The following is a 213,944-nucleotide window of genomic DNA, read 5'->3' on the forward strand; positions in this document are numbered from 1 at the left end:
AATAATCACAATGATCCCGATGCTAATTAAAATCATAATTAATCAACTAATTTAGTGCTTCAAATTCGTCAAAATTAGTAAAATTTTGAATTTTTATAAATTTGAAAGCTTGTAATTTATTAATGACAATGATATTGATGCTAATTAAGATCATAATTTATTAACTAATTAGTCATTCAAATTCGTGCAAATCGGTATAATTGCGAACTTTCCAATTTTCATAAATCTCAAAAGATTTTATAGCTAGTCCCGGGGGGGGGGGGGTTACCAGTTGCATGGTTCGATACGCTCGCGTGACATAAATTAGAGCTTGTCTTTGAATCACGTCCATCTTTGCCAGGCGCCGAGCAGAGGGGGTAGAAAACCAGATGGGAGCCCCAAGGGCAATCTGTCGATGCAGTACAGTTCTGTAAAGGGTGTTCCTCAGATTACGATGGTATCCCCACCCTGCACCCAATAATCGTCTGAAATGATCTAGCGTATTGATAGCTTTTCTAAGTAAGTAATGTGAGTGTGTAAAAAATATTAGCTTGTTGACGAACCATATTCCGAAAATTTTGAGACCTTTTTCGGCAAACTTAATTTTTCCCCCGTTAGTTTTCATAGCGGGACTCTTTCTCCTCTTGTTTCGCCAGAGAAATTATGACTTGGATGGTTCCACTTGCAGATCATTTTGTTGTAAACATTTGGAGATCTGTGTCAACGCAGCGTTGACGGAGGCTGTAATTTCAGTGGGTTCCTTAGCAGACATCAAGAGAAGGAAGTCAATCGGCAAAGGCTTATGCTGTGATCCTCGAGGCCCACTGGAGTAGAAGTAATGAATCGAATGTAGTATTCCTAGAAAGCGGGTCCACCACATAAGCCCTGGGGGCAACCTCAAACCAACGTTTTGGATGCTGGTGCTGTACTTATATTAAGAGTGATCGGGTGCGTCCCGAGAAAATGTCCTCCAAAATTTTTCTTAGCTGAAGAGGAGTAGACATAATTCGAAGGCTATTAGTTATTACCTCATGAAGCACACAATTAAAAGCTCTCTTAATGTCGAGGGAGATAAGGATGTGAGTAGATGTTCCTTCCTCCTATTCTCAATCTGTTCCATTAAATGAAGGGCATCATGTGTTGAGTGAGCCATACAAAAACCAAATTAAAAAGATGAAGGAGGCCGTTCTGGTCAACATAGTAGGAGAATCTTTGTATAAAAAGTTTTTCGAGCACCTTTCTTCTGTCCATCTTCAGGGTGATTCAGAAATGATGGAAAAACTTCAAGAGGCGATAGTACACACCAACACAAACAATTGTCATCAAAGAATGCATGGTCTAACATGAAACGCAAACGCGGGAGCGCGTTTCGAAACGGCTGCTCCGCAAACATTAAAACGGCATTCCTGTTGAAAATTATCTGGAGATAAAGAACACCATGTGTGTGCATGCAAATGTAACCTGGGAAAAAAGAAGAAACAGTACTCAAATCTGCGTCACGGTGAATAAAAGGCGCGTACTTCAGCCTTGCAAATTTATGCCAGCGTGCAACCGTTCTAACAGTTGTAACGTACTGGATAATGACGCACTTTAGTAATACTGAATCCACGCCTTTTATTCACTGTGACGCAGATCTGCATACGGTTTCTTTTTCTTCCCCAGGTTACATTTGCATGCATGAATGGTGTTATTTTTATTCCGATAAATTTCAACGGGAATGCCGTTTTAACGTTTGCGAAGCGGCCGTTTCGAAAGGCACTAGCGCGTTTACGTTTGATGTTAGATCATGCATTCGTTGATGACAATTGTTTGTATTGGGTGAACTATCACTTCTTAAAGTTTCTCCCATCTTTTCTGAATCACCTTGTATTATTCGTAAGACCTCATGTCCTTCAAATGGTGGCTATGCAAGAGGGCTGTTCAGATGGTTGTTTTGGATCGGTATTGATGTACACAACTCTGGGAAAAGGCTTGCCAGATGTTTCTCTGTTATAGCTTTTGGTGTGGAGATGGACTGCATTGGAAGTTGCATCTGCGTTCGCCTGGGTCGAAATACTGCCTTATAGGGCATACCATATTCCGTAGCAGCTTGCGTGCAGAGCCTATTCCAGGAGCTGGATTTGGTTTGTATTATTGCTCGTTTGAAAAGTGTTCGAGCCCTTCGAAAGAAGGCCATAGTGATTCAAGTCCAGCCATTTGAGATTGGCACATTCTAGGAGGAAAAGGGAGATTAAAAAGACAGCATCTAGCTGTCTTTTAACAGGGCCGGATTAAAATGTTTGGAGGCCCTGAGCACTTGAATGGTTTTGGTGTCCCCCACCACCCGGTCCTTACAAGTATATTTTACTCGACATTGAACCTATAAATAAATAAATGAAATTTTATACTTCCGAAGTAATTAATCTGAGGCAGAATTATAGTGTGAATATTTCTAAGCACGGGCATTGAAGGTGTTTCCCCCTTTTCGCTAACGCATTTCTTTTCCTACTTTCAAAGGCTTTGATAATATCCGATGATGATGTCTCTCGCCGCTATTACTACGAAGGTTTTGACTGCTGGAAGATAAATCCAGGAAAGAACATTTAAGCGCCCTTGTGCGGGCCCACGTCCTCTCACTTGCCGGGTGAGCGTACTAGACCACAAAACCAACGAATCCTCTTTGCTTGGAGCTTGTGTGCGCTGAATGGAGCCGTACATGGACAGCCAGACCTAACTCAGGCCGAAGCTCACAATTTCTGACATTGCCACGAGATGGTAATTTATCCGAAAATGATGTCACTCTCTGCTGCGAAAGTTTTGACAGCAGTCTGGCTGTCTATGTACGGTCCCGTTCAGAGCACGCGAGCTGCAAGGAAAGAGGATTCGTTTACTTGTACTTTGTAGTTCAGTGTGCTCACCCGGCAAGTGAGAGGAAGTGGGTTCAATTCCCCGCAAGGCCAGTTGAATTTTCTTTTCTGGATTTATCTTAGCATCAGCCAGCTGTTAAAAAAAAACCTTCGTATGGATAGCGGAGAGTGACACATCATCTTCGGAAAAACTAAACTGTCTCACGACGGTCCCAGGCGGCGGATAAGCTCGAACCGCCCTTGAGAGGGGGGACAGTGCTAATAAGATAATGCCTCACGCGTGAGGCCTTTCAAAATATCCATAGTAAAGCACACTTTAAAAGAGCTTCAAAACTTCCCGTAGAGTAGATAACTGTCCGACAAAATTTAGCAATTTTGTTGTGAAAAAAAGAGTAAAAAGTTATTGATACAGGATAGTTCAGACAAGTGGTTTTGAATATGACTGGCTTTTTTTTTTCACACAAGATTTCTAGCGGTTCCAAAAATTGTAGAAAATAAAATGGAACAACTCCTACTCACTGCGCTTGGAACCCACGCTGCCTAAGCAATGACAATGATTTAGAGAACATTTCTTTAAACCAACTTTGATTGGAAATTCGTTTAAAGATAATTAATAGGAATAAGATTTTTGGCTATTCGAAAAACACATTAGCTGGAACAATTACTATAAATTAAATTCAATAAATTTCCCAAGACAATCGTAATCAATCATTTTCAGAATTTGTAAATTACAGTTATTACGATTGAATATATCACAACACTATATAATAACATACTTTTTCCAAAATTTGCCGATTGGTTTTGGTTGTTCCCGAGATGAAAAATCCCGAAATGAGCTGTATAATTACGGTTTACTACCTGATCATTAAAATATCCGGAACGTGTGCACTCGATGGCGTTGAGAAAATTAGAAAACTTCATGAACTTGAATGACTAATTAGTTAATCAATTATGATCTTTATTAGCACCAGGATCGTTGCGATTGATAAGTTACAAGCTTTCAAATTTATGAAAATTAAAAAATTCACAATTTTACTCATTTTTACGAATTTTAATCACTAATTAGTTAATTAATTAATATTTTAATTATCATCTGGATCGTTGTGATTACTAAATTACAAGCTTTCAAATTTATAAAAATCAGAAAATTCGCAATTTTACTAATTTTGACGAATTTGAACGACTAATTAGTTAATTAATTAAGATTTTAATTAGCATCGGGATCGTTGTGATTAATAAATGACAAGCTTTCAAATTTATAAAAATTAAAAAAATTCACAATTTTACTCATTTTTACGAATTTTAATCACTAATTAGTTAATTAATTAATATTTTAATTAGCATCGAGATCGTTGTGATTACTAAATTACAAGCTTTCAAATTTATAAAAATCAGAAAATTCGCAATTTTTACTCATTTTTATGAATTTTAATCACTACTTAGTTAATTAATTAATATTTTAATTAGCATCGGGATCGTTGTGATTACTAAATTACAAGCTTTCAAATTTATAAAAATTAGAAAATTCACATTTTTACTAATTTTCATGAAAGTTACGAAATGTCAGCTTTTACCGAAGTGCTTGGTAAAAGCCCGAAATGTATACGTTTTCAAGCGTATTTCGGGCTTTTACCAACTCGACTTGGTAAAACCTAGGATTTACCATTCTTCGGGCTTTTACCGTAACATACATACATACATATATATATATATTTATATTATATTATAATATATATATAATATAATATAACTATGGCATATATATATAATAACTATGGCATAAGCTTACTTTGCACTTTCATTAAAGTATTCAATTTTTGCATTTTAAAATTCAACGACATGAGAAAACTAAATATGCAAAACAAACTTATCATTTTTGACTTTGAAAATGAGCATGATCAAAATATAAACAAACGATACATAAAGATGCAGTGAGGATCTATTTTGTCCCAACTATATAGCGTATATTTCCATTAAAAACCATTTAGATATTATTCGCGAGTCAAAATTAATGAATAATTATCATAGATTACTTTAATACATTCTCATTACAAATTAATGAAAAGCATGAATTGCTGTTAAGTATTTATTTAATAAGATTAATATAAATTTATAAGTGTGTGGGTCAAAACAGTGTCACTAAAATTGACTTTTCTTCTTACCTTCAGTGCTGCAAAGTCTCTATTGAGTTCGTCATATTTTAAATTCGAAGGATTCGAAGTAATATCACTTTCAAATGAAATTACATATTAAAAGTTCGTTTTGACCAGTACAGTTCTTAGGGTAGACTTCGCTCACTCGTACAATTGATTATGGGAATAGTCAGGGAAATTTTTAGAGCAGAGCTTTTTGAAATGTTGCTCTAATTTCAAAAGGTTATGCAACTTTTGTAAAATTTCACTAGTTTTCTCTCGATTCCTTTTTCAATTGGCAAAAATTGCTGAAATTCTTCAGAAAAATCATCATCCAAAGCAGTAATATAATATTGCTGGAACACCTGGGCTTCGTGAGAGACTTCATCTGTTTTACAATTTAAGAAAGAAAAAATTTCCAAATACTCTCATAAGCAACTTTACTAGATGTCAGTTGCAATATCAATGTATGACATAGTAATAAAAAATGACATGCTAATCTAAAATCGTCTCTATGGTATAAATAGGAGAAAGATCTCTACAGAAGCAGTATCCCCATCACCAAGGAACCTGCTTCTAGGTGCTTTTCTTTTCTTGTGGTATCATACATTACATTAAGATTAAGTAACCTCGTTACTTCCTCAAACATATCAAAATGTTCTCTGACTGTATTCCAGGAAAGGAAAGTAAATCACTAAATTACAAAAGACAGAAATTTCTGTGGCCCCTGAAAATTATTGGGCCCTGGGCACGTACCCCATTTGTGCCATGGCCCCCCAAGGGTGGGACTGACAGGGCTAAAGCCCTGGGGCCCGGGGCAATTACAATCATGTTTTTTTTGTTTTTTATGCTATAAATTTACTACAGAAAAGCCCGGGAAAAGTCTGGCTTGGGGGCTCGCCAAAAATCTCAGCTTAGGAGCCCTGCTTCAGGATGTGGGGACCATGCATTTGCCCATGCGATAAACAGGCCCTGCATGTAATACAAATCTCGAAGTTTTTCTGCCAAAAACTTTCCTTACCACGCTTGAAGTACCCTCCGTCCATTTGGTTCCACCATCCTCCCCACGAAATTGTTAAAAAATTACTGATACGTATTGAATAACATAGTTAAGTCTATTGTTCTATCATTTTGGTCCCCCCTCCGAAATTAATTTCTGGCTACAGCCCTGGGCACATCCAGCCTGTTTGGATCATTTGTATTGATGAGTTGACCAACTCTAGCGTATGCAACTCTTAGACATTTTTGTAGCCGGCGTTGCGATCTAAAATAATCAACTGCGCAGTTTCAGAAATTTTGATTCCGAAAATTGATTATCATTCGTTTTTGCAATTCTGATAAGTCGCTTGTTTCGCCCAGGGCAGCCCCGATTTATTTGTTTGTAGAAAATGCTCTCTTACCTCAAACCTCACCAAACTAGCTCACGACACGTGCCTTATTTTATTAGATACGCACTGTTTTTATGGAGAAAGAAGGAGCTGGTCATAATACTATGGCTCGATTGTGTATTCTTAAACGAATAAATATTTTTAGTGCATATATGTCTCAGTGTGTGAACCGAACCCCTTTTCAATTTCAATTTAAGAAATCATATTTATTCTATATTCGTTTTTTTTATATGTGTCACATGTTTTTACCGCTATTTATCGAGCCTGTATACTTAAAAAAGTCTTCGCCGACCACTCCCCGTTCACGAGAGCCACACACACTTCGGGTTCTCATAAGACTGTATATAAATACCTATGTTCTTTGTTCTTGTGGTGAGAATTCTAATAAAAGAGACTGATCTTTCCAATTGTATTATTTTCGTTCCAATTCACATCATTCGACATTCATTTGTGTGCGTATTTATGCTTTGAAGTGGTTATTTTCATAAGTATGTGTGTGTGAAAATATCTACTAAACCAGCGTTTCTCAATCTTTCAGTATTTGCGACCCAATTTTCAATCATAATTTTCATCGCGCCCCCCACAAGTGCAGTACAGGGGGACACCCCCCCCCCCACCCCATGAAATTTTTGGAACTTTCATATGGAATATTACATTGAAATAATTTGCTGAAAATTACTTTTATCAACTTATTTTAAACGAAAATAAAACAATCTTTCCTCTGAGAAAGTCACGAAAATACTGAACAATATGGGATGTACGTCAACCCATTCACAACAATTAGAAAAATCCTCCCCCCGTTCCCTGTCGAATCTATCGGGAATGTGCATGTTATAATCTGCGTGTTAGCTGATCGAGACAAAAAAAACTGCAGTAAAGGACCCCTTTATTCGTGGGAGTTAACGACATTAGTTTTAGTTTCGGTTGGGGACTGCGGAAAGAAAAAAAAAGGAGTAAAGAAGAGAAGGGAGATGCTTGTGGAGACGAGATCACGGCAAAAGAAGAAAGAGTTTGTGTGCATGTTTGATAGGAAATAGCTTTTTTTTTGCGCTGTCGTATTCAAGTTAATATTAAATTATTTAAAATTAAAAGAAAAAAAACAATGGATTTCAAGTGAGAGGAGGTGTATACGGTTTACAACGGTATTAAATACATATTACCGCAGTAGATTTGTACAGAAACATGGATAAATTTTTAAGTGGGCGCAAGCGAGCAGTAGACGAAGCATCGACAAGTGCACAGAGTAGCGTGGTTCCAAAAATGAAATCAAGAAAATATTCTCAAGAATACTTAAATTTCGGTTTTACCAGCACTGAAGTAAATGAAGAAGAAAGACCTCTATGTGTCATTTGCTCAAAAATTTTGGCAGCAGACAGCATGAAACCTAATAAACTTGAATGGCATTTGGAAACGTTTCGTGGTGAGTACGTTAACAAACCCCGAGAATTCTTTGAATTGAAATTAAAATCGCAGGAAAAGCAAAAATCATTTTTTATAAGAACTTTGTCTGTGAATGAAAAAGCTTTACTTGCCTCTTACAAAGTTTCATATAAAATAGCCAGATGTAAAAAGCCTCACACCATAGGTGAAGAGCTTATTTTGCCAGCTGCAATCGAGATTGTAGAAACTATGTTTGGGGATAATTTTGCCAAACAATTACAGTCCATACCTCTATCAAATGATACTGTTACCCGTCGAATTGGTGATATAGCTGAAGATGTACAGCATCAGCTTTTCGAGAAGTTACGTGACAAATTGTTTTCAATTCAGCTTGATGAGGCAATAGATAGCAATAAAGATATTCATCTCATTGCTTATGTTCGATTTTGTGATGGTACGTCAGCAGTAGAAGAACTACTTTTCTGCAAACAAATAGAACTCAAAGCAACAGCACTCTCATTATTTGCTATCTTAAATGATTTTATAAACGACGCAAACATAGAGTGGAAAAATTGCGTTGGAATATGCACCGATGGTGCTCGTTCAGTGTCTGGAAAATTTCAAAGTATACAAGCACTTGTGAAACAAAAATCCCCACAGTGTGTCTGGACACATTGCATGATCCATAGAGAAGCTTTGGCTTCCAAAGGAATGAGCCCTGGTCTTAATAACGTGCTAACAACGGTTGTGACTGTAGTAAATTATATAAAAATGAGACCCCTAAAATCAAGAATTTTTTCTGCACTTTGTAAAGATATGGGTGCAGTACATTCAGCGTTACTATTTCGGATCGGAACAATGGGAATGGGGAACACTTTGTTCATTTACGTAGCTTGTCGCTGCTGTTTAGAAACCGGCTGTGAGAAGCAGGAAATTCCCCAAATTCTAAAATATAATGTGTGATATTTCTCAATTTTCTTTTGAAAACTTGGTTCGCTGGTAAATTTGAAATTGGTAATTTGGTAAATCTGAAAATATTGAGAGAATCGTTCGACATCTGTTAGTAGTTAGGAGAAAAGATGACGATATATTCATCACGTCTTTTTTTTCTTTTTTGGTTAAGGAGAACTTGACAAAATATATTTCAGTTATAAAATAAACTAATTTACTAGGCCCATATTTGGTTCTTTCACAAAACGGTAAAAACCGATCAAAGGTAAATATCATACCAACCCTATAGTTGACATGCATCCAATTTGTGATCCTATGTTTAGGAAGCCAAATCAGTTCTCAACTGGGGGCCCACGGATGAAAATCTTGCAAAAGGGGAGCCCACGGCTACTGATACGGGGGCCACGAAGAAATTTGTGACATCAAATTTTTTTAGTCACTCTGACTAAAAAATTTAATTTCAAACAAAATGCATAGAATATCTTTTTCGCAATTTTCCCCCATCAAGTAACATGAGGAAGGAAATAAAAAAAGTGGTTCATAATCTCGGTGGTTTTACGACTTGGGGGTGACAGTAGGCCCCGACACAAACTGTAGAAGAGGTTTAAGCAAAATGGAATAACTGTAAAGACAGAAAATTATGCGAGTTCAGACTTTTCATTCAAAGAGGGCTGCCATAAAGAAAATAGACAAAGATTTGTTGACCATTCATTGACATTCTGGTAGGCTCTGAGAGGCAGCACGCAGAGTCCGATCGTCCACGAAATGTTCCCGATGGAGTTGATCCTGGTCCTCATCGAAGGACCTACAAGTTCAATCACTAAAGACGGCAGGAAGAGATCACGTGAGAATAGCATGTGAATCCTGAATGTTATGTGGATATTGTTTTGATTGAGTGCTGGTAGTAAATGTAATCCAAAAAGTAGATGAATGAAAAATGAAAGCTAAATTGTAAAAAAACCCATCGTTTTCATGCAATTACAGATGGATAGCCATCTAGTTTAGCACAAAGCTGTCTTCAGCCAGCACTGAGTGGTCTGATGGGGAATATATTTATAAAAATCGAATAGAGAATGATTACTCTGGGGTATTTTTTTATGAATTTTGAAAGGGGGTGCCAATACATTGCCTCTGCTGAAAAGAAATAAAGTCGAATTCAGTTATAACGAACTCCAAGTGATCAAATCATACATGGGGAAAAATACCCGCGAAATTTAAAATTTTTTAAAACTACGTTGCTGTGATAATGTATTGGGACAGGGGCGGCTTAAGCGAGGGTGCAAGGGTGCGCACCCGGGCGGCAGCGTAGACTTTACTTAAGACAACAAAATTCAACACAGTAAAAATTCACGACATCTCGCTTTTGAGTCCTACTATACCTCGAAAACGGAAACGTTGAGGAAAATAGACAAGGCCTCTGATCGTAATACCAGAAACAAGAATGTAAGCTATCTGGGCGGCTCGAGACAAAATCTGTACCCGTGTGGGACTTATTTTTTGCACCTCCTACCTATTGCTCCCGCCATAGCCCCTACCTCCTGCATCAAGGAATCTTTCTTGGGGCCCATGCCCGATTTTCCACGGGGCCTTTATAGTTTCTACAGTTAATTTATAGAGTGAAAAAAGAAAAGTTATAAGGATTTAGTCCCGTTCCTCAAGTTGGAGCCCTGTCAGCCCTACCCTTAGAAGGTCATGCCCCTCCCTCACAATTTATCCAAACAATTCATAACAAAACATTTTTTCGGCCCTTCATTCCCGATTTTGCGCCCCTCCAGAGCCGACAGTTTGGTTTTTTTTGGCAAATTGAATTTTTTTTTACCCATTCACCCCGGATTTAGCATCCTCTTAAGCGGTGCCCCGTGTGGCCGCATGGCCAAGCGCCACCCCTGTACTCTAGTACAAGGGCCATGTGTGCATTTTGGTTCCCTCACCCATGGCCCCCACAAGAGCCCGGGAAAATTCTCATAATTTTTTTTCTTTTTCAGGCTATAAATTAAATATAGAAGGGGCCGTGAGAAATCTGACTGGGGGGGGGGGTGCGAAAGATCCCAGCCTAGGGGCCCATACCCTCACTCAGAATTTGATCCACAATAGTCAAATGAAGGCAAAGGAAAATTTTGGTTTTTCACTTGTCCGGCCCCTGGAATACCAGAAACACCTTTGAAAAAATTTTCTTAATAAAAATTACCCGTTAAATATCATCTTCACAGGATAAGTGATGATGGCTCACAAAAATAAGTGCTCTTTCAAGGATTAAGTTATCTGGCATTTATTAAGAATTTTAAAATAATTCTAAAACAAAAAAAATTTTGTACTTCAAAAGCAGGACGTATGGTCACGCACATTTTGCACGGTAAACAATTATGGGCGGCTTTCTTCTGAAAAGGCGGCTGAAGGGCGGCCCTTCACCGAATCCCTATCAGGCTCCTGGCAGGGTCGCCAGTAGGGGCGGCCATAGTAGGGGACCCCACCGTCGCCATAGTGGTGGTCGGCTGAAATTGGTTTCCTGTGGTTCCCAACTTCGAGGCGCAAATGTGAGTCGATCTCCCTATTAAAAAGTCTCGCCACAGAGAGCAACAGGCCTGCAGCGATTAATTATTCAATCATTACACTGCACTCATAGCTAGAAAAAGCAGATGGTAGCACTACACATAGCAAGCATTACACAGAAACAAACTTCACGTCAGGTTTCACTACACGTACACACACATTCCCGCATGTACCAATTCGTTAGAGGTTCCGCATAGGAATATGGACGAGGTACATGTGTGGTTTAGTAGTAGTAGTAGTAGGGGCGGCACATGAGGCTTCGCACCCGGGTAGCAGGTAAGCTCGAGCCGCCCCTGTATTGGGACTTCCTCTAAGGTTGACACCACATTTTTAAAGTTTTTTTAATCAATACTGTAATGCTTCCTTTTAACTTTCCTACTACTGGCCTGCAGCATCCTAAATAATTTCAATGCAATTTTCCTATCCAGCAAGAACAATGTTGTGTGGACATTAGAAAAAGGCGTATGACTACATTTAAAGCAATTTAAATCCGTTTATTAGAGACTCATTGCATCTGCTGATTTCTAAAAAAAGTGCAATAAATTCTCACGTAAGTCTTCACTTTGAAATGTCCATAACCCGCTCAATGCGTCTCTTTGTATTTGTCAACCTAAAATTTATGGTTTTTAGTGTTGATAATACGTATGCAAAACCAATTCAGCGACGCGTTTTCACAATCTGCAAAAACTGCTTGGATTCGATAGTTGGAAATGATGTCTAAATGCCAAAGATTTGGACTTTGAACCAAAATGAAAATGTCAAATAATTGAAATTGTGCTTCGTATAAATGAAATATTTTGATATTGAAAGCTATATGTATAGAGATTAGTCTCGTGCCCGTAGTCATACGTCTCATAAATGTGAAATTTTGTCATAAAACTGAGAGTGAGGCACGAATCCCCTTACGCACAAGTGGAATTTCGAGGCATTTACGCTCAACCAAACCCGTCTTGGCCATTTTTCTCTTTCTCCCCACCCTTTCTTCCTTTTGTTTCCTTCCTAAATTTATAAAAGTAAAAAGGACACAATCATTATAAAAAGGACTGTTTTCAGATCAAATTGCCGAAGTTCAATTACTTTACTGCAAAAATGTCCGATTTTTTTGGGGGGGAAATACAGTCAAACCCAAAGCGTATTAAAGACCCTTTATTAATACGCTTTGGTCAAACCCCATTAGACCGGAACTCCAAGAGACCCGAGAAATCACTTCGTAGTAACGAAATTTCGTTACAAAGGAATTCCAGATTTTTATATTGTTTCTATGTAAACCTATACGAGGGATTAGAAAAGTTTTCGTTAAAACAATATTTTTCCCGCGCGCGCGCGCGTGTGTATGTGTGTTATAATGGTATTTGTTACAATGAGAGTTGACTGTATTTTGTCTCAAGCTATTTTTTACGTGTATTTGGAGGCTGCATGGGTAAGGACCAATGGTTCACCAGTAAAATGCCATACGCTCCGTTACCTATGCGCCCTGTATATTAAATATTGTACGGGCTGTTATGTGTTTAAGCCAACACACAACAATATTGTGTTGTGTTTAAGCCAACACGAACGTTGCTTCGTTCGCCTGCGAGAGAGCGGTCACATTATGAACCAAAAAGCCACTTGAAGGTAGCTTGTCATCCAATGAAATATCAGATTTTCACCGTATCGAAGTCAACAAACTGATCATTTTCTTATTTGAAAATCTGATTATTTATATTTTCCGATGGGCTTGAAATCCTGATAATGAATCATTATTATGTTCACACGAACAGTTTTGTCACTGCGTACATGATTTCTCTGGAATGAATGGTTCAAACAAATATTTAAAAAATTTTTACACGTATTTTAGTTCATTTTTTTAAATTCATAGTAGGGCTACAACATGAACCTATATCCTTGATACATGTATTATTGTTGAAAACGATGTGGAAGGTTGAACTTTTCAATTGTGATTCATTTGTGTGGCTACTCCCTCATTACTACTTTTATCCGCACGAAGAGAATAAAATTAACAAAACTGCTTGCTACCACTTTTTGCGATTTTTATCATTATAAGAATGCATATTTTGGAAGCTACAACTGACATTTCTCAATGAAACCATAATCTTTTACACAAAAAAAACTAATTTGGAAATAATAAAAATTTCATCCAGTACAGTAACTTGATGACATTGTGCCGTCTTCAAGCGCAGAGTTTACATTGATTGAAAAAATATTTTTTTTAAATTGGACGGCTATGACATAACACATAAAACATACAAATCAAACTGAGAAAAACACAAAACAATGAACTTCACAAAAAGTAACATTACGATGATACAGACCCTTTGTGACCCCGAGGGAGATTTATTCTATTTTTACTGTATTCTATTATGTTTATTTTGCTTTTTCGTTATTTTCATAAATTAAAAATTAATCAAATTAAATTCAACAATATATATACTTCAGACAATTTTTGAATAACCATTTTCTAATGGAAAAACGGGGGCGTGGGTAGAAAGGAAGGGGAAGTAGAAAATTATTCATGTTCGCAAGGGGGCCACAGGAATGAGAAATGGTTGAAAGGGGGCCATGGACAAAAAAAAGATTGAGAACCACTGCTGTACAGTATATGAACATACCGCTGTGCGGTCGTGTACTCATCGTGTTGGATCGCGTCTGCGAGTCGGGGTCCCCCACCCCTAGTCAAAAAATTCTCTACCAGTCGGGATCCCCCCCCCCCTCCCCCAGTCAAAAAATTCTCTACGCAAACCTTCAACAAGATATTTACAAAACACGAAAATACAAGAGCAGCCACCATTTTCACTTAAAATATAAAAGACAGATCTCATCATCAGTGTTACATAGCTGCCAACTTTTGAAAATGAAAATTCGGGAGATTTTCGCGCAAACCCGTATTTTATGCTAAAACCACTCCCTAATAAATACAATAGGGATTTTTCCAAATAAAATAGGGATTTTCCAAACATAAAAGCTAAAGCGTAGGTAATAAAATCCCTACTCAAAAACTGAAGTCAAATTAAAATAGGGATTTTACACACATGGAAGTAAAACCCTTGGGAATGTGAAATTCCTACGCAAAAAACAAGTGAAATTGGAGGCCAAAACTTCAATGATGTAAAAATAAATATTGTGTTCAATCAGAAACGCTGTGAACAAACATTCTGCGCGAATGACCCCAAAATCATCGGAAGATGAAGGAAACCACCGTCAATTTTTGAAGAACACTGACTAAGACACTTGCTTGATTTTTTTTTTTTCCATTTCACGAGTGATGATGGCAGTCTTTCCATGACCGATGTTTATGTCCGTAACACAACTTGTACAAAAAGGAAAAGTCGGCCCTCTTCTGGAACGTTTGATGAAAGGAAATTCATCGGAATAAGTATCTTTAAAATTGATTAAATATATTCATCAGTATTCATGTTTTGTTATATCGCACGTACGTAACTTCAACAAAAGAAATTTTGACCATATGCGCGTCACTATAATCTTCAATTATTATCCAGGACTATTGGCTGCTAAGCCATTTCCCTGCACGATAAGACAAACAACTTTCTTGTTACCATCAGAGGGTTTGGAAAACTTCCTTAAAAAGGGAATTTCCCCATTTACGACGTGTGACGTCATTTCGAAAGGGGGAAAAAAGAGGCTTCATGCCCCACAAGAAATTTCTTAGGGATTGTTTTCATGAGCGGGGATTTTTTTTAACGAAGTAGGGAATTTTTAGGGACAATTAAGGATTTTTGCGATTTTCGTAAAAATTCGGGATATTTAAGAACTTTTCGGGAGGTCGAGCGATGAAGCTAAAATTCGGGAAATTCCCGAAAAATTCGGGAGACTTAGCAGCTATGGTATTACACGAAACAAGCATAACTTAACTCTGTTAAATACATTTGAATTCATACACTTAGAACACGTTCCAGCATGAAACAATTCGTTAAAAACTCTTCAGAGGAATGTTTACGAGGTACATGTACAGGGGTTGGACACCTGTGCAAAAAACAACACTCGAGGGAACCTGTCTTATACACCCGCCCTCTACTGGTAAGAATTCCACTTAGTGGGCGATAATCTGCACACATCCATGGAGGAAAGAATAACAGGAGGTGACATCAGGAACGAAAATTGAAGCCGTTGTGGCAACCCTATGGGCTGATGAGTAAGCCCAAACAAACCGCTCTTTTCCCTATACTTAACATGTGTTTTGCCGGATCGAATTCTTTTAAAATATTAATAACTAAATAAATTTAAGCACCATGACCATTTAATGCGTCTTCAGGTAATCTACATGATCCGATAAAGGGGAAAGATAAAACTTTATCCTTGTATAAGGGGTTTTTATATTTTTAATTTATTTTTGAAAGGGGAAGATCATTTTTCACTCTCAACTCGTCATACGTTTTTAGTTCAGTGCCTTCAATTTATTTTAAAAATTTGATGCATCACATTAATGTCTATGGAAATATGATTAATTAAAATAATATGAAGCTGCAATAAAGCTGCAATTTCATAATTTTTTTCTTTTAACTGTTTATCTTGCCTTTTTGTTTCGTTCATCATTATGATAGATCCGGGACATTTCGAAAGTGTTTGAGGCCCGTGGGCGCTCGTCTTAAGCTTTACATGAGAAATTTTGATTTCTGAATCAATCCTGAGGTGCTCCAGCACCTTCTGACAGGGCCGTAGCTAGGATTTTTGGCACCCGGGACAAACAGCATTTTGCCGCCCCCGTGCCTCAAACATGGTCGGAGATACGGGGGGGGGCGTGGGGGTGCAGGTGGAGTCGACTGATCTAATGTATATATGAGCTGACACAAGGGCGTAGCGGGGGGGGGGGACTTGGGGGTCTGGTCCCCCCCCCCCGAAATGTGAGAAAATGACCGAAAAAGGGGGAAAAGATGGCCAAATTTACTGTTCTGTCACTTTGGTCCCCCCCCCCCGAAATGAAAGTGGTTCCCCCCACCGAACGATATTTCTGGCTACGCCCCTGAGCTGACATCATCATCATCGTGCCCCCCCCCCAGCAATAATGACCTTGCCCCCCCCCCAGACTTCCAAGTCAATCTCCGCCTATGGCCGCAAAGTACTGGAAGTGCTCGAGCGTCCTCCGCCACTGTGCATTTATGGTTTTGCTGCCTGTAGGCTGTACAAATTTCGCCACCCTTCTTCCGTTCCACTCTCATATTCTTGAATACGTATTACTGGAAATATATGCCACCCATCCGAACTTTCCGCTATGTAGATGTATTGAGAAAAAAATATTAAAAAATAAAAAACTTTTTTTTACGAGCCGCGATAAGTCATCTCTCTCTGGCCTATAGTACACTGCTCAAAACAATTAGGGGAGCAAGTAAAAAAGTGAAGAAAACCGTGCGAGACAGCCACGTATTGGCATACAATGGATAGTACACGCGTATCAATGCGCAATACAGAAAAAAGACGTAAAAAAATTTGTAATTAAGCTTTAATTCTTTGAAAATATGGAAAAAACATGAAAAGATGATTTAGGGCAACAATTTGGTTACATGTAAACGATAAAAAAAAGTACTGTTTAGACATGATGCATGAGTTTTAATAGGGCGTGTGGTCTCCTCGAACAGCTAAGACTGCTGCACACCTGTTTGCCATGGATGCGATGAGGTTATCGATCAGACTTTGGGGAATACTGTTCCACTCCTCAAGAAGTGCAATCAGCAAGTCTCGGACAGTAACAGGCGGCCTTGGTCGCGCAGCAATGCGTCGTTCGCGCTCGATTGGATTCAGGTCAAGAGAGCACGCTGGCCATTCCATACGCTGTATTGTTTCAGCTTCAAGCATGTTCTCCACCAGACGAGCTCTATGCGGTCGGGCATTATCATCCTGGAAAACAAAGGAATCTCCAATGGCTCCAGCGTAAGGGATGACATGAGGTCGCAGTATCTCGTCTGCATACCTTCGGGCCGTCAAAATGTCATTCCGAATTATATGCAGGTCCGTACGTCCGCCTATGCTGATTCCACCCCATACCATCCAATCAGCTCGTCTGTATTGTGACCTTTCACGAACGAATGCGGGGTTATTTCGAGTGCCCCTGTCCCTCCATACCAGAACACGTCGGGTGTCACACTCCAGACTGAATCGGGACTCGTCTGTAAACAGCACTTGGCTCCAATCATGTTGCTTCCAATCACGATGTTCCGCAGCCCATCTTCTTCGGGCCGCACGGTGGCGTGGGGTCAACGGAATGCAGACCATTGGCCTACGTGCATAGAGCCCTCCCTCATGAAGCCGATTACGTACTGTTTGGCTGGACACCCTTCGTCCTGTTGCCAAGATCAACCGTCTTTGCAGCTGCGTAGCATTCTCTGTTCTGTTTCGACGGGCTGTTAACCGTATATACCGGTCATCAGTTGCTGTAGTGGCGCGTGGCCGACCTTGCCCTCGTCGACGTCTAACATTTCCTGTTTCTTGGAATCGATTCCACAGCCAATAACACTTCTGGCGACTCCAACAGCGTCCGCGACACTACGTTGTGTTTGCCCGGATTCCAGTCTGCCTATGACACGCCATGCCACGGATTCCGGTAAATCACGTTGTTGAGACATCCTCAAGACACCTTGTCTCAAAAAAAAATACTGCGCAATCGAATTTCACAGTTACGGCAGTAAAACAGACGTTTCTGCAACATCCCGATTTCTGCCCTTATCTCCTTTTTCTGGTTTTTGACGTCATGAACTTTGATTTGCATATGAAGTTCTCTTCTTCCGTTTCGTGCTAGGCTTTAAATTATGGATGATTCATTTTATGTTACTTATCGGTATACATCTTTGCGTAATTTTGTTAAAACCATGTGCTCCCCTAATTGTTTTGAGCAGTGTATTTAGAAAAATAATCTGGGCTGTTTTTTTTTCTCTTCATTTTGTACCAATTACTTTGCTTTTAAAGTGGTATGTGTACGAAAATTTGACAAAAAAGTTTCGAATTGAATTCTAAATTGAAATCTAAAATTGTGTCTGTGTTCGTCGAGTTTTTGCCTGGAATGGAGAAATATTTCTACAATATTTTAATATAAACAGCTGAAAAGCGTTATATATGCTAATGTTTTGCATATATAATGTTTTTCGCAAAAAAAGGCAGATTTTTTTTCAAACACCGCTTGTTCAAGTGTCTTTAAACATTGTATTTCTCTCAGCACTGAGGTATTACATGCTTTGGCATAATATTTTTAAAATTAAAATGCCGAGAAGAAATTTTGTGGCACAAGATATGGGTAAATTTTGGTTATTTTTGCAAAAAGTTCCATGTTGTAGAAGTTGATATTCGAAAACAAATAACAACTAAAATTGTAAAAGCTCTCGTTCAATTGTATAAATATGTCCAAAGAATTTGAGAAAAAAAAATCGAGTTCCTAAAGTGAATAGTAAATTTTTAAATGATTTTTAAAAACGGGGATGTTTCTCATAGGAAAGCATGGGAAGCCACGGTTTGTTTGGGCTTACTTGGTCCCTTTAATAGAGCGATCACTGGTTTCATCTGACAACCCTGACAACCCATGCTTTCTCAACGGAGGCGCTGGTCGCGCTTTATTCTTTCCTTCATGGCACACATCAGTCTAGTCGTAGCAGTGATAGCGTTCGGGGTATGCGATGTATATAGGGGCGTTAAAACTTCGTTATATGGCTGACCCCACAGATTTCGAAAGAGGCATGATTGTTGGAGCCCGTCTTGCCGGGGCCACAGTAATGAAAACGGCTACCCTTGTTGGTGTCGGGAGATGTACTGTGTCGATGGTTCGATCATTTTTGTCGCACCACGGTCATTTTATGCACACGAGGGATAATTAGACCGGAACCTACAATTTATTGCCGATTCCGAACGCAGGCTAATTTTTTATACTCATCGAGAGGTTGGTGCGCTAACCCCTCGATGGGGGACTCCTTGCGGTAGCAATTTTATCGAGGGTAATGACAGCCTATAGCAAACAGGGAAAGACATCATCTACCAAGCATAACAGTGGCCGAAAGTCAAAGATGGCTGATAGACCCAGAAAGGGTTTGAAGCGGATTGTGTGTGTGTGGCCAGAAGCACGAGATAACAACATCATCTGAGATGAACCGACACCCCCTATAGATAAGAAAGCCTCCACACTGCTGACGTCACAACTGTAGTCCGTTTCAGGTTAACTTTGCAGTGATGGGGAAGCTACGAGGGAACCGCATCACTCGTTGCTATGGGAACGAAAACCTCTTAACCAATACGCGGCTTCGGTAAGGTATGGCCGATTCTCGCGATCTGACTGAGAAAAATATTTTTTACGTGTAACGTAATTGCACAGTTAAATTAGTAATAATTATAGAATTAAAAGAAAACCATTGCCGATACTTTTAGAAATTCAAGTGAGATTTTTGAAATCATTTGTTTTGTTTTTTGATTAGAAAGTGTTTTAAAATTTAGAAAATATAATTATCTTCTCTATCAGCGTGTCACTTACTCTTCATTGATGTGCCGTAAGTAACACTAAAAATTTCAAAAAACAGTCATATTTTTCTGTAATATTTCCCTTCCTTGAGCTGAAATTTATTTACAAAAAAAAAATCCAAACAATAATATGAAAACAACGTATAATTTTAAAATACTGTATATTAACCATGGCTCTCAAAAACTTGGGGATTTTTAATTTTTTCTTCAATTTATATGGAAAAAATTAATGTTAAATAAAATTAAGAAGCAGCAGATTAATTCTGTTTTCACGTGTAAATGCAGGAATAGCACCAAATAATAATAATGATACGGTAAAGTTTGGAATTTTTTTAACTCACTTTTCTTGCCGAAATTTCCGTCGCTCGACCTCCCCCCTTCCCCGAACGGTATACGTCGATGCCACTTGTTTTCAGGACAGCTTTAGTCTTTTGTTACGGTTGATGTGCGGCTGCTCATGGTTATTACGAATGATTCTTATCGAGTTTTGTTTACAGCGAGTATTCAAAAACCAAAAATATAGTATTCAAGAAAGGAAGAGCAGAGAATTTTAGCATGGCTATCTCTGGTGAAAATCAAGACACAACTGTCACATAAAAGATGAAAACCCAAACCACTGTGGACCCCCTCTCTCATTTATTTTATCTGAAGAGACAAGGCAAGGGGGCATCGGGAGAAACAGGTGGGTGGGTGGAAGATGGCGTCCATTCGTGTGAGTGGAAGTCGCGACTCTGTCAACACTCTCCGTGATCGGAAACTAAAACTATTCCATAAGCATGGCAAAAAATAAATAATAAAAAAAAAGGAGGACCTAAAACCAAAACTTCTGCACCCATAGAGGGCCTCTCACAATAGTATCGGCACTCTCGAGGAATAGAAACACTTCTTGTAATCTATGAGTGAATATCTGAACTCACTGAAGCCTATTTTTGGGAGAAAATAAAACTGATTGAATATTCGTTTTTATGTAAGCCTACAACTGCATGTAAAACAATGAAAAATTGTATCGTTATGGAAAATTCAACCAAATAACAAAATATATATATAAATGTATACAGTATACAATTGTGTAACGGAAAAAACACGACAGTGATATTGGCGGGGAAAATTTCTAGGATATCGTGCCAGAATGTCGTTGCCGTTGCTATGGATTTTTGATAATGGTAACCAATATTTTTTATAATTTAAAAATTTTAAACAAGTAAACATCGGTTCAAAACGATATTTTTTCAGTATTTTTTCAAAATCATAGAAAAAATTGAAATATTCTGTATAAAGGATCATCGTAAACCTCCGATATATGAGAACTATATTTTGCGGCGAAGGAATATACTCTCTACCTTTCTCTTCACTGCAAAGTTAACCTGAAACAGACTATAGTGACGTAGCCAGGTGGAGTCTCTGAAGGAAGACGAAGCAACCATGTTTGCACGTGTTTTTTTATTCGTTGGTGTTATCAGTGGCGTCGGAGCCGGGGGTGCTGTGGGTGCTCGAGCACCCACGGAAATTTGTAGAAAGGGTCCGAGCACCCACAGAATTGATTCAAAAATCGAAATTTCCTACATGAATCTCAAGACGGGCACCCACAGGTTCGAAACACTTCCGACGCCCCTGGGTGTTATTGTTTTTAAGTTTGTTAGACGATGTTTTAAAATTTATTTTTATGTTTATATTCCTTTTTAATTTTAATTAATCATGTCTCGTGCATGCCAAGAGACAGAGAGGCTTCTCTTATTTTAATTTACTGAAGAATAAGATCGATCTTCTAAGGCTGGCTTCTATAATCAAGCAAGGACATGAGTGCCGAAAGTTTTCGAGTAAGTATTTTTATTGGATTTATTTTTATCCCTACCAGTGAAAATTATGACATTATTTACAATGAATAAAACAAAAGAATTTATATCTATGTTTTGAGTAGTGGAAATATTGTGGGATTTTATATAATTTGCGGAATAGGATTATACAATATATTTGTGTGTAAATTTTGCCTAAATCTATCCTGGCAAAACTACGTTCATGCTGCATAGAAATAATTATTTGTTTTAAAATACGGTGACACCTTGATATAACGATAATCTGTGAACCAAAAAAATGTACATATATTGTTGTAGAGGGATTATCATTAAATTGAGAGGCATCGGTTTAGCACTAGAGTATAAACATTTCCAAACAAGACTTGAAAAACATCGTTGTAGAGGAATTCATCGTTATATCGAGTATCGTTGTAACGAGATTTCACTAATTTTTCATAACTACTTCGATTCTAAAGTACATTGTATATATAAAATTAAGATAATCACTTAGCAACTGTGTTGAATATTGTATTAATTTTTTTTAATTTTTGGTTTTAATCAACTTATACTAAACAATTATTTTTATACCCAAGGACTAGGGTTAGAGTAACTGCTTTTAATCTAATAAAGGGAAGAACTTATTTCATATGGATGACTTGGTGTTTAGTCATGCAGATAACTGAAAAATATGTAATGATATATAAAAATATGTAATCCTATTTATGAGTAATATTTTTTACTATATTTTCTTACAGGATTTTGTTCTCACTCCAGTATACAACTACTGCCTGCGGATTCTTGTGGCGACTTAACTATTTTTTACTAGTGTGCTATTAATTTTTGATGGCGAGTGCATTTCTACAGCTATAGTTAAAAGCTTCAACCCCTAACGAGAGTAGCCTACAAGGAAAAGTTATATTTTTTTGTCTTTGGGTATGCTGTCAGTGTAAAATAAATTGAAAGACATGACCAAGAAGAACTTTTTTTGTCATTCATATTATCAACACACAAAAATTTTGACGATAATTTGAAAGCTAACTTAATGTTGCATGTTTTTGTCAGGATTTGCGATTCAAAACTGGGTGAGTTTTCATTTCAAGTCAGTAATATAAATTATCTCAATTATTTTAAAATGTATGGTAAATGTAGATGAATCTACACAGAGAAAAATTTATACTATCAAATAATAGGACAGGGCTGGACAAATTGTAAAAAAATCTAGGCACCCCAATAATTTTTTAGTTGCTAAAAAAAATTTACCCGAAGAGATAAAGGTTCAAAATAATTTTTTAACTTTTCGGGGCATATAGTGACCCTCTTTGATGTTGCGTATATACTGCTATAAATTCCAAAATTTTATGCTGCACTCAACCTGCAATTTAGTAACTACAAAAAAAAAAAAACATTAAGCACCAATACCAATTTTTTAGTCACTGTGGTGACCTGGCGCCTGGGATTTGTCCTGCCCTGTAATAGAATATCATAGACTGTTTGGTACACTTATATCTAGTCTGTTTTTATCTAAATAAAGTTGATGGCATTTCATGATTAATATGAAAAATATATACACATATAATAACCTTAATGAAATGCTTTCATGAAAATGTCAAACTAAGAAAACTAGGCAAATTTACATTCCCATTTCTCATTCATATACATGATCTCGAAGGCAATTTGAAATGCGCTTTAAATGTAAAAGAATCCGATAGTGATGGTCTTAATCACTTATTCAATGTATGAGAGGATATTTTGAATGAATTGCTAGTTTATGTTGAAGACAAACAAAAACAATAGCTTTTGTAAAAAAGCAAATCCATTTGAATAAATATACATGAACTCTACTTAGCTGTTCTACATATTTTATAATTTTGTGTGTGTTCACTTCTTCACTCAATATATTCCCATGTATAGATATTTATAGGTAGTTAACCTGCAGTAATTCCTCATGCACAAATTATTCGAACAATAATTTCTGATAATATCGTCAATCCTAGTGCAGAGCAATCTGATGACCGATCACTACTGTATGTAGAAGTTTATTACTTGAATGAATCAGACAAAAAGTGAAGCTTCTGATGGATGAAATAAATCTCAAACCATTCCTTGATTTTAAGGGGGGGGGGGGTCTACGACTGTGCCACATATTTTAAACTGTGTCTGAAATAACTGAATCAACCAGAAAAATTGTAAAATTTCTTTATATTATCCATATTTTGCGGAGGGGGCATCAAAGAATCTCAAATATGTTTCAGTTGCAATGCTGAGGAAATTGTATGATGAATCAAGAAACACACACAATTAAATATTGCCATACAGTAACTTCCATACTATTATCTGTGCGAAAATTTATTTCTAATATGTTGTTTGTGGCAATTTTCTATAAATTTTATCAATTTTGTTGAATAAATATCAGAGTTTTTGTAATTTGAAGTTGTGTGTTGTTTTCTTTGCTTGTTTTATTTTGAAATTATCAGTTCAACTATAAGAGCTGTAGAAAAAGTGATGTTTACAATTCATCTTATGATGATTTATATTAATTTGTCTAGCTTTGCAAATAATTATTTTGTATTTTTAAAATATTTTCTGAATAGAATAAGAGAAGGGAAGATATATTGCAAAAGTTTAATTTTTTTCTTCATGATTAAGATAGTAAGTTGGAGATGAGAGCAAATACTTTTTTAATTGAAAAAAAATCAATGCAAGCAACATAGATTTTTCATAGTTTGTTTATATCATGAACTTAAGAAATCTGTAAAAGAAAATTGATTCAGTTGGCTTGAAAGACAATTGAAAATTACAAAGAAAAATGATCGTCCCCGCGATCAGCCTCCACTCCATGACATCACGACTTCAGATCATTGATCATTTTTGAATGAACGACTTCAGTGTGGAGGCTTTCTTATCTATAGGGGGTGTTGGATGGACAAAAACTATCCGCGGTGAACTGCATGCAGCAAACATACAAGATAGAGCGACTATTCCAAAATCATTGGTGACACCATGCAATGCCTTGAAACGATGAACATGTTGTCATGAACATAAGAATTGGACACAACAACAATGGTAGAATGTCATCTGGTCAGACGAATCATCGTTCACATTGTTCCAGATTAACGGACCTGTTTACGTTTTGAGAACGCCAGCACAAGCTTATGATGTTGACTGTCTCCTTTCTACTGTTAAGCATGGAGGGGGGATCAATGATGCTGTGGGGCGTCATGTCTCACCGTGGTATCGGCCCACTTGTCCTGGATGGGCTGGTTAAAGCATCAGTTTATGTCAGTATTCCTGGCCGACCATCTTCATTCAATGGTGCAATATTAGTTCCAAGATGAAATTCCCCCGTTCACACTGCTGGAATTGTCGGAGACTGACTGAATGAACTGCAACCCTTCGTGTTCCCTGATCTTAATATAACTGAACCTTTGTGGGATATTTTAGAGGCCAAACTGCGCAGTAGGTTTCCACCTCCAAAGACACATTCTGAATTTGTGACCTTTTTGCGGGAGGAGTGGCTACGTGTGACTGTGGTGCACGACTTGTATTTGTTCATCCCATGACGGATAAAAGCTGTAATTAATGCAAAAGGAGGGCCAACAGCCTATTAATAAAGATTTTGTCTCATTTCACAGGTGATCATATTATTTTGTCCAACCCCTGTACGGTTAAATATTAGTAGTAGTATATGAATATGTAATAAATTTCTTGTAATTATGTAATGAGTTTCTTGCATGCGAAGTCTATTTTATGTTAATTTTTCAAAAAGAAATTTTAGGTTAAGCAGAAACCAGTTTAAAAGTTATTGTTAAATGTTAAGTAATGTTAAGGAGAAATGTCATAGGAATCATCCTTGGGCTGTAGCGATACATTCACATGTTTATCGTCAACTTCACACCAGGACCGCAACTAGGAGGGAGCTGGTGGGTCTGACACTGAATTCACCCTTTAACTGCTGCTTCTACATTACAAGGGGCGCCAAAATGCCGGCCTGCCCCAGGTGACAAAATATCTAGTTGCGGCTGCTTCACACAAATATGGCGGATGAGCCAGTCGGAGCTAACAGGAGCTTTACCTCAACCAGATGGATGCGAAGCAGAGACTTGTCCTCAAGACAGACTATTACATCGGCTTAATATGGGCTAGTGTGTGAGTGTTAATTCATGTGGGTGAATTTTAGCTGTAATGGCACGAGTGTTTTATCGTTTCTCCCAGATGCAATACTGGCATGATATTGCAACTCTGTCAGCCGAGAATAAAATTATTTAACAAATACACCATCTTTGTTCTTGCTTTCTCTCATATCAGCCGATAGATTCCCTGGTATATAGCTTTATCTATTATATATCAACATATATCTTTATTAGGAACTTGAATTAGACAAAGAGAAGGAAAGAAATCTAATTTGAATATCATTTCTTTCTCTCCCTCCCCCCCCCCTTTGAAAATGTTGCAAAGGATTCCACATTTAACAACTTGCTGCAGCTGAAGGAAGAGTTTCAAATGCTTCCAATGTGTTAAAGAGGTTACGTGCTCTGGGCGACCAAATCCTTTTCTATTGTTCACTTCCACAACAATGGCTCGCCCCTCATGTCGTGGCATTATATTGAATTGCTATTTCTGTAATCCATCTACTATAGATAGGCTGACCATATTTCCTCGAGGGAAATACGGGACATTGGGATTCCAAATACGGGCAAATACGGGACATCGCCAATTATCGCTAAAAACGACGCCAAAACCAAACAAAGTTGCCAAATATTGTTGAAATTACGGATAAATCACAATGGCGGGAAATGATGCATTACTGCAAATTGAAGTGGATTAAAATGTATTCCACGAAAAAAAAAAGTTTACCAAACCAAGGCAAATGTGGGAGATTAGTATTCTCATATATAGATGTATCATAAAATAATTTATGAGTTGAAAAATAATGTCACTCTTTGACTTCAATAAAGAATAAAAATTCAAGTGGGCTTCGTGTAAAATATGGGACACTTTTGCCAAAAAGTCGGGACGGCTAAAAAAACAGAAAAAACCGGGACTGTCCCGGGAAATACGGGACGTATGGTCACCTTAACTATAGAGATCATGTAATATTTAGTTTAGTATGTGATAGAAACAATAAAAAAAAATTTTTTTCATTTAAAATCGTTATATTTTATTACACCGTTCAAATCATATAAACTAATTTAGTTCGATACGATATCCAATTCATAATAAACGCACGAACAGGGTTTTGAAAAAAGGACCCACTGTTTTTTAGGGTGATATGAGACAGTCTGAGAATAACATTATGCAGTAAGACTTTACGCATAACGTTGACCATCATCCCACCTATAGCGTCAGTTTTTTTTGGTCCTGCTAGCAAATTTGTAAAAAAATGTATTCGTTATTAAGTCACCCCGCTGATAGTCATTTTTATTCGGGGGGGGGGGGGGTTATACTGACGTCTGGCTGTAATGTCAATTAAGACAGTAGTTTCCAACGTTGTTGTGTGGCACGTTAGGGTACTTAGAGATCGGAAAGGGTTGCCGCTAACTTCGTCAGATATTCTTTTCACAACTTCGGATTTTCGACAAAGCTGCATTAAGAGTTAAACTTACAAGCGGCTTTGGATTTTCGCAGACCAAAAATTCCTGTATGGAACATATTTAAAACTCAGCCAATCACATCGTTTGACAAGCTGTACTCGTACTAGTTTCCAGCGACAATTGCGGTAGTATAAGAACTTGATGAAAATGAAGTAGGGAGAAAATTTATTATCCGTTTTTTGTATTTAAAATATGATCATATTTGGCGATTTCCATGAGACGATGACCAGTTCAGTGTTTCACAGCATAGAAAAAACTTGGTCATTAGTCATTAGAATTAATCCTCATTAGTTTTGTGAATATGCAAGGCAGTTGAATTTTCTTTTTTTCCAAAAATTCATCTTCTCAACAGCCAGTTGTTAAAACCTTCAACCGTTCTTACCAGGAATACATACACTTTGTATGTGTCTGCTGCTTAAAACGCATGTTCACACCCCTAGCAATTTCAGTTAAAATTGATACTCAGGCACCTTGATAACTAAGCGGATTCCTCGTCTTCCATTTCAGAGAAAATAAACCAGTTTTTTGTTAAAAGTGATATCTAATCATTAAAAAAGGCAGCATAGGGAACAGCAATTAGCTAGGGCTCCTTAAAACTCCAGGCTGACTTATCCACCATCTTTGTGCCAGGTGTGATGCCAACACTATCGCTATAGCCAATCTCTGTTCCTCGTCCTGTAACGATAATGCTGACGTCGCACTTCGAACAAAAATGGCAAAGAAATCAGCCTAGATTTTTGGCAGTCCTAGTTAAAACAGATTCTGCCACTACACCAAAAAAAACAATTTTATCCAACCAAAACAAAACCGCTTTTAATATACAGCACTTTGTTTTTAAAGCGAGCAAAACTGAGGGTATATATAACATCTTAACGATCAGGGACGAGATATTTTGGCCCAATGCAAATGGAAGAAATTCATTCCAATATTCTCCCCGTTTTCTTTACCTCTTTTCTCTCATCATTATTGTACCCCTTGAAAGGAAGTTGTTTTTCCCTTCCCCATTCACCTCAGCATTTTTCCCTCTTTTGTTGTGGACTGTGAAATATTTATTCTTCCCACGTGAATTTTTTCTCAAAAATTACAAAATAGAAATTTTTTGCACTCATTTTTCTGCCCAAGGAAACCAGTTTTTGAGATTTATCGCAGACACTTCGAATGCAGATTGTCCAAATTTGCTGCTAAAAGCCTGTACATGAAGGGGATTAACCCTTTCAATGTTTTCACAAAAAAATTTCATTTACAAAAAAATGAACATTAAATGCAATATTAACTGAGATATTTGACTGAAGTTTTCAGCATTTGTCACAAATGATTCAGGGTGTGGTTCACAAATTGTGAAACAAATTTATTTCAAAGTTGTGAAAATTTGATAATTGCTAAAATAATTGACAAAAATGTAATTATTTGTAAATAAAAAAATAAAATGGTTGAATTTTCATTCTATTTGTGTATAGTCCCTAAATATGGTAACTTTTGAGCCAACGAAAACTTGTCAACACAGTGATAAGTGTTACGTATTTGAAAGTAAGTCATTTAAGTGAAACCTGTATATATCTCAAAGAGTTTAGAATTACTTGTATGGCAAGAGAAAAGTTGTCATTGATGTTATGGAGAATAAAAAGTAATATCACTCTCTAAAGATGTTTCTCTGATCTCTCCTGTGCTTGTATAACAGATATAAAATAGAACATGGTGGCAGTAGTAAAAAAAAGAAAAAAAATGTTTGCTGAAAACACGCAACAACTCCCATACTAAAAGAAGTTTCTCCATTGACAGAGAGAGGAAAAAGATCAGCGCCATGTCAGATGGTAACTGGTTTAAGCAATACCATCTATAGCCCAAGGCTTCCGCACGAAGCTTGTGACATCACTGAAGGTCATCTCACCTATAGCCATTGGATATACTAGAAAAAAGAGTGGAGATAGCCCATGCATCAGACTGTTATATCTAATGGCTATAAGTGAAATGACCTACTTCAGTGGCATCCTGAGCTTGATGCGGAGGCCTTCTGCTATAGATGGTGTTGGTTTAGGCCTCCCGGCATGTTGGTGTTTGACTCAGAATTAGTTTCTAAGGGTGTGAACATATAGTGCGTCCATATTTCAGATTCTGGAAACTCGCGTCATATCCCATTGTTTTAAAACCTGAATTTCAACTTTTTTTAACTTGAAATTCTGGTTTTTAACCAATCGGAGGCGAGGCGGGTTTCTAGAATCTGAAATACGGATGCACTATGTTCACACCCTGACTGGAAAATATTCATACAAAAATGGAAGAGCTATTCAATTTTGACTAGATTACAGGATCACACTGATGAATATAATATCAATATATAATATAACCACAATATCAAGTTGCATTGCTGTTACATAGGATAGATGGTTCTCTCAAACGTTAAAATGGTTTCCATTTCGATACCGATGAGGACAAAAGAACTATAGCAGACATCATAAGTAAGTTTGATGAATACGTTGTCAGTGAGACGAATGAAATATACGAGAGATAACGTCTTCAACAAAAAGCAGCAAGATGATGATGAAACTTTCTACACTTTCCTTACTGCAATAAGGGTGTTGATAAAGCCTTGTGGTTACTAAGATACTTGCAAGGACTCACTACTTCGTGACGAAATCGTATTAGGTGTGAAAGATATGCAGTTGCAAGAGCTGTTACTATGAGAAAGGTCATTGACTTTAGAGAAGTGCATTAGCATGTGCTGAGCATCGGAGTATGCATCTGTTGAAGATAAAGAGTTTCATCCGGATATTAGTCGTATAATGAAAGATGTAGCCGCACAAGAGGTACAAAAATTGCTGTTAAAAATTCTGAGCACTAATCTGTAAATTCAGTGGGAAAATGCATCCATTCAAGAAAGAGCTTTGTCTTGTATGCCGTTGCCCCTTTGTTTGAAGTACCGAGCCTAGGCCCATATCTTCTCCGTCTCATTGCCCTTTCCATTAGTAAAAGTTTAATTTCAAAAATGGGAATTTGCGCACTTGAAAATGGACAATCATATAAGAAATACTGCTATCCAGTGCTGTCTTAATGCATGGGCCCACCCGGGCACCTCAAGAGAAGAGGGCCTCACAAAAATAAGATCCAGTTGAAATTTTCTAGGATTTACCAGGTGGGGCCTCCAAAAAACCACTTGGCCTGAGGGCCTATGATACTCTTAAGACTGCCCTGGTGCTATTCTTGGGTGAGATCTATTTTGCCGCCTTTATTCACCCATTCGTCTAGTTTTCATGACGACTCATTCCTCCAAATTAGCCGCCCTGGATTATATATAGTTTAGCTCCTCCCCTACCGTAAATATGTATCTGTGTCACTATCTTTCGGTCATTCAGATGCCTTCACAACCCATAGGTCACTGTTTCTGTCCCTTACTCACCAGGTCATTCTTTTGGTCCCTCACATGCTTCCGCATTCTCTAGGTGAGTCATTCAAGTGGTCTGGATTGTTTACAAACGTGACACTATCTCAGTAAAATTCAAAATAAAAGACAGCTTTGTGAATATTAGCAACAAGAAAGTTTTCCTCTTTGAAAGCTCTACGGAACTCAGAATTTTTAAGGGTTCCGTGAAGTTCGATCATGTGGAACCCCAAAGAAACTGTCACAGAACACCACTTGGAAACCCATGGTCTAAGAGAGGTACCCTCCCGTCCTAATTTTTTGAGTAGGAACCCTGAATATGTGATATAGCCAAGAGTGCACATGCATCCTCATGTCTAAGTTTCAGAATCTGGTAACCCTAGGTAGAAGGGACCAAAAATAAATTTCATAGTGTGAGATAAGGCTCTATCTTGATATAATTCCTCTACAACATTTTCTCTCGGTCAACAGCATGTAGTTACGTTGAGATTTCACTGTACCTATATACATAATTATATCTAATATAATGTACAAATAATTAGAGATGTGTAAAACAAAAGGCAATTAAAAAGGAAAAACACCTTTGAAACACAAGGTAAGAAGTACACATAACATCACTAATTCTAATGAAACGTTACAAATAAAATGGCCGATCACCGTTTTATTTATTACTATACATAAAATTTGTTTATAAAACAACAAGGCAAATTTACAGTTTCCCACCAAATGCGGGTATGTTTTGCAAATTCATCAATCAATGATGATGCTGAAATCATCTATCACAAACATAGCTTATAGCTGAAACTAACCCTCAAAGAAAAATACAACTTTAATGAGCCATATTTTGATACATGAAACTGTGCATGGCAATAATTATAATTTTTAATTTATAAGTTTCATAATAATTATTGTAATAAACTCAAGACTCAAAAAGACAAAATTTAACAACTGTTCTCAAAAAAAAATTAAAGAATAATCTTAGTCACTAAAAATTCAGATTGCACAACAAAGTAAATTAACAAACAAAAGCCCTAAAAATAAGCCTTTTGTCAATTCAAATAAGCAAAAAAAAAACCTATTTTGCACAAAACAAGTCAATGAGATAAATAGCAAATTTTTGTATGATAAATAGATCTAATAATCACTTTCAAGCGAAAATATGTTTAGATTGATATAAATCCATTTTATGTCTGATAATTACTTCCTCAAACTTCTCGTGTATATATATTTTTTTAAGTTCCTGAACAAAAATTTGTTACTGGTTAAATAAAAAGAAGCTTATTCTGATCAACAGATTTTCTAGACAACCAAGCGCAATAAAAATCAATACTTTTCAATTTTGAAGAAAATATGGAGTATAATAGTCATTTGAGAAAAAATTCAGTGCTGTGACACAATTAGCAGTCTAGTACTTTAAACCAATAATATTCAACAGTCAACAGCTCCAAGGTATATTAACACGCATTAATAGTCTGCAATGCATCTAACATATTTGATTAAAATTTTGAACTGCAACAGACAAGTGTGGAATTAATAGATTAGTAGAGGGAAGAATATTTTTATAAACTGAGACATAGCACTCAGAATAGAGATGGGTCATAACTAATTATTTCTCATTCAAGCAATATAGCAACCTAACAAAAAATATAAAACAGAGTGCAAAAAACAGATCTCAAATTGATGCATATTGTTATGAATACCTATACACAATTTGAGTTTTATATAATTGTGGAATCACATATACAGGGTGCATGGGAAAATCCTTTCAACCTATGAACAGAGAGCTATGGCTATAAAACTTTGATAACAGTACGTTAATGTTACTATGTCTAATCAGAGTGCAACAAACAATACGTAAAATAATTTGAAAAAGACAAAAAATTTAAATTCTTGCAAGTTATTAGAGATTGAAAAGACTTTCTTATGCACTTTGTACAATTCAATAGCTTTTATATATCTGGGCAAGTTTATTTCCTAAGAAAACAGTCTTGTTACAAAGTCCAGGGAAATTTCAATGACAATTATGATCATGACAGAAAAACTAAAGGCAATTTTAAACGTTTATTAATACAGTAAAACCTCTGAAAAGCCACATTTTGTTGGAACCGAACAGGTCTCGTAGACTTAAAATTACAGGTAATGTCAGAATAAAGGCCACTTTGAACATAGAGTTGAGAAAAAAAAACCAGATATCACTGAGAAAAATAATTTTTAAGCTGATTTTCAAGGGAATTAGTTCTCCCCCCCCCCCAAACTCCACGGGGGAAAAAGATTAGGTATGCTTTCTTTCTTGGGTACAGATGCTGGATGGGTATATAGAAGGCAGTGGAGAGAGGGGAATAAGGGACTCTAAAGTGATTGCCCATTAAGAGCATCATGGGGCCCTACCTGGCCAATTCTAAAAGTTTCAACCAATTCTCATCTTTGTGAAGGCCCCCTTCTTTTCTTGATGCTCAGGTAGGACCATGCATCAACCCTTTCCGACTCTGAGTGCCCAGTGTGGGCACACCAAAAAATTCCCTTTCAAACACTGAAAAATAAACGATAAATAACATGAAAATTAGTTTAGGAATTACTTTGAACCTTTTTATCAATATTAGATAACACCACACAAGCCAATCCACACTAATGACCCGTGATTATTTTTTGAAAACCTTATTTTTCAAAGAAATGGATTCAAAGTTTTTCTGTTGTTTTTTTTAAGATATAAAAAGAATTTTATATAAAAAAAACTGCAAAGCTTGCCTAAAATAGAGTCCCGAATTCAAGGTTGGGCACACCACAAAATTAAAATGGCAAGTGCAATCTTTACAAAATTACACCTGCGTACTCCTATAGGCCTGAATAGACTGCCTACAAAGTTTCTTTGTGAAATCCCAACTTTAAAGAATAACGTGCCGGAAAAAGTTAAGATGGCACTGGTTGCTGACCACTTACCTGATCATTGAATGTGCTGTGGGTCACTTAAATGATCTGAAATTGTGCTACTGACCACTCAATTGAAATGGGAATGTGATGCTTAGTTCATTCTTACAAAATTAGGTTTGAGATCGCGGGCCTCATCAGATTCATTTGACCTGAGCATCATGGGTTGTATGGTATAGTTAATTGTGGAGTGGGGACAAAGAATTATTTGGGGTTGTTGGTATGACATCTTGGTCCATATCAGTTTTTCTCACCAAATAGTTTCTGTTGTGTTCTATATCAGCACTGCAAGCGTAAATTTTAGGATGCCAAAATAGTGTAGTAGATTGATTAATCAATAATTATACAGTCGATGCTCATTATAGCAACCATTACAACAACAACTAATAAGATAAGTCCAAAACATTTTCATACAACTAATATTGTATGTTTTCCTTCTGGTATCACAACCCTCCCAATATATATATAATGCCTGTTTTCGACAGGACAAAAAGGGCTATTATATCAAGTGCTGACTGTATTATCAAAAAATCATATATTCTAATATAAACAATTTTATAATTATTGTAATCACTCACAGAATGGATTATCATTTTACATGATCACAAAAATTTTAGTTGGTTTTTTTTTTCACAACTAAAATGGCCATTCCCAATAACAGCCACATTTTCATGGTCCTGTTAGTGGCCGTTGTTGGTAGGTTTTACTAGAATATAAAAAAATATGACTCACAAAACATGTATTTTACATTTTATGATGAGTAAGAAATTCTTTGGTACTTATAATGGCTTTTTTCATATCATTGTTACAGTTAAAGATAAGTCATTTTTAACTATTTATAATGTATTTCTAAACAAGAAAGAGAACAATTTTTTCTGAAAGTTTGCATATTTTCCTTCGCCAAAAAGTATGAATGTTTATGTGCGAAAAAAATTTAAGATTAAGAAATATAAATCAATGTACAAAGGAAAGATACATTATCAATTAAAAAAAAGAGAAAACATTGCTTTTCATGTAAAGATTTACTTCACAACTGAAAAAGATTTATCTAGATGTAAATAAAGTTCCAGCACTAGCTGCGATACTCGTCGTACATAGAAAGTGTGCTCTCTTCCACATTTTTTGATCCATCTTCATATTCATCATAACTGTTTATACATTTATTTTATTTATCTACTGCTTCTTCATTTTAATAATATTCAGTGATCAATAAAGTATAATGGAGTTTTACAGTTAAGAAACAGACTTTCCATGTCCTTCAAATTCAATGTTGACCTGTGCCATCTTGATCATTGATCACTTAGAATAAGAAATTTTGTGAAGTTCACATATAATGAAGTTTCCACAAATTTTTTAAACCAAAGAAACATTGCATTGCTTTTAGATAAGAAAGAACTCAGTAATTCTGAACTGGTGGTACAAACTGGGAAGAAGGTGGGGAGCTAGCAAGAACATTTTTGTCAAAGAATAAATGTACACAAAAAAATCATGAAGTAGATAGCATACTTGGTTCAAAGGCACACTCTATGTTAGTTCAAACTAGGTAACCTCCAATACCTTCATGGTTAAGCTGTAAATGTTTTTCATTTAATAAAAGTTCTAGTAAGTTGTGCTACTCCTCAAAGTTTGAGTTAAAAAGAATCACCCTGTATAATTATAATGTACAGCTGTATAACTTTTTTTTTTTTTGTTTTTTTCATTAAACACATCAGTTTGTATGTTTTTGGATTAGATAACCTATTTTCCTCACGTTTCTCTTTTGAATCTTAATATCTTAGATCTTAATAAATGTTACATATTATTTTATAAAACACCATTGAAGAAAGCTTGATTACCCAGCTCCTTACCCAGAGAACCTAATACAGGATGTTCCAATATACATGTAGAGCCAGCGTTTGAAGGTAAGTTAGAAAAAAAAAACCCGAAGGTATTGAACAATATTTGTGTAAAAACAAAGTTGAATAGAAAAAAAAAATTACAATAAAACCCCTTTGAGAAGCAACAGTACTGTTTGAAGAAAATTAGTCACTGATTGAAAGGTAACAAGAAAAAAAAAAAAATATATATATATATATATATATATATATATATATAGACTATTAATTTCTAATGTTTTTTGACATTTTAAACTTAAAACAGCTTAAAATTATGACAGCTTAAACTTCTTTTATCTTATACATAGTTGAAGTATAAGAAAATATCTATATTTTATGTTTTTATTTATATAAACAATCTCCCTGAAACCCTCAACTGCACCATTAGATTTTTTGCTGATGGTTGTGTAATTTACCACATAATTAATCACAAGTCTGATCAAGAAATTCTACAACATAATCTTGTTTCCATCTCAGACTGGTGGGGTGTGGGGACCCTCCCCACCTCTAGCAATATTGACAAACTTGAATCCATCCAAAATAAATCTGCTGGCTTTATTCATGGCTGCTGTGGTCCTCTTTTAATTCCATTTCCAGTCTTAAACTCAAACTTAATCTCCACTCACTCGCTACTCAACAACTTATCTCTCGATTAGCCCTGCTTTATAAGATTACTCATGGTCATCTAAATTTCGATATGTCTGGTATTCTGATCAGGCCTTCCTATGTCTCCAATAGACTTGACCACCAAAAAAAATACAAAACATATTTTTGCCTCTACCGACTGCTTTAAATACAGAGTTTCTTTCCTAATACCGTAGTTAAATGGAACAAACTCCTCTCCACTATTGTTGATTTCATGATCTCTGATTTCTTGTTAAACATTACTAAATATCTATGAGTAAATCAACCACATCCTTTTGTATAGGTCTCTAGGCCAACAACATTGCATAAATAAATAGAAAAGTAAATTAAATCTCATTAACCAGTCATCTGGCTAATTTTTTTTATTTTTAAAGTTAGAAGCTAATAAATATATTTCCTGATTAAATTTTTTTATGAACACATTGAAAATGACTTCATGTTCTTAACTGGGTTTTTAAATCAACAAAAAATTATAATTGAAATAATTACTAGTTAGTTTTCAAAAATTGAAATAATTAGACCAAAAAATCGTCATATGATGGCATATTATCATGTGCCGTCGTAGTCATATAACTGGTTAAAAATTCTTTAAATAAATATATAAAAAATAAGAAATTTCCTCAAGTGGAAATACCCATTTATATATAAATAATGAAATCGGGCACTGAAAAGATCCCAAAATTTCAAGGGATGAATGTCTTAATATATAGTTATTTCATGCTTATTCCCCAAACAGAATATAATCTTTAGTTACTTTACCATTCCTTATTATTTGAAACAGTTTCTAAAAAAATTATTGAAGAGAGTCAACACTGGAAGAAATAGAATGATTGTTCCAAAAAAAAAGAAAAAAAGATTGGTTTTGAAAATACTTTTGGACTACATATAATTGAAATAAATATTCAGTAAAGAGGTTCAATGTATGTAAATTTTACAGGCATATTTCCCATTCTCTTTTTTTTACAGGAAATATAACCTTCACATATTCTCCACAACGCACTTGAGTAACATACACTAAAAGTAAAACACAATTAAGAAAATATAATATTTATTTTTTAAATATAATTTTTCACAAAATAGACTCGCATCAAATATAATTTGAACCAATAGAAAAATGATTAAAATTGAACAATTCTGCATTGTATAAGTGAGAATTGGATGTATAAAATACCAAACTTGAAATTGATACTGCCTACATGCAATGTTATAAAGTCGAAACAGATTATCCTTTGCAATTATTATTACAAAACCAACCACAGATACATTTGGCATATCAGCAATATGTTCGCATTCCAATTTTAATCCATGAATGAAAGGATTCACCCCTTAGCTTTCACAAGTATTTTTTTCAAAGGAATTTCAAACCTAAGTGCAAAAATTCCTCTAAATATTCAAGATATTTCAGGAATATTTTTGACAACTGAAAATATTAAACACACTGCATTTGAAAAAGAAAATGCAAAAATTATTCTAACGATTCTGGATGCTATCAGTATGAATTTCTTAAGCTTGTAAAACATAAATGTCATATAATTATCATTTAATGTTGCAAAGAATCATAACAAAAACATTTTAAATATCATATTAAACAAAACATACCAAAAATACAAGTGATTTTTCTCGAAATTTCAAACTAAATACAATTTGTTATACATAAATATATCCTCACTCATACATCAGGTCATCTTCCTTGAGAATTGATCTGCAGTTTTTGTAAAACAGTCAACATATATTATTTCTGATAAGCACAAATAAAGGTTTACTGTGATTTTTACTTCGATATTTGTACCCTCAAATGCTGCAGGAACTCATAATAGGAAAACAAAGACTCTGTCCGATCATCAACCATATACTGAAGAAATGAATAACGAGAGTTGCTGTCCTCCCTAAAAAGTAAAGAAGAAAAATTTAAATTGAGTAGCTAACCATTGATAAAAGCTGTGATTTGAAAAAGAAAAAAGTTTGTTTCTTTATTACGTTAATAGTTAAAATGGTCAAAATGAATTTGCAGAAGTAAAACAAATTAAACAATGAGTATCTGTGTTGTTGACATCAACTTGTTAAGCAGCAATATATATACAGTGATACCTCGGCTAATGAAGATAATTTAGTTCCAAAATCACATTTGTTAGTCAAAACACAATTTTCCCACAGGTTTCTAAGGAAAATTGTTCAATTCGTTCCAGAAAGTGCTGAAAATTTCAAAGTAACTTTCATAAAACACTAATAAGCATCATAAAAAATGCAAAAACTGACAAGAGGCTGAGATAAACTACTTAAAAATTGGGTGAAGGATATTTAAAAGGAAGATGAAAAACTAAACATATTTTATACTATATACACTATGCAGTGAGATTTGTGATCCATAGTGGAAAAAAATCAGGGTTCCCAGCAAAATCTGCTTGATCATTTCCCTGACCAAAAACGCGTACACTGTCACGCGCATGTATAATTCTAAACCATATAATATCACTCTAAATTATTGCCCCCTCGTATGCATGGGGGTTACGTTCTTGGGGTGGGGAAAATACCGGAAATCTGCAAATAACCGAAACCCCAGTTTTTTTTGTTTATCTCGTTTATTGAACATCATGAGAAGAGCAGCATGATGCAAAAGTATAAGGGAATGTAAAAGGGTGCAGCAATTTTGATTGTTGATGTCTTTTGAAAGAACATTGTGATTTCTGTTTGCTGTTTCTTCTTCATATCATCAAGTATGTTGGAGTATTTTGACAAGACTTCCTCTACCAATTTTTCTACATGTGAAAAACGTACCATAGAGGGATCAATATAATGAAAATAATCTATTGCTGATTTGAACTTATGAAGCTCTCCTGCTATGTTACTCATGGTGAACTTGTCTTCTACTTCTTTATTTTGATCTTCGTCTGGTACCACATGTTTCATGAGCAATCAGCTGCATTAATTCCTTCTCAATCAATGCCTCAGAATTGCTATTAATTAGCTGTTTGACTTCTCTTCTACATCCATATCATTGAACCCTTCTCCACCCATCTGTTTTGCTAACTTGACAATGTCTTTTATAATCTCTTCAGTTGGCTCTGTTGTGTCTTGGAGCACACATTGTGGCCAAAGGTCAATCCAACCCGAGTTGACTGTTTCTCTCTTAAGAGCTGCCATGGTTCTAGTGATGACAGTAATGGCATTAGCAATAGTGTAATTCTTCCATACCTTCAAGATATTTTCTGCATTTGCATCTTCTATTGCATGCACAAACATCTTCATTCAGTGACATGTATAGTGAGCCTTGAATGCTCGCATTACCCCCTGATCAAGGGGGCTGAATGATAGATGTTGGGGGATGTGGAGGAAAATGCTGATAAGGATTTTTTTTCTCTACCTGGGAATCTGAAAAATAATCTTCCATGGAAAAACCAGTGTACTTTCAACCACTTGAATGTACATTTCTCCTCTTTTTGATTTTTTTCTTTTTCCCCTTCAGATTTCCCTTGACTTTCCCAAGTATTTAGAATTTTCCCTGACTTTTGACAAATATTTCACATTTTCTGTGACCATTTTCTGATTCCCTGATTCTCCGACTTTCAGGTCGCTGGGAACCCTGAAAATTGTGAGGTGGTGTGACATGTGATATTGTCAGCTCATTTCTCTCACATACATGCAGATAGAAAAGAAAAGTGAAGTGGAAAAGATACGTTTCTAAAATGTCCAGACTGTTCAGTTTGGTATTAAGCAGGGTTGGTAAAAAAACCGGGTTTTTTGTTTTAAATAGTATTAAAATTAAAAACAATAAAATTTCTGAAAAATCATTCAAAGTTCTAATAATTAATTAAAATAAATGTTTATTAATGTAATTAACACTATTCTCATATTAACTAATCAATAAATATTTCTTACATTCTAACAAAAACCAACTTTTGGAATTCAATTATTTTTTGCTTAATTCAATGGATTACTTACTTAGTGTTTGAAAATTCTTTTAATGTTATTAATTATATTGTTCCGGATAATTTTTCACAAGACTTCGAGGTTACAAAACAAGAAGCGGTTCGATGGACAAACACAGATTTATCAAGGAAACAAGGCAGATTCATGTGTCTCCAGTGGTGTAGATGGTAACATGCTTGCCCAGTATGCAAGAGGGCCTGGGTTCGAGTCCCGGCGGAGACGTGATGACTTTTCTTTCCGAGCTCACCTCAGCATAATATCTGGAAAATAACCGTTTCCTTGATATCTCTGGCTGAGAAAAAAGTCATCTATATCTCTCTAAACACAGATTCATTTACAGAACAGCAATTTACACGTATTTACAAGCTAATCAGAGAGCTAACAACGTTCTCTCAACGTTTAAACACAACTGACTTAATCTCCCGCCTCTCTGAACCTGTCTAGCCTGCCATCTTGTGAGCGCTGCACTATTTATAACCCAGGAGAAACTTCAAGAAAAAGAACATTCCACAAAATTCTATTTTACAGTTTCCTAGTCAACGGCGCCACCATACAGACTGCCTGGAGGAGCGTTGAATCACTGTTTGGGGGGGCGGGACTTTCTAGATTTTTCTCTACACGCCCTGCCAGTTCTCCACCAATCACAGTCATTTCTGCCAAACCGAAACCGGTATCAACCGATTTCGATATTTCTGAGAGCCATCGAACGATTCGCGCCATCTATCGTCGATAGTTCGTCATTGATCATTTTTGTCGCACCACAGTCATTTTCTGCACACGAGGGCTAATTAGACCGGGATCTACAATTTATTGCCGATTCCGAACGGCAGGCTTGTTTTTATACTCATCGAGAGGTTGGTGCGCCAACCCCTCGATGGGGGGAACTCCCTGCGGTAGCAATTTTTTGCTGCGGTCAAGTCGCCGTTTTTTGTTGTACCCTGTGTCAGGAAAGTTTCCTGACAAGGACGTCGATAGTTCGTAACAATATATATAATTAACATAAAGATGTTTTCTCCAGTTACTTTCAGTATGCTTAATTAGGAAGCTATTTTGCAAAAACTACAATAAAAATTAGGTGAATATAATGTATTTTCCCATATTAATTAATCACAATAAATATTTCTTACATTTTAACAAAAACCAATTTTTGCATTTTAATTATTTTTGCTTAACTCAATGGATTACTTCACAGGTTTGAAATTTTTTTAATTATTAATCACATATTTAATATAAAGATGTTTTCTCCAGTTACTTTCAGTATGCTTAATTGGGAAGCTATTTTGCAAAAACTATAATAAACATTAGGTGAATATAATGTATTTAATGAAGCATAAATAATGCGGATTAATTAATGATGATTTACAATATACAGGCGATTATAACTAAGGTTCCGATTTCAAAACACTGTAAAAAAAGAATGATTGTCAGAATGACTTGAAAATTGACATGAACATTCCTGAAAAAATGAAATTTTATTTGGTAAAGGGGAAAAAAATACTTAAAAATGTAAAATTAATGACATCATCCAACACGTGGGAAATTTGCTCACAGAATGGAAACGATAGCCATGGCAAAAGATAACTTAATTATAGCACTGCACAATTTTATAATTCATGGAAACATCACAAAAGAATGAAGTAGTTTAACAAATAACTACAACTTACTCAAGAAATGCTAAATATGTTGTCCACCGTGTTCTGACTACGAGGTGAAAGCAAAAAAATTCTTGTTCAACAACAGATCAGAATATGCCATGGTCATGATGTGGATGCACTTGCAATTCACCTTTATTAAACCAAACGTGCCCCCATGTTAATATTCCTGAGGAACTTCAAACATATAGGAGATGCGCTGGAGATTACAATTCACCAAAGTTCGCAATCTGACCACTGTTCATAACATTTTGAGGTACACCCCCCCCACCCCCAGCCAGAAGTTGCAAGGGTTAAATTGCATCCTGTTATTGTCAAAATCTGTCTTCAGCAGCTGTTTTGCTGGTATTGCGATGTGCATCTTGATAGAAGTTGTTCTATCCACACACTGATGCTGTGGAAGTGCTGAAATGATGTGGTTGCACAAAATATATACTTCTGGCCAAGCATCATCTACTTGCAGATTTTGCCCTGCTTGCACTTTTTTCTCTTTTGCCAAAATTTCCATTGCTTCAGGAGTATCCATGCAAATTTTCAAGTCATTCTGACCAGTACTTATTATATAGTTTTGGAATCAAAACTTTAATTATAATCACCCTGTATATAGCTGATTATTTTTCATAAATCTGTTACTACTATACAGTAGAACCTTGATTAACTGGGCTTAACAGTGAAAATATAAACTTGAATAAGTAAAACTTGAATATTAAGACCGTGATATACAGTATGAGATGTGGTACTTCTTATGGGAAAGAAAATGAAAATGTCTGTAAGGTAATGTAACTACTAGTACACTAGTCTTTGTCCTTTAAGGACAGCTGGTGTCTTTATTGGATTATAGGACCACCTACCGAAAAAGAGGTGTATCTGCAAAGTGATTCTGAAATATCAATAAATTAATCTGGCTCAAGTGACAGTAACTCGTATTTATTTTGATTGGCAGGAAAATTTAGCTCATGATGTGGTGTTTTTTGTTATTTTATGCATCCACATCCGTCAAAATGTTTGTTAGCCACGGCAGAAAAACGGGGGGGGGGGGAAGATCTTTGTCAGCCAAAAAATCTGTAAGCCGATGTATCACTGTACTGCAATATTACAGGAACTATTAAGATAACTTTATTGGTGAATGGACAGAAAAAGCCACCTTATGCTTAGAGGAGTTAAACTTAGAAGTATTTCAGCAACAAAAATTCATAGATGATGGTAAGCATTTTATGGACTTACTTTTTAAATGAGATAAAGAACTAATAAATAAGATTGCTTTGTTGTTCTATAAACTGTTCAACTCATTGAACTTATTTTGAACGACTCATCGATTTTTAGCTCGCTGCAGTCTCTTTTATTCACATAAATTCAAAAATTTCAAGTTTTTTTTTATCTCTTGAACATATTACGATATTAAAATATTTGTTGTGCAATGATAACTGGGAAACTAATTCAGTAAATTTTTTTCAAAAGGATACAGTTAATCAGATTTCATATTGCAGCATATTATTTCTGACTAAAAAAATGGCTAAGTAAACAGGAATACTGTTAAATTAATAATCTGTTATATTTCCTTTACAATTGAATGTGAGAAACAAAATTTTTGAATTAACAATTTCATCGAAAACTTAGAATGAAAATTTTATCTTCTTCATTTTCTTTACAGTCACATTGAAGGATCTCACAACTGTCTGCAAAATATATCTTTACACTTATACAGAAGAGTATTACCTGAAATAATTTTAAGAACAGAGAAAAAATCACATACCTGACTATCATTAATGGAGAATGAGTCGAATTTCTGTCTTGCAGCCACGCCACGAAATTTCTCATCCTTTCAGATTCGGGTGTTGGTAATTCAGGCAGAGACTTCTAAAAATAAAATATTTATCAGAACAAAGCTGAAGTTATCCAGTGGAATTTTGTTTTTGAAAATTTTATATTTCATGTTATTAGTACTATGGTAGACTCCTTACTATTTTAAGAATTTAATTCATATATATATACACACACTGAATGAATGAACACACCGCAGAACTTTGCCACTGGACTTATCCCATTGCCGAGATCTCTTTCAGCCCAGCTTCATGGCAGAGTCCGGAACAATATATATACACATTGCTCTCTTTGAAATATTCATTCATTGTTCTGTCAGCACCACCTTCTGGTTACTGCAATAGTTGGAGAGACATTTTCTGCTGATAAAATGATCTTAGCCAAACTTATACTGTCTAGTAGGACTGAGCTATGTATGGATTTATAATAAAAACCCCTGATATAAGGTCCCACATTGATATCCTGATTTTGAGCACAGTGATGAATAGTTAATTTCTATGTCTAATATCGCGATGCCGATTTAGCGAATACACGATGTATCAGGGAAATCTGACGTTCTTACATCGAGTTGAAATTACCTCTTTGCACAACAAATGCACACATGCAATGTATTGGGCAATCAATTTTTTTTGTAAACGACGGAAGTAACTAAGATGATGTTACATCAAGTTGAAATTGGCGACGTTAATTTACTTAATACACATGTGCAATATTTGTTATCCAATGTAGACATCAACAGACATGGTAGATTAACTGATTTTGTGAGCGAGTACACATATGAATGCTAACATCGCTTTCTGTCAGCAAACAAAGAGTAAAGAACAAGGATCTATTCATAGCTCCATGGTCGGCAGAGTCTGAAAGATTTTCCAGCTACTCTATTGAAAAATAAAGTGACATTTGATTCCTCACTTGACCATCTCGGATTACATGAAGCTGCAGTTTTTAATTTTTTTGCACTGTTTTAATCCACAGAACTTTATCTTTTTTTTTTTTTTGAATAGATGCCATAGATACTTACTATGTACATATATTCATTTTTTATTTTTCTGAAATTTATTTGATTTTTGACAAATTTTTTCTCATATATGCAATGTTAACCCTCCGAGGATCACAGAAGATTCATAAAATGGCTTGAAAAAAACACTTCACCTTAAACAAAATGTTTTCAAAAGTGCCCAGCTAGAAAATGCTTTTCCCTCTTTTGCTCTGCAGGACATCCGAATAGAGGTGGTAGGGATTTGACTAAGTGGCATTTGTGCAACGCCCACTTAATGTTTTTATTCTTCATGCAGAACAATAGTGCACCTCTTGTCGAACCTGCTCAATCGCACTGACAGGGCAGAGTGTCATTTACATATACACTTAACTATTCAGAAATGCAGATGAGGGAAATATAATTTTGAAGAAATTGTATATTTTATGTTACCGATTATGTTTTACACATTTGCCTAGTTTTTTTAACGAGGCTATATTTAAATTTTAAATTTGCTGAAGTCATGAATGCACAGCGTTTTCAGAAGAAAAAAAACTACGTAAATTATATTGTGATAATTTATGGCAAAAAATATAGATATTCATTTTACATATTAGTCAGGTTCAACGTTTTTCCCGTAGTTTTAAGCAATTTTTATAAAAATTAGTGCCTACTTCTGGCAATATTCTTTTATGACGATAGGTTATGTCAGTATTTACCCTATATAGAATCCCATATGTGCATTATGTCCCATTTTACCCTATATAGAATCCTAGTTTACATATATCCCATATTCCTCAATGAAATATGTTCATCTGATCGTTGGATTTTTTCTTTTTCGTGAAATACATTGTTCACTGTGATTTGAAGCAGCGCTTTATTTCGCCACCCTTTAGCAATTATAGAAGTAATTCGAAAATTGCATTCAGGCAATAATGCCATTTTTGGGAAAATTTAATTGATATCCCGTATTTACTGCCACAATTTCCCGCATTTTCCTCAATGGTGTATAGTGAAGTATCTCACGGTACATTTTTTATTGAACTCATATGGATATTACTAATATAAATTACAACGATTGAATCATTTTTCATTCAGTGAAAATTAAATTATACAGTCTGTGGATCACCTATGTGATCATTGCGGACCACCTTGTCTGCTGACCATAGGTTGAGAAACGCTGTTTTAGATGGCTGACGAACAACTGACAACCACTTTTGAAACAAATGAACAATAAATTTGTTTCAGTTGCTTAAAATTGAAACTGAACGTTTTATTTATTTTTTTTCTGCAATGTTATTTACAAGAGGCAAGAGATAGAGTTTCCCTCATTACATATTTTAGCAATCTCACATCTCTTATGACTAGAGCCCAGAAGTTTAGGCACTAAAAATGATCGAAATAGGCAAGCAACAAGCCAATAAAAATGCCTAAAATAGGCAAGCAACAAGCCAATAAAAATGCCTAAAATAGGCACTATAAAAAGGCATTTATAATTTATGGAAGAAAGAGAAAAATAATAAAACTAAGGCATCAAGGTCCAAAAACTACCTGAAAAATTGGTTGCATTTAATTCATCTACTGCTTTAATCATGGTTTTATAATAACTGCATTATAATCCAAGTTGAACTGATTTCAAGCCCCAAATAAAATGTCAGTAGATCCTCAGCCAGCAGAGAAAATGATCTGTGGGGCTCCTTCAAGTTGCAAATAATTCTTCTTTGTTCATTGTATTATTTGGAATAATCATCGTTTCTATAGTTGAAACATAGCTACCTTGTTCTATTGTTTAAAAAAAAAATTTAACCTTTTTTTATATTACCACATATGTGAGACTCTTTCAAGAACTAGGCCCTGTGGGGTCATATCTGTCGCACATGCCCCTGAAGGCAACTCTGGTCAATTTAATCAAATACTAAATATACAAGTATAATGTATATTTACATTATATATTATTACATTATATATTATGTAATATGTAAAATGAATAGCCGTGGTTGTTTTTGGTTCTGGTGTAAAAAACAAAATCAGAACAATATGGGTCCCAGAGCTTTGTCTGCTCCTACCCCGCTTGTGTGACCAAAGACGCCAACTGATGACCTCTTGGGCCAGTCATTGGTCAATTATACATATACAATGCAGCAAGACAAGTGAAGTATGTTAATGCATGGCAGCACAAATCTCTCAGATCACTTATTTGCATTTAAATGGGGCTGGAAGGTGTGTGGGCGGACTTTCTGATTATAATTAGTACCAAGAGAGTTGGAAAATTTTAAAAAGTGCAATCCTTTTCTTCTCAATGCTCAAAATATCCAAGTTTTATGAATTGTGTGGCCTCTGAAATTCACTAATAAACTTAAGAAATATGTTAAAATAGGTATTTATGGCAGGAAAAATTTCAAAAGAAACCTTTTTACCAAAAAAGTTTGAAAATAGGCAATAAGGCATTTTGCCTGAACTTCCGGGCTCTACTTATGACAATCTGTTTCGAAAAAAAATTTACATAACAATCAATATATTTAACTCTGGGTGACTGTGAGCTAAAAACTTTCAACTGATTCAGAAGAAAACGAAAAAAAAAAATCACTTTCTACTACAGTGAAACCCAATCAATACATCTTTCCAAAAAACAATCGTGAAAACCCATATAAATGAGAAAGTCATGCAAATGATACAATTTATAATTAGAATGTACAGTAGTTCTAACTGTAATGTTGCAAATATTATCACAATTTTTTACAAGGTCAAAATGATTCACCACAATTTTAAAATTCATGAGCAGTATTCAAAAAACTAGGTGAAAATGTATCCCCACCCCCATTGTAATGGTTGTACATATTAGCACGATGTTATATCAATCAAGTTTATTGCTCTGGTCATAAAACCAACGGCTGATAATAACAGGGTGCACAGGTAACAGCAAAGAGTAGGGGGTCTCACTACTCTTTGAGGCTTCAAAAAATCAATTTTTCAAAAATAATTTAAAAAAACACTTCATTTCATCAGAAATCGAATGCAAAAAACCGCTTGTCGATCGGCCATTTCTTTCTTCTACTATTTAAGAAAGAAGAATTGTAAACAAAGATTTTTAAATGGCCTTTTTAATGCCCATCTTTTGAATATAGATATTTTTCTTTGTTTTCCGTGACTTTTTTCGGAGTAAGTGGATTTTTTTTCAAGTCTATCTATCTTACAGACTACTTTAAAAAAGAAGATAAGCACTTTATACCACTCCAGAACATTGTTATATTCATATGAAACCATGCTATTTCCACATCTCATTTTTGTTTTTGATCTTGTTTTTGTTCTATATTGGGTTTTTGAAATATACTTTTTATTAATTTGTTTCTCTATTCGTGGATAATGAATTCAAAGTACTTGAAGCAATGTGGGTACAGATCACGAAAGCACAGCTTTTATGGAAACCAGTATACTCCCAAGAGTGAAAGGATGGACGACATAGCATCCCCATGAGCATCTGCAAAGAAACTGAACTTGAGTGTTCAGACGTGCCAACTTTAAAATCCAGAAATCTAGAGATTCTCCCGAGGGGGGGGGGTACCCTCCTCCCAGACACTCATAGACTCGGAAAAAAAAAGTTAATAAAAAAAATTTCGAAAAACTTTTTTTCTTAATCAAAAAAGAAAAAGTTACATTCCCCCCCCCCCCCCCAAGGCAGGTTCTGCATTGCCCCTGAGCAGAATAGAGAAATCACATCTACATACTATTCATAAAACATAAGTGTTTCCTTTCGTGGATGCTATCAGTGATTGATAATCTTGGGTATATGAACGTTTAAAAGCTTTATATAGCTTAAAGTTTTATATTTTCTTTCTAAAGATGTTTAATCAGAAGAAACAATCAAAAAAAATTCAAATTACAAAGCTGCCGACGAAAAAATGTGTTTACCGCATGGCTGTTAATGGGATACAATAACAATTATACAGGAATTTCTGCAACCAAGGTCATGCCCCTGATAAATGATTGCCAATAAACGCTACGAAAACGAAGTCTCGTCTTTGCCAGTTGCTTAAATGTGATCACAGACACTTTTCTAAGGCTGTTCGATGGAAGTAACTACAGCTGTCCTCTAAGGGTGTTTTCCCTAACGACGAAGGTAATCATTGACGCCACGACAATGTGAAAGCTCGCGTAAAATCTAATTTTCAGCCAAAATCCAGAGAAATTTTACCTAAACCGGAGAGCGTGAGGAAGGATGAAAAATCTGGAGTCTCCCGCCTAAATCAAGAGAGTTGGCAGGTCTGAGTGTTCCTAGCTTCAAGACTCCACAAAGTCATGCAACGTCTTTGATTGAAGGATAGACTTCTTGAAATATCACTATTTATTTCAAATTTAAAGAATTTGTTGTTCTGCAAAACTTGTCATGGTGAAATTGATGTAAAAATAAGATTACAAATAAGATTAGAGATGCTTCTTCAAATGTGGCAATAATTTTTATGAAAGAAGCTGCTGAGAATGAAATTTCTCTCACTGGATCCACAGAGATTTGTGTAGGTGGAGACGGTACCTGGAAAACTAGGGGCCATACTTCTCGGATTGGTGTAATCACTGTGGTTGGCGCACAAAGCGATAAAGCCATAGACACCGAAGTAATGTCAAGTTATTGTAAAAAATGTGAATTTTCTACTTCAACTTCCCATGAATGTATTCAGAATCATTTAGGATCAGCAGGGAAGATGGAAGCTGACAGTATGAAGAAAATTTTCGAACGATTCATTGAGAGACGGGGTGTGATATATATGTGCAATACATTGGTGATGGTGATGCAAAGGCATTTCTTGAAGTGAGTCTATGTAACCCCTATGGAAAAGATGTGCCAATCGCTAAAATAGAATTTGTGGGACATGTTCAAAAGCGCATGGGCACTAGACTTTGAAAATTAAAAATCGAAATGAAAGGAGTGAAACTTGAAGATGGGAAACCGCTCAGCGGAAAAGGACGTTTAACTGACAAACTTATCAATAAGTTATCATGTTATTATGAAAATGCAATAAGAAATAACAGTGGCTCGTTAGAATATATGCAGAAAGCTGTCTAGGCAATTTACTGCCATACTTGTTCAACTGATGCTGAACCGATGCACTTCTTTTGTCCCCAAGCTTCAGACTCCTAGTGTAAGTATCAAAAATATAAACAGTCACCCAAAGGTCAAGTACATCAGTATCATCATAGGAACCCTATTCCTCCAACAATTGCAAAACATCAAAAAGGTTTTTATACATCATTTATCAGCACCTGAACTTCTAAAGAGATGTTTGGGAGCTAAAACTCAAAACAACAATGAATCACTAAACAACTTAATTTGGAAATTTTGCCCTAAAGTGTCAGGATGTGGGCGAAAAATAGCAGAAATCGCAGTCAATGAAGCTATAATAAGTTTTAATGAGGGAGCAACTGCTAGGACAAAGGTTCCGAGTGCACTAGGAATGGAGCCTGGTTGCTTTTTTCATACAGCAGCTACGAAAGCAGATCAGCAGCGTGTGTGAGTTGCTGAAAGACGTGCTGACTTGACCACATTAGAGGCCAGGAGAGCAAGACAAATGCGTGACAGTGAAGCAAATAAACATATCCTTGACCAAGAAGGTTTGGTATTTTAATTGAGTGAAAACAAAAAGTATGCAAATTTCACTTTAAAAAAACTTTGAAAGCGATTTACTCAGAATGTAGTTTTTGGAGTTTATCCGTAAGATAAAAGAAAAACTATTGGACTAAATTTGCTGAAATTTTGCAAGAATGTTTGTATAACATATACTAGTAGAATAGACCTCAGTTGTAGATATCCGACTGTTTTTTCAATTTTTATAAATTTATACATTTTCAAAAAAATAGTAAATTTTGAAAATTTGTGTTTAACATCTTTTTTTAAATAGTTCCTTTTTGTCAATTGCCACAATAGAGGTCTATTCGATTTGGGCATTCACCTAGTTTAATTTCGTGCCACAAAATTCAATTTATCTGATTTTTTTCATTCACAATCTTATGAATTAATAGGTTAGGTCAGTGTTTCTCAAGCGCTGAGCCGTGACATCAATCATACCGCACCACAAGAATATATTCATTACCCTTTCATTCCTCAAAGCATTTCCACACGAATAATTAATTGGTTTATTTTACCACTATGGAAAATATTATTCGAATTTTGCAGTCTAAAAATCATACAAGTGTAAAGATGAAAAACCTTCCAGCTGCAACCGTAAATTATAGGAATTTGGAGAGGATCTCTCTTCCTCGCACCGAAAATCACTCGTTTTGTTGCAAGGCCCCAAGGAAAAGAAACAAGTGTCTCTAGTCACTGCCGTATTTTTAATTGTATTTCTTTTCGCAAATTTTGAGTACCCATCGTAATGAAACTCGAGCAATACAGAAAGGTGGAAAAAAAATTTTCCTTACTATCGGTCCCTCTTTCCTGAAAATATTCTATTGCTTCAAGCTCTCTGTTGACAACCAGATGACCCTGCTGTTTGCGTGTTCACTATTTGAAATTATAGACACCACAGAAAAGAAAATGTCCTGAAGACAATAATGTCATGAGAAAACTCTGTATCTGTAGAATTTCTTGGAGATTGGAAAAAACATCTGTGGTACTCACCAGTGACCAAGCCGTCAAATGTTAGTGACTAGACAGTGAAGCACCTGCATGTATACCGAAAATATTATGTTTTGAATCGGTCATCAAAGTGCACATAACTAGGGGTGTTGATAAAAAATACAGTTTTCTTTACAAAAACGCAGTGAATTACGTTAAGAAAGTTTTCGATTTCCATTTTTTTCCAGCGTCGTATTTTTTATTTTTGTTTAAATGATAGGTTCACAAATTTAAATTTTTGTTAAAAAACAAAGAAAAGTTTTCAAATTTTAGAGTAGAAAAATCGCATACTCAAGGTTTTGAAATTTATTAAGTTATACAAATTAACATAAGCCTCTATCGTGAATATACTGAAACGAGCGTTTCGCCCAAAATGAAACAATTTTCTGCTTTTTCAGCGGACTTTTATGGTGAGTTACAATATACGCAACAATTTTTTTTTTTATATCATTACCTTCTCTCTAGCTAAGATTAAATACAAAATTTGATCGCAAAATATATTTTACACTAAATTATTAAAAAAAGTGCTAATTAATAAGTGTCGCGTTGATGTCAGCACAAATAAATTTAATTCCCTACTGTGAATGAAAACTTCGTATTTTGAAAGCTTCGTATCACGCAAACTATGTGAAATTAGTCTATAAAATTGAATATTAAGACATTTCGATTAATTTGAGATCAATTGCATTTTCTGATGAGGCAGAGGCGCCGAAAAGGAAAAACATTGAAGGGGCTGAAAGTTTCCATTTGTCTCGTATATATGGCTCAAGCCCTTAGAGGAGAGGGAGTGGTGCGTTGCATTGTATATTCATTAATTATTGGGGGGCTCAGCCCCCTTGTAAAATTTATTGAGGCGCTCAAACAGCCTCAGTACTCAGGTTCCGGTGCCTATGCAATGAGAATGTTTACTGCAGTTGCTGATGAAACGCTTCGTTTATGTTTTGACTTCTGCACGTTATTAATATTGTACCAAAAAGGAAAAAAATGTTACATCCGTCCATCAGATAATAATGGATTCAATTCATTAAAATAATTTTAATTAATAGATTGAATTAATAGATTAATTAAAAAGTCTTTATGGTTTAATTGAATGTTAAGGGGTTTTAAATAATTAGCTCATAATTAAAAGATAATTGGTTGTTTTTCAATTATTTATCTTATGAATGAGTAAATTATTCCAAACTGGGCCGTAGACTCATAGAAATTTGATTCACTGGGTCGCAGTTCCCAAAAGGTTGAGAACCACTGGGTTAGATTAAGCACAATGGGAATTGAAAAGAAGAGCGCGCCAAAAGTGGGAAAAAAAATAAATCTGAAACACTCCCTCCAAACCAAATGGGTGTGATGATGATGATTCCCCTCAGTTTTTTTTCCAAGAGAGAGGAGAAAACTGACCAATCTCCAAATAGCGTTTTATTTTACCAGTCTGCGACTCTTTCAATCCGGTAAAAACAAACCGGATTGAAAGAGTCGTGTACCTCGTTGAGTTGCCTCTTTCTCCTCGTCTCCCTGCCCGAGTATGTGAGGCGCAGAACAAAACAGTACATTTGTTTTCTACGCTCGCTCATACCTTTCCGCTTGCATCCCCAGTATGTGTTCGGCCTTAGAGGTGCTATTGGTCCTCAGTTCTTCTTAATGGACGACAATGCTACATCTCATCGTACAGTGGCTATCATAGAGCTGTTGAAGAGTGGAGATATTCAATGCATAGATTGACCAGCAAGGTCCCTAGATCTAAATCCAATCAAACACATGTGGTACTCTAGGGATATGCTTGGCAGCACATTACCAGCCGCAGACAACAATACCAGAGCGGTGATTGGCCCTACAACAGGAATGGGCAACAATGCCTCAACAGCTCATTGACAACCTTGTACTCAGCATGGGCAGACGATGTAAATCCTGCATAGCACAGTCAGGGGTGATCATATCCCCTACTAAAAGTTGGATTTTCCCTGCCAGTTACTTGTCCCATGGACGTTTCACTCTTCTGTTCAATTGCGATCAAAGATAATTTTTCAATACAGTTCCTTTTATCCTTTGGATTTCTTTTTTGGATAGTTTTGTTTACTTTTTCCCCATGCTCTTATGTCTTGGGGATCTTATGGTATTATTTGTGTCAGTTTGAAACACTTTTGCACAATATTACAGTAGAAAAAACCATCTCGTCCTTAATTTTTGCAAACCAGTGTATATTATCAGATCATATCTTTTTAGTTAGTGATAGCTTTTAAAACTAAATGTTTTTATTGAGCTATTAATCTAGTACTTTTAATATAGTAGTAACAATCGTCTTTCTGTGCTAAATTATCTCAAAAGTTTCTTGATGCGAGCAAAGAGAATGAGAGGCACTATCAAATTTTGTTTCGAAATGGGACATTCCAGATCACAAATTTAAACACATATACACACGATTTTCAGAATTAATGACTGAATATGCCCAAAGGCTCAATGTGAATTCAATTAATAGTATTTTTATAAACATAAATGCCTTTGAATGTGCATCTACTGAAGATTTAATAATCATAAAAATTTATCTTACTAGATCATCTGGAATGGCACTGAAATTCGGTACTCCAAGAACAGTTTGACAGAAATAATCATTGACTGCTCGTCCAACATACAGATACATCACATCAAACACATCCAGTATGTAGGCACCATGCCTGTCTAATTTCTCACAAGAAAGTTGTAATATGACTGGCTGAGGAATAATAGAATCATCATCCTGGTGGATACAATTCTAAAAAAATATATATAAAGTTATTCTATGGTATTTTGAGAACTATCAACTTTGAAAATGAAAATTGTAATGGAATACATTTAGATACACCGGGGTAAGTGGAACCACCAATTCCATTAGCATAAAGTCGACCTAGCATCTACATTGGAGAAGTTTACAAAACCTCTTGAAAATATGAATGCTAGTTCGTTAAATCATGCTTTTTAGGACCAATGTTTCAAATCTATATTCTTCAGTGTCCCTTTTCAAAGTTGATTTTTCTTTAAGCTGGCCATGGGTTACACTGATTTACACTTGCCTCAATGAGTGGAGCAAGTGGAACCTATGGCTGATTCATAAATTAAACAAGTGTAAGCAAAAGAAGAAAATTCATTTGAAATATAAAAAGCCCAAACTTTTTCTTGTCCTAAAAATTCAAAGCTTAATATGAGAACAATCTTAATATGCAGACATAGTATGTAAACCCAACAAAACGAATGATGAAATGTGTCCCTGGCCATATCTGAGGATATGGGTGGTATTTTATTACCAGTGAAGCAGGTAATTAAAGTGCATACAGTGGATTTTTGGTTTATAGGCACAATTCATTCCATGAATGTGCTTATAATCCAAAAAACTATTATATCAAACCAAATATTTCCAGGCGCGGTAGCCCAGGTTGATAAGATACTTGCCTAAAGTTTGTTATCTGTGTTATATTATAAAGTGAAACCTCTAAATGTTTAGAAATGTCGCTAGTTCGATACCCGGTTCGTTCTTGTCAGAAAACTTTCCTGACACAGGGGTACAACAGAAACGGCGACATGACCACAGAAAAAATTGCTACCACAGGGAGTCCCCCGTCAAGGGGTTAGTGCACCAACCTCTCGATGAGTATAAAAAAACAAGCCTGCCGTTCGAAATCGGCAATAAATTTGTAGGTCCCTGTCTAATTAGCCCTTGTGTGCAGAAAATGACCATGGTGCGACAAAAAATGATCAAATGTTTCCAGAGATAATGGGAACTCAAATGTGATTTGATCTACAGCCTCACACCAGCCGAGATCAAAGATACATAGGCCAGGTTGATTTACTTCAAATTATTGTATTTTTACTTGTTATAGTGAAGGCTCAAGTACTTTTAGAGTGTAATAGAAGAGTATTTTGAAATCCCTGATTCCATTATAACACACAGCAAGAGAGTAGACATTGTATCATGGGAACGTGTGCTATGAATGCCACTCCCATAATGAGTGACATCTCAATGCATATGTCGAAATCAAACAATAGCCTCTATAAGCCAGTGTTTCCCAAAGTGGGCAATACCACCCCCAGGGAAGCAATGGAATGGTCCAGGGGACAGTATAAACTATAGGTTTAGTATATAATTCTATGGATTGGCTTGAGTTGGGGAGATATAAAAAATAATTTTGAAGAAGGGGCAATGGAACAATAAGTTTGGGAAACTATGATCTAAAATATTCAAGTGTTTAATTTATATGCATTCAATATAATTTTCAATTTTCTCTCTCACTGAAATAATAAAATGAAGTCAGGAAAAATACATGAGCCTGCCCCTTAACTTGCTAACCCTCCATCAGGTGAAATATAAAATGTACAATTTTTCTACACTTGTCTATTTAAACACTTACCAACTGAACCTGTCATGTAAACAACACTTAATGTCTGCACTATAAGCAGATATAGCCCTTGCCCATTCCCCAAAAAATTATATTGTTAGCATAGGTGGGAGGGTGGAAAGTCCCCCCCCCCCACATGGTTCAAAGAGCTTGTTTGCATACATTTTAAAAAGTACTAGATGACTTAAAATTTAGTTAACTACTAAATTAACTAAGCCAATGTAAACAGGCCTTTAGAGTCTGACATATGTACCACACATATTACCAGGAACATTTCATTAATAAAGTCAACATGAGTTAAATATTTTATTTTGAAAATTTCTTATTTTGTAAATCACTTATAAACCAAGATACTCATAACACAAAGCTCTACTTTGAATAGCTTTTTCCAATGAGAAATTTTCATTTGGCTGTAAAACAGGTGTGGCCTTCAAAAGGGGTTTTACTGTATAAGCTCTAGAGTTTAGAAATTTATAGTTCATATAATAAAGCTTGCATAAAATTTTATCACTAACTGTATCATCCAAGGCATGAACAGGATACAAGGTGGGATAAATATATTTCATCAAATACGACAGAGGCAGCATTTTCATTCTCTCCATGGCAAATACTCGTTCATCTAGCTTGGTACTGACTCCAGTTCGAAAAGCTAACTATAAAGTCCAAAACACAACTTTGTTACCAAATATTGATGTAAATATCAAATAATTCAAATTGAAATTTTTCTTTAGATTGATCTCATAAATATTTATTTTAGCTTTTCTATCTATGAACTTGCTTTTATAAAATATATGAAGAATTACAAAGATCCAAAATATAATTTTCATGCATTATGAAACATTTAAAATAGTTTTTCACTTGATATCATGTCACCAGTTATATGAGAATGTATCTTTTCGGAGTTGCAAACCAAACCCTTCAACTACTAACAGTAATGAGATTTCAAAAATTACTACTGGGAAAAAAATTGTTTGAAAACTGTATAATGTGTACCAGTTACTCATGTTTTAGCTACTCAGATGGTGCAGCAGTTACTTTACTTGAAACCACTACTTTCTCACCAAAAGTCATTGTTTTTCCAAGACTTTTGCTATGGATGTCTTTGCTCAAGAAAATTCTGACCTTTTGTTCAAAATGTCAAAACCATGTTTGAATTAACATGAAATACACTACAAATATTAAAAAAAAAAAAAAGCCTAGCTGTGCTTGTCCATCAGCAATTGCTAAAAATCTTTTGAATGTTGGGGATCACCTCCAATTAATTGAAAAGTCATGTCACTGTGCACAAATGAACAAAGAAATAAGTCGTCCAATGCGCAATGTTGGCTAAGTAAGTAATTCTTCACTATGTGCCATACAACCTGAATGCCTTTAATATAATAAACTTTTCCAAAATACCAAGTGTGTACGTGGTAAATTGTTTGCCATGAGTAAGACATATGTATCCCATTATTCACTACGACTGGAACATCCTAGCCTTGGTTCGAATACTAGTCGGTGAAAAAATTCCAAATGCTGAATTTGTTATATTTTTGACCATTCATTTTCAAAAAAATGAGATAAAAAAATTAATATAAATAAAAAATTTGTGGCCAAAGGGCTAAAGTACCTTCGTTAAAATTTCACTGAAAAAAAAAAACCTTTCAATCTGTCTTTTTTTCTGCTCATATTTGTTAACTAGTCATCTAGCCAATTAATTTCCCTCTGTACTACTTGCAGTGGCTGTTTTTGAGGATGCACACATATTTCCCTCTTTTTTTGAGGTTTGAAGCCAGTAACATACATATATATTAATTTTTATGAACGTATTAAAAGTTGGTCTAAAATATTTTGTGCCAATTTTAAAATAAAAAAACAATTGAAGTAATTATTTTTTGAAATAGAAATACAGTGAAACACCTAAAAACTATAATGATACTCAAGAGACTTTTATAACTATGTTTTTCTAGAGTTATCATTACAGATGCAACATATTAACACAATGCAAAGTGCATCAGGACTCAAGAGTAAATATTATTATATCGACAATTATCGTTATAGAATGCAGAAAATTTACAAATCTGCCAAGAATGTTTTTACATGGTAGATGGTATCGAATTAGCTTACGTGATGCACTGCTAGAGAGAAACTTCCACAAAAAGTTAAACGCTAATGAATGTGATGGAGCATAGTATGATACCCCAGAAGTGGTGTGTGTGTGCAAGAGCGGGTTAGGATCATAAAATTTCCTGTGGCAGTAAAAAATGTTGCCGTTTGAACCTTTGCTAAAAGATATCTAAGTAAAACCACAAGCGGAGAACAAAGAGGAAAGAAGAATCTATTCTGGAGAAACCAACTCCATGGTCGGAGTTGGATAAATGATTTTCAGCTATTCTATCGAAAAATAAAGTGACATAATTTGATTCCTCGTGTGACCATGAAGTTTGTGTTACGTGAAACTGCTGTTTAATTTTTTTGCACTGTTTTAATCCAAAGAACTTTATCTTTTTTTTTTTTAACAAATGCCACAGATATAACTTACTATCAAGATACTTATTTTTTATTTTTCTTATTGTCAGGTTGCTTGCAGTATCACACTAATGTGTACCCCACCTTAAGCAGATAGTGTCCAGGACCTTAAAATAAAATTATTCAGCCCTATTTATTGCAGAGATAATAAAGTAAAAAGAATGTCACTGAAGACGGTAGTAGCTGTATGTGTGTGTGTTCCAAGTTAAATATTTTAGTGGGATATAAAATTTGATTTTATAACTATTCTTTGTATATTTGAGGTTTCTACCAATTCCATTTTAAGAAAAAAAGCATTAGTGTTTTCTAAGCTATTGCCTAGAAAACACTGACACATTTTTTTCTTAAAATTCTCAGAGATATTGTTCTGCGATGTATGGTAGAGTTTCTTTGTATATTCTGCTTTCAGGATAAGAGGTATTGATTATTTATTTACACAAAAACATACAAGACAGAAAGACAAAAAGAAAACTACAAAACAAACACTATTTGACCCAAAGGGATATAATTCTTCCATGGATATAATCCATCATTCACAGATTATTCTGCTTTTAAATGCAATTAGGTTAGGAAATGTATGATTGTAGGGAATTTTTATTAATTACCATTAAATTTACATTTTTATTAATTACCATTAAATTTACATTTTTATCATCATCATATTTACATTTTTATTATCATCATATTTACATTTTTATTATCATCATATTTACATTTTTATTTATCATTTCCTTTTTATTTTATTTTTCAATAAAAAATTAATTTTTATAAAGGTCAAAGAGTGTTTTTTTGGTATGATGAACATCAGAATTCAAACAATATACAGTGAAATCTCACTACAAAGATAAATCCCTCTACAATAATATTTCTCCAAGTCTTGCTTGGAAATGCCTATAGTCTAATATTAAACTGTTGGCTCTCAATATAACAATAATACCTCTACAACGATATATTTTCGTGGTCCACAGAGTATCAAGATTTCATGGCATTAAAATATATATATATATTTTTAAGTACATTAAAAAATGATTATCAGTTCAAAAGATTTCTCACATGTTTGAGTAGTGCCAACACAAAAAGTGGTATCAGCCTAGCAGAATATGGTGCCATCAAAGATCCAGCTGTTTGAGAGGACTGTAGAGTCTGTTTGAAAGCACCAAGTAAATCGACAGCAACATTTATCAATGCATCTCTTGCATCATTCAGTGAAGATCTGGAACTGCGATCAACAGCTTTGAAAATAATTTTAAATTATTTTTAGGAGTAAGAAAAAAAATTTATATTTTTTATGTATATACATTTTCTATGTATTATTTGTAGCATGACATTCATGGGTGGAGTAATAAACTGGGTGCATACGATTGAGGTTAACCTGTTCCAAACATCATATACTCATAGATATTCATCAAAAAGTTATAAAATTTTAGGAACATCTTATTAAAAGCATAAAGAGGAAATTGAGAATTTAAAAAATTCTGTTATTTATTGTTTTATTTGAAATTCGACCTTAAACTATTCATGTGTATGAATTGGACAAATTGGGATCAACACAATTGCTACACAGTTATTATCTGACATTCCAAAAAATCACCTAATCATAGCTTTTTTGATAGCATAGTGCCTACTAATTTTAGAAATGTCTTGAATGATAAATGAAGACATAGAAAGGGAATCGAGGGAAAAAAATATTTGTTCTAAATCCACAGCCATAACATATATATACAGGATGCATAGCTAACAGCATGCACCACAAATTACTGAAAATATCCCCCACCCCCATTGTACTGGTTGTACATATTAGCATGCTGTTATATCAATCAAGTTTATTGCTCTGGTCATAAAGGTCATAAAACCAATGGCTGATATGTACAGGGTGCACAAGTAACTGCAATCATGGCATTTTACTGGTGAACCATTGATCCTAGAGGCATATTTCCAATCAGAAAAATTATCCAAATAATGTGTAGACGTCAAAGATAAGGCATTCACATTGGAAAGGTATGTATAGTTATTGAAATATAAAAACTAACTTTATATACGGACACCCTGTGCCCAAAAACCTAATTTGAAAGTTGTTGCTCTTACTCGAGGTGAACAAAAAAATTATTTTTCTTAGTGAAATATTCATCAAGATATTTGAATTACATATAAACAGAAAAAGTTGAAAAAAAGGATAAATGTGAGTAAAACATGTTTTACTCAATTTTTATTCTGTTTTTCCCAACTTTTCTCCTTTTTTTTTTTTTTTTTTTTTTTTTTGAGTGGAAAAACACAAAGAAAAAGAGAGGGTGCTAGGGTTGTTGGCCAACTGAATGACGGCCCACTCTATACCAGTTGATGTCTGGACAGGACAGATTAAATTGAACATAGTGGATGAGATGAACAAATCTTCCGCCGCTCTCAACACCTCCATCGCCGCCATGAAAGACAAGATAGAGACCACGAACTTGGCGACGAAACTAGACCACTCAACAGCTCCATTGCTGTCACCAGAGAAAATGTCGCAACTGTGAAGGAACCCATCACCATTGCCAGGGTGAATGATGACTTCACCACTGCCATAGCTGGGGTGAAGGATGCCGTTGCCACTGCCGTCACTGGAGTGAAAGAATTCTCCGAAGAAATATATGCAGTTGACAGGCAGCTCTCAAAGAGAACACTGGAGTTCAAAAAGTAAATCCAAGAGCCAACATCTTCCACAGGTTCTCAGTATGTTATGCCAGCCATAGCTAACATCAACCAGCCAAACATTAAGCCCTCAACGTATGACGAGAATACACCATGGTTGATCTACAAAACCCAGTTCAAGATGATTGCCTCTGTAAATGAATGGGACAGTGTGCTCAAGGCCTTCCACAACATTCCGAGGAGAAGCTACTGCAGTGCTACAGATGCTTGCTGCCAAAGACCGATCCAGCTATAAAACTTTGACGAATGAACTTGAGTTGAGGATCGGAGAAAACCACCTCAAAGATTTCCACTGATTGCAAATCAAGACCAAACAGCAGAAAACACCCGAAAAGCCCAGCTGAAAGATCCTGACATACAAACAATAATCGACTTGAAGGAATCCGCCGGAAATAAACCAATGTAGCAAGATGTTGTCTCTTCCAGTCAGACCACCAAAAGATATTGGGCACTATAGGACTCTCTGGCAGGGCTGGAATTAGGTGGTTGCAAATGGTGCAATCACACTGGGCCATAAAATTTCAGGGGCCACAATTTTTTCAAAAAAAACCCTTTCCTTTCTCAGAGGATGTTTTGGAAATTTGATTAAAGTTTAATTTTTTCCCATTAAACTATTATTGATTTTGAAGAGAGGCTTTCAGTTTAAAGCCCCCATAATATCATTTTTAGTGTTATTATGTATGGCATTAGCATTTAGCTTAGTGGAAAAGAGTATGCAGATGGCGGCATCCTTTACCACTGAAAAAAGTCGGGCCTTTCTTTATTAGAGAATAACAGGGCTATGTTAACCAAGAAAAAAACATGCTTAGGGCATCAAACAAAAAGGGACACCATAAATGAAATTAATTTTTTCCCCTTGTGAAAACACCTCCCTTCTTGTTGGAGTTACCATCTGGTCTGGAGGTACCAAAATAGTGCGCACAAGGGGAATGTTTACAGTTTCATCCGGCGGTGCTTCTACTATTGATAGTAGTCTGTAGCATGGACACCTCTAGATGATGACTGCCCCAAGGCAAGGCAACTTTGACTGTCCTTTAGAGTGTTAATTGCATGGCATCCTGGGAACCTTTGAACTGTCATGTTTGTCTAAGGAGGCTTGAGAACTTCTTCGAAATTTTTAAACACCGCCATCTGAATCATTCTCTCATATATTCCGGAAGATGGATATATAATGCATAGATTCTAAATTTTTACTACTGAACTTCCAAAAAAAAATAAAAGTAAAAATGGTCTCCGATTTTTTTTTATCCCGAATTCGTGAGATTCCAAAGTTGATATACAAAACAAAAATTTCATTCATTCCAGCTCTTATGCCATAAATTTTATTTTTTTAAATCGTTTATTTTTAAAAAGGGATAATAAAATTTAATTTCTTTTGTTTTGATTTCAATGTTGTTTCTATGGACATGGGCAAGTCCAGAAGACATACAAGAATTTTTTTTTAATGAATTTCATGGTTTATATCTTTAAACAGGGTGTTACCAAATACCAAAACAGAGATGCCGCTCTACTCTAATTTACCTGGGACCCAGGTTATTTGAAAAATCTGGGTCCTTTTTGAGTGAAAGTGGGTCCCTCTTAAAAAAAATACCCCCCATAATTCACTGGTATCTCTATGAATTTTCTCCCAGTATGCCCCAGGTCCTTGATCACCTGCTTATATTTCTTTGTTGAGAGTGAGCAGTGGGTCATGTTCTGGGTAGAAGAAGGTATCTGTGAATCAAGTATAATTCATTTCTAAAAACATGTTCTATCCAAAAAGGTTCATTTACTTTCATTGTCTACCAATAGGAAAAGCTTGCAAAGACGGCCATTAACACTGAGAATTTAACGTATGGAATTCCACACATGTAATGAATCTAAAACAAATATACGGTTGATCCTGCTTAGAACGTTTCTCCACTTAGTAAAACTTATTTTCGTGATCCTAGCAATAAGTAATTCTGATTAAAATTTCCAATTTACAATGTTTTTTATGACCGTTTTTTAAAAGACGTTATAGGCAGGATCCACTTTAATTAATAGTTGGAGGCACACATTTATATATTTACTAATAAATCAATCTATAAATTCCCTTCTAATTGATTTTACATTTCATTAAAAAAATCTTAGCACTTCCAATATCTTCGGATCAAATTTAAAGAAAATTAGATTCTCTTTCTCTCTCCTCTCTCAGACACTTATCTTCTGATTCCCTATTCATGCTTTGGTTTTCCTGGTAAAATGATTTTATTTTCCCTCCCTGATTGTCCACCACTCTGATCTGTCGCCATTTAACTGCCACATATTTTCACACCTGAATATGGAAGCTATGTCAGATTTGTGTTCGAGAAACTTAACAGTGTTCTTATGTGTGTGCGCCCAGCATTTGGTGTGTTTTGTGTTCACTAGGTGGTGCCATCTATCTAGCGCTGCACAACTAGATACTTTCTTGAACGGGGCAAGCACACATTTTGGCACACCCATGTAATATAGAAGAAGCAGTTATAAAGGGTGAATTTGGTGCCCCCTCTAGTCTAGAGCCCTGGACACTACTCACGCCTGTTCCTCCCCCCTTCCAATTGCGGCCCTGCATCTATCCTACAAACTGGTAATGCGTGCATTTGAAGTTTAATGTATACATATTTATGTTGTAGGTCTGTGTGATCGCCATGGCAACCAGAAGTCCAGAATTTTTTTCAAAGGAATAGCCAACTCAAAATTTGAAAACCTTAGAAAAACACATTTTTAGCTGATTACCATTGGGCAATCGCAAGGTCCAAACTCGGATTTTAACCAAAAGCAATATTGGGGGGTGGGGGGGTTATAAGAAGCCACTTCTCTCCCCCACCCCAAAGATCAAAAATTAAAAACATTTTTGTAGAGAATTAAAATATTAGAATAAAATAATTTATTTTACACTATCTGTTAATTTAAAATTGTTTTAGAGTGTTAGTGACCCAAACTTTCTGTGAATTTAGATCCTTGTGCCCCTCCAAAAGCCGATTCTGTGTACACACCCATGACTTTTCCGATGCAAAACATTGACTACCACACAGCAGCTAGATGACGAAACTGTGGATATTCGAGGTCAAATTTTTACAGATTGTTTTTTTCCCCCATGATCTCGGGAAAGTTTTATAATTTGAACGGGCATTCCAATCATTTACAATTAAAAAAATGTCCATTTGCAATATTGTAGGAACAAGGCAAATTTATGCCACATAGATGCTGTATTTGAACGCCGACATATAGCCGTGAAAGTACCGTCATTTCCGGTATGTGGCGGGAAGGGAGAAAATCCGCAAGGGAATAAAAACTCCAAAATTTGATAACCTGCCATTTTTCAACAACCCGCGTGTATATCAATACAGTACAGTGTACATAGTAAAACCACTTTTCAAGATCACGTGATCTTTCCCATGATGGTAGACACCCTGCTAAACTAAAGGGTCAGAAGAAGAAATGACAAAAAATTTTAAAAATCAATTTAAATCTTACGGCCGGTAAAAGGTTAAGAACACGAAATAACTTGAGATTGCCACTTTAAGGGTTAATATATTGATATTTAAACAGAAGTTAGCTTCAACTATATATGAAAGATGAAAATCATACCCATTTTTGCTACCAAAGCTACAATTGCTTCTTGGTCTGCTCCACCCCAAACATCATTCACTATTGATATTACTGGTAAACACAAAGTGTGGACTCGAATACGCCTTTCTCCTGAAAATAAACAATTCAAGTTATGCATCTCATTAAACGAAATGACATAAATGACCGCAGAAGTAATGCGGGAAATAATTCAGTGAAATCAACTCTCACATGCCAAAATATTAGAGACTATGGTAAAACTGAGTTCTACCTATAACGTTAGATGCACATAATAAAGAAATTAAAGACACTGGTTATAAGTGTTCTATTGATCAGCATTTTTGAGAATTATGTATGACAGGTCACAGTGTTTGTATTTTATGTGTGCGTTTGTGTATTATATGTTTGCATTTGTAATTTGTAGTCATTTGTAATTTGTAGTCATTTGTTTGTATTTGTAATTTGTAGTCATTTGTTTGTATTTGTAATTTGTAGTCATTTGTTTGTATTTGTAATTTGTAGTCATTTGTTTGTATTTGTAATTTGTAGTCATTTGTTTGTATTTGTAGTCATTTGTTTGTATTTGTAATTTGTAGTCATTTGTTTGTATTTGTAATCATTTGTTTGTATTTGTAATTTCTAGTCATTTGTTTGTATTTGTAATTTCTAGTCATTTGTTTGGACTTATGTCACCTATGTACATATTTTGTGATTTGTTTAAATTAAAAAAAAACATGCTTGGGAGGGTATGCAAGTTATTTGGGGGAGCATCACAAAACTCTTAGGAGCTCAAATGACCTAACCCCTCCCCGTTTGGTCACCCATGCCCTTCTCCCCTCCCAGCTGGATCAATGAAGAGATAACATTTGAAGCTAATAGTCAGTTCATAAATGGAAAGAACAAAGTGTTGAAGCAGTTTCACTAACATAAATAACTTTGGGTGTGTGAGTGTATTACCCTCAAAGAGGTAACTAAAAAATAGAGCTTGACACAGCTTACCTTCTTTATAGAATACCTAGTATCTTTATTTTCACTCAATTTGTCAAACATAAGGTAGAATACTTTTGCTTTGAAGGAAAGCTTAGAATTACTTCAACAAATGAGGGTCAAACAGTATCAAGTGGTACAGCACACTAGAATAACAATTTTGCACCACAAAGGTCCCAGCACAGATCCAAAAAGGGATGGGGTGATCACTGCCATGAAGAGACTAAATATATTTTTTTTCATGTTCTGTCTGATAAAATAGTGGAGAATGTACAATCACTGACAACATTAACTCCTACTTGATCGCTAATTTGACACATTGACTTTGGTGTGCAGCCATAAAATGCATGGTTGAAAAGCAAATGTGATTCACCTCCTTGGCTTCCCTCTAGCGCCTTTCTGTTCTATTTTTCACCAAGTATGTCAAACATAAAAAATAGATTATTTCAATGTGTTCTATCACCTTTTAGAAATCAACCCATCTTTTCTTAAAAACCTTGTATGTTTGCTCATACCTAAACGATAACTAAACAAGTAACAATTCTATACTGTATTTTCAAAACAGAAAATAAACAATTTTTTTAAAATTAAGATCTTACTTGTCCTGCTAACAAGAACATTTTCACATTCAATGAATAATTTCTTTTGTCGGAATATAATTTTTCATGTAACTTCTGGCAGCAATGCCAATATCAACACATCACCATCATCATTAAATGCAGCTCTATCTAAAAGTGTCCAAAATTTCGTGATAATTTTCTGGATATATTGTCTCAAATTTCCAAACTTTATAGCAAATATGTGATTCTTTTGTATTTCTCTGACATTTTCAGGTTTTCCCTCACCTGTATTAACCCTGCTTTTATCAAGCTGTTCTGAAATGGAATCTTTTGCCTCGTACACAGAAATTTTGACAAAGCTATCTAATTTCCCCAAAATGACAATGCTTCTGTTCATAGCACCACCACCATATAATGGTTAGCTGTTCAAAACGTTGAGTAATACACAATATAATTGTATAATTTCATCAATCTTATCAAAGAACTACTTTCATACCATTACTAGAGGTATACAACAACGCAGCTTGAAAGCATACTGTGTTGCTCTCAGTTAAGTTTTCTTCAATAGCAATTTGCATTCCAAAACCAATATCTGGATTAACATTTGGCAGTGATAACAAATCAGTTGACCTAACAAAGAAGTTTCCATGGAAAGTGTGTATAGCAAGACCTGAAATACAAGAGAAATGACAGATTGTGTACATTCAATCATTTTTTCAGAATTGCTTTTTATTCATCACAAGTACAACATGGATGACTATGATTATGTAAATGAAAGACAATCTGAATCCAACCTTTTGCTCCAGACTGGATAAATCTCCAAAAATTTACATGCCTAAACGGTAGTGTAACTTAAAATTGCATACGTCCAAAAATCAATATTTTACATTCCTAAAATATTTCTACTGGATTCACTTACTCCAGAGGTTCTCAACCGGTGTTACATGTGCACTTCCCAGAGGCTCAGCTGCCACTTGAGTATAGTAAAATAAATCAGTAAATTTGATTTTAAAAAAAGTGGCCTAAAGGGTACAGCCATATAAATGATATACTAAAAAGGGCTGCTCGAGTTAAACAGGGCTCGCCATAAAATTTATACACTGAAAAGGGCTACTCGAGTTAAACAGGGCTCGCCATAAAATTTATACAGTGAAAAGGGCTCCACTAGTCAGAAAAGGTTGAAAACCACTGACTTACTCTATCATAAACATCATCTCACTATTAAAAAAACAACACACAAAATAGTGATAAGTAAAATGGTTTACCCGCATTTAATGCTTAGTTTCCCAACTTTATTCTGTTTTTTGAATTTGAATATCACAGTGAATATTGCACTTAGAAATGCAGAATTTTTTTTTTTTTTTTGGCATCATGAGAAACAGGGCAATAACTTTCTTAATGGGTTTTTGAGCACAAGGCGCGAGTATAAAATTTTAATTTTTTAATTTTAATAACTATATAACCCCTTGCAACATGAATGACATATCTTATTATCCAAATAACATATCTACATGTTATTTGGATACTTTTTCTAACTGGAAGTATGCCTCTAGGATCAACGGTTTGCCAGTAAAATACCATGCACCCTGTGTATATATATATATGTGTTCAATATAAATACAAAGCCACAATAGGCAAAATGCCCAATGAGGTGGATGAAAAAAGATGCCCATGAAAATATTGATCAAAGTCTAGTCTTCAAATTGCCCAGTCTTCATACATCAGTCACTTTATAAAATTACTGATGATTTTCTAACCATTCTGCAAAGATGATAGACTTCAGACATAGACCATAATATATACCCATATTTTAGTAAAACAAAAAACCTACTTCATTTCATTAGTGTCTGGGTTAATTTCATTATCATCAGTAGATTCAGTGAAATATAATTTTCACATATGCAACTGACTTTTAGATCCTCTTTAATATGTTTAAACATCTATGATAGTTTCTTCAACAATCAAAGATGGTTGAAAAAACAAAAAAAAAAAAAAAAAAAAACCCTAAAAATTATCACCTTTGGTACACCTAATCCTCATCACTGCTTCAAAGCCAATTTTTCTTGTGAGATACCTTTTCATATCTTCCTTGAATCTTGAAACTTGAAACTTTGATAATTGATAATGGAATCCAGGATAATACTGAACAGTACCAGAAGAAAACTTTGAAATACAACCTGCAAAATATATCGGTTAATCATAGACAATCAAGGGTGCAATATAAGTCAATTTAATCATAGACCAGTACCTATTTCACTTTATTTATAGGATAGCATACACCTGTGCAAATATATACTCATTTAATACCAATCTTGAGAATGGGTATATTATCATATTATTTTCTACAAGAGGATTCTCTAGAATCTGATAGCTTATAAGCACAAGAAATTATGACTTCCCCTTATTCAATGACTTTTTCTTGACTGTCATGATCTTTTTCTGTATTTTGCAACTTTTTCAGTCACGTGTGACATCTTAATGTTGACAGACATGCTGTTAAATAAAGATCATATAGACCAGCAATTTTCAAACTTTACCTCATGGCACTCAAACTTGGCACTTGACCAGTGACATCATTCTGACATGCTATTAGAACATTATATCACAACTCTGTATAGACAGATCATTTTTGTAAGCAATCTGGATTGCAGGGACAAAGAACATTTAGAATAGATGTGCATTACTGAATAACATTTTACAGCACACCTAGAACCATCATAAGCAGAGATAGACTAGAAGGTGTGTGTGTGGGGGGGGGGCATGATAATGTCAATACACATACAGTACAGTCTCGAAATTTCAAAGCCCTGGATATTCCAATACAATTTTTTGTAAAATTCCTTCTAAAAAAACCTCTTTAATTGGTTTTTCTCCAAAAATATGTACCTCACCATGAATGTAAGTAACTTCAATTTGAAGGAGACTTGCCCAGTACTGAAGGAGTGTTAATCCCTAAGATGGGGTCTTTGGTGGACCCATAGGACAGTTCTTCACAGCTCCCTCCCACTATATTGAATTTATATTAAAGTTATAATATAATTATACTTTAATGTTATATTAAAGTTATTTTGAATTTAAAAAATGTAAAATAACTTTCATAATGACCCCAAGGGCTGGAGTCCCCATCAGTCTCCTGATAAGGAGGCCACATGTCTTGACAGCTCTAATCTGAAGGTGGTGAATTAAGAAAAAAAGGAATGAGCAATTATGGATATGCAAGTTCAAAGAAAACAAGTTATAAGAATTATATTTCATCAAATGGGAATAAGATGTATTTTCAACATAAAGCTCTCACTAGGCCAAGTGAGAGTTTTATGTGTCGTGAAAGAACAGATTTCTCAAATTGGTGATATTTCCCCTTGAAAGAGGGGGGGGGGGATCCGTAAATGGAGGGTGGTAGAAGCTACAGATACAACATGGGATCTCATGGGCTGGCTTAGCCAAAAGACAATAGGACTTTTTTGGAGGGGGGGGTTAGATGAGAAAAATTGGTTTTAGAATACTTTGTATCAGCGTAGGCGGAAATAGATTTGAAAGTCTGAAGGGGGAGGGCACTATATCAATTCATATATATAACATTGGATCCAGTGGTGCTTTACAGCAGCTCTGCAGCCACTCAAGCAATCACACATACTTCTACTTTTTGACACGACAAGAACATGCCTTACCTTATTTTTACATATTCATTTGTTTTGGCGCAGCTTGACCTAATTGGTCCTTGCGCCAGTAAAATCAAAATCCAATCCACTCAAGCAAAATAAATCAGTAAATTTGATAAATAAATAAATAAAAAAAGATGCCTAAAGGGCTCTACCATGTAAATTATACACTAAAAAGGGTTCCTTGAGTCAAAAAGGGCTCTCCCATAGAAATTATATACAGAGAAAGACAGTAAAGGTTGAGAACCGCTGCATTAGAACAATCCACCCATCATTGACTAACCCACCTTCCTTCATGTGTATCAGGCAAACATTTGACAACTGTTGCTCATGAGCAACCTAAAACATTCAAGATTGCTTGATGATGGAAGACATTGAAAGACTCTTTTTGAAAGCACTATATGTAAAATAATCTTCGAAGTATAAATTGTAAATAACAGGGTTGTTATACATGGTACAATATACCTAACGAGTATGCATGTGCAGGTATGTCTATGTACAGGGAACCCCCATTCAGGTACAGTCAAGTGTTCATACTTGGGACGATTTGGAGCTTTTTGTTTTAATATGTTGGTAGCCCTGACGGTTCTTGCACATTAAATTTAAAGAAGGTCATCACATTTGTTCATTGTTGTGTTAACATTTTATGATTTTGTGCTTGTGTTTTCCTAAAAATTGGTTTTTTTTAATGAACTACTAAGGTTTGTATCACAGTTATGTTTAGACATAGATGTTTCATGATTTAGGACAATGTTAGATAATGTCTCTCCCATAAAATGTCTGTTCAATCTTTTTTTCATCATTTTTGTTGGTTACAGCTCGGCTCAAGTAGAAAAAAAGTCAAGTTTGTCTAAACTTAGTATGTTACGCACATTACATGGAATTACAAATTAATTATATAGGAAGGGTCATAGATGCTAGTTCAGATGGGCAGTTGTTCACAATCCATTTTATGAGAACTTAAATGTGTAAAACAGACGTGTTCTCATTTCCCAGTGTTGATAACATTGATAACATTTCAATACATGAGATAAAGAGAATTGTGAGAAACCTCTTAGCATCGTCTAAGATTGCTACAATTTTGTCCTCTAGCTTTTCAAACATTTCAATGTTTTGTTCTTTGTTCGATCATGTCAGCCAAAGTTACTACACACATTAATATTTTTCAAGTTCATTCAATTTTGTACTTTAAGTTGTTCTAGTTCAAGTTTTTCTACTTCTTAAGTTCATTTGTTCCTTTTTTGAATGTGTGCTGTGATATGTGATATTTTTCTTACCAGAAAACTTACTGTGATTTTGTCATATAAAGGTTGTGACATTATTTTTGATCAATAAATATGATTTCTGAATTGTTTCTAGTCTGAGGTATTGTCTTAAGACTTCTTTCTAAAAAGATTTAACCAAATTAAAATTAAGGCACTTGAATATGAAACAACATACAAAAACTATACTATCTTAAGTTAGGATACCCGTGCCTAACTTAAAACAAGCATCATTTAATTTTTTTGTTTTCAACAGAAAAAACCTTGGTCCAGTGATTTCAATGCCAAAATATGCATAAAAAAGCTAGATTAAACAAAACCTGTCATATGAAAATGGAAAGGAAAATTGTACCCTCTTAACAGAAAATTTTATACTAACACTTCAAGTGTTTCATGACTAATTGACCATAGAATCATACAAAATGTTAGTGTCCTACCCAAATTTTTTTATGCAATCTCTGCTTGCCAATGTGAATTCTACATCATCCACCCTTAAATTAGGAAAAACAATTTCTGTACTTGATACTGTGGTTTTCAAAAAGCCATACATAGTGGAACAGTTGCTTTCTGAAATTTCAACAAAATTTTTCAGCAGGCTTTTTCACATGAGAAATTAGTATAAGAGTTAGATTTCCAAATGATTCGATACATTTCTAGCAAGACTTACAAAATAGCATGAAAGCTGCTTTCCATGATCGTAGTGCTGAGCAGGGCCGGAATTAGAGGCAATGTGGGTGTCAAATTTTAGGGGACAACAAAAACACCATTATAAAATCGAATTTTAGTGGTTGATCTCTCCCCCCCCCCCCACAAAGATCCCAGTTATGCCCCTGGTGCTGAGGATTACATAAACACAGGTGACAATGACAAACTGAATCTGACACGCCAGATATTGACACCACTCATTAAGCATTTTAGAAAGGATCAAAAAGAACAAATGTCAATTCAGAACAGTGTGGGGTGAAGTTTCATACAGATGCTGTGAAAACCTATATATTTAGTACTTAAATAAATGAAATAAAATATATATTATATATAACTTTCAAATTATTTACCTTATTTTCAATTAATTTTTATTTTATTTCAATTACATACAAGATAATACAAACATAATTTTATACATACAGAATATACATACATAATTTTATAATTGTGTCAATTAAACCTTTATTAAGCGGAAACCTATGTTCAATAGGAAAAAATGAGTCCCTTGCGATTTCATTGAAGACAGGTTTTATTGTATTTAAAAATAGTTATATATTTTGATAAAAGAAAAATTATAGCCATACATGTAAAAATGATGTCAAGATTTCGTTATAAATGCATATGCTTACTGATAGTTGCAATATCCACATATTGAGAACAAAGAAGAAATAAGTCAACAGCTATTTGTTGACCTGAGCATTCTAATGCCAACTTCTTATAAAAGTCATTAGCAGGACCTATATTTGCTATGTCCTGTAAAAAAAATTGTATACATTAAATGATATTTGAGATATGTACACTTAAATATGAATAATTCTCAAGCATTCAATTATAATTAAGGCTGGTCTGATTAATGGTCTGGTTAATCACATTTAAAAATTTTAGTTGAGTTAATTGACTCGATCAATCTGATTCAAATTTGCATAAAAAATTTGATTTGTCATTTAATTTTTGTTTAACGAAACCAATTTGATGTCTGAAATTATATATCTATATTTAAAATTATAGATAAACGACCATATTTAAAAATATATGAATCAATAATTTGATAAAATGTTTCGACAAATATAAGGTTGATTCAATGAAAACTAATAGTTCAAGTCAGTTCTCAATCTTTTTTGATTTGTGAAGCCCTTTTTAGTATACAATTTCTATGGTGGAGCGTCGTAGGCAGGTTTTTTAACAGTTTTGCTCACAAGCGATTGGCGAGAAATTCAGATGATCTATATAATGTTAATAACCATCAAAATATGTTCAGCATATTGCAGTGCTTCAAGCAGGCAGCCTTAATTTCTAAATCTATTCCCATATTTAAGATATGGTAATTTTTCGGCCCAAAATATGCTGAGAAGTTGAATTTTCTGGATGTTATGCAGAAATGAATATTTGGAAAGAAAAGTGATTTTTCCCCGCCGAGAATTGAACCTGGATGCCCTTGCATACTGGGCAAGTGTGCTAACCAACACACTAGAGACACACTTTTCAATTCTTTCTAACACGCATTATTAGCATGAAGCACTAAGTGGAGACAATGCAGCCTCCCTTAACTACAACATTTTTCGCCCTGGTTAACTCACTTTCCCAGTATGTAAGGGGACCCAGGTTTGATTCGCAAAGGAGGCAAATCAGTTTTCTTTCCAAATATTTGTTTCGGCATAACATCCAGAAAATTAAATTTCTTAATATATTTTGGGCCGAAAAAATACCATCTCTTAATATACGCCCTCTGTACGCAAAATGGCACCTGGGCAAAAATTGTTGTAGTTAAGGGAGGCTGCAATGTCTTCAGTCAGAGCTTCAAGCTAATAATGCCTGTTATAAAGAATTGAAAAATGTCTCTGGTGTATTGGTTAGTGCACTTGCCCAGTATGCAAGGGGATCTGGGCTTGATTCCCAGGGGAGACAAAAATCTCACTTTTCTTTCAAAATATTTGTTTTGGTATAACATGTAGAAAATTCAATTTCTCAGTAAATTTTGGGCCAAAAAATACCATCTCTTAAATGTAGGAATAGATAAACCATTCAAAGGCCAAAGTTCCATAAATGGAACATAGGTTTTATTTACAAAAATATCAGATAAAAATTGATCCAAACATTTCTGGCTTTTTATTGTATAGGCCTATAGAGGCGAGTTCAAAGTATTTTTTGAAATAAATTTGAAAACTTCAGGTTGATTTATAAACATTTTTGACAATTTTGAAATTTAACATTTTTTGAGCATTTTTTTCCCCATTTCGATTGAAATTTGCCAAAATTTCAATTTTCAAGTAAATTGAAAATTATTTCGTGTGGTGTTTCTACCACTTGATATATCAAAGTAAATCAATTAATTTTTTTTTTGTGCTGTTACACGTTAACAAGATACACGCATTGAAATATGCATGTTCCATTTATGGAACATTGGCCTTTTAAGAGAGCAGGATTCTAGGGATATCTAATGTGCAGTGTGCTGCTTCGATTTCCTTGTTCGAACCCCAGGGTGTTGTCATCATTTGACCTGTGTATAGGGGGCTAATTCTGGGTAATATGGCACAGAGGAATGTGCTTTTTTATTCTTGCATTCTTAGAAATGCATGTTTCTGCGAACTGCAGACTAATCAAACCGAGTTTGACAATCGTAGATAGTCTTGTTATGTTCAGCTGTGTGTAACCATATCAAAAAGATATCTCACATTAGAAGAAGCTGTAGGATATTAGAATGCCAAATTAGAAGGCGTAGATATATGCCAATTACGTGGTGATGAAAATGGGATCATCATGGATGAAGATATTGTTGAAAATGATCTAGTATCAACAGTTCCAACTGATGTATGTGAAATGTTAGATAATTTTTCAACAATGAGAATGAGGAGTTAGAAAACTCCTGAAACGTGTTCTTCAAAAGATGTAGGGCAGAAAAAAAGAGCAAAATGTAAGTGCACTCAAATTTCAAGAAAAGGCAAGAGTTTTGCAATCCAGAAAAAAAACTATTGCATGGGATAAAAAAAATTTCTAGAATCCAATCAAAACCTCAGCTCTAGATTCCATTGGAAAATATTTGCCATATAACCATTATAGCATATTGGATAATTCATTCAGAGTTGTAAGAAGAGGATTGTGTTTCACATTTCGAATACCAAAGAAAAGTAACAATGGACCTTCTACGAACGAAGAAGGGTTTAATTATTACCCTCCTTCATTGTCAACTAAAAAAAAGATGTCAGGTCATCTGATGGCCATTGTATTGTGTCTGCCACGAAAGAACGGTGTGCGGTTTGCCAAAAAAAACACTGTATAAATGCTACCAATGTGACAAACGGGTCCATCAAATATATGCTTTCCTTCTTTTATCACGAATGTAAGAAAAATTCTCTGCACTCATTTTTATGTTAAAAAAAACAATATGCAATGCAAATTTGAATTTGTGATAGAAAATAGAAAATTTTGTGTAACTTTACTCCAGAAATAAATAATCGTGAGAATATAGGCAATACACTAGTTTCCGCTTTCACCTCTCCCTAAGTGCCAATGTTCCATTTATGGAACTTATTTATTTATAGAATATTGTTGGCCCTGGAGCCCATACAAGAAGATAAATTGAAAATGACAAAGATATTGTTTAATATTGGACAAAAAACTAGTAATAGTGGGGGGATTCGACAACAGAGCTTGGGAGTTTGCTCCATTCACCAATGGTAAGAGGAAAGAATCTGTATTTGAAGCAGTCAGTGGAAGCAAAAATTGGTTTTATTTTAAGGGAATGGTCGAATCTTCCAGAGATGTAGGATGGTTTGGCTAATATACCAGAAGTATCCATGTTGAATTGACCATGAAAAATTTTATAAAACAATGTTAATTGAGAAATGAGACAGAGTAGAGAGAAAGAGGAGATGAAATTTGTTTTTAAGTTCAGACATGGAAACGAAAGATGATCAGCAGTCGTGAGCAAATGGGGTGAATTTATTTTGGATTGATTCAAGTTTGTCTATATTACTGGCAGTGTAGGGGTCCCAGATTTCGGCGACATAGGCAAGAGAACTGGGGAAGATACAAGTTTGGTAACAGAGTAGTCTGATATCCCAAGTGGAATGAATGTTCAGGGTTGCGGAAGAGAAAGAAAAGTTTGTTTAGACGCTTCTGGTAAATGTAGTCACCATATTTGCTCCAACATAGGTCGGCTGAGATTATGAGAACGAGGTATTTGATTTGAGAAACTTGGGATAACATTAAATTATTGATGTAGTACGCGTATTCAAGAGGAAGTAATTTACAGGTAACTTTCATGTGAACCGTTTTTGAGATATTGATTGGCATTTGCCATGAAGAACACCAGTCCGCGATGGAAGCCAGGTTATGTTGGAGAAGTTCTTGATCAGATTCATGGTGAATGATATGGTAAATTACACAGTCATCAGCAAATAATTGTGTTGCAGTTGAGGGATTCTGGGAGGTCATTGATGTAAATTAAGAAAACAAACAGGGAGAGGACCGATCCTTGAGGGGTCCCAGACATTACGGGGGAGGATGGGGAGTTATGATCATTAAAATGGACAAACTGTTTACGATGTTTTAGGAAAGCCTCTACCCAATTAAGAAATTGTATGTTGAGGCCAAGAATCATGAAAAACAAAGAAAAAATTGTTTTTCTTCAAATTTCAAAGTTGATCATTGTATAGGCAAGTAAAAGGACCTCAAATTCCAAATTTCAAAACAATAAATGACTTTATTCGTAGCTCGGCCTTTAAATGGTTAAGAAATTAAGGCTGCCTGTTAGAAGCACTTTAATATGCTAAACATATTTTGTCACAACTTGGAATTCCTTCCCTTTGATCATTTTTTTTAACCCTTTAAGTGGCATAGCAGAAAAGTAAACTCCCTATAAAATGTCATATTTTTTATATAAAATTAAGAAGACTCAATTTGTAGCGGGTGCAAAGTAAGGTATACAGGGAAAAGTGTTATTGAGGAACTGTACAAAATGTCTGGGCTTGTCAATGGTAAAATAAAAGGCCTTTAAAAAAGAGAGATCACTTCAATGCCACTGAAAAAGTTAAAAATCTCCCCTTTGGTGCTTGTGAGGAAAGGGGCTGATGCTTCCAAGAATAAGAAAAACTAATGTTCACAGTAGAGACAATGAACTTTTTGGTCTTGTATTCTAAAACTCCCATTAAACTTGAACCAGTGGTTTTTAACCAGTGCTCTGCGGAGCTCTTGGAGATCAGTGTGCACTTCCCAGGGAATCTGCAGCAACTCAAGGAAAATAAAATGAATCAGTACATTCTATAAATATATTATAAAAAAACGTTGACTACAAAGCTTCACCATAGAAATTATATACTAAAAAAGACTTTGTGAATCAAAAAAGATTCCAGGTTTTTAAGTGCAATATTAACTCATATATTCAAATTTGAAAAATGGAGGGGAGTTGGAAGAAAAAGCATTAAATATGGGAAAACAATGTTACCCTCATTTAATGCTGTTTTTTCCCAACTTTCCTCCATTTTTTGAATATATCAGTGAATATTGCACTTAGAAACATGGAATTTTTTTAGTTTGCATCATGAGAGAGAGAGCAACAACTTCCTAATTGGGCTTTTGGGCACACTGGGATGGTATAAAAAGTTATTTTTTTTTCTTTTAATAACAAAACACCTTGCAATATGAATGACATAACTGAGTACTACACATTATCTGGATACTTTTCTAATTCAAAGTATGCATCTAGAATCAATGGTTCATGAGTAAAATATCATATTGCCCTGTTACCTTACACCCTGTATGAGGCTCATATGGCATGCTAACTATATTGCTTAGTTTCCTAAACTAAATCAGTATTCAAAACTTTTCTGTTTAATGCAGAATCTTTAGTTTGTTTTCTATTGTTTTCCTAACTATATGTGCAATGTCTCCCAATGGAAAACCCCAATAATTAAAAATATTATAAGTCATGTAATAATTAGTCTGCTCTCTGAGCTTTATATTTACCAAAAAAAAAAAATTTATTGCTTTTGAAAATCTATTTAAATTACAAATCAAAAAGACAACCAACCTCAGCAAAAAACATCTGCACATAGTTCAATCATGTTCTGGGACCAAATCATTATGAATACGGAGGGAAAAAGAGGATTGGAAAATATATTTCATGCACTATAATTTCAACTACACGTTTTTGTTGGTGTGAGTGACCAGGGCTCTTCCATGAACATCATGGGGGGCTTCCGAGCAAGAAATGCCCCTCCATCGGAATGGAATTACCAGCCTATCAGTTTATATGTCAACTCTAAAAAACCATACAGTGGTGGAAGAAATTATAGGGCCAAGCCAAATTTTGACGATTACTTTTTTTTTTAATTGCCATTTCTCACCTGTATAGCGATATCTTTTTCTCCACTTTTCTTTCTTTCAAACTGAGTACAACTCGGGTCTATCGCCATGGGCAATTTACTACCTAGGGAGTTGTGCCAGAAGTGTAAGTGTGTATACCTAACAGTCTGAGCATGCATCTAGTGTTGTGTATGATTTTTCAGTGCTGCTATCTATATTTCAGAAGTGAAGTGAGTGAAGTATGATGACTGAATATTTGTACTGTTTGTAGGCCTGTTGCTCTCTGCGGCAAGATTTTTTAACTGGGAGATCTGCAACCATTTGCACCTCAAAGTTGGGAACCACACAAAACCAACTTCAGCCGACCACCACTTTTTTCCTCCACTGTAATACCAGATCTCATAATTATGTAGGCCTCCTACAAAACTGAAGTCACTGAGCTATGCACAGGTGGGCCCACCCACGCATTAACATAGTATTGTAAGTGACCAGACTTTCGGAACTTTTACATTTTCTCTGTAGAATGTAAAGGCTGACCATCACATCCGTGGAATGTCAATCATAAGGAATATCAATTAAGCAGTGAGGGAAAGTATGTCTTGCACAGAAATATAATCCAAAAATGTGATGGTTAGTTAACTTCTTCAACCCTTTTACTGCATTTCAATCATTTAAACTGCGCAAGAAATTCCACCTTCATTTTTTAGTCTCACTATTTTTTAATTAGGGAAACACAAAAGTTCAACCATTTTTATTGAGGAACCATTATTTCTCTGTGATTTGCTAGACATTGTGATAACACAAGTAGTAACATCAATATTGAAAATTAAATTTTTACTCCATCACAATCACTCAGACACATTTTACCCCTTTAAGCGGCACAGCATAAATCAGTAAACCCTCCCACCCCCTTCAAAATGCCATATCTTTTTAATGAATTAAGCTTTCTTCCGATTTTCAGCAGGTGCAAACTAAGAGATATAAGAAAAATTATTCCATTGAGAAATTAACCTTACAAAATATCTGGGCTTGTCAATGCTAAAATAAGAGGCTTCTAATGAGGCAAGATATCTCGTCAATGCCGCTCAAAGGGTTAATACTTAATATTTTCTTCAAACCTGTTTAGATAAAAAATCAATCTTTTGACTTCTAAATGAACTTTTAAAGGGAAAAAAATACTTCACCATAACATAATTACTAGGGCTTGGAATTTTATGACCCAAAGGTCATAAAAATCTAAGCCCTGTGCGTGTATTAATCACTATACTATCATAATTTAGGATGTAGGAAAAATGTGGCATAACAAGGCCAAAAATTAAGCCTGGGAACTTTTTGTACAGCTGGTGTACATTTCTTTTGGTAGACACAAAAAGAGGAAAACTAATTTTTAAAAGTGGTAAATTAAAAACCAGCTAACATTTATAAAAAAAATTAAGAGCTGGAATGATTCTAAACCATCTGACACTCGGTCTCAGTTATGGCAGTTGAAAGAGTTTCTACTGTATTTTTACAAGCACATATCGGACTACAACTCCTTCTATCAACTTGAGTAAAAGATTTTTCCACTGCAGTTTTTCCCACAAGCTTCCAATTGTCAAAATCATTATAATTTTGAAATGAAACTACTAGTTTTAGTTACTTAGATTCAAACCAGTAAAAGTCCATGTTAAAAAAAATTATGAATTTAACACAATTTTTAGTTTTTCTATTAGCAGTATTCAACTAGGGGGAAAAAAGTTAAATTAGTGTATGAACGATATTGGCATAAATGCCACAAGCTCTAAAAAAAAGGTTTTCAAAAACCAGAGTATCTCGATTTAAATAAAATGTTTAAAAAGAAATAACTGATCTATATCAGATACTTTTGATACTTCAAGCAATTTTGAATATTATGATTTTTTTAACTTGTGATTTAATACAAGTAAATAGGGAATAGTAAGGTTCATATTTTAATTATTTACACATTAGTATTTAAACAAATGGGATGAAATCATATTTTTTGGGTGAAAAATCAGGTTGGTAAAATTTAGTTTTTCTCATACAATTAGGAGATTTTAGAGAAAGAGGTTTCTAGAGAGAAGAGGTATCTTCCCAGAACTTTCTTTTATATGGAGAAAGTAAAGTTGTTAAAGAGAGTTAACTGTATATATAGATCTTTTTTATCAAATACAAATTTCAATACTGTTTTAAACAGAATTTGTGATTGGTATGCTAAATCACGAAAAAAAAAATCAGTTTTTTTTTTAAGCAAGATCTTTAGAGCTTAATACTATCTATAAGTAGAAATGAGAATTATAATTGTTTTAGAAATTATCTAATCCCACTAATAAGTTATCATTTCAAACTCAGAATTAAAAAGTAAATATTGAATAAAAATAAAAAAAACTTGATTTCTATAAATAAAAAAAAATCTGATTTGTTTGACTTTTTTTAATTATGATTTTTATCAACCCTGTCAAAAACAAAAACATCATAGCAGATATTCCAAAAATTACAGCAAATATGTACTTAGTTTCAACAAACTCAATAAAAATAAATCAACTGACCTTGCTAGCTCTCTGATTCGGGTCTTCTCTGTTTTTCAACGAGCCAGGTCCACAATTTGCTAAGCATGTTTGAATTACTGTTATCCTGCCACCAATTGGAGCCTACAAAGGATAGATTATGATGCAAAAACAAAAAAAAAAGTGACAAGTGAAAAGGAAATTTGTGTGCGCAATGACATGCAATAATACATAGTTTTACATCAGAAAATCAGTAATTTTTGTATTAAATTTCAACAGTTATAATTGCTTCCATAAAATGCACTTATGATAATCACTACTGTGCATTTTTCAAACGAATACATGAAATTAGATATATTTTATTATTCAATTTTACTAACTTGCAAACCTAAAAATTAAGTGAATGGCTAAAAATAAAATACTACTATGAATTAGATATTTAAAACTATTGAAAAATCATAATTGCATTCTTTTTATTTGTGTATATGGTGTACAAGCTCAACCTGTGGTCAAAATGTGGCCCACAAAGCTGAACCTAACACTATCAGACCTCAATATTTCCAACTGGTGAAAAATCTATATTGCTTGATTCTCAGTTGACTAAAATCTATAGTGGGGGTCATTTCCACCAAAAAATTGTGATCCTATACTGAGCCGGAGGGAGCAACTGTCCGGATGGCAGTTTTAGGTGGGAATAAAGAACAGTTATAAAATTACCAAATTTTAAAGTTGTGGGGACAGCAGAATCATGTTTGCACCAGGCAGCAAAAATCCTAGTTACAGCCCTGATCCTATATTCAGAGTTGTCTTAATGAGTTTTGAGGTGTCTAGCCTAACATTTTGTGACCTCTCTTCAAATTTCATAGCTGCCAACTTTTGAAAAAGAAAATTAGGGAGATTTTTGCGCAGACCTGTATTTTATAATAAAACCACTCCCTAATACAAAAGGGATTTTTCCAAATAAAATAGGGATTTTCCACAAATAAAAGTTGAAGTATAGGGAATAAAATCCCTGCGCAAAAAACAAGTGAAATTGGAAGCCAAAACTTCAATGGTGATTTTTTGTGTTCAATCTGAAACGATGTGAAAAAACATTCTGCGCAAATGACCGCAAAATCATCGGAAGATGAAGGGAAAAAAGCATCAATTTTTGAAGAACACATGACATTTTGTGACACTTGCTGGATGGTTTTTTTTATTTCACATGGGTGATGATGTCAGTCTTTCCACCACGACCAATGTTTATGTCCTTAACACAACTTGTATAAAAAGAAAAAGGCTGCCTTTTACTGGAACGTTTGATGAAAGGAAATTCATCGGAATAAGTATCTTTAAAATTAATTAAATATTATTTTGCTTATCAGTATTCATGTTTTGTTATTGCACGTACGTAACTTCATCAAAAGAGGAAGTTTTGACCACATGCACGTCACTATAATCTTCAATTATTATCCAGAACTATTGGCAGCTAAGCTATTTCCCTGCACAATAAGACAAACAACTTTTCTTGTTACCATCAGAGGGTTCGTAAAACTTCCTTAAAAGGGAATTTCCCACTATTCCCCCTATTTACGATGTGTAACGTCATTTTGAAAGGGGAAAAAAACAGAGGCAAAAGTCGTTTTGCCCCACAAGAGATTCCTTAAGTATTGTTTTCAGAAGCGGGGATTCTTTTTAAATAAAGTAGGGAATGTTTAGGAACAATTAGGGATTTTTTGTAATTTTCGTAAAAATTCAGGAGATTTAAGAATTTTTCGGAAAATCAAGAGATGAATCTAAAATTCGGGAGACTTGGCAGCTATGAAATTTTTACCCCTTCAGAAAAACCTGTCTTTTTGTGATAAAGCACTGAATGTAACTGCCACCATTAAAATTAAATGGAAGAAATTTTAAGGAAATAAAAATATCTAGAATGAAAATAAAAATCAATCAGGAGCCTTCTGTTTCACTTGAAGTGCTGCCCACCCATCAAGGCGAAACTGATTACAGACGTGCCAACTTTTGGAATTCTGAGATTCTTCCGAAGGGGGGGGCCACGGTGGGAAAACATATTTTTAGCCGAGTACCACAGCTGCACAATCAGTACCACAGCTGCACAATCGCGTGTTCCAAACCCAGATTTTCACCAAAGGCAAAATATGGGGTATGGGGCCTGAGCCTCCTCCTCCATGTCTTAAGGAATGGAAAATTTAAATATTGGTGAAAATAGTCTTATATATATTATGTTAATTTAAAATTCTTTTTGAGCATTAGTGACCCACAATTTCTGTGGAAGAAATCCTTCTGCCCCTCTAAAAGCTGATTCTATGTACACATCAGTGGTTTTTGCGATGAGATGCGGTGACTATCACATAGCAGCTAGATAAAACTGTGGATATTCAAGGTAGAGTTTTTACAGATTCCATGCTTTTTTTTCTGAACGATCTCAGAAAATTTTTTACATTTTGAACAGGCATTCCAAATCTTTTACGATTTTTCAAAAAATGTGCATTCGCAATCTTGTAAGAACAAGGTGAATTTACGCCGTATATAGCACTGTCTTTAAATGCCGGCAGATAGCAGCGAAAATACCATAATTTCCGATATGTAACTGGAGGGGGAAAAAGTTTGCAGGGGAATAGAAACTCAGAAATTCTCTTTGAAAATTCTGTATACTGCCCCTCATTAAGGGAAACAACACTAAATATCTTCAATAACCCACGTTTACATCAATGCAGTGCAGTATACAAAGTAGTAAAACCACTTTTTCAAGGTAGCATATTGTGATAGACTGTGAAAAGAAGAAAAGAGAAAGGGTAAAAATGTTGGGGGAAGTTTTTTCTCTCTATACTTATTCATTTTGGAACTAAAAAAGAATGAGTCCTGTAGGACGCGTGAACCAAATTTTTATGCATCCTTTTTCGAGATTTCAAGTATTTGACTATAGCGCATCAATGGCATCTCTGAAAATACTATAAAATTTGTGTCAATTGGTTAATTCGTTCTTTCATAATAAAAGAAAGAAGAATTATAGGGTAAAGGTATACAAAAAAAAAAAAAAAACACTTTGAATGTGATTGTCTCATATTGAGAAATTAATTCTAACTGAATGAGAAATAATATTTAGTTCACAGGGTTCGTACGTCCTTACAAGCTCCTTAAAAAGTCCTGACTTTCATTTCCTCTTTGGAAGGGCCCTCATAATTCCTTACTTTTTACAGTCAACCTTGAAAAAGTCCTTATCTTTTTTCTCTGAAGTGATGATCCTTCTTAGAATATGCACGCCCTATGGTGATGAATAGTATTGTCTAGAAAAATAAGAGAAAGCTTCCCTCTAGTATAAAGAGGGAGAAAAGAGAAAATAAAATTCCTCCTCTGTAATAGTAAATGTGAAAGCAGGGGAGGGGATTAAAACATCCAATGGTTGTGCATAATTGCCAACCATTATGATTTTATCGTATTTAGTATGATTTTAGTAAATTAATACGATTATACGCTTTTGCTTCTTATAAAAGTATGATTTTTTACATAATCAATAAATATTGGCATTTCCTGCCTATGTCACAAACTGGTCAGTGTTAGTGTATATTTAATTTTAATGGTGGCAGGTTTATTCAGTGCTTCATCACAAAAAGGCAGGTTTTACTGAAGGGGTAAAAATTTCATAGCTGCCAAGTCTCCTGAATTTTAGCTTCATCTCTCGACCTTCTGTAAAGTTCTTAAATCTCCTGAATTTTTTCCCATCTTAAATCAAGGCAAAATTTCTTTGCCTTGATAAAATCATCTTAAAAAGTCAGGTAGTTTAGAAATACCAAAACTTGTTTTTTTAACGTTGACCTCCATTTCATTAAGTTCAACGAAAAATTCCCAATAGGAAATTAATTTCCATTGGCCAACACTAGTATCTGCCATCTACTAAGTACTGAATCATTAGTATGACTCCTCAAAGATCAGGATTAGAAAGTTCAACAAGGTCATTCAGGAAAATATTAAACAATGTCAGATAAATATTAAATTATAAAAGAAATATTAAACAACAATACAGCCCTGTTTTAAACCAGTTTGGGTCAAAAAATTGTCAGTGAAGCCTTTCAGTTAATCGCACCCCCCTTCCCGTCAAATTAATCTTACACAGGGCAACAATAACACGGACGAACTTACAACTAAGACTTTATAAAAAGAATGTTTCTATTAATATGATTGAACACGCCTTGAACCAAATGAAAAAAGCAAAAAGTTTTTCCCCTCATTGTGATTTGTTTATTATATTTATCATGCTGTTTTATTAAGATCACTTTATCGCAATGAGTTCACCAACAGTAAAAACATTTTCCAACTAGATTCTTCATAAAAAAACTAACTAGAAAACAGGTTTAAAGAACCAGAATTAATTTTGGGCATTATTTGCATGACCAAACATTCCGAATTTCTGGGACATTCCTGTATGTTCACATAATTTTATAATAGATCATTAGTACAAAGGAAAATTCTTGATGAGAGAAGAAACAAGTAACAAGTAAAAGATAAGCACTTTTTTCCAATGAAATGGCCAGAAAAAAAGACCAGATCTAGTTGGAAAATAATTAAGTTGGCAACACTGAAGGTTTTGAAGGTTGGCAGCAACCTCCAAAAGATAAAAATCCTGTATGTAACTTCCTTATCAAAATCCTATTATTTCTCTAAAAATTTGACAAACATACTTTGCATGTTCAAAATTTTTTATGGGCATAATATGAAACAACATAAGTAATATATGAGGTAGCTATATGACCAATACAAAATTTCTTTCATAATAAATGCACAATTTTGACATGAAAGAGAAAATAATACCATTAATTTATAAGCTACTTGAAGTGCTGCTCCTAAACAATTGCTAGAGTCAAAATTACTGGAAAATCTTTTTGGAAGATCTTCCAACAAATGCTTTATTAGCTGCAAGAAAACAAAGGAAAAAAAACCACATGCATATATAATTTAATAGAGACTTGATTTCATGAAAGTAAATATAAAGTTCATGTAAGTATAAAGCAATTGTATATTCCACTTATTAAAATTAGTGATTAATGCATCAAATGATGAGTTGTTATACAGTGGATGAATATTTTGAACATTTCGTCAAAATTAATATTTTTCTTGATTTTTCAAAGAAATATCGCTAATATCTAATGCTGATTGGAAATTCATGATAAAACACTATAATAAACAGATCTAATAATCCCATATGAATTGTTCTGAAGTATATGTTTTTAAACAAGAACATACTTAAGTACCCTATTGATTATACACCCAGTGTGTGAACCTGAAAAACCCTTGCATTATTTGATACTGTGTTGTCAGAAATTACAATTCACGAAGTATATACATGTGGTAGTCTCTTTTTAAGAAATACTGAAAATAGCTTTTATTAATAACTTTTTAACGTCACACAATTATGTGTTTTAAGATGGGGAGCATTTCTCTGGCAATATATCCGCATTGAATAGGCACGTAGATAAGAAAGAATATGATGGTGACCATATGGTCTGTATTTTACTGGACATCCTTTTAATTAGGATAAATTGTTCTATAAAAATATTTTCTACGGCCGGGATTACACTATAAAAGTTGCTGTTTGAATTTCTTGCGTACAACAAAAAAACAGCAAGATTTACTTTTTTACAGAAGGGAACATCTTTAACCAAATTTTATTATGTAATTATGACTTCTCGTGGCAAATAAATACTTATAGTGCATTTTCTGATGGTACTAACAACAATGATTTGCAAGAGATAATAACATCAAAAATTTAGTGGTGCACGATAATGGTGCCTCTCGATATAAAGATAGTTCTGTTGCGATCGGATATGGAAATCGAATGCTAAAGTCATCCATTCAACATGCCCGAGGTCATCAAGGCATCTAAATCAGCTGGGTATGTATAGGAAAGATCTTCCTCTGCTGTCACACACACTTCAGTTCTGCCTTTGTTCCATTTTATACCGCAGCACTGGTGAAGCAATGTCTGTTTAATCTTAATTGTTCTTAATGTGTTGTTCTTAATTGTTCTGCATGTGTTGTTCTTAATTGTTCTGCATGTGTTGTTCTTAATTGTTCTGCATGTGTTGTTCTTAATTGTTCTGCATGTGTTGTTCTTAATTGTTCTGCATGTGTTGTTCTTAATTGTTCTGCATGTGTTGTTCTTAATTGTTCTGCATGTGTTGTTCTTAATTGTTCTGCATGTGTTGTTCTTAATTGTTCTGCATGTGTTGTTCTTAATTGTTCTGCATGTGTTGTTCTTAATGTGTTCTTAATTGTTCTGCATGTGTTGTTCTTAATTGTTCTGCATGTGTTGTTCTTAATTGTTCTGCATCATGTTATACAAATGTTAATAAACTAATCTTTAAGTCGACACGTCTTGCCACCTCATTTAACTCTATAATGCCCAAATTGCCCGAAGTCGGCCGAGTAGGTTAATGCCCATAACCGCCTCAAGTCGGCCCAGCTAGGGGGTATGTTTTGGTGGGCTTTTGTCACCAACAGGGAAGAAGATGAAATCTCTTGTCAGAGGCAGGAACGGAAAAGACAACTGCAATGCCCTATCAATGGGATTTTAAAAGCTGATGTACTAGAATGTTCCTTGAGAATGTAAAATGCATTGAGTACCCTTAGTCCAAAGAGATAATACTGTGAAGAAAGGGGTGTTTTCAGTAGACAAATTATCTCCCGAAAATCCATTGAAATGAAAGGGTGAACGTCAATGCAAAGGGTGGCATGAATAGAAACTCATGGAGAAAATGGGGGGAGAGGGAAAGTGGCTGAAATTTGGACGAGTCCACTTCGAACACAAAAAACTTGGTATTTTCACGACCCTCCCAGGTTTTCTATTTGGGCGTTAAAGAGTTAAAGAAGTTCTACAATATTTTTTCTTGGTGCATAGAGTATAATTAGATTAAAATCCTGAGATCCCCTTCAAACCCGACTATTCAGTTTTTGGAATTTTCGAAATGTTTTTGCATTTTTGATACTAAAAAAAAACATTTAAAACATCAATGTCTCAGCAAACCTTCATTTTTTTCAATTTTTATTTTTTGTGAAGAAATAATTCATTTCATTCTAAATTTTTCAGCCAAGATGATGCAGTGTATATATATTTATATCTCTCTCTCTCTTTACATATAATTTAACAACAAAATTCTGTAAAAAATTATGTTACATAACCCTGAAACACTTTCTCTTGGAAGCTATTTTAAAACCTCCTGAAAGTTCAACTTTAAGTGCTGCCCTCTGATGAAAGCCCCAAAAATTCATATTCACCATATTCCCAACTCGAAACTTAGACAACCTTTAAGGGCTTAACTCTGTGAGGTCAAAAGAAAAAAAATTGTACAAGTAGGAGCAACCCACACATTTGTGGCACAAGGGTCTGAAAGAGATATAACAGTAACCATTTTAGTAATTGCAGATTCTACAGCTACAGATGATAATTTACTATGCATAAGCAACTTACAGTTTTACATTCATGAAGGTTAACCAGTATATTGTCAGGTGAAGGAAGAAAAACATCTGGAAATGAAAAAAAACACAAACTGAAATATACAAATATTTTACTAAGTTCTTTTTATTTTACTAAATATGTGTTAACATTTTATTTCAGGTTAATGAATAAAAACATATGCACATAAAAGAATGCAAAAATATTTCCTAGCATTTATATACTGTATCAATGCATTTTCAATTGTCTTGGGAGTATTTTTCTCAAAACCAAAGGATCATATTAGGATTACCACTGAAGGTTTTGAGATGCAAACAGAGGTAAAGAATTGAAGGACTTGCAACAGAAAAGTTAGCTCTATTTTTGCACTTTTAAGTCTACGTTCTTGTTAAAAAAAACCATCTCTCCTTAGTTTGGTACAAGATGATAGTAACTCCAGCAGTTAGTTCCTGTGTGTTTCTCAATAGATAGATCTAATAATCACAGCATTGGAGCGAGAAAGGGGTTGCTGCTGTGCAGTGGTGGCTCGCGGTCAAGTGTTCTGGGGAACACCATAACAAAATTTCATTTTAAGATACCAATAGTTGATTTAAACACAAATGTTTTTTTTTTTTAATTTATTTATTCTAATTAATTAATTCACGCTCAAGTGAAAGCAGTATGCCCGACAACAATTTTGTTCACAAGATGCTGAATTTATGCAGGGTGTCTCAATCCACTGTTGGACAGACTGCTTAAAGGTCCCTACATACGCTCAGTTATAACTGCGGAGTCCTATTTACACGCCAGGCATAACTGAGGGTGTGTAGGGGCTGTCAGTTGAAATGCACAGGCAACCTGAAGGGAATGGTTGTTCAATTCGGTATAACTGCGCAGTTTTCCCCCCTTCCTTATATATATTTCTGCCGTTCTTTCTTTCCTCTTCTTTATTATTGATAACGAAGCTGAACAATGGTAACTGAGTAATTTGTTTTGAGGAGACTGATTGCCTTTAAATTAGAAGAAATTTTTCTAATTTTCACGATATTTATTTTTTTACAATTTCATATCGAATACAGAAATCAAAATAAAAATTTTAGAAATACTTTGACCATTGTTCACATTCAAAATTTTTTTTCTGTAATCAGTCTATTTTCAATGAATTTTTTCCGAAATTATAAACACCAAAACACACATAAAATCTATATTCAAATAATATACTATGGCAATTAACTATTTATTGATTATTTGTAGAAGGGTTTCTTAACCAGGGGGTCCCATGACCTAAGGATGTGAAAAACAATTAACTCTAGGGCCGTAACTAGGATTTTTGTCACTCCTTCAAACTTTAAAGTTCGATAATTTTATAACCACCTAAAATTACTGCACCCTGAATTTTGCCACCTGGAGCAGTTCCCCCCCCCTAGTTTCAGCCATCATTAACTTGTTTTTGCATAGCCTATATACTAAATATTATTGGGTCTTTTTATATTACTAACAGTATTATACCGTCACTTTTATTTTATTGGCACAAAGGGCCCGTGAAACACAAAAGGGTTAAGAGATCCCCTGATTATTTTATTAATTATAATTTCCGGGCCAAACAAAAAAGACTTAGAACCAGCTAACTAAAATATGAAGCAAAATGTTCTGATAGTGATAACAGGGCCGTCATTTCAACTTATCCCGGGGGGGGGGGGCAAAGCACATGTACTCAATGTATGTACATATATATATATATATATATTTGTATCAGGGTTGGCAAGGTTTTGGACAGTACGGTAAATACTGTGGTTTTTACCGTACTGTCCAAAACAACCTATTTATAAGTGAAAAACTTTGCAGTTTGATGAAGAGGTAACTCCTATATTCAAATAAACTTTATATTATATAAATTATATTATTTTATTAAAATTACATTAAATATAATAAAATTTTGTAATTCAAAAGAGTATGTGCAAAGGGTTATATGAATGATATCAGGTTATCAAACAATTGAAAACTGAACTGTCTTGAGGTTAAATATTAGATTTATTTAAACATGAAAGATACAAGAATGGGATAGAAATTTGTAACATGAAAATTAGAAAAAAGCAATAGATATATGACTACAGAATGAAATTGAACTTACATAATAATCGGACAATAATAATTAAGCGCAGCTGTACCTTTTAACATTTGATAACACATAACTAATTTAGCTGCGTTATCTGTGCCAAGATTTCTAAGATAACAAAATTTGAAAATATTTTTTTCAATTGATGCATAACCTGGGGGACACAAAAATAAAAAACAATGTGTTAAAGACAGTCTTTTGATCAGCCTTAGTCCAGTGTTTTTCTTATTGCTGTTCTCCATGTGATAGAATTATAAATATAGCTTGAATTTAGTCAGTGAAATATTAGCTTCTAGCCTCATAAGAGCAACAATTTAAATTTAGCAAAAATTTTGGGTCTTGAAGTCTTATCATATAGGCATAATCAGTATCCTGTCCAAAACCTCAACCCTGATTTGTATATATATACCATTTTTAGTGTATTTTCAAAAGCCAAGGGGGACAATCCCCCTTGCCGGGCCCAAGTAATAAGTAAAGAAAGCTTTTTTCTCTGCTGAAAAAAACTCTCAGATCAACTGATGAGAAAATACCATTTATTTTTTCAAAACGTGTTGTATAGGCTTAACGAATAAGTAAATGAATAAAAGAATCCAGTACCTATTTAACTGAGGAGTTTAAGTATATTATTAGAGCTACTCAGTACTAGGGAGGGTTATTTACAATGTGTTTGAAGAATTCAGAAATGGTTTATTAACTATAGGGGTACGCACTTATCTGACCTTTTCTTTCTCCCTGTCTCTCAATATTCGTATAATCACGGATACGAATTTACAAAGCTTTTTTCATTTTAAAAGAAGTTACTTATCCGGATTTTTCTCGGAATCCGGAATGTACTTTCAAGAATACACATAAAACAAAGACAAGTAGAAGAGCAGTCGAACAGCCTTGAATAGGTATCTTCATCCATTCTGAGAAAATTATGTCAATTTTTGGTGCAAATTTCAATTCCTGTAATAATTTAATGAGCGAAAAAATTGCTGCCTTTTCTTTAATCAACCTTCGCACCACATTAAAGGTCTTTTTTTCTTTTTTGGAAGTAATAACTTTTACTGCCGTAACCACAGGGCCGTAACCGTTACAGGGCCGTAGCACACCTTCTCTGGGTCCCGGGACACATTTTCTTGCCCCCCCCTAAAAATATACAAACTAAGGGTTTATTTTATGTGATTAGCCCATTCGGTTAGAGACCCCAAAACAGTGCCCCGGTTGCCCCAGCCTAGTTATGACTAAACTACATCCAAAGCATCATTTGTGGAAATCATGTTGGAAAATTTTGAACTTTAGAGCACTCGCTGAAAAAATTCGAACTGATTGACAGACGCAAAGAAAGAGATCAAAGAATGAAAATATCCCCACAGATCACCTAGAAGCGGTTCCAGAGACTTTGCCTGCACAGATATAACTGAGTAGTGTGTGTGGATGTACCGAACCGTTCAGTTATACCTGCGCAGTTATGCCTGTGCAGGTATAACAGTGTGAGTAGGGGCCTTTAGGAGTGGGACAAAAAAACAAGATGAAAAAGGTTTGGTAGGGTAGACATATATCCAGCCATTTATTCATAATTGGAATTTTTGTACTTAGAAATGAAGTGGCGGGATGTGTTCTTTACTTTGAAGACTGCCACGGTTTTTCATTGCAAATGAGACATTAGTGTATCCTATGAAAAATAAATATAAGTACAGCATATTTATTGCATGTTATGTTCAAATTTTTTGCATATGCAAAAGGGGGAGGGGGTAAATCAATTTCTATTCAAATTCTCACAACTATATTTTCCACATACAAAAAGTGGAACAAACCCCCTTGAATGAATCTTTTAAAAAAACACTGAAATTGAAAACTTCTATACTACCATTTCGAAATCTGCAGCGGGCTGTAGTTTGCCTATCACTAACTTGACCAAAAGTTTTTATATAACATACTATAGAAAAAACATTGAATAATACTAATCTAAAAAACAGACATTTTTATAACATTCATTATATACGCGGGTGATATCCTAACGTTTTCTTACAAAAAGGCATGAATTTTTTTTTTAATATTTCAAATTCCATCACCAGAATAGTTAGTTATTATCTACAGATGATGCTGTAAACAGAATTTATAATTTTAGCGTCACCTGTCGGCAATAAAAAAGGTAACTATTCTTATAACATTTTTATTTAATAAAATCCTGTACTTCTCTGCAAACTAAATAGGTTTTTTTTCGAATTAATGAATTGTTTTTTTGTTTTTTTTTGTTTTCCCTAAAAAATTTCTCTTTTGAATAAATTTTTCACACACTTAGGATAATGTGCTGCCAGCTATCAGTGAAACTTTCAAAACTAAAATTGGTATTTATTGTACTCGTAAATACATTGATAGAATAATTAACAAAACATGAATACTGATAAGCAAAATAATATTTAATTAATTTTAAAGATACTTATTCCGATGAATTTCCTTTCATCAAACGTTCCAGTAAAAGGCAGCCTTTTTCTTTTTATACAAGTTGTGTTAAGGACATAAACATTGGTCGTGGTGGAAAGACTGACATCATCACCCATGTGAAATAAAAAAAACCATCCAGCAAGTGTCACAAAATGTCATGTGTTCTTCAAAAATTGATGCTTTTTTCCCTTCATCTTCCGATGATTTTGCGGTCATTTGCGCAGAATGTTTTTTCACATCGTTTCAGATTGAACACAAAAAATCACCATTGAAGTTTTGGCTTCCAATTTCACTTGTTTCTTTGTTTAATATGAAAGGCGTGGTCGGAGAGCCTGTCCAGCTTTCTGATAACGTTTTCTTGTGTGTCCACTTGAATTGTTGTTTTAATTCTTAAACTCGTTCCTGTATCCAAATGTTTTCTTTGTGATGTCAGAGTTTTATCTAAAGACGGAGTGTTACCAGTGGATGATTGGTCCTAGATAATAACCGGTTTTCAGGTGTATAAATATGTGTCTCTTGTTCTTACTAATCAGAATTATTTACTTCTTGCTTATGCTAATAGAGACGTCCAGTATTTCCTCCCTCTTCCGATATTGACTTAGCGAAACTCAGATGTACTTTCATCTATGATCGTGGAGAGATCATCTTCCTGAAATTGGCTGCTGGTGATTTGCCTTGGAACTCTACTCTTCAGTTGGTTCTAACGAGGTGAATGGACTTGCACCGTGATCGTGACTAAAAAAAACACCAACCTAGTCTGCGAGCAGAAAAGAGATATTCATCTAAATGGATATGGACTTCTAATGGCGAGACCCATCCACTTCTATTGATACAAACCTTGGAATAGATGACTTTAACATAAAAAATTATTCTCAGTGTTAATGATTGTCTCATCTTAATGTAAAAAAAATGTTGTTCTTAACGAATGAATTGAACTTAGTGTAAAATACTCATCAACTAAATGTAATAAAGCAAATGAAGTGATACAAAACAAACTCATTTATTTCCTGCTTGTTGTCTGCCTTTACTCAGGATAGTATGAACCGGGCATGTATCCCTTTAAAGGGACATTATACTCCGTGAATACAACCACAAATGTTTATTAAAGTTGATTTCTCCATGGAAAACTTTTCCCTATACCCTTTAGTTTGCACCTGCTGAAAAGCGGAACAAAGCCTACCTCATTAAACAAATATGACATTTTACAGGGGCATTCAATAATTTCTAATTGCCGTTTAAACAGTTAATCTATTTCTGTATTTGTTTACATCCATTCAGGGGATAGATGCGTGAAATGAACAGTATATATTTTTATAGCATCAATTAATATTATATAGTTACCAACACTATGTTTGCTATGAATAAATTGCATTTGAAAATATGATTAAAATTTGATTAATCTGTCAACTAATCAATAAAAAATTTTTGATTAACCAGTTAAAAATTTCATTATTAATATATAGAGCTGGGGGAATCAATTAAAGTTCGTTATCTTTTCCTCAAGTTTAATCTCATCTAAACTATCCTTAAACCTACAAGAACCTCAAATCACTCTAGCTCTACATTAGATGTAACTGCTTTTTCCAACAAAATCTTGGTTTCTTATTTCTCAGTTTTTTCCATGGCATTTCCAATCACAAAATTCTTTTTGTAAATTTTTCCCTCCATCACACCATCCCTTCCTTTAAACTCCCTGCAAAATTGAATTTTAACAAGGTCGACTTCCTCCTTATGCTGAATATCCTTTGCACCCACGTCCCTGATTTAGTAATCCTTTGCACCCATCTGGACTCACCCGCCTAAATCCAAACAGTTGACAGGTCTGTGTATTTTATCCCTCATTTATACTGTTTTTTTGTAACTTTTCTGTTTCTTAGAATTTGAATACCTCAGCGAATGTTGCACTTAGAAATGTGATTTTTTCCCCCTGGCCTCAGGTAAGATATTTTCTAATTGGGCTTTTGAGCACAGGGTGTTCGTATAAAAAGTTAAATTATTCACTTTGTAACTACGCAATCCCTTGCAACATGAATGATGGTTCTGAGGCCTGCACATCATCGGATACTTTTTAATTTGAAGTATGCCTCTAGGGCAACAGTTCAGCAGTAATTTGCAGTGTTTGATGTTAGCTATGCACCTTGTATAATAATTAACCTCTATTCTAAATTATATTCCGTACAATTTTTCATATACCTTCTACATCTGAAACAATCAGCATGTGTGGTTGATTCTGGCCTTCTGCAATGCTATAAAAATGTATACTGCCATCAAATGTAATAAATCCAATACGAGTTCTGGAATCTCCTGGCAGGGCATCCAGATGTTCCATCAATATTTCACAAAAAATTTCAAGATACCCTGAAAAGAGAGAATACTTGAATTCTTGTTTACCAAGACCGTATTATTTGTCAAATTCATAAATATCAGCTATTACACTACACAAAATGTTTTTAAAACCTACCACACAAAATTTTAAGAGGTGAAAATGTGATGGTTTTAAGATTAATTTATTCAAGAATTAACATAATAAAACAATTAAGATTAAAACATGAGCGCACAGAGCCGTGATATCGAACTGAAGGCAAAACTAAGTGTGTGTGTGTGTGTATATATATGAAGGAGATCTTCCCCTATATAGGCGGATCGCTCGTAATTGATGACGTCAAGGCAAATTGATATCACCAGCATCCGATTAACATATCAGAGTTCGCGACACCCCTCTTCTCCGGCTACAGCAGTACGAAGTCCTTGAACATAGATGGTTTTTTGATAGTTCGTTTACGTCGTAGCACTGGTTCAGAAATCTGCAATTTCTCACGAAGATCGCATGGCATATCTGCAAGCTTGGACTGCTCCAACGATTCACGGAATGGTGATGACTTTGGTTGAGCCGGCATAAAGTCCTCATCAGGTTGCATTATTGGAAGGTTCGCTGCGGGGTCACACTTGAATTGTTGATCCACGTGATGTCTAATCACTTCTCCCAATCCAGTAGTACCCTGGTAGGAAACCGGACCTGTTTCTTTGGTGATCGTTGCTGGAACCCATTTCGGATCATTGGAATAGTTTCTAGTGTGTACTTGATCGTGAATGTCAAATTTTCAAACAGATCATTCGACCGGAGATACCTGTTTCACCTGTTGATCTCTAACAAAGTCCGGATGCAGTCTGTGCAGACAGCTTCTTAGCTTCCTCCTCATTAGGAGTTCGGCTGGACTCAGGACGTAATTGAGGATGGTGTAATGTGTTGCTGTAGAAGGAACTGGGCTAAACGTTTACGAAATGTTCCCAGTAACAATAAGTCGCAAAGCATCCTTAGTCATCTTAACTGCACATTCGACTTAGCCATTTCCTGTCTGGCTTCAAGGAGCTATGAGCACTAAGCGAATAGCATCTCTCTGCAGGAACTCTCCGTATTCTTCTGATTTGAAGGGCTGGCCATTATCAGATACAATAGCATCAGGAATTCCGTGAATGGCAAAGATGTCTCAGAGTTCATCTATAGTAGATGCAATAGTAGTAGAAGCCATCTCTTTCACCTCAGTCCACTTGGAGTAGGAATCTATGAGAATCAGGAATTTCCATCCCTGAAACGGTCCAGCAAAGTCTATGTGGACCCATAACCAGGGGACCCTAGTCACCTCCCAAGGGTGCACAGGAGAACGTGGAGGAGCATGTCTCGTCTCTTGACAAGGCGAAGAACCAGCAACATGATTTTTGATATCATAGTCCATTTGAGGCCACCATACATAGTAGCGTGCCAAGGTTTTCATACATTGCACTCCTGGATGAGCGAGATGAAGCTCACGTAGAACCATTGAATGCCCCTGCGCAGGCACCACCACTCAATTTCCCCACAGTAGACACAGTTCACATGAACTGACAACTCGTTTCGCTTTGTGGAAAATGCTCTGAATTCCGAACTCAATTTCACGTCTGGCCATTCTTTTAGAGAACAAAATTTAAAATACTCGAAAGAACGGGATCGCGCAAGGTCATTTTTGTTATGTTCCTTGCACTGACAGGAGGATATGCCAGATCTTCCATAAAAAGAACCTCAGTGGGTGGCAGAACCCTAAACTTGAGACTAGGCTGTGGTAGCCTACTCAAGGCATCCGCATGACCCTTTTTCCTGAAAGATGTAGATCAGAATCATATGCATTTAGCATCAACAACCATCACAACATTCGTGGAGATATTATATCTGGGGTAGGTTTTGTCCTACTAAACAATCCCAACAATAGCTGGGGGTCAGTGATAATCATGAACCTATTGCCGTATATATAGGAAGTGGTGAAATTTTTTGAAACCTGATATAATCGCCAGGGCCTCCTTATCAATTTGCACATAATTACACTCCGTAGAACTTAAAGTTCTTGAAGAAAAAGCAATAGAAGGCTCCTTTCCGTCTGGCATTTGATGACTCAATATGGCACCCACCCCAAATGGGGATACATCACAAGTGAGTATTATGGGGAGAGAGCCATCAAAGGGCACCAAAACACCGGAAGAGGAGATTTAATTTTTTAGCGCATTTTGAGCGGCAGTATGAAATTTTTTCCATTCCCATGGCACGTTACTATCTAATAACTGGTGCAATGGTTCCAGTTTTAGAACCAGTGGGTTAGATCACAACATTCCAAGGCCGCAGCGAGGGGGACGACTTGGGGGGTCCGACGTTCCCCCCCCCCCTCCCGAAATGTGAGAAAATTGCCAAAAAAGGGAAAAAGTCAAATCTATTGTTCTATCACTTTGGTCCCCCTCCGAACAAAATTTCTGACTTAGGGCATGCGACGCTCCACCACCAAAGACTCATTCAGAAGCTGAGATAGATTTCAAAACCGTCCTTCAATATGTGCAGTAGCACGATAATGCAACCCCTGCAGACATCGTTTCTAAGATGATGATTATGAACTGTATCGTTCACTAGGTATATGTCACTTATTCAAATTTACCAAAAGAAAAAAAAACAATTTTAAAAGTCAAACTCTGAATGTGAACTATACTTACTAAAATCTATATATAACATGTTTTTCTCTTGGAAATTGAAACAGTTTATTACGGTACATTAAAATCAGTGACAATCTCAAGAAAAAAAATTCACATTTTCACAGCTGAGGAGGTGCATGTTATATTCCGGAGCATACTAAATTCAAGTAAATTTTTTTTTTCAATGTAAACTATTAATCAATTAATTTACCTATTTCAGAAGCTCCATGAGATACATCTAAGATAAACATGTACACAGCAGGCTGGGGAGGCCTTAACTAAAGAAAAATCAAAATCTTCAATAAAAGAAAACACTAATCAGAGATAACAAAAAAATCCATTTTTTCTGTTTTTAAAAATAAAAATTCAACAACAATGAAAAACTAAAAAGTTGTTTATAGACTAAAAAATACTTCAATGAATTTTAATACCATATAAAAATACTTTAACGAATATCAATGATTTGAAACACCCATAATAATGTATCAAATGTTGATTAAACCTTTCTTGATCATAATTTATTTAAGTCATCTGCATTAAAAATGGTACAATAGAAATCACTATACTAGGGATGGGACGAATAGTGATTTGGCCGAATACAGAATATTTGGCATCCAAATATCAATCTTCTTGAAATTCATAATTATAAATAAAATTGGTGTTTTTAATTGAAAATAAAATTATTGGTAATTTCAAATGATTGATAATGAATTTTAATTATGCAATTTATTTAAATAAATATTAAAAAACTGGTAATTGAAAGATTTTTATTGCCATGATACTAACAATAAAATTTAACGATGATGTATCACATTCTAATATATATTACTTGCAGAATCAATTTTTCAACACTTGTCACCATTTTACATCTAATCAAGAAAATGTCAAGCATTACTTACTGTGAACTGGTAATGCATCATAAAATTTACAAATTATTTTGCCTCTTTATATGTTCTTTGTCCCTTTTCCTCTTTCACTAGCTCAATACATTTCTTGTCTACGTACGTCCTTCAGTTAGTGAACTTGTGTAATTGATTGCAGGAGGATTTTCAGTTCATAATTTACTTATACAAGAAATTCACCCTGACAATAACCCCTTTCACAGAAAGGGATATACATCGCACAATAAAATTAAATCTTTAAATTTTTAATTTATGCTAAAAATTCCAATTAATATATTTTTTAAATTAATTTGTTGTGCTTAGATTTACAGATATTCAGCAGAATACCTAAGCATTATTCGGTCAGGCCGAATACCAAATAGCAATAAGAGAGAGGGAGCGCAAATGTATTTCCTCCATCTTAATCTAGGACGAGATATTTCACCCTTATATGAGAAGAGGTTAAGGAGAATTTTGAGATGCAGAGGTTAAAATTAATTAATAAACTTTAACTTTTATTTTATCATGTCACATATTTTTTAGTTCACATACGCTACTTGTTTTTCTCCCCATCTCCTCCCAGTTCAAGCTTTGTGTGACGTCATCATAAGTCTTAAAATCGAGCCATCAAGCCACACAGCTTTCAAAGCCGACTTGTTCATCTCCTGATGCCACCAGGTTTTTGTTAACATTCAAGAAGTGGGCGTATCACTGCTGGTATAAAATTGTTGCCCTCTGTGGACTGTCAAAATTCAGGATTGATATTCTTTCAAATAAGATACCATATTTGTTTTATTTCTATACAGGTTAGTTCCTTTTGCATTTTCAAACAAAATTGTTTTTAATGTATATCAATTGGTTAATTTGTATATCGATCCCACATCTGGCATATGAAACATTTATGTACGGTGTATTACAATTTTTTGCTCCACCATCAATCTCTTATCTAGTATATTTTTCGATGAAAAATCCCTTTTATTGCAATACATATAACTACCATTCAAATTTAATCTATTCAGCACCACTTTCTTTTTACCCGCATATCCTATATATACCCTTTTGGCTCGCTTGCTATTACTGGCTGGAGATATCGAATCCAACCCTGGTCCCAGAGGCACCCACTCCTCAACTCGCTCTCAAAACAGATCAAATCTTCAGTCTGTAACTACCACACCATCAGATAATTCCCCCCGATTCATCTGTTTCTTGTAATATTCAAGATACCCAAGCAGCTATTCTACAGCAACTTACCCTCCTCACCAAAAAACAAGACTCACTCAGTCATCAGTTAAATGAATTATCCCAGCGTCTTAGTGCAGTTGAGGCATGGCGGGAACCAGAATGGGCACTGGGGGGGGGGGGGGGGTAACTGCCCCGGGCGGTAAAATTTAAGTGGAAAAAAAGAACAGAGTTACAAAATTATTGAATTTTAAAGTTGTGGGGCAGCAAAAAGCCTAGTTACGGCCTAAGTTGAGAAAAAACTTTTTCCCGTAGAAGTACTCCAAAATCAAGTATACGATCTCTCCAAATTTCAATCTTCTCTCACTAACAAAGTTACTAATTTAGAGTACCATTCCTGTCCCATGACATTGATTTCCCGAAACATTCCTGAAGAAGTTGACTTCAAGTCCCCTTTCATCCTAGAATCAAAAATCATTCAATGCTGCTCCCATCACCCTGACATAAACATTTTACCCAGCGATATACACCATTGTCATAGAATAGGCTCTAACAGGACCTTCTGATGCAGACTCTCCATCTCATCGAATTTAATAAATTCAAAACTAAAAGCGATATCCAAAAAATGCCTTGAAATTAAAAAATAACACCACATCAATCTCTAAGGACTTCTCATCGGAAACACGCAAGAAATGTGAAAAAAACTCTTCTCAAAAATTTTGTGATAGTGGCCAGAAAGTAAAACTTTTTCATAATTTTGCTTTTATAAATAACTGTAAATACATTTGGAATCCCAGTATAAACAATATTGTCCTTATCTCCCACACCTAGACTTGCCAATATTTGGACAGAAGCTGTCAGTAGCAATGCATGTTGACCAGGAGAGGTTAGTCAACATGACCCTTATAAATTTTTTTTTACTTTTTTGCAAATTGCATTATTTTTCCCAAATTAATTTAATCATTCTAAAATAAGTATTTGCCATTTTGTGTTGCTTTTCCATTATTTAAATTCGTGAGAATGCCATACTGAACATTAAGTAATACTGAACAGTAACATTACTTATATGTACGAAGTACAGATGACTGGATCTCAAGCAAAGATAATTGGAAAGAAAAGTCACATTCCTTTGTGGGGATTCAAATTTGGAGACTAATTTCATTATGAGCTGCTGCTGAGTTGGAAAGCTGTCTATTGTGCAGTCACATTCAGCCCAAAGGAACACAGCGTTCTTAGGAAAGAAAATCACTGTCCTCCGTAGTTTAATGACAGAACACATGCTCAGAAAGTGCGAGGTCGGTGGTTCGATTTCCCACAAAGGAATGTGAATTTTTTTCCCAATTATCTTTGCTCGGTATCCACTCATCTGTACTTCGTACAATTAGCGGAGAGGTTCATCGTTTTGTTCTATTACTTAAATGCTTTTTCAGTATGACACTTTCCGTACTACAAGCGGGAAAGTTATGCTAATAAATATAACATTTGATTCATTGAATTAATTAGCAATAAGCTTAGTAATACAATCTGGTTTTAATTAAAATTTTCTTAGTGATCAAGTTCATTTATCTGCTAAACCCAATTCATGAAATCTTGGGGGGAATATAGGAACATATGTAGAACTTAAAAATTCACTTTTGCAACTTACCTAAAAAAATAGTTAATTAGCAGTATTATGTCATTGAATCCACATGAAATAAAATAAGTGAGAAATAAGTACAAATTTTTGAGTTGAATGGCAAAATCCAAGTTTATCAGCAATGATGAAGCTCTTTATAACAAGCACTTTTATAAGTCTGCAATTTGAATTCAATGAAAGTTTTCTGATAACATGTTTTAATGTTTAGTTTTTCTATTAATACAACTTTGTAAGTCTTGAGAGAAATGTTGCACCTGAAATCATTTTTATTTTTTCGAATCATGCTGAATATTCTTTCAGTTAAGTGCATTACAATGCGGCACAATTAATATATTCAGCATTAAATCAGAAAAAATTTTATACTTATAGGGGGACACATAAGGATATTTTAAGTTCAAATTTTGACCCAGCATTCATCCATTTTAAGACAATTAAGATTGTCAGGAGAAAACTCATTGTTTTGGTAAAATGCTAACTCCATTTGTAATTTATTCCTTTCTGTAGAGAAATGAGAGATTGGTGGTTCAATTTCCCACAAAGGAATGTGAATTTTTTTCAAAACATTTGAATTTTTGCCAATATGAATTTTTGCTTTTTTTTTTGGCAAAATATTCTACAGATTTGAACTTTGCAGTTGATCACAGATTAGCATTGACAATGGTAGCATTCAAGTAAAAATTGTCATGCAATGGGAATTTTTTTATAACATAATCACGTGCACAGCAAAAAAATTTTCTTACAGCAGAATAAAACTGTTTTTCTGTCGCAGGTGTGACAACCTCACTTTTCAAGTAGACTTGTTGCACTACCAATAATCAGATCATCACTCTACTGATTTTTTAGTTTAGAAAAATCCACATCACAAACAGTTTTTGATTTTGAAATAGCTGATGGTGTAGTGGATCGAATGATCAAACCATAAAAAAAAAACTTATGTAGCTCATCTTTTATAAGTTGAATATACAGGGTTTCTTTTTGCAGAATAACATTAATTTTTGTGAATGCCCCAATAGCATTTAGCAAAAATAAACAATATAATTTTGTTTCAGAAGTGAAATATATTTCTTAATTGCAAGGTATTGCTTATTTTCCGTCTACAGTGTCATCAGTGAAAATACTTGCAACAGGCTCCCACTGTTCAAATAATTCTTTTTACAACATTTTCCAATGACAACCACTGAGTGTTGACATGTTTTATTATTTTGTGAGGTTCTTGACAACCCAAAATCTGAGCCGCTCTCAGTTTGTTACAATCTCTTACTACTTTTTTCTAGAAAAAATAAATTTGGATCACAACACTTTCCACATCAAAAGGCAGAGACTTGTATGCTTTTTGTGCAGCAATATGCAGCAGATGACACATACATTCCACTATTTTGATTTCAGGTTGCTGTGCCTTGATGAAAGAAGCTACACCTTTGTTCTTTTCTACAATTGTGTAGGCATTGTCATACAAAAGAGAGATAGTTTTCCCAGGGATTGTCCAGTCTCCTGAATTCATTGTCAATGGCATTGAAAATTCCTTCTCCAGTATTTTTTGTACATTCCAAAAGGGAAAGAAAAGTGGTGCTGACTTCACCTTTTTCTGAATCAAAAAGCTAACAACTAATGGATACAATTTTTTAGCATTGATGTCATTACTTTCATCCATCGCTAATGAAAAATTTTTCTTTAGAAGATTTTTTTTTTTTTTGTGACAGCAGTCATTGCTCGAGCAATAGCTCCTGCTTCCATCCTGCTTGAAGAAAACGTTTTGGCAATTTTTGAATTTGGGAAACATTTTGGAAAAAAAAAAAAATTGTACCAGCATGATCAGCTAATGAAACTGGAATATTGTGTTCGATAAGGAATCTTGTAAAATACACTGCTCAGAATAAGTAGGGGAGCAAGCAAAAAAGTGAAGAAAACCATGCGAGACAGCCACGTATTGGCATACAATGGATAGTACACGCGTATCAATGCACAATACAGAAAAAAGACGTAAAAAAATTTGGAATTAAGCTTTAATTCTTTGAAAATATGGAAAAAACATGAAAAGATGATTTAGGGCAACAATTTGGTTACATGTAAACGATAAAAAAAGAAAAAAAAGAATGTCCCAAACATGCTCGATTGAATTCAGGTCAGGAGAGCACGCTGGCCATTCCATATGCTGTATTGTTTCAGCTTCAAGCATGTTCTCCACCAGACGAGCTCTATGCGGTCGGGCATTATCATCCTGGAAAACAAAGGAATCTCCAATGACTCCAGCGTAAGGGATGCCATGAGGTCCCAGTATCTCGTCTGCATACCTTCGGGCCGTCAAAGTGCCATTCCGAATGATATGCAGGTCCGTACGTCCGCCTATGCTGATTCCACCCCATACCATCCAACCAGCACGTCTGTATTGTGACCTTTCACGAACAAATGCAGGGTTATTTCGAGTGCCCCTGTCCCTCCATACCAGAACACGTCGGGTGTCATACTCCAGACTGAATCGGGACTTGTCTGTAAACAGCACTTGGCTCCAATCATGTTGCTCCCAATCTCGATGTTCAGCAGCCCATCTTCTTCGGGCCGCACGGTGGCGTGGGGTCAACGGAATGCAGACCATTGGCCTACGTGCATAGAGCCTTCCCTCATGAAGCCGATTACGTACTGTTTGGCTGGACACCCTTCGTCCTGTTGCCAAGAGCAACCGTCTTTGCAGCTGCGTAGCATTCTCTGTTCTGTTTCGACGGGCTGTTAACCGTATATACCGGTCATCAGTTGCTGTAGTGGCGCATGGCCGACCTTGCCCTGGTCGACGTCTAACATTCCCTGTTTCTTGGAATCGATTCCACAGTCCTTGCAACAACACTTCTGGCGACTCCAACAGCGTCCGCGACACTACGTTGTGTTTGCCCGGATTCCAGTCTGCCTATGACACGCCATGCCACGGATTCCGGTAAATCACGTTGTTGAGACATCCTCAAGACACCTTGTCTCAAAAAAAAATACTGCGCAATCGAATTTCACAGTTACGGCAGTAAAACAGACGTTTCTGCAGCATCCCGATTTCTGCCCTTATCTCCTTTTTCTGGTTTTTGACGTCATGAACTTTGATTTGCATATGAAGTTTTCTTCTTCCGTTTCCTGCTAGGCTTTAAATTATGGATGATTCATTTTATGTTACTTATTGGTATACATCTTTGCGTAATTTTGTTATTTTGTTAAAACCATGTGCTCCCCTAATTGTTTTGAGCAGTGTAGCATTCAGATTTTACAAATTCATAATCCTTTTTTTTGCTATAATATGACAAAACATTTTTGGAACTTGTTCTTGCATTTTACAATTCTGAATGGCTTTTGTAAGCCACATGATGGCGGCAGTCATCATGTCCACCACAAGCTATAGAGAATTCAATATTGTACGCAGTGCAATATACATAACTTTCTTTTGATGGCACTTCAACGAGACATGGCCATACCCTATGATATTCCTCTCTGAAGTTCTGACATTTCCATTTCTTTACAGCAGCCTCACCAGTGGAAATTTCAGAAGTTGAACTTCTTTTCAAAATGCAATCCATACGGAACCAAACATAAAACTCGAAATAAGTGAAGTGAGAACTTTCTCTGTAATAAGGACAAACCATTTTTGGTGTCAGGAGAGCTTCTAGAAGTATCCTTTACTGCCTTGGCCTCCTCAACACTATTGATGCTGATGCCCCATAGCATGGTGTTCTGCAACAACATCCCCCCCCCCTCTTATTGCTCCACCAGTTGCTCTTCAGTGATATGCTGCGTTCCTTTATTAATGTAAAGGGAATGATAAGTTATGATGTAGGAGAGAAGCCAGGAAAAATTACCAAAAGAGCATCCCAAGGCATCAGCACATCAGAGGGACTTGTATTCCTCTTATGGGATTTTGTACAGTTGCTGTGTGGGTGGAGGACAAAAACAGCAAAAGTCAGACCTACATTTTTATTACTCTACCAAGAACCCTCCCATACCCTCCTCTTAGCACATCAGAGAGACTTGGGCAGGGCTTATGGATCTTGTCAAAATCTCTGCATGGGTGGAGGAAAAAAAAGCAAAAGCCAGGCATATGTATTTATTACCCCTCCCCCATAAAGAACTATCTGAGTACTCTCATGTAGACCAGTGTTTCCCAAAGTGAAAAATGTTGCCCCCTGGGGGGATAGAAGCTAGGAGTATATCATGGGACCCTATGGGTTCTCTTGAGATGGGGGTGATAAGAAAAAATTTCTGAAAAAAGGGACAATACAAAGCTGCATTAGGAGTAAGTGTAAACAGTCCTATTGATAAACTGGCATCCAAACGGCATCAGCGCTCACTGTGTAGATGTGTGCCTGCTGGCCTGTGATTGGCTGCTAGCATTGGGTGGGAAAGTGTATTTTTCCCACCGCGCGTGGTGCCATTTTGTTTACTTACTCATGTGAAGACTCTTAGTTAGCTATTGCTCATGGTCATTTCGGTTCATCTTTAAAATTATAAAAATGGTTCTTCTGAGGGCGAACTAAAATTCTCTACATGCCTTGCTATAATATTTATTGAATATGTCCACGTGTCCGCAGTTTTATTGCAGATTTGATGGGTGCAAAATGAACATGAAGACTGCGTTCACATGTATAGATTTAGCTGTTGAACTGACAATAAGATTATGTTTACTGAGCGATTTATATTTTTATGCATATATACGTCTCCTATAAAGAATTAAAAATTTTACTCTTTTGTGGGAATGAAGATTTTTAGGTTTCATAGCAATAGACTTCGAAAAATAGGTCGAGGTTGAAATCGGAATAACGCAATCAAGCGCTGGGAGAAGGGAGAGCGAAGCGTGGGAGCCACACCATCAATCGGCAAGTTTCACACATCAAACTTCAGATGGCGCTGTTATCAATTCCGATGTCTTTCTTTAACATTGAGTGGATACGCTTACCTTTCAAGTGGCTTTGGGGCAATAGAACAAAAAGTTCGGGAAACTATGATGTAGACCAGCAGTTCTCAACCTTTTTTGACTCTAGGATTTTTTAGTAGCTGTTTTCGGCAATAAATTAATACACTTACACCCATCCCACTAGAAGACGACTTCAGGAGCGAAGAATGTGAAAATTCAAACTCACTGACCTTACACTAAAGTCATTGGCTGATATTTGCAGCGCAAAGTTGAGTCAAGAAAATAAACACTGCTACACACACATTCAGACCAACCTTGAACCCAATGGCCATGTCAAGTCTTTTTTAGATTGTATTTGTTCATGAAGTAAATTTAGCTATCATATGACCTGCAGAAGTATTTTGGGATGGTAAAATAGTAAAAACAACCTTGTAAAGCAAAAATTTCATACTCTGATGCACACTCAGACATGCCAACTTCTGGAATCCAGAAATCTAGAGATTCTCCCGAGAGGGGTCCCTTCTCCACTCATAGACTGATCAGAAAAAAATGTTTTTCCTTTTCGTCATTAAGAACAAGTTCCAATTTCCCCCCCCCCCCCCCAGGCAGGGTCTGCATTGTCCCTGAGCAGAATATAATTCAATGTCAGTCTTTTCATGCAGAATAGAGAAATCACATCTACATACTGATCATAACACATAAGTGTTTCCTTTCGTGGATGCTATCAGTGATTGATAATTTTAGGTATACAAACTATTAAAAGCAGTTTTATATTTTCTTTCTGATGACATATTTAATCAGAGGAAACAATTAAAAACCTCAAAATACAAAGCTGCTGACGAAAAAATTTATTGGGTTTACGGCATGGCCATTAATAGAATACAATAATGGTTATACAGGAATTCCAACAACTAAGATCATCCCCCTGATAAATCATTGCCAATAAATGCTATAAGTAAACAAAATCATGTCTTTGCCAGTTGCTTAAATGAGATAACCCTTTTTTAATGGCTGCTTGACGGAAATCACCATGGCTGCCCTCTATGGGTGTTTTCCCTAACGATGACGGTAGTCATTGACGTCACGACAACGTGAAAGCTCGCGGAAAATATAATTTTCTGACAAAATCTGGAGAGCAGGAGGAAGGGTTAAAAATCCAGAGTCTCCCGCCTAAATCCAGAGAGTTGTCATGTCTGCACTCTGCATGGTTGAGCACATTGATTATCCAACATACATCAAACTCACAGGAAAGTTGTACTATACCATACGTAAGTCTGCTCAAACGCACAGGATTTGTTACATTTACAGCTACAAAAAGCAGCAATTACTAAAAAAAACTATCTGAAAAGACAGTTTAGAATAAAAAAAACTCCTTATTCTTAGAAATGACAAATTATTCTGAGTAACTTTAATCATTACAAAACTTGCCATGTAGTCTGAGGGTGCAATAAATTCAATAGTCGCATTTTTCACTTCTGGTCTTCTAGCTGGATCACCATATGATCTGGTTAAAGGATCATACAGGAACTCCTCAGGCACTGCAAATATAGAACGTAATATTTAAAAAAAAAAAAAAAAAAAGTGTTCAAACACTGAAGTATTACATTGCACATGCATCTCAAACATTCCTCTGAAGAATTTTTTCATACTGTAAAGCTTTGTTTGTGTATACGTCTGTCCCTGATATTCACAATTATCTGAGATGTGCTTGTTGTGTCCAAACTGCTGCCATTTATCTCCCAAATCAGAAAACCAGCCTATGTGCACAGTGCAGGAGAGTGAAAATGCTTTGAACCTCTAAATGTGTTTGTGCATAGTACAGCTGAAAATCTGCTTGCGGTGTAAGCAATGTCTGCCATGCTGCCCAGCCCAGGTGAACAGTCCGAATCAGAAAATCTGTTTGCACTATGTTTGGACCCTTGGTGTACGAACATAATACACACTGGTTTTTGATTACGACAATCAGCATCATTTACTTGTGCAATGAGGATATGCACAGTGCTGCAGACATCAAAAAATAGTTTTTACTTTATACTACATATTTTTTACATTCTACAAACTGAAGAGGGGGAAAATGCTAAGGTAAAGAAAAAAAATAGTTTTGATTCACAAGGTTACCATAAAGCATCTCGAAAGAAGGAAGGAGAGAAAAAGCTTGAATGTATTATTTCTACCATTTACTCTGGACAAAGTAAACTCACTTCAGCAGCCGACAAAAACTTCGAGTTATCGTTAGTTCGACTTATCAAAAATTTCGATTTCAGAATTGGAAAAAGACTGCTAAATGCTATTTTTAAATTTCTTTCATTCCCAAAAACTTTGACTTAAAGGAAGAAAACTTCATTTTAAAGGAAAATTTTACCACTAAAATACGGGAAAAGTTCTGGGGCTGAGTGAAAACTTCAACTTACACAGTTTTGAGCCATCAAAGTTTGAGTTATTGCGAATTGACAGTAATTGAAGTTGATTAATATAATATATATAGTTAATTAATAATATATTTATAGTAAATAATCAATCTGTTTGGATAGATCTGAAGGACTGAAAATCCCTTTAGATCATAAAGTGGATGCATGTCAACTGTGGGGTTGGTATGGTATTTACTGTTAATGGATTTTTACCACCTTTGGAAAAACACATGGTTTTTTGCTGACTTTAGAGAGGAAAAAAATCACTGTTTTATATATACGTATATACAGTCAACGCTGCTTATTTGAATCATGGATAATGTTATTATTCGGGTATTGTTATCACTTTTGCAAAGAACGGAACAGACCAATACCATAACATAGGAAAAAATTTGTAGTTATCAGGACTCTCCATCTCAAAAGTTCCTATCATGCATTTTGAAGCCAAGGTTTAACTAAACTATTTTTTTTTTTTCCTGTAAATTATGGTTATCAGGCTGCAGGACAATCTCGGCTAGAAGGTGTTCTCGTTCTCCTTCCTTGTTGACAAACATTTTCATACTTAATGTAATCAGTCTGTAGTATTCGCTGTGATCTATGTATCTGTGCAGCTGCTTTTGCAGTGGTCTTCCTATAGTGTAGGCAAATGCATGACAATGCGTCACAGTTCCTAGAGGCATTGCCAACCTTTGCTAGGGTAGTTGTGAGCTGGATAAATTAATTTGTAAGACTATTTCATGCTTTGAAGTGGTTCTTTTTATAAGAAAATATCTACCAAATTAGTCTGTGGAGCCGCAGATGAACCACAAAGTGGGAATGGGAGCTGCAGGTGATAAAATTTTGAAAACCACTGCTTTAAGCTAAAATTCTGTATTTTGTTTATTCAGCCACTGTCTAACGTAGATCACAAATAACAATATTTTTTTAATGTACACAATGAGTTTCGTAGACCTCTTGAGACAGTTTTTCGGGAAAAGAAATTTGAATCTGGTCAACTGAAAAAAAACTGATCAAGAAAAGAAGGAAAACACTTTTGTCTGTCGTGTATTTGCCCTCACTACCACTCAGACTCAAAAAATTAGAATGCCAAAAATTGTCTTTTTTTTCCTTTAACAGAGGATCACCAGAAAAATAAACAGAAGAAGTGAATGAAAAAAATAGGAGTCATTTAGAATAAATTGAATTCACCGGTGATGTTTGTTGTGTAACAAACATCATATATTTAAGATAAAAAATATATTTAAGATTTCCAAAAAATTAAAATAATCAGAAGCGATGGTTCAAAATATTAGAATGGGGGAATTTCTGATTGGATATAAATGTCAGTACCAAAATTTGCATAAATCACGCTATCACGAAGCCATTAGACATATAAAGGCAGGCTTGCAAACTGGTTTTATTCAGATGGGTTGAAAGAAATGTTTAACAGAAGGTCGAAAATCTCTGGTAGTGAATCTCCGCAAAGAAGAATTTACTCAGCAGATGATTGCCTAGAAAACAAAGTGCTCTCACGCAAGTGTAAGTAAACTTTAAAGACATCATTCAAATGGTAGCAATTTTCAAAGAAAATGTGCAAACAGTGGCCCTAAGCCAATTACTATTGCGAGGCAGGACAGACTCTTAAAAAACATCGTGAGATTTCACCACTTTCGTAGCGTCAGGTTCATGCATAAAAGTGGAAAGGACTTAACATCAATGCGCCATCCTCCACCACACTGAGACGACTCAGTCATTATGGATATAAATGCCATGTGCCCAAGAGGAAGCCGCTCCTTACACTCAAACAAATGAATGCTAGAGTATGATGGTGTAAACAAAGACAGTTATGGGGTGACTGAAATAGGGTTCTTTACAGTGATGAATCATGATTTTGTGTGTCCTACAGTGACATAGGCGGAGATAGACTTGGAAGTCTGAGGGGCACGGTCATTATTTCTGGGGGGGGCACGATGTCAATTCATATATGCATATACACATTAGATTAGTCAACTTCACCTTTGATGCTGGGAGGCAATGCCCCCACCCCCGTATCTCCACCCATGCAGTGATCAAGGAATTAGTGTTTGGCATCTCAATGAGATTGCTACTTCTGTTAGTGGAAATTAGAGTGAAATTTGCTACTTCTGTTATGGTATTGGGTTGTATGAGCACTGAGGGCCCTGCGCATATTATTAATATATTAGGGCGTTGTATTTTATCCAGAAAAGAGTAAAGTAAGATGTATAGTGAAAAATTCTAGAATACTGCATGATACCATCAGCTGAAGATTTATTGGATGCTGATTTCATCTTCCAACAAGACTGTGCATCTTCTCACACTTCAAAGTAGACCACTGCTTGGATCGAAGAAAAAAAAATTAAATTGCTTCTCTCTCTCTTTGGCCATCAAATTCAACAGATTTGAGTCCCATGGAGAATTTATAAGGTTTCGTGAAGAAACGCCTTTAAAGGTTTGCTCCAAAAGACAAAAATGAATGTTTGATGAGTTTGAAGACCACGTGGGCTTGACAAGGGTAAGGGAACTTTGGCTATGAAAACCATTGTCATATTCAGTATTCAATTCAGCCCAAATGTCACATTGTAACACTCACTCTTAGGCATGGTGCATACCGTAGTGATACGACCACATCATTGATAAAGATTAGCTAATAACATGAAATAAGTATTCATTTCAGGTCGTTAACCAATCTGTGTCTGTGTTCCGGTCGTACCGCTTCAGTGTGCACTGTGGCTTATTGGCGAATGATACATCAATTTGATCACAGATGTTTTTCTAGTCCAATGTTTGTCTTCTATCGAACTGTATCATTTGGTCACAAGCATAAATGAGTTTTACACTACGCTATAGGTAATTTTGAAGATCAACCCGTGTGTTTTCATAAAATTAAGTAAAATACCACAAAAAACTTGACAAACAAAATCGGGTGTTTTAAGTTATCTCCCACAGCACTGTAGTTGAATGCTGCCATCTGTAGTTGTTGGCAACCCTGTTACATTAGTAAAAGAAAGCTGTGTTTTGTTTGTGCAAGCAAAATTAAATATATAAATAATTTAAGTTGAATACCTCTATTTTCTGAAGATAACTGTTCTCAACGGAAACGGATTCTAAATGTTCACCATAGTTTTAGTAGTAACTATAATTCCTGCATTCCAGATTAACATATCCAAGTGGAGAGCAGAACTCAGTCGTACCTCATATGACTTAGTAAGGGCAGTGTGTACGCTATTTTACACAAAGATTTCAGTAAGTGGAAGATTTGTTCTTGATTAGTGCTGCATAAGCTAACTGTCAAACAAAAGACAAGACAGATTGAATTGTGTGGAGATTTCATTGATATGTGTGACTGGGATCCGTTGTTCTTGCAATCACTGGGGGGGATGAGAGCTCGCGCTTTCTCCCTATGTTTAAAAATCAAGACAATGTTGATTTCCTTTCTTGATGGAAATGGCATGATCCATCTTGAATTTTTACCCAAGAAGGTTGTACCATCAACACAGAATTCTACAAGGAAATTTTAAAACGGCTGCTGCAATGCATCAGGCATTTCTGGCCAGATTTGTACTGGACGAATGCATCTGCTGCAGAAAATGTCTGCCCACATACTACGATGCCTGTACTTATCATCTTGGCTAAACGTAGTACGAATGTTCTTGAACAGCCATCATACTCTTTGAATCTGGCCCCTGCAGACGTTTTTTTTTTGTTCCCCCAGCTCAAAGACGTCATAAAAAACTTACACTTTGTAGACATACCAGACATCCAAGCAAGATGTACATTGTTGCTTCAGGTGATTCCAAAGAAAGTTTTCAGCAGCTTTACAACCATTGTATAAAGTGTATTGTAACTAATAGAGATTACTTCAAAGGCTAATAAAGGTCTTTTGTTTGCAGCTTGTTTCCTTTATTTTCTGAGACCATTCACCATATTTTTTGACTACACCATGTATTATAATCTATTATTGAGAAAGTAGATTCAGTGAATGCAGCAAATTTTTAACTAGTTTTTGGATAAATACCATTGTGCTAAATATAAATAAATCAGTTAATTTCCAAAATGGCTGTTGACTATGTGGTTTACTAGAGTCAAAGATTCTGGCCTAATGTATTATTTGTCTCAATTTTGTATATTAAAAAGTGGAAAATAAGATCAAGAAATAAAACAACATGAAATGAAAAACTCACAATCGTTCACTCTAAAACACAAATTGCATTTCCATCGTCTTTGATCAACAAATGTAACAAATGGATTAATATATGTTCTACAGCTACGGCATCTAACTATCGTGTTACACTGAATGACAGGTAGATTCTGAAAACAAAGAGAAAAGGTATATATACCCAGAGAATCCTGGTAATAAACTTTTTCAAGAAAATGTCATTACAAGATGTTATAAGCAAGAAAATGCTATAAACAGGAAATTTTGTTGACAATTATCAGACATAATTTTCACACCTACCAAAGTATCATCTCCATGCAGTTTTGATTTATAAACATTATTACACATAGATTTAGTAAGAAGCAATTATTTGTATTCCACTAACATTATTAATCAATATCCACTAACATTATTTATACAGGAAAAAATACAAAAAAAAAACAACTTGCATTTTAATTGATGACTACATATTTGAACAAAGGTTTCTTGATCAAAATGGAATTTTTTTTTTTTGTAATTTCCATCTCTATGCACATGGTATGAAATGATGGTGGTTGAAGAAACATGAGCTTTTTTGCTGCTGTAACACTCAAAATCAAAGGATTTTTCACAGAAAAACTCCAACAGTTTTAAGACAAATGACTTTTTTTCTTTTTACTGGTTTAAGCATCTTAGCTCTACAATGGAGAACCATCTTTAAAACCTCATGGTCAGAAACAACATACAAGTAAAACCATTGAAGGGGGAAGAGATATTTACTACTTTTTGTCATCTGGAGAGTTTGCTTTTGTATTTGCTGAGCCTGAGTGGTCTTTGCAACAAATGGCACCCCAATTTGCATTTAAAGTGTTGAAAACTCTGTCTTGGCCGAGGTCTATAAAGTCTGTCTAAGCTGCTATATCGTCCGCTTGGGCAAACTTTAAAGATCTATATTGTCAGTTTGGGTAGACCTTGGCTGAGATAGGGTTTTCAACACTTTGAAATAGATTGCAGCCCAATTTGAATTCAAAGACCACTGAGATCTTTGAATTCAAAGATCAGCAAATAGAAAGGCAAACTCTATAGATGACAAAAAGTAAACATCACTTCCTCCTTCCTTCAATGGTTTTACTTGTGTGTGGTTCCTGACCACGAGGTTTTACAGATGGCTCTCTATTGTATAGCCGAAATGCATAAACTAGTAAAAAGAAGAAATTCATCTGTCTTAAAAACATGTTAAAATTTTTCTGTGAATTACAACTAGGCAAAGTTTATATTTTGTGGGTACACACACAAAGTATTTTGCCTACAAATTTAGGAGATATTTTTTTTTCTAAACTTATAGCTTTCCTTTTTTCATTCTCTCACATTTTGGCTTGAATTTTGATCTGCAAAATCTAATGCTGTCTTATTTTCCGGAATCTGAAATGTGGTGGAAGTACTATACTCACTATTGTGTAAAGAATCGAATTTCAAGAAATGGTCTGCAATTATTCCTAGCTGAAGAGCAGTTTTCAAATGCAACGTAGGTCATCTAGAAAGTAACAATCAATTGTGCATTCCTTTGTCATTCAAGGCCATCCAATTTCTCCACCTACTCTTTAGTCTTCTGTGAGTATTCGTTGCAAAAGTTTATTTTTCTGTCATACATTACAAATTTATACTATCGTCTCATTATTACTACCATGTGTTACTGCGACCATCCAATCATAACGGCTGGTGCAAATGTTTACCTATTTTCATCCATGTTATTTTTCATCATGCAGAGACCATTCATTCTAATACACTTGAACTCTGCTCTGTTCTACATTTTTTTTTTTTTGCAAAGAAATGAATAAAAGCTCTCCTCAAGTGTGTTTGAACTTTATCTTTGATGTTAGAGAATTTGGTTCATCAATATATGCATACAATTGATAATTATAGTATTACAATTTTACATATTACTTTATAACATGATGCATTTCCATTCCAACTGTTCATATTACACTACAATAGATAATACAATTTTTATTTCAAACAAATAGGGAATTCTCTCAAGCAGCTAATTTTTCAAACTTTCAATATAATGACTCTGATATTATGTCTGTTTTTGATGGAACGATGGGGGTCATTATAACAAGCACTGATTGTCTTATAATCAGTCACTAACACAACCTAGCACAATTCAAACACACTTAAAAGAAAGATGCGTTACATTTTCTGAAAATAAGAAAGTTTAAGGTGTTCCTGCTAGCATAGTGTTTCTCGAAGTGTGTGTCTAGACCAGGGTTTTCCAACTGGTAGGGTTCCGTGAGAGCATTTTTGGGGTTCTGCAGAATCAAAAGTGACAGAACCCCAAAAATCCCGGAATCCTGATAGCTTCAAAAAATTTCTTGTTACTATTTCACCCAATTCAATTTTTTTATATTGATTTTTGTACAGAAAGTGTACTCTACAAAAATTTGGGATAATTTGACCTGTAGGAGACAAACAATATTCGTGTTGGCTTCTTTATTTCTTCCTATTCTCACACACAAGTTCCTCAGACAACAACAGAGTCAAGATGCCTTCATGGGAATCAGTATTCCCGAAACTCAAGACCCACATGAGGATTTTCTGAGGGTCTTATAAGGGCGGAAATAGTACAGCTGAAACTTCTCTGAAAATGCCTTTTCCCCCATAGACCTCAAAGAAAATATCACAAAAACGCAATGATTTTAATTGTATTTTGTTTGTTATGTAATAATCATTCTTGAGCAAAATTAAAAAACATCAAATTTTTAAAAATCATATTATAAATTATACTTAAATAACCATAATTCACATCACATCACCGTTGCTTAAATTTTGAGTTTCTTTTTATTGTTCTCCTGAAGATTTGAAAGAAATAAACGTTTAACTTTTTTAAAAAAAGGTTTTTAAATTTGTTTTCCATATCTAAGCAAAGCAGATAATGCATCGGGTCTAGCTGTTTAAAAGAAAACAACCAAAACACTGGACATCAGTACTTCTCAATTCATGCATTACGGCTCTCAGGGGGCACCACAAACCTTTGTCAAAGGCGTCGCGACAAGATGTCAACATTGCCTGATTACTTGTTTAGTGCTCTGAGAAGGTGTGTTTTTTTTTTTTTTAACTATTCTGGGCAGAGCCATAACACAAACGTCCTGGTCGAAAATAAGACGACACAGGCCATAACTAAGGAGAAACCTGAGGGTTCCAACTAGGGGATCTGGTGACCTGGACTCCAGAGGATGCAAATTTCACACTTTAAACTCTCCTTCAACATTAAAAGGGGGCGCCAAGATGCGTGCTTGACCAGCTGACTAAAACCATCTAGTTGTGGCTTTGATACTGTATCTCTTTCAATAATCAGTAAATTAGTTGATCATTAAAGTTTAGCACTTTTGAGGTAACAATATGCAACGAAAATAAATATTATAGCCACACATTTTTTTGTAATCTACAATTACATCAATTCAGTGTATAGTAATGATAATTTCCCAAACATTGTTAAGTAATTGAAGTTTTTGAGACACATATATGTACTGTTGTCTCCTTTTTTGTTCCCGACCTCATAAGGGGACTACGGTCATTTGAACCACATGAGAAAAAACACCACCCATCGGAAGAACTCTGGAAAAACATTGAACAACATTTTTTTTCTTCCTATCATTCCTTTGTTTAATGCTGAAAGAAAAGCGTAAGGGAAATTTCCTATGAGTAACCGTCATTGTATGTAGGTGAGTTCACCGAGAATTTCAAGATTCCGTACCCCAAGTAACACATAATCACTCTCAATGTCCAACCAGTGATGGTCATATAACATCACAAACAAACATTTAGCATACTAGCAGAAAAAAAACCTACATAGTGAATTGTTAAAAACTAACCATCCTTTCACTTCATGTTCTTGCTCAAGTTAGAATTTTTTGCTCCTCTGAGACCATGATATCAGTTTGTGCTCTCTTTCATCAGAGGAGAAATGATTTAGTGATTTCGGTGTAGTTTTTGCCGTGTTCTTATTTGTGTGAAGTGCCTCGTCTCTTGTTTTACTCTGCAGAAGCATAAGAATAAATATTTTTTGTTCATATTCACTGTAGCTGGTTCAGTACACTGGACTGGGGTGGGGGGGGGGGAAGAATTCTCTTTCTCTTCCTTTGATCACTCATTCTACATTTCGCAGCAAGTAATGATTTTTTTCACTTGTTCTGTATTTTGTCATCAATATTATTTATTTATCGTTAAAGACCATTTCAACCAGGGTTGTAACTAAGATTTTTGTGAGGAGGGGCAAACATAATTTTGCCTCCACCTACTCCGAATTCCGATGATTTTATAATGGCATTTTTGTTCTTTCATGATATTTGCCACCCCCTAAAATTGGGGCAGTTGCTCCTTCGCACCCAACCCTTTAGTTCCAGCCCAGATTTCATCAATCATTTTTTTTATTATTATTTTAATATTTTCTTGTTCTTTTGAGAGCTTCTTGCATTTAGTGAATTTTAATGTGTGAAAAATCAGTGATACTTGTGTATCAGTTGTCATGATTAAAAAACCGTGAGTATTTGTGGAATACTACTTACATAGCAGTGGAATGTGGTAGCCCAGGCCAATAAGATACTCGCGAACTCTGCCACGAAATGCTCAGAGACGTCGTGTGTTCAACCCTGTTTTGTCCTTGCCAGTTCCTTTTTTGATACAAGGAACAATTGCAAAAACAGCACATGATGATCAAACAGCACATTGCCATTGAAAAAAGTCTGCACACCAAATGTTTGGCGTACGAACTTCTCTGTGAGAAACATAAAAAAGCCGTATGGAATCAGCTGTGAACTGCAAAAGTAACGGTCTAATTAGTCCTTGTGCAGAAAATGAAGGTAGTGAAGGAAAAAAAATGATTAAATGAGCGTTTTTTTCGTTATCCAGAAGCTATGTGTACAACTAGGATGACCAAATGAAAAAAAAGATATTTTCATTGGTGTTAAAATAACTAATTCACAATTTAAAATTTTCAAAGTGGGTTTTGTAAGCACGCTTGACAAAAGCGTTTTTATTAAAATGATGAAATAGCTGAATATTATGAAAAAATTATTGTCCCATGAAATATGGGTCATAAGGTCACACTATGCGTAACACACAAATATGTTTTTTGACACTTATATACTACAAGTGAGGATTCTTGTTCTGCAGAGCGAATGCGGGACTTTTGGGACACCCTGTATATTGAAGAAATTTCCAAAATTTGTTAAGGGTTCCGCGGAATAACCTTGTTACCATCAAGGGTTCTGCACGAGCTTTCACATTGGAAAACCCTGGTCTAGACTTCAAGGGGCATAGCTAATCTTTGCAAGGGCCATCGCGGTGAACTGCCGATATTGATGTGTGCTTGTTTGATGCTTTGAAGCAGCTCTCTAAGATTATTCTGGGGAGCTGTGGCTGACAAGAGTTTGAGGGCTTGAGCTAGCACATTGAGCTGCTGCCATTTTTCAAGAAGATGGTTAAGTAACAGTGAATGGACTGACAGAGATGTTGGAAGTTCATCCACTGTCAGTCAGAGATGAAGATATTACAGTAGCTGTGTTTATCATGCCATTCGCTGCACTAACAAGAGAACTCGAACCACCCTGCTTTAAAAATGAAACATATCTTTCTTTAAGGTGTTCAAATCACAAAAATACTGTTTATTAAGGTAAAACATCTTCACCACATGCGCTTGCTGTAACATTAATGCCTCTAGCAGATGACTGCAAATGAATACAACACTTCAAAAGCACATATTAGTCATCATGAACAGACTTCATTTTCCATAGATGAAAAAGAACTTTTTGTATTTGTGAGTAAATATGGCATTTCATTTGACCGAATTTAAACCTAATTTATTTCCTTAAGCTGGAAAAAAAAAATTACACCATAAAAGTTTTATTAAAGTTCTTTATGTAAGGTATAGTTGTATACTGACATTCAAGCAAATGTATCCAATAGGTTTATTGCTTGTTTTATTTTCAAGTTTTGTAAAAAATCTTTTATCAAACTTTTATAGTGCAATCCTGACCTTAAGCAGACGATATCCAAACTGTTATTAGATCATCCAGAGTTTAACTGCATTTTTGAAAATGCATTCATACTCAATGTGTTTTTACTTTAGCTCTCATGCATTAGCTTGATGAACTGAAACAATCAACAGAAGTGCAAATGCAATAAAGCATAGTGAATTAAATTCAGTCAAAGGTTTGAGTTGCTTTTACGTAGAAAAATTAGATATATTTTTGTTTTGCAAAAAGAAACCTTAGAAAAAATCATGTTGATTTATAATACTATGAATTAAACCTACCATTACATCTCTGAATGGGTGAATCAGAACTCCAAATGGTAATCTAGATTTCTGAAGAAGAGTGTTTGAGTCAGGGACTTTGGTTAAGGTACATCTGAAAATGCTGGAAGAAAAACCAAATTAAAGATGAAATTTTATCAAACTGGTATCAGATTTTACAAAACAAATTAGAATGCATAAATGAATTCAAAGGAAAAAAAAAAACATCTGTATGGTTACCTTAAATGGGTATTAAGTAAATTAAAATAACAATAAAATTATAGAGCTGTGAACAATTTTAGGAACTTCTGGATTTTAATGGGTGTGGCACCCATTAAAATCCAGAAGTTGCCATGAGACACAAGTTTTGGTGCAAAATCTACCTAGAGATAGGAATAATAGCAAAGAGATTGGCAACTCCAACAAAAAATATATATTGTTCCCTTTATGCCAGAAACAGGAATGCGCAAATTTCAAAAACTTGGGAAATGGCATTTGAATGTTTACTCTACCCATGTTACTCTATGAATGTTATTTTTCTAATATGTTCTTTGACATGTGTTTCAATAGAGGATACACGTTCATGTTTCTGGCAAAACTTAGATAGCAAAATAAGTGATCCAACCAGTTGATAAACCCTAAAAGTAGAAATTTATACATTCATGTCTCTGGCATTGGGGGGGGGGGGATAATATATAGTCTCATTATTATATAAGTGAAGAATAGAAAAAGAAAATTACTTTTGGGGAAAAAAATGAAACCATGGGAGAAAAAGGAAAGTTTTAGCCATTATTACACTTAGTTATTTGATGTGTGGCGAATATGATAATACCAGTCTAATAAGGATAATTTTCTTTTATTAAAATTATGATGACATTGTCAATATACTACTAAAGATGTTCATCAGTGAGCTCTCCGAGTTGGATTTTAGTTTCATCCCCATTTACCTCTTAAACATTCTCAAACCCAACAGATTTTATCATTTTAACTATGCTATATATTTTTTTATTTTAATCCTAAAAATTAGCCTATAAAATTTAAAACCAAATTTCACAGGTTAAGATTTATCAAATTAAGTTTTCAAAATTGTGATATAGCAAAATCATGGAAAGCAAAAGATACCTATAATAGCAGATTTTCAATGAGCAATTCAAGGGGTTTTTGCACAAAAATGTTTCAAATACGACTGAACATAACGAAATTAGGAATGATATTGAAAAACTCATTAAATGTTATATATCAAAAAATAGGGAATACAAATCGAAAGGTATATTGAATAATGTTCACAAGGATTTATATTAAACCTAATATATCCATTGACTGAATTATTTGGGGTGCCCATGTTTTATAAACGCCCATGTTTTATAAACTACGCTTTTATACACATTGCATGCATATGTATTGGTTTCTTGCATTAACTAGTTATATAAATTCTCAATCTTAGAGTATAAATCCAAAAAAATGCTAAAACTTAATCCATCAAGACCAACGTATATCAATGAGGACACAAAAATTATCAAGTCCCTTCTATGCAGCAAATGAAAATTTAAATAGACAAAATAATCTAGGACAAGCTTATATAACAGAATCATTAGAAATCATCTGAAAGAACATGGGTAAGAACATTTGAAAAGGATAGACCAAACACCTATGACCATATCAAATGACACTGTGTTCTTTTAGGCGATTTCTACCTGTCACATAAGCTTGTACTACATGATTTTTACATTCAATGTTCATTTGTTGTAAAGGAGATTTTTTCATTCATTGGCATATTTTGTGTACTCATTGATAGACGTGGATCGTTGTCAAATAAGCCTGAGCAGTCTTTTGTGCTAATAACCCTAGGGTTCAGAATGCTTGTAACTCATCAACTTAAGATGTAAATATGTATGTTATGGAAAAGTGTATAGAAGCATACTAATAATAAAACATGGCCATTCTGAGGGATTCAGCCATTAGATTAACTAACTACATCTAAAAGGCACAGTATCCTTTTATGCATGTTATCATGCCCAAAAACTTTCTAAACCCCATTTTGTTGGCATATTACATACCTTTTTTCCAAATAAAGTCGTTATTAAATACTTTTTTTTCCAATGCAACATTTGTTTTCTGTAGTAATCTTAAATTCAACTAAAACTATTTTCATTTCAATCATTTCACTGGTTTGTAATAAACGTTTCAGTTTATTCTCTGGTTTGTAATAACATTTCAGTTCATCATCTTTGTTCCATCATCCCATTATTAATAATACTTTTATAATACATCATTATAATACTTTTTCACAGAGGATTTAGTTATTTTCCAAAATTTGATTTCATCAATTTTTTTCCGTGATCCAAGAAGCAAATTAAGAAATAACTTTGCCTTTAAGTGACTATTCAGAGCAAGGAAAAAAATTAGGCAACTCACTCTGTACTGCAATTTGGTCTGTCAATACTAAGAACTGGTTTAGGAGGTTCCAGAGACAGGGCAGGAAGTATATTCCTGTCTTGAAGCAGATTGACACTTTCATTTCCCTTCAAATTAGAACAAAAAATGAAAAATAAAAAGCATTATCCAACACAAGATTATAAAATTTTATTATTTAAACTTTTATTAGCATTTCATAGATTAAACCCATAATAATATTGAATCTCAGTTATTGAATTTTTTCATACAACAGTGAAATCTATGGAAAGGCTGTTGTTCTCCATTTGAAAACTGGCCCATCAGATAGTTTTTCCTTCTACCTCTGTTAAGTGGTCAACTCAATTAAACAAATATACAGAAATAAATCAATCAATCCTGCGTGCAATATTTATACAGTTTTGAGAAAGTGTAATTGAAGTTGCTCTTAGCATATAATGACTAAAGTAGAAACACATGATTCAATTGTGATTGAACTCTTACGACAGAATACAAATTGAATTTTTTCAAATCATGACATCTGAATGTCAGCAAATTCTTTGTACTGTTCTATAAATGTTCAATCTTATTTGAGTTGAAATTTTAGTTGATTTGTCCATTCTGATTTTCTGACAAATTGCCCTATCACTCAAGAGCCTAACCATATTCAAGTGGTTTCATAAGCTGTGTTATAACCAGATTCCTTACATCATTTGAACATAAATAATTCTACAATTTCCTTAAGTGTTTTGACAGGAACGAGAAAATATTCTCAATATTCATGTCCATAAATGTATGTGCAGAAGAATGTAAATTCATTTTGTGAGTCTTTTCTGGGTAAGTATTAGCAACATATCTTGGCAAATTCTGACAAATATACATGGCAGGGCTTGGCAAATCTCAGCTGCCAGGTCACCTTGGCGACAAAAACAATGGCATTGTTGTCTGAATGAATGACCGCCAGAACTCTGCCACCTGATTTAATGATTGCATGTATAACCAGAGATGCCGCTGTACTCTAATTTACCTGAGTTCCGAGAGCCAGGTTATTCAACAAATCTGTCCTCTTTTTTGAGTGAAAAAGTGGGTCCCTCTCAAAAAAAATTATCTTGAGAAAAATTATGCCCTCCATAATTCACTGGTGTCTCTATGAATTTTTTCCAGCATGGCCCAGGTTTTTGATTACATGCTTATATCTCTTCATTGAGACAGAGTTGAGGGCCATGTTCTGGTGAGGAGGAGGTGTCTGTGAATCAAATAAATAATTCATTTCTGAAAACATGTTCTATCCAAAGATTCATTTACTTTCATTGTCTACTAGTAGGACAAGCTTGCAAAGAAGTACACTGAGAATTTAACATATGGAATTTAGCACATATAATAAATCTAAAACAAATACACAGTCTATCCTGCTTATAACGTTCCCACTTACATTTTCCCGCTTAGTACGACTTATTTCCATGGTCCTAACAAATTCTCATCAAGATTTCGAATTTAAAGTGTTTTCCTGCTTACGTTTTTTATGACGATTTTTTTGAAAAACGTTATAAGCAGGATTCACTATAATTAGAAGCACACATTTATATATTTAATAATAAATCAATCTATAAATTCCCTTCTGATTCATTTTCTATTTCGTTAAAAAATCTTAGCTCTTTTAATAATATCTTCTGATTAAATTTAAAAAGCAAATGAGATTCTCTTTCTCTCTCTCAGACACTTATCTTCTGATTACCTATTCATATAAATCCTTGTGAAACGATCTACTGGTAGAATGATTTTATTTTCCCTCCCTGATGGTACACCACCCTGATCTGTCACCATTTAACTCCCACATATTTTCACACCTGAATATGGGAGCAATGTCAGATTTGTGTTGGTGAAACTTATCAGTATGCTTGTGTGTGTACCCAGTGTTTGACATGTTTTGTGTTCAGTATGGTGCCATCTATCTAGGGCCGCAACTAGATACTTTCTCAAACATGGCAGGCAAGCATTTTGGTATCCCTGTGTAATGTAGAAGCAGCATTTATAAAGGGTGAATTTGGCACCCCTTTTAGCCCAGAGACCGGGGCAGGGCCGCAACTAGATGCTTGGTCACCCGAGGCAAGCATGCATTTTTGACGCCCCCTTGCAATGTTGCAGAGGTTTCAGAATGAAATTTGCAACCCCTCAGGTCTAGCACCAGAGGCACAAGACCCACCTGCTTCCCCGTAGTTGCGGCCCTGGACCAGGGTACTACACCTGCCTGCTCCACCCCTCCTCCAGTTGTGGCCCTGCATCTATCCTCCACATTGGTAATGCTTGGATTTGAAATTTAATGTTACATATTGGTGTTGTTGGTCACTATGATTGCCGTGAAAAAAAACCAGAGCTTTTTTCAAAGGAATAGCCAACTCAAAATTGGAAAACCTGCGATTTTGCAGTGGTAATCGGTTAACACTGCAATCGCGGGTTCCAAGCCCAGATTTTAACCAACAGCAAAATCTGGAAATCCCCAGAGATCAAAAATTAAAAATATTTTTGTAGGAATTAAAATATTGGAAAAAAATACATTTTTACACTATATGTTAATTTGAAATTCTTTTTGAGTGTTAGTGATCCACAATTTTCTGTGGAAGAAATCCTTGTGCCTCTCCAAAAGCTGATTCTGCATATACACACGTGATTTTTGTGATGCGAAATGGTGACTACCACATAGCAGCTAGCATAAATCTGTGGATAAGTGAGGTAGAGTTTTTACATATTTGGTTTTTTTCTAAACGATCACAGAAAATTTTTACAATTTAAAGGTGTGTTCCAAAATCCTTTATGATTTTTCAAAAAATGTGCATTTGAAAGCTTGTAGAAACAATACAAATTTACACCGTATAAACTGTCTTTGAATGCCGGCAGATAGCCACGAAAGTACCGTAATTTTCGGTATATAAACGGAGGGGAGAAAATCGGCAAAGGAATGAAAACTCTGAAATTTGAAAATTCTGTACATGGCCCCCTCATTCAGGGAAGCAACTAGATACCTATCATCTCATTCTTTAACAACTCGTGTGTATATTAATACAGTATAGTATACAAAGTAGTAAAACCACTTTTTTAAGGTCATGTGATCATGATAAATAGTAAAAAGGAGAATTAAAAAGTTGGGTGTCTAAGAGTGTATACAGTGTTTTGTTTGATTTTTCAGTCAGATGTGCCAACTTTTGAAATCCAGAGATTCTCCCGAGGGGGTACCCCCCCCCCCCAACACTCATATCAAAAAAAAAAATATTTTTTTAATCAATTAAGAAAAAGTTACATTCCTCCCCCCCCCCCCAAGGGAGGTTCTGCATTGCCCTTGAGCAGAATATAATTCCATGTCAGTCTTTCCATGCAGAATAGAAAAATCACATCTACATATTGTTCATAAAATATAAGTGTTTCCTTTTGTGGATGCTATCAGTGATTTCTATCTTGGGTATATGAACTCTTAAAAGCTTTATATAGCTTAAAGTTTTATATTTTCTTTCTGAAGACGTTTAATCGGAAGAAAAAATTTAAAAAAAATTCAAATTACAAAGCTGCCGATGGAAAAACGTGTTTACCGCACGGCTGTTAATGGAATACAATAACGATTATACAGGAATTTCGGCAATCAAGGTCATGTCCCTGATAAATGATTGCCGATAAACGCTACGAAAATGAAGTCGCGTCTTTGCCAGTTGGCGTAAATGCGGTCACAGAAACTTTTTTAAGGCTGCTCGATGGAAATGACTATGGCTGCTTTCCCTAACGACGATGGTAATCATTGACGCCATGACAACATGAAAGCTCGCGTAAAATCTAATTTTCTGCCAAAATCCGGAGAAATTTTAACAAATCCGGAGAGCGGGAGGAAGGATGAAAAATCCGGAGTCTCCCGCCTAAATCAGGAGAGTTGGCAGGACTGTTCAGTGCTGCCATCTATATTTCAGAAGTGAGGCGAGTGAAATGTAATAATTCAATATTTGTACCGTCGTAAGCCTGTTGCTTTCTGTGGCAAGACTTTTTAATAGGGAGATCAGCTCGCATTCATGCCTCAAAGCTCGGAACCACAAAAAACCAACTGCAGCTGTCCACCACTATGGTGCCAACAGGGTTCGAATCCGGGTACTCGCAATATGAGTCAATTACTATGATCACTCGACCATCACAGTGACTGGCATCAATTTTATATTCATGCTCATCAATTTGAGGTCTGAGGACATCACAAAATTTCTGGAAATCATAACAGCATGTCTACCAACATGGAAAGGGATGACCAAGTCCCAGAAAAGTGAGGGAAAAACCATTAGTTTTACTGTTTTTCCACGAAAAAAAAAAGTTTGACGTCTGAGAAATTTGGCTGGCACCTAGATTTATCAACCCCTGATATATGATATACACTTTAAATAATATCAATTTGAGGAGGCACTTCAATGAAATGAAGTTCCACTCTACTTGTTTAATAAAATTCAAAACAATATGGTGCACAATGTCTTATGAATGATTGAATAAATTTATTATAAAAGATTGAAAATATCAGAAGAAAACATACCCAAAGTCTCGAAAAACTTGAATGAACACTCATCCCTGCCATTCTGGCATGCAACTGTGGATCATAACCAGTAATTCCTCCAACAGGGCCATCAGGCACACCACTTTGTAATGGATAAGTCATTGGTGTCTGCAGCTGTTGGGGTGAGTTACATGTAAGACCTGGTATCTGACTATTTGTCTGACAAGTTGGTGATGGACTAGAGAACTGATTGGCCTGTTGATAAACCTAGCAATTAAAAAAAATTCATAATCAAGGTAGTTTCGGAAAAAAACACAATCATTCATGTTTCACATAGCAATAGTAAATTATTAACGAATCATACATTCAAGTCCTGTTCACAAGGTAAAGAAAAAACCTGGTATTTTACCAGCAACAGACTCGCTCAAAGCTCATTTACACAGCACTTGAAATGCCCAACATTTTTTCTTCATCCACTGCAAAAAGGAGTATAAAGAGGTACGACCCCCCCCCCCCATATATATCCACAAAAAATATTTTTACTCTCTTTTTCCCCAGTTGTCAAGCAGGTTCAATTTTCAAACATGAATTGTCCTTTTACCATGCATTAACCATTTTCCTCCGTTCATGTAAATGAGACTGTATTCTTCTGAAGACCTATGGTCACAGTGCTAGGTCCCATGAAATCACCCATCCATATTTCAGGGTGGGAGTTTACTCTGATAAAATTTGATTATTCAACTATTCTGCTGTCAAATAAAAAGAAAATCGACACATGGCCACACACATCTGAAACACTTTTTCGGGATTTAGTCTGTTTTGCATGTTTGTAAGGCTTGCTTTTCACCAACTTGTGTGTTTGTAAACCAAATCATTCTAATTTTTTTGCAAACAGAGCCATTTGTTAACAGAGGGTTGACTGTATATTTAAAAGCCTTAATAGTTTACTAACTAAATTAGAACTTTTTTTAGCTTTTGACCTAGGGTTACCAGATTTCTTAACTTAGAAAGGTAGACACATGTGCACACGCACTTTTGGCAATGCCACTTACGAATTCTCTTGAAATGACTCAGTAGCAAAAAAAGAAAAACAATTGTTTCCCAACCAAAACAGATATATTTATTACATATACATTTTTTTTTCAGGAGGGTACTTTTTGATGGAGTACGAGTACAGCCTTTGTGTGTGGTTTCTTCAAAAAGTGAAAGTGTGAGAGAAAAACCAAATAAACACACTAATGAAAAAATTGTATTTTTCACACAATACAATTTTTTCCCTCCTAGAATCAAATAAGATAAATAATCTTGAAAACAAGGACAAAATTAAGGAATTTCAAAGCCATACAAGGAGCTGAAAATGACATTACAATGAGGATGCTTGATGACCCTAGTTCTATGAAAGATTGATTATATATATATAAATAGAAAAATTCAAAAATGTTTTGTTTATGAAGTTGAGAAAATTTTAGAAAATTGAAGTTATGTCCGTAGTTGAATCATCAATAATTTTTAATTCTTATATCCCATCATAACCCTTAGATCCAGACTCTTCAACATATGGTCTGCTAGACACATTTGGAACTCTGGGCTTTTTGCTGTGGAGAGTTTTAGAAAGTGAATAAAAATATTGAAGACAGGTGATTAAGAAAAAAAAAATTGATTACACCCGCAGGCCAGTGAGAGAGCACAAGGCTCAGTTTTTGGGGGGAAAGTCAGGATCTAAAAAGGCATATCTACCTACAAAATTCATAGATTCCACAAAATACCTATATGAAAAAATAATTTAAGAATTAAAGAAATTTTATTGAAAGAAATAATTTCAGAATTAATGAAATTTTTTTCAAAATTGATGATAAACTTTTCAGAAAAAATAATTCAGAAAAATAATTATAAAATTATTGAAAGAATTTCAGAATTTTTGAAAGGGTTCAGAAAACTGGCTTTTACATATTGTACAGATTAATCTGCTGTCTGTGATAAAGGACACTCCGCTGTCTGTGGTAAAAGACACTCTTCGTTCATAGATTATTTGTTTACAGATGCAAATGAGTTTATGACAAGGTTTTGACATATCCTAGGTGCCTGATTACACCTGGGATATGTCAAAACCTTGTCAAAAAAAATCAGCAAAAAAAAAAAAAATATTGGAAAAACCTCATAAATGCTATTTTAACTAATTTGTCAATTTAAATAGTTTTTAACCCTCTGGCTGCTCATCCCGCGATTTCCACGGGCAACTCAAATGTAGCAAAATCTGCTCATCCCACGATATCCGCGGGCATGTGTTTTTCTTCCTTTATTGAGGAGCGCATCCCGTTTTTTCCCCATTTAACCACTGAAATAAATTATATGCAGTATTAGACGTTTCATTTATGTTTTGGCCAACAGATGTCGTTAGTTGTCCACTAAATTGCGGCATTTGAACGCACGTGGTATTACCGCTCAAACTTCACTTTTTGAGTGAAAAAAATTAGACAATTTTTGAAGCAATTTCAGTCCACAAATTGAGCAGTCAGAGGGTTAAAGGGTGGCAACTAAAAATTTCTCAGAAAAAAAAAAAATTGTGTCCCCTTTTAAGATTCTGTGTCCCCTTTTAAGATTCTGTGTCCCTCCTCCAACAGCTGATCCTACATACTCTCCCCCCCATTAGGGCCCCACTAAAAATCCCACCCTGCTGAAGGATGTGGGGACCACGACTCTGGCTTTAAGAAATTAAGTTAATTCCCGTGATGGAAAATATTCATGTACACTATTTTTTTTTATTCCAAATGAAATGTAAAGAAATGTGTCACTAAGTATGAAGATTTTAGTGCACCAAGTTATGGATACCATGCTCTTGCTCTTCAACTCATCACGTGGTGGGGTGCTTTAAAAAAAAGAGGGGATGAGACAATAGACTGAGCAGTCTAGTTAATCTCATGTCTGTGAGAAAATTGAACTAGAATGGAAGAAGGGTGGCAAAACCATAAATGTGCTTCTGCATATCAACAAGAGACAAACAATACAGCAACATTCTTATTCAGAGTAAGCTAAAAATACCTGTTGAGGTTGTTTCGGTCTTTGTGTTGGCATTGTTGATGACATGGTACTAGTGTTATGCAAAGATTGAGGTGTTAATGGTGATATTCCAGGAAAGTGCGAATTATATTGCACATTTGAATATGGCAGGCCTGATGGAGGACCATTCAAAGCTGTGTGGCCATTCATATTAGAAACAGGAGAGGCCTGGTATTTTGTTGAGCACTGAGCTGGTCCTGAGCTGGGTTGGGCTAGGCACATGCCCTGGAGACTGGATATCGAATTCGATGGACCTAAAAAAACAAAAAAAAAAAAAAAAAAAAAAAAAAAAAATTATTTTTTAATTATAATATTCATAACTGAAGCCATAAGTTTCCATTTCACTTCAGCAGAGCAGCTATTTATTCTTCGATAGAAATAAAATGCATTTCTAAAAATGTTTTGAAATTCAACCCTTTAAGCGGAATAGCAGAAATCACAAAAATGCCATAACTTCATTAAATAGGCTTTTTTTTCTGATTTTCATTAGGTACAAAGTAAAGGAAAAATAAGGAGAAGTGTTGCATTGCGAAATCAATCTTACAATATATCCAGGCTTGTCAGTACTAAAATAAAAGGCTTTTAAGAAAGCAAGATACCTGGACAATGCTGCTTAAAGGGTTAAAAAAAATTCATTGAGTCCAATTTTCTAAATTTTTAAAAATTCTGTATTTCTGTAAAATATCTAGTGTATTGCACATAATGTTTTGTTATAAAAACTTAACTCTTGCAATAATATCTTGACTGAATTTAAAGCAAATGAGATTCTGACAATTATATTCCGATTCCCTATTAATATGGATTCTTGCCAAGCGATTTCCTGCTGGAATGATTTTCTTTTCCCTCACTAATGGTCCCTTCACACTGGTCTATCACCATTTAACTGCCACATATTATCGCACCTGAAAATAGGAGCTATGTCAAATTTGTGTTGGTGAAACTTAACAGTGTGCCCAGTGTTTGGCGTGTTTTGTGTTCAGAAGGTGGTGCCATCTACCCTCCAAATTGGTAAAATGTATGGATTTGAAATTTAATGCATACATATTTGTGTTGTAGGTCTGTGTGATCGTGGTGGCAACCAGAGGTTTTTTTTTCAAAGGAATAGCCAACTCAAAATTCAACCTTACAAAATTGTATTTTTAGCCGATTGCCACTGCACAATCAAGGGTTACGAACCCGGATTTTCACCAAATGTAAAATCTGGGGGCTATGGGGGGCCCATGCCCACCCAAGATCATAAAAATTAAAATATTGAAAAAAAATTCTTATACTATCTGTTAATTTAAAATTCTTTTTTTGAGTGTTAGACTCACAATTTTCTGTAAAAGAAATCCGTGTGCCCCTCCAAAAACCAATTCTGAATATACACCCATGATATTTAGATTTTTTTTTCCCGACAGATCTTGAAAAATTGAACAGGTGTTCCAATTCGTAAAGATTTTTAAAAAAATGTGTATTCACAATCTTATAGAAAGAAGGAGAATTGATGACGTATAGACGCTGTCACTGAATGTCGGTAGATAGCCGTGAACGTATCATAATTTCCAGTATGTGACCGGAGCGGAAAAAACCCGAAATAAAAATAAAAAGGGGAAAACTGAAATTAGAAAATTCGGTAAACTGCCCCTCATTCATTCAGGGATGCAACTGGATATCCGAGATCTTATTCTTCAACATTCTACATTTATATTAATATGCAAATACAAATACACCACCACAACAGGCAAAATACCAAACGAGGCGGCTGAGAAAAAGTTGCCCATAACAAATATGGATGTCATATACTTTAAAATTACAGCAACACTAATAAAAAGGCAATTACAAAAACTATAGAAACTGTATATAAAATATTATACAATGCCCAAAAAGAACACTTATGGTTTTATTATTTCAAGTATAGATATCTTCTCGATTTATCCCAACACATGCGTATCGTATTTCTTTTTAAATGTATCAATTGTGTTAGAATTTACTTTAACCTCTGGGGGTAAGCTATTCCATTTATTAACAACCCTATTAGAGAAAAACTCCCTGCGACACCATAACCAAGAATTATCCCTTACCAATCGTTACTGGCATCCCCTTGTAAAAGCAGTTGATTGCGGGGGAACAATAATTGATGATCCATCCTATCCATCCAGTTAAAAAGTTTGAACACTTCAATCATGCCTCCCTGACACCTGCATTCATCCAATGTGAACATATTCAAAAAAAGATGTCTCTTCATAACTCAAGCCCTGTGTGCCAATAAGAACATGTGTAGCTCTTCTCTGCACCCCTTCAACCAAATCTATGTTAATATCTCTTAACCATGATTCTATCCAATTCAGCAAGTTGACCCTAATCTCGTGTAAAAACGCTTCCAGAGTTTACCATGTTGGACCCGATCGAATGCCTTCGAGAAATCAAGGTAAACAACATCAACATTTTTGCCCTTACCCAAAGCCTTAGTCACGTGATCATAGAAGCAAAAGAGGTTATTCACACAAAACAGACGTGAAAAAGTCATTGAAAGCACTGCACATGCATACATTGCTCTCTACCCTAGACCCTCCTATCAAGAGGGGGGCCAGCTGACCCCTTGCATCCATTATTGACGTACATAAAAAATGATTTTGCATCAGAGCCAATGTTATCTGCCAACCTAGATTCAACTTCCTTTTTACTATCCCTTATCGCTTTCTTCAACGCTCTTCTTTTATCAGTAAACAATGATAGGTCACCTCATCCACTTTTATATATACTCTCTGAATGCTCTTCTCTTTTCAAGATAAAGGTTACACACACTATCCGTTAACCATAGGGAGTGTGATGTACAAACATGCTTTTTTCAAACAAAGAATATGACGGAGAGATAGATGGCCTTTTCTCAGCCCAAGATATCAAGGAAACAGTTGTATTGTGCTGAGGTGAACTCGGAAAGCAAATATGCAAGAGGGCCTGGGTTGGAGTCCCTGTGGAGACATGATGACTTTTCTTTCCAAGTTCACCTCAGCATAATATCCAGAAAATAACTGTTTCCTTGAAAGGGTATGACGTCATGCAAAACACAGGATAGCTTAGTACTAAATTCTTCCCACTGACTTATCACCCCAATTTCAACTGGTCTTTCAATATTTCTGCTAACCGTTCTCTCACATCATCAAAGTTAGTTCTTCAAAAACAAAGAACCAGTCTGTTGTTTTTATTTATTCATCATTCCAACAACAGAGAAAAATTCCAGTTATAGTTGGAGAGAGTAAAAAAAAGTTATCAACCTTGCTCGAAGAAAAGTTGCAGGAAAACTACTGACACAATCACATGTAGAAAACTTGTTCCTCACCGAAACATGTTCAACAAGATCCTCAGAACAAGTGAGAACTAAATCCAAAATAGGTCCCACCCCTCGTTGCTTCTGATACATGCTGGTACAAAAAATTATAGAGCACCAAGATAAGAAAGTCTTTCATATTGATCTCTAGCTGAAAAGTTCTCCCAATCGATACCAAAGTAATTGAAAAAAAAATCCTCTAATTTTTTTTTCAATTTCTAATATGACAACCTCCTTATGCTTGCACATGTAGGAAATTTTATCATGTAGTTTGGTGATATAGTTTGGTTCCCTATTTGGCGGATTCTACCAAGCCCCTTAAGTTTATGACGGCTTTTTGTTCAACCCATATAGTTTCAATATCACTTCTCTACACGTTACACTCTAGCCTTCAAACATGATTTCACATATATTAAGACTCCACCCCCTTTCCTATCTGATCTATTTCTTAAAAAAGTATCATATCCTGCGATTTGTGAGAAAGATTCGTCCCCATTCGTTTGCCCAAATTTCTGTAATGGATATAAGATCCAGGCCCCCCCCATAGCTATATTTTCTAAAAAAATCTTTATTACCCAAGCTCTTGGAATTTATTAGCACACATTTTAATTTGCAGTGATTTTGTCAATCTAGAAGAAATTCAAGTCAGAGGTGGGTAAAACACTGTCCATACTGATATTATTAACAATAACTAACCTGCATTCCCGTCTATGTGGTCTGGGAGTAAAAACCTGACCATATCGTAAACCTCCCAGACCCCACTCCTATTCGGATGAATCCCATCCCAATGAAGCCACCTGTCGGTAAATGCGAGAAGCTCCAAGAACGTTGACCCCCCAGTGAGGAGCAAATGTGCTTCAGGCCTAAATTGAATTGATGGATCCGACTCTTATACCCCTTGGCAGAATAACACAGTACAATAAAATGCTTCATTTGAAAGTCAAAAAAATAAAACTACTTTTTCAAGGCCACGCAATCATGATAGATGGTAGAAATAAGGTGGAAGTTAGGGAGGTTTTTTTTCTTTTTTTCTTTCTTGGAACTAGGAAAGAACACATCCTGTTATGTGTCCTTTTCTGAAATTACGGGTATTTGACGTGCTATAGCATGTCAGCAGCATCTCTGCACATATAATACAATATAATGAAATATAAGTTTCTTTATCTAACTGGCACAAGGGCCAGTAAAACACAAGGAGCATAACTGAAACCAGAGTTTTAAAAACGTTTTGGCCTCACATCATCCTTTTTCTCAGAAAAAAAGTCTTAGGCCAGGATTACACTATTAAAGTTTTATGAAAGTTCTTTTATAAAACTTGAAAAATGCAACCAATAAGCATATCGGTTACATTTGAGCTCGTAAAAGATCTTTTATCAAACTTTTATAGTGTAATACAGGCCTAAAGATCGATCTGCAAACATAAAAATTACAGATAGTAATTTATATGATGATAGTAATGATATACTTCTCAAGATACGAGTGTTTAAATCATTTTGTTACACATGTTTTTGAGGATGTATCCAGTACTGTCAGAGGATTTGAAATACATTCACATCAAAAAGGAAGAAAAAATTGAAAGCCCAAAGTTCTACTAATAACTTTTCTAGCTCTGTTTATCTTCGCCTCCGAATTTAGAGACATACAGCGATTACCTTAATGCAGCATTTCTGAAACCATAGTCCGCAGAACAGAGGTGGTTTGCACACAGGTAGACTTCATAATAAAAAGTGAAGCAACTTTACAGGGAGAGGAGTGACAGCTGAATTTTGCAAGCATCATAAGCAAGAAATAGTAAAAATTTAGATGTTATCACCAGAAAAAAACGTCAACATTATCGACATAGGAAAAAAGTTAAAACCCCAAAAATAAGTCCTACTAAGCGGGAATGTCATAAGGGGATCAACTACAACAGAAGGGTGGATGATGAATAAAGGAAGACCTACTTAAATAATCTACTCTCCTTTACTATCGAAATGTTAAAAAATCTGTCTTTTTCAAAATACAGTAGAACCCTGATTTAACAAATAAGATAAAGCCAATATTTTTATTCCTTAAATTGATAAAACTCATTATATCGGTTTATATTATTTGTAATAGGAGTTTGTTATATCGGGGTCCGACTATATCAAATATACTAGACTCGTTTGGAAATTTTTTCATCTTTATCAAATTCACTAAATACACTAGTATTTTCTTACGCATAACCAGTAAAAGTGATAAATTTCAAGTATTCATTAAATTAACCAGGTAAGCTTAGGTAGTATATATAATCACTGGTAAAAAGTGATAATTTTTTTATCATTTATCAAATTTACTAACCTATTGTATAGGTTGTATCTATCATATAGCTATGCATATTCTCCAGTATAAGTCATAAATTCATCAAACTTACCAAGATGATTGATACGTATGCATAATAACCGATTTATCACACTTACCATACAAACTGCACTCAACAAGATCAGTAAGTATGGCTCTACGTCATATACAACACAACCACCACAGACAAATATTATTTATAGTGACTTATAATGACTCTCAGCGCATTGCAAGCACTGTGTTATTTTACTTTTCATATTCATCCATTTATTCCTGCAATTTTTCATGAACTGCATCATCTCATGCATCACAGTAAAATTTTACTAGGTACCAGGTCGTGTCAGAATACAGGGCGATGAGAAAGTAGACACAGCAGCTTGAACAACATCTAACATTGACAATAGCCTTTTGATACCTTCCAGTGACCATTTCTCAATCCTCCGAGAAGTGATGCATCACCACTGGCAAGATCATTGCAGCAATCAAATAAATAATAAACTACACGCCAGAAGTTTGTTATATTGGGGTCCGACTATAACTACTCAGTCATTTTCAAGCTCACTTTCAGTCATTTATATTTGAGCTGCAATACTAACCGAAAGGAAGAAGTTCTGCTAGCCTAGTTGCACATAGGACACAGTAGCCTCACACAATCGTCTATTTTATTATGCGAGAGTCAACCACTGCCCCCACTGTCAAAGTCAATTGACTATCGCTCATGCTTTTACTTGTTCACATCATTGTCATCATTTTACGACTGCTTTTGGTCAGCCATCTCTCACGGACATTTTAAATTACCATTGCACATGGGCTGAGATACGGGGTAGCATGGGGGGCATTGCCCCCCCCCCCCCCCCAGCGTCAAATGTGGAGTCGACTGATCTAATGTATATATAAGTTGACATCATTGTGCCCCTCCCCCCCCAGCAATAATCACTGTGCCCCATAGACTTCCAAGTCTATCTCCGCCTATGCCATTGCGATGCATCTCGTATTTTTAAATTCATCAAAACCATTGGTTTTCATGAAACATTATATTTTACAGTCTACGTCATTGTTTTATGTTTTACATAACATTGTTTTATTGATATACAGGGTGATTATGAAAAAACTATCCCGACATATGGGCCCTTAACTATCATACCATTCACAGAAACTGAATGAAATTTTGGCATAAGGTATTTATATGTATGCGCTCAAGAATGATATGGAAAACAACAGTGTCACTCTAACAGTTACGGTTACAGTGAGAAAATTTCGAAAATATCAAATGGCAACACCAAGTTTTTTGTATTGGAATGTGATCTCCATTGTGAAAACCCCTAAATAGCGTTCGAACGGCAACTGTAGCATGAAAATCACCGGCGGTAGATAGGCTAAAAGTGAGGACAACCAATAAGGACAGAGAAGCAGCATAAAATAAAGCATTTTATTGTGTTTCACAAATCAAATTTTCCACATGACCTTGTGGAGGACTAATCAGGCTGGGATCTCAGCTGAAAAAACGGTTTGACGAATGAAACGAACATTAATGCTCTGGTGCACGGCAAAGTCCTTTTTACTTTTTCCTTGCCTAGCTCCGGGGATTTTCGTGCTACAGGTGCCATTCCAACGCTATTTAATGTTTTTCAGCATGGAGATCGCATTCCAATACAAAAAACTTGGTGTTGCCATTTGATATTTTTGAAATTTTCTCACTATAACGTAACTGTTAGAGTGACACTGTTGTTTTCCATATCATTCTTGAATGGTATGATAGTTAGGAGCCCATATGTCGGGATAGTTTTTTTATAATCACCCCGTATATACTTTTGCTTTCTTGACATGACAAGAACAAATTTTATCCTTTTTTATATGGTCATTTGTTTTGGAGCAATTTGACCTAATTAGTCCTTGCACCAATAAAACCGAAATCCAATCCATTTACCGTAACACATATATATATATATAACAATGCTGAAGGGACCAGATAAAAGTATCATTACCCATGTGATATGGAAAGTGTATTGGAACCGGAGAGTAATATTATAAAAGCGATTATCATTATAGATAGTTTTACAAGATTTTCTTTGTAATTATATTTGAAAGATATTTAAATAAAAACACAAATAATCTAAAAAATTAGGAATTTTGAGAGATAAAGGTGTAAAAGTTACTCCTGTGTTCAAATAAAAAAATAGATATACCGTACAATTTTTCAAAAACCCAAAAATTCTTTTTTGTGAGGAAAAAGTTTTTTGGAAATGACTTTCGTGTGATTATATATAGTACAGCTTGTATAGTATACAGAAAAAATCTGATATAAATAGTATGGGTTATAATAAGAATCTTGCTATAACGAGGATTGTCAAAGAGCTTATGGGAAAGATACAAAATATATTATGTTAGAGTTGAAAATTAAAGCTTTCGTTATAACATCAACGAAATTGACAATGGTCACCGTAAGAGCTTATTTGAGTGGAACTTGCTGTTTAACACTAGAACCGCAGACTGGATCAAATTGACCCAAACTGTGAAAAAGAAACAGTGTTTCATAGCAAAAACATTTATTTTCAGTTCCTGGGTTTTTCCCCTACTCTTAATTAAAGTTGTTTAATTGTGTATCCAATAATGTAAATTTTTTTTTTATACTTGTTCATGAATACAAAATGGGCTTCAAAATTAACTAAAAATGATTCTAAGTCAGTAAAAATATGATTTTTTACACAGTATTCACACTATTCAATACAACTTTTTTCAGTAAACCCATAATATGGCAAAGATATAAAATTAACATATCAAATTACGTTTGAGAAAGTCTATAATATAATTCAGTCAAATAAGTATTGATTTAAAAGGAATTTACAATGAGAAGTTTGGGAAAAAATTGTTCGTGATTCTTGTACACACATTTCCACATGTTCAAATTACACAACCCATGCAAAAATTAAGTTTTGTTTCTACATTTTGATGTTACCTGACATCTGACTCATTAATTTTTTTTCATTTTTATGGCTTGCGAACGTTTCTTCTTGGGCAAGGACGATACATATAATGAATATGATGAACGCAGCTCTTCATTAAGATTTTAGAGGAACTGCATTTGAAAAATAGTTTTACAGATTCACCCGTAACACTATTTCTTTCTCCTCTCTTTCTTACATATTGGAGGATTGTTGATTTAATTTTTTCACTTGTATTCAAAGCTGTTATAAACATCTGAAATCCCTGGAGGGGTGAGAGTCGTGATGTACTTGTTGTGTAGAGCAGCTGGCTTGCCTCACCCACTCCACTGTTCCACCACCCCACGTGCACTTTATTACTTTTCGCATAGTAAAGTGATTTGTGTGTTTATCTTTTCTACAAAAACGTTGTGTACAATGTTTTGTGATTGTATTGTAATTAATTTTTTCAAAAAGAAAAAACAAATCTGTCACAAACGTAATGGCATCACAAGTGTAAAATACAGTAACCCCAAATCTCACAATTAGTGGTGTTCTCTCTACTCCTTATACAATCACAAGAACACTGAATACTTTCATTTTATTATGCAAAAAGTCATAAAACGTGCATGGGGCAGCACTCTTTCAGAGATGTCAGGACATTTAATAACAGCTTTGAGTACAAGTAAAAAACAAAAACAAAAAAAATAATAAATGAATAATCATAAAAAAAAACAAAGATGTAAGAGGAGGAGAAAAAATATCATTACAAGCAGATTCAAACCATCAACCTTTTGGTTGCCTTTTATTCAACGGCGTACAAACTGCTCTAACAGCTGCTGCTAGCCAGGGCCAATTAAATATATCAATTCCCTGACATCTATTTGTCGCTAATGCACTTGAGCTCTCAGACTCAGAATGGACAACTATAGTGATCACAAGCGCTAGACCTCAATTTCTCAGATAATTCTTTATAACTATTAAAAGTTGGTAGGCCACCCCTGGTTGACTAAAAAAAATTGGAATTGGTACCCAATATTGTTTTTCCCCCTCTGAAAAAAATTTTTGAATCATCTTGCAGTAATTTTTTTCAAACTGTTGATCTTAACCAACTAGCTATGGTAATTGAAAATTTGTATGCATGTGTGACTGAATGATAGAGTTCAAGAGAAGACTTTATTTTCATTGGACTCGAAAAGAGTCAGCAATGAAGCAAATGATAAGTATCTGATATCAGGACATAAGAAATCTGAAAAATATAAGGAATTTGTAAAATTGATCCTCAGAAAATGCCTGTCATTATTTTTGCATTGCAGCCCACCCCCTTCCCTGTCTAGTGAGAGCAGATCTGGATTGATCTGCAATGTCAGTAGCAACCGATCATCAGAGAATTTAGATAAGACAGGGAAAATTTAGTATCCTGCAATTTCTACATTTTCACTGTTTTTATCTGCCTTATGTAATGCAATCAAAGCACAAGAAGATACGAGGTGCGAGACATAATTATAAGACACTCTTAAATTTTAGTGAAATCACAAGGAGAGCAAAGTAAAAAATATCAAAAATTTTAAGATGTTTCATTGAAGGTGCAAAATAACTAGCAAATATTGGGAATTTAAAAAAAATTGTATCATTTTATAGAAAAATAAAAAATGCAGTATAGGCAAAATTATAAAACACTGATTTTTTAGGGAAAAGTAAAATGAAATTCAAACAAAGTACATATAAATTTATCAAAATCAATATTTTGTACAACCACCTCAGTTGCTAATCAAAGCAAAAATGTGATTTGGCGTGAACTCAACCAAATCAATGAGAGTGTCACAAGAGACATCATTCCAAGCATATGATATGGCAGCTTTTAGATGCTTGACGTAAGAAAATTGATTCCTACCTGCACATACTGATCTGCAAAAGATGCCTCACAAGTTTTCCACGGGGTTCAGGTCAGGGGAATTAGCCGGCTATGAAAAAACATTGATGTTTTCATGCTTGAACCACTGCTTTGTGTGACTTGGCACACGAATTGGCACATTATCTTGTTGGAAAATACTTGTATGCTATCTTCGCCACAAAGAACTTCTTTATATATACCAAGTTGCTCTTGCAAAAGTTCTACATAGCTTTTTGAATTCATCCTTGAAGGTGAAAAAACTACATCAGTCTTTCCTTAGGCAGGAAATACTCCCCAAAACATCACCAGGCCTCCCAATCGAAAAAATGAGAAAAAGTAGGAAAATGCAGGAGTAAAATGTAGGATAGGGGAGGGTAACCCCCTTAGACAACATAATCACAGCATAATGGAAAAAATCCCTAAAAAAAAATTTTTTTTAATTTTGAACTAACTTTTTTTTCATAGCACTATTTCAGTTTCCTATAACATTGGCTCAAGCCAAAGCAAAATGACAAATGACTATGACAAATGAATTTTTGGCCAAAACAGTGCACTAGTAACAACAGATAATTCTTTATTGTCTCTCCTCATATATACTACATTATTTTTTGGAGTCTTCCAAAGTGCAGAGCTTGTCAACTCTCTTCGACAATGCACAGCAAATTTTGAAGACGTACGTTTTTTAAGAATGATGCTCCTTCGAGACCACTTTCAAAAAGCACAGTGTAAAATGTGTATATTACAAGATCCAACGTAAATAAGGCAAGATGAACCAGATAGTTTTACTGCTTTGTTCATCATTTTTTTAAGGGATTTGTTCATTTTTTTAAGGGATTTGTTCACATTTTACTGTTCAATTCCAGTGTAATCATTTTTGACAAATGAAGCACTTCCATTTCTAGCTCTTTGCTGAGCACATTGTAAATATTGTTTATGTCTCTTCATGCCTTAAAAATACCAAAGACAACTGAATGCCTTTGGGTAGCATCAGAATCACCAAACCTAGAATAGGCCTATGTATCCAACTACTCTGAAATGCAAACTGTTGTTTCATCTATTTGCACGATAATTTTGAATGATGAATGTTAGTTACTGTCCAAGAAGTAATAAATGCAAAATTATTTTTCCATCCAGACAGAAGTTTTTAATCACTACTATACTTGTTGGACCCTTGAACTAAGCAAATAGAAAATAAATAAACCAAATAGTCCACATATCTTCCCCCTCCCCCCCAAATAACTTTAAAAATGATACAATTTCTGCTTTGGCAGAATCATTAATTGCATTCTCCAACATTTGTAATATTTGGCAATATATCAATGATTTTCTGCTCAATTAAAATCAATTACACAAATTTTGTTGCTACGATTTGGTAAAAAAGCAGGAAAAGTAAGACAAAACCGACAAAGTAGGACATTTTACCAAAAAGTAGGGCAAGTGGGAGCCCTGCATCACTGAAGCACCACCCATTTGATGGCTCATTAATTGTGGCATTGCAAACCTCAAATCATGCCAATATGAATGGAAACCATCTGGACCACGAAGATTTTTTAATCTGAGAACATAACAGAATACCACAGATGAGTCTAAGGCATCGTACGTTTCGCTAGAGTCAAACGATCCTGTTTGTGTTTCAAAGTTAATGGAGATATTTTCCTTCATTTTCATGAATTTGATGTTACTTTGAGAACTTCAAACTATTAAAATTTTTCGCTGGGAGCACTGCAGTCGTAAGGCAGATTTTGAATTTCTGGATGACATTTTGCTTCTCATGACTAGAGCACAAACACCGCGATTTGATCAAGCAGACAAGCATACAAGCATGGGGTGCATCCAGATCATTATTTTACAAAGCCACACATTCCACAGTTTAAAACATTTGTGACAGCATATTGAAAACGTATAATTTTATTTGCTGTATACATTTTAGAAACGCCCGTGCCATGCAATAGTCAAATTTCAAGAGAATTTCACTTTCTTGCAGCTCTGCACCCCCATGGCAATTTTTCTACTGATGAGGTAGTTGTAAAGAAGGAATATTTTAAATGGTTGTTTATCCAGTGACACAAAAAAAAAATGATTTGCATAAAGTAACACAGTGCTACACTACTGTAAAATGGTGAAAATGAAACTGTCTTATATTTCTTTCTAATTTCTTACTGGAATTTAAAATATCAGAAACTATTTCTCGGACGTCCTTGTAATTTCACTCACAATTGTAAATAACATGACTGATACGTGTATGTAAGTTTCATTGTTGTGGAAATATTCTTTCCATTTTATTTCATGAATATTCGTGGCATCTTATAATTATGTATCGCACTGTATTACTCTATTGAAGGAAAATGACAGAAATACCATGTAGAATGGCAACCTTAGGATGGTTTTGACACTCGTAAGCTTGTTCATCTCTTTTAAAAAACCTGAGACAATTTGTGTTTTGTCTGTGCTCTGTAGGGCAATCTTTTATTGAACCAATAGTGTATTTGGTAATTTTGCATGCACCCATATTAATATTCCTTAGAGGTTCTGCAAGGAATATCAACGTGCGTATCCATCTGGTGTTTTGGAAGTACAAGTAGTTCTGAATGTGCAAGATGTATTTTCACTGCAAAAAGGCATGTCCGAGCAGCTCAGAAAAAATGTTTTGTTGTGGGTGTAGCAGGAGTTCGAATATGAAAAAAACGTTGGGTGGTCTAGAGTCGCCAGACATCTATGTCTATTACGACCCCCAAGGGTGTATGCAGGAAGTTGCATTGAATAATCATGAATTACTCAGTGACTCTGCGACCTCTCAAAATTTTTGAATAAGGGGGGGGGGGGCTCAAGTTGCCTGAACCCCCTAGGTTCCAGTGACTATAAGGGGCTGAATGAATGAACATCAACTGCCCTGAACATCAGGGGCTCTGCCACCAGACTTATCCCGTTGCCGAGATCTCTTTCAGCCCAGCTTCGTAGCAGAGTCTGGGACAAAGTGAGTGCACCTAACAGTCTGAGTGCGTAGCTAGTGTTGTTTGATATTTCAGTGCTATCATCTATACTTCAAATTGTGAGTGAAGTGTAATGATTGAATATTTGTAACGTTGTAGGCCTGTTGCTCTCTGCCGCGAGGCTTTTCAACGGGGAGAACGGCTGGCATTCGCACCTTGAAGTTGGACTACAAGGGGCTGTATTTTAAGAAACTGACTATTTCAATGTTTTAGAAAAATCACTGAAAATGTTTAATTTGAATCAGGCTATTGTGTTTCTGGGATGAAAGGCTGCCCACCCACTTATGCCAATGTCGGCATGTGTGGCTCTGAAAAACTTAATGAGAAAATTAAGGAAACATAGTATTTTTGAAATTTGAACATTAATTCTTAAATGAAATTTTTTTCAATGATAAGGCTATAAATATTCTTCTTTCAAGTGAAAACAGTGTCCTATTTAGTTTAATTTGTCTCAGTTACTTTATACACGCAGATACAACAAAGACCATGATGTAAATGGTACAAAGTCTTGACAGACACATCAATGCTTGTGACTACCTTGAGCATTCATATATATATATGTCAATGAACACTTACTTGGTTTGTTGGAAAACTGCCCTTCCATACAGTCATAACGGTGTGTTGATATGGGAGAAGGATTTCTCGAGGACCGAGCTGATGGTGGTTCTTAAGAAAAGAAAATAAACTAATACCTTCAAAAAATTTTAAGCTATGATACATTATTATGATAAAAGCTTCATGGGTTAAACTGAATGAAATAATATTGAAGCCTGCAACAATCAAAGAATTAAAAATTATGCAAATACTTGATGTGTGTACAATTTTTTTTTTGCAATGCAATAAGTATACAATACAACCTCCATTATCCGAAGTAAAAAGACTCAAGAAAAACTTCAAATATAAACAGATACCTCTGCAGATGTTGAAAGTCCTCAGTAAAAAAGCTAAAAGATATTGTTTTTATGTTTTTGTTATGATGTTTATTTTTGTTGTCTTAAAGGTATACAAGGTAAGCAGACAAAATTTTGGAAATATACTTATAGCAAATTATACAATTAGCAATATTATATTAATATTTAACAAACTATTATTTCAAATTTTCAAAAACTGATTTCTATTGCATCTTTGATTATTAATATTAAATTTTTTTGGATATATATACTTATATATCTTTATCCCTCAAAAAATAAAGAACACAGGAAAGAATACATTGCAGTAATGATTCACACAATCAAACATATCTTGGAAGTTTAACATAAGCTAAATTAGCAATTTTTTTCACATTCTGAGATTGGTCAAGAGTTTCTTATATTCATTTTCCATGCTCAGCCAGGGCCACCCTTACCAGACGCGGGGCCTCTTAGACCAGACTTTCATTTCTGTGGGGGGGGGGGGGGGGGAGAATTGAAAATTTAGAAAATAAAAATCATTGAAATTAAGAATATATGAAGGAAATAGTTTCAGAATTTAAAAAAAAAAAAAACATTTTCAGATAAAGTGGAAATTGAACATATATATTCTCGAAATAATTCCAGAATTATTTTTCTAAATGAAAATGCAGAATTTATGCAAAAATCATTGTTACTGTGAATGTGGGGCCTGCAGTGTGACTGCACCTGTCACACATCCCTAAGGGTAGCTCTGCGGTTAGCTCTCCCTCCTTTCTACACAAATGGTTGCTTGTTTATGCTAATTGACTAACCTTAAGGATTACATGCATTTGTTGATTTATTTGATTGACATTCATCCCTCATCAAGAGCATTTTCATATTTTAACAGCAATAAAAGAAATTTAAACAGTTTCATGGTTTTTCTAGCATTTACTTTTTATTGTCTTACATTTTTTACAAGTTTTCTTTTAGTTTCCAATTAAATACCAGCTAATGTGAAAAACCTGCTTGCTAAGAGAGAGAGAATTGTATATTTGATTTGCTGGTAAAATCTAGACTCTCGCTAAATGAGGGCTTGTTGTAAGTGGATCCAACTGTAATTCAATATCCAAGGACTTTTATGAATACCCAGCTTCCTGAAAAATGGCTTTGAACTTCGGTTGCGTTCAAATTTCCTGTGTACTCACACATCCTGTAGCAAGTCAACGAAAATAAGGAGCAGGGACTTATGAACTTATATCCTACTCTGGTACTCTTTTTAGAAAAATTTGTGTCTTTCGGTACCCCCCTTTCGAAAGCCAACCCATAAGATTCTATATAGTGTCTATATCTTACAAGCCTATAGCCAGGAAATAGGGTTTAGAAGGCAGCTTTCCCTTTGAAACAGAATTGGTAAAAAAACCAAAAAACTGAGTTTTTTTGGTTTAAACTGTTTTTTTTTTTTGTTTTAAATAGTATCAACATTAAAAACAATAAAATTTCTGAACAATCATTCAAACTTCTATATAATAATTATTAAAATAAAATGTTCATTAATGTAATTAACCAATAAATATTTCTTACATTCTAATAAAAACCAATTTTTGGAATTCAATTATTTTTTGCTTAATTCAATGGATTACTTAGTGTTTGAAAATTCTTTTAATGTTATTAATTATATATATAATTAACATAAAGATGTTTTCTCCAGTTACTTTCAGTATGCTTAATTAGGAAGCTATTTTGCTAAAACTATAATAAAAAATAAAAATTAGGTGAATATAATGTATTTAATGAAGCATAAATAATGCAGATTAATTAGCGATGATTCATGATATATACAGGGTGATTATAACCAAGGTTCTGATTTCAAAACACTGTAAAAAAAAGAATGATTGTCAGAATAACTTGAAAATTGACATGAATATTCCTGAAGAAATGGAATTTTATTAAATAAAGGGAAAAAATACTTAAAAATGTAAAATTAATGACATCATCCAACACGTGGGGAAATTTGCTCGAAGAATGGAAATGATAGCCAGACATGGCAAAATGATAACTTAATTATAGTATTGCACGATTTCATAATTCATGGAAACATCACAAAAAAAACGAAGTAATTGAACAAATAACAACTTGCTCAAAAAATGTTAAATATGTTGTTCACCGTGTTCTGGCTATGAGGTGAAAGCACAAAAATTCTTGTTCAACAACAGATAGGAGTATGCCATGGTGATGATGTGGATGCACTTGCAATTCATCTTTATTAAACCAAACGCGTCCCCACGTTAATATTCCTGAAGAACTTCTAGCATATAGGGGATGCGCTGGAGATTGGAATTCAAAGTGTGCAATCTGACCACTGTTCATAACATTTTGAGGCACCCAATGCCCCCCCCCCCACATCCAGAAGTTGCAAGGGTTAAGTTGCATCGTGTTATCGTCAAAATGAGTCTTCAGCAGCTGCTTTGCTGGTATTGCAATGTGCATCTTGATAAAAGTTGTTCTATCCACACACTGATGCTGTGGACGTGTCGCAGTGACGTGGTTGCACAAAATAGATTATACTGCTGGCCAAGTAAAGCATCATCTACTTACAGTTTGCACTACTTGCACTTTTTTTTCTTTTGTGAAAGAAACTTCCATTGTTTCAGGAGTATCCATGTAAATCTTCAAGTCATTCTAACCAGTACTTATTATAGTTTTGGAATCAAAACTTTAATTATAATCACCATGTATATAGCTGATGATTTTTCATGAATTTGTTACTACTATACAGTAGAACCTTGATTAACTGGGCTTAACAGTGAAAGTATAAAAAAAACCAACTATTGAATATTAAGAATGGGAGATATACAGTAGGAGATGTGCTACTTCTTATGGGAAAGAAAATTAAAATGTCTGTCAGGTAATGTAACTACTAGTGTGTACATTGGTCTGTCCTTTAGGAACAGCTGGTGTTTTTATTGGATTATAGGACCACCTGCCCCTAGCATGATTGCGTCACTACTGTTGCTTCTTGGTGAAGGGAAAAAGAAACCCTGTGAGATAATCACCACTACATTTAGATGTAGGATGCAATCCTTATTCCAGGGATGCAAGCGCCCCCTCATCTATTTTGGAGCAGCAAATTTCATTTTTGGAGCAGAAATTTAGAAAATGGAACAGAACTAAAAACAAACTATATCTCCAATATAAGGAGTAATTTTTCTGTGAAATGCCAAAACTTTTGCCAAAAATGGTTGAAACAAATAATTCTAAATAAATTTCCTTCACAAATTAAAATCCATTTAAATTTTTTCTGAATTATCTTATGTCGCTACTAAAACATGCATTACTGAAATGACGAATAAAAATTATTATATAGATTCTTTTCAAATTAAGCAACATGCATACTAAAAACCTAGGCGGCAAGAATTTCTGCTGCTTGAACACCAAAATCTTATTCATCTTGATATAGCAAAAAAAAGTGCGTGCAGAATATAATAAGGGTTTCCTTGAAAAAAAAAAAAATTAGCTTCTCACAGAATTTAAAGGAATTTTTAAATTTAAAAGCAAAATGCAAAAAACGAGGAAAATATAAATACCTTATGTACTTAAACAATTTCTCAACCTAATAGCATGTTAATAGATTACGAATCACGAGTCGCTTTCAAAAGTTCAGCATCTCAATGACAATTTTTTTCAAATTTTTCATGCCCTTAAACATAAGATTTTGTATGTTTTATTCCATTAAAGCATTGAATGGACAGATTCTTCAATGTTTGAACAGACTTTTATTTATTTGTTAACAATGAACTCTCTTTCACTGTCTGCATTACCATGTGCTAAAGATAAAAAAGCCTTCACCAAAACTGGCAAAATTTTGAACTTTGGGCTGCTTTCAAGGTTACAAAGTTTGAATATGTCTGCGCAATATCTATCTATATATTCTCTGTGAACTGATTTTACTTCTTGTATTTCTTTGCATTATAGTGCAACCCATTCATCACACATAATTAATAGTTCTGTTGGTGATACAATGTTAAGCAACATCCCAGCGATACGTGAGGGAGTAATGTACCATCCCAGCAATGCACGAGAGGGAGTGCAAAAAACAAGAGAGGGTGCAAATATTTCATTCTCTCCAACAACATGTTTTGGAAAGGTAGGACAATAATATAAAAAAGGTATCTCACAGAAGTTATGTAAAATAAGTACATGCTTCTAGTAGAAACGCCTTCCTTTTGACTATTGTTAAGAGCATGCCCATCCCCCACCAATGCAGTGGCAGACCATGTGGCCATATTGGGAGCCGCTCTTGGAGGGGCGCCAAATGGAGTTGAAAAGGGTGAAAAGGTTTTGTTGACAAAAAAAACGCTGTCAGTAGCGCCAAAAACAGATTCTGCATGGGTAGAAATTTTTTTCCTCGAGCCGCCCTTGTTCACCAAATTTGGATTTTCGCAATGTGAAATTTTCACGATCTGCAGCCGCCGACGATAACCACACGACCACATAGTGGCTAGATGACAAAACTATGAATATTTTAGCTGGAGTTTTTACAGATCCCATTTTTCCCCAATGATCTTCGAAAAATGTCGGTAATTTAAACGAGTAAACCAATCCCCTTTTCGATGTATGCCATCTTTGAACGCAGGTTGACAGCCGCGAAATTACCGTTATTTTCAGTATACAACACGCAGGAGAAAAAACTGTCCCCTCCCCAATGAGATAACACTGCCGTCTTTTGGAATCACTGATATAGAAGATACTTTTAATGAAAATAAACAGTGATTGATAATATGCTGAAATTTCGGCTTAAACATTATAATAAACATTACTCTCAGCAACGACAATAGTTCTGCCAGGATTGTATATGGATGGCCATGTTGAGGAGTAATATCGCGTTGTCGTGCAATAAAATTTTAAAAAAAAATACTCATTTACAGTAAATTGAAATTGCAAAACTTCAAAGTAAGACTTATGAAATGTGTACATTACAACAATTTATGAGTTTTATTGACAGTGGATTGTTTTTACAAACCATCAATACCCTTTTTAGTGGTGGTGGGAGGTATTTGCTCCCTTCCCATGTAGGCATAAATTGTTTAGTTTAAAATAAATTAATTTTTCAATGACAGCACCTCCTAGTGATTCTCTAAAGTATTGTATTTGGGAGCAGAGATGCTGCTGTACTCTAATCCAGGTGATTAGCCGAATCTGGGTCCTTTTTGAGTAAAAGTAGGTCCCTCTCAAAAAAAATTAAAGTATGGTTTCCTCCTCCCCCCCCCCCCCATCATTCACTGGTATCCTTGTGAATCAAATAATTCATTTCTAAAAGCATGTTCAATCCAAAAGGTTCACTGAAAAAAAAGATTAATTCACCAGCTTATAAGTAGGTTCATTTATTTTCATTGTCTAATACTAGAGAATGCATCCCATAGGACGTGTGAACTAAATTTGTATGCGTCCTTTTCGAAATTCCTGGTATTTGGCACTCTATAGCACGTTAGCGGCATCTCTGTTTGGGAATATAAGTTTGATCACTTGTGTTATCAAAATATACAACATATTTACCTAGTAACATGCTTTCTCATATATGTTATATATGATTCAGCACTTTAAAAAAAAAAAGGAAAAACATTTGCTGGCTAAAACCATGTGCATGAATCACCAAACAATTTATTGCAAATTTGTTTTCAATAATATAGCCACGCTAATGTTGGTTAGAACAGCAGCACATCCAGTTTTAATCAAAATCTTTTCCCCTGTGGGAAACCTATAACCTTTAAAATGAATCAATCTGAAATCCTGTGCTTCACAGTTCTATTTGAATATTGACAGCAAAGGAATTCAACCCACACTCTAAAATACCTCAACAATTTTTCCATTGCTGAATCTTACTTAAACAGTTCCAATAATCTAATATTATTTATGGTCTACTTCAAGCTTGTTTGAACTTTGTGTAGAATGCTAATCATTTTCAGACTGTTTCCTTTCTACAAGCATGACACTTAAAAAATTCATCATGTCTTTATTAGCTGAACTAGTTTTGTTGAAGTTTGAAATAAATTGTTCTTGCACCAGTTTCTCTCTCAGCCTTTGCTTTGGTTGATTTTTTTTTCCATATCTCTAACATTTTTCAAATTTTGTTAATGTTCAAGTGTATAATTAAGTTTGTGTGATTTAAGCTTTTTTTTTTTTTTTTTTAAGATGTTTCATATGTTGCACCTTATGTTATTATACTTATCAACTGTAACAAACCATTGTTTACAAATAACCTCTATGCTAAATTCAATATGTATGTTTTTGTTTTGAATGTGACTGTGTATAGATAATAAAAAAAAGGCTTCAGCCTATTACTTAAGCTGTATAAATAACTAGCATACATATATTTCAAATATTTTTCATAAATACAGATTGAATAAAAAGACATTTCATGATAAAAACATTTTTTTTTACCAATTCACATTCTAGTTCTGAGTAAAGCCTATGGCATTAATATAAATTAAGGTTATTCATATAAAACTGACACATCTGTGAGATGTGTGAAAAAAATTGGATGCTGTCAATTCAATTTGGAAATAAACTTGTAGGTCTTGGTCCAATAATTAGCGCTTGTGTGCAAAAAATAATAGTGGTGAGACACAAATAATCAAATATAACTGAATGTTTGAAAATTTGTTTCAGAGTTCTACTATTTTTAATTAGGATGGCAACCACTAGCATTGAAGAAAAAAAAAATAGTCAAAGACCACTTAACGTCACAAATTTTCAGTAAACAAATCTTCCATGTAGTGTAAAAAACCTATTTTAGAGCCAACTCCGCATAATGGCAACTATTGTTTGGGTGTATACAAAAAGTCTGTTATTTTCCAAGAATTCCACATTTTTTTTCAACAGGAACTGAGGATTTATTCTTTTCATACCATTGTTATTTTTGTTCACCATAAATGTTTGAAGAAATGATTTAAAGCAGTGGTATCAAACCGAGGGTGCAAGATGGAAAAAAAAAATTACAAAATTTTGACTGATTCCCAAAAATTAAAATAATAAAAAATTGAATTTCTCAACTCTCAAAAAAATATGAATCATACCAATATTTTGATGCCTCATCTTCTGACTTCTGCTTGCAGAAATGTGTTTTTGAATATGAATATGAATTTTGCGTAGTAAAAGTTTCTTTTTTGATTAACCATTGTTCTTTTGTTTTCCATTTCGATTGAGGAAAAAATACCATCATTTAGTAAACTATTTCATGGTTTGTTTACATTGGTACCTCATGTCATTAGCATGTTGTGCTTGGATTTGATACTGTCGTGAAAAATTGGTCTATAAAAACTTATTTCAATCATGTTATGAAAAAAAAATTGAAAATTGTTGACCAGCGTTATTACTGTAGAAATTCAACAAAAAGGAGACATCAATATACATGATAGACTTCTTTGATTACTATAGAGTCCATTTAGAAACTACTTGTCTCTATAAAAAAATATACACAATGCTTATTTAGGAAGTCAGAATACACTAGGATTGTGTACTGCCTGATATACAAATACAAGGCCACAACAGGAAATATGCCCAACGAGGTAGCTGAGAAAAAGAAACCCATAACAAATACGGATGCCATATATTTCTAAAATACAGCAACCCAATTAAGAATACAATAATGAAAACTAAAGACTATATATACATGATAAAATGCAATACACAGGGTGGTTAAAATTAAACTGACGGTACTCAGAGGCTGATAGCTCCAGTTCTACTGAATGGATCCGAATGAAATTTTAAATATGTGTTACATAAATCATGCCACACAATGAAAAAAGTTCAAAATTTTGCCAATAGATGGTGCTCTGCAGCTAAAACCATATTCAAATTAGAGAGTAGTTTTGCTATAAAAGCTATAGCAGCTGTTAGAAAAAGTCATTCGTCTGCAGTGACCACGCTGCTGAACAAGAATGAATACACATTAATTGTAAAACTGGTTTATCTCTCTCTCAGAATGATAGCAATTCTTCAGCAGCACTCTGTGCTTATTGGCAGATGAAACAATTCAAGGAGAGGAATTACAAACTCATGTCCATAAATGCAGTTAAAAACATGATTCACAAGTTTAAAGAAACCAGTTCTTCAGGTGTTACACCAGGAAGAGGACGATGTACAACTGAGCCGGCCATTGTGGAGGAAGTTGTAATTGCGACAGCTGCAGCACGCACACACGCACACATACATACATCTCTGCAAGTTCTTCAAATACTAATGTAAGTAGTCACGGTGTAGCAAGGGTATTGAACATTCCATGGTCAACTGTGCACATGATTTTGGCCAAAATTCTAAAGTTCTACCCTCACAAGGTGCACGTCGTGCACCTATTGAAACTGCAAGATCATTCTGCACATCTTGATTTTGCCTTGCGTTTTCTGGCAAGGATGCAAGTGGATGATTACTGGTCATCACATATCTCATGGGCAAACGAGACCTATTTCCATTTATGTGGTGTGGTGAACACACAGAACTGCAGCATAAGGGGTTCCATCAATCCTCATACCCTGCAACAACAGCTGTTACATTCCCCATATGTTAGGGCATGGTGCGGATTCACGGCAAGTTTCATTCTTGGCTGCCACTTCTTCGAGGTGGTCACATCCAAGGGGTTTGCTAGGTGTACAGTCACAGGTGAACTATACAGAAAACTTCTGGAACACTATGTTGTCCTGCTGTTACAGCAAAGAGGCTGTTTGGCCACCAGGGTTCATGCAAGACTGAGCAACTGCTCATACGGCAGCATCTGCAAAAACTGATTTGAGCTAACTTCACTGATAAATGTATCATCTCACGTACATTTCCAGATGCCTGGCTAGCCAGATCACCAGATCTGAATCCGTGTGACTTCTGACTGTGTGGTTTCCTCAAAGATAACATGTATCAAGGACGTGTGACCAATGAAGCGAAGTTGAAAGCCAACATCATTGCCATGTCTCTCTCATTCCTATCGATATGTTGCATGCTGCAGCCATTGATAATGTGGCAGTATGCTTTCAACATGTTGTTGATCAACAAGGCATGCACATAGAGCATACAGGTGCGCAAGGAAATAAAAACTTGTTATTCTTTGATTTTTGTACATTTGTCTTCATTAAAGCCAAATCTGTTAACAAAATTTTAAATATTTTTTTCACTGTAAACCTCGCCACATGATTTGCATAACACAAATTTGTTTCATATCCAAGTTTCAAGATTCAGATTTCAAAGTTTCATTCAGATCCGTTCAGTAGAACCAAAGTTACCTGCCTCTGTACAATGCCCATAAAAAATATTTATGGTTGTCTTATCTAAGTATGGATAGATTCTCAATTTTCCCCAACATGTTTGTCATATTTCTTTTTAAACGTGTCAATTGTATTAGAATTTACTATCTCAGGGCTTTTCCATTTATTAACAGCCCTATTGGAGAAAATTCCCTTCACAACCTAGAATTTTCTCTCACCAACTGATATTGGTGTCCCTATGTCGAAGCAGTTGACTGACGGAGTATTAATAACTTGTGGTTCATTTTATGCATCCCATTGAAAATTTTAAACACTGATAATATTCCCCAGACACCTGCGTTCTTCCAATATACACATATTCAAGAAATCAAGTCTTTCTTCATAACTAAAGCTTTGCATGTCAGCAAGAGCAAATGCAGCTTTTCTCTACATGCCCTCAACCAAGTTTATGTCACAGTCTGTTGGAACAATATCCAAAACCTTATGGCATACTCCAGTCCAGGACAAACTAAGCCTCGGAAAAGCAGAAGAAAGACTTTAGGAGAATGTGAGGAGACGTTTTAGAAAACTGAGCATTCTATTTGATTTTTTGACCACCGCTGAACAATGTTCAGAAAACCTAAGCCGTTCATCAATGAGAATGCCCAAATGGGTGACCCTATCTGTGATATGGCTTTAGCTATTGAATCTAAGGATCAAGATGCAATTCAAAATAAGAAACATTTTTATCAATAAGTATATGAACATGGCAAAAAACAAATTCTATTGTCCAAATGAACGTGGATCGCTTGATACCATATAAACTACATAGCATCTGACATACAGTAAGTCAGTATTCACTTTAGAGTTTAGATATTTTTTTAATTTCTAGAAAAATACCAGAGGAATCATTATGCAATTTCAAGCATGTAAGTATAATGCTTGAGCTTACATTTTCCATAAAGGATTTGGTCATGTGAGTATATTTTAAATTAAATTCACAGCATTGAAATAATTCATTTATATCAAATACACTCCCGTATCATTTTAAATATGTTTTTTTAATGACACAATCATGTTATATTTGCTTTTGTGATGCAGTTCATGAATGCTAGCTGTACATATAAATATATATAGTTTCAAATCCCTTGATTATATTATCATTTTTATTCAGCATATTTCACAGAAATCTCCCATATTTTATAAGGAGAATATGAAATTAAGAATAAAAATATTCATAGAAAATATAACAAATATTTTTATATCTTACTGTGTATTTTGTTATTTTCAACAATGGATTCAGTAGGTTTGGTTGCTGGCTGAAGTAACCATGCTGTTAAAGGTACTGAACTAATTATTGCTCTCGGAATCTTTTTTCTCTTTTCATTGCGCTTTTGCACACCATTTTTATGTTCTCTTCATGAATGGATCAAGTACAAATAAGGTAGCAACTTAAATATTTATCAGCATTAGACTTTCTTTCAGCAACTATGGAGCAACTATAACCGATTTCTATAGCACTCAATGTATCAGTGACAGAAAGCTTGTGTAAGAAGTACTGATTCTTGTCACAAATGGATGGGGCTTTTTACAAAATGCAGACTTGATTCCTTATTTCCATGTCATAAAATTAAGATATGGAGAGGCTATTCTCTTCCCTATCATTTGTTTGCATGTCTTACTGATCTTGAATTCACCCTCTTGGGTGAAAGATTAAATTCTAAACAGTAACAAATGGCAAGGAACTGTGGCAAAATTTAGTAACTCTTGTGATTTTTCTTTTTAAACTTGTATGTGCAAAAACGTATTTCAGTAATACTCTTCAAAGTACTTTTAATTTAGTAATGTGGAGAAAAAGAATGTATTAAATATCCAAAATTCACAGAAAAATGATTGTGTTCAAATGCTTCCAAGTTGACATGGAAATTCAGCACTGTAAAAAGAACTACATATATTTTTGGATTTATCCACTCAACTTTGGAACAGCCTAATGGCTGCCATAACAAAAAAAGTTTTATTACAACATGTTGCACTTCTGAACTGATAAAAGAATTTTAATTTTAAAACTCTCATTTATATATCAATAAAAATAATTTAAAATCTATACGTAAATAAAGGACTTTACATTACAATATACACCTGATAAAGCCTTTCAAAATGGATACTATATTAACATTATGGTTGATAAAATCCTCTAGTAATTACAGTATTTTATGATTGTATGACTATGAAATGAAGTAATTTTTTATAAACCAGTTTCTTCAATTTCTTTTGCATTCAGTTTAGAAGAAACCTATTTCTTCCACACAGGCGATTTTTCCAACTTGGGAGAAACTTCCTAACCCTGGAAGCGCGTACTTGAAGAATTTTGTAGATATGTTGAAATGCTTCCAAGCACTTCAAGTTTTGCAGGACTCAAAAAAGAATTTTCTCATCTTTTACATTCTTTCTTTATAAGCTGAGAAATCAATTATAGCATAAAAACTGCTAAAAAAACTTCTGTTTTTCAGTGTTGCATTGCAGTGAAAAAAAAGAGGTTTTTGACAATATTTTCCAATATTGTAAATTGTTATTTGTAATAATCTGTTTTTTAGTGACTTTTAAAATAAGATGAATTTTTTTTTTTTGTTCAATAGTTTAAAAGAGATCAGTGCCGTTTAATAAATGAATAATGTTTAGTTTTTTTTTTAAATTGTTTTGTGAATTAAAGTTAAAAATAAATTTGTCACTGAGACTGAAATTAAATAAATGTATTTCAAAACTTTCAATGAAATTTCTCCAGGTCTAATGAAAAGATTCAGCTAAATATGTGAGCTTGATCAAAAGACTGACATAATTTTTACATTATAAGTGTAAATGATGAATACAAAAGGTAGACTAGTTTCTTCTACTGGGAAAAAGCAGAGTTAGTTTATTGCAGCAGTTTCTTTCAAGCGGAAGAAACTGCTTAACTTTGCAAAAGACTGATACACTTATTAATTTGCATACATAATTGAGTTAGTGAAATTAAATTTACTTAATGTTATAGAAAATATACATGTTATAAATCTAAAGCATAAATTCCAACTTATATAATAAATTATTGAAGGAAAACTAGTTTCTTCCACTCGGAAGAAACCTATTTCTTCTGGCTGGTTTTTTCCATGGTTTTTCTGCTTCGGAAGAAACTGTCCAACCCTGCCTCCAGCACATTTCATCGCACTTTTAAGGGCAATTGTTTTTTAACAAGCAGATTCATGTAATGAGCTTAAGACATGTGTGAGCTTAGTAGGGCCTATAAGGACATATGTACAATTTCAGACAATTATATCATGAAACATTTGTTTCATTTTCATTATGCAAATATAGCAGTAGTAAAATACAGTAGACTCACTAATCTGGCACATACTACACCAGGATTATGCTGAATTACCAAAATTGCCAGATTACTAAAAGCCAGTTGAAAAAACCAATTCCAAACTAATGTAAGCTTCTATACATAGAACACACACAGAGCCTAATTTCCACATAGGGCCATTGCCTAAGGCACTAAAATTTTAACATTGAGCCTATTGATCAAGTAATGAACTATTTACCTTGTCGCACGAGATCCGTATCTTTTGCTCTACCCAGGACCTTCTCATATCAGTCAGGCCCTAATGACATTTATTTATGTATACAATATTGTTGGCCCTGCAGCCTATACAAGAGGATGCAATAGAGCTTGGGAGTTTGTTCCATTCACCAATGGTATGAGGAAAGCTGTATTTAAAGCAGTCAGTGGGAGCAAAAATAGGTTTTAATTTAAGGGAATGGTCGAGTCTTCTAGAGACGTAGGATGGTTTGGCTAAGACACCAGAAGTATCTATGTTGAATTGACCATGGAAAATTTTATATAACAATACTAATCGAGAAATGAGACGAAGAGTAGAGAGAGGGAGGAGATGAAGTTCGTTTTTAAGTTCGGAAACGAAAGATGACCAGCAGTCAAAAGCAAATCGGGTGGTTTATTTTGGATCGATTCGAGTTTGTCTATATTACTGGCAGTGCAGGGGTCCCAGATTTCAGCGCCGTAGGAAAAAACGGGGAGATATCAGTTTGGTAACAGAGAAGTCTGATATCCCGAGTGGAGTGTTTAAGGTTGCGGCGAAGGAAGAAAAGTTTATTAAGACAACTTCAACATATGGCAAACATAGTCAACATGTTCGTTCCAATGTAGGTCAGCTGAGATTATGACACTGAGGTATTTGATTTGAGAAACTTGTGATAACATTAAATTATTGATGGAGTACAAGTATTCAAGAGGAAGTAATTCACGGGTAACTTTCATGTGAACCATTTTTGAGATATTTATTGGCATTTGCCATAAAGAACACCAGTCCGCGATGGAAGCCAGGTTATGTTGGAGAAGTTCTTGATCAGATTGATGGTGAATGATACGGTAAATTACACAGTCATCAGCAAATAACCTAGTGGTGCAGTTGAGGGATTCTGGAAAGTCATTGGTGTACATTAAGAAAAGTAATGGGGAGAGGGCCAATCCTTGAGTCCCAGACTTTATGGGGGCGAATGGAGAGTTATGATCATTAAAATGGACAAACTGTTTACTATGTTTTAGGAAAGCCTCCATCCAATTAAGTAATTGTACGTTAAGGCCAAGGAATGAGAGTTTAAAGAGAAGTTTATTATGGGGAACTTTATCAAAGGCTTTAGAGAAATCTAGGAAAACGATATCAGTTTGTAAGTTTTTATCAATGGCTCCTGAGAGGTCGTGAATGAAGAGGGCCAATTGAGAGGTAGTAGAGAAAGAGATTGTCTAAAGCCGTGTTGGTTGGGGAAAAAGTTTTGGTAGATAGATTTCTTTTGCTACAATATGTTCAAAGATTTTACAGTAGGAGGTGGTGATTGCTATTGGCCTGAAATTAAGGCATAGAATTTAGTGAAATCTTTCCAAGGCACCAACTTGGTATTATGAGAAAATGTAGTGGAAGATGAATGCCAATTATGGTATCATGTGAAAAGAAAAAAAAATGGAAGTACAAATGTTCAGGGACAAAACCACAATTACGGGAGAGGTGCAGGATCAGAAAAGGCAGAGTTTACAGTTTTTCATTCAAAATTATGGGGAGGCACCAAAATGGACACTGGCCCGGGAGACAATAAATTTCCATTTTGAGTTGAGCCCTGTTCAGGAAAAGAGAAAAATTTTTCCCACTTCAAGGAATTTATAGTTCTCGTAGTGCTTTTAATTTTAATAATTATGTCCTTTTAAAAGTCTGGATACTGGACACACTACAGAACATCAGTGCCTGAAGGTTGTCAGAGAGACCCTATAGCCGGAAGAAAATTTCCCTGGTGCTTCCAGTTATGTGCTACCTGTCCAATAAGTTCACGTCACCTTTGATGTGTCGTGCATCTTCCATATCTTGGGGATTCTGTCAACAATCAACAAAAAGTTTGTTGAAGTAATTCAAAAATTTCCTCCTCCAACAATTATACGTTCCCCCCTCCCAACATCAGCTCAGGGCAGAAAACTGGGTCCCAGATGTCAATCTCTCCAGAGGCCTGCCTGAAATTATGGATTTAAAAACATTTCAGGTTTTCCAGAAGTATGCAGACAATATTTCTATACAATGCCACAAAAACGCAATCCAGATAATTATGTTTGTCATTTACAGCTTGTTTTCTCAAAGCAAAAAGTCGCAGTGATCCGAGGTTTCACACTCTATACAACATTAGAAATATTTCCCATGAAGCATAAAATATAAACCATTAGGAAAGTAATGCTTTGCAGATCAGAAGAGGTTTGATTTCAATAATACAATTAAAGCCATGCATACTGATGTGGTTTCATTACCACAGATTTTGTAACAACTCATCTTATTTATAAGAATTTATTTTTAAAGTACAGTTAAACCTCTCTTAATGGTCACCCCACAGATGTGGTTACCCCTCTTTTACAGCCAAATAATTTGTTTCATTGAAACTCTTCAAGAACAACCCCCTTTTTTATGGCCACTACTCTTTTACAAAAAAAAATTTCACATCTCACCCATGTCTCCAAAAGAGGGGTTTTACCGTACTATACATAAAATGTCAATAATGCATTCACGTTTCACTTAGACAAACTGTAATTTATATGATGTCTCACCTGAAGGCCCAGGAGTGATCTGAGAGCTGGGAGCAGACACATTCTGATTATTATAAGGCAAAGGCAAACCTAGAGAAAAAGTGAAAGGCTAAATGTGTATCTATATAGCCTCGCAATAGTCAGAATATCTACTCTTATCTTTCTTTTCACAGAATACCCACTCCAGTCATATCGCTATACAGCAATTTACTACCAATTTAGTTGAATCAGAAAACTTTCTCTGGACAAAGTCATATTATGCGTCCATCCTTGTCTTGAGTAAGGAGAGGACTTTTGGTAGGGCTCCCACTCAAAAAATTAGAAAAAATAGGAAAAAGTTGGACTAAAAAGTAGGACAGGAAAGGTACCCTCCTAGACACCATAATCATAGATATCATAATAAAAAAATTTCAAACCATATCCTATAAGATTGACTTGACACAAATGACTTGGTGATAAAAACAATTTAGGGCCAAAACACTGATAATTCTTTTCCTCTCCTCACAATATATATTACATTATTTTTTGGAATCTTTCACAGCCCAGTCTGTCAGCTCTCTTAGACAATGCACAGCAAATTATGAAGGCACATCAAATTAAGTTTTTCAAGAATGATGCTCTTTCGAGACCACTTCAAAAATAGTGAAAAATGAGTAAATGACAAGGTCCAACATAAATAAGTCAAGGTGAACCAGATGGTTATACTACGCTGTCCATCCTTTTTTCACATTTTACTGTTCAATGCCAGTGTAATCATTTTTCACAAATGAAGCACTTTAATTTCTAGCTCTTTGCTGAGTATTGTAAATATTATTTATGCCTCTTCATGCCTTAAAAAACCAAAGACAACTGAATGCTATTGGGTAGCATCAGAATCACCAAACTATCCAACTGCTTTGTAATGCAAACTACTGTTTCACCTATACACAAATGTGCACCATAATTTTGAATGATGAATGTTACTGTCCAATACCATGAAGTAGCAAATACAAAATTATTTTTCCATCCAGAAGTTTTTAATGACTACTTTACTTGTTGAACCCTCAAACTAAGCAAATGAAAAATTAATAAACCAAATGGTCTGTATATACGCCCCCTAAATAACCTTAAAAATGATACAGTTTCTTTGGCAGAATCATGAATTGCAATCTACAACAGTTGTAATATTTGGTAATATATTGATGATTCCCATCTCAATTAAAATCAATTACACAAATTTTGTTGATACGATTTGGTGGAAAAGTAGGACAAAAGAACATTTTACCAAAAAGTGGGATGAGTGGAAGCCCTGGGTAACAATATATTGAGAAGGTTTGATCTATCAGTGGTTACCTCAGATTTGACGGGGGAAAGAACTTTTCTTTGCCAATCCTTGGGATTGGACCTGGCGGTAGGCTTCATGGTGGTAGACTTTCTTCCCTACTCATCATTATCCAATAGCTAATTCCTTAATCATTAGGTCTTTAAGGAACTGTTAGGAAACTTTTATTGCAGAAAATATCAAATGTTGTCACTCATTATCCTAAAAGCCATTCTTAGTCAATAAAATATTTCTGAGAAGTTATAAGATCCAGGAAATGTGTAAAGGTACAAGTAATATTTAATAAGAAGTTCATGCAATGACATGTGGAAAAAAGTCTTTCTCTTTATGACTAAAATTAAGTTACAAAAAATTAATTTTTTAAACTCTTTTAGGCATATGGCTTATCAGAAAATAATCCATCCTGCCAATATTTAAGGCCAAAATGTACAAGCCAACTTAGGATTTTATTCAATAATATAGCATTAGCACATAACCTGAATAGATTAAAATGATTAAAAATATTTGCCTCTGAAATAATTTTGTGCAAGAATCATGTTTTTCAACAAAAAATATCAACATTAATTAGGCTTTTCATATATACTTCATCATCATCATAACTTTGAGGGATGGACACTGAAGTTTTCTCATAGAAATCAATGCTAAAAGTGCTGATTTCACTGTGAAAGTGCAGAAATTGAGTGGGGGTTTTTCACCATGTGAATATTAAAAATTGAATTTCTAATTCCTGAAATCGTTAGTTTGCTTAGAAATATAGAACCAAGAATATTAAACATAAAATGATAAGCTAGACTTACTTTCGAGTCGGATATATAGTCCACAGATCACAAGAAACATTACCTATGTCACGACGGACGATTCCATTGTTTTTTTTAGATAAAGCCTGTGCACCAAGAATAGCTCATTAGCAACTGCGTTTTGTTTGGCGTCTTTAGTGCTATTTTGGCCTCTTTAAAGTGCCATCACGGCCCACTCAATGGCATCGTTATTACAGAGTTTCTGTTGCATAAACCACAGCTCCAGCCCAGGAAAATTTACATTTTTGTTCCACACTATAAATCCATCAAATAGCTGCCCATGAATTATGACAGCTTAAGAGGAGTGTTGACTTAGGCGAAGTTCCGTCACATTTAATGTGCAATGTTATGAAAATCGTAGAAATTCAAAGTAATATGACATTTATTAAAGTATGAATCAAAATAACAATATTAATAAAATTTATAGATTGCGAAAGAAAAAATAATAGCAATTTTTTTATCTTTTTTATCTCTTATTACTTAAATTATTGTGGTGAAATGTAATGTACACTTTGATTTATACTAGTAATTTTTAATTTATAGACTAACAGAGCAACTGTTTGAATAAGTAACTTTTCTTCATAACAGAACTCTCTATTGCACATTAATTTTACATATACATCAAATTTAATTTTAATGCTTCAATTCTTCATCAGTAGTTCATAATGCAACTACAAAGTAATCTTGAACACTTTTGACTTGGTGGAGGGGCCCTGGGCAGGGAAAAGTAAACAGAAGATCTCAACTTGGGAAAGAATACCAAATTTTTTTCAACAAAGATATTTTGTTTAAATTTCAAGCCCTAAATTAGTAGAGTCCATGCTTTCTATGATTATTTATTATCCGTGCCCGTTGCACTTTGACTTTAACTTGATTAATTTGATTCTTCAATTTACATAATTTTTGATTTCCTTGCACTATATGTAATCTTTGACACATCAAGAAATTTTGGTTTTGCCGGACGTGCCCTGTCCCCACCCTCCCCAGGGGGGCGAAGTGCTTACGTTGCTTCTTGCGACAGGACAGAACTTGGGTGTATCGCGGTTTGTCCAGTTTCTCCAATGGAGCCCAGGCAGAAATGAGATCTAGCCTGAACAGTCTCTAATGTTCCAAAAACCTAATTCGGGAAATTAACTTCCCCAGTGTAACTTGTAACTTTCGTTACTTAAACTGTTCCGTCTGGGTATATAGGATTTTATGGTGAGTTTTAAGTATATGGCAATGCTGTTAACAAGCTCTTTTTTTAATGGGAGCCATAAAATTGCCTGTTCCTCTTTTTCAAACTTTTTCATAGTGACGACTTAACCAAAATTAGAGACGAGTAAACGGGAGTTTAATAACATTGTGGTCTATGAGAGCTGGAAGAGTCTGAAGAAAAATTACGACTTAACAAGGTTTTACTGTATTTAATTAATTATATAGTTCGATACCCTTACACATACCTCAAGTCTTAACTTGAAAAAGAATCATTAAAAACCATTTAAAACCATTAAAAAATAGGTACACATGTTCCTCTGGAGTGAAATGTTTAAAAATAAAATTCGATCAAAAAAGTTATTTGGAAAACTGAGTTTTTATATTCACGTACACTCATATCTACAATTAAACATTAAAAAAAAACAAAAATCAAGATTTTATACTGAAAATCAACCTCTGGTCATTTTGACGGACCGAATGTCTGTCTTTCTAGTGTTAATTCATTCTGTGAACATGCCCATAATCTGAATCTCATATAATTTGTTCTACAATTTTTCATTCACATTAAAATGACTAATAAAAACGGTATTCAATCAATAATACAGTGTGATTAAAAATAAACTGACACAATTCAGACACATGTAGTGCCCATTCTGGTGGAGATATTCTTATGAAACTTGGTGTATAGAATATATGGACCATGGGGAAAAGAAAGATTCAATAAAAAAAAGGTTAAATTTTTGACCACCAGGTGAAAATGTGATTTTTTTAACGCAGTTACCTTTTTCCTCATCGTCCAAATAACATATTGGGGTCATTCAAGTATTATGTCAGCATCGATGGGGGAGGGGGGCGAAGTTTGGAGGATGCTTATGCTATCAATCACTCTTCATAAAAGACATCTTACTCAGTATGCCAAAAACAAGAAAAAACTTTCGCTAGTTTGTGGACAAGTGAACTAACATTTTCCCTATTAATTATTAACCCAATAAGTCCCCTACAGAGTCACTTTAATGATCTCTAAATATTTCGTGAATTCAAGTGATCTGGAAATGTGTCAGGGCTGCTTAAGTGCTCTGGAACTGTGTTAAGCATCACAAATGATCCATAATTATATGCTGCGGATCACTTAATTAATCTGGGAATGTGCCACATGTAACTTGAGTGATGTAGAACCACACTAGTGGCCACTAAAGTGCTCCAAAACTGTGCCATATATCACTTAAGGGATCTCTAAATGTGCCATGGATCGCTCAAGTGTTCTTGAACAGTGTCTCAGGTTACTTAAGTGATCTGTGAATGTGCTACACGCCTACTTCAGTGATCTGAAAATGTGCTACCTGCTTAAATACTCTGAAAATGTGCTACCTGCTTAAATACTCTGGAATTGTGCCCCAGGTCATAATCTGTAAATGTGCCGCTTAGTTAATTTCTACAAAATTATGTTTAAAAGGGCAGGCCACATCAGATAACCCCCGGGACCAAATGTGGTCCACAGGTCAAGGATTTACCATATCCTTACCATGGCTTAGAGAATAGGTCGCAATGAATTTGTAAAAAAGGAATTTTGAGTTCTTAGCTTTCAAATACCATTGAAATTAACAGAAATTGATTATAACATATAAAGGTATTTTCTTTTGAAATTTTAATTAAAAAAATATTTTTCGCATTTAAAATGATTTTTTGATCGTCTGGGGCACAAGCCTCCCTATGCCCCCCCCGTATGTCTCCGATCCCACAGATATGCCAGATATGATAAAATTTTGCTGATATGGCAACCCATCAAACCGGTCATGATGCAATTATGTTTTTCCTTAAAAACTTGGCAGAAAAACTCTATTATAATTTCTCTTTCTCTCTTGTTAACATGGAGCTAATCCAACACAGCACTATATATAGCCATGTATTGGCTATGAAAAACTGGACGCACTTTGGGCTATGGCAGTAACATATATATCAAAAAATTTGGTTACTAACAAATATTTCTTTTTGTCCATCCACTTATTGCAGGAGTTCTCAAACTTTTTCCACCCACAGCACCTTTTACCCTAATCAACGCTTATCAGTGGTTCCACAGAGCAAGTTGACACAGAATCCCTTCAAAAAACCTGTTGGGCTGCCACTCAGCGGCATCCTGGACAAAGGTTGGCAGCACATAGTTTCGAGAACCCCTGGCTTATTGTTTGACTGGCACGATTGTACAAATCATTAAAGTTTCTGTTTCAGTATTTTTCAGTTTGTTTCTTTGTCTTGACTTATTTGAAAAATTATGACAAATAACTGGTTCTATTAAATGTACATGTTCAATATTTCATTTGAAAAAATCAATTAAAAGATCTTTTTTTAATACCAGTTTTCTTGCAAAAATATAGCTGGTTATTGGACTTTCATTTGTGATGAAATATTTTTGTTCTGGACCTCCTGAATTGTTTCTCTTTTCTCCAATATACCTATGCACGCAGAATCATTTAAAAGAAAAGTGAAGCCATGAATTATGTGCAAGACCACCAGTCGATTAAGAACAGGATTACAAAAGAATCTAAGTAATAAAAGCAGAATTATACTATAAAAAGTTTGCTAAAAGATCTTTTACAAAACTTGAAGCAAGAACAAATAAGTGTATTTGCTTGAATGTAACAATCGCTTATTTGCATTTTCAAGTTTTATAAAAGTACTATTACCAAACTTTTATAGTGTAATTCCAGCCTAAGATACATAAACATACCAGAAGGCACCAAACTTGTATCTTTTATTGCTTCACCATCCAGAAACTTAGGTGAAACATAAGAACGAGCACTGATGTTTTCTTTCAATAGAACTGGGGTCTTGGCTGGTGATAATTGTTTTCCCAGTATGTGAGAATGCTGTGATATCTGACTGACAGTCCACTGCTGAAGATTATTTTCTGACCCTTCATATAGTCCATTAAAGTTTGTAACATTATCTTCTTGAATATTTACTTTGGGTTTCGCAGCAAACAGGTTTGGTGAGGACATATCTCCACTTTGAGGAAATTTATTCAATACATTATAATCTGAATTAGTTCTTGTGTCATAAATATTTTTTTGATAAACTTGATTTACAAGAGAATGTGTGTCTTGCCCTAATGAGACACCATTATTTTTTTCCGTATTAGTATGCAAATTTTCGCCATGTTGAAGAGTATTGTAAAAAGATTGTTCATGAGCAGGCCAAGAATTTGTGTTATTTGGCAATGGCGACTGGGTTGATGACCTATTATAGTATGATAGAGGTGTCTGGTTACTGGATGTAGATTCATAAAAATCTTCTTGTGTAGACCGACCGGAACTTGGAACTACGCCAGACATTTTATCTGTAAAGTGAAAGAAATACATATATTTGTAACAATTTGGTCTCCAATCATTGACATTTAACTTATACACTGTATTAGAGATGTAAAATTCTTGGTAATACAGTAGAACCACGATAGCTTGACACACCAAAAGCATGTAATGTGAGCATGTAAACTTAAGCAGATGTCAAGTTAACGAGGTTTCATTTGATCTCCTCTCCCAATTTTTAATCATTTATGCCATGTACTTATACATAGAGAGTTGAACAATTCCATTCCACACACACGTCATCTATAAATTTGTCAAAATTATCTACAATTTTCTACAAAAAGTTTGAATAATCCAGAATTGTCATGAAAAGAAATATGTAAGTATTGACTATCTTTTATTTGCGCATGAGTAGTGCAATCGCTGAAAATTAGGAAAAATTTAATTTTTTCAACTTGGAAATTTCTATCTAAAAGACTTTTCTTTAGATTATTCAACCATCTCTGACTCAAAAATTTCAGATAGAGTTTCCGAAGAATTTCAGGCTCCAAAAATTAGGAAAAACCTTACCCTCAAGGTAAAAGGAAGTATTTTCGACCACAAATGATAAAAAACAATGAAAAAAATAATTTTTGAAATATGAGAGAAATGTTACAATTTATTAACTGGCCAATCCATCAGAAATCTTGAAAAATCAGTTGATAGCACATCAGGAGTCGTAGTCAACTTGAGTGGGGATTTAGCTATCTTATGAGAGATTTAGAGGTTTCTCCCATCAAGCTTATATTACTGGAGGGAGCATACAGCCGCTGCGACGGCAGCAACATCAAATGCAAGGAAATCATGTGACTCCGTGAAAACAAAGTTCGTGTCTGGCAATGTGCCCATAGAAATGTACAGTTCGTCTATAAATATTAGGTTTTAAAGATTAAAAAAAGGATAGAGAACTCATCTAAAGATGAAAAAAGATTAAATTATTTATTTCATTAATACTGGAATCATTTCTTTTCATCAATGCTGGAATAATTTCTTTCATTAATGATGAGAAATTTCTCTCATGAATTCTTGAATTTTCCTTCATTAATTTTCTGGAATTATTTCCTGCATTAATTTTCTGGAATTATTTCCTTCATTAATTTTCTGGAATTATTTCCTTCATTAATAATTTCTTTCATCAATTCTGGATTTGTTTCTTTCATTAACTGTTTAAAGGCTGAACTATGAACAAAGTCACTTATTGTTTTGAAATTTGGAATTCGAGGTCCTTTTGCATGCCTATAATCAACAGTCATAGATCAACTTCGAAATTTGAAGAAAAAAATTTTTTCTTTGTTTTTCACGATGTTCCATAAATGGAACATTGGCACTTAGGGAGAGGTGAAAGCGGAAAGTGGTATCACTTATATTCTCACGATTATTTATTTCTGGAGTCAGTTATCACATGACATTTTTTACTTTCTACTACAAATTCAAATTCATAACACATACTGGCTTTTTTAACATAAAAATGAATGCAGAAAATTCAAAAATTTTTTTAATGTCAGTGATAAAAGAAAGAAAACATACATATTTGATGGACCCATTTGTCACATAGGTACCATGTTATACACATTTTTGGCAAACCGCATACCGTCCTTGCGTCGCAGACACAATATAATGGTCATCAAATGACCCGACATCGTTTTTTTTCAGTTGACAACATGAACCTGGATAAATAATTAACCCCTCCTTCGTTCGTAGAATGTTCATTGTCACTTCTCTTAGGAATTTCAAATGTGAAATACGATCTGCTTCTCGCAACTCTGAATGAACTATCAAACATGCTATACCTAATGGTCATATGGCAAATATTTTCCAATGGAATCCAGAACCGAGGTTTCAATCGGATTTTAAAAAGAATTTTTTATCCCATGCAATCATTTTTTTTTCGGATTGCTCAAAACTGTTTTGACTTTTCTTGAAACTTGAGCATTACACTTACATTTTGCTCCTTTTTTTCTGCCCTACATCTTTTGAAGAACACGTTTAAGAGTTTTCTAACACCCCATCCTCGTTGTTGAAAAATTACCTAGCATTTCACATACATCAGTTGGAACTGTTGGTACTAGATCATTTTCAACAATATCTTCATCCATGATGTTCATTTTCACTAGCACGTAATTGGCATATACCTACATTCTCTAATTCGGAATCTGAAAGAGTTTCTAAATATCCTACAGCTTCTTCTAATATGAGATCTTTCTGATATGGTTACATTCAGCTGAACACAAGGCTATCTAGGATTTTCAAACTCTGTTTGATTAGTCTGAAGTTCGCAAAAACATACATTTCTAAGAATGCAAGAATAAAAAAATACTCGCCCAATATAAACAATCCACCCCAGAGAGCACATTCCTCCGTGTCATATTACCCAGAATTAGCCCCTATACACATGTCGAATAACAACCTGAGGTTTGAACTTGAAAATGCACTGCATTACACATTGGATATCCCTAGAATCCTGCTCTTTTGAAAGGCCAATGTTCCATAAATGGAACATGCATTTTTAAACGCGCGTAGCTCTTTAACGTTTAACAGTACAAAGAAACTAATGGATTTACTTTGATTGACATATTAAGTGGTATATATATATATAGACACAAAATAATTTTCAATGTACGTCGAAATTTAAATTTTAGCAAATTTTAATCAAAATGGAGAAAAAATGCCCTGAAAATGTCAAATTTCAGAATTCTGCCAAAAATGTTTATATCAACCTAAAGTTTCCGAATTTATTTCAAAAAATACTTTGAACTCTCCTCTATATACGATAAAAAACCGGAAATGTTTGAATGAATTTTTATCTGATATTTCTGTAAATAAAAACTATGGTCCATTTATGGAACATTGGCCTTTAAACAGTTAATGGTGAAATTATTTCTTTCATTGATTCTGAAATTATATCTCATTAATTTTGGAATTCTCTTTCCTTCACTCTAGAATTCTTTCATTTATTCTAGAATGTTTTCTTTATTTATATTATTTCTTTCCCCCGGATATGCACTTATCTTCCTCGTTGACTAAATCAGAGAAGTAATAATTACTTTGATAATTACTCCAAATTAGAGAAGTTGGCTAAATTACTAAAGTTATCTAAAGCTTTTTTTTTTCCCTCAGAGGTTTGATTAGTACTTAGAAAATTTATTTATGGAAAAACAATTTTTTTTAATATTTCTTGAGGGGTATAGATATATGCACGAAAATTGAAATTTTTTTCCATGAAAACATGGCACACACACCTCATAAAATTTCATTATTAATGGATGAAATATGAAATTTTCCCATGGGTGTTATACAGAGGCCTTCATGATTTTTTTCCTTCTAACCGGGCTTGCTCTAACCAGCATGAGAGAACCGTGATATAACAAATGAGATCTGACCTCGTGAAACTGCAGGAAGAAAGGATTCATGCTGATGAGTTGAAGTCTTGCATGCGCTCTTCAAGTAATTCACTGAAATTTTTATTCACCATGTAAAAACTCTGTTGTCAAATAGTTTTTCATCGAATCGGTACGTAATATTTTTATGTTATTGTCATTTTTTCAAATTGTTTATTTGTATGAAAGAATTAAACTTAGCTATCAAATATACCCTTTACATGTATGAAATAGCTCAATCTTAAGAAAAATAAAGATTCGTTTATTGCACTCGAAATCTAATGAAATTAATAAAATGCTTTCTATTTCAAAATTCAATTACTTAAAATAGTCCTTGATCTAAAAATTTTTCAATCAAAAAAAAAATATATATATATACGGAAGAGAAGATGACTGCCTAATAATACTCAAAAAATCATCAACGAATAAGACACATACCAGGAAATACTAAAAAATTCATTTTAGGTATTTTTTATTATTTCCTGGTATTTGCCTTATTCGCTGAAGATTTTTTGAGTATGCATATATGTGTGTGTATATACTGTATGTAAGCCTGCCTGCGCTAGATATAAATTCTTTGAGCAAACTTATAATTCATCAATATCAGTAAAAATAATTGTGAATCCATTTTGCAAGGAATCAAGAATTTAAGGTGTACTTGTGAAGTAATTGTCAACTACTAATAAAATTCTCCTAGTAATATTTTATTAATCAGGAAATAAAATTTGTTTTAATACAAATTACAAATATTATTTTATTTAACCTTGTGTATTTATCATAGCAAAAGTTGCCTTATTTTCCTTCTCAATTGGCAAACCGCATGTTTCATTTTTGAGGATGTTTTTCTATAATCATTACAATAATTTATTCGTTTAGGCTGGAGCCCCAGAATTTTTACAGATAATTGCATTACAAATAAGTAGGCCTACCTAGTTTCAAGGCAACATTGAAAGAGAAAAACAAAAAGGTTTTTGTTTAACGTTATCATTTTGAGGATGTTTTCTAATCATTACAAATAGTTCTGTTTTTAAAACGTGGCCTTATTTGTGTTTGTCAAACATATTTAAAAAGTTTGTCATTTTTCAGAAATGGGATGCACTTCTGGGTTCCTAGATGCACTTCAAACTACAATTCACGAGACCAATACGGGAGTTTTCCCTTCTGATCCTGAGAGGAAGTTACGGACAAGAACATTGAAACAAGCTGATTTTGCCCCCAGCAGTTTTATGCATAAAGCATTTTGAACGTTTCATTGTTCATAACAACAGAGTGATATGTAGTGATGGAACAGAGTTGGTAGTTCCAAGAAAAAAGTTACACTAACATCAGAAACATATGCTGTGGTGGTCGAGTGGTTATAGTGACGGACTCGTGATGCGAGGATCCGGGTTCGAACCCCACAGTGGTGGTCGGCTGAAGTTGGTTTTCTGTGGTTCCCAACTTCAAGGCGCAAATGCGAGCCGATCTCCCTGTTAAAAAGTCTCGCCACAGAGAGCAACAGTCCTACAACGATAAATCATTCAATCATAACACTTCACTCATAGTTAGAAAAAAAACTGGTGGCAGATGGCAGCACTACACATAACAAACTTTACGTCAGGTTGCACTACACGTACACGCACATTCCCGCATGTACCGATTCGTTGGGGGAGTGCATTTGGGGTGTAGCAGTAGTAGGTAGGGCCTCCAAAAAATGGCTCGGGGATCCATGATGTTCTTAAGTCAGCCACCTCATTGGGCAATTTGCCTGTTGTGGCGTTATATTTGTATTTATATATACTACGAAATTTTGAAAACGTCCTTAGCTATTTTTCTAAGCCTCTTCTTCCTTAGCGAAAGGATCCAAGTGAGTGAACTGTGAACGAGCCAGAGAAAGAGAGGAGCAGGCGTTCAAACTGTGGTGTTGAAATGATATCATACAGACATTTGAAGATCTCACTTCACAATGTGTATAAGCTGCAACCAGACTGGATGCAAGTAATCTGTGACGAGTTTGTGTTGTTCTTCAAACTCAAAGAAAAAGATTGTCCACAATTTATTGAGAGTTTTAAAATATATAAAAATTTATAAGTTGTGTAAAGTATTTATGGTGAAGTACATGTGAATATGAGTTCATTTCATTGGCTGTTGGGAACAAATCATATATGTGATAAATGGACTAAATTCGAAAACAAAGTAAGTATTTTGAATTCTTATAATGAAAAAAATGTAACATTTGAGCAAAAGTTGCCCTTTTTGGTTGAATATTTAAATTGTAGTGAGAATTCAGATCAGTGTAATGACGAAGACATGCATATCAAGTAACAATTTATCCAGCAATAACTTGCACTTTTATGTAAGGAAAAAGTTAGATATTCTAATTTAATTTTGTGGGCATTCAAAATTTGTTTTAGCTATCCTTCTGCATATAGACTATCTTAATTCAAAACAAGTGTTGAAATTGCTAAATCCATCTTATTTAACCCATTAAAGACGACTTTGATTTTTTTAAAGTAAAAAAATACTGAGTGGAACTACTTCCACCATTTATAAAAAAAAAAATTAAAATGTCGAATGACAAATTTTCTTACCAGCCAGTGTCGGTGGGTTAAGGAAGTTAACTCACATGTCAATGAAAGCTCTGATGTATTTAAAAAACATAGCTGATACTTCAAATGAACATGAAAAAATTGTCAATGTAATGAATGATTTGATAATAATTGGGAGATTTTGCATTGAAAGACCTCAATTGTTCAGAACCTGCTAACTATACAAAAAGCTTAGACCCAGCAGAATTTTTCTACAATGTTTTAACACTTATGATAATGTTTAAATTTCAGAAAATACAATGTCCGTTCTAATTTTTATCGCTGTTTACATAGCCTTCAAAGTGTTGCATAATTTGAAATGTAAACAATGTATATCTATTTTAATTAAAGGGAAAACTCTCTCTGAAATTGCAATGTCCGGATGATGTTTTTAAATATTTATTGTTGACCGACAGAGACCACCTTAAATGGCCTCAGAAAATTACTGGTACATGTTATAACATTTTTCCAATTGTTTCAAAAACTTATTGGTAAAAATTATGAAAATGCATTTTTGAATTTTTTTGACAAAAAAAAGAAATATAAGGGATCAATTTTGTTACACAATGCAGTTGTGGTAGTACTCTTTATAGTGGTATTCAAAAGTGTTTGCATGTAATTACAAATATTATGATTCAACTACACAAAAGTCAAAAATGACAGCAGACAAGCTAACAAACAGAACAAAAAAAAAATTATCTATACTTGCCAATTCATGAAATTTGTTATTTGTCATACAATGACCATATTCAGAATATTCTTTAATACTGATAATCCTGGTTGACCGAAAATTGTTTATTGAATATGCTAAATTTTTTTTTTTAATGAATTTTGACCGTTCTCAGGGCAATGTCGTAACTCTGAAGATTATACAGTGATGTAATTTTTGTAAATGAATTCTTTTATGCCTGTATTTTTTGTTAAATTTTTTTCCCCTTTATTTTGTATTAAAAATTTATTTTGAATGTAGCATTTATATCAATCTTTGAATTACAGATTAATTATTATTTGGAACTAACTTTAGTAAACATTGGTTGAAATGGTCTGAAATTGAACATCAAATTTAATTCGTGGCACAATTTAAAAAAATTAAAAAATTCTAAAAATTAAATGGACATCTTGATAGAGGTGGAAATTTGCAAATATTAAATATTTGGTTAGACTTTTTTTTTAATAAAGGTTTTTACAGGTGTTAAAAATTACGATTCAAACATTTTTCTTGATATTTTCCCTTTCCAAACACAGTGAAGTGAAAGGACCGTCAGATCCCTTGGGTGACGTCACAAACCCTTAGAGCAGGCGCGGTAAGAGGGAAAAACGAACATCACAAAGGACCCATTTATACACCGCTGCAAACTATACTGGTTTTTTTCTCTGAAACTAGCGAAATTTGAATTTGTGCATTATAAGTAGTAAAATATTTTTTTTTTGCTTATAATTCTTATTCAAGATTCACATAGATGAAAGAGAAAAAAAGAAATGACTCACTTCAAGATGATGAAAAAATCTTATAACTTGAAAATTAATACTTTATGACAAAAATAAAATAGAAAATTTCACTAGGATTACCAGATTTTCATCACCATCAAACTCACATTGAGCTTTTTGGCCCCTCCTGAAAGGAGGTTTGCGTAGGCTATCTTGTCAAAAAATCTCAATTCTTGGTGAAGAATTTTTAATGCATTGATTTGTGATTACAAACCTTCCAGCTTGAAAGATTCATTGGCAGACAACTCCAAAGCAGAGCTGTCACAAAATATCCCCTCAAAAGTGATACCTCCCCTTCCCACCCACACGTTTACAAATTTAAAGTGTCAACAGTAACAAAATTAATCTCCCACCCCCCACTAGAAAGACAAAAACAGGACACTATAATCGCTTTCGATTCCTGTCTTTTGACTCCACTAACATAGCTGTAAACATAGTAAAGCATAGTAGCTGTAAACATAGCTTCCTATAGTTTTGTTCTAAAATGACGGTTATCAACCTTCCCCCATTCATGAAGGAAAGACAACTTACATTGTTGACTTTGACATAGCTCTCAATGTGATCGATAACTGAAAAAAAAGTTCGGTACACAGTCCTATAAAGTTGAGCTGATTGTAACTTTTTTTTAACTGCTCTGCATCTTTCTAATGGAAATAAAAGACCACCCTATCTGCTCTTCAAAAATACTGCATTTCTTTCAGATGTTCTAGTTCCACCTTAGTTTCCAAACCTTTTCGGTTGCCCTTAGAGCAGGACAGAAGTCCAAGATAGTCTAAAATAAAGATTGGGTTACGCATGAAAAAGGGCCAGATTGTAAGAAAGGGGGAAAGAAAGATGTCAACTCTCTTTATAATAAAATAATGAGAGGGGACAAACGAATAAATATTACTTTTTTTTTTCTTTTTTACAAAGAAAACACAATTCCACGAACACCAATCACTTTTGACTTCCGGCGTCCCTGCCTTATGTGTACGAAAGATGAAAATGTTTTGCCTTGAATCACAACATAAGCCTACCTAACAGCTACAATGCAGTTTGATTAATTTCAAGATGATTATTCGAATTCCAAAACAAAATGTATTACATGGGAGAATACAAATGTTTTAATAAAGTGTCATCCAATTGAATTTATAAATCTATTTGGTGAGAGAAGTATCGTGTCTCCCCCCCCCCCCCCCACAGTATCTTACTAAGGCACAAAATAATGCAACAGAGCATAGTTTGGGAACATCCATATTAGTGAAATAGAGTAGAGCCGGACATGGAATGAGCTATGATTTTACTCAACTTTTCAACTTTCTGTATCGCCAAGTGACTACAAGAAAATTATCCCTCTACCAGGGCTTATTTGACTGATGGTGAACATATTGTGTTAAAAACTATGATTTCTGGGAAAATAAGGAGTTTATACAGCAATGGAATTGAGCAGCAATACAATAATTTAGGATTTCAACTGCTTGAAGAGTCAGCTTTTTTCCTCCTCGTTTTTGAAATACGAAATGCTATGTAAAAAAACGTCTTGGAGCATCAACTGCTGCAAGATCAATAATCAATTTCATAACTGTGTTCATTTGCTATTAGAACAAACTGATCTAAAAGACGATTATAATCCAGATATAGCAAGAATTTTCAAAAAATTTTAACCTAACAAAACAAAGCAAAACAAAATGAAATTGGCTTACAATGAGATGTATGTTATAACAATTTCCCCAATAATTGCGAACTCACTATAACGGACTCTTACTGTAATTATAGATGCAGTATTTGCAGGTATCACAAGGAAAGTTACCTGTTGTTGTAAAAAAATTCTAAAAATTTTCATTCAGCTCATAAATTCAAAAATCTATATTAATTTACTTTTTTTTAATATACACTATCTTGAATTTATACAGTGCACAGCAAAGTTACAGTTAGACACTTAATGGAATTTGTTAAATTAAAAAGAAACTGAATTATATAATAATAATAATAAAAATTATTGGATATTCTGTCGAAAAATATTTTCAAACATTTCAATGCCAGAAACAGTGTTGTAATTCGTAATGAAAATGAGTTTTTTTACGAAAAGAGCGAAATTTGAGTTTGCAAAAGTTTAGACAATAAATAATTTTTGCTATTAATCATTGAAGTATGCTAATTCGCTTAGAATGAAATCACTGCTGTTCAGTAATTATGTTCTCTGTGTGATAGCATCAGTTATTTGAAATGCTACGAGCTACGGAGAACAGTTCTAAAGAAGAAAGCTGAAAATGGAAGTTGAAATCAGAGGGAAATGTTATCTAACTGTAATTTCCGAAACAATGTTCTAAAATGTCTATCTACTGAGTATTATCTGAATGTGCTATCTATAGAGCCAAACACCAATCAAGAAGGCCAGATGTTACAGGTAAAAGAAATGAGAAGAATGCTAAGACAGGCAAACGTGTAAAGAATGACTGCACTGCAAATTAAAAGCCCAGACTCGACTTTCAGTGTCAAAGGATGTGATTCATAGGTGTTATATGAGAAGCAAGTACAACAGTATTTTAAAAATAAATTGCGAAAAAACCAGCTTTGAAACCAGAGTAAAAAATACAAAGATCACAAAGGGCTCACAAATGCATGACATATGGACCAAAATTGTATACAGTAAGTTTCAGTGATTAGAAAAAGTGAAACTTGGACGGTCCAGATGAATTAGAGCATTATTTCAAGGGTCTGTCCAGCCAAAATTTAGGTCTGTTTTCCAGACCATTTACGAAATTCTGGACCTGAAAATTAACTAGATTACTTTGCTTCCCACAAAATTACTTATTTTTCATAAAATTAATGATCCTTTTCACAAAAACAGGAACCCACAAAGAAAAGTCTGGACAGATCCCTGTATTTACATAAGGAATCAGATTAATTTTAATCACAGACAGGGTGGTGGTTCACTGATGGTTTCAGCTGCATTCTGTTGTAATGAGCAAGTATCAATAGTCTTTCTTAAAGGTTGCCAAAATGCTCGGCATTAAGGCGGGTTAAGTGATTTAGTAATTAACTAAATTTTAAGTTGGTGAGTTCCTAAAACAGTGCCCACACATTGAGAATGGTGGATTTAGTAAACGACAATTGAATGATTTTCATGAGGTCGACTGGCGCATAGGTCTACTTAACTGAAAAAATATAATCTGGTTTGTTTACTAAGCAACTAAATCACAAAGCCTGTCTCCAGTGAGAGTTTTGGTAAGACAATACAGGCAGGTCGTAATAGTAAGCAGATCATACACATGACGAAAGTCATTCAAGGCCAAGTGCAAAATATCATGTTCTCAATTGGCCAGTATGTAGCAGTGATCTCAAACCTATTTAGAATTTTTGAGGTATTTTGTCAACAAGTTGATACGAATAATCAATAAGTATTCATCTATAAAAGATCCGAAAGCTTCCATAGGAAGTTATTGGTATTATTACAAACTGCAGAAGATGCAAAATGTAATTTCTTTGATAGAAACCTGCATTTAAGATCTTATTAAAGTAGAGGGACATTCAAACACTTTTTAAATAATTTTTATTGTATTGAAAATACAACTTTGAATAAACTTTTATTCAACTGTTTATATAAATTGTCATTATGCTGTCCATAAAGTGTACAGCCTAATTTTATTATCTTGCAAATTAAGTTCACCCCAACAAGTGGTAACTGATTTGTGATGTTGCAGTAAATATTTCTCAGATAGGCTACTGTGTGATCTCAACTAGTGTCTAAATTTGCTGTGCATTGTACAATTTTTTTTTTTTCATCAAAAATTCAGCAAATTTTTTTCCCATTTTATATATTTTCAAGGTATGGTTTGAAGGACATCATAAGCAGGATACGCATTCCATTAGATAAAACTGTAATAGCAGCCTTGATCCTTATTTCATACAGGATATCGATAGGAAAAAAACAGTATTTATCGTACTCAAATGGAAAAGGAATTAGCTATTCCTACAGATTGATTCCCACCGAAAAAAACTCAACAGAATGCATCTTCAATATCACACCTATACAAAACAGGCAGTCCCACCAATAAGTAAAAATATTTCCTCAATGGTCTCACTTGCATGTTTGAAACGCAAGGTCATCATAAGCTTTAACATTTTAATCGCAACGAAATTATGTTCAGGCGAAGAATTCTAGAAATTTTACTCACGTTAATTTCTACTAATTATCTGTAAAAAACTCCATGCAAATTTTACTCTCTCTGTTGAAACGATATGATGACGTTCAACTTCAGCTGTGTAGTCAACAAAATCAGAAGACCACGAAAAGGAGAAAAACCACGCGCACGCTCAGTGACATTGTGTGACGTGGCTATGATGACTGTTGACATGATGACCATATGTTTCATTCTTTACGGGACATTTTGCTGTCTGTCTTTTCTCATAGTTTTGAATGTTCTGACTTTGTAATTGAACTTTTTTTCCGTATTCTGAGTGAAGTCTACTTGAATTTTTATTCTTTACTGATTTATAAAGATTAAAATACCGTAAAATATAAATATTGTACATGTAAAATGATTTTTATATTTTTCATGTTTGGACTCCGGGAAATTGGAGTCTCAAATGCTGTACGGGAAATCACCGATTGCTGACGAAAACCATGGCAAAATTGTCAATTATATCTAAAATTCAAGATATACTTAGGCTATCATATTTGCTTGAGAAAAATACGTGAAATTGGGCTTCGAAATACGGGAAAATACTGGACATTGCCAATTATTGCCAAAAAATCACGGTAAAAGTAAGCAAAGTTGCCAACTTTTGCTAAAATCACTGAAAAGTCGCCAATCGAGTAAACTGAAGCACCACTCCAAATTGCAGTGATATAAACAAAAAAAATGGCAAATACGTGAAATAAATGTATTCTTATTTGTAGTCGTAATTATCTTAATGTAATTTCTGAGTTGGGAAGATAGTTTTAATCGTTGATTTGAAAAGTAAAAGTCAAGTTGGCTTTGTTGAAAATACGTGATAAACCGGGACATTTTTGAAAAAATTCGGGACAGTCAGAAAAACAGGAAAAAAAACAGGGACTATCCCGACAAATACGGGACATGTGATCACCCTAGATATACACAGTAGTAGCAATGAAACTATGAATACTTAGCTCCTTCTCGTGTTCTTTCTTTCATCCATAAGTAGCAGCGCTCTCCTCCAGAATGCGAGCCAGGCGGCGTAGGTTCAAAAACGGAAGACAACACAATAAAGTTGAATCAATGCCACACTAGAAATAAGTGTGGTGTTGGTTGAATTGAGTCGGCTGTGTCAAGTTCCCGTACAGGCCGATGGGAATTTTTCTTTCTGAAAAATCAGCAACGTAACAGCCAGTTTCCTGTACAGTGGTACCTCGGCTAACGAAGATAATTCATTCTGATATTATGTTCTTTAGCGGCAGGGCCGGCGCCAGGCATGAGGTAACGAAACGACCACCTAGGGCGGCATGTTTACAAGGGCGGCAATTTTTATAACAAATTTGTTATGACGGTGTTCTCGCACAGATTTTCACACATCGAAATCATTTTACAGGAAAACGTTTCGGTTCAGGAATGTTTTGACTACCAGTCTTTGTATACGGTATATATATATATACGTAGATATAGTATACCTATATCTGTTCTAAAAAATGCTATCGCTTCTCGGCCTAGACAAAAATTCAATAAAATTTCAATTTAATTTATGAGAACATAAAAGATTAGAATGGCATGCAAATGCCAGAAAAATATTGATTCGTCAAATGGATGTAAAAGGATTGAGGCACCAGATGGAATATATGTATGCATACATATATACATATATGGTATATATATGTATACACTGCTGGCCACCGTAAATGCAACACCCTGAAGGAATCATGCAAATAATATGAAATTTACAACATGCATTAGTGGAGGTGAGATATACAAATGATTAGAATTTCAGCGCAGACGCACATCACGCGTGCCTGTGGCGCCACTTCAAAGCGCTATTTAAGGCTTGGAGATTTCGACGATTTGAAGTACGGCAATTGTGTTTTTCTTGTGGTTTTTTCAAAAAAATGATCAATTATGCCTCGTAGAAAACAGCGATCATCTTTTGATCAAGTATCCGAGTTCGACAGAGGAAGGATAGTGGCCTACCGAGATTGTGGATTATCTTTCAGGGAAATCGGTAGTAGTGTTGGACGAAACCAAACAACTGTAACGCGGATGTGTGATCGTTGGATGCAGGAGGGTACGATGGACCGACGTGTTCGATCGCATCCACCTCAGTGCACCACTTCACGTGATGACAGGCGTATTGTGCGTATGGCAGTGACGGATCGCTCAGCCACATCACGAACCATAGCACAGCACATTCAGTCTGTACCGCATCATCCAGTGTCTGCGCTTACCATTCGACGCCGTTTACAGCAGAGAGTGGTCTGTCCGCAAGACGTCCATTGCTTCGTCTACCCTTGACGCAGAACCACAGACGTCTCCGCCGCCAATGGTGCGATGAAAGAAGGATGTGGACGGCACAATGGAATGAAATTGTCTTTACTGACGAGTCACGCTTCTGTCTGCAACACCACGATGGTCGGATTCGAGTCTGGAGACACCGTGGAGAGAGGATGCTGAACAGCTGCGTTATGCACCGCCACACTGGTCCTGCACCGGGTATTATGGTATGGGGCGGTATTGGATATCACTCTCGCACTCCTCTAGTACGCATTGCCGGTACTTTAAAAATCCAGCGCTACATCTCCGAGGTGTTGGAGCCAGTTGTCCTTCCTTACCTTCAGGGCTTGCCTACAGCCATATTTCAACAGGATAATGCGCGACCACACGTGGCACGCATTGTCCAAAGGTTCTTCGTCAATCGCCAGATTGAATTGCTTCCCTGGCCAGCTCGCTCTCCGGATCTTTCGCCGATAGAAAACATGTGGTCCATGGTTGCTCAACGATTGACCCAGATTACATCCCCAGCTGCCACACCAGATCAACTTTGGCAACGCGTGGAAGCTGCTTGGTCTGCTGTACCCCAAGAACACATCCAAAGTCTCTTTGAATCAATGCCGAGGCGTGTGGCAGCGGTGATCCCCAACAATGGCAGCTACTCTGGCTACTGATTTTGGCAGGAACCACACTTCACAGAAGTCTATAAATTTAATCATTTGATGCTTGGTCAACATGTTATCTACAAAATAAATATTGTTGCGATATCTCTTGTCTTTCTTGGTGTTGCAATTTGGGTGGCCAGCAGTGTAGTTTAGTTTAGTTTAGAACCGAGCACGCCCAGGCTCTGTCACTTTTGCGATATAAACTCATTGATCGTGAGATCGTGGGCGTGCCGGAGAAAACTCAACCGGCAAGCCAGCCGGGAAAGCACACCCGGTTCGGACCAACACCCCGCCAACCCCCAAGCAGCACAACCACACCCTCAAAACCCAAGCTCCCAATTCCCTGGCACATCACCGCTCGACAAATTCAGGACAGTGCCGCGAGTGCGATTCCCAATCCGTCCCGACACCCGCGACAAGGCTCCGCTGGCGCGGTCCACAGCGCCCCAACACGCCCCGCGAAGGGAGACCCCAACCACCCCTAACATCCTCGCCCCCAAGAACTTCTATTGTGGATATGAGAGAACAATTTGTTACAAGACGGGAACATCGCTTCTCATCAAGGAAAACATGGAACGCCTCGTGATAAGGGCCTCAATCGGCGCGTTATTCTTGACTACGTATGAAGTCATTTGATCTGTCGACATTCAATCTTGTTCTCCTTGTTATTTCCTGCACACCTGAATGGTCTGGTCTCTTGTCGTTCTTTTCACTTGAGGAGCCACATGCGGGTGCGACAGTCAAAGCTGCAATTTGCCAAAAGTCATGTGCAGAAAAATGCACGTGTGCCACATCACAAAATACTACAGATATATTAAAAAAAACACCATGTGCAGACAGTACAAACAATCCAAAATCGTGCGATGTTTATACATGTATGACATATAAATTCAAAAGTTGGTACCACAGCACCAAATGGGGGGCGCAATTTACATGGGGCGCCGGTGGGCCAATCTGCCTCTTTTCCAATGTGGCCGGCTAAGCATTCTGGCCTTCTTTTGCCTGAGAAGTTACATCCGGTTGCGACAGTCAACGTAACAATTTATTATGGGTAGTGTGCAGAGAAATGTACATGTGCCTATGCACACGCAGCATATCAAAATCAGTTTCATTCAAAAAATTTTGAATTTCGGCAGACGCGGTTTTCTAAATATTTTTTACAGCAAATGAACGATTATCATTCGACATTTAAATGGCTGAGGCAACATAAAATGACTGAGGATCTGCGGTTTTGTTTCACTTATAACTCTAGATTGGACAAAATTTTTAACGATTTTTTTTATGAATGTTACGCTACCAAACCTATACTTGGTATGCTTTAGCATGTAATCAAGAGAAACATTTTTATTCAATGTGTTTTTTTTTTTTTTTCATCTTAGAAACACCCAAACAGAGAAACGGGGCGCGAAGAAAATATTTCGAGGGATGGGGCCTGGGTTTCTGCATTTTATTGGGCATCCATGAATTGGTGAGGAGGAAAGTTCTCGGCTCCATTACAATTTCTTTGGGGAGCACAAACACCCTCAGCCCTAACATTCCTCCTTCTATGCTTAATCTAGTGTACGTAGTATTAACTTCAATCGATACGAATACACGTTTTGCATAACAAATTTTCACTATTAAAAATTAAAAATTTCTCATTAAAAATTAAAAATTTCTCATTAAAAATTAAAAATTTCTCATTAAAAATTAAAAATTTCTCATTAAAAATTAAAAATTTCTCATTAAAAATTAAAAATTTCTCATTAAAAATTAAAAATTTCTCATTAAAAATTAAAAATTTCTCATTAAAAATTAAAAATTTCTCATTAAAAATGTGACATTACATTTTGAGTATTTTTACGGAAAAAAAGAGGACAGTCAAATTACACTAAGAGGGAAGGGGGAATGACCTATTCTGTAAAAACGGGGCCGCATGGTCTACATGTGAAAATCTGAAGACAAGAATGGTACGTGCATCGAAAATACACCAAATTATGCCACAGCTGGGAAAAAAAGTTAGCCACCCCTCCCCTGAACTAAATAATCACATGACCTCCGTCCCCTAGGGGCCATGATCTACATTTTGGGAACCACTGTAATGAAGATCAAGAAAGAGAAGCTTAAACTTTAGACCTTGAGTGGTGCGAGCCGGGGTTCCACTGCGTAATAATAACTCAGCAAACCTCCTTCGTTAAATAACTCTGCCGATTGCAAGAGCAGTAGTGCGTTTAAGCCATGATTATTAAATAAGAGCATAAAGTGTGGCGAAACCTTATGTGTGCCTACATTGGCGTACGCAAAGGGGGAGAACTCCCCCAGAAAGAAAAAAAAATTCTGAAACTCCCCCCCCCCCCACCCTCGAGAAAATTCTGCGTACGTCCATGTGTACCTAGTACCATCTGATGACAATTGGAAACTGATATGGTTTGGGAAAAATCGTAATGTTTTTGAAGCGGGCTTAGACCATTCCCCTCCCATAAAATATTTTTCGATTCGAATTAAAATGTACCTCCACCATGATGAGAATACAATGAAAAAAGTTATAATATACTATGCATATAATATACATCAACCTACTTATTGTCACAATATGTTACAAATTTATTTAATTAATTATTTGGATTTTAACACCCGTAGTCATTCCCAGGTGTCCCTGCTTCTGGGAACCGAAAAGAAAGCATAAGAGATATGTTCATCTATTCAAAGAGGGATCTCATTAAGACCAGTATCTAGCATTAAATAATTCTAGAATTTTTTACATGTGCAAAGTACGATTTAGAGGAGAGAAAAAAAAAATTATGTACAAGAAAATTTTATTTTCATTAAATTACAGTGCGGGGAAGGACTAGTCTAGGCATATGAAGAAAGTTCTTCGGCAGTGGGAATATGAGTTTTTCTCTACTGTCATAGGGAGCCACATTTCCGCCAGGTGATCGAACTCGGAGTTAGAACGTTTCTCGAAAAATTTCTTGGTTAGTTTTTAGCAAAAGATGTTACCACCTCTGTGTCTTTTTGTGTTGTGTCCTTGTTGGGACAAAAACACAGGAGGCCCGTGAAACGCCTTAACGTTTTGTTCTGAAATAGTTCTAATGGAACTAGATTGTATACTAGACAAAGCCAGGTCGGTGCGGCGTATAACAATACTGGTCGCATTATCAGTTTATAAAGGATTAGCTTGTTGTGAATGGAGAGCCTTGTATGTTTGTGACATATCTTACTAAGCATGATCGAGGCTATTGTCGCCTTGCGTCACTGAGCTATAAGTAAACAGCTTTCCTTATAGCTCAGTGCCTTGCATACGACCTCAACTGTTTGTTTGGCGAACCTTAGCCACTTGTCAATTATAACGCCAAGGTGCTTAGGGAAGATGGGCGTTCCCTGAACTGTGATGTGTGCATTAACGGGAAGGTCTCTTTTATTCGTGACCCACATGAAAACTGTTTTGCGGCATTTAATTGAACACGGCTTCGTAGACACCACTGTTCAACCTGTCCCACAAGTTCCTGTAAATTAGATGAAGCCTTCTATGGAGATTTTTCAACCACACGGAAGGCACTGTGATCAGCATAAAGCGCTGTGAGTCCCCCACGGAAAATCGTTCGTGTGGAATATGTGGAGTATTGGGCCTAGGACACTTCCTTGAGCGACTGATGAACGAATGGGCCATGAATTAGAGGTTGCGTTATTAATCTGTACTCGAAATGCCCGCGAGAAGAGATAATGTCTCACAAATTTATTTATACTATATGGCATATTCATACGAATTAGTTTGAGCAATAGCCTTTCGTGTAAAACTTTATCGAAAGATTTCTGGAAGTCAAAATAGGCTATTGCTGCGGTGTCTCTGAAATTAAAAGCTTTCTCTATAGACACTCTATGAATCTAAGTTGTGTCGTTGTAGAATGTTGACTACGGAAGCTGTGTTGTTCAGGCCCTATGATTTTGTGTTCTTCAGTGTATTTATTGATGCGGGCCACTACTATTCTTTCGAAAAGTTTACCAAGGGCTATTAAAAGTGATATGGGGCGCTAGTTTTGAGTCTGGTGGTTGTTCTGTCCAGCTTTTGGGATCACTCGATCATTGCAAGTTTCCAAATATTAGGAAAATAATTAACTTGTAGAAGTTTGTCGAAAATTTTGATTATATATTCAAGAACATTGTTCGAGAGATTTTTGAGTGTTTTTGTAATAGTATCTGGGCCGGGTGCCTTTTTCTTCTTGAGGTGCTTAATAATTTTTTTTGCACTTCATCGTTACTTGTTGGGTAAAGGGCCGTGGGACATCCGGGAACAATATCTCTGAAATAGATTTCGACCTCTCTTTCGGTGGCAAAAATATGCTGTTGTGAGGTGTTGGTACACGGGGTGAACTGGCGTTCATACGTGTCAGTAAAAATCTCAGCTTTGTCCGAGTCATTATATGCTGGGCCATTAGAAACCACTGATAGAAGGTATTCTTGAGTGAGCTGGCTTACATATTTTGTGAAGGGTCCCGTCTGAGCAGTTGGCCTCTTGAAGGAAGTTCACATACCTCTCATTCATGTATGCTTTAATTTCTCGAGATGATGTTCTTTTTAATTCTCGATATTTGTTATGAAAATATGGGTTTAGTCTTCTCTGGCGTTTACGACGAAATTTAGTTTTTCGCTTGATCATGTTTTTAATCCACTGAGGGATACTGAGAGCATTGTTCGTTGTAACTGTACGTGACGAATCTGAAGCAGTCTCATTAGATTTAATTTCCGCTCTCTACTCCTTCAAAGACAGAAGTCGGAGTTGGGGATTTCCTATATACACTACAGGTGTTCGTATCAGTGTCTAATACATCCTCTAGCTTAGCAATTAATGCATATTCAATATCATACTTGCCCTCGTTGTTCTCGCAATTTTTTTTAACTTGAAGCTGAGTTCAATCAGCGGGCAGAAATTTTCATTCCCGGGACACGCGTGTCTTAAAGACGATTTATCTCTGCGTGACGGGTCCTAGTAGAGTGGGTATTTAGCAAATTATTAATTTCACAAACGAGTTGACACGCCAGTTCAGCCTCGTTAAGGTATTCATTATCGCTATTCTCCTTAACATCATAATCTGTATAGGTGATGTAGTGGTTCGCTACTGAATCCGAAAGAGCTTTATTGCTCGTGAAGGAGATTCCATGTAGAAAGCACATGGGGAATGTTCTTTTACCAACCACAGCGGAATAAGCACACTACCAACACTTTCTATAGCAGAAAGCCACCGCGAAAAGCATGTAACATCATTTAAGTCATCCATTTCACCTATAGTCATTGCATAAACTGCAAAAAAAAGTTACGATTTCGCATACGTCGGCTTGCTTTATCCAATGGCTTCAGGTGAAATGGACGACTTCAGTGACGCCAAAGCTTCGCGCGGAGGCTTTCTGCTATAGAAGTTTTTGACACTACTCTTCAAAATAATAACAATATTCAGCAGAGAAAATTGACTTGCCTGACACCAGCAGTGCCGTCTTAAGAGCATCATGGGGCCCCTTGGCCAAGTGATTTTTCTGAGGCCCTGACAAATTCTTGAAAAATTCAACCACTTCTCATTTTTCTAAGGCCTATCTTCTCTTGAGGTCCCTGGACAGTGTCCGGGTGGGCTCATGCGTTAAGACGGCACTGGACACCAGGAAGCCTTTAGTCTGGATGTGCAGAGCCCGACATCGTACGGTGCACAAAAAATTAACATTTTGAAGTTTACACGTGAATGCGACAATAACGCGAAAAGTAGGGTTAGAGAGAGAGCTGCCTCAACATCCATTGTGTCTGTTCCTTACGGCAGAGTGAAAGAGAAACTAACTCTCTTTTTCAGATGTCTTCAGGTGCGTATACATTGGCGTGCCGATTTTGCAACGTACGAGCGGTACGACCCCGCAGCGGTTCTAATCCGTTCGTGGGTACATAAACCATCCTTTGTGTTCGTTGAAAAAACCGATTCCAGGTGGGTCCAGTTTTGAAGCAGCCCAAGAATCGTTCACAACACCGTGCAAATTATTGAACAACCAATTGCGATATCTTTCATTGCATGATCCGAGCTAATGTATACGCGCCTTAAAGGAGGTAAAAAAAACTGAATATCGTTTTTTTTACTTCACAGTTTTTGCACAACGTTTTTACTTGAACTTATACAGCGCAGTCTTCTTCCATTCCTTCAAATTCTACTCTTATTGGCCAAAAAATTAGGAACACCCCTCACTCAAACTTCGACTCGTCCTATATAGGAGGTCGTGGTGCAGCACGTGCGCTGACGTAGTAAACCGGATTTGCTAAAAAAAAAGGCTTTCTCTTGGTCAGAAGCACCAGTAAACGTTGCAGTTTGCCTGTTCATGGGGGGAAAAACAAGAGATATGAGTGACTTATAGGTATAAGGGTAGAAATATATTTCCTCTAAGGATAAACCTGTTTTTTTTTCTCATTCCTCCAAAGCCCTACACCTTAGTTTAACCACTTTACAATCAAGGACGTAATATTGCGTCCAAGTGCCAGTGGAATAAAGTCAAACAAGCTCTATCTGTTTACTTTCATCTCTTCTCAGCCCCGTAAGGTTTTATTGTAACCCTACGAAGTTCTTTTTACCTTATTTTTATTTCTATGCAATTATTAGTGACTTTTCCTCACAAATAATGCATCCTACTATTTACGTATAAGAGAACTTTTGGTTGAGTGTGAAAAGAGAAATCTACCTCGTATAACTACACTCTCTTATCTGCACTTATGTATAATAGTTTTCCGAGGATGATGTCACTCTCCGCTATCCATATGAAGGTTTTTAACAACTGGCTGATGCGAAGATGAATTTTCTTTTTCCAAAAATATAATTGCCCTGCGTGGAAACGAACCCACGTCCTTTCACTTTCGGGGTAAACGCCTTAGACCACTAGACTACAGAGGTAACGAATTTGTCGATCTTTCCTTGGAGCTCGTGTGAACTGAACGGTCGCCATCTGGTGGCATTGCCAGTAATTGTGAACTCTGGCTTGAGTTAGGTCCGACCGTTCATGTACGATCCCGTTCAGACACCTTCTCCTAGAGCTTCAGAAGGTGTTGGTTCAGTGCACACGAGTTCCAAGTGAAAGGACGTGGATTCGATTCCCCACGGGGGGGATTTGAATTTTTTCTCTCTTTCCGAAAATATATTTTCGCATCAGCCAGCTGCTAAAAACCTTCGTTTTTTTATACTGTTTTCTTTTTTCATTTGTTTTTTCCCCCTTCAACTTCTGTACCTTTCTCTAACGTGTGGTTAGATTAGAACGCGGTTACACCATATTTTTCACCCATTCGTCTAATAGAGATTATCCGAATTTCTCACCAGTAACTTGTAAGTGAAGGGATTAAGGGCACCACCTAGATGATCTTGACCATTTGTCACCTTTGTTCCGCTTCTGAAGAGACTCCCGTTTTTTGCTTCAGAGTTAACTCTGGTTCACAGTTATCCACGGTTCATAATTGTGCCATATAACTTTTTTCACATTGCAGCTCTAAAATTTGAGCCATTATATTTTCCTTTCGTTTTGTGTTGAAGTCTTAATCCATCTCAGATCTACACAATGGAGTTGAACCTTGTTAATGCCAAAATACAAACTACAAGTTTCCCAGGCATAGGCGGAGATACCGTCAAAAGTGGAGTGAGCAGATCTAAGGCCCCTTTCACATGGAGCGGATGCGGACACGGGTCCGCATACCCTTTCAGACGAGCACTAAAGATGCGGGTGTTTCGCCCGCATCTTAGAAAGAAGATTAGAAGCCATTGGACTTTCGGACCATTGAAGGGGACTAGCCCAAGGACTTCTAGAGGGTCTAATGATACCTTGCGCCATCATGAATTCAAACTCTTGTCGTGCTACTGACATTAATTCGGCAGATAAGCGTCTTGGCTTAGAAAATACTGGGGGCCCTTTTGTTTCAATATGGTGGAATACTGTGGTATTCTTCGCCTTATCAGATAAAAGAGAGGGGCTTATGATTTCTGGATATTTCAGAATTATTTGGTTGAAGTCGGAAGCTTCAAAAAGAAAGGGACGCTGGAGCTAGATGAGCTGACGTCAACGGTTTTACCATATGAAGAGATATTGGTCTCTTTATCGATGAGGCAACTGTTTTTGGCATCAACAAGCAAATTGAAATACTTGAGGAAATCAATGCCTGTGATAGGATATTCGACATCGGCTACCACAAATGGCCAGGTAAATGTACGACGTAAATTTAGGTTGAGAGTAAGCAATTTAGTGCCATATGTAGAGATTTTGGTGCCATTTGCAGCACGAAGGACTACAAATATAAATAAATACAAAGCCACAACAGGCAAATTGCCCAACGAGATGGCTGACTTAAGAACATCATGGATCCCCGAGCAATTTTTTGGAGGCCCTACCTCGCATCGCGAGTCCGTCACTATAACCACTCGACCACCACAGCAGCAAATATACATATCCAGGTGCTCATACGCATCGCTTCTATGTTTTATCGTAAATATTCAACTACGCTTACCGGAGTAAACCAACCGCCACTGTGGTAACGGTGGGATTCGAACCCGGGTCATCACGATGGGAGTCCGTCACTATGACTACTTGACCAATACAGCGGCAAAAGGTGTAATTTTCTGGAGTTGGGTGGGTTTTGTACCCTGAACTCTTCCCATCTGTAACTCTTCGTATCTTACCAACCCACCACGACCGCGCTGAAAAGTTGTAGTATTACTTTACTATACACAAACGCTAGTTATATATCGCCATACAGCAATTTCCAACCAGGGGAGTTGGGTGGGAAATAAAGGCGCCATCTGTCAGTGCTCGCCCAGGCTCAGTAGGTAAAGAACTTGTTTCTTTACCTACTTGTTTCTTTGACTAAACCATCATCGGTTTTTTCTTGTGGGCGGTGGATTTTTGGGAGTACCGAAATGTCGGCGCCCGTATCGATGAGAAAGTTTACTCGATTCTTACGGTCGGCCAAGATGATTCGGCTGATACGGCAATCACGGTCATGGCCGTCTAGCAATCGCCCGCTTAGTTTCCCGAGTATGCCCAAGGGGCCGTTCATGTATTACGTAAGCAAATTTTTAGCTATTTTTTACCCCCTCCCCCCTTATCAGCAAAATTTCGTCATCAGCTCTGCCCCTCTGAATCCTAACTCATATTTTCATAATGGGTGGTTGATGACGTAAGCATTATCCAAACCACCCCTTCCCCCCCCCCCCATCCACGATGACGTAATACTTGAACGGCCCCCAAGGGGATGCACACTTTTTAGCCTTTTCACCGAAATTAGTGTGATAGAAACACAAGTTATTTGCAGCGGGTTTGTATTGGCGAATGCGGGAACGACTGCGCGGTCGCCGATACAAGAAACGTCTATGTGAGCGGGACGCATGGACTGTAGTCGTCGTATTTTTGCCGTATTTTTCTCAGTGAAATATGGGAATGCCTAGAGAATCGATGGAAAATGATTAAAAGAAAACCATTGAAACAGTTTTAGGAAGGACATGACGTGTTAAGTGGTGTTTTCTAAAGGGACCATTCAAGTACTACGTAAGCAGATTTTCAGCTATTTTTGACCCCCTCCCCCCCCCTTGTCAGCAAAAGTCAGCAAAACACTGACCCCCCCCCCACCCCCGACGTCAGCAAAATTTCATCAGCAGCTTAGAATATTTCATATCTTCAAAACGGGGCGGTTGATGACGTAAGCAACCTTCAAAGCCCCCTCCGCCCTTGTCATCAAAAGTCAGCAAATCCGAAACCCCCTCCCCTCCCTCGACGCTGACGTAATACTTGAATGACCCCAAAGAGTTCGCGAAAGCACGCGTCCCCACAGAAACGTTTTGACGAAATGTGGCTGACCATATTTCCTTGAGAAAAACACAGGAAAACACGAATTGTTAACTAAAACGAAGCCAAAAGTAAGAAAAACTGCCAATTTTAACCGAAATCAGTGAAAAATTGTAAAATGGCGGGAAATGATGTGCTACTGCTTATCGCAGTGGACTAAAATGAAATTAATGGGGGGGGGGGGGTACGTTAAACATGGCAAATATGTGTGAGATGAACATTCATATTTTTTCCCCATTTATAACATACTAGGGTTACCAGACGTCCTCATTTTTCATGTCATTTGAAGCGTCCTCCTACGTTTTAGAAAATTTTCAATTTTGCCCTCCTATTCAGCAGGGTGACCATACGTCCCGTATCTCTCGGGACATTCCCGGTTTTTGTTTTTTTGGCTGTCCCGACTTTTTTGCAAAAATGTCCCGGTTTTTCTCGTATTTTCAATAAAGCCAACTTGACTTTTTATTCTTCACATTAAGAATTAAAAGTATCTTTTCAACTCAAAAATTACATAAAGGCGTGTATACACTAGCACGCCGATCTTGCAACGCACGACCCCCTCCAGCGGTTCTAATCCGCTCGTGGGTACACAAACGTCCTTTGTGTTCCTTTCTTTCCTTTGTGTTCGTTGAGAAAGCCGATTCCAGGTGGGTCCAGTGTGTGAAAACAGCTCAAGAATCGTTCACAACACCGTACAAATTACTGAACAATTGCGAATGCTTTCATTGCGTGCTCCGTGCGCTAGTGTATACGCACCTTTACGATAATTACAACTACGAGCAAGAATATTCATCTCACATATTTGTCGTTTTTTTTAATTCCCTACAATTTGAAGTGACGCTTCATGTCCCGTGATTAGTGACTTTTCTGCGATTTTAGCATGAGTTGGCGACTTTGCTTACTTTTGGCATCATTTAATTGGCAATGTCCCGTATTTTCCCCTATTTCGAAGTTTAATTTCCCGTATTTTTGTCGAGTAAATTCAGCCTACTTTTCAGGTTTCCGGAAATTATTATTTTTTTTTCTGGGGAAATTTTTTTTTCACTCTGAGAGAAATACATATCTCTTATTTTTTTCCCCCACACACATTTTTACAAGCTTTGACCAATCACTGTCGAAATTACCATAATACAAGAGCTCAAGCTGCCTTCAAGCCGGACAGTTGTTGTTCTATTACCCAGCTTCCCCCAGGATAACATGAAAACAAGTCCGAAAAACAGCTTTGGAGGAACACAACATCGCAACAGCCATTTTAAGAATAACATTTTTTTGCTCACCAACAGCTAATTCCGTACACTGAAGGGGGGAGGTGGGGGATGTTACCTCTCTCATTCAGAAATAAAAAAAATAGGATCATGCAAACAACACTCAATGTTGATTCCCTGTGGTAAAATCACTTCTGGCAAAAAACCCTGAGGGTAGAGAAAGAAAATATCTCGCCTTGCTTCAGGCAAAGTAATAAAACTGAACACTGTGTGAACCCCTCGCTTATAATGAATTATAAGCGAGGGGAAATGGATCATTATATTTTCTCTTTTTTATTTTGTATTTTTTTGCTTTCTTTAGCGATTCTGTTCTATGAAAGAAAGCCTTTTCACGATATTATGCCGCGCGAGGTGAACTCGAAAAGAAAAGTATACTAGTCTCCGCCAGGCCTCTTGCAATCCGGGCAAGCGCGCTGCTTAGTTGGGAAAAATTATTGAGGTGACAATAGTATAGTGGCGCCATCTATTGTGGAAATCGAGTAAAGTGACCTTACCAAGCGTACACGCAGGCGTCCTCTCAGTTTTTGAATCTGGTAGCCCTATAATACACGAGAACGTTCTGGGGAAAACGGATCATTGATATCCCATGCATAATGCCATTATACTAACGGAATTGATGCTAATGAGAAACCTTTCGATGGTTTGTGAGCACTTGAAGTCATATTCCCCCCTATTGTTATAAGTGCCCTACAGAGCCACTATAGGGATCTCTAAATGTTTCGCGGATCGAAGTGATCTGGAAATGTGTTCGGGCCGCTTAAGTGCTCTGGAACTGTGCCAGGCATCACTCAAGTCATCCGTAATTACATGCCGCGGATCACTTAAACAATCTGAGAATGTGCAGCGGGTAACTTGACCGACGCAGAACCGCACTGGGGGCCGCTTAAGTGCTCTAAAATTATGCTACATGTCACTCAAGGGATCTCTAAGTGTGTGACGGATCGCTGAAGTGTTCTGGAACTGTGTCCTGGGTCATTTAAGTGATCTGAAAATGTGCCAAGGGTCGCTTAAATGCTCTGGAGTTGTACCACGGGTCATTTAAGCGATATGTAAATGTGCCGCTTAGTTCATTTTTACAAAATTAGGTGTGAGGAGGGTAGACCGCATCAGATAACCCACCGGGCAATATTTGGTTCGCGGGCCAAGGGCTTTCATGCGATTTACCATACATGGCTTAGAGGGTGGTCGCAATTTATTTATTTATTCAATATTGTTTGGCCGAGGCCTATACAAGAGGATGCGGAAGTTATGTATGACGAAAATGACGATTGATGGAACAGGAGAATTCGGAAATCGTAGTAAATCTACAATATTTGTTGGTAGGTTGTTCCAGTCGATGATAATTCTTGGGAAGAAGCTAAATTTGTAACAATCTGGAGTGGTTACTTTTTGGGAATGATTGAGTCTAACACAGAGAAATGTAAGGGTTTAATTAGAATGTTGGAAGTGTCAATATTAAAAACCCATGGAGGATTTTGTAAAGAAAAGTTAAACAAGAGATACGTCGAAGAGAGGAGCGGTTGGATATTGAGTTGGCGCTTGAGTTCCGATATGGAGACAGAAGAAGACCAACAGTTAAAAATGAAGCGAGTGACTTATTTTGGATAGATTCTAATTTGTCAATGTTGGTTTGGGTATGGCGATCCCAGGTTTCGCAGGCATAGAAGAGAGCAGGGCGAATATGTCTGGTAGGACAAGTGACGGACATGACGGGTGGAGTTTTGAAGACATTTATTAAAAATATAATCAACGTGAAGATTCCAGCGGAGATCGGAAGAGATTATAATCCCTAGGTATTTATAATGGGAAACCTCACATATCAAACAACTGTTTATCGAGTAAGGGAAATCGTGGTGAATTCTTTTGCGGGTAACTTTCATAAAAACAGTTTTTGAGAAGTTGAGGGGCAGTTCCCAGGTTGAGCACCTTCCGGAAATAATGTTAAGGTTGTGTTGGAGAGATTCTTGGTCAGAAGGATTGGACACAGTTTTGTAGATGACACAATCATCAGCGAAGAGTCTGATACGGCAGTTTATGGAGTCGGGTAGATCATTTAAATTATATTCATTTATCATCACATCATCTACATCATTAGAAATAGTAATGGCGAGAGGACCGAACCCTGGGGTGTGACAGACTTGACATGAAGGAATGGGGAGTTCTGGCCCTTGTATGAGACAAACTGGCAACGACAAAAGAGGAAGGCCTGCACCCATTTCAGTAGTTGAACATTTAGACCACGGTTTGAAAGTTTTAGTAAAAGTATATTATGGTGCACCCTGTCAAATTCTTTGGAAAAATCTAGGAAAATGATATCGGATTGAAGGTTTTTGTCAATGGTGTCTCATAAGTCATGTATGAAAAGTGTTAATTGGGTAGATACATATAACGATAATCTAAATCCATGTTGGTTAGAAAAGAAAAAGTTTATCGAGTCAAGGTGGGGTACAGATATTCTTGGCAATTATGTGTTCAAAGAGCTTGCAGCAAGAGGAGGTGATTGCGATAGGTCTAAAATTGAGAGGGTGGGACAGTGAACCTGTTTTATGGATGGGAATTATCTTATTAATTTTCCAGTCAGAGGGTACAATAGATGTGTTCAGTGAGACGTTGAAAATATAATGAGGAGATAGTTACAAATTTCATCAGCGCAGAATTTTAGGATATGATTGGAGATCCCATCGGGGCCAGTAGAGTGGGGTTTTAATTTTTTTAGAAGATTCAGGGGACTAGATTTAGAAAAAGAGATGGGACTGGAGTTGTGAAGTGAGTCAGAAAAGACGTATTGGGGGCAGAGGCGGATTTAACGGCGGGCGAACCGGGCGCACGCCCGGAACCCCGGCTTCTAAAGGGCCCCAAAAAACCCAAACTTTACACTTTTTTCTAATTTGAGGTGGGGGGCCAATATTTTCTTTTGCGTCCGGGGCCTCAACCGACTTTAATCCGCCACTGATTGGGGGGTGTGGGATCGAAGGAAAAAACAGAAGAGAAGGCCCGGTTAAATTCGGAATCAATATCAAGGGGAGAATTTAGGTCCGAGTTGGAAGTTTTGAGTGAGGAGGTACCGGCTGTTTCGGGGAGGAGGAAATTCCAAAATTTTGAGGGATTTGTTTTAAGATAGGTAGGCAACAAGTGGGATAGGCAGTTGGATTTATGGCAAGAAATAAGGTCTTTTAGGTTACGAGACCGAGATTTTGTTTCTGAGAGTAGAGAAGAGTCGTTAAATTTAAGTTTAGAGACGTCACGTCGAATTCTTCTTTTCAGATGGATAATGTCACGATTAATCCAAGGGTTTAAGAAACTTTTAGATGAGGAGCATTTGATAGGAACAGTGGCTTTACATTTGTCAATAACAGCTTTGAATTTACTCCAGAGACGTTGAATATCATTAGAAAATGAAGAGGAGATGAAGTCAGGAAAGTGAGTACGAAGGATATTTTGTATGAGAGTGTAGTTAGCCTTGTTAAAGTTGAGTTTTCTGGCGCGATTAAAAGGAAGGATGGTATGATGAAGAAAGAAATCTAAGAATGGAATTTTGTGGTCAGAACAGCCATCAAAGACAGAAAAATGGGAAACCGGTTAGGTCTAATATGGAGGTTGAGTGATTGGATATTCTTGTAGGTTTTCCAAGATGGTTTGGACGAGGTTAAATTTGAGAAAAATGTTGAGAACTCTATAGTTGATACCATGGTTTTCCGAAAGGGACTGCGTTTTGTGCCAATCTATACCGGGTAGATTCCAATCGCCGGCTATAATTAGAAGGTGTGAGTTGTGAAATCGGTCCAGAATTGTTTCAAGTTCAATGAAGTAGTGAGGGTCCGAGGCAGGGGGTATGTAAAGGGAAAAAATTGCATTGGGAGTGCAATTGGTATTATGCCATTCGGCACCGACAATTTCAATATTTGGAAGAGGAATTATCAAGAGAAATTTCAATTAGGGGGATGGAACTGTTGAAGACAAGGGCAACGCCCACTACGCAGGTATTTCTATTTTGGTGAAATTTGGTGGTAGAAATTCGGTGTTGCTGATATTATTATGCAACCATGTTTCTATAACCGCTAGGAAATTAGGATTATGAATTTATGAGCCAGCAGGATGGATTCGAAGGAAGAGATTTTATTGATTATGCTTCTCTTGTATTAAAAGTTCCAATTCTGAAGGGATTATTTCGGAGAGGAAAATGGGAAATTAAGGGGGAGGGCGCGATTCGTGGGGTGAGGACTAAACGAAGAACGGGCGAAGGCAGAGGAAGGTCAGAGGGAAGGGCAATATGGGAGGGGTTTGGGAAAACGGGATAATGTCATTAACATGGCGGTGAAGGTATTCTCTTCCGGAATTTCAATTAAAAATATATATATTTTTGTGCATTAAAAAAATAATTTTTTTGTCGTCGGGGGGGGGGGGCACGAGCACCCCTATGCCCCCTCCCGTTCTACGTTTCTGATCCCACCAATATGCGTTAGGATTCAGAGGGGCAGAGCCGATGACGAAATTTTGCTGACAAGGGAAAGGGAGGGGGTCAGAGTTTTGCTGACTTTTGCTGACGGGGGAAGGGGGTCAAAAATGGCTAAAATTTTGCTGACGTAATACCTGAACGGCCCCTAAAAGTTTGCAAGAAAAAAATTGTTAATTAAGTGATGCTGATATTTTAAAAAAATGAATCCTCTCCCATCAAATACTGATTACTGCATATGTGCATGCACCGTCGCCATAGTGGTGGTCGGCTGAAGTTTGTTTCCTGTGGTTCCCAACTTCGAGGCGCAAATGCGAGCCAATCTCCCCATTAAAAAGTCTCGCCACAGAGAGCAACAGGCCTACAACGATCAATTATTCAATCATTACACTTCACTCATAGTTATAGAAACTGGTGGCAGATGGCAGCACTACACATAACAAGCATTACACAGAAACTAACTTCACGTCAGTTTTCACTACACGTACACGCACATTCCCGCATGTACCAATTCGTTAGAGGTTCCGCAGAGGAATATGGACGAGGTACATGTGTGGGATTTAGTAGTTGTATATGTGCAGGGCCGTAACAAAGATTTTTGCGAGGGGTGGGGGCAAACATGATTTAGGGCCCCCCCCCCCCTGCCATCGGACACTTTCCTCCTTTGCTTCCTCTGTCCCCCCGTCATATTGTCCATGTACATGTTGCAAATCATCTCAGATGCTGGCTGAATTGAATCTTTTATATCGTTCAGTTCAGGTACTGAATTTGTTTCTTCCCACGATGGTCCATCACCGAAGGAGGGATTGCTAGTATAATAAGAACGGAACAAATGGAACGTGATTTTTATCGGCTCCGAGCCATCTCGCGGAGGCTGGCTCTTAGGCAACGCTGTCTTTACCCAGCATTGCTAAATGGTGAAGCGGGAAAGTGTGGAAAAAGAGGTTCATTTTGCATGAGATGAATAGAAGAGATTTTTATTTCCTCGTTTTTGGACGAGTGAAACATGAAGTAATGAAAGCAACTGACGATTTTAAAAGCAAAATGATTGCGTATCTCTAAAAATGCATCTACACGTGCATGCTATGCGTTCTCCTTGAGTGATTTGCTGAGATTTCCTATGCATGTGAACGGCTGTCACAAAATATTTCGTCGCAAGCCAAGCAACGCGCACAAGAAGAGCGTCAAACTTGGGACGACCCATCGACGGTCGGGACGTCATAAGAGTAAGCATATGTGAGTAAGTGATTATAAGTGAGTAAGCATTATAAGTGAGTAAGCATTATAAGTGAGTAAGCATTATAAGTGAGTAAGCATTATAAGTGAGTAAGCATATGTAGAAGCACCTTAAAGAAGTCATTTATGCATAGCAATGTGGGAGTGAGCATATACCCACTAAACTCTTGACAGGAGGCAACATTCCAAGTGTAATGATTGTTTTGCTTAATCTCACCGAAGACCTAAAAATTGAACGTTTTGTTTTTGCAGCGTGAATAAATATTAATTCACAGCCATAAAAAAATTAATAACGCAGCCATAAAAAAAATATTTTCTTTTCAAACTGTTCTTTCGACTGTATTTTTACAATTATTCCATTTGTTTTATGAACCGTTCAGCAAATTTTTGCCGTAAAAGTGTGACTGTTTCTGAATTTATAAACACCGGTGTAGATGTGTCACTTTCGTAGCAGGTATACTGGCTTTTATAATGAAAGAAATTAGTAAAGAGAAGATTACTCCTATAGAAGAGTATAGAGTAATCTTTAAATGACTATTGAATTTAATTTTAAAGTTCAGTGTTTATATTCTTTATGTGGTTATTTTATTGTTTTATTGTTGTGCGATTACTTCTCTATACACTGTAATATACCGATCTCATAAAAAAACTTTCTTCGACCTTCAGGTAGGGAATCTTCTTGATTTTCGAAGGACATTCATTTGTCACAGAATTTTCGAGATCTCTATGCTTTTAAAATGAGTCCTTGATATGTGTGTTACCCATTTTTCTCCTCTCCCCGTGATTACGTAATTTAAACGAGCAGATGATAAACTTGTTCCGGTTTGTTGTACAAACTCAGCTCAAGGCCAAGAAAATTTCAAAGCCGCATGTAAATACAAATAAAATATCATATTCAAACTACTTCTTCCATTATTGTAACACACTTTTTTATCACTTTCTATTTAATATTAAAACATTCCTTATTATGGTTTGAGTTAATTTAGCGGCACGAAACATTATAAATTAGTTTCAGGTTTTTGTTTCTTTGTGCCATCATGGATTCCTTTTTAAAAACACGATTAAATGTATATATTCTTTCTTCTTCGTGAATTTCACATTAAAAAAATGTTTTGGTACAGTAATCCATCTGATGTATTCTCATGATGTAAACGTAATTTTTAATTGTAAAGCCTATCCTTTAATCAGTTCGCATGACCAAGATAAATTTATAGATTACTAAGGGAGCAGAACCCCCTTCCACCTTCAGTGGCCAACCCCCTTTTCTCTTCACATCATATCTTATTTATTTCGTCCCACTTCGTCAGAGTGCTATGAAAAGTGTCATGTGAAAGCACCAACTTACTGACAAATTTTACAATATTAAAGCACCAAAAAACCAATGTGATTCATTAAGGACCCCTCCACCCCGAAATGAGTCAACTTCCCCATGGGGGTCCGCAGCCTGGAGCCCTGTTGCACTACACCCCCCCCCCCCCCGTGAGGGCAATGAAAAGTTTTCATTTGTATTCATTTTACCAGTAATTAAAATCCAAGGGCCCCCAACCTTGGAACCGGGAGCCAATACGAAGATTTTTGGTGGGCCCCGTAAGTGGATTTATGCCGGGCTGCCGCTTTAGCAAGCATTTTACTGCTAAAGCAAAAAAACCCCAGTGAGATTCATCAAGGAACCGCCAAAATGAAACATGTCAACTTCTCCATAGGATCCTCGACCTCAAGGCTTATCGGACATCCCTACCCGTGCGGGTCATGAAAATTTTCCACTTGTTTCACATTCATTTTACCAGCAAATAAAATCCAGGGCCCACAACCAAGGACCCAATTCTCATATTTTTAGTGGGGGGGGGGGGGGCTAAACTAGATTTATCTTTGGTTTCCGCTATTGAAAACTTTTCAATGTTAAAGCAACAAAGAAAACAATGAGATTTATCAAGGGCCCCTCGAAATGAAACCTGTTCAACTTCCAACTTCATGGGGGCTTTCCAATGCCCCACCCTGGGTACCCGACCCTGTGTGTTGGGAGCACTGGTGATACATACAAATAACTTGGTCCCGATGGGTCAATCGGTTCCCGATATATTGAGGAGTTGAATGTAAACTTGACCCAAAATCGTAACTAAAATTTCCGTTGTATAGAAACGGACACATTTCGAGTTTGTGATTTTATATGATATAGAGTAGATTCCTCGTGGGAACCTCTAGTTCATGACACATGACCGATTTTACTCTTTCCTAAAAACTGCTATTCAATACTCATATAAATATACCCGTACAATAAAAAACGTACTTACTCCTCATACCTTTTATGCAATTATGCAAATTCATTTACACATGTACTGTATATACATTTATAGTCAAATCTCGATTAGTTGAATATGCAGCGGCCAATGAAAGACTTCGACTTATCGTTAGCTCGACTCATGGGCGGAGATACGGGGTGGGGGGCATCGCTCCCCCAGCATCAAATGTGAAGTCGACTGATCTAATGCATATATGTATAGATGAATTGACATCATCATCATCGTGCCCCCCCCCTCCCCCCAGCAATAATGACCGTTCCCCCCAGACCTTCCAAGTCTATCTCCACCTCTATGGCTCGACTTATCGGAAATTCCGATTTCAGAGAGAGGAAAAAATTTGTTAAAACAACACTGCTATTATATAATGAGTATCGTATTAGTAAAAAAATTAAACTACTCAAGATAAATATTGGCAAGGATGAATTATTCTAATACAATTATATTCAATTATTGAACGAAAATATTAAAAATAAATCAAGGAGATACATACTGTATTATGAATACGGACATATCGTAATTTTCTGCGCTTAATCTACGGTGGCGTATACATGCAATCCGCATATGCTAATTTCGCTTCTTTGAGAAAAAATGTTCTCGTTTAATCCGCAGCGGCGTATAATCGGCGAAAATTTCCTTCATCAATAATGAAATCTTAAGGAATGGATTGTTCATTCCGTTTCTGTAGGAAAAAAAAAAAGCAATGTATCGTACTTGCATCAATACGCCATCTATGAATCGTTAAAAAAATATTTTTTACTAATTAATTAAAAAAAATATTTATTTCTATTCCAACCTTTTAGAAATAAAATTCAGGAGATAAACAAAAGACGTAGCTGTATATGATCACTAAGAAATTCCAATGTTTTTTAACGAATAACCCCGCGGATTCTACGCAGGAAAATACGGTTTACACAGAACATGAAATGCATAAATATAGTGAAAGCAAAATTTTTTTTAATTTAGAAATCTTTTTTTTTTTTAGAAATTTTTTTTTTTTTTCCTTTCGTTTCAAGGTAGTCTTGCACGAATAATGTCCTTTTTTAAAATGGTTGATACAGTATTCGGAGGGATGCTTTACTTTACAACTTCGAATATTTTCTTGGAAATTGGATATCTTTTTATTTCATTGATAGTTTTTCTTTTCTTTCAAGTCTAAAACTTTCAACTTCCGCTTCGATATTTATGAAAAATCTACGCACAATCAAGATTTGTACTGACGTTTGAACACTGCATTCACTCGCAACTGAGCGGAAAAGAAATGGTGATCAGAAGTGCAGCAAAAGATTTGCCAGCACTGGTGATCAAATTGATTGTCATTGATCAGTGTTTATCTATAAAATTGAAGCAATGAAACTTGTTATATGTTACATATTTCTGAGTGGACAAACTTTTCGTAGATATAGCTATACAGACTAAAAAAATATATTTCATAATTTTTCAAACATTAATTTGGTTAAGTTGTAAATGTAATAACATGAAATATAACCTCTTCCCGTGCATACTTTTGGGAACAAATTTGGATGATCTTCATTTTACGTATCAACGATAAAACTGGTAACCTTGTTCGTGAGTTTTAGGGGTCATTCAAGTATTACGTCAGCTTCGAGGGGGGCGGGGAGGGGGTTTCGGATTTGCTGACTTTTGATGACAAGGGGGGGAGGGGGTTTGAAGGTTGCTTACGTCATCAACCACCCCTTTTTGAAGATATGAAATATTCTAAGCTGCTGACGAAATTTTACTGACAGAGGGGGAGGGGGGGTCAGTGTTTTGCCGACTTTTGCTGACCGGGGGGGGGGTCAAAAATGACTGGAAATCTGCTTACGTAATATAAGTAATAGAAAAAAATAAGTAAATAGAAGAGAGAAAAAACAGTATAGTAGATAAAAGAGAGATTACAGTAGATTTCTCTTTCACCCTCACCTTACGTCCCTGATTCCCAATGTGGGGCAATATGATTTTTAGGGGGAGCAATTTGATTTTTCAATGGGAGCAATAATTATTCTTGAACATTCATATTTAATGAAAAAATAATTTCTCAAAATTACGAAATATGTAAATTCATGTTTGATAAAGAAATTATTCAAGAATTAATAAAAACTTGAATTTATGAAAAAAAAAAAGTGATTTCGGAATAAATAAAATTCTCCAAGAATGTAGGGCTCTCCCTATTTGACTAGAAGCTCAGGGGCCCTATTGGGGCCACTTGTGAAGATGTCACTGTATGAATAGATATACTACAGTCTAACTTGTTGGCCATTAAACATAATGGAAATTTTTTCTGGCCCACACTGTCTCGACGGTTGTAAACCCTTGCTTTAGACCGGATTAATAGCCTTTTGGGATTCCTCCACGAAAACAGGAGATCCAAATAATAAGATCTACAATATTATTAAGCTTCCGTTAATGTACATCTTCCGATAACGATCGTTTTTTAAATTACGTCGACAGGCATCAGTGTATTTTGCTATCCATTAACGGACACTTCTGTCAAACAGCCAAAAACTTTCGGTCGCATGGGTGTCCACTATCGAGAGGTTATACTGTATATATCACAAAAAGGGGGGGGGGGCAGAGGCGTAGATAGGACTTACTTTTGCCTTTTTTTTTGGGGGGGGGGAGGCACACAGACTAATTTGTGATCTGAGGGGAGCAAAGAGAATTCCTCTGAGGAAATTTTGAGTTTTTAACCTACCAAAAAAACCGTTTCAAATTCACAGAAATTGATTGAAAACCAGACATATTAAAAGATTTTTTTAATATTTTAACTTCTTTTTTTTCAATTTTTTGATCGTTTTGCGTCCCCCCTCCCATGTGTCTCGTATAGGGAGCCATCAATATTTTTCAAGATGCTTAGGTGGGGCATGGCGAAGAAAAGGTTGGGAACCATTGCCCTACTTGTTGTCTTTCACTCTTAGATGTATATAGGGTGTCTTGTAAGTCCTAATTGGGCCTCTATTTCCTCAACAGTTCATCGTAATGGTACGATTCTAGTTTAAAAAATGCTGAAAATGTGTTCGGGAATAATTCCGTATCAGTTTCGAGAGTGAAATTATAGTGTGTTATGAAATGAAAAATCTAAATTTTTATACCGCCACCCTTATCTTCTAACTTCCATTTAGAAAGTTGTTGCCCTGTCTCTCCAGAGACCAACGAAAAAATTCCATATTTCTAAGAGCAATATTCGATGAAATATTTGAATTTAAAACTTGGAAAGAAGTTGGGAAGGAACAGCATAAACTAACGGACACTACTTCTTCCCCTCATTAATGCTGTTCTTTCCTAATTTTTCTCAGATTTTTGAATCCAATTATCTCCACGAATATACCGAAAAACGTTGAATTTTTTTTGTTGGCCTCAGAAGAGACAGGGCAACAATTTCTAATTGAAAAATAAAAGAGAGGGGGCCATATAAAAATGTAGATTTCTTACGACATTTTGAGCATTTTTGAAACTAGAACCGTGCCTCTACGATGAACGGTTGATGAGATGAAGGCTGAATTAGGACTTACAGGACGCCCTGTATAGTAGAAAGATACATTATATATATAGGGGAAAAATCATTAACAGGAGTATGAACAGAAAAAAGGGAAAAATAACTGATACTGAACCACACATGCACCTCGTCCTCTGAGGAACTTCTAACAAATTGGTACATGTTGGAATGTGTGTGTGTGTTGTGAACCTGACGTGAAGTTTGTTTCTGTGTAATGCTTGTTGTGTGTAGTGGTTCCATCTGTCATCAAGTTTTCTAACTATGAGTGAAGTGTAATGATTGAATAATTGTATTGTTGCAGGTCTGTTGCACTCTGTGGCGAAACTTTTTAACGGGGAGATCGGCTCGCATTCGCGCCTCGAAGTTGGGAACCACAGGAAACAAACTTCAGCCGACCACCACTATGGCGACGGTGGGGTTCGAACACTGGTCCTCGCGATGCGAGTCCGTCACTATGACCACTCGACCACCATAGCGGCAGGCAAAATAACTTCGGTTCATAGGGTTACATAAAGCTTCGCGATGATTAGGGGAGAGAGGAAAGAAAACATAAAGAACTGGATTGAATTTTTCTGCCATTGGCGTCGTCCGTGATCTTAAAGACTAGTTTTCCTAGGAGCAGATTTCTATAGCATTTACAGCGTGAAAACGCTGATTGGTCAAAAAACAGGTTTTTAACCAATCAGCATTGTCACGCTGCACACGGCGCAGAAATTCTATTCCTAGGAAAACCCGGCTTAAAGTGGTTAATTCACTTAAAACATTTTTGTAACTGTAAGTATTAGTCTATCACCAACTTTTAGAAGAAAAAGACTGTGGAAATTCCGTGTCCATATCGATAAAGGTCTGGGCACACATGTGTCTGCCGAGTGTAGGTCATCACTTGGTAAATCATTTACACAATGCTAATCAATGCAGCCGTTTACACATCTCCGCATCGTGGCCGAGCGCCGTCACCGTGACGAGTCCGAGCCGTCAGCGATTAGTTTAGTTTATATTTTGACGGTGTGGTCTCTCGGGAGATATTTTTTCTATTAAAGCTAAGTATATTGTTATTAATTCTTCGCTTCTCAATTTTCATCAAATGAGGAACATTATTAATTTCATTTATTTCTTAATTTCTATCAATTCTGAAATTCTTCCAATCATTAACTCCGGAATTATTTCTTTTATTAATTCCGAATTTTTATTGATACTGGAATTATTTCTTTCAAGTATTTTTAATCTATCAATTCTGAATTTTTCATTAGTTTCGGAAACGGTTTCCCCCATTAGTTTAAAATTCATTTCACCCCGGACATTTTACCTGCCCTCACTGTGTGAGTGGCCAATGTGATTGGTTGGGTGGCCGTATGAGTGACTATAAGTGAATGAGTGAACGCATAAGTGAGTGAGTGAACGTGTGAGTGATCAAGTGAGTGTTCGATTGACTGTATGAGTGAGTGACCTTATGAGTGAGTGTTCGATTGACTGTATGAGTGAGTGACCTTATGAGTGACTGTATGAGTGAATGAGTGCGAGTGACTGAATGAATGAGGGAATGACCACATGAGTGACCAAGTGATTGTATGAGTGTTCAAGGGAGTGATCGTATGAGTAAGTTTGAGTGACTGTATGGTAAAATGAATGATCAAATGATTGAATGACCGTATGAGTGACTGGATGAGTGACCAAGTGCCTGACCATATGATTTATCGATTTAGTGACCGTATAAGTGATCATTTTCGTGATCTAGTTAGTGACCGTATGAGTGACGAAATTCACTTGGTCTCTCATGTGGTCACATACTGTCACTCACTCATACAGTCATCCATCCACTCACTTGGTTACTGATGCGGCCACTCCCCCTTTCACTCGGTCACTCATATGGTCGCTCACCACTCACTTGGTTACTGATGCGGCCACTCCCCCTTTCACTCGGTCACTCATATGGTCGCTCACCACTCACTTGGTCACTCACTCTATTATATATATAATAATTACTATTATGATTTACGCTAGAGTCATAGCCAAATTTGCTGAACATCTTGATTACACCGAACCGGCTGCGTTAATATCTCGAAGCAGACGCCAGCATACGGCTACACACGGTATTGAGGGGGACGAGCCGAGTCACCGCGCTACGGTCCTTGTCAGGTGCAGAAATGTGTGTCCAGACCTTTAGTGTTCTTCTAAGAGTGTATAAAGACTATCAAAACATTAACGATATTTTCTGTTTGAAACCCTGACAATTTTAAAACGTATTCATTGCAGTATTTGCAATATTTATAGATAACTTTGTAAACATACTGTATTATAAAAGAATGGTAAACAATTTTTACCGTTAAAAAATATCAATAATATAAAAAAACTTTTTTTAAATAAATTTATTTAAATTTTTCATTTATGTTATTCAAGAAAAAAATTGTCACGGCACAGATCGAATACTTTTCTCATATAATATTTGTGTTAACTAGAATAATTTAGGATGCATGTTTCTTTTTGAAATCACCAGAAAATTTTGTTTGCTGTTTTACATGCTTGATCGACAATTTTCTTATAATTATAAATATACATTAGATCTTGGTTTTTCGTGTAATTTACAAAAAAAGAACAAAAAACTAACCATTGTCAATAAAATTGAGTTGATAGAAAATGTTACGACTTGCAATAGTATATTATATGTGAGAAAATAGAGCGTATACATTTTCTTTTTCAAATAAAAATTTTCATCCGAAACAACATAACAGAAATTTCTTCATAGAGTAAAATTATTCAGCGTAATTTCAATACGTAACTGGCAGAAATAGCAGAACATTTTTTTTTTTTTGCTTATTACATTCAAAACATTTTTTATTTATTTAAAACGAAAAACATGGAACTAGATTGAGAGAGAAACTCGAGTCAAAGGAAAACAGTCTCGGCAATCATTTCATTCATTTCATTTTATATTCTTGATTTCATTAGGTATGTAGGAGTATATTTTTATTGCTGCTACTTTTTTTTATGTGCGGAATAACGGATAAATGACGACTGTCACACTGATAGACAACAGGGAGAAAAACCACACGAGTAGGGGCAAAAAGGGGCTTCTGCCCCACCGCAGCCGCCGCAGCCGCAGCCATTCCCCATTCCGCAGCCACCGCATCCTTCTATTCCGCAGCCATCCCCCCCTTTTCCGCAGCCAGCACCTGAGTCATTTTCTTCTGTGATAAGGGGTCTTTCTTAAATCAAACTTTAGTGTCTGATCACTCCCATGACGTCAAAGATTTTTCAACGCTGCCCCCATTCCGCAGCCACCGCAACCTTCTATTCCGCAGCCATACCCCACTTTTCCGCAGCCAGCACCTGAGTCATTTTGTTTAGTGTGATAAGAGAATCACTTCTTTCTTGATTCAGAGGGATCTTTCCTAAATTAAACTTTAGTGTCTGATGTCAGGGGTTGCGTTAGCAAGCTAGATATTTAAATTTCTACCAGGGATCTTTCTCAAATTATCGTTTTTTAACTTAATTTTTTTCTGTCGTTATTCTAAGAGGGCTCAATTATTTTGAAATAAAAATTTCCCAAAATTATCGTTTTTATTTTTAGCCACTGCAAGTCGTGTGGGGTCGTTCTTGAATTAAACTTTTTCATATCACCCTAAAAAGTTTTCCCCAAGTCTCAACGATGATGACACAACACTCCGTGATAGGATTTAGAAGGATCTTTCTTAAATTAACGTTTTTTAACTAACTTTTTTTCAAAGAGGTTTGATGAGGGCTTAAATTATTTTAAAATAAAAAATTATCGGGTTTTTTTAGCCACTACGATGCAAGTCGTTCCTAAATTAAATTTTTTATGTCACATTTTCTAAGGTTCCAAGTTGTTATTCTAAAAGGGCTCGTCATATATTAAATTATCTTTTGGAATTTCTTATTTCTATCTCAAGTGATGAGATTTTTTTTTTTTTCAAAGAGGGTGCAATTCCTAAATTATCGTTTGGAATTTTTTTTTTATCCCCATGTTCAAATCTGACTTTCAACCAAATAATGCGATTTTTCACAAGAGGGGACTCGTTCATAAATCAGCTAGTAAAAATGCATGTAAAAAGACTTTAAATCTTACGCAACAAAATATTTGAATAGTAATATATATGTATATAATCACCACTTTATATTTTTGTATACGTCCTTCCAAATTAACGTTTTCACTAATACCATGATATCACAACACTCCGTGATGGGGTATTTTTCAAAGAGGGGTTGTATCGTTTGGAAATTTTTTTTTTTTTTGTGAAATTCGTCACAACTCTGACCTCACATCCGTCCCTAATGTTCTATACCTTTTTTCTTTTTTTTTTTAATTTCATGCCCATGACGTCGTCAGGTCATTATTCTGAAATATTTTTTTTTCACAGGGGTCGTTCTTGAATTATCGTTTACGCGTCGTTAAATTATCGTTTGGAAAACTTTTCATTCTGACATGTTTTTTACCATCGTGTAACTTCTCTTGAAATACGAGTTCGTTTACTTATCTGAGAAAATTTTCCGAGCTGTAAAATAAAAGAGTTACTACAAATGAATTGCAAAGTCTTTTTTACAAATCAAGTTTTCAATTATTCAATATTTTAAATAATTTTCTTCAATCATACATTTCAAATTTTCATAATTAATCAAATAATTCTCCGTGGCGTTATGATTTTCCACTAGAATTTCAGCGATGTCATGAAAGTCAAGGCATGATCGTAATATTTGTAATAATGTTAAGTTATCAAGCAACTGCGTGCCCAGCTGATAGCCCATGGCGCATCCACGACAACTAGATATTTTTTCCCCTACGAAATCATAACTTCTTTTAAACTTCCGACTATAGCAACGGTAATGTAGAACTTGTGTTCATCACTTTAGCTTGATTTTTTCTTTTACGCTAACTCTTCTACTATTTTTTCCAATGACATCCTCTCTAATGTTCTGGGTACAGTAACATAAAGTTAATTTTTGTTGGAAAAACTATAAATTGCGAAAGAAGGAGGGAAAGCTCCAATACAATTCTTCCATCTACCGAGATATCACACTTAGTACGAGAAGAGGTCAAAGAGAAATCGAACTAGCGCAAAAACACTCTTGATCGCTATAGTTCATTCTTTCTTAACAGTCAACCAACAGGTAGACACTTTTTGCTTTCATAAAAAATAATATATATTTTTCACATGCATTTGTTAATCTTGAAGAAACCCCGCGACGTTTTAGTGATCTCACAGTCAAATAGTGTGATAAGACAAAATATTTTATCCGAATGTATATGATTTCCTGAAGCAACAAAAAAAAATTAAAGGTCATCTTTCAACGAAGAGTCAAGAATCACTTACCATGGTGGATACTCATTCATCGTTTATTGAGAGCTTGCAAAAGAGTTAGCTTACAGTGTTTAGTACTAGCTTCAATCTTTTACCTGCAAACTTACGCATTTGTCAACATCGGGAAAAAATAACAGCGAAGAAGAAGATGCTATAGAAACAATAAAATCAAAAATATAGTAATACCAAGAGGCTTTGAAATACTTTTAACATATATTTATATGTGGTGGTGGAGTGGTGGTCGAGTGGTTATAGTGCGGACTCGTGATGCGAGGATCCGGGTTCGAACCCCACAGTGGTGGTCGGCTGAAGTTGGTTTTCTGTGGTTCCCAACTTCAAGGCGCAAATGCGAGCCGATCTCCCCGTTAAAAAGTCTTGCCACAGAGAGCAACAGTCCTACAACGGTAAATCATTCAACCATAACACTTCACTCATAGTTAGAAAAACTGGGGACAGCACTACACATAACAAGCATTACACAGAAACAAAAACTGTACGTCAGGTTGCACTACACGTACACGCACATTCCCGCATGTACCGATTCGTTGGGGGTTCGTTGTGGGGTTCCGCGGGGGGGGGGGGGGTGTAGCAGTAGTAGGTAGGGCCTCCAAAAAATGGCTCGGGGATCCATGATTTTCTTAAGTCAGCCACCTCGTTGGGCAATTTGCCTGTTGTGGCGTCGTATTTGTATTTGTATTTTTATTGATTATTCTAGATAATTTCTTTGAATCGTATCATCTCCCACCCAACTCAGCATTATCATCACCGCGATTCATTACTGGATCTCCATTTGGATTTACCCACATGTTTTCTCATTCGTAAAACGTTCTGGGTGCAGCTGTGAATCTGATAATATCGGGGTGGTCGCCTTTGATGGCGAACTTGAGATGTCGATTAAAAGAAAGTCATTGGCTGATTCACGATTATTCGCCCAATCTCGAACTCGTTGTTGAGTCTAAAAATGAAACATTTGGGGGAAAAAAAAACCTTTTATTTTAAAAATAGATAAATTTAAAGAATAATTTTGCTATTTTTTGAGTTTTCCTACAAAAAAAAATTTCAATTTTAGTGATGAGGATTATATAGACAACCGAAGAAAAAACTTTTATTTTGTTTTATTTTTTTATGTCCTCCTAGTATCACAAAACAGTTTGTGAAACTATGACGTTGAAATTGGATAAATCGTGTCGATCAAAAGACGTCTCGCACTTCAATAGTATGTTTAAAATGTTGATACTAATAGGAAAACAATATTTTGTAGCATCGATTTTATTTTTCTATTGAGCATAAAAAATAGTTTAAACAAAATAATTGAAGAATTGTGTCAGGAATATTATGTTTATTACAACTGACTACATTCGAGACACTTTTAAAAATAGAGCAGTCTGTACAAAACGTATGTTTTTAACTATAATTCAGAGATATTTTTTAGCTGTTACACATTATTTCATCGAAATTAGCTTATTTTTATACTTACGCTGAACATTTTACACTGAAAAACTAATGTATATAGTCATTTTTATACACTACGGGGCTATAGCAGTTGTCAATTCAATGAATTAGAAGTTCTAAGATATGCTAAATATTTTCGGAAATATGTTAATTTTTATGAAACAATACATCAAGTTTGAAAGAAAAGAAATTCAATATTTTATATTTAAACACTTGTAAAATACAACTGAGTATATAGCCAGTTCATTGCAGTTAGTATCACCTGAAAACCACGACTAAAAAATTTCATTAAAATATCGAACATACTTTTGAGAAGATGAGTTTTGCACGCAGTGAAGTAACGAAAAACACGAATCTTCATGAACACGTTTAAAAATTAATTGAGACCTATACTCTGGTTGAATTGACTCAGCTAGAATTTTTTTCATCACTTCATATGTATAAGAATAAAATAGTTGTGTATTTCTATGAAAAAAAAAAAAAAAAGAATCGCTAATTTCCATGATATTCGTCATTTGAAGATAGTCACAACCTTAAGTTCACATCGAGAAACGTTCATAACGTTATATAGATCGTTAATAAATGAGAGATGCTTCTTTGATTGTTAGTTGGTGTCGCCCCCCCCCCCCCGCCATTGGCTTCCGCGTTGAGAAGCACTAATGGTACAACGTCGCTGAACAAAAATTTGACAAACAAAACATTTAACAAAAATTTGAAAATACTGCTACGTAAAATTCGGGAATTTAGCGTAAAATTTGTAAGTTTTTGAAAGAACGGTGATTTCAGCAAAATTCAGCAGAGTAAAATTGAGAGAGGGATGCATGCTGATTCTTTTTTTTCCCCCACAGCTAGAGTTTGTTCGTAGGAAACTGATTTTTTTTTTACTTTTCTTTGTGTGAAACAACGTTGAAAGGTGTACGTAGATCAATCATTTGATTGATTGATGGAGACGTAATGCATTGTATGAATTTTAATGAATTCCTTTTTTTTTTTTTTTGCTAGCTTGCGTGTATATGAGGCGAAGGCAATACAGTGTATAAGGAATTGGTGTGAAGAGAGATTTATTTATTTATTTTTTTGCTTCCTTGGTTTCATTTACTTAACTTTTTTTATTGCAATAAAAAAAAGTTGTGCTCTATCATATTGCGATTAAAAGTGTCCACTGTTGATTAGTGTCTGATGTGATTTCGATTACAATTCTTACTATTTTTTTTTTCTTCTGATTATCATTATCATGGGGTAATGATTTGGTATTGACGCACCAGCCTTCCCCTCTGTAAAAACACTTGTAACTTAATTCATCACGCACTCTCGGTTGTTCGCAGTGAGCTTATGTATCTGTCTCTACACATACTACACATCATGTGTGATGGAATCTGAGGAGAAGGTTGCATGAGTTTGCATGAGTACGTTCGAGATAACAACTCACTCTTATCATTCGATCCTCTTATCACCCACTTTTTTGACTATTTACAACTATCTCAGTTTAGCACCCCTCACTTCATGAACTCGTATCAGGGGTTGCATATTAGGGATCTGTTGGTTTCACTTGATTATCACACACATTGGTATATGAATCAAAAAAGAGACGTAAGGATGGACAAACACTCGTGTGACTGACTAACTAATGCCTCTATTCTTAGCCACTTAGGGTTGAAATGTTAACTACGGCTACAATGGCGGCATAACACCCCCCCCCCCCCAAATTAGTTGAAGTTTGATATTTTAGCATAATTCTATACAAGCGGAACTCGTCAGCTTGGCCTAATCTAAGTATATTTGATCGAGTGTCTAATAAACTGTAATCACCTTGTTTCTTTCGTTCGATTCCAGCTAGTGTATTTAGATTTTCCATCTCTGTTTCTACACTCTATGAGTAAGTAAATTTCTTCCTGTTTGCTGTGGCATGCGTGTCAGATGTTGAGTGTTATAGGTTAAGATCGCGAGAATTTATTGTTAAGGAATAAAGTTTTTCTAACTTGGAAACAGATGAGACATATCATAACATTTATAAGGCATCATTTAGTGTTCACGATTTAAGTGATGGAGAATTCTCCCAGGTTTCATGGGTGTATGGAAACATACGCAAACTTGGGTGGTACTTGGGTTTTAACCCGTACGAGATGGTTGTAGCAGACTTGGTCCGAATAAATGAAAATTATCATACGATTTTCGTGAAATTCGAAGAAAAAGCGAAAATTTTGCAGCGACAATTCGGTCTTCCATCCTATATACTATTGGATTCCCCGATGAATGTTTCGAAAAGTCTGGTTTCATGTTCATATCACCCAAAGCAGCAGGGCCATTGTGCTTTAGCTAAAGTTTTAGCGTTCCGGGAGTGGTTAAAATGTAAGAACTAGATCTGGGGAAGAGTTTAAAATATTAAAAAATTGAAAAAACAAAAATGTTTTAAACAGAAAAAAAAAATAATTTAAGAAAATGTGTGCTATATTGGTTTGTGGAGTGTAGAAGCAGAGATGTGAAGGGGAAAAAAGTCTATACAGTGATCTGAATGACGCACGGAAGAGGAATTTTCTTCACGCTGAGGTTCAACGTTGTAAAAATTTTCATTACCATTCTTCGCGAGGGTCTCTGAATATGTGATCGATACATAGTGTTCTCGCAGGTGTCGTGTGATATGCAACTACTTCATATATGCCAATTGAAGAATGGAGGTGAAGAATTTTTTTCACGTCTGCTTGCGACTTTCTTATGAGAGGTTGAACTATTACAATTACGGATTTATGAAGATAGTGACATTTTCAAAAGACAGCAACTTTGTTATCAAAAATATACTTCGAATCAATTTCACTCTAATTGAAATTGTTGTATTCCACGTCACGATTTTCCGTACGTATTCATTTTTTATCCGCGTTACTTGTCATTGGGAGTTTAAACAGCGAGAGCGTGTCGGGATACTCACCTCAATTTGACAGCGATTTTCTTCTTCACATTTCAGCTGAATTTTTCTAGGCTTTTCTACAATATGCAGCATGAGTGTGATTTACTTAATGACTTCGCTCAGTTTGAAATGAGCATAGAATGAGAGCATAACATGAGATATGTGATACCTTGGAAGGGAATGCCCAGTCATCTATGAAAAGGTCTCCTGAGGAGGGAAATTCATTAACGAAGAAAAAAAAGGAAAATTGATATAGTTTTCAATTTATTCCGTTTTATCGATTCTTACTGTGAAATAAAACAATTGTTTTATATGGTTCTCCTGTTAATTTTGACTTTCTTTCTAACAACATTGTATTAGTCTTTAATTATAAAAAGTTCCGTCCTCTCTTGTCTTGAAAATTTAAAAGAGTATGAAAAGAATTATCGGTGGTGTCGGTTTTATCGGGTTGTGTTTAACCTGCATTTTAAATATGTACGCCCATCAAGCGGTTAAAATTATCCAAACAGAGTTAACATCGTTTTCGATTTTAAAGGTAAAAATAAGGAGTGTGTGATGTGCATCTCTCATTTATTAACGATCTATATAACGTTATGAACGTTTCTCGATGTGAACTTAAGGTTGTGACTATCTTCAAATGACGAATATCATGGAAATTAGCGATTCTTTTTTTTTTTTTTTTCATAGAAATACACAACTATTTTATTCTTATACATATGAAGTGATGAAAAAAATTCTAGCTGAGTCAATTCAACCAGAGTATAGGTCTCAATTAATTTTTAAACGTGTTCATGAAGATTCGTGTTTTTCGTTACTTCACTGCGTGCAAAACTCATCTTCTCAAAAGTATGTTCGATATTTTAATGAAATTTTTTAGTCGTGGTTTTCAGGTGATACTAACTGCAATGAACTGGCTATATACTCAGTTGTATTTTACAAGTGTTTAAATATAAAATATTGAATTTCTTTTCTTTCAAACTTGATGTATTGTTTCATAAAAATTAACATATTTCCGAAAATATTTAGCATATCTTAGAACTTCTAATTCATTGAATTGACAACTGCTATAGCCCCGTAGTGTATAAAAATGACTATATACATTAGTTTTTCAGTGTAAAATGTTCAGCGTAAGTATAAAAATAAGCTAATTTCGATGAAATAATGTGTAACAGCTAAAAAATATCTCTGAATTATAGTTAAAAACATACGTTTTGTACAGACTGCTCTATTTTTAAAAGTGTCTCGAATGTAGTCAGTTGTAATAAACATAATATTCCTGACACAATTCTTCAATTATTTTGTTTAAACTATTTTTTATGCTCAATAGAAAAATAAAATCGATGCTACAAAATATTGTTTTCCTATTAGTATCAACATTTTAAACATACTATTGAAGTGCGAGACGTCTTTTGATCGACACGATTTATCCAATTTCAACGTCATAGTTTCACAAACTGTTTTGTGATACTAGGAGGACATAAAAAAATAAAACAAAATAAAAGTTTTTTCTTCGGTTGTCTATATAATCCTCATCACTAAAATTGAAATTTTTTTTTGTAGGAAAACTCAAAAAATAGCAAAATTATTCTTTAAATTTATCTATTTTTAAAATAAAAGGTTTTTTTTTCCCCCAAATGTTTCATTTTTAGACTCAACAACGAGTTCGAGATTGGGCGAATAATCGTGAATCAGCCAATGACTTTCTTTTAATCGACATCTCAAGTTCGCCATCAAAGGCGACCACCCCGATATTATCAGATTCACAGCTGCACCCAGAACGTTTTACGAATGAGAAAACATGTGGGTAAATCCAAATGGAGATCCAGTAATGAATCGCGGTGATGATAATGCTGAGTTGGGTGGGAGATGATACGATTCAAAGAAATTATCTAGAATAATCAATAAAAATACAAATACAAATACGACGCCACAACAGGCAAATTGCCCAACGAGGTGGCTGACTTAAGAAAATCATGGATCCCCGAGCCATTTTTTGGAGGCCCTACCTACTACTGCTACACCCCCCCCCCCCCCGCGGAACCCCACAACGAACCCCCAACGAATCGGTACATGCGGGAATGTGCGTGTACGTGTAGTGCAACCTGACGTACAGTTTTTGTTTCTGTGTAATGCTTGTTATGTGTAGTGCTGTCCCCAGTTTTTCTAACTATGAGTGAAGTGTTATGGTTGAATGATTTACCGTTGTAGGACTGTTGCTCTCTGTGGCAAGACTTTTTAACGGGGAGATCGGCTCGCATTTGCGCCTTGAAGTTGGGAACCACAGAAAACCAACTTCAGCCGACCACCACTGTGGGGTTCGAACCCGGATCCTCGCATCACGAGTCCGCACTATAACCACTCGACCACCACTCCACCACCACATATAAATATATGTTAAAAGTATTTCAAAGCCTCTTGGTATTACTATATTTTTGATTTTATTGTTTCTATAGCATCTTCTTCTTCGCTGTTATTTTTTCCCGATGTTGACAAATGCGTAAGTTTGCAGGTAAAAGATTGAAGCTAGTACTAAACACTGTAAGCTAACTCTTTTGCAAGCTCTCAATAAACGATGAATGAGTATCC

General features: G+C 35.4%; 1 protein-coding gene and 1 non-coding gene across 5 annotated transcripts; one reads left to right on the top strand and one right to left on the bottom strand.

The window, feature by feature from the left end:
• Window positions 1–36,912: 36,912 nt before the first annotated feature.
• On the bottom strand, window positions 36,913–176,309 carry Sec24AB (Protein transport protein Sec24AB). Of its 4 annotated transcripts, none has more exons than XM_089239646.1 (24): window positions 176,197–176,309; window positions 163,992–164,600; window positions 157,973–158,041; window positions 142,320–142,409; window positions 128,292–128,563; window positions 125,292–125,519; window positions 120,764–120,870; window positions 118,370–118,472; window positions 112,103–112,229; window positions 106,942–107,051; window positions 97,147–97,213; window positions 94,140–94,304; window positions 87,437–87,492; window positions 84,781–84,882; window positions 80,014–80,115; window positions 71,794–71,917; window positions 67,557–67,715; window positions 66,035–66,208; window positions 64,013–64,123; window positions 58,784–58,962; window positions 55,738–55,875; window positions 53,404–53,604; window positions 43,211–43,314; window positions 36,913–37,764 (listed from the first exon to the last, which is right to left on the bottom strand). In XM_089239646.1, the coding sequence occupies exons 2-24, from the start codon at window positions 164,593–164,595 to the stop codon at window positions 37,650–37,652; spliced, it is 3,507 nt and encodes a 1,168-aa protein (XP_089095772.1). In that variant the 5' UTR covers window positions 164,596–164,600; window positions 176,197–176,309; the 3' UTR covers window positions 36,913–37,649. The 4 variants fall into 4 exon arrangements, with proteins under 4 accessions (XP_089095772.1, XP_089095773.1, XP_089095774.1 ...); XM_089239647.1 differs by lacking the exon at window positions 176,197–176,309 and adding an exon at window positions 173,722–173,816 and having other exon boundaries at window positions 36,939–37,764; XM_089239648.1 differs by lacking the exon at window positions 142,320–142,409 and having other exon boundaries at window positions 36,939–37,764.
• TRNAT-AGU (transfer RNA threonine (anticodon AGU)) lies at window positions 39,954–40,027 on the top strand. The gene has a single exon. It is a non-coding gene; the product is annotated as a tRNA-Thr (tRNA).
• Window positions 176,310–213,944: the final 37,635 nt, after the last annotated feature.

The sequence above is a fragment of the Pholcus phalangioides genome, unplaced genomic scaffold (genome assembly GCF_987345545.1).
Source record: "Pholcus phalangioides strain wild (caught in Gottingen) unplaced genomic scaffold, Ppha-v1.0 ptg000011l_1, whole genome shotgun sequence".
Lineage (NCBI taxonomy): Eukaryota > Metazoa > Arthropoda > Arachnida > Araneae > Pholcidae > Pholcus > Pholcus phalangioides.

What these genes read in the sequence shown, in the direction of transcription:
- Sec24AB (XM_089239646.1), bottom strand. Translation starts at nt 164,595, where the DNA reads ATGTCTGGCGTAGTTCCAAGTTCCGGTCGGTCTACACAAGAAGATTTT. An exon ending in CGAATCAGAGAGCTAGCAAG is followed by an intron (nt 71,918 to 80,013) that starts GTCAGTTGATTT and finishes TTTTTTTTACAG; the next exon opens with GACATAGCAAATATAGGTCC. An exon ending in TGTGGATATTGCAACTATCA is followed by an intron (nt 67,716 to 71,793) that starts GTAAGCATATGC and finishes TATATTTTGCAG; the next exon opens with GTTGTATTTCAAAGTTTTCT.